Genomic DNA, 288358 nt, shown 5'->3' on the forward strand with positions numbered 1-288358 from the left:
GACAAAAATTCTGGATTACTGGTGCTTGTGCTGCCATCAGAAAAGTTTTGTCCAAGTGTGTTACTTGTCGAAGATTGTCTGCTACACCTGGACATCAGAAAACAGCCGACCTACCTCACAGCAGAATAACTCCAGATGAACCCCCCTTCAGTTGAGTTGGCTTAGATTGTTTTGGGCCATTTGACGTGAAGCGTGGGCGTGCTTTGGTCAAGAGGTACGGGCTCATTTTCACATGCCTGGCGATACGACCAATACATCTCAAAGTACTGTCTTTTCTAGATACAGATTCTTTGATCAGTGAACTCAGAAGGTTTATTGCCAGATGTGACCAAGTCCTAGAAATCCGTTCAGATAATGGTACGAACTTTGTTTGCACTGAACGTGAGTTAAGAGAGGCCATTGACAAGTTGAATCACAACCTCATTAATGGAATGCTGCTGCAAAAAGGAGTAAAATGGTTGTTCAATACACCAGCTGCATCTCACCATGGAGGTGCATGGGAGAGGTTGATCCGGTCAGTCCGCAAGGTCCTGAACTCAGTTCTCAAAACACAATCATTGGACGAAGAAGGCTTGGTGACGGTGTTCTGTGAAGCTTAAGCAATTATTAACAGCCGACCAATAACAAAGGCATCAACAGATCCTAACGATTTGGAGGCATTAACTCTTAACCATCTATTGTTACTCAAATCTCAGTCGTCGTTACCACCTGGATTGTTTGAGAAGGCTGACTACGCTCGTCATCGCTGGAAACAAGTGCAGTACATGTCTAACCTGTTTTGGAAGTGCTGGTTGAAGGAGTATCTTCCAGGATTACAAGAGTGGCAGAAATGGAATATAACTCAAAGGAACTTTGTACCTGGAGATGTCGTGATGCTCGTGGATGAAATGGCACCACGCAATTCATGGATTACAGGAAGAGTTTTGGATACTGTTTCGGACAGAAATGGACTAGTGCGCACACTAAGAATTAAAACCAAATCGAGCGTTTTGGATCGTCCGATTATGAAGGTATGTCTTCTGCAGGAAGCAGATGAGCAGTGAAGATTGTTTGGATTATGAACTTTGAACTTTGGTTCAATATGGATTTACCTGAATGAACTGGGACATTTCCTGACTATGACAGTGGACATCTCTACTAATTGGACTCTAACTCTTAATGAGTTATCACTTTTGTGCACCTTGATGGTGATTCTGTCTCCTACAAGCTAGTGGTGATGGGTAATTATGACCATGTATTAATTAGGGGCCGGAATGTAGGAGCCGTACGGGGTTTGGTTGTTCCTCACCCGTTTATAAATGAGGTTCATACGTGTGAATGGTTATCGTGCACACACTCAGAGTACTCACCTTTCTGCACCACGGTGATTGGGCGTGGCATTGTGGGAGTTGTTTATATTAGTACGTGTGCTCACCTAGAGGTGTGTTTAGTTTTGGCTTGCATCATGCTGGTGGGGTGAGCATGGGAGTGCAATTTTCTGTTGACCGCATCCTCCTGTGATCCATCTACAATCTGCACTGTCATGAGGTATCTGTAAGGCAACCAATGCATGTGACTAAAGTAAGTGCCGATGTCGCCAACGCAATCTGGAACAATATACCTAACAACTTTGTGCAATTGTTTGGTGTGCGCGTCATCACTGTTATAGCCCTCCTTGCTTAGCCTACCATGGTGTGGAAAAACTGGCTTTTAGTCCATATGCCACAACACCATTCACTGTGGAAAGTATGAAACATTTTCTGACCTGACCTTTGCTGAAGGTCTGGTAGCTCAGGTGTTGGTCTCCCATCTTTTAAAAGCTGTCGTTTTTCCTCAAAACAAAGTTTCTCTATCGTCTCTAGTGCTGTCATCCTGCCTGTAGTGTTATCCCGCCCACTCGCTAGAGTGAAAGAGAACGTAGCAGCAGTGGTCACATGGGATCAATTCACCAATGTACTGTGAACTTCCGTATAGCATTTAGCATAGCGCGGTTACGTACAAAGGCAGCGTATAGAACTGCCTTTTTATGTAAATGGTTGCCATCTTGGGGAACTGAGTGCGCATGCGCAAACACATAAAAACACGCTATGGGAACCGTGTGCTTTTGGGAGGGGGTGTGGCCTCCTCCTGCCTTACAGCAGAGTAAGGCTGCAGCCGCTCCAGGAAATAGCGCTGTGTAGTAATTTGGGCTATTGAAACGCACAAAATGTGGACACTTTCAAACTTATAGGTACTGTAGGCTATTGGAAATGGAAAAATAAATCATTCATAATGATATTATAATTAAAACAAATAATCAAAATATCAAGCACCACCTACCTTGCCTATCCTGACTGCACTTCACTGTTTACAAGATATTGGCAGATACATCGTATATCAGCTCTAAAAATCCCATATCAGTCTGGCTTTAATCCAAAGAATCAATTTAGAATATATAAATACATGTCTGGACACTAAACTTTTTTACTGTGTGTGTGTGTGTGTGTGTGTGTGTGTGTGTGTGTGTGTGTGTGTGTGTGTGTGTGTGTGTGTGTGTGTGTGTGTTGTTCTTCGTAATAGTAGGCTCTGATCTGGTTGTCATGGTCAAGGCCCAGCTGGATCAGGGAGCTCTTGGCAGAGGGTGTCATAGCGAGTGAACAAAGATCTGACAGTGTTAAAGACAATCACAGCCAGAAGTTCCGACAACAGGTGAAGATGTTTTCACAGCCTTTTGAGAACTAAAAACAAATTAATTAGACTGGATGTAATGGCCCTCATTTATCAACTGTTCGTACGTTCAAATCTGAGCGTACGACGTGTGTTCGACCAAGAGGCTTAACATCATGTTTAGGCCTGCGTGCAAAAAATTATTTTGTGCCTCACTCTACACGCAAGCATGCAGGCAAGCACGCACGCACGCACGCACGCACGCACACACACACACACACACACACACACACACACACACACACACACACACACACACACACACACACACACACATTTCCACTATTTGCAACATAGATTATAGATTCTTAGGTATGTACATTTAGCTCAGATTAATGCTTTGGCTAAGAACACTGCAGTGAGTTGTGTGTGCCATTTTACTTTGAGCTGTCAGTATTCTCAGCTGCAAAAATGAAAATACAGACTAAAGCTTAGCTCACATTTGACTAAACTCTGTAGATTTGATTGCAGGAAGTGGTTTTAAACTATTGTGTCCTTGTTAAATAAAAAACCAGTAGGGTGGAGCAACACATTTTCAGCATTTGGCAGCTTCACTGTTGAGCCATGACACACTTTATCACATGATGGCGCTATTGTGATGCCATTCACAATTTCTGCATGTCTAAGGATATTTGGATCAACTTGGACATCATTTTTAACTACCATCACTTTACAATGTATTGACTGATTTTAGCCATCTCTATGCTAGCACCAAATAATAAATGAAGAACAAAAGATTGTTTGAAAAGGTTTTTCTGAATTCTACATTAATATGCTGTGTGTCAAAGTGTCCATTATTAAAATTATCCATCCCATTTATGAAACATAAAAACTCAAAGTGCTCATTAATGCTCATTGACAGATTTTCCCAGTGGACTTGTCCATTTAATTATCTGTATTTTAAACATCTTTCAGAAACTGGGATCAACTTGTTATAATACTGTTCACATGCTGTTGGGATCATTTTTAGGTTGTAATAATATCATAAAATCAACTAATAGCTATAAAACCTTCACCAAAATCCTCTTTTTCTTACTTAATTTTACAGCTTGACCTCTCTTAATAGATGTATATATAGTTGCATGACTATTGGTAGAAACCTGGGAGTAAAGTTATTTTAGTACATGTGAAAATCCTCTAAGATAAGCCATGCAAATGAATTTCTGGCAAACATAAAATGGAGACTGGAATTTAACATGTTTAAACAAGTTCAGCAGTTGCCCTTAACACATTTACAAGAACATCACGACTTAGATGTTTGAAAATCTTCTCAGACACACCCAAAAATATTGAAGATGTTTAAACATTGTTCTGCGCTAGAATTACAATATTTTCCAGATCTGCAGTCACAGATTGGGAGAGGGTGTGGTCATATCACATGAGAACAAGAACAGGAAGAAACACAGTCTATTTACAGAAGTCCAAACACTAAACCATGAACAAACATGAATGCAAATATGATCCTAAACCTAAACTCATGACATTACTCCAAATAGTGCAAATTTTTAAAAAAGAAAAAGGAAAGCTTGTAAGCAACCGTATGGGACTGTCTTGTGGTTCTTGAAGTCAGTTTTATGGGAAAAGGCTGTTTAGAAGGTGATGAAAAAATGTGCTGGTTAGTAAAATGATTAGATGGTACATAGATGGTAGATAGCAACAAAATGTAACATCTGTAGTTAAGTCAAATCTTTCACTTTGCCTTTGTATTACATCTCTTAGAGGAAAATACATATTTTGCTGTAGATTATTTACATTTAGGTAGATTGGATTGATTAGGTTGCATTGGAGTTTAATTTATCTTTACGTTTCTTTACATTTTCACGAGTTGTTGATCCTGAATATAAGCAAAACTAAAGTTACGACTGTAACTGAGGTTCTAAGAATCCCGGATGACCACCAGAGACGGTGCTTTAAACACTGGATGATCAACCTTGCAAATGCGCAGGTCGAGAAATTAATAACAAAGTCACGTGTAACCCTTCTGGTGTATTACTGAAGTCTATATCAGTACCTCACACGGGAAGCTCAGTCCCTAGATCCCCTCTCGTAAGCACGAGGATTCTGAGGGCCCAAGTTCTCTGGCGGTCATCTGGGATTCATAGAACCTCAGTTGCAGTCGTAGCCTTTGTTCTATTTTGTCCCTCCTGACCGCCAGAGGCGGTGCTTTAAGCACTGGATGATGAATATCAACACAGTAAGCGAGAAATCCAACCAGAGAAACCCCTTATTGTGCTGTAGCTGGGTGCTGTCAGAGAACCCCTTCCAGCGGTTGCGGCAAAGCCACGTTCACTCTGTAAAATCTTGCAAAGGTGTTTGGGGATGTCTATGACGCAGCCACACAGATCACTTCCAAGGACACCACATTCAAAGCTACCTACGAAGTTGAGAGGCCCCTAGTGGAATGACACCTCACACCTGGTGGCAGTTGCAGCCCTTGTAGAGCACATGGTTTGGTAATGACAATCCAGTATGCAAGGCCTTGTTTAGACAGAGCCTGTCTTTTCCGTGATCCCACAAAACATACAAACAGGCAGTCTGATCTCCTGACGGACGCTGTTGATTTTACATATGCCTCAAGCGCCCGTACCGGACACAGGTGCTCAGAAGCAATCCCCGCATCAAAACGGGCCAGCTGCAGTGGTTGAACGTGCCCTGTTGCTGAGGAAACTTTAGAAATAAAAGACATATTAGGCCAAAGAGACACACCAGATCTGTCAGGATGCCAACGGCAACAGGACTCCTAGACAGACAACGCTTGAAGCTTGCACACCCGCTTAGCTGATGCCATGGCCAGAAGAAATGTCGTCTTCATGGAGAGACACTTGAGGTCAATATGCGTAAGGGGCTCAAAAGGAGATTACCTTAGTGCCTCAAGTATGATGGACAAGTCCTAAGTGGGGACCATCCGCCGGCTTGGTAGACATAAATGGCGAGCACCTCTCAGGAACAGCAACACTTCGTGGTTGTGGCCAATAGTCACCCCCTCCAGCTTTGCATGCCAGCAGGAGATGGCCGCGACGTACACCTTTAGAGGAGATGGTGAACGTCCCTGGCTAAGTAAGCTCTGTAGGAAGGCAAGTATGTTTGGAATGGAGCAATGAACTGGATCCTGTCCCTTCCTTCAACACCTTGTGTCGAACAGCTTCCACTTGTAGTAATACAACAGGCGTGTGTCCTATCTCTCCATCATAGCCCAAAACAGTTAGACCAGACCCTGGAGGGGCCACACCCAGAGTTTCAGGCACTCTGGGTCGGGGTGCTGGAGCCGACCCCCCAATTGAGACAGAAGATCCACTCTGTAGGGGAGCCGTCTTGCTGGACCGCAACAAAGTTTCAGCAGCAAGGGAAACCAGATCCTTCCTGGCCGGAAGGGAGCCACAAGAAGGAGACTGTGCCATTCCTGACGGACCCGAAGGAGGGTCTGATAGATCAGAGGAAGTGGCAGGAATGCATATAGAAGTGTCCTGGGCCACTCGTGGGCTAGTGCGTCCTGCCCCAGGGGCTGGTGCAGTCTGTCCCTGAAAACCAAACTGGACAGTGGGTTGTTTCTTAGAAGGCAAAGAGATCCAACCTTGCCCTGCCGAAGATTTCCCAAGTAAACTCCTACACCTCTGGATGAAGCTTCCAGTCCCCCGGCACTGGTCTCTGATGAGACAAGAAGTCTGCCGACTCGTTCTGAATTTCCAGAATAAACCTGGCCCTCAGACTGGCAAAGCATGGGGCGGCCGAAGTCAGGAGCCGTTGTGCTATTGTGAGCAAGCTCTTTGACCTGGTGTTGCCCTGGTGGTTTATATGGAAAACCACACTGGTGTTGTCTGATCTCACCATTACATGCTGCCCCCCCCCCCCCCTAACTTTTAAAAACACATTCAGACTTCTGAGGTCTAAAACCGGGCGCAGATTGCCCATCTTTTTTGGAACCAAAAAATAACTGGAAGCCCCCTGGATCCAGCAGGGAGCCTACGGGAACTATCATGCCTTTGTCCAGCAAAGTGTGAATTTCCCGACTCAGGGCTCGTGCCTTGTTTGGGTCCCGCATCACAGTCTCCTTGACCTGGCCCGGGACTAGGCCTGGTCTGGATTAGCATCGATAGTAGCCTCCCCAATTCTCTAGATTGGGGAACGAAAGCCTGCAGTGATGCATCAATCAGTCCCTGCGTAGGCTGGTTCAACGATACAGCCTCAAGTGAAGCAGTCAGACCAACAGATGCAACAGGGAGTTCCTGGATGCAACCCATGCGGGCCCCCATGTCATACGACCCGCACAGCAACTCATCTGTGATACGGCACTGTGGTCGAGGGCAATGGGAGTTTGTCCGCAGCGTCTCCTCTGGCCGTACTACCAGCTATGCGATGGCTGGCTCCACCACCGGCATATGCCCCGGGCCAAACCTTTCTGAGTCCTGCATTGCAGCCAGGACCCTTCCGTCGGAAGCAAGCCTCGAAAATCCCTTGGTGTCTGTCCAACAGGCATGCAGCTCTTTTATATACTCCTCTGAGGGAGGAACAAAAAAGGAAGACGCTGAAGACTGCCACCGAAAGAAAACATTAGAGGGGGTTGCTCCTGCCCGTGGCACATCTAATCTCAGGCGTGTCAGGGCCGTACATATTGCCATGGTAATAGGCTCGTACCCCTTCGCTTGAGAGCTGGTGGAAGCCAAGGATCCAGGTTCTGAGATCCTAGTGCTCATGTTCTCAAATTCATGCCAGAACAGGGTGTCCGGGGCCGCCAAAGACATAACATCTTCAGGGGCCTCGTCATGATCCTGACCAGACGCTGCAGCCTGGTCAGCATCTTTCTGAAGAGTCCAAATAAGAGCCTTCATCTGGGCCATTTTGTTAGTTAACGTGTCTACCTTGGTGGACAGTTTCTCAGGCCCACTGTTCCTGGCTTTCTTACGTGGCCCACTTTCATTTCCGTTAGCTGGGTGCTTATGCCCCACCGGCTTGCCGGCTGGTGATTAACTCGAGGGCCCATTGGACGTCCATCCCGAGGACTCCTATACAGCAGCCAAACGGGTCACGTACATCGATCGGGGCAGAGTGGCACATTTGGGGCATGCACCATCAGAGAGGGCTTCTCATAGATGGTCTTCCCCCAGACATGAAGGGCAAAGGTCATGCAGTGACAGGGCTACTTGCAACAAGCACGGTAGCGAAGCCAATCAATTCTATAAACAAGGTTTCCTGATCCAACCTCACATCCAACCTGCATGCGAGAAGGTGAAAAGGGACTGAGCCTCCGGTGTGACGTACTGATATACACACGTGACTTTGTTGTTATTACTTTCTCGACCTGCGCATACGCAAAGGATGATCATCCAGTGCTTAAAGTACCGCCTTTGGTGGTCAGGAGGGATGAAATAGAACTAAGGACATGTTATTCTTGACACAGGAATCCCCCTTTACTTTCTCTCTCTATCAACATTCTGAAAGTGAGAGAAAATTGGGTTATCGTGAGGTGAGCTGTACAGTGACCTGCCAAAAATGTTCATACCTCTTAAACGTATCCACATTTTGTCACACACCACAAATGTAAATGTATTTTATTGGGATTTTATTTGATGCATCAAGCAAACATGCTGAGTAATCTTGAATTAAAAGAAAAATGACAAACTAAAAATTGTGTTGTACAAAAGTATTCAGCCACCTGATAACCTGATGCGTCTAAATAAAATCCAGTCCTACCAAGTACCTCCAGGAGTCACCTAATGAGTTAATAGATATAGATACAGTACAGCTGTTTTGTGAAGGCCTCAGACAATTATTAGAAAACATTTGCAGTGAAGTTTAAAGAAGGGTTGAGTTAAAAAAAATTAAAAAAAAACATCCCAACTTAATCTGCTGGAGTTTTTGAAAATCTAAAAGAGTACCTAAACCCCAAAACTGCTGAAAACCAATGTATTTGTGTATTAAGTAGTGTAGTTATTTGATTTGAGTTAAATTATTTCAATATTGCGTATTTTGTTGTAAAATGTAAGACTGCCTGATTTTGCACCTTGTCATATTTTGATGTGATAATGTTTTCTCAGAGGTAAGTGTGCATGAGAGTGGTGTGCGTGCTGGACAGTGGGAGGCCTAATGTGAGTGCACCTTAGGTGTGTTGTTATTATAATGGTTGTGTTGTGTGCAAAACAACCTTTCAAATGTTCAACTACCAAGTCATAGATCACATCTGTCTTCTGTCTGTATTAATCTTCATCACTCCACTAAGGACATTCTCAACAGCAGACAGCACTGGCTTCCATCAAGCCATCATCTAACCACCACATCCATGCCTGTGTTGACAAAGTTCAAATTCTGTCTTTTTTGTATATGTTTTAAACACTCGTGTTTCTTGCAGTAAAACCGTTTACTTTGTGGGGTGGGGGGCCACGAAAATACAAGCATTAAAAAGGTACAAATTGTATTTGCCAAAAGTGTTTCAAAAGTCTCGTGCACAGAGACAGCCAATAGAATGTCCCAGTTTGATGACCCACACATATAAAGGTTGATACAGACACACAGATTGGACTACACACAGACAACTTTGTTTACAAATCGTAATTATACATACACAGGTTGAAACAAGCACACACAGATCAAGGTACAGACACACAGATTGTACTACGCACGCACAATTAGTTTTGTTACAATAATGGCCTCATAACCCAGCCCCCCATCTGCTCCAAGCTGACCCAAAATTGTCTTGTTTGTGCTGTAAAAACTTTTATTTGTGCTATTATGAAATAGCGCATTTTTATTTCACGTGATGACTTCACTCAGCCACCCATCTGCTCCGAATCATTTGTTTGTGCTTCGTTTGTAATGGACTGTGCTGTAAATACTTTCGTTTCTGCTGTTTTGGTTTTATAGATATTTTAAGTTTTATTGTCAGGCGATGACCTCATCCCCCCTCCCTCCGGGGCGTCCCCCGGAAATGGTCTCTTGCGTATATGACTTTCGTATGTTTGGTAGAAGGCTCTTCTTGTGCTGCCATGCCCCGGAAACGGTCCCATTTTGACTTGGTTTGTGCCATAAAAATATTCGCTCACGTGCTTTTTTTTTTTAAATTTTATATTTAAAGTTTTATTATCAAGCAATGGTGGTAACTCACTGCCATGCTTGGTTTTTGTTTTGTTTTTTTTTTAATTAAATATAGGAAGTACACCTGTACATGATCATACATTGGTTTTACTACATTAATTGCATCTCACCCGGGATGGTTTTACCTGATCATAACTTCTTGATGCATTCCCTTGTATTGCCATGTTGAAATTCCAAAAAAAAATATGTTGTTCCAGCCAGACATTTGTACTTTATTTGAAAGGAACATCATGCCCTACATTTAATTTGCCATTAAGGGACAGGGAAGCCAGCAGTCCTGCTTGAATAATACATTAATAAATTAATAAAGTATGTTTGCGGCAAAAATCAACCTTCCCATGCACTTTCAGAGCACGAAATTACAACTCCTTTGCAAAACAAGATTTCTGCCAAATGTAAGTAAATGTTTGAAACAATATCATACAATGTAGAGCCACAGACATTGCTCACAGAATATTGGTAATGCAGAAATACTGTCCACAAGGACTAGGAATCTTTAAATATGCTTGCTAAAATTTTTAAATTGGACTTGTGGTTAGATTTGCAACAGTACAAAAGTCCTAGATCAGGGGTCTGCCCAATAATGAACGCAATAAAGACAAAACAGAAGTAGAAAATCTACATCATAAAAAAAACAATTAGGACACTGAATAAAATTTCACAAAAGTGACTAAAATAATACATCAGCTTGATGAAAATGAATAAAAAGAAAACAAAATAGTCATGTAAATGAATATTAATCAAAAGCTGAGCAAACATAAGAATTATTTTGCAATGGTTGCCATCCCCTGACCTAGATCACTTTCCTAGGCATGTGACGTACTGTATATTAGGCATAGCACACGATGTATAATGATTGGTAGCATAGTTCAGATTTATTTAAGCAATCAATGCTAATTATATTAATTTGTTTTTAAACTCGATGCCCAAAAAACCAGCCATACACAGAGATTCCATTTTTTGCAGTTCTCTGCGCATCAAAACACGTCATACTACAAAATGGAAACATTGCCACTCCAAATGCCAGAGTATGGACAAATCTGAGTGAGCAGCTGGGAAATAAGACCTCTGCAAAGGCCCTGTACACCTTGTCAAGGCAAACAGACACATCACCTGGACAGCTTTAGGATTCAGTCATTACTGAAACTGATCCTGAAACTAATGATGACAGTGACACTGATTCAGGTTCCTTTGTCCCTGAACCTAAAAAATTATCAGCTTCAAGTTCCTTTTGACAAATGAAAGGAATTTATTCCTGAAACGGCAAATACAAGCACAAGTATTCAAAAAATGTAAAAAGAGAATATTGTGGAGCCGAAGAAAAGGAGTCGGAGGTGGAGTGTTCAGCATAGAACTCCAATCTTTGTTTTCCATTTAAACAGTGCTTATTCACCACACTAACACACAGGGGAGAGAGCATGTGTAGCACCAAAATACTTCCCCGTGGAAACACCCTTCTCAACACAATAAGTTCCCCCCCGGCACTCCTCAGTTATTGGGTGGATTATGAACCTGAACGCATGAGCACCACAATATACAATTTTGAAACCTGACACCTGGACTCTGTGTGTTTCTGGCTACGGTGTCAGTTTGGACCGTGGAGCGCAAGGGAGATAAAAACTAATCACGGGTAAAAAAATCCCAGTAAAACTCCAGAAAACAATCACCTGTAATAAATATTATCTCCCTGGTAAAGACAGTAGCTCTAACAACAGGTAAAATGATAAACTGGTGATATTACAGCCTGTAAATGCAGTACAGGGGACGCACTTACTCCGCCTCTGGGTCCTAGTGCCAGCCGTCCGGTGCAGCCTGTTCCATTTACCGTGCTTTCCGAGGTCCATGTGTGTTTAATAAGTCCGTGTGTGTTTAATAAGTCCGTGTGAAAGTCTGCATGTTTATGCCTAGGTCGATCCACTCTTTTCATTATATCCATGCCTTTTAAGGCTTTTTAAGATGGCCGCCGTCATCTTGGATTATGTCGTCACCAGCGCGTCATTGCCGCAAGTTGTACATGCGCAGAATGACTCAAATAACTGTAAAGAGGTCTTATATTAGTCTATTAGGGTTTTTTGTGGCTTTATCCTCCAATTACATTTATGTATATAATATGTTCCCCACAATATAAACAGGTTCACAATATAATTATTTTTTATAGTTTCTGTTTCCACTGTATCCAGAATAATAATAATAATTCTCAACAAGAACTATTGATTAATTTGTCACATGACTGTTCCGGAGTTTGAGTTTGTTTTATTTAGTTTCACACTCTTTGTTTTTTACACTGCTGACAACTTGTTTGTAGTTTTATTTCAGAAAGTTTCACTTTTACAGTTACAGCTGGAAACCTTTGTTAATTGAATATCCTAGTTACATTACAGCAACTAAATTAAACTATATCAACTAAGTGAATTAATAAAAATAACCTGTGTAAAGGCTTTTTCAAACTAAAAAATTATCTTGAGAAATCTGTGACCTGTTGACCTGCACAACTCAAAGAATCAGAATCAAAAATCATTATTTCTTGGCAGAAATGCTTTTAAACACTTACTGTACATTCAGCTGACATAAAAATCTTGTTTTCAAATATGTAGAATAATTGTGAATTTATCAGTAGCAGTAGTAGTTTTAATATTTTAGTTAATTTTTTGCAGGCACCTTTTTTATCCGTCAAATGTATTTAAAATAAACTAAAATTAAAGAGAAAATGTTATTTAACTGTCGAACCTTGTCATCATTTTATTTATTTATATATTTTTTTAAATTGAAAAAAAAAATATTATGGTCTTGGTCTCGATCTCGGCTTGTCTCGGTCTTGGTCTTGACTCGGTCTCGGCTCCCGAAAGTCTTGGTCTTGTCTTGGTCTCGGTGAATTCTGGTCTCGGGCAAGTCTTGGTCTCGGATAATGTGGTCTTGAACACACTACTTTAATGCCTTGCTTGGAAACCAATCTGAAAGACTGCCCCCTTGTTTTAACACTTGGTTGATGTTGCACACTGCATCATGATGATCTGCTAGTGGGACTGCCTGAAAAACAAAGACATTGTGTTAAATATTTCTTTGTGAGATCAATAGCACAGCTTGTTAAGTCATAATTTGTGGAACATGCAAAAAATCTCATACATGCCATCACTACTGTGGCACTGAGTGAAGCAGAAGGCAATGACTGTTCAGGGGCTCCTCTCCCATCAGAAAGGTGCAGAACCCTCGTTGTCAGTTTGCTTGTCTTCTGAAAGTTCCTAAAGTGTCTAGAAGTATAACAGGAGGCAGAGCGTTCAGCTACTTGGCTCCTCGCCTTTAGAACCAGTCAAAACCTACTTATTTGCTAAAGCCTATATAGTATAGAAGCGTATAATAGCAAAAACCTGAAATGGACATGGTCTCATCTGTTTTGGTCACAATCACAAACACCTCAGACCATTAAACTCAAAACCTACTTTTTTGCTAATAGCGTTAACTTGAAGCTGACAGGGTCTCGTCTGTAAAGGTCGCAACCACAGACCAAAAAAAGCCAACAGAAAAAAAAGGATGTTCATGCTTGTGAGGAGTCTGCTGCTGCTGCAAACATTGTTCAAACAGATGAGGACACTGTTGAAAACTGGAGAGGGTGGGAGGGATGACATCATCGCACAACAATGAGACTTACAATATCTATAAAACAAAAACAGCAGAAACAAAAGTATTTACAGCACATCCAGCACAAACAAATGCAACCATTCTGGTTCGATTCGTAGCAGATGGGAGACTGAGTGACGTCATCACGTGAAATTAGCATAAACCAGCACAAACGAAGCACAAACAAGTGCAACTATTTTTCCCAAAGTTTTACATAGGGTGGGGGGGCAACTTCATGGAGGTGAACTTGGTTGGTACTCATTGCCACAGCACTAACAAGGTTGATAGATTTTGAGGCTTTGAATTTTTCTGGAAATAGTGTTTAAGTAGGATGGAAAAAAAAAAAAAAGAAGAATCCAATGTCCAATTTCAAGTTTTTTCTCTCTCAACATTCTTCATAGATTCATAGTGGACGACTTAATTATTACAGTTTGATAAGACACTGTTCCTGAAAAATAGCACACATGTTCTTATTAGGACACAATTCACAAAGCACTGCACATTTGAGTCAACAGCGCACTTTATTGTCAAAATTTGAACTTTGTTTTCAAAAATAGCACACAGAGTAAAAATAGCACACTGCACTGCTAAATACAAAACACCCTCTTTCTCACTGTGGTAAATGGTAAATGGACTTGATTTTATATAGCACTTTATCACCACACTGAAGCAGTCTCAAAGCGCTTTACATATCAGCTCATTCACCCAATCACTCTCACATTCACACACCAGTGGGACAGGACTGCCATGCAAGGCGCTAGTCGACCACTGGGAGCAACACTTAGGGTTCAGTGTCTTGCCCAAGGACACTTCGAAACACGTCTGCATCAATTATTTCAGCATCACAGAACCTCGTCAACATCACAAGCTATGTTTTCTCTGGCCAGGCAATGTGGAAAAAAGACCTAGTGTGTCTGATCCAGCCCTGACATACATATACAGAAACATAATCACATGCCATGACCATTGATTACAAGAGATTTTCCGAAAGTAGAGCTGCTGCTCATATACCTTTCACCTCCATGCAGAGAATATTTTTTCTATGGGATTTAGAAAGGGAGAATATGACATCAGAAAAACTACAATACCGAAAATTGAATTTCAAATAAATAGCCATCTATGAAAACTGACATTGTCCCAGACAACAACAAAAACAGTCTTTTGGCAAAACACGCTGATGCACCTGTGCCAGTAGGCCCTCGTAAAGTCCATTCAGGAAAGTCAGCGAAAGCTAGGCTTTGTATATGGAAATCTATTTCTGCGTATTGGTCTTTGTGCCCGTCTGGGCGTTGGTCTTTGTCTGGGTTGTGGTCCAAGACCAGGTGCAGGTGAATTGACAGGTCCAAGTTCTGGGTCTGGACCAGAACTTGGGCAGGTCTGGTTTCTGGCCATGGTCTGGGTCGTCCACATCTTGTGCTTCCATCTTGAACAGCTAATGCTGTTTCCCAGCATGTTTTTTGTGTGCAGTTCAAGAAAAAGTGTTTTTGGTTTTGACCTGTTGTGTCTTCATTGTGACAGCTGTGTTGGAACAGTGTCCAAATTTTGTCTCTTATAATTTTCACTTTTTGAAAAATGTGTGCTATGAGTGAAAAGTGTGTTCAAAAGGGCAAAAATGTGTTCAGTCTTTTGCAAAAAAAAAAAAGTTTAGGATACTGTGTGCAAACCATGAATTGTGACGGAAAGGAGGGAGTGGATAAGCGTACATAGCAGTGTCAGGTAAAAGCAGGTTTAAGCAAGTTGCAGGCAGGTCAGCAGCCTTATATTGTAGAGGCAAGTTACAGCAGCCTGATGCAAAAGTTTGAAAAGTATAAAAGATACTTTTCATTTTATCTTTTGATAAGTATGAAAATATACTTTTCACTGTAGTTTTCATTGTAGTTTCATTGTAGTTTCATTGTAGATCCTTTTTGCAGCTATAACTGAAGAGAAATTGCTAAAGATGTAATATTGTAAAATTTCTATCACAAATGCATTTTATGTAGTGGGGGACCTCTCTTAAATAGTAGATTGAGACAGGTCTACAGCCATTAAAAATGTAAAGATATGAAAACAAAATATACTAATCAAATGCAACATGAAAGTTTGTTCTTTTAGTGTTGCAGCTTATTTTCAAATACTTCAAGTATTTACCTATTTCAAGAATGTTCTCGATTAGGCATTTCAAACTTTGAGCTGTTATCCTGCTAGAAGTTTCTAAGATATTCAGTTGAGCCCATTGAGGTAACCTAAACTATCTTTATTTCCCATCTTGCTTGTATGTGAAAGATCCCTTTAATGCGTGGGCTGGAGCTGAATGAACCCACTAATCAAAGTGGAGTATATAGCTCCCAGGGGCGATCCATTAGCCAGGCTTGTTTGCAAGCAGAGAAACATCACATGGCCAACATCACATAGCTATAGTATAATATAATTACTAGTTCCTCTAGTAATACACAGCACACACACACAGTGCTGAAGCAGACATGACACTTATCAAACTATTCACCCTGTGACGGTGGTTTGAAGTGAATAATGAAACAAACGTAACCTTTTCCTTCCTTTCCTTTCCGTTTTTAAAAAATAACAGAAAACATTTGAATGTAAGGGGATAACATTTCAACTTTGATGAAACATCCGAAGACACGTTTGACAAACTCATCCAGTGCAAAGCACAACAGCAAACGCCAGTGTCTCACCTCCCGGACTACACAAAGAAAGTCCCGGTTCTCCCAGTGTATGCCTGTGTGTGTTAAATTTGTATTTGTATCTCTTTTCATATATAAGGCCTAATTTATAACTGTTGCACATACATTGTGCACTGGTACATTAAACATGGCTCTCGCACACAAACATTTTGGTGCTGGTGTTTATATGCTGAAGGCATGTTCGTGAACCGTAAAATGTGCTACAATCTATACTGAACAAAATTGTAAACGCACGATCCAAAAGTGCTGAGTTAAATTGATCTGCAGTAAAATATGTTCACAAATAGTGTTTTATACCAAAAAGTGTGCCACTAGTTACTACACAGCAAAAACCAGACTCAAAAACCAAACTCCTCCGTGGGGTTTTGTCTAATCAGCGTGAAACTTGGCACCTGTTGGACCTGATCTAAAGTTGAGTAAAAAACTTTGTTGTCAAAATATGTGCAAATTATTAACGGGTAACAATGCTAACAACACCAAATCTGGGATCTTTAGTTGGCATGTGACTGTGGGGGTATGAGCCAAATTTGAATAATATAGGCCACTAGGGGGCGCTGCAAATATGAGAACTGTATATCTCTTAAATAGCAAGACCGATTTTGACCAAATTTGGTGGGTATGATCTTGGGTCGCTCCTGAGGCCATATCTTGAAGTTAATCCCGATTGGTCAAAGTGGGTGTGGCATATTACAACATAAACAACAAACATTTATTTCAGCTCAAGTACTATGTTGAGGGCTGTGAAATTTACAGGGTATATATAGAAGAGCACACAGACCACCCATACCAAAAAGTGCGCCGCTACTAGGTGGCGTTATAACAGGTGCAAATCACAACTTCATAAACTTTACATCTACGTTGGCCTGTGTCCTGATGCTCGTCCCAAGCCCGTCATCCTTCATGATTTACTTCCATAGGCTCAACAAAGTCATGTCGTGCGGGAAGGCTTGGCCCCCTTTCATGACTGCTTGCACAACTCACAAGTACATCTTATTCTGAAATTCCAATTCCTTGTCTTTCCTGCCATGATGGAGAGTAAAATTCCATTGGTCAGCAGCTCGTTTCAATGCAAAAACCATTGATGAGCTCAATAAGTTGACCAATGTGGGTGTGTCGAGGGCGGGATATGAAGTGAATTCACTGTGACTTTCTAGGTGGGCTGTGATTTATAAGAGAAAAGTGCATGCAGGTGATCTTAGTACGATTTCATAATACCAAATATTTTTAGTACAGCACATATTCAATACGTTAAAGGGTTTTCTGATTATAAATAAGGCCCCAGGAGCTTAATTTATAAAATGTTTAAAAGTTTTTTAGTACCAGTTAATTCACCATTTAAAAATTACTGAGTAGTAACATGTGTCAGAAAAACCCCAACAGATACCCAGCACTAGATGCAGCCCAGTCTTGCCTGAATTCTGCCTCTCCCAGGTAAATTGAGTTTGAGACCCCTGGTATACACCAAGTTGCTGCCATGTGATTGGCTGTTAAGATATTTGTTCTAAAGAAAAAAGTTGTGCATGTGACTAAAATTCATTATTCAGTTGCCATTACTATGGATCCATGTTTGGAACTGGATTTATCATCTAATGAACTACAGTTCTACAATTTCATTTAGCAGACTTTTTTATTGGCAACACTTGCTCCCAACTAGTACTGGGAAAAGTGCCTTTATTTATTTTTTTATACCATAATGTAAACACAAGTAACAATTCAACAATATTAACAATGTTTTTCAACACTGAACATTGTCAGTGCTAAATATTGTGCTAAATAAGAGCTGGTCTTGAACAATCTGACTCCTTCTTTCCTTAGAGACAGAGAGGAGAAGTGTCAGATCGAGTACCTAAGTGTTCCCTGAACAGTAGAACGTAGAAAGGGACTTTGGGTAATTAATTCCACTATTTGGGAACTGCAGAGGAGAACAGTCTAGCTAGAGAATAGGAGCCATGCTGGGCTGGGAACACCAGGTGTCTTTTACAAGCAGAGCATAGTGGGTGAGAGGGAGTGTAAAGCTGGATGAGAGATTCCAGGTAGGCAGGAGCTGCTCTTGAACCACAAAGGTTTGCAAAGTTGTTAAGTATTGCTGACCTTTTGACTTGTCAGAGCGTGGAGAAAATGGGACTTGGTATGATTGAAAGCTGAGAGTGAAACCTTTAATACATTTCAGAAATGCGTAGAGGTGTGTTTTTACCTTGGGGCAATTGGCGTTCCTTTCTGGCAGAGCTTGTCTTGAAGAGGCCCCAGGACACCAAGCCTCAAACATGCTTGGGTGGAGTAAGGAAAAAATTATAGCTCACATTATTTCAAGACACTTAAAGTGACATTGCCTAACTCAAAGTTCTTCATGTTGCACGGTTGTCAGTAAAGAGATTTGTGTTATATAAGCAAGAACAGCACTGTGGGAATTTTGCCCAATGAAATACAACCTCAAGGCACTAAGGCTTGTAATGTATTCAAAGAACAGAATATATGCTTCCAGTAAAGTTAATATTTATTACGAAACTAAGAGAAATTTTGTTAAAACAGCATTCACACAGTAGGGCTCTAATACATAGCGTAATCAAGGAGATATTTCTTATTCCAGAACTGTTTCGTTGCAAACTGGACCCAATGCCACCTCTTCCTTGCATATATGTCCTCCTTTCCTGGAAGCTGTAAAGCAACCCTAGATTTCCTAGATTTGGGGATTAACGATTAATTAGCATTAAGTTCGGACTACAGCTTTTTTTTTTGAGGGGTCAATTTAAATGTGAATACAATGGTTTATTTAAAGGTTGTCCCTACACCGCCCCAACTCATTTGGCCCCAGACAGCCTGCACACAGAGGTGATGGTTACCGAAGCACTGAAGTTGGAGATTCTTCTCTCACTGAAAGTGTACTTTTCTGCAATTACATGGTCAGAGCTTGAATGTGCACTTGCTGAGAACTTCAATTTTGTTAAGAGTGAACTACAAGCAGTAAAAATGGAAATTAAAAACAGTACAACAGTGATTCAATTTGCGATCGAAAGCTAACTTCATGGAAGTACAAAACGGGCTAAAAACCTGGTCGGAACAAATGGCAACTTTGCAGACTGACAAATGTAAAAGCTGAGTAGAAAGAATTGAAGGAGAAAAGTATAGACATGGAGGGTAAGATGAAGGGGTGGCTAAGACAAACAGATTGAGTTCTACTGCATCTAATAATAATAATATAATGGATTTTTTTACAGCACTTTTTCATAGACACTCAAAACTCTTTACATTGCATTATTCTTTCACTCCACACACAGTGGTGACCCAGTGGAGTGGGGCTATCTTTTCAGAACATTTTACACACCCACCGGAAATACGTAGACGATGTGTAACGTGACTTCCTGTCACTTGTAAACATGCCAATTTTTTTGTTTTCTGATGTAATAAAGAGTGTGAAGGAACATTCCAGCACAACATGGAAAAAGTTAAAGGGGTACAAATTGTTCTACAAGGAATTTGTCCACAATTACCAAGGTAAGCAGAAAGATATCGTGCAAACTTTTACTGAACTTTTAGAATGACATATCATTGCACGTGTACCTAGTTTATGTAGTATAAAGAATTTAAAAGCATCATAGTCTGCATTGAATTAAGCAATATGACATGAAATTGTTGTATTTATGGTTGTCTAAAGCCCCATTTGCATGGGATTAGTTTTACCTAGGGACCACATGTAATTTGTAATAATTGCGGAGAATGTCGGTGATGTTAATCCCGTGCGAATCGGCCATGTCAGTAATTTGTAAAGTAAAAATTTCCCCACAAATTACCAACTATATTTTGCTGAACTCCAAGGTCCTGTTGCAATACTAATCCAGTGCAAATAGGCATTTCTGGGATTTGGACAGAAATCAGCAGGATCTGATGCGTGATTACGCTTTGTTTTGTTCCCGGTGTCACTGTCTGTGTTTCTCTCTTACTGAGATCGATTATGAGCATGTATGCGCGCATGCAACCCTAAGCCTAACCTTAACACTAACCATAACCTAATCCAATAAACTAATAAAACACGTGTCCGTTCATTTTGAAAACAAAAATAAATAAAACTGAATAATTTTTTTTTAGGAAATGTATTTTACGGTAGTGCGCATGCGCATATATGCTCATAATCGATCTCAGCACGAGGTAAATTCAGACCGTGACACCTGTTTATTTATTTTTGGCAAAGAATGGAGGCTGCATTAGAATGTTTAGAAAACCTTTTGGGTCCCAGGCCAGCAAAACCGTACAGTAACAAAAAGAGAAGGAGCAATATCAGAAGCAAATGGTAGATCACATCCTGCTTTGCACTGTGCGGTGCACTTCAGAATCTTTTTTTTTTTTTTCTGTTTGTAGCTTTCTATTTAATGCAGCTGGTTAGCGCTAGCAGTAACACAGCACAGAGCTGTGGTCAAAAGCCTGCAAAATTGTTTTAACATCAACTCACACGTTTGTAAATTTCAGCAAAATCTCAGGCTTCGGTTATCCTGTGCGAATGCGCCACATAAAAAGCAGACATTGGGGGGTAATTTATTAGACGTGGTCCCTTGGTAAAACTAATCCCGTGCGAATAGGGCTTTAGTCAGTGTTTCTCAAATGGGAGTATGTGTTACCCTAGGGGTACGTGATGGCACTACAGGGGTACTTGAGAGAGACAGTACAAATTAACAAATTAAAGCATTAAAAATATGGGGTTTTATAAAGATTCTTTTTAGTTTAAAATGAAAATCACAATAATTATGATGGAAATTATCTTAATTAGAACATGAACTAAAATTACAAGTCCTACACCAGGGTGACCAGAAATGATGAAAACAGTAGAAATAAATCTAATCAGAAGGCACTACATACTGTTTCATTCAGTGGAGCAAATCAGAGCCGGGGCGGGGCTAATGACCGGGCCCTTTAAACCAAAACAATAGAGCTCATGATAACATCATTTTACATCATACACATGCCCATCCATCAAACGGACATGAAGTACAGTATAACAAAACAAGAAAACAACAATAACTTTAGGATGGTCACTAACACAAAGTCAAAGCATCTCAGCACCACGAATAGTGAATATTTTGACACCCACTTTAACCATTTCAACTCAAAGCCTGTATCAGTAACTATAATGTTTAGTAAAACTGACACATCGGCCCACATGTTCACAAACACTATTTCAATATGAAATACTATAGACCTACTCACCGCTATTTGAAGGGCATACGACGAGCGTTGCGCTCCATGAACTTGTCCATGATGCTCTGTATGTCAATTTTCTTTGCTCTCTCATTCTGTATGGACATCTTGGCAAGTCCACTCATTCTCTCCTTTCCCACTGTGCTCCTCAACTGGTTTTTAATGAGTTTTAACTTCGAGAATGAGCGGGACACGCGACTGACGTGCGGGCACATAATCTGTGCAGAAACCTTGTTGTTTACATATGTGACACTTGAAAAATTGAAAAATTACAATGAATGAACTGCTGTTAAGGCTTGTAAATAGTTGACAGTATGTAAAAAGCTTGTCCCCTGAGGACGTGGCCGCTTATTTACGGACACTCACTTTAAGTACAGGTGAATGATTGTGGGACCCAGCATTCCTGAAAATGAGTAGTCATCCGATGTGTGCTGCTGACCCGATGTTCAATGGCCGATATTTATACATATTTGATAGAAAAACCCAGTGTATAAATGAAAGAAAACCTAAAAGCATTACGTTTCTAGATGTTTATAACGGTTATGAATGGGCAGGTAGGACAGCTGCTGTGCTCCTGTTAACTAAGGTTTCCGTGTATTTCCGCGTATTCTGATCAGTTTAAACAGAAGAGTTTCCATCTCTATACATTAAGTCTCCTCCTCACTGTCCCATGCCTGCATATCAGTTCATTTACAGCTTTTTATGGTCACTTTTTACTGGATCCAGACTGAGATACCGCTCCGTCCGCTCCCGTGCACCATCGCCTCAGCAGTCCTCCGGTTGTTTTGCACTGAGCCTGCGCACACATGCACCTAATTTAGTATGCATATGTCACACAAAATGGGTCTATATAATCCCTGTATACCTGTAAATCTGCATGATGGGTGATGTTAAACAGATTGCTCATTCTCTGGGCGCATCTGGGAACAAGTCATGGAGGGCCCGCCTTCTCCAGCTCCCCTGAGCCTTGGTAGGGGCCCAGCTCCCTTGGGTCCTACCTCCAGGGCCGGGGGCATGCCGCCCTCCCAGCCCCCCTCTATAGCTCCGCCCCTGGTAGGGCGTACATTCTTTAGGTTCCATATCAAGCCAACTCCCTATTATGGCAGTGTTGTCCAGCCAGTATGCAACATATTGTATATAAATGAAAATATAGTGCAGTTTGAAATCTGGTAGAGCTAAACCTACTTGATTTTTCTGTTTCCAAAGGTGATTCTTTTTAATTCTGTGGTTCTTATAATTCCAAATGAATGGAAGAAAAATGTAAAAGAAGACGGCTGTGAGATATATTGGCACATTTTGAAACAAATATAGGACCAATTAGGGAGAGTGGAAGCGACCTTATTTTAAAATGCCTCTAAAATCTTGGCAAAATTAGCAAGAGAGTCCAGCTGCAGAACTGCACGCTCAGTTCCTGCTCCCTGAGCTCCTGCGCACTGAGCTCAGGAAGTGACATCAGGAATTTAAGAAAAAAAACAAACAAAATAAAACCAATAGCATCACCACGTTGACTAGGCACTTCCGGAAGGTTTCTCTGTGTTTTAATACCTTTGTTAACCAGATTCCTCAGCAGTAATACATTGAAAAAACAATGTATAATGCATGTTTTACGTATTCTCTTATTTTTGAAAAAAATGCAATTTTAAGGTTTTACTAGGATGGTGTCTCATGTGCTCATAATTTATGCACATCTGCATTACAACTACACTAGAAATAATTTACCATATGTAGAATCATATCACTGTACATTGTTTTTAAGTAAAAGCACATCTAGAGAAAGTAGACTTCAAGGAATATAGTTATTGCTAGATATATCATAAATGTAATATTAATGATATCAGTAAAATATACAAAAATGTACATTTGTTACAGTTGTGAATTGGCATACTGTTATTAACCTATTAAATATACAATTGCAGATAATACATTTACATTTGAACCACTAAAACTTTCTCCACCAGGTCACTATTGATGATGAGAGGAGCGTAGTCCACCGAGTTCCTCCTGAAGGTGATGGTGTGTGTTTCTTTTCATTTTTCCGGAACAATAAGAGGCTACAGTGGAGGATGTTTTCCCATTTTAGACCCTACTTCAGGTGAAAGAGTGGGGGGAACTGATGCAGGTGCAGCTGTTGAAGCAGGAGTGACTGGGATAAGTTCAGTAAAGGTAGGCAGGCATTGGGCACGGCTGCACATCTTAAGGTGTACTTCCATATCAGGTTTTCTGAGAATGGTTTTGCTACACATGACCCAAATGACCCACATCTCTGCACTGTAAAGTGCAACGGCACATCAACATATCTAAAACAAATAGAAGTCAAATAAAATCATTACTACAGACAAAGAACAGAACAAGGACAAAAATAACTTGTATAACTAATAGGAGCAATTTTTATTTATTTTATCAGCATTGATATCAGATGTGCATTTACACAATAGGTTGTCTGTGTGCATGTGAATCTTACCTTTAAATGCTATTGCATTTTTTACATGTGCATCAGAGTGCTTCTCCAACTTCTAAAGCTTAAATTACTTCAGTTTAGGACAAATGAAGCGGTGATACTGCTTGCAGCACGTTGTGCAGCAGCTCACCTCAGGTTTCAAGTTGCTACAAGAATTGAAACATGCATCTGAAAAAAAAAACGTTGAAACATTAAGCATCAGTGAGGGAAATAGGTTAATTTGGAAAAAGTTGCTTTCATTCTATAATAACACATAAAGAGAGAAAACATAAGATTTCGTCAGAAAATATTTTCTATATCACAATCAACATGAAACCTTCAAATCTACATTTAAAACGCATGAAGTTTTAATTTACATTACAACAAACCTCTGCTAAATAAGACAAACCATGCCATAATTTTTTTAATTGACACAGAAATACAACAATAAATCAAACTACAGATTTTTCTATTTCCCAGGGTAAACTGTGAAATTGTTATTATAAAAACGCACTCGATTATGACTGTTATTACAATCTAATGGTATCAAAATTAACCCTTGCGACTAAATTCAATGTCATGACAAATACTACAGGACCTTTAAAGAGATGGACAAAGGGCTATGATCAGATATAATAATGCTGTGATATTGTGCATTTTGTACCCCTGCAACAGTTTACCATCAAGCAAGACAAAATCTATTCGTGAGTACATGTTATGGATTCCTGAGTGAAATGAATTTTCTCTTCCCGTTGGATTGAGTACTCTCCAAACATCCACAAGACCTAAATTATTAATAAATGATTATTTTTTTTTTTAAACTGAGGCATTAGAGGATATTTGTCTTTGTGTTGATCTATCTAAATATGCATTAATAACTAAATTAAAATATCCCCCAAGTATTGATATTTTTGGAATCATATTAAATGTTTTCTTAAAGAAATCAGCGCATCTGTATTTGGTCCATCTTTGTCATCTACTGTAGATTTATGTAAAAATGGCATATCTTTACTAATAATTATTGCTGTTCCCCTTGCCTTTACCAAAATATTTTGAATGATAGACATATCCTATCCATTTAGCTCTAATCTTGCAATGCTCATCGTTTTTCATATGAGTCTCCTGTAAGAAGATCACATCTGCTTGTATGGACTTTAAGTGTGACAGTACTTTACCCCGTTTTATTGGTTCATTAATCCCATTCACATTCCATGAACAAAATGTTACTGTCCCCTTTCTATCCTCTTCACCACTAATCCCAGTTCCAATTAAAGCCATATTGTTCTAATGTTCTTCTGTATTGCACAATCTCGACTGTTAAATAATCCACAGGTAGCACCCTGCCCCTGACAGAGAAAAAAAAAACATTAAATTACACACACAGAACTCCAGATAGAACCAGGGAGTAGTGGCTAACATCCCCATGGACCATACGTCCTAATTACTATCCACTAAACTAGCCTCCAGCTAAGCAAGTAGCTCCTTAATTGTACCTGAACAGAACACTAAGTGATATCATCCTATTAACACTGACCAGCAAGATGGCAAATAATGCGTGAAGTCCGTAATACAATCGCACAATACAGTATTATGCGAGAATACAATTACGTGTACTTATGCCACATCACTCATATTTACATTTGCATATAATTGACACGGCATAATACAAGCACACATTTTAAATTAGTCTTTAAATCCAAAACCAAAGTCTTGTCTATTAAGTAATACAGGTCACCTGTGTAGTTTCCCTTGAGTGGGTTATGACAACATGTAAACTGCATTCATTCGCTGTCAGCCTCCCCAAGATTGATCACATACCTTCTTGCTTCCTCGAGATTGGTAAAGAACTTCTTGTCCCCATCATGCGACACAAGTAGTTTGGCCAGGTAGAGAAGACTGTATCTAACACTAGGCTTTTCACGAAGCATCTTCCTCACTGCAGTGAACTAACGTTTAGCCACCTCCGGGGGCAGGTCTCGGAATATGTGGATCTTCTGTCCGTCTCGTTATACCCTTGTCTTCTCCTCAAGGCTCTGTGGGCTCGATAGCGGGGTCTCGTCCAAGTCTTGGCCTCCTTGAGCAGCAGCACCGCTAGCTCCCGTGCATCACTTCCATCTTCTCTGCTTTCCCTCAAACCAGCCACTCTCAGATTCTGCCGCTTTGAACGTTCTTCAAGATCTATGCACTTTTCTGTTAGCGTGGAGACTTGCCTCAACTGTTCTCTCTAGCCCTCGTATGGTGTTGGATGAGGTGCTAGTAGCATCAGCTAGCTCCTTAATCAAATGAGCGTTCACCTACATCTTAGTTTTCAGCGAGGCTAATGCTGTGTCATTCTCAGTCTTAAGATTTGCCAGTTCCCTTCTTTTTTTTTTTTAATTCTTTATTTATGAGTTTTTATATTTTGACACAATAAAACGTACAGAACATTGTGTAACAGGGAGTGACCAACAGATAACAAGTTTCTCAATTAAAGATGTCAACGATATATAGATACCAACAATAAAGAAGAGAGAGAGAAAAGAAGGACTAACTATAATCTACATTTTCAGTATGTAATTGGGCCTTTTTGCATTGGTGTATGTCACCCACTTATCCCAACAGGAGTCAAACCAACCATATTTATCATTAACAAAAGCAGTCAACAATTCCATCCTATAGATTTCCAATGTGGTTTCCCACCATAATGTTAAAGTTGGTATGTCCAAGGATAGCCATTTCTTAGTTATAGTTTTTTTTGCTTGCAACCAGCAAGGCACCAAGCAAACACTTATCTTTTTTTCTCCAGTTCTGTGGTACACATCCAAAAAACAGAGTTTTCATTTCAAAGGCAAATGTACAGTTAAAAATGTCCTGCAGTGTTCCATGAATGTCTGTCCAGTATTTCTTGATGAAGGGGCAGTCCCAAAAAATATGTGTATGGTTTGCGCGTTGATTTCCACATTGTCTCCAGCAAACAGGGGTGTTTCCGTCGTAGTGAGCCTTCTGAGCTGGAGTGATAAAATACCTGATTATGGTTTTCCACCCGAACTCTCTCCATCTTGTAGAAGCAGTTCATTTCCACTGAGATTTACATATCAAAATCCATTCATCTTCTGATATATTTATTCCCCCTTCCTTCTCCCATAACGCCTTGACATATGTATGTAGTTGAGCGGGGTTTAATGTTTGTTAGACATGTATACAAACTTGAAATAATTTTCTTATTGGTGTTTCCGTTATATGCATTTATAAACATTTTTATCAAATCCTTATTCGTCTCAGATGTCATTTTGATGTTTGTGTCTATGTAATGCCGTATTTGTAGATATCTATAAAAATCCTGTTTTTCTAAATTATATTTCTGTTTGAGTATCTCAAAACTAATTAATTTTCCATTTTCCATCGTGGCACCTGCTATCTTGACTTAAATTGCGCTGCATATATTGGCCTTGAAGCCTTCCAAATCCGCTCGCAGTGCTGCTATAACCCCCAACACTGATTCAATATATGAGCTTCAGTCGCTAGCACCTTTGCTAATTCCTTCAGTCGTGCATTCCCCAGCTTCTGCCGCATCTGACTTCGGAGAGGGTTTTTTTGGCATCTTCATGGATATTTAAGCACCTGTTATCCTCCCAGGTAGATTACAACTTCCCAGGATGTAAAGGCTTCCCTGGTTCTGCCAGTCAATGAAGTGTACAAATCGGAATTGTGCTGCGTTACCTATGTGCTATTCCATGGTTTATCCAGATGTGGCCCTGTAAATTAGCTTTGGAAATAAAGGAACATGACGCTCAATGTGCATTCATGATCTAAGAGTAGGGAAAGTACAATGGCAGATGTTCCAGCAAAAGTCTCCATCGCAACTTTTAGCACAGCGGTTACATGACAAAGCAAGAGAAAGACCAAGGAGACACAACAGAACAGAGAACAGACGCAATTCATTTACAGTGCAGATGTAAAGTATCTGTCTGCTCTGATCAGCTGGGCTCGGGTGCAGCATGGCTGCTTGTGTGTGAGGAGATGCTGAGCCTCTTACTGTCCTCACAACCATAGGCGTAAAATATGGAGGGGATTAAGGGGTTACACCCCACCCCCAATATTCAAATGTAACTAATTTAATTTAATTTAACATTACATTTCAACACAGTTATATGACCCACCCCTTTCCAGCTACACACTTGGTAGCTTCCATTCCCGCACACCCCTCCTCCTTTCATTCTCACTTAATTGCCACACCTGTCAAGTATCCCGTTGTGGCTGGGAAACTCACATATTTTACCACTATCGCCATCATCCCGTATTAGTATTTTAATGTAATAATAATAAAAAGATAAATAAAAAATATATTTTCCTCTGCCTCTCCAAACTGAACGCTTGTCACTAGCCTCGCAAGAACTGCCACCTGAAGTGGCCTGGGTGGCAGTTCTCGCGAGATTAGTGCCGACAGCGGGACCAAGCCCGGAAACAATTAAGAAGAGAGATGGATGGATGTAAGAAGACGCTTTGTCAGAGACAGAGAGTTTACCTTCCTAAAGAGCAGCAGGATATTTTGCATCAGCAAATTTAACCCAGAATTGTCTTTCTGGTCAGACTTATATCGCCATTTTGAGAAAAATGATTGAGAAGTAGTATTTCAATGTCAACAAAGCTAGGCCTACCAGATTTTATGCATTTTGTTAAAAAAAAAAAACCCCAGAGGAAATTCATTCTCGACCCCGCCAATATTCAAACAAATGTTATGCCCTTGCTCACAACAGAGAGTGATACAAGCTCACTGCTTTCATATCTCTAAAACATCTGAAAACTCTCCAATAACACCAAAGACCGGTGTGTTTCGTTCAGGAGGAGAGGGGGAGCGTGGAGCGTCTCACGATTCTACATAATGCGGCTTTAAGCTAGGTGATTTGAGCCTGGCTATGTGCACACTCACAGAGCGTAGGGGTGGAGATTGCAGCATCATAACAATAATAATCAAAGTCCGTAATTCAGACCAAAAACCACACTGTAGCTGCAGCAAAAGCAGGGAGGAAGGAATGCAGGCAGAAAACTGTCATCAGGTAAATGAAATGATTACATCGATGCCTAAATATTCTTTCTCCCCTATCACCTGTCAGATCAGACTGTGCAGCAACGTGGCCAGAGAATGACCCACCTATACTTGTGCAGGTTTTCAAGAGAACTGATTTATCAAGAGTCAATGTTTTATAGTGGATCAGAAGACAGCACTTAACCTACTTCCGACCAGGATAGCTGTTTAGCGTAAGTAACCATGGTGATTTGCCCTGGTAAGAAGTTATCAGGGTCGTAGAACAGGACACATGGAATACATCCAGAGGTTAGTGCATAAAGAGGAAACATAGCTTCATAGTTTGGGCCCTTAAATATAGATAGATAGATAGATAGATAATAGATAGATAGATAGATAGATAGATAGATAGATAGATAGATAGACCATAAGTACATCTGTGGCCCTTTGTGGTTTAATGACAGTTGAGCTGCGTGTGTGAGCGGCGTCCACAGCGCCGAGCTCCCAGTAACAGCGCTGAGCTCCCCGTAACAGCAACACATTCTTACCAGTGGGAATGTTTTTGACGATATAACTCCCGCTATTCACATCTGTAATGTGCATACAGCTCTGAGCAAAGACATAAAGAAGGTGAGATGAGCCACTCCTCATGAAAACACAATGTTCAGCTCCATCCACAGCTTGAAAAAGACAGTGATTACGTAATTGTCGACAAAGACATTTGTCAGTGACTAATTCTGTTATCAATTTTTGTTGACTAATTGTTGCACCCTTATTCAGAACGCTGCAGCTCGGGTCTTAACCAGAACAAAGAGGTCAGAGCACATTACTCCAGTTTTAAAGTCTTTACACTGGCTCTCAGTCAGCCTCAGAGTAGATTTTAAAGTTCTGCTGCTGATGTATAAATGTGTGAATGGGTTTGGTCCGGAATACATGTTAGTCAGGCATGCTATGCTGCAAAGAAGTGAAACAAACTCCCAGCAGAAATAAAGTCAGCATCCAATGTGAACATTTTTGAATCCAAGTTAAAAGCACTCTTTTTCTCTACTGCGTATGATTGAGGAGATTTTTTTAAATCATTTTATTGCTGATTTATAGTTTTTACTGCTGATTTTAAATGTTTTTATTGTTGATTTTAATGTTCTTAATTATTTTTAAACAGTTGAATGTTTTATTTTTGGTAATAAATCTTGCCATGATTCCCTTTCAAACAGTAAACATCTGATGTATAAACGTAATCGGAACTTAATTTATTTTCCACAAAGGCATCTGTATAAAACAAAACGTTTGACACAATGTACAATTCTTTTTAAATAAAATAACACAACAAAAAATAGCCAACAATGCTGTTTAGGCTCCATGCATTACCTTTAATTTGGTTTGTCGGCTATAATGTGTTGCATTTGATGGTTGTCTGGTCATTTCCTTTTTTTGTAGTTTCACAATGTTTGTTGCTCATTTTAAAACAAAAAGTAATAATTTACTCAGTAATGCTTGGGTGTAGAAATGTATTGAAAAACTTTCTTCTTTTAAAACGTACTTAAGTAAAGCAAAATTATTGATTTACAAATATACTAAAAAAGTACAAGAACAGAGTAATATCCATAACAGTGCCAGTTATGGATAAGGGCTTGATAGAAAATACAATTTCCTTCATTGTATCATAAGCCTGAGGACAGCCAGCTGTGCAGAGAGCAAACTAATATTCCAACTGCCAGTGAGAGCGTTGTTACATAACAGCTGAACTGTACATAACGACTGAGCTTGTAGATTCATGTTCTGAAAGAGAGTAGCGCTTCATAGGTTGAAGCCTTCTTCATCTTTTCTCAAGGAGATGTGTCAATCATGCACCCTTTGCAGCACGAAAAATGTATAAATGACTTATCTTCATCATAAGTGTCAGTGAGCACTTTTATGCGGTGTCAGGAATTCATGCTACATGATTAATGTAATGAAACCTATCCCCTATGCCTTAAGCGCCTAAAAAGTCTATATAGTCCAACAGGTTTACACATCTGTTTTAAAGCCTGCCTATTTCTTTCTTAATCTGTCCTCTAGGATTCTCTCTACAGCATCTTTTCTTAAACTTTCAATAAACCCACAGAAGCCAACGGCAAAGTTTATCACTGTTATTGTAATGATAGAAAATAAATAAATACACCATAATTGTGTACGGAAAACTGTTTAATATGCTGGCTTCATTTGCTTGTTACTGAATGTGTTCATTTATTAACATGAGTAAGAGCAGTGTGGACCCAAACTATAGGCCTGCAAGTCTCGTTTCTCCCCACTTCTGGTTCAGAACTTCTGGAGAGAACCCATGCTGTTGGCACTCACAACCAGTGATCGACATGGCGATTTCCATTCAATACTGGACTAATTACACGGCAGATAAGACAAAACCTATGCTTTAATAATAACATGTTCTGTGCTAAAGTTTGACAACAACTGTGAATGCTGTAGTCCAGGCGCCCATGAATAACAAGTCCTAAAAGCTCAGGGAAAGTACCACCATCACCATTGCAGTCCGTCGGTGGGTCGACGATGACTGTTCTATAGTTGAGATCTAGTCTCGATATTTCTCCTCCAGCCCTCCTCTCTAGTCACCATATCTGTGTCTAGTGGGGTATCGGTTTAGTCGCCAATTACCCGACCATGAAAGAGATTGTACCACCCACAACATGCCACTATCATGTTTATTCCCTACAGCTATTGATATTGATACCATACCTATATACAGTATATAAAATGCATGTAACATTGTATAAAAACGAGAGACATGAGAGTCTCTGACTATTGGCCATGGGCCCTCATTTATTAACCGTTCGTACGTTTAGATCTAAGCGTACGATGTGCGTTCGATGAAATTCTTTTTGGTTGTGGGACATTAAAGTGTAACTAAACCCCCAGCACCCGTAGCAAGGAATCTTAGCTTAAAAGTTATTCAGGAAGTTTCTGAGAGTGAGTCTGAGCAAGGAGTTCACAGAAATAGTGAGGAGGTGTGGTTGACCCTGTTGCTTATATGTTGCAGTCTGCTAAAGTCTGTGATTATTGGTTGTTAGAGAAAGGGATAAAAAAAAGAAAGGAAAAAAAAAGTGTTCCATGGTCCAAGTAATGAATGGAGACTAAAATCAATGGATCATACTTGGCCTGCATTAAGAAATGTGTAATCATGAAATTAATTTAAACTCGTTCACATGCCAATTATTATATTGCTTTACTTAATGTTGTTAGCTGTCCTTGTTGGTAATTTTATCTCTTTATGTATTTCATATTAATGGTGATGCAGAAGCAGCTGTCAGTGATTACTGTGATTGGTGGTGCACTTTTAATAAGTGAAATACAGCCTTTGTCAGAGTCTTATAATTCCTGTCTGCGCAACTGCGGAAACAGCAAAATATTAAGTTCGCTTTTTTAAGAATTTTTTTTAAAGAATTATTCAAAGGTATAGAGTTTGCCTCTGTATTATTAAATGAGTGCATACAAAAGTAGTAAATTAAAATATAATTGTTGTTGTGTAGTTGTATATTGCAATAATAATGTATATGTCAAGTGTCTTTATAACATCATGGCTTCCCACACTTGAAAAAGAAAGGACTTGACCAGACTCAGGATTTCACTCGTTCTTCTTCCTTGTATTCTTTCCAGTGACAAGAAAGGTGAAAAACCTTTGAACACAAAAGCAATGCAAATAAGTTCATAATTTTTTATCAAACAAGGTAAGTACAAATAAACACAATGCAGGTAAGTACATTTCATTAGGTAAAACCTTTTTTTCCGAAAAAATAAAATTAGGCATTAACCAAACAGAAAACTAGGTCGACTTTTATAACCTGAAACCATTTTCCTTATGTTTATATCAATTATAGATATTACAATTTCTTATATTGCAATTTCTTCTCAACAAATGCTTTTATATTTTACTATTTTCATACACAAATTAAACATTTTCACTCTGAATTTTATTAAAGATAAATTTTAAATACTAACTTATTTTAGCCCTTAAATACTATAACAAGGATTTAAGCAAATTTTAAACTGTTTTCCTCTTTTCATATAAACAACTTAATTAACCCAACAAATAAATTGAGCAAATTGATTATACAATGATGAGCACATTTCAACAGTCAAGTCCTTATGAGCTCACCAGTGGCCCTTCAATTGGTTTCAGTCTTGTTCCCATGGGTATTGTGCAGTGTACATTTCAGCTGTTCTCAGCTCCATTGTGCACAGCCAAAGACCGTTTATAGTGACTTTCTCATCAGTGTGATTGCGCTCACCTGTTGAGGTGCGCAGCGGAGAATCATGCGTGCACACGGAGCAGTATGAGCGCGCTCGGAGCAGATTGTTGCAACAGTATGGTTGTCACAAAATCCCAGGCACACCTAAACTTGCCTCACGGAACACCAGTGTGCCGCCGCACACCGTTTGGAAACCACTGAGATAGATGAACCAAAATGCAGGGGGACCGCTCCCAATAACAGTTTCACTTTTAGCAGCCGTATTACAATTTGTATCGCCTTTGACATGATCTGACGTGTTAGTGACCCAGTGTAACGTCGCGTTAGGACAAAACAGTGGACTATCATCTTAAATGCACTATTTCTGTGGTCAGAAGAGGTGAGGCGGACAGGCAAGTGACTTAGTAGCTCTCCAGAGTGTTTGAAACAGCTGACTCAGCTGTGAGACTCCGCTGCTGCTGTGATAAACATCTTGAATCAGTGTTTGTCAGACTCACAATCACAATAGCTGCTTAAATAGACATGTATTTTAGTGTAATTTATAGATTTTTGGCTGAAAATAATAAAAAGAGTGTGAGGATGGCAATAAACAACTGCTTTAGTAATTACTCTCTCAACGCCTACTCATGCATATGCATGAAGGCCAAACAAGTGCTTGTTTTTAGAAGTGGTCTGAAAGTTACTTTTCAGAGGGTAAAACTCCGGAAAACAAGTGAGTTTGGGAAAACAAACCTCAAATACTGAGTTCTTCGAACAATTGGAGATGGGTAAAAAATAGCATAATACTGGACCTTAAAAGGGTTTTCATTGTAAGCAGAGGTGCTCACACTTGCCAGCTATTCAAAAAACAAAATATCAAGATTATTATTATTATTATTAATATTTTTTATTTTTTATTTTATTTTTTATTTTTTATTATTTTTTTATGTAGTTTTGCACATATTAGTCATTAACTACTGTTTATATTCATGTTTATATTTTTTTCTAGTTGTTATTATTTAACGTTTACATTATTAGACAGAGCACAGTTCACCAAGTCAAATTCCTCGTGTGTATAACATACATAACATGGCCAATAAAGTTGATTTTGATTCTGATTCTTTTTCAGCTCACAAGCTACTTCAACCTCAGACCACTATAACCACTATTATCAGGTGAGTGTGCAGGGCGATGAAACCACAAGAAAAACTACATTTATCGGTGCCAGTCAGTACCGCAGAGAGCATTTTAGTATTTGTAGCTGACTTTGTTCTTTAGAAGAACTTAATTGGCTTCCACACATAGTAGGTTGTCTGAAGATGCTGCTATTAAATGTACCATGCAGTCAGGCCGGTGTGACTGGCTTTGAGTCGTCTTCTTCTTATTATTAGAGGTTGTAAATAAACAGATTGGTGTGCTAGGTCAGAATTGTTTGGTTAAATTTCTGGTATACATGACTGTACCATTCTCATTCATTTGCATGGGCAAACATCCTTGCCATAATATCACTTAGCCTGTTACAGCAGCAAACAGATAAGAATAAAAAGTTAAATATGCATTAAGTCAAAATTCCTAAATTCAAATTTGTATGGAGGCCTTGCATGAAATATTAGAATTGGAAAAAATGACTGTGAACAGTGTGAGTGGAAAGATAGAAAACAACAACAAGATCAGGTTGTGCTGCTCTTGTACAGTCTGATGTACAGTTGGAGTGAAAAACCTGTTTATGTATTTTTTTAACCTGCCCGGTGCAATGATGATTGGCACCCTCTTAAACCAATAAATAGAGTGGCTGTGTTATTAGGTGGCACTCTATTGACTGAATAGGGTGTCAATCACATGACTTACCTCATATACCTGTGGCAAAGCTGCCAAACAATAGATTCGCTGTCATTAAAGATGCAGGTCGCAAAGTTGGAAAGATAGCAAGACCTCTCCCAAGATCCTACCCATCCTCCCCCTCCCGTATGATTGTGTCAGGGCTCTGTAAAAAGCCAGGTCCTGCCTAGGCCGAATGCCAGGGGAGGCAAGAGCAGACGAAGCCTTTATCAGCACATTCTGCATTGTGCACGCAGGGAGAAGGGAGGGACAGACAGGGTCGTTTGAAGGACGACACTTGAAGGCATCTGATTGTTTTTTTTTCCATTGAGACCGAATGTCAGGGATTGGTCAGAGTTTTTACAGCATTCCAGTTTGTACAGAGGTTTGAATATTTTCATTCCTTTTTGTTAATATGTAATTTATTGTCCACTCTCAGGATGGAAGGACCAATTCACCCAAATTAATAAGAAGTGTTTCTGAGTAGGACTGCAGACTATACATTCTTGACAGAAAACAACAAGTTTTAGCATTTAACACATGGTCAATTGACCACACAGCATATCCATTTTTCACAGTCTTCAATCCTATTTAAGTTTTAGGGGCACAGGAGTCTATCTAAATAAGGGAGGAAATAATAGTACTCCCTAAACTGCTTTCCAATCTATTACACTGCAACACAGAGATAAACAAATTTAAGCCTGGAGTCAAATAAGGAATTTGAGTGAAACTTTAATAGATTCAATTATATTTCAATTCAACTTTATTTGTGTAGCGCAACTTACATCAAAGTCATCTGAATGCGCTTATCAAAATATAAAATTCATAATAAGAAAGAATAAACCCACATGAACAAGCATTTAGCGACAGTGGAAGAAACAACTTTTAACAGCAAGAAATCTCCAGCAGAACCAGGTTCAGAGGTATCAGCCATCTGCCTTGACTGGTTGGGGTTAGTGGACAGAAGGATGGACAGAACTGGATTGAGAGATGTTTTTGAAGTACCAGGAAAAAGCACACACGTACTGAAGTGAAGTGAAGAGTTGCTTGCATTTATCTGTACATTTGCAAAACAGAATAATCCCAAAGCACTCATTGAATTTAGTTATGCCTGTTTTGCACCAGTTTGCCCTCGAGGTATACTCTGTCTAGGAGTGGTTCCAAAGGATTGTACAGAGGTGTGGCTCTGCGAATAGCACATCACAACTTGTGTCACATACATGACCTTCTAAGGTAATGGCATGGGTTTTCTATGCAACTCTTTCTGCATTTGTGTGCAACTTGTATGACAGTGTGCACTCATTTTAAACGTTCATTCAAGAATATTGTATTAAATGCATCAATAGTACTTGATATTTGACAAGCAAATGCTTGCATCCACTGTAAATGTCAAGATTTACAGCACAAGGTAATGCAATGCATCTCCACTGGAATGTGATTGCCAACTTGTAACTTGTATGAAAAATAAGTGTATATTTTTGTTGTTAAATGGCAGACTTTTAAGAAGTTAACTCTACAGAATGTGTGATTAAATCATTGATGATGGTCGGTTGTAGCTTCTTCAAACAAAAAGAAACAGTACTTCTTCCAAAAAGGGAGCGGTGCCCTCTAGGAATCTGCCCTTGTACTTCATCTAATCAATTCCTCTGAAGGTGTGGCAGTAGGCTCAAATTTGCCGTTATGAATTTTCATTTAGTTTCCCTTTGGCTTGTTGTAGTTGGTTCACTGACACTCCCTTGTGATATCCTTTGTAGAAAAAGGAAAGTCTGTTTATGAGAAGAGACATACTAAGACCGTGTGTTTCCATAGTTTGGGCCACTCCCTAATCACTTAAGCCCAAGCAATGGTGAGCAGATGTTACTGTCTTTTATGCATCTTTAACCAATGCAAGATGTTAGAATTCCCCACTTGAATACATTTTGTAACAAAAACATTTGCCTTTTACATTCATGGTAGAGCAAAAAAAAAACTAAAAAAAATTCAACTTGTTCTCTTTACTTGTGATTGATTCAATACCAAAATATAATTTAGGGACACCCTTATGAGGAATTTTATTTCCACATGTTTTAAGGCAAAGAAACAAATATCATGAAATGTCTGTGTGAAAAACACCTGCGTTCTAATGCACAAGTGTAGTAAAAGATTAAAAGAACAACATAATCAGGCCCCTTTCCTAATCCTGGTTTTTACATGTTGTGCATCTGCAAAGTTGGATGTTTAGGTGTATTTATTTCTCTTGAATTCATTAAATGTGGTTGATACCACTATGTCTAATACCAGATCAAGGGATCAAGTTAATTGCTGTTTTTTTTCTTCCTTTTGTCTTAAAGATCAGATCAGATCTGTTGTTAACAAAATAAGCAGGAGGCATCCTCAGTATTGTTATCCTTAAATTTTATTAGGACTGAGCGCCACAAACTGGCGAAGGACCTCTTGCTCTCGTAGTGGGAAGAGGCGAAGTCTATGCGAACGCCACGTGCCCGTCAGTGACCAGGGACCCATGTCATGTCGTAGGCATGACCCTGCACTTTCCAAAAATGTATACTCCATGGTACATCCATTGTTATTGGGATGGATTATTATTCTTTCTTTCTTTCTTTCTTTCTTTCTTTCTTTCTTTCTTTCTTTCTTTCTTTCTTTCTTTCTTTCTTTCTTTCCCGGTATCAGAACCAACTCACCTACTTTTCACCCACTGAACCATTATGTAAAGTCTCAAAAATTCAAACAAAATTCAATCACACGCTTCTCCAACTTCTCCAATCGATTCCGATTTTAAAAATGCAAAAACCCCAAATGTAAAAATGCATTACGAGATAGAAATTGCCAAAAAAATTAATTCATCGTAGAATCATAAAAATTGACACAGAAGTAGACCATAACAAGACAAGTAAAAAAAATATTGATAAGACCGTGCCAAAAAATACACAGGAAGTGAAGAATCTTGAATTGAAAATTGAAAATTGAAAACTGCAAAATTGTTATTTTTGCTCACGTTGTATTTTAACACATTTCTCCAAGGGCCTTTCACTGACGGGGATCAAAATCACTTTTTGATTACTTTTAAGGTGTTTGCAGGGTGGAGCCGTGAATTTTGGGCAAAAATGTTAATACTACATTTTTGGAAAATGCTCCGATTTGCGTCAAATGTGAATCAGTTGTTCAACTCCCGGCCCTAAACCAGCTCAATGTGGAAAAATGGACATTGGCGCGTTAGCACCCCCTACAGAGTAAAAAAAATTTAATATGGGGCAAACATATTTTAATGCACTCCTCCTGAATGGCTCAAAATCGCTGCAGATCATCTACTGTACAGAAGTGAGACATCAAAAGTTATCTATAGAATTTTGATAACTTGCATTTTGACCAAAACCCTTTAGCACCCCTGACAGAGTGAAGACAATTTAATATGGGGGGGAAAAAATTTCAAAACACTTTGGAATTTTTCATGAAATTTTGCACTTGTTACAGCATATCTCAGTTAGTACACACTGTAGAGGCAACAAGTCTATTGTAGGGCTATTACGCAGAAACATCCACATTTGTATTAACAGCTAAGGTCTATCCAACTAAAATGCAAGCATGCAGCTCCACAAACTATCATGAAAGTGAATATTGTCTTTGTTGCATCAGATGCAAGAAAATGTTCAGTAAACACTTGCAAAATGCAAAATTAATGAAACATCAAGCACTTCATTTTGGAAGCAAAGCTGGGCACTGGCTTAACAAAAGCAACAAAATGCAAAGATGCACGTACGATAAAAGACACATTTCCTGTTCTGTACTGTTGCATGATTATAAAATACACTAATTTTTTTCCATTTCAGCCTATGTTTGGTTAGTAGTTGAACAAAGGTTAGCATTCAGCACTGTTTCAGTAACATTTGTTCAACTAAAATGGACACAATCACTTGTATTATTCATGGCACCTATAAAAAGTTACTATAATGTTTTCAGGTTTTGGATCTTTGTCAAAATTTGTATTCCAACAGCAAACAATGATAACCACATGTAACTCTGTAACTGATTAAGATCTATAGAGTATAACAACCAGATATCAGCAACATTTTTGAAAATGTTTTGTAACGTTTCTTTGTATTTTTTAATGCATACAATTGCACTTTATAGCCAACTATAATACTGCTTTTAAATGGAGACTTTATTGTGCAGTATTTCTCCCACAGGTTTTTACGTCGATGACATAATACATATGCAGCTAAGCAGAGAAACTCTATTGTCATAGTTTGTACACTAGTGGACCAACAGAATAAAGACGGTAAATCTTTATTCCTTATCTATTTTCCGGGCAGCCTGCATGGTCAATTAAAGTCTATTTACTGCTAACTTGTGCCAACACCCTTATTATAATAGAGTTCCTAATGTTATTTTGCTAAACAATGGTAATGAGATTCTTTCTTCCTAGTTTTCTAATGAGTGAAATTACACACAGCTATACTTTGGAACATTCAACAGTAAAGCCTTATGTGTTTATGCAGTGTGTCCATGCATATAGCAACAACTTTCTCAATGTACAACTCAAATAGCAACTTTACAGTTAGTTAATGTTTAGTGTCAGCCTTTTTACTCTGATGCATTATTGAGTAAATAAATAGGGGTCATGAGTAATTTAGGTTAATTTTTTCGATTGTCTAACAGTCATCTTACACGTATAATGTCTTCAGAAATGATATAGAAATAAAGTTTTTTTTTTCAAATAATAAAATTGACACTATACATTTAAATTGATTGACTTATCATCTTTTTACACTTAGATTCAGGACTGTCGTGGTCTGCTGGTGTCTATCCATGCTCACATCAGGTGGAAGGCATGTACATGGTTAGGACATGAGTCTGTCACAGAGCCAACAAAAACATCTCAATGACACACCTATTCATTCCAACAGTTAAGAGACTCAAATTGCAGAAAACTTAGGCTTGTATCGGGTGAACAATCAGGCTTAATACAGAGAGCCTCAACGTTCTACCACCTTACTGAGAAAGTGCCAATTTTTTATGTTTAATTTAAAATTAATTTTGTCTTGGCAAATGTGCAGTGTCATAAGGCTTATTTCAACACTTTACTATTTTCATGACTAATGTGACCTTGACTAAAGCTTGCAAAAGCAACTATAATAATACCAAATGTAAAGGTCTGTGGTGTTTTCCCACCACTGTATTCCCTGTACCACTGTATTATTCTGTATTTCTTTAGTTTTCTTGGTAAAATGTACTTGTGCCATGCATTTTGTCATGACCTGTGCAGGGGCAGACAGAATTGAATCCAATTACAGAGACTCAGGTAAACACATATGGAGGCGGGATTAATGACAAACAGAACAGTTCACCAGGCAACAGGCAGAACCAATTAGGGTGGTGCCAGGAGCTGGGGTTTCTGGCACACTCACATGGGTTGTTTAACCCGTACTGGCTGAAGAACATTAGGGACGTCCCTTGTAATTTTTCTGTTGAAAGAGGGATTTTTAAAAATAAGTTGTATACCAGGCTAAAATATAGACTGGCGTACTATCCAGGGTGGCTTACACTGCCTTATGCCCTATGTTAATATAGGCTCCAGCATCCCTGTACAGGATTAGCGGTTATAGATGACAAGACAAGTTAAAATAAGGGTTTTTACATGTAATAATACAAACTTTATGAGCCTTTTTTTAAAAAGAAAATCTTCCATGAATGTAGTAAAATGACATTGATACATAATACCGTCTTAATGTCACAATAACTTATCTTAAATATGGTGTTCGTAGTTTTGCCGATGCACAGGTTTTAACAGGTCAGCTTTGATAATATTTTCCATGGCTTAGGGCCGAGGTTTCCAAAGTAGGGTAATCATCACAGGAGGTACGTGAATAAATTTAAAAACAGTGTGACATGTAACCAATTTACCGATGATAAAAGGGATTACAGTATAATAACAAGTTGGACTAGCATCAGAAAACCCAGATTCGTTAGGAGCTATGTGGATGAGCAGCAATAATGGATCAGAGAAGAAGTAACTTTTGAGTAGGAACTCTTGTATTGTTACAATGAATTAGGAAAATTGACATTTATATAAAAATACACAATTTACCCAAAATACCAAAATAAAAGAAAAAGTGTGCACAAAAAAAACAAAATAGGATTGTCCATTGGGCCCTTAAAATGAAAATTGTTGCAGGTGCACCTGTTCTTAAAGCTTCATGGAAGTGTGATGTGAATGTAGGTGCGTATGAGTCTGTACGTGTAGATCTCCTCGTTGGTATCTTCTCTTCAAGGGTCCTAGCTCGCCATCAGTCTCAACCGGGATGTCTTACTTGTCCTTGGACTTTCTCGTCCACTCAAAAAAACCTGACCTAAAAATAAGTTCATATCTATTAAATTCGATTCAGATGCATCATTAAAGGTGTAAATGTCAAAAATGCAAATCTTGCATCAGACTTCGCGCATAAATCTTCAATTGTATCAAATATTAAACCTTCAGTCTTTTTGTTCAGATTTTGTTGTACAACGTTCAAGTATATCAGATATGTGGACTAAACATTCAAGTACTCACATATTCAACTGCTTATGTAAACAGCAATTCAGTATTAATAATGGTAAGTAACCATTTACATTCAAAATATCATAAGCATATCAGAATAACATATATATATATATATACATACACAACAATATATAAATTGAGGTAGTTCAGAGGTATTCATTACCCTCTAACATACTTAAACTCACAGTTAAGGTAAAATAAAGTAATTCATTACTTTGCATTTAGAAAATAAAATATAATTGCACTCTTAAATAATGTATCAAGAAACTTTTTTACAAATTTAACAGACTTCTCTTTATATATATATATATATATATATATAATCAGCATAAAATAATAAACTCAGTATATACATATGTAAAACACTGCATCGTCATTCATTTCAGTTCACTTTTCGCACACAGAGACAACAGAAAAATAGCACCAGTGTCACGGCAAATTTGCGGTTGACCTCATTTGGAGACATGATTTATTGCTCTGGTTGAATGATGGAGTCCAGTCGGAACATTGATTATTTTATTAAAAAAGAATTATTATAAAATTAAATAAAAAGGAGTAAAAAAGAAGCTTCCATCCTGAAAGAATGAAAGGCAAAAGGCTCGTGGCAGAGCAAAAAGGCAAGACCCGCTAACTAACAGTTTCACAGCTTAAGCTTTTATACAGATAACAGAAAAAGTTCCACCCTGAGGTGAGGAGAAGGAGGGAGTCAGATGCCCAACAGTGGAAACGTTTGAGGATGATGAAGACGTGTATATTATGAGGAAGAGTGGGCGCTGTTCAAAGGTGCGAAGAGTAATGGAGTCATCATGTATTAAAACATGACAAATTGTACACATGAACACACATTTGACGATATTATGATGAATATAAAAATTGCCATAACAAGAGCGGTTGTCGCGGCTCACAATGGCTCACTTTAGCATGCAAGACACAGAGCTAGCATGGGCATGGACGATGATGCTAACTATCAGCTAACTTTTTTTTTCATCCGGTATTGACTCGTCTTACCGACGTTTCCCATCTCTCCTTCATCCGGTCTTGGCTCGAGCTACACACTTAGCGCTAGCCAAATGTGCTTGATTGCCTCTGCCATCACGTAGTTTTCAGCTTTGACAAACATGAAAACAAAATACAGAACAAGACTTTGGGTGGAAAACGATTTAAGACTCAGACTCTCTGAAATACAGCCAAACATTACAGAGTTTTGTGCATCCTCTCAACCTCACCCTTCTCATTAAAGTTGTAGCGAGTTGTATTTCACAGATTCAGGGTGATGAATATGTTCAATCAACAAATGTTTGGTAGATTTCTTTTTCCAAAAAAAAAAATTGTTTCTCGCTGAAAATGCCAGTAGGTTAATTAACTAAATAAATGTAATAGTTCTGATAAAGATATTTGATTGTGTGCGTACAGATTAATATCATTATTGTTTTTTATTATATATTATTTATCAACAAGATAGATAAAAATCAGAGACAAATTTCACTTTAGGGCTACATTGTATGTGACCATAAGCGCTGATTGCCAAGCACACATGGATATGACTGAGCACTAGTGATGGACCAAATTTCGGGGCATCTTACATGGCCTAGAAATGGGCCAACTTGTCCGTGGCAACCGAGGCGCCACAGGCCCACCCATTACAATCAATGCCCACCCAGGTGCTGTTCATTCAATAACAAGCCCAACAAATGCCATGAGTGAAAGGTTTTCAGCCAATTAGCGGCTTGCACCCCATATATGGACTCTTAAGCCCGCTCATAGACTGCATCATCACCAGCGTTCAATGCAACTCTGAACTCTGGGTTTATGAACTAGGGATTGCTACCTGGAGTCGAACCTCCTGAACGGTAAAGTCAAACATCCACTCAAAATCATTTGGCTGATGTCTCAAAACAAGGAAGGCACCCATGCTGAGCCACATGTCGGTGGTAAAACAGTGATTAAAATCATTTATTGCAAAAAACCTTAGGAAACCTGGAACACCGTAATGCAGGTTTCATTGATGTTGCTAGTATTTATGATTTTAAAATGCGTTTAAAAGGATTTTTCGTGACAGTGAAGACTAAAGGCTGTTTTATGCTTGACGCATCAATGTGCTGCGCGGCAATGAGACACACAGAATCCGCATGAAACAACGCATGTTGCATTTATACTTTCGCGCAACTTCTGCTACCAAACTGTAGGGGGCAGTGTATTACAAACACACGCCAACCATGGTACAAAAGGAGAGTAGAAGAAGTAGCCGTTGTTTACAACATGGCGGCGACGGCTAGACCGTGAGTCTACTTCTCCTATTTCTCCTCGAGGAAGAGGAAATGTGTTGTCGTTTGTTACTACTGAGACGGAAAAGAAAGCGAAGGTGGTCGACTCGTCCTTTAAATCGTAGGAGCCAACCTTCCAGGAACTACAGTCCCTGTACCACATGTGTTCCTGGCTGATGCTGCATTTCCTCTTCAACAAAACCCGATGCGCCAATTTCCAGGTATACTATATATCTATTGGTGATCATGATAAAAAAGTTTTTGTATGTCAACTGTTAACACAGCATAGTTTGTTTTTTTTTTCTTTTTTCCAACATGGTTTTCTCTCTTTCTATCTGTACAGTGTATAACCTGAACATTGGCAAAACATGAATTTTTTAATAGTATTCGTAGAGTTGCATACTTACAGTATATATTCTGTTTTTTTTTTAATTTTATTTATTTATTTTTTTATAGTGCAATTTCCTTTCTTGCAACTTGATTTTCCCTTTTTATATCTGTACTGTGTACAGACCCATGTATGGATATATATTCCTGTTTTTATGCTGCTGAAACTCTGCAAATCCCCCCTTGTGGGATAAACAAAGGACATCATCTGATCCTCAGCTCATTGTATAAACAGGAAAAAACCTCAACGATGCCCAGCAACTAGTTCCATTCCTCCCAGATTCACAGACTCCTCTACACACACGGGGGTGATCCTGTGAGTGGAGGGCAGTGGTAGCAGGCCACAACAACCTGTTGGACATTGGCCATCTCAGCAAAGCACTCTCAGCTCCAAATGATCTCAGGTCATTGTTCCTGACACCACAGGGACTTGTTCCCTGGCAGGAGAATGTAATCAGAAGGTATGCTGAACATGAATGAAGAAAATACAGGACTGCAGTGAATTTAAATACAAAACTGTTTTTTATTGCCACACACTGTCACAAAAAAAAAAATACTAAAAAAGAATTGCACTTCTTTGTGACCTCTATTCTATATTCTCATACAGCACTTGGTAGATTGTATGTTTGACTGCCTCAACGTTGTGTGCTGGGATGGATTCCAGCATGTCAGCATCCACACAGCCAAACCTTGTGTGTGCTGTGTCCTTAATGGTGGCTGTAACGGTGGCTCTCACTTTCTCAAAATCTACTCATCTATTTTCAAGCAGGTCAGCATCTCTCTTCTTCAACTCTGGTCCTGGCGACACACTCCTTGAGGAACTCCTTTTACCTGAGCAGTACGGCAGAAGTGATCAGAACCAGAAAAAACTTTATTTATTCCAGAGGGGTAATTAGGAAAGCACTGAGCGGCATATAAATAAACAATGATAATAATTGAACTACATCAATAATAATTATATATATATATATTAATGTTATCCAAACAATGTACACACATGCATAAATTGCAACATTGCAGGAAAATATAGTAAAAGACCAGAAAAACACACAAACCTTATAGAAAAATGAACAAAACAACAACAGTAATACACAAAATGACTCAGAAAAATACACAAAGTTACAGAAAATGACAAAAGTACACCAAAAGACAAGAAAAAAACTCACAGCACTAACAAAAAAGCAAGACAACAGAAATACACAAAAAAATTACTCCAAAAACACATGACATCACAAATACACAATATGACTCTGAAAAACATATTTTACAGGAAAAATACACAAAAGAACAAAAAGACAATAAACATACACAGAATGACAAAAAAAATACACAAAATTACTATAAAAATTCTTTGTTCTTTCCTGTATTAATGCTCAAATCACTCATTATTCTAAATGCTGACATTAATGTTGATTATGTGACCCTCCGATCAAACGCATTTTTATGGCCCCGCTGTGATAAAAGTTGCCTACCTCTGATATAAGTTAAGAACAACATAAAAAGCACTCGAGTTCAATAGGAAAAAATAAAAACACTTACCACCTCTAAAAGTAGGAGACTGTGGTTCCACAAATGAGGAGATTGAGGACACATCTCAAGAGGCCGAAGGCAGCTATGATTTTCCGTGCGACTCTTCCGCGTTGTTAGAAAAACGTGGAGGCGCTCTACGCAGAAATGTTTCCACATAGAGTGCCCACGCGGGGGGAATGGCTGCAAAAATGACATAATTTGTATGCACGGAGCCGTGCGGACCTCGCGGATGCGTCAAGCATAAAACAGCCTTAACATTCAACCTGGACCACCATCTTCTCCTCTCTCCGTTTTTGTATCTTGGGGCTTTGTTCCACATGCTTTTTTATATGCTTGTATACATTTGTAGGACTAGTAGAGTGCCCGTCGGAAGTATGTATTCATATAGTGGGGGCTTAAGTAGAGTTGTCAATCAGTACTCTATAGTGTTATAAAGGGCTATATTTGCAGGTGCAAAGTAAAATAATGATTTCCCTGGTTTAATTCTATGGAACATGTGCATGATAAATGTTTTGTTTTGTTTTTTTTAATCATTTTTATTTTTTTTTGTTTGGTGTATTTTTCTGTAATGTATGTTTTTTGGAGTCAATATGTGTATTTTTGTATCTTTCAGTTGTTTTTTGTGCATTTTTTGTATAATTATTGTTTTTTGTTGCCAATGTAGTGTGATTCTGGAGTCATTTTGTATCTTTTTTGGTGTATTTTTGTGCATTTATGTTGTCATTTTGTCTATTTTTTGTATAAATATTTAGTTTTGTGTATTTTGAGTCATTTTCATATTTTTGTTGTTTGGTGTATTTTTCTGTAATGTATGATTTTTTGTGACTTTGTGTGTTTTTGGAGCCTTTTGGTATATTTTTGTGCATTTCTTTGGTCGTTTTGTGTACTTTTTGTATAAATATTGTTTAGTTTTTTGTTTTATTTTACTTATTTAGTATTTAGTGTGTGTGTGTGCTTGTGCGTGCATGTGTGTGTGTGTGAGTATGTGTGTGTGGGTGTGTGTGTGTGTGACTTGCTCCTGGTTGCCATGTAAGCCATTGGTTCTCTTTCTCACACACACGCACACGCATCAGCCGCGTGCATGCACATAGTCATCCATCTCCGCCGTGGGTTCTCTCTCACACACACACACCATCAACCGCGCGGTCAGTCGCACGCATGCACATAATCTGTCACAGGTTGTTGAGAGAAAAAAAGTACCACAAAAAATAAACGTTTTGCAACACCAAATAAGTCGCAACTTTCTCTCTAAACGACTTTGTGTGCGTTCAGCATCCCGGCACTCTCTCACACACGCACGCGAATCAGCACACAATTTATAAAGACAGAGGAGGAAGTTTACTCCATGACCAGCAGCAGTCAGTGCACACAGGGGAGAAAACAAAACAAAAGGATCAATCAATAGTAATACTTGATACTACTACTACTGATAATACTTGATATCAATACTATCAATATCTTTAGATCATTCCACAGTTTTATGTACACCTCTAGTGAGCACCCACCAGCAAAAACATGAATCGGACATTACATTATTGTGTTTTTTAAGTGTGCAGGAGTAGGGGGTACATGGCTTCAGGTTAAATGTCTGAAGGGGTACGGGACCGTGAAAAGTTTGGGAACCACTGGCTTAGGAGATCTGTTCCCCAGCCTGGCACCATCCTTATGTATATTTATATAGTTGATTACGGATAATTAAGTGATTTCAAATTGATAAGTGAATAGTGCTGTATGTGACTGTAACTAGTGGAAATGCAAAAGTACTGCAAAGCCAACACCGTGGCATTTTAATTTGAGGTGTGGCTCAGATGTGACTGTGCCCCACAGCTCTTTTAAGACATATTATTGTACAAAGACAACCAGCTCAACCTTTAAATGTCAAGATGGGTTTGAACAAGCATAGACAGCCTTAGTCATGTGAAACAATACATTTTTCTTCCACCAATCTTGAAACCAAATAATCTGAAATAATGTAATTTTGAGCTTGCATGTTATATAGTGTTTATTTTACAACAATATTGAATTATTGCTTTTGAAGCTTTAGTTTTCCAACAAAAACATTTGTATTGAAAATGTTTTTACATTATGTTATACATTATGTTTTACATTGAAGATACTTGGTGACTTTCATATACAGTACTTTCTCTTGCAACTTTATGGCAACTTGATAATAACAAAGCATAGCTTCTATGTTTCAATAAATAACTAACTGCAAAACTTGTTTTAAAAATCCACTATATTGAAATATATACCTTTGCTTTTCAATACAAGCTTTTCCTAAAAGGTTGTGTTTTTTTTTGGGTTTTTTTTTTTTTTTTTCAATTCAATGAGTGAATATCTTGCAGGAAACCTACAGTTTGTTTACAGCAAGAAAGCTCTTGAGACTGAGTTCGATTCCCAGTTTATCCCTAGCATCCTACTATAGTCATATGCATTAGATTAACTGAAATCTCTAAATTGCCTGTAGGATTGAGTGGTTATGGCTCTGTTTGTTGACTCTGTGAATGACTGGTGTACCAGGCCTTGTGCCACATGTGAGCTTGAACAGACAGCTGTCTTCTAGGTGGCTTCAACCCTTGGGTGTAATGATTAGAGATATTTTTCCAAGAGTGTACCTGTTTCCTGTCCAACAGGCATATCTACTCCAGGTTACTGCCCTTGCCTTTTAGAGGTGGAGCCACGTGGGACCTCCCCCACAGGTGGAGGCAGATAAAACTACCAGCCAGAGTGGGACAATACACTTAGAGGGACGTGGCTCTCCTCTTGGTGCTCCACTTCTCTGCTAAACCTTCCTCTCTCTCTGCTTCCCTTTTCTCTGTGAATCCTTTCCTTCCAGAAGAAACAAAATGATGAGTAGGAAGAGCATGACTGGTGGTGGTGGTGGCCGGAGTTCAAGCAGAAGCTTCAGCTCTCACTCTGTTCAGATGGGGCCAACTTATGCCATGTCTACCACCAGCAGGAGCGGTGGTATGGGCTATGGTGCTGGTGGTGGTGGTTGGGGCGGTGGTGGTGGTGGTGGTGGTGGTTGGGGCAGTGGTGGTAGTGGTAATATGAGCTTTGCTAGTGGTGGCCGCAGCAGCATGAGTTTTGGTGGTGCTGGTGGTGGTGGTGGTTACGGTTTTGGTGCTGGTGGTGGTGGTTTTGGTGCTGGTGGTGGTGGTTTTGGTGGTGGTGGTGGCGTTGTACCCATGATCTCAAATGTTCAAGTCAATTCAAGCCTGCTAGCACCTCTGAACCTGGAGATCGACCGCAACATCCACGTCGTTCGCACCCAAGAAAAAGACCAAATCAAGACACTAAACAACCGCTTTGCCAGCTTCATTGACAAGGTGAGTAGCTCTATGAAAAGTGTTTCTTGAAACAGCAACTGTCATGTTTTTTTGCTTCTTAAAAAATTGTATCTGCCTTTTGATTTGCTTATTTGATGCTCTCAAAAATTAAAAGTTTATTCTGCTGACATTTTTAAGTCAGTTAAAATGACTGATGACTACCTTACAAAATAAAATAAAACAAACACAAGATGCGATATTGTTCATTATATAAAAACTGCAACTAATAGATTGTTGGGTTTCATTTGACCACAGCCTGCCTTTTACCAGGTGTCTTTGAGCAGGACAAATGATACAGGAAACATTAGAGCAGTCATATCGGATGACTGCCAGCTTCATTGAGTTAGGAGAGGAAAGATCAGGTTTCCAACAGCTTACTGATGCAAAAACTTGAAAACAGAATAATGCATTTAGTGTATTTTACATTAGTTCACACAAGGCTTTGAAAAATCAAAAAAAGGGTGCAGTTAACTACATAATCTATTATTTTATTGTGACTACTATGCGTAACCACTTTTAATGCAAACCAAACTTTGAATGCATAATACAATTTTCTCAGAGTAAAGAAATACCTGTTTTCAGAGAGCCAATAAAATCCTGCTTTGTGAAAATGCACTCATAGCTTACTCTGCCGTTTATATATAACACACCAGTCAGGTACTGGTTTGACAGATAATAACCCTTGGGCATGTTACATTAATAACCAAGCAAGCCAAGCTTTCCCAGTGAATATGTGTGTTATCAAAGCAAGGCAACACAAATGTGAAGAGAAGAGTGAAGGAGTTAAACTTAGGGCATCCTCACTAAACCCAACCCTGTCCTAAAACTCGGCCCTGTTAAGGACTTCTTGAAAGACAAAAAATAGTCTAAAAAAGAAATAAATTGAAGTCTTAAATTATAACAACCAAATTTTTCCACAAGTTCTTGAACTGTAAAACCTCAGCTACAATGTGCAACAATAGCACTGTTTACAAAAAACTGTATGGAAGTAAGTAACAAAATTTTGTGTAGTTTAAATACATTAAGTATATGAAAGTAATATTACACATACATATTACACAAAGAAATGAATGAGATCATTCACTTAAATATTTATAAAATAAATTAGATACATCTAGGACAATTTAAGCCATACAGTAGCAGAGTTCAACCTAAACAATGCTTTTTCAATTTAGGTTCGCTTCCTGGAGCAGCAGAACAAAATGCTGGAGACCAAATGGAACCTGTTGCAGGAGCAGACTACCACCCGCTCAAACATTGACGCCATGTTTGAGGCCTACATTGCTAACCTTCGCAGACAACTGGATGGTCTTGGCAATGAGAAGGTCAAGCTAGAAGGAGAGCTGAGAAATATGCAGGGCATGGTAGAAGACTTCAAGAACAAGTGAGCTTTTGCAGCCCGTGTTACAGTGAACAGCAGCATGTGTACAGTGAATAATATCCACAATGTAAATCTTATTATCAGATATGAAGATGAAATCAACAAGCGGGCTGCTGCAGAGAATGACTTTGTACTCCTTAAGAAGGTGAAGAAAATTAAAAATGACATTGCACATCACTTAAGACATACTGTATATAACATATTGTCACATGGCCTTTCATTAATATAAAATCAAACATGTTTTGTTTTCCTCCAGGATGTAGATGCTGCCTACATGAACAAGATTGAGTTGGAGGCCAAGGTTGATGCTCTTCAGGAGGAGATTAACTTCCTTAGGGCTGTATATGAAGCAGTAAGGACCATACACCCAATGCACCATACATCTCCAGCCACCCAAAAGTGCAATTTACCATACTATTAATATTTTGTGTGCAGGAATTGAGGGAGCTTCAAGGACAGATCAAGGACACCTCTGCCATTGTGACGATGGACAACAGCCGTAACTTGGATATGGATGCTGTTATTGCCGAAGTCAAGGCCCAGTATGAAGACATCGCTAAACAAAGCCGCGACCAGGCAGAGCAGTGGTACCAGCAGAAAGTGAGAATAGAGAAAGAGCAAATTCAAAGTATAGTCAAGAAAGACAACATTTTTAAAAAAAAATAACCTAAAAATCAATCTTTAATGTTTTAGTTCCAAGAGTTGCAGGAAACTGCAGGCTCTGCAGGAAATGACCTTCGCAGTACCAAGTCTGAGATGGCTGAGCTCAACCGTATGATCAGCCGCTTACAGAATGAGATTGAGGCAGTGAAAGCACAGGTAAAATTTTTGCTATGTAGATCATAGCCAACATAACTGTTGTGTTTATGATTGTGTTATAAGTTCAAATCAAGACATTGAGAACTCATGCTAAACTTGTAAATTATTCCTCCATCCAGCGTGCAAGCCTAGAAGCTCAGATTGCCGAGGCTGAAGAGCGCGGTGAACTGGCTGTTAAGGATGCCAAAGGCCGAATCAAGGATTTGGAAGATGCCTTGCAGAAAGCCAAACAGGAAATGGCCCGACAGGTTCGCGAGTACCAAGAGCTCATGAATGTCAAACTGGCTCTGGACATTGAAATTGCAACCTACAAAAAGCTTCTGGAAGGCGAGGAGGAAAGGTAAGATTGAAACCCAAGCATCATTTTCATAAAAAATAAAACATTTAAAGCGTTTAAATTACTAATATGTTGATATGCCTCTTTGTAGGATTGCTTCTGGTGGTTCAAGTGCAACTGTCCACATCCAGTCATCTACCACATCCTTCGGTATGTTTTATAACAGTTTCACTGTTTAATAAATAACAAAATTTAGAGAATTATCAGTAAAGAGTTTGGAGATCATTATGTTTGTGGATGATTTATAAGGCCTTTATTTTTTATTTATTTCTAAATGACTAATACTTACACTATATTTTTATCACCAGGTGCAGGAGGTGGCGGAGGCGGAGGCGGTGGCGGTTACGGAGGCGGAAGCGGTGGCGGTTACGGTGGCGGCAGTTTCATGAGTTCTGGCGGCGGTAGCAGTTATGGTGGTGGTGGCAGTAGCAGTTATGGCATGAGTACTGGTGGCATGGGAGGCTATTCTTCCAATTTGAGCTCAGCTAGTGCCAACACCAGCTTCTCTCGCCGTTATTAAGTGAAGCCGCCCCATTACTTGCCTTCATCCTTTTTCGTCCTTCAATAGTTCTACTCTTCCATGTGCCTCTTTCCAGCCACCAAAAAGCCTACCACTTCATCCTGCAGACTGCTGCAGGCTTGCACATTTATTGTAGCCCACATTTGTACCCTATTCTTTCAGAAAGTAAAGATATTCCTAATAGAAACTCAAAGCAGAGAGAGAGTGTGTGTAACCAAAAGCAGAAAGAGCCAATTGTGAGTTAGTCCTGTCTTCCTCTGGTCAGTCAGTCGAGCTGTCTTTTGATTGCTGAATTCCTGTTTTGCAGACAAGAAATTTCATGTAGTGCCATGACAGAGATTCCTTACAAAGACACAGCAGTTGCACACATAGTGAAACCAACAGATAAAAAAGCATATGATGAAGCAAAATATGCAGACACGAACATTTGTCTTCCATATAACTTTTCAATGCTGTTGTCTCTTACCCATCACCTTGATGTGCAGCTTGACACCATCAAAAGCAGTCACTTGCTTGAGAAAATGTAATTGCTCCACAAAAAGTGCATAAATGGAGAAGTTGGTCATACTTGGCCTTAATATTACTTCACTGAAACATCATTACAGCTGACTGAGTCTGACTTGTTACATCTTGAATAAATCTGTTCAAATGCCTTTTTGTCAATTTTCTTGCCTCTATTTTAATTTATATTTATACTACTATACTTGCTTTCATTGAAAAGACTTGATCTGACGAGATCAAACTAAAATAGGCTAATAAAATGGGAGAAATAAACCTGCGTGGTTGTCTTTCAGAGGAGAGTTAGTTAAACCTGTGTGAGGGAGAACAAGAAAAACTGATGAAAAAATACTGCACCAATAACCCTTATTTTTGTATGTTTGATTATTTATAGTATGTTATTTACATAATCCCACAAAAAAAAACCATTAATGTTGCTAAATCTATCAAAATCTCACGTCTTGACAGAGTCTAACAGATTGCCGCACCCCCCTCAATTGGCACTACATGGACTATTCCATGATGTGCGGCGCTCCTCATTGCTCTGCATAATTTTAGTAGTGTTAGTAGCAGAAATAGTATAAACAATGAAGTTATGACAGCGGCAACCAAAATCAGAAAAAGAGTTTATATCTAAACTCCCAAAGGTATGTCTTCCTTTTTCACTGAATGTTAAACACAATAAGTTGTGGTTTATGTTTTGCAACAAAAACTAAAATTCCCAAAATAAATTATACTTTTCCAGTAAGAGTATCCTCAATGCCTGATTGGCATTGAAAGGGAAATGTTTACTACAGTGCAGGTACCAACCCAATCCTCTTTGATGTGTTATTTTACAACTATGAGAAACCCATAAAAACACATCAACATGTTACACTTAATGATTCAAGTGTTTATTGTCATCTGTACAGTAAAGAAAAATGTTTCCCTGTACATCGAAATTCCTACTTTGCTGTCCACACTGGATGCCACAAACAACAAAAACAAAAAAAATTTAAACAAAGAACAAAACCAAACAAATAAAGAGAAAAGTATAATAACAATTATAATAATGGAAAAAGTAATATATATACAGATATATATGTACAAGGTAAAAATGATAGAAGTCAAATATAAAGTGCATTGTGAGCCATATTCAGTTCTATCGGCTGTTGAGGAGTCTGATATCAGAGGGAAAGAAGGAGTTTCACGTTTTTTACTCCTTACTTGAATTAAAAAGCTGATTTTCTGATTATTCCTACAAACAGTTATAACATTTTGACCCAGTTCACATCAAATACAGCTCAATGTACACTTAACACTGCTTGCTGTTTAGACTATGCTCTCATCAGTTTTGGAAGAAGTGGAACCTTTGGCAAGTTTTGTTGAGGGAAGGGGAGTGGTGGCCTCTTCTTTAGTGGACTTTTATTTTGCCTTCAACCTAATCCCAGCAAGAACTAGTTCTTCCATCCGGTCAACCAAATCCAAGTAATCACCTCCCCTACACACACACATTCTGCTCACTGACACACACATACACAACAGCTCTGTCTCTGCTCAGTCACTCAGGTCTTTTCCGTTAACGTTCAGGGTTTCTTCAGCTTCAGCCTTGTTTTTGCTTTGATTTGTACTTAACCAGTGGAATTCTGGTAAACGTGGGTTTGTTCAGATGTGGTGCTTGATAGAGCACGTTGTGTCTCTGCCTGTCGGAGATTTTTTTTTCTTTTGTTTTTTTTTTACTGTCAGCGACTTCACTGAGTGTCTGACACTTTCTTGCTATATTTCATGAAAAAATAAAGGTACTAGTGGTATAAATATTACAATTTGATTAAGCCACACACACACACCAAGATCACTCTCTCTCTCTTTTCGTTTCGTTTTTTTTTTTTAAACCGTCAAGCATGCTCTCACCAGTTTTTTTTAATTTATTACTTCAGGCATTGAGGTTCTGTCCACACAGCAGGGTATCTTGCAAAACTGAGATATTTTTCTCCGATTAGCCCCTATCATCCACACACAACCGGAGTTTTTTTCATGAAAAACGAAGGTTTATAAAAACTCAAATGAGTTTTAAGTTTCCAAATGTCACAGGGGCTGTTACTGATGGCTATGGTGTGGGGTAGTGGTGCCCGGGTGGGGGTGCTTTGGTACGTCACTTGTCAGTCTGTGGCTGGCAGTATGGCCCTGTTTGGGCAGTTGATGGCGTCCTCTTTTGTTTGGGGGGGGACGGGTTCCTCTGGACGGCATTGTGTCGTGGAGCAGTGCGGGCCTGTGCTTGCGGGTCCTGGTGCGGGCGCGGGTTTCTCTGCTGCACGGTCGCTCCCTATTGCGGTGGAGCAGGCCGCTCGGGGCCCCTCTGTGCCTGGGGAGTGGGGGGTGCTGTCATGCTCCACGGGGCAGGTGTGGTTTGGGAGGTGCCACGAGGTGGGTTTCCTGCCGTGCTACTTGGTACGTGCCGTCTGCGCTATCTTTCCTCTCTAGTGGCCCGCTGTATGGATGGGCCAGGCTCACACCAGACAGGCTTCCTATATGGACCCGGTCTCAAACATTGTTAGGCAGGTGTGCGACGCTATAACGGTGCACTTAGGACCCCAATACATAAAGCTGCCAACAACAGAGTGACGTCCATTTACTGCACATTTATGCAGTTTGGTGTGGATGGAGCAATGATGTGGACGCAACTTTTTTTTAAAAACAAGGCCTGAGTGTCTGACACTTTCCTGCTGTATTTCATAAAAAAATAAAAGGTGGTAGTGGTATAAATAATAGTACAAATTAAGCTTCTCTCTCTCACTCACACACACACACACACACACACATACACACCTGGTGTGGAAATAAAAAAAGAAAAAAGAACCAATAAATAAATCAAAAAAATCACAGTGATCATAAAAAAAATAAAAAGTTAAGTAATGTTGAATATGAAAACTCTTGTTTATTACATTTTACTTCATAATTGCAACCACATGTGTTGTATTCATTGTTGCAAATTAAAACTTGTTCTGTAAATAGTTTGTTTATTATCGTGATCAAAACCATTGATCAGAAGCTCAATGCTGATGCTTTCCAGTAAATAGTTTTCTAATCAGTAATATATATAACAATTTCTGATCAACCCATATCAATTGCATGCTTAAAATAACATACTGGTTAAAACCCCGCCCATTTCAAGACAACCTGACCCACTTCCGGGTTAAATCCCGCCCACTCTGAGAACAGATACAGATAATTCATATGGTTAACAGATACGGATAATGCTGTCCTTGCTGGTCCCTAATTCTTCACATATGAACATTCTCCCTCCACCATGTGCATTATCTTGTCAGCCATGTCTGGTACCGTGTCATTAGGATTACCTTCATATTTTCGTTGAACATCTTCTGAGCATCAAAACAGTCACATCACCCACGATCAGAGTGTAAGTTCCCGTCTTTGGCTTACCATGTTGCTTTTGATTTCCTGAAGCTTTCTCAGTTGTGTGTTCTCATTAGAGCAGAACCGTTGGTCATTCACCAGTGGGGCAAATCTATTTTGTAGTTCCACATCAAACTGTGTTTGTTTAGAGATTGCTGCTATAAAAAAATTCATTCATAGCAGAAATCTCTAATAACTCAAAAATTATTATTAAAACTTATATTCACCAAACTTAAATCCTGACCGTGAAGATATTGAAACCTTCCCCAATACCCTAAACAGAAAAACACTTTAGACTCACCACAAACCTTACAAGAATTACTAAGTGCATTGGATAGCATGTCCACAAAGCACCCGGTCCAGATGGGTTCCCTGCTAAATTCCTAAAACACTTCTGGTCAATGCTGGCTCCAGCCTTTTCTTCAGAGTAGTAGCAGAGGTTAAAGTAAAAGGTTTTGTAGGAGGTTATATGAAAACAGTGAAATACAAAGCCTCTGGCATCATCCAGGATTCATAGAATCATAGGTACATCAGTAACTTTCATTCTAAGGAAACTCCTTGGTCCCAAGGAAAGTACTTACAGTTGAAATGCGACTAGTACAGATGGCAAACCTTATACATTTTGTCCACAATTAACAATCTTTGCAAAAATCAGACTTCAGACCATGCGTGTGAAAAAAACTCTCAGATGATAATTTCCCTTTTACACTAAAGTCATACAGTAGCTGTTGAAATATGGTTGTGCCTTCGTATAATCTTCCTGTCTGCACATTAGGGAAATAGGCCTTATAGGTTAATTGCCTTTGCTTGTTTCTCTAAATTTGACAATTAGGGTGTCAAAAGTAGACTTGTTTGTGAGAATAGCATTTTTGTGAAATGTGCACAGTTGTTCATACTTAGTAATCGTTATTTTCTACTTTGTCAGAGATAAAGAAGAAGTAAAATTGGACAAAACCATTGCTTGTTTGTTGTTTTCATTTAGGGCATGACCTGAATTTTCTGAAGCTGATTGGAAATAGTACAAAGACTAAAAAAAAAGCAAAACATGCACAGATGACTTTCAGTAAATATTGACAGTTACTTTTTTGACAGAACATGAAATCTAGTTTAACTTGTAAATGTATTTCATTGCTCTTCCAGCCAGTTCTAAATAATATTTACTGAACTTTCTAATAATGCATTTAAATGAGTATGTGTTTGAAGGTTGGATGCTCAAAGAGATGTATATACTCTGTACTCTGTAGTGTTATAAAGGGGTTTATTTACGGGTGCAAAATAAAACAGCATGTGCGATTCCCTGGTTAAATTCTATGGGACATGAACATGATAAATGTGTTTGTTGTTTTTTTTTACTCACTTTCATATTTTTTTTGTTTGGTGTATCTTTCTGTAATGTTTTTGTGCATTTTTTGTAGAATTATAGTTTTTTGTTGCCATTGTAGTGTGATTCTGGAGTCATTTTGTGTAATTTTGTTCATTTCTGTTATTTTGTGTATAAATATTTAGTTTTGTGCATTTCTGTTGCCATTTTAGTGTATTTTGAATCATTTTCATATGTTTGTTGTCGTTTGGTGTATTTTTCTGTAATATGTTTTTTCTTTCTCACACACACGCTGCAGAGAAATGTGTAGCTTTCAACACAGCAGCCATTGCTGTATGTTTTTTGGAGTCATTGTGTATTTGTGTATCTTTCTGTTGGTTTTTGTGCATTTTTTGTATAATTATAGTTATTTGTTGCAATTTTAGTGTGATTGTGTTGTCATTTTGTGTATTTTTTGTATAAATATTTATTTTTGTGTATTTTGAGTCATTTTCATATTTTTGTTGTATTTTTCTGTATGTTTTTTGGAGTCGTGTGTATTTTTCATTCTTTCAGTTGTCTTTTTGTGCAATTTTTTTGTGTTTTATTTTACTAATTTAGTATATTTAAATAAATTAATTAATAAATAACTACCGTGTGTGTGTTCTGTGAAATGTTTGAGATGCTGATAACCAAACTCCATAGACATTGTAGCACCAATCAGAAAAGTAACAAAACAGATTTAAAAAAAATTGTTCCATTTAAAACAAAATAAAAAAAAAATATGAATTTTGGGGATAGTAAAAAAAACATTAACCAACACTTGAATCATCATCACTGTCAATAATTACTGACTCCTCATTCATCTGATGTAAGCTAAACCTTACTAGAACTCATTTTAAATTCTTCTGATCACTTTCTTTGATGCTTTGCTTCCGACACTAAATGTTTTGTTTACATTTAACTTTATTACTAGATACTGTACATTGTTAACTTGTCCAATAGCACCTGGACGCCCCTTTTTCCTCAGTGACAGGAGAAATGCTCGATCTTCTGGATTTTATATCAAATAGATCTTCACGTGTTTCTGTAGTCATCTCCATTCTTTGAAAACCGGCTTAAGTTTCTTGATTGCGTGCTGACTGCTACGTGTTAGAATACTTGATTTAGCCCAGACTTTTAAAACTGCTTTGACTGCTGCTGAACTAGCATCTTGGACTGTCAGCTTCTGAATTTTGTGTAAATACATGAAGTAGCCAAATGCCTACCGATATGATGGCAGTTTAGCACCAAGAATTTCTGGCACATATGTCCAAATCAAGTACAATTTATGTTTCCCTCTTGTGGTCATTTACTCAATCTACAAAACATAATTTACATCCACTTCATACACTGTAATTGTAGGCAATCCTGTGAAATACAAAAGATAAAACACTGAGCAACAAAATCAGAAGGGCAATGCTCTCTCCACTACAAATACCAAGTGTACCAGCAAGTATATTTCTTTTGATGACAACAGTCTTTTGGTTATCTCTAATCTCAAGTTACAATATCTTGATGTTATTATGTGGTCGAATATACACTTTACACAGTACACAAATAATGCAGTTTTAAGTGTAAATCTAATAGCTAATAACCTGACAAGTACATAGAAGTGCATAAGTTGCTTGTATATGCACCCATTATGAACAAAACATGTTTAAGTATTTAAAGGTACTAAAATAAGAATTAAATTATTGGTACTAAGTATACATAATAGCGCCAACTTTTAGACTCTGAGGCGTACCGCTAAATACTATCACAACGTAAAAAAAAAAAAAAAAACAGAATTCTTCTTCATAATGGGAACAAATTGAGGGGGTAAGAGGTTTGAATTTCAAACTTTTATTTTTAAGGGCCATTCTAATATGTAATGCATGTAACATAATGTAAGATTTGCTTTATTTATCTTTGGGTGACAAGAATATCCATTTGATGCCCTGATGGCCGTGTTCTTGGTAATTCCTGGTTTAATGTTTCCTGCTTCTGGACTGCAGGCAAGATGAGCTGGAGACCCTCTTCCCCCATTCGTCCAAAGGACCAGGTGGAAAAGAACACCGTTTTCTACCAGGCAAGCTGCTTTGAGGAGCTGTTCTCTCTCTCTACCCAGGTAGGTTGAATCCTCTATTGCCAAAACAACAACACAAACTTTATGACAGGATTAGCCTCCTGCAAGGGGCGTAGACTGACAGCAGAGAGACAGGTGTGGCAGGTCAAAGAGAGAGGGGACAATGCCATCAAGGAAATTTCACCACAGGGTGCACACGTTTAAGAAAGACCCTATAAGCAGAGAGCATGTTTTTAAATCAAATCTAATAAATAATAAGACAAAATATGAAAAACAAATGAAAGATGAATGAAACCTAAAGAAATATTGTCAACTGATAAAAGGTAATTTAGTATCAAAGTTATGCAAAATAAAATAAAGTAGTTGTCAGGTCTAGGACTTACCAAGACAGTAGAAACAGAAATCGGGGAAGGGGAATCCACACAAACAAAATCACCTGTGACACTGCAAATCATTAAAGGGGGGGTATCATGTAAAAATAACTTTTTCAAGCTTTATATCATGTTAGCGTGTCATTCCCTCCTGAAAAACATACCTCCAGTGTTACTCAGATTGATTCACGTATTTTTAAGTAATCTCTAAATCTCCTGCCAGAAGCCATTTCCTTTTTTTTTTTTTACTTGTCTGCACATGCTGTCAAAGGTCAACATAAAGGTTAGCACAATACCTTTGCTCTAACAGAGTTGTCTATTTATTCCATTCATATTGCTACAACAAAATGAAGAGTTTCAGCAAAAAGTCTTTTTATCACAATTAATCACAATCAACTCAGAAAGACCTCCATCTATATCTATTTATAAAAGCAAGGCAGTGGCTTTCCGTACGGTTGCCGTATCAATATACCTACATTCTATCTGTACGCAGCTCCCCTATTTGGCCAGTTTAGGTCACATGATAGGTGACTGAGACTAAACTTTACTCTAAACCTAACCCTAACCCTAAAAATTATTGCAATATTGGGTTCTAACCTAAACCTAACCCTAAACCTAATCCAAACCCCTAACCCTAAGGTGCTACGTACGTGTACTTCGGTAACCGTACCAATAGCAATGGGGTTTGTCAGAACAGCAACCGTACAAATAGACACTTTCTAAAAACAAGTACCTGCTTGCATCAGTATGTTAAGAAAATAAAGGTTCAGCTTTCAACCATCTCCTGATGGCAACAAAAACTTGCAAAAATTTAGAGGGAAAACAGAAGTGAATTTTACTTGATCACACCCTACGCTTTACAATCCATGTAATAAACAACCTTTTTCACTCATTCAAAACTTTGTTTAAAGCTCTTTGAGTCATGCCAAATATTTGATGTATATTAAAACAACTTCAAGCTAAAGATCACCTGGCTCAGACAGACAGCTAACAATACAATGTTCCTTTTGCCAATAACACATAACACAGCACATTTGTTACTGGTTTGACAAATGATAACCCTCAGGCATCATACATTGTTTACTGAGTCAGGCAAGTTCACTCAGTGAAAGTATGTGTTCAAGAGAGCACACATGTCAGGTGTTAATGGGAGGAGCTAGACTCTGGCTTGCCACTTTACACCTTACGTTGCCATAAATGGAAGTACAAGACCATGGGCGGCGCCAGACAGGGGCTGAAGCTGAAGCTATGCATAGGATACCCATAGCACCCCAAAAAAATCTGTGGTTTATCTAGACTTTTTTATGTTAGACTACCATAATTTACCTATCATTTGAAAATGAATAAATACATAAATAAAACAAATTTGTAGACTATAGCTGAGCAGAAATATGCTCCGCCCCCCCTCCCTCTCATTGCACGGAGCAGTTAGTGTTAGCAGCAGCCTCTCGGAGGCTCAGTGTAGATGTCTGTCTGTCAAACTTTCTGAGTGTTGGAAGCACTGGGAGATGTTTGAGAAAACACTGCATGTATTTCTCTTCTGTAACTAACTCTTGTGACTCTATCTGCAGCAGCTGTAGCTCATGAGGCTGTTTACACACTTAAAGATATAGCAATATTAGTATTGGTCCATATCACCCAGGCCTAATGTAACCAAAGCAGTAACGTTTTATGTTGTAAGGGATATGATGGTCCAAACTGTGTGAAATGAAGGGTTCATAACACAGCTTATAGTAGCATTTTATCAACATGAGTGTGTTACCTCAAAAACAAAGGGAAATCACGAGACTGATATGCTGCCTTGTTTTGTAGCAAGTGTTGCTAATGCTATACCACTTTAGTTAAACAAAGTAAAAAGACTGTATGTGACTGAAAGAACGTGTCAGCCATTTTGCTTGATGTTAATTGTACTAAAATTATCCTGACTTAAATGATCTTTTAGCCCTTTTTTCCACTGAGGGTGATGTTTTAAGTCAGTGAATTGGTTTGTTCTATCTAACTTAAAAAAAAACTGTGATGTGGTATGTATGCAGTCTATTGTGAATCTAATAGTGATTTAGTAGCAAATTCTGACTCCTTGTGGTTATCTCTATGTAATGCTCATTCATATTAGGGCTGTGTTGTTAGTTGATGTGTTGTTAACTGGCAGCATTAGTTTGTGATCTTTGAATCTGAGGCTGACATGTGTACAAACAAAATAAACGTGTGTCTGTTGTTTGCTGCATGTGTGTGTGTTGAATTATATATTCATACAGAGGTGTGTTTACTTAGGTAGGCTTGTGAACATATCTGAGCTAGCCTTGTGTTTACCACAGAATGTTGTGGAGCAGGTTAATGTGCGCACACGTGTGTGTCGTGACCTCGCAGGTGTTTGCAGAAAACTGGTAACCTCAGAGCAAACTCACCAAAAAGTTGGGCAACCCCATAGCACCTGCAAAAGAAAATGTCTGGAGCCGCCCCTGTACAAAACTAGGCCTAGTCAGACATCTGAGGCCAGCTGAAAAAGAAGAATAAAGGAAAAAGCATATCTACATGCTTCTGAACTTACATTCTCAGATGCACTTTTTTAATAGAAACAAGAGTGTGGCTGTGAGTTATCAAAGTAGTGTTAGAGTGAGCATGTGTCTGTCAGGAGAAATAAACTAAACAGGCAACTTTAACCTGTTCATGTCAGGTGGAGTTTTCTATAATATTTCAATTAGTTAGTTAGTTTTATGGGCTTGCATAGCTTGTCTAACACTTGGGAAACTTGCATATTGCATTTATTAAAAAGTAATACAAACATAGACTGTATTTGCATATGTTGGTTTTCCCTAACATGTGGCTCCGGTCCGGTCCCGAAGGGTCTTCACTGCCGACCGGAGGTGAAAACCCGCCCTGTTCTTTAATGCTAGAGGAGGACTTCCACTTATAATGAAACTGAAGTCGAGGAATATAGTTGAAGCTATTTATTACAAACACGTTTTATGCTGCTTTCACACCGAATGCGTCTTCTGTGGCACCGAACGCATCTGCCGTACAAAATGTACCGCAGGGTCCGCAGGATCAAAAAATGTCATAATTCGCTTCATACGCACGTCTGAAGCCCACCAGCAACACATCCAACTCGGTGAAGTTTCACTGCCTATTGAAACAAGGAGCAGCGCTCCTTTTTCTCCTCTCATAAACATAAACCACCAGTGAAAAAAGCCAGTGTGATTAGAGGCTAATCCTATCCTAGCTCAGTGCCGACTTTCAAAGATGAAAACTACAGAGAGAACTTTTACCTGCTACTACCGCCTCCTCACTGATTCTCCTCCATGCAAAATCCTTTCTACTCTGGTCCCGGATATAAAGGCCGTGTCATACAGCTCCAGGTGGTCGCACACAGCTTCTACTTCATGGATGAACAGAATGGTGTCCGTGTTGACGGCCTGACGTCATCGTCAACAAAGACTCTGATTGGCTTTCGCCATGTGAAACGATCAATATTCAATATTCAATATTTTCAACTCTTGCAAATGTGCGAATATGAGTTAAATCGGGAGCACGCTCGCATGGCCAACGCACTTGACGTGCGAATCAGGAAAAATTTTGCATCTAGAACGCATCTATCCATTGACTTTGTATGTAAACTGGACGTACGGACATTTCATGACACATCCGGTGTGAACACAGCATTACAAGTGAGTACGAGACTATACAGCACTGGCTCAGTTGTGAGATTAGAATAACTTCAGGTATTTTGTACAAAAAAATAAATTGTAAAGCAAGTGGCAGGACTTTCCCTCTAAGCATCAAGACAAATGTCGGCATGAGAAGCAGTTCATGTTGGATGGAGCGTCATTGCTATCTAGTGAAAAAGGCTGCAAACTGCAGGCTTTATGCCTTGACACAAAGAAAAGAGTAACAGTTTACAAAAGTATGCCAATGTTCTCCCTGTGCTTGCATACCTTCCTCCCACAATACAAAAACAGGACTGTTTGTTGAGTGGAGTCTCTACATTGCCTTTAGGAGTGAATGTGTGAGTGGTTGTCCGTGTACGTTGCCCTGTGAGAGCTGGAGATAGGCACCAGCAAACCCAGTGACCCTGAAAAAGGAGCAAGTGGGTCAGAAAATTGTGGTTAGCTCCTAATGACTTTCTAAATAAAATCAATGCCTGATTGTAACATTATATAATGTAATGTGTTCCTTTGTGTTGCTTTGGGGGGTTGCTGATTTACATGATGGTAAGCCAAAGGGCAAGTGTGAACATCAGCCAGCCAATCGCCAGCCAGAGCCTGCAAACTGGCAGCAAGGAGAGCAACATGCTTTCCTCAGCCCAGAATTCTCTAAGCTTCCTACAGTGTGTAGGGGCTGGTTGGTTGTAAGATTTTACTTGTGACAGTAGAATAAAAGATAATTAGAAAGAATCCTGTCATCTTTCTTCGAAGCTGATCATCAAAGAACTGGGAAATAGAGGTAACAAAAACCTTACATGAGCAAGAAGAATAGAGCATTTATTTTGAAACTAATTTGGATGATTCTGAAAGCCCCAAGGAAAATTTATTTGACCCTGACAGCACAAGATGTCTGAAAATGATTGGACAGAATCTCTTGTATAAACACATGTTGCTGGAAGCAGTGCAAGTCCAGGAAACAGAGCCATCCCTAACCGATTCAGTGCCCTTTACTAAATTCTTCTTCAGGTTCTACACGTTACAAAATACATCAGCAGAAAACAGTATAGTCCTGTAATTAAGAACTCCCAGAAGAGAGCAGTTCTATCAAATTACTAGCCAATAACTATGAAGGTAGATATGTTGCAAAATGTGAGAACTTGTAGAATGTGATGTGAGCTTGAATATAAAAAATCCACACACGCAAAATAAATTTCATGTCACAAATGATGTGGGGAAAAATATTTACACAAATAAAATTCAAGCCGCAAACTTGTAATCCAACATTAATTTTTTTTACAACTCCAACTCTCCGGTTACAACTTCTGAAATCTGCCTCTTCAGAAACACAAACTACTTTTCTCACGTGAATCTGTGCCACCTGAGTTTTGCAACTCATTTTGTAAGATGCTGTAGCAAATCAGATTCGCGCTTGTAAAAATATCCCCCCCTCCCGTGTGTGACTGCGTAGAGGGTGGATTGACCTATCAGAAGGGAGGAACTGGAGAGTGGAGATGAAGCGGGAGTTTTACGAAATTGGGGTAAGTACTGTAGTCTTGCTATTAATATAAATCAGTGTTTTGTTTTTTTCAAGTTTAATGAAAAAGTAGATAAAAGCACGCATCCAATCTCACATTCTTTATAACATGTAAAATGTGAGGCAATAACCGCTTAACGACGCCAACTGGTAAGCTAGCTTTACATCGTTAGCATTAATAATGCTAATGAAACTATGATCGATATTGAGCCGTAGTGAGTATTACATGTGGTAACGTGGGTGCACGTTTAACCAGCAAACAGACACCAAAGCTAAATGTAAAATAAGAAGTTGTCTGAAGGTACGTTAAACGTAACTTTCAGTCACGTGGTGCACCTATCACGTGATCTAAACTGGCCAATGAGGGGCGCTACATATCCATACAGTGGCAGTCTACGGATACGTTTAACGTACCCGTAGCCACGGCCATAAAATAATTGCCATTATTCATTTATGTGTGAGGAACAGTGTTTGGAATAACGGCGTTATGTAATGGCGTTTGTTTTTCCGTAACGGGGTAATCTAACTAATTACTTTTTACGCCGTTACAACGCCGCTATCGTTGCTGAACGTTAAATGCGGTGTGTTACATGTATTGACTGAATAAACTTTTATCCGAAAGCATCCCCGGCTTCTTACTCAGCTGTAGTGAGGAGGTGGGTTAAAAACAAGGTGAGCGATTATGATTGGCTAAGGTGGCATCATGTGTCATGGTAGTGTGGTGGTTTCCCCTTTATCCTAATGTTGATGTGTTGATGTTAAGAATTCTCCGCGGACACCTTCTTGATATAAACATAACATTTTATTAATACAAAGTGAAGATGAGTGTCCGAGTTAGACCCTCCATTGCCAGGTCCTGAGTGCAGCAGAGCCAAAAGCTACACTGAGCGAAAAACTTTAGCTTTAAACAAAGAAGGGAAGCCACAAATGTTTATTACGGTGGTAAAACCCCCCTGCAACAACAAACGAAGACCGGAAATAGGCAACTTCCACGATTCACAGGCAATAAACATTCCAACAGCAATGCTTGTTGGGTTTGATTGTAAAACGTGTTACAAAAGCCAATACTCAAAATAGGTAAAATGTATATTGCATTAAATGAATATCATATGGTGCAGTCAATACACCTCAGTAGCCAATCAGAGCCAGTGTTTTTTACACAAGTGCCAGCACACACACATACACACACACACACAGCAGATTGGATGAAGCAGCAGAGATGGTGAGCGTGGAGCAGTCCGATGAAACGTTGGCATTTTTAAGGTGACGATACAAACACTACTTTAAATTAATTGTGGTCAAAGGCAAGAATGTGTATGTGAAGTGTTCATTATATCCAGAAGTGAAGACTTTGTCGACATCCGTTGTAAGCAACTCGAACTTAATGAAGCACCTCACGACACACGCATCTAAAAAATCTGAATTATTTGACATATAGCAAGTTTTTTTTTTTTAACAGTAACGCAAATAGTTACTTTCCTTGGTAATGAGTTACTTTTATTATAGAGTTTTTAAAGTAACGTTTCGAACACTGCTGAGGAACTGTGCTTGTTGTCATGAATGGGGATCAATCTCTCTTCCATGGAAATCAGAATCAGAAATGTTTTTAATGGCCATGTACAGTTTTAAGGACAGTACAAGGAATTTGTCTTGGTAGTTGGTGCACAAAACAAACAACAAAAAAAAGAAAAAAAAAGAAAAAAAACAAAAAACAAAGAACAACCCAGCAACAATAATAATAATAATAATAATAATAATAATAATAATAATAATAATAATGATAAATATAAAGGATGAGTTCACCATCATCTTTGTTGGCAGACTGAACTTCTTCAGCTGCCGCAGGAAGTACATCCTCTGCTGAGCTTTTTTGATAAGGGAGCTGATGTTCAGCTCCCACTTGAGGTCCTGGGTGATGATGGTCCCCAGGAAGCAGAAGTACTCCACAGAGCTCACTGTAGAGTCTCCCAGGGTGAAGGGGGTGAGGGGGGCTGGGTTCTTCCTGAAGTCTGATATCATCTCCACTGTCTTTAAAGCGTTGAGCTCCAGGTTGTTCTGGCTGCACCAGGACACCAGCCGGTCTGTCTCCCACCTGTAGTCAGACTCGTCTCCATCAGAGATGAGACCGATGATGGTCGTGTCGTCTGCAAACTTCAGGAGTTTGACCGACTGGTGAGAGGAGGTGCAGCTGTTGGTGTACAGGGAGAAGATCAGAGGAGAAAGAACACAGCCCTGAGGAGATCCAGTGCTGATGGTCCGGGGAGCAGAGATGGTTTTTCCCAGCTTCACGTGCTGCTTCCTGTCAGACAGGAAGTCTGTGATCCACTTGCAGGTGGAGTCTGGGACGTTCAGCTGGGAAAGCTTGTCCTGAAGGAGAGCTGGGATTATAGTGTTGAAAGCAGAGCTGAAGTCCACAAACAGGATCCTGGCGTAGGAACCTGGGGAGTCCAGGTGCTGGAGGATGAAGTGGAGAGCCAGGTTTACAGCATCGTCTACAGACCTGTTGGATCTATAAGCAAACTGCAGGGGGTCCAGGTGGGGGTCGGTGATGTCCTTGATGTGGGAGAGCATGAGGCGTTCAAAGGACTTCATGACCACAGATGTCAGAGCGATGGGTCTGTAGTCATTAAGTCCTGTGATCCTCAGCTTTTTAGGGACAGGAACGATGGTGGAGGCCTTAAAACAGGCTGGTACGGTGCATGTCTCCAGTGAGGTGTTAAAAATGTCTGTGAACACTGGAGACAGCTGATCAGCACAGTGCTTTAAGGTGGAAGGAGAGACAGAGTCCGGTCCACAAGCCTTACGGGGGTTTTGTCTCCTGAAAAGTCTATTTACATCTCTCTCTTTGATGGAGAAAGGTGTCTCTGTGGGAGGGAGGGAGGAGGGGGAGAGCCTCTGTAAGCAGCTGTGGTGAGACTGTAGCTTTGATGTGGGGGGTGAAGGTGTTGGAGTGAGGCTGGTCAGAGGTGTGATGCTGCGTTCACACCAAACGCGGTTTCTGCGGGACTGTTCGCGTCTGTCGCGCGAAACCTTCCGCAGGATTCGCGGGATCAAAAAATGTTTCCCTATTCGCTTCACATTCGCGTCTGAAGCGAAGCTCCGCCCACCAGACTCCCAAACGGCGACAACCAGGCTCTGTTTGTTTCCACCATCAACTATGGGGGACCCCCGTCAATTCACTGCTCCTAACCTCGGAAGGGGAAGAAACGTCGGCTTTCCTGGCTTCACCAGGTTAACCAGCGACACATCCAACTCGGTGAGCTTCACTGCCTGCTTCAGAAGCTACACCTGGATGATGACTGCTTCCAGCGGTACCTGTGGATGACCAGCGCCCGATTCGATGACCTGCTGGGTCGGATTGGCCCACGGATGTCCCGGCAGGATACCAACTACCGGAGTTCCATCTCTGCGGCTGAACGACTGTCTGTCTGTCTCCGGTAAGTTTCATAAGCAACCGAAGATGCCATGATTCATCAGACACATCTCTCAAATACACAATAAAGATAGATACTATATTAATCCCAAGGGAATTTAAAAGCAGAATTATTAAAATTATTGTTTTCTGGAGATACCTATTCTGGGAGAAAAGGCCTGCTTTATTATTGTTTTTATCATAAATATATTACAACTAAAATAAAAGTTAATCATTATAATAAATTATTTACTATTGTTATTTTTTGTCCTCTGGAGACCTATTCTGGAAGATGAGGCTTGTTTCATTAATATTTATTGTTTTTAACTCTTATTAATAAATCATTATTTATTTACTACTGTTAATTATTGTCATCTGGCAACACATTCTGGGAGATAAGGCCTGTTCTCTCTCTAATCTCTCCACCTTTTATGCACACGTACACACACCCACATTATATATATCTGATAATCAATGATCTGAGCTTTTCTATGTTGTTCACTGTGCAGGTATCTGGCCACAGGTGACTCCTTCAGGACCACAGCTAACAGCTATGGACGAGAGGTCTTCACATCAAACTTCTCTGCAGGAGCTGTTCCATGGCTAGACATAATGCACCAGTACACCCACAATGACTATTTTAAGAGCCAACCACATACTTCTATAGAGCAAACTTCCTATTGTATTAACATGTGTATAATAAATATGGAAGAATGGGGAGAGAAACGTCTGTCAGCTTCACTTTTAACCAGAAAGAAATAATCCAAGAAACCTCACCTCTGAAATTAATTAAAGGCATTAAAGGTCTCACAGAGAATCAATATGAGGAAACTATATATTCTTGTATGAACAAAATATATAACCTTGATGTGGTGAACACATTGCTGTTAAGATGCATTGATAGAAATTAAAAAGAAAGCAAAAGTACACTTCAAAATGTGTTTTTAATCAACAATTCTGAAAGAACACTATGTACATTAACATAATACCTCAATTTTAAACAAACTATTTACTTCAATATTATAATACTTACATAATAAACAAACTATTCACAATGTGGTTCCTGCCATGCAAAGAGTGCCCCCCACCCCAGCCCATCCAGCCCAATCAAAAACCTCATTAAAATGTTCCAAATTTAGTGTTACCGGATGATAATCAAGAAGTTTAAAACTTTGAAATTTAACGTTCCCTAAATTCTGGTGGCACTTTTTGCAGGATAGGAAGCAGGTCTCTGAAAAACATCTCATCCTCAGTCAGAGCTGGTGGTGAGGAGGTGGTCTCCTGAAGGTCTGTAGGATAAGCTGCTCCACCTCTCTTGGAGGGCCTCTTCTTTGCTCTTTTTCCTTAAAAATAAACAAAAAAAAAAAAAAAAAAAAAAAAAAATATATATATATATATATATATATATATATATTAATAGCTTATCAAGTCACTGTTACTTAAATAAGATCATAGATATATTTTAATTAAACATTAAATGAGGTAATGATCAACATTGTCATCACTGATATACCAAGCATTTATAGATACATTTTATTTATAACAGAATGCAAAACAACTTCTGTCATGTTCATATCAGATGGTTTGGCTGCACTTGTTTCTGCAGGAGATGCTGCTGTAGCACCATCACCATCATCATCATCATCATCTTCTCCTGCTCCCTGAGCACTATCTGTTCCCCCTCCCTCTCCTTCTCCATCACTCATTGATTGTTTACCTCTGAGTGACAGCAAACACAACATATGAAACACATTACTATACATTTTAAATCATTATACTAGATTTAGATCCTCCACTCGAAGAAGCCCTGTGATGCATAAAGGCCTGAATATTAACCTGGTATATATTTCTATATGTCTGCACTGATAAACAAACCTCCAGTCTCTGATGGTTGACCATACTTTGCGGTCCTGTCTTCCTCAACCCTCTACCCCATGTTGCTGCTTGTCTCTCGCGGTGAAACAAAGGGGTCGATGAAGGACATGACCACAGGGTATTTCCACCGTTTGGATGTTTCTGCAGCTGACCCACTACGCTTCTCCTGACTTTTTTTTCCTCTCATAACCCGTAAGTGTAAATAGCTGGTGTTAGCTGCTAATGCTATCATTAGCTAATGCTATCCTCACTCACTGCCGACTTTCAAAGATGAAAACTACAGAGAGAACATTTACCTGCTGCTCCACCTCCTCGCTGATTCTCCTCCACACCAAATCCTTCCTTGTCCTGGTCCCGGTTAAAATAACAGGCCGTGTCATACAGTTCCCGGTGGTCACACACCGCTACGATTAGCTTCTCCTCAATGGTTGAACGGGTGAAAATACTGGTTTCCATGTTACCTGCCTGACGTCATTGCCAACAAGGACTCTGATTGGCTTTCGCGCCTGCGCATCACGCAAAACAGCCGCTGGAGTTCAATATTTTCAACTCAAGCGAACGGCGAATAACGCGAAAATTGGGAGTGTGCTTGCCGCAGCAATCGCGTTCAACGCGCAAAACAGTCCGCGCCGCCCCACCGGCGAATAATTCGCCTCCCAGCGCGTCTAAACCATTGACTTTGCATGTAATCTGTTCGCTTGTGCCGCAGAAACCGCGTTTGGTGTGAACGCAGCATAAGTCCTACCTATCTGATAGGTACCAGTTTGTACACGTGAATAATAGGTCTTCTGTGTACACTAAAGTATGCTACGGGGTTCCTCGGGGCTCTGTGCTAGGTCCAATCCCTTAACTCTGTTAACATTCACTGCTATGCTGATGATACCCAACTGTATGTATCAATGAAGCCAGGTGAGACAAATCAGCTATCTAAACTTGAGGCCTGTCTAAAGGACATTAGGGCCTGGATGGACCAAAATTTTCTTCTTCTTAACTCAGACAAGACTGAGGTCATTGTACTGGGCCCACGACACCTTAGAGAAACCTATGCTAGCCTAACTGCCCTAGATGGCATTACTCTGGCACGAAGCACAACTGTTAGAAACTTTGGGGTTCTACTTGATCAGGATTTATCCTTCAACTCTCACATAAAACAAACTTCAAGAACTGCCTTCTTTCATCTCCGTAACATTGCTAAAATCAGATCTATCCTGTCTCAGGGCGACGCCGAAAAACTAGTCCATGCTTTTGTTACCTCTAGACTGGATTATTGTAATTCTCTTTTAGTAGGCTGCCCGAGCAAGTCGCTTAAGACACTTCAGCTGGTTCAAGATGCTGCAGCACGTGTACTGACTAAAACTAGGAGAAGAGATCACATTACTCCTGTATTAGCCTCTCTGCATTGGCTTCCCATAAAATATAGAATAGAATTCAAGATTCTTCTTCTCACTTATAAAGCCCTAAATGGACAGGCACCAGTCTATCTCAAGGAGCTTGTAGTGCCATACAATCCCCCCAGAACACTACATACAAAATACACAAAATTAAATATTTATACAAAAAAATACACAAAATGACAAAAAACTATAATTATACAAAAACAACAGAAAGATACACAAATACACATAACGACTCCAAAAAACATACATTACAGAAAAATACACCAAACAAAAAAATGTAAAAGTGAGTTTTGTAAGGGCAAAATTGGTTAATTATGTTTACAAATACATTTACTCATATATTTACTCATAGACCTTATTCTTTTTAAGGCTTTAAGTTGAGACTTTTGCATTTCTGCTGTCTCATGTTTTCTGCTCTCTTCTCGAGGTCAGCCACATGCTTCCCAAAACACATCTTATCCCTCAAGCTAGACACAAAGGCACCCTATTGGTGAGAGACACACATGCACAGTCACACATACACATCCAATACACATCCATTTACACACATTCACACCATACACACGCACACACACTATCAAGGACAGATACCGGGTGATCTCCGAACGAACAGAACAAACTGGCTTGACCTCCCTCTGCCTTCTTCTTCTTATCGCTTGAGGTGGGGGTAGAACAGTTGAATTGGGTAGAAATGTGTGTGTAAAGTGTGATCTTTTAGTCAGTCTTGCTTTTTTCCTCTGGCCGGAGCCTTTTGACCATCCTTGTGGTGGGCCGCCTTTCCTTCTTACAGGATGGAAGAATTTAGTTTTATAATAAATCTTTTTTATATAAACGCTTCGCTTCGACTGGACTCCATCATTCAAGCAGAGCAATAAATCATGTCTCCAAATGAGGTCAACCGCAAATTTTCCGTGACAGTTTAAAAAAAACAACAAACACATTTATCATGTTCATGTCCCATAGAATTAAACCAGGGAAATCGCACACAATGTTTTATTTTGCACCCGCAATTAAACCCTTTAAAACACTAGAGTACAGAGTATGTACACCTCTTTGTACATCCAATCTTCAAACATATACTCATTTGGCAATAATTAACTCTACTGAAGCTCCCACATGAATGCATACTTCCGACGGGCACTGTACTAGTTATATTAAAACTCAATATGAATGATGCAATGTCAGGCGGCCTTCTGTCTTTATAGACACTGTAGCGGGAGGGCTCTCTATGCAGCATCCCTTTGCTGCTGCCACGTCTCCTTACACAGATTTTATTCATATTATTAAACGGTCGTCACGTCCCTGGAGCGATGAAGAAATGAAGCGACCAAAAAAGCGTGACTAATCACAAGCAATTTAAGCAACTGTAGTTGGTGAAGTGGCATACTGTGTGAATGCATCTTCAGAACAGGTTCATTCCCCAAACGCCGGCTTTTTTTTTTACTCATCGGGGTTAATAAATCACTCTCTTCCCGGTGGTTGCCATGGCAGCTCATTTAATGTTTGTTCCATTGGTGATGGCTTGTTATTGCACGTGTGCACGTAAGTGACCCAAGGTTTACATACTCAGGGTTGAGTTTATACCAGCTGTAATGGAATCAGATACCCACAGTTTCCCATCAAGGGGTATGTTGATGCAGAGTTTATGAATACAGAGTTTATGTGAACCTCTTTTGTGAAATACCCCTCAGATTTACTATTATCATTTATTAGTGCAAACTGTTTTAATGTCACAACTGTAGCAGTGTAACATTTCAATTACCATTATTTGATTTTCTTTTAGTGTCTGAAGAAAAAAAAAAGGCGCTAGTTAAAGTCTGGGTTGGCTGGGAGCTGCCCATGGATGGAATGAAAGTGTCACGGTTTGTTGTTGGTATGGACCCAAATGCAGGGAAAGATGGAGGCAGGATGCAGGAATAGCGTTCTTGGAACCAGTCCATGTTTATTAGTAAAGCAAATTCCAAAATCTAAACTCAAATCCAAAAAACAGGGGAGTAGGAACAGGGAGCAAGACCAGACACGAGGAAGGCGACAATGAACCTGACATCACACAAACACAATGATCCCGCAGCCATACTGTGTCCAAACACTCAGCCAAATAGTGGAGGAGGCCTGATTGGGAATGGGCCACACCTGGGTGAAAACACGAGGGAGCTAATCAATCACCAACCAAGCACACAGACATCACTGGGGGTGGAGCCACGAGCAGGAACACCTGAAACATAGACCAGACTCAAAATAAACAAAGACAGAACAACCAAACTAACCAACAGAACATAACATAACCCCCCCTTAAGGAGCGGGTTCCACACGCTCCCAAAACAAAATTCTAACCACCCAAAAACCAAACCAGGGTAGGTGGACGGGGGCCCGGAGGAGGGTCGAAACCCAGTTAAGGCAGCCTCCCATGAGGCAGGGCAGGTGAAGCTGGAGACCAGGGCTCTGGTGGCCTCCCATGAGGCGGAGCCGGCGAAGCAGGGGAACAGGAGTCCGGCGGCCTCCCATGAGGCGGAGCCGGCGAAGCAGGGGACCAGGAGTCCGGCGGCCTCCCATGAGGCGGAGCCGGCGAAGCAGGGGACCAGGAGTCCGGCGGCCTCCCATGAGGCGGAGCCGGCGAAGCAGGGGACCAGGAGTCCGGCGGGCCGGGCGAAGAGGGCTCAGACGAGGCAGGCGGGAAGACCTCCGGCGGGCCGGGCTCAGACGGGACAGGCGGGAAGACCTCCGGCGGGCCTGGCTCAGACGTGACAGGCATGAAGACCTCCGGCGGGCCGGGCTCAGACGGGACAGGAAAGCTGGGAGTTTGCGGCCTGGTGCGGGGAGCCGGCACTGGCGGCGACGTTGGCGGCCTGGTGCGGGGAGCCGGCACTGGCGGCGACCGGGTGCGGGGAGCCGGCACTGGCGGCGATGTTTGGCGGCGGCCGGGTGCGGGGAGCTGGGACTGGCGGCTGGGCAGGCGGCGGGGAGCCGGGACTGGCAGCTGGGCAGGCGGCGGCCGGGTGCGGGGAGCCGCGACGCTAGCCTGGGAGCTAGGAGACTCTGAAACGCTAGCCTGGGAGCTAGGAGACACAGGAACGCAAGCCTGGGAGCTAGGAGACACAGGAACGCTAGCCTGGGAGCTAGGAGACACAGGAACGCTAGCCTGGGAGCTAGGAGACTCAGGAACGCTAGCTTGGACGCTAGGAGACTCAGGAACGCTAGCCTGGACGCTAGGAGACTCAGGAACGCTAGCCTGGACGCTAGGAGACTCAGGAACGCTAGCCTGGACGCTAGGAGACTCAGGAACGCTAGCCTGGACGCTAGGAGACTGGCGGGGTAGGCCCTTTCTTCTCAACCGACCTCTACCCTGTTTTAGGCTCCGGGGTCCTCCAAAAGCCAGTCGAGTTCCCCAGTAGGGATCCCTAACAGTCCATATAACAGAGCTTCCCTGGCCTCCAGAAGGTAGCTCTGCCAATAGGAAGTCCTTTCGGCCAGGTCCATCTCTGCAATATCCTTCTCTGCTGGGTCCACTTGTGGTGGGATCATTCTGTCACGGTTTGTTGTTGGTATGGACCCAAATGCAGAGAAAGATGGAGGCAGGATGCAGGAATAGCGTTCTTGGAACCAGTCCATGTTTATTAGTAAAGCAAATTCCAAAATCTAAACTCAAATCCAAAAAACAGGGGAGTAGGAACAGGGAGCAAGACCAGACACGAGGAAGGCGACAACGAACCTGACATCACACACACACAATGATCCCGCAGCCATACTGTGTCCAAACACTCAGCTAAATAGTGGAGGAGGCCTGATTGGGAATGGGCCAGTGGCGGCTGCTGGTCTTTCATGCAGGGGAAGCTCATTTTCTGCCTACTTCAGAAAATTTATCTGTTTATTTAAATGTGAATTCTAGTAGAATTCACATTTTGTTGTCAACAACTATTTGTAGATTATCGCACACGCACGCACGCGCGTAGCTGCTGCGCGCTGGAGTGTGAGTGTTTGGTGAAAAGTCTCACAACACAAGCAGTAACAGTCTCCACAAACACCAAAAACAGACACTAGGTTTGTCAGAAGTTAATTCGCTATGAGAGGATCAGCAAAGTCTCCGTGTCAACACAGAGCAACGGACTGAAATATTTGAAAAACCCGCCTGTGTGCTTACAACGTCATACTCTCTGATTGGCTCATTTCGCTGTCAATCAAAATTGAATTAGCCTGAGACAGATCATCCAATCATCATCCATTATTCCAGCGTCCGGAACAGACAGATCCAGCCCACTGCTCCATAGACCTTCTGTGAAGCTCGGCGTCCGATGGGCGGGACTAAGTGCGTCATAACCGAGCATTTATCCAATGAGCGTCTAGTTTGACTGCAGTGGATCAACCCCTAAATCCGCTCCCATTGAAGTCAATGGAAGCTGAACTTCACCACTGTTTATTAACACTGTGACGCTGCGGTAATGAATGAAGAACACGTCACGCTGTCACTGTCAGTTTCCTGTTATAAGAAGCTGATTCTGAACTAAATGAAATGTACACACAACACTACATATTTGACCACTGATTTTAGGGGAAGCTGAGGTTCCCTTGTAGTCTTAAAGCATCCGCCACTGGAATGGGCCACACCTGGGTGGAAACACGAGGGAGCTAATCAATCACCAACCAAGCACACAGACATCACTGGGGGTGGAGACACGAGCAGGAACACCTGAAACATAGACCAGACTCAAAATAAACAAAGACACAGAACAACCAAACTAACCAACAGAACATAACAGAAAGTGGTGATTGTGCATGCAGAAAATCCATCATCATCGACTTGCTTTCAAATCCTACGCCTGCCTTGTCACTATACCAGTTATGAACAGTTTCATAATCATGTTGAATGTTGCATTGCAACTAATGATAGTGGATTTGGGCTGATTTAAAGACTGAAATATCATACTGTTGTTTGGCCACACTATATAACTTAGCCCATGTATGTTCAGCAAATGTGTGTCAACAAATACTCTGTCCCAGTATTTGCTTTCTTAGAGGCATTATTTGTTAATAGCCATACCTGTTTTTTCCCCTGAAACCTCGTTTAACAGAGTTTAAGGGGTTGGTCTTTATTTTATTTTCAACATGCAGTTCTTCACTCTGTCGTGACGTGTTTGTTCTTTGTCATTGGATGTTTTAGAGGTTCCCTCCAGACATGTATTGAAAAATATCTTATAATGGCAAGACAAGATGTCTCTTATTCGACGGACAGAGACTGAAATATACGGTTGTTTGGCCACACTACAGAACTTAGCCCATTTATGTTAAGGAAATGTGTGTAAACATTACTCTGTCCCAGTATTTTCTTTATTAGAGGCATTGTTTGTTAATAGCCATACCTGTTTATTTTTTTCCCCTGAAACCTCGTTTAACAGAGCTTAAGGGGTTGGTCTTAATTTTTAACATGCAGTTTCACATGTTTGTTTTTTGTCATTGGATGTTTTAAAGCTTCCCTCCAGACATGTATTGAAGAAATTCTTATAATGGATAGACGAGATGTCTCTTATTCAACAGAGAGTACATTCTTTTTTTGCTTTGTTACTATGTCAAACTGAAATTAATATTGGACCATGCCAGGCCCCACAATAATTTTTCACATTTTATATGTAAGTAAATCTGTGCCATCAGGCTTTGAATTCAAATTTATTTCACTGAGTTTTTTTTTTCTACGTTGAGTTAACAATTTTACTTTTTTTTTGCATCTAATTCAGACTTTGAATTTTAAAAGCAATCCGATTTCTAGCACTGAAAAAAGCATATTGAAAGTATGATGTTCATTGGAATATAAGGGCTTAACATTCATTTATTTTACATTGTCACTTTTATTGTTCATAGCACATCAAAGTAATAACATGAAAACATTGTTTCAGTAATTTTTTTAAATTTTCGTTATGCCTGCTATTATGTGTTATGGCAATTATTATATTCATCATCATATCGTCAAATGTGTGTTCATGTGTACAATTTGTCATGTTTTAATACATGATGACTGCATTACTCTTTGATTAAACAGTACAGATCGTATTGTATCCACAGTGCAACTCACAGTCTCTGCTGAGAGAAGCGAGGGAGATTCATTGCTTAAATAGAGAGACGCCAACCTGGTCACACTCCTGGAAATGGTACTCCTGCCCTAAGTGCCACAGCTGATTGGGGGAGAGGTTCCCCTCTGTTGAAAGGGGATGGTCATCCCAGCCATCTCTGAATATGTTGAGGTGGAGCTGAATGAGAGGAATATAGGCGCAGTGGCAGCAAAAGATGTGCAAGCTATTGGACAAATCAAGATGGCCCTCCTCTTCAAGCTGGTGTAGGACATCATTGAAGCGGCCAGTGACTGCAGTGAACACGTCTCACCATAACCTCTCAATTCTGTTACAAACAAATTGTAATGTGCAAATAAATTTTGCATGAATTACACAGAACTATCAACAATCTTATTTTAAAAGCAATTCATGAAAGGAATTATATATCTGGGATGAAACAAAGAAATATACACATACATATATAAAAAAATGCATACAACATAGTAACAATAACGGTAAACTCGATGTACCAGTAGTATATTTTTGTCAAAGCAGAAATGGTTTTGTTTGAATACAACAAAAGGGGAATTCCCAGTGTAGAGCCAGCACTGCCCAGATTTATACTTTTTCAATGGTCATGTTTGCAGTGGGGCTGGATCTTGTTTTAGGTGAAAGCAGCATGTTGTCATGATGACATGAATGCATTTGATCTATTTAATTATTGGCACTGAGACTAATGAACAACAGGTCACAAATCATACATTTGATTAATGATATGCCTTTTAATATGCACATGTATTATCACCTCTGATTGTGAATGCTTTTGCCTGCAGTGAAGCTACCCCTGCCTGTTCCCCGATCACAGAACATAAAACAAGCCACATCAACATTCTCCACTCCATGATCACCCCGAACCCTGAGAAACCACAAAAAAAGCAGTTAATGAACTGTACACAGTGCATATACAATTCCTATATTTGTTATAAATACAAATTATGCTACATCACATTTGAACAGATCAAGGCCCTGTGTTGGAGATTTAAACAAACGACAGAGAAAGCACAAGAAAATTACTTTTTTTTAATTTTTTACCTCAGTGGCAAACCAAACTTCTGCACTGCTTCACTGAAGAAGGCCAGGGTTGTTGATGCCAGATTGTTGTTTGTGACACGTAGATACATGATCTTGATGAAAGAACACAAATCAGAGAAGGTAGTGTATTTGCATGATTTCTATTTTATTGTTAATCCTGCCTCATTCTACATATTACCAATTGTATGCACGGGGTGCCACATATTCAACTTACTCAAAATGGTTTGTTTTCCTAAATGTTGTTGGTGTCTGATAATCATATTATATTGTCATTATAAGACTGTTGTGTAGGCATCCGATTATTCCATATCTCACCACAATATGGAAAGTGACAGTTGAAAATGTTAACATCGTAATCATTTTTCAATTATTTTCCACTCTAGGGTAGCAACATTGTGTTCAAGCAATTTTTCATCCTTTTGAAATACTTTAAGGAGCTATTTGTTTGGCATCAGAACAGTATCATAATGAATGAACTCTTGCAGGGTTTTTTTGCACATGCTTTGTTTCACAGTTGTATTTCAGATTCACAAATGCACACGATCTGTTTCGCAAATATATATTTTATACAAACTTGTAATATAAATTCTGAAATGCACACGCTTTACTTCACAAATATAATTTTGAGGCACACGTGTAATATAAATCCACAGATGATGCAAATTGCTGAATGTGCATTTACAAACTGCTTCTGTGCTGTGAAACCTCTGTGTATTTGTGAGAGAAATCTCTGTGGTGAATTTTGAGACTGCCCTGACGTCGCGGGTCAATGAACGTCACCATTGGCTGATAAAAGTGAGTGACAGATTCATCAGCCAATCAGGTGTGTTTGCTTTCAGCCAATCATATGGCTTCTTACATCTTCTCCACACTTTTAAACCAATTGCAGAGCTACTGATATGTGTGCGCATACTCAGTGTTCAAACAAGAGTGTGGAACTCATCATTAAGCTCTGCAGAAGCCTGATTTTACTGATGATTTTAATTGATTTTACTGATGATTTTAAATGTTCTTATTGATTTTAAACAATTGAATGTTTTATCATGTAAAGCACATTGAGTTGCCTTGAGTATGAAATGCGCTATACAAATAAATTTGCCTTGCCTTGCCTTGCCTTGCCTTACACTGAAACAGTCTGTTTGGGGTCTGGTATTGTGCCTGTGGTGGTCTATACTGACCACAATCCACTGATATTTTGAAACTCTCTGAAATGTCCAAATCAAAGATTAATACGGTGGTGTTTGTTTCTGCAATCGCATTGGTTGGACATCCGGCACATCAGGGGTTCTTGACAGACAATGGCAGACGCACCCTGTTAGTTGTCGTGTGTCCTTCCTTTGTGCTTTGTTTGGGGTTTTTTTACTGCCTTGTTTTCTCTTTCATTTTTCTCTTAATTTGCTTCCTTGGAATCAGGTTGCTGGGAAAGGGTGATGGTGATGATAGGTGGTGGCGGGAACACCTTGCATGCACTAAGGGTATGATATTAATGCATTTGACAGTAAATAAATATAAATATACACCAAACTGAAAGGAAAAGTTGAAGGAAAAGTTAAAATAAATAAATAAAATATAATGTTAATAATTTGGAAGATTAAGAGATAATACTTTCATTGATTTGAGTTAAGTATGTTTTTTTGGGTAAAGACTGAACTTCTAGGATAGAAATTTTTTCTTATGGAGGGAGTGTGAAAGCTCTGTCAGTCAGGAGCTGTCTGTGTGTTCTCTGTACAGCAGGGGTCCCCAATTCTGGTCTTCAAGGGCCACTATCCAGCATGTTTTAGATGTTTCCCTCTTCCAACACACCTGATTCAAACGATGAACTCATCATCAAGCTCTAAAAAAGCCTGATAACGATCCTGGTCATTTCAATGCGTGTGTCCTGCTCCTTTGCACCAATATCTCACTCCTGGCTGTTTCGTGGCTTCATCCCGTGGTTGATGTCGACCCTTTTTTGACTTTTGTAAAAATAAACACCGTTTTATTATAAATCACACAGTTCCACTCTTTTGTTGCGGCCAACAAGCCAGGTCGTAACATTTTTTTCTTTACATACTCATTTCAACAACCTGTGACGGGAGTATGTGCATGCACGCGGCTGATACGTGTGTGTGAGAAAGAATCCATGTAGGAGATGGAGAGAGTCCAAACCAGGAGGACAGGTAGCGAGTCTCACACACACACACACACAAACACACGCACACACACACACAAAACTCAAAACACGACCTCACCATTATAATACAAAATATACTGAATGAGTAAAATAAAACAAAAAACTAAACAATATTTATACAAAAAGCACACAAAACAACAACAGAAATGCACAAATATACAAAAAGGCTCCAAAAACAACAGAAATATGAAAATTACTCAAAATACACAAAAATAAATATTTATACAAAAAATAGCCAAAATGACAACAGAATTGCACAAAACTACACCAAAAAGATACATACACAAAATGATCCTACAATGGCAACAAAAAACAAAAATTGCACAAAAAGACAACAGAAAGATACAAAAATACACATAATTACTCAAAAAAACATACAGAAAAATACACCAAACAAAAAAAATATTAAAATGAGTAAAAAAAAACAACAAACATATTTATCATGTGCATGTCCCATAGAATTAAACCAGGGAAATCGCACATGTTTTTTTTTACGTTGCACCCTCAAATATACCCCTATATAACACTACAGAGTACAGGGTATGTACACCTCTTTGAACATCCAACCTTCAGACACATACTCATTGGCCATATTGACAACTCTATTTAAGCTCTTACTTAAGATGGGCACTCTACTAGTATGTATAAACATAATAAATATGATTTCAATGTGTCCTGTCTGGATGTGGTGTTTTTTAATGACCCCTTTTTTAAAGAAAATTTAAGAAAATTCAAAGCAATACATACTGTATACAATACATATTAACACATTTTTAACCAAATTAATGTTGACCTTAACTACTTCAAAAAAGCAGGTAAGCTAGCTTCTATATTGAGGAATACAGATATATAAAATAACAAAATAAAGAACAGTTACAAAAGAAAGAAACAATCTAAATGATGACATAATTATTAAACTCACTTAAATACACAGACTCAAAGAAATTCACAAAATAATGACTCCAAAAACTTTAAAAAAAATAACAACAAATACACTGAAAATAATCAGAATCAGAATCAACTTTATTGACCAAGAATGTATGTTATACACACGAGGATTTTGACTTCGTGAACTGTGCCCTCTCTAATAGTGTAAACATTAAATAATAACAATCAACTAAAAAAAAAAAAAAAAAATATAAACAGTAGTTAGACTAGAATGTGCAAAACTAAATAAAATAACACGATAATAATAATAATAATAATAATAATAATAATAATAATAATAATAATAATAATAATAGTATATAAATAAAATAAAAAAAAAATAATAATAATAAGATAATAGTGCAGTAGTGCATTGGTGAGTAGTGCAGGAGAACATTTAAATTGAATTAAATAGTATGTACAATAACTCCAAAAACACATAAAAACTAAGAAAATACCAAATACACAGACAATGACTCCAAAAACTCACAAATAACAAAAACACAGAAAATTATTCCAAAAACAAATAAAAATAACGAAATACCACATAAACAGACAAAATTACTCCCAATTAAAGAAAATTCAAAGTAATACATACAGTATACAACACATATTAACAAATGTTTTAACCAAGTTAATGTTGGCCTTAGCTATGTCAAAAAAGCAGGTAAGCATGACAACAAATTACCGAAAATCTCAGTTATGTCAATGGATTCGACTTGCCTGCCACTAACTTCAGGGACAAAATGAAGGCTGCGTTGGAATATGCCCTCCTATCTCCTTTCCTATCCAATTTTTCATAACCCCGTGGATGATGTCACAGGGTTAAGGAAAGATGTTAGGAGAAGAGTTAGGAAACGGCCATCACGTTTGCTTTGACAATGAAACGCACTGCAACTAGGTGACGTAATAATCTGACGGCCGCGAATGTTGGTGACGTCTGCTATGGTGAAAAAACTACAAATTTCCGAAAATGGACTAAAAGAACATTTATAACACTTTCTGCTGATATAATCTAAAAAATCGCAAGGTCTGAATGCAAATCAAAGGAAAAGAGGCTACCAGTCTACGAGGAACAAAAGTGAAACTAAAAGTCACATTGAGAATGGTTGCTTAAACTCACCTTCCACTCACAAATATGAATTATGTTGAATAAAACAAAATGTGGCTAAAAATGTCTGATTTGTTATTCTTGAACCACAGAGTGTCTGTTTTTTGTCAGTTATAATTTGATAATATATCTTACATATAATAAGTTATGGGTTTTAGATTATTTAAAGTTGTTCAAGACATATTATTGCATTGAACTTGCATTATCTCTGTTACTTCAGCGCTCGGGTGTGCATGCCCCTTTAAAAATTGTTGCCGCAAAGAATTGTGGGTCAGCATTATCTCGTCTCCTTTGGTAAAGGATGTATCAGTGTTTCCTAGGCTAAAGGAGACAAAAAAGGAAGCATTGAGCCTCTTTTCCTGAGCTTAAAGAGAACTCGGACGCTCTTTAGCTTGGCCACCACTTAAACACTTCCGGGGGTGAAGGAAGAGTGGATAGTAAAGGAGATAGGAGGGACTATTCACATACAGCCTCAGTCTTACATGAATCACGGGACGGTCAAGCAACTCTCTCTCCTCCCTAAAGAGCAGCAGGATGGGGCACAGTTACACGTTCTGTAAGATTTGTAACTGAGATTTTAGCGTCTCCCATGGGGGAAGAAACAAAGTAAGTTATCATGAAAAATCAGCCAATCGCCACAAATACACTCCTTTCAAAAAGTGTTAAAGGATGTAAAGTCTGCAACAAATGTTTATAATAAGTCATTCGTGAAAACCAGAGAACCACATGAGTGAGCATGAGAAATTGAAAGAAAATATGTAATAAAAAGAAAATATAAATGTTAAAGACAAGCAATTTGAAATTAAATGTGCAATGTGTTGACTTGTATATGAACTCTAAGAACAGTGGGGAAAAAAAATGATTTAGTCAACTACCAATTGTGCAAGTTCTCCCACTTAAAAAGATGAGAGAGGCCTGTAGCTTTCATCATAGGTATACCTCAACTATGAGAGACAAAATGAGAATAAAAAATCCAGAAAATCACATTATAGGAATGTTTAATTCTTTTTTTGCAAATTAAGGTGGAAAATATGTATTTGGTCAATAACAAAAGTTAATCTCAATACTTTGTAATGTACCCTTTGTTGGCAATGATAGAGGTAAAATGTTTTCTGCAAGTCTTCACATAGTTTTCACACACTGTTGCTGGTATTTTGGCCCAATCCTCCATGCAAATCTCCTCTAGAGCAGTGATGTTTTGGGGCTGATGCTGGGCAACACAGACTTTCAACTCCCTCCAAAGATTTTCTATGGGGTTGAGATCTGGAGACTGACTAGGCCACTCTAGGACCTTGAAATGCTTCTTACAAAGCTACTCCTTCGTTGCCCAGTCGGTGTGTTTGGGATCATTGTTGTGCTGAAAGACCCATCCACGTTTCATCTTCAGTGCCCTTGCTGATGGAAGGAGGTTTTCACTCAAAATCTCACGATACATGGCCCCATTCATTCTTTCCTTTATACGGATCAGTCGTCCTGGTCCCTTTGCAGAGAAACAGCCCCAAAGCATGATGTTACCACCACCATGCCTTACAGTAGGTATGGTGTTCTTTAGATGCAACTCAGCATTATTTCTCCTCCAAAGTAAATATTCAACATGTTGACTTGTATATAAACTGTAAGTATTTTTATTTTTTTTTATTTATTCAGTTTATTTCCGACATGGTTACATTCACTTTTTTTTTTTTTTTTTTCTTTTTTTTGTACATGCCGAAAAAGGAGACGAGAGAAGCAGTTTGCTTATCCGGGTCCCGTCCCCTGTTTTACCATCGCAAATTTACATGGGTTTACATGTCTCTCTGGTCAAACATTCTTGATTTCTTCTGAACGTCCATCTGTAGTCAGTGTTGTCCTCTCTATCTTTGTTTGTATTGGCCTTGTTCCCTGCCAGACGTTGTTAGCATTCCTCCAGTTCAAGAACAGTTCCTCTTTCGAAGGTGTTTGGAAGGTTTTTCCCTTTTCATCCACAATGTCACCTTGTTTTGTCTCTACATCAAGGGTAATCCAGCTGTTGTTAGTTCCATTGGTAGTAATTGAAATGAATAAATGACAGACCTTTTTTACTCTTGGTTTCACATTTAAATCGGTCTCCGTAAAATAATCACAGTCTGAGTTTTGTTTCCAGTGTTTATATAGATCTGGGTCCATATCCATGATTACCATCAGTAGTGTTGTTGTTTAGGTGGATCCTTCGTATTTTCCCAAGTTGTCCATCGTTTTGACGAGAACTGGTTTTCCGTCCTCTTCTTCCAGGATGTAAATCCTGCAGTTTTTTGACCAAGTCTTCATAATCTTTCCTTCTTTTTTTATTATAGTATATTAAATAAACACATGTGCTTCATATACCCATTTATGTTTTCATTTAGGCTGTTTTATAATTTAGGAATAAGGGCTTGGCGATATATTGAGATTCAAGATAGTGTTGTGTTCAAGACCGCACTATCCGAGACCAAGACTTGCCCGAGACCAGAATGCACCAAGACAAGACCAAGACTTTCGGGAGCCGAGACCGAGTCAAGACCAAGACCGAGACAAGCCGAGACCGAGACCAAGACCAAGACCATAAACATTATTTTTTTCAATTTAAAAAAATCTATAAATAAATAAAATGATGACAAGGTTCGACAGTTAAATAACATTCTCTCTTTAATTTTAGTTTATTTTAAATACATTTGACGGACAAAAAAGGTGCCTGCAAAAAATTAACTAAAATATTAAAACTACTACTGCTACTGATAAATTCACAATTATTCTACATATTTGAAAACAAGATTTTTATGTCAGTTGAATGTACAGCAAGTGTTTTAAAGTATTTCTGCCAAGAAATAATGATTCTTGATTCTGATTCTTTGAGTTGTGCAGGTCAACATGTCACAGATTTCACAAGATATTTTTTTAGTTTGAAAAAGCCTTTACACAGGCCATTTTTATTAATTCACTTAGTTGATATAGTTTAATTTGGTTGCTGTAATATAACTAGGATATTCAATTAACAAAGGTTTCCAACTGTAACTGTAAAAGTGAAACTTTCTGAAATAAAACTACAAACAAGTTGTCAGCAGTGTAAAAAACATAGAGCTACAGGTAGATGTGAAACTAAATAAAACAAACTCAAACCCTGGAAAAGTCATGTGACAAATCAATCAATTGTTCTTGTTGAGATTTATTATTATTATTCTGGATACAGTGGAAACAGAAACTATAAAAATAATTATATTCTGAACCTGTTTATATTGTGGGGAACATAATAAATACATAAATGTAATTGGAGTCTAAAGACACAAAAAAACACCACTTTAAAAAGAAAATAGACTAATATAAAACCTCTTTACAGTTATTTGACTCATTCTATGCTCGTGCAACTCTGCGGCGATGACGCGCTGGTGACGACATAATCCAAGATGGCGGCGGCCCGGACTACAGCCGACATTATGTAATAAAGCCTTAAAAGACATGGATATAATGAAAAGAGTGGATGGACAGAGGCATAAACATGCAGACTTTCACACGGGGACACACGGACTTATTAAACACACACGGACTTATTAAACACACACGGACTTATTAAACACACACAGACTTATTAAACACACACAGACTTATTAAACACACACGGACTTATTAAACACACAGAGACTTATTAAACACACAGAGACTTATTAAACACACACAGACTTATTAAACACACACAGACTTATTAAACACACACGGACTTATTAAACACACACAGACTTATTAAACACACACGGACCTCAGTAAACACGGTAAACGGAACAGGCTTCACCGCTCGGCTGGCACTAGGACCCAGAAGCAGAGTAAGTGTGTCCCCTATCCAGCATTCACAGGCTGTAATATCATCAGTTTATTATTTTACCTGTTGTTAGAGCTACTGTCTTTACCAGGGAGATAATATTTATTACTGGTGATTGTTTTCTGGAGTTTTACTGGGATTTTTACCAGTGATTAGTTCATATCTACCTTGCGCTCCGCGGTCCAAACTGACACGTAGTCACACACGTATGAGTGTGTCACACACGTCACTCAGTCACAATAAGGAAGGTTGTGGTCATTATACAGGGTGGATTAAATAATGAATAAAGGATTGTTTTATCCCGTTCTTCTCCGTGTTATCACATTATAAAAAAGTTTAAAAATAGCAGGAATTAGTGCTGGTCTCGAACGGTCTTGACGGAAAATCCCGAGTCCGGGCAGCCCGAGTCCGAGACAAGACCGAGTCAAAATGCTTCAGAGTCCGAGACAAGACCAAGACCTTTAAAATTTGGTCTCAAGACCAAGACCGGTCTTGACCACCACAACACTAATTCAAGATGTATCGAGTTTTCTATTTTGGCGATATAGAATACTATAATATAGGGCTGCAACTATCGAATAATTTTGGAATCGAGTATTCTGTCGATTTTTCCATCGATTAATCGAGTAATCGAATAAATTACACTTTTGTGTTTTTAAATAACTATATCAATAGTGTGTAATGCAACATGAAAGGCCTCTTAAAATGAGCATGCAATTGACTGTTATTCCTCTCAAAAAGCGTTTTTATTTAAACTCAACACTTCACGCTTAACAATTGGCTCCAAAACTAAGCCTGTTTAACAAATCTTTCTGTGAAAGCCCATATGAGGACAAAAAATAAATAACAAAAAATGTACAGGTACAAAACAGAAAAAAAAGAGAACTTGCATGTGCAAGCCTTTAAACGAGCAAATGGTGGTTACAATGCAAAAAGGTCAACATATTGACATGGTCAGGAGTAAGGCTTGCCCTACGCTTTGAGGCAATGTTCCCAGCAGCAGAGAACAAATGCTCTGAGGGCGTTGAGGTGGCTGGAATACTCAGAAAGGACTTTGCAAGCTTAGCCAGGGTTGGGTATCTTGCTGCATTTTCTCTCCACCATGACAGTGGATCCTCTTTTTTGGAGAGAGGATGTTCACCAAAATACTGCAAGACCTCCCTCTGCACCTCTCGATTTTGCTTCTCATCCTCATCCTCTTCATCACTGCAACTGGAGTCTGATGATGATCCAAGAACATTGCGAGATGATCCCTGGGCTTGAGTAGCTGGGCATTCTTCCTCTGTGTTGGTGGTGGATTCATTTCCCTGCTCATTGGGCTGTCTTCCTTGCCTTCTGACAGTTAGTGCCATTGTCTGAATTGTGCTTTGGACCTTAAATGATTCTTCAGAAGACAAGAACTTAAGTTTTCTCCATGGCAGCAGCAAGGAGAGCTGTGTTGGGGTCCTCAGGTTTAAATGTAAACAGGTCTTTCCACCTGTCAGTGATCTGTTCAGCAGCAAGATTCTGAAATGCCTTCACTGGTGTCGTTTCGAAAGCTGGACTCAGGGTGGATTTCTTGAGGGTTTGCACCAGCTGGGGAAGCGCAGACAGGGTCACATATTGTTCACCACTCAGAAACACTGTAGCCCCCTCGAAAGGTTCAAGAATCTGAGTCAGCTCTTCAGTCAAGATCCACTGCTCTGGCTTCAGATCCAAGTAGTGATTCTTTCCCCGTGGGTTGACTGCAGGATCAGAAAGAGCCGCAGTCACCGGCCATCTCTGTTCAAGGAGCCTGGATAGCATATGAAGTGTGCTATTCCAGCGAGTACTGACATCTTGTACCAACATGTGCTGTTGCACTCCCATTTGCTGCTGCTTTTCTTTAAGTTTTGTGCAGGCAAGTTCACTCTTTTTAAAGTGCTCCACCAGGCATCTTGCAGAGGCCACACAACTTGAGATCGTTTTGTTACTTTTCAGTGTATTCTGCACAACTAAATTCAGTGTGTGCCCTGCACATCTAACAGAGGCCCATCCGTGTCTCTCTTTCAGAATTCTGGCAGCTGCCACTACATTGGCCCCATTATCATGGACAACTGCCTTCACCTTTTTAAAAGGAATGTGAAATTTGGTAGCAGCCTCCTCCAGCCAATCTGCAATGTTTGAGGCTGTATGCCTCTCCTCCAGAGGCATTGTAGTAAGGGAGAGGGACTGCATTTCCCAATCATCTCCCAAAAAATGACATGTGATCCCCAGATAAGCCTCTGTGGCCACACTTGTCCAAATGTCTGTTGTTAGTGCAACACAGTCTGTCTCCTTAAGAACACTCTTTAATTTATCAATCATTTCGGAGTACTTTTGCTCCACCATATTTGTGAAATGGGTTCTTGATGGAATGGTGTATTTGGGATTGAATGCTTTTATCATATTTCTAAATCCTGTGTCATCCACCATGGACAGTGGGCGCATGTCGGTGATGAGCATATTTAAAATGCTCTTAGTGAAAACTGCAGTTTCTTCCACAGTGCATGATGGACCTGGCCGGACGAAACTGTCCATGCGTGACTGTGAAGTGCTGTGGGAAGAAAAAAAAACAAAACATTGATTTATAAGACAAATGCTCAACCAAAATTTATATGCTAATGAATGTAGGTTTTCAATCTTTTTTATTTATTAAATTAATTAATCTAAATATATAAATGAATAATTAAATTAAATAAGGTAGCATAATTGCAATAATAAATGCAACTGATGGTCAAACGCGAGTTTTGAGATCATATATATAACCTGTGTGTGTGTGTGTGCTCGCGCGCGCGTGCATGTGCCCGCGAGCGGAGTTTGCGGTGAGGAGGGATAAATTAATGAGATTTTGGTGCATTTTCTCTCTCGTTATTTGTCATGCCTTGTTGGCACTGTCAGCTCATGACAGGCTATTAATAATTACAAGCACTGCACAAATATTCTGAAAAGCGATAGTGTCAGTTAGTAATCGTAAAAATACGTTACCTTGTTGACGGGCCGAGTCCGCTCGGAGAAGCACTGTTAACGTGGGGGTGCTTTCTATTCAGGTGCTGCAGCATCGAGGATGTACTGTTATGGTACGCCAGGTCCGTTTTGCAGTAAATACACTGCACCATGTTGTCCGCTTTACGCAGCGTAAAATGATTCCACACCTTGGACATTTTCTGTCTTTTAAAAGAACTTCTTTCATTTTCGGCCATTGTTTGTGTGTGAGCAAAATAAATACCGCCACTTGTTAAATGCGCGTCAGTATTACAGTCCGTGTGAAACAATGATCTCGGAGCTGCGGAGTGGTCTTCAAAGCGGGAGTGATACCATGGCAACGTGAATTAAACGAAGCCTCGAGGCAGAAAATTTGCCTCGAGGCTTTTTTGTATTCGAATTACTCGAGTTACTCGAGGAATCGTTTCAGCCCTACTATAATATTTCATATATCGATATATACCTGTATATATATAATAGCTTATTATGTATCAAAATACTAGTTTTAGGAGTTGCTGCTTTTACCTCTCAGAACAACATGTAAAGCTTAGTTTGATTCATTTCTGAGTGCTCCTATTGTGCAGCTGTTTGTTAATAAATGTTCCTATGTGACATTTTGCATCAACAAATTTAACCCAGAATTGTCTTTCTGGTCAGACTTTATTTGATGAAATTATCTAGATTTACATCATATACTTATACTTAGCTCTGAATTTACGCATGTGCACCCTGTTATGGCAATTATTATATTAATCACCATATCATCAAATGCGTGTTCATGTGTACAATTTGTCATGTGTTTACACACGATGACTGCATTATATCGTTGTACTTTTGAACAGACATTGCTCCTTTGCTGAGTCATGTTCGATTAGATTACCCGCAGTACAAACAGATTGTGATGTATTCACAATGCCAGCAACATTCAAAACAACACAAACAGTATCTGTATATATGTATATAGCCAATGTTCTGCAGCAGTAACCATCCAAACTCAAGTAACCACGACCCAAGCCGAGATAGTGGGTCATAGTTGATAAATGATGCCTCTTGCTTTCTTTGTCAAAGATTCGTTTAGTGCACTAAAATAAGGTTAGTTTGTCACCTCTTCAGAGATTTCATCACTAAAGCTTTAAATGTCTAAGAAAATAGTTATTCTTTATTCTCTATAATGTTCTGCTTATTTTTATCCAAAATAGCTCCAAAACGCTGGAAAAAGGTTAGTTTTCCCCCCTTTGATCTCTTAAAAAAAGACTGAGGAATCATACATTTTTATTTTCTTTAATTTTGTACCGTAAAACTGCTGCTATAAGATACAGAATATATAAATGATATAAAATACTCAAACGTATCTCAACGACACATTCTTATTGCCAGATTAAAACAAAATTAATTGCTTTTTCCAATGCTTTATAGAGATGTGTGGATTACATTCTGTAGGCAACCAGGTGTATATTGGTAGTCTTCTAATTCAGTGGTTGGGGGTTTAATTCCAGTGCTACAGGTATACCTGTCTGTGTGTTTAAGTGTCCTTGGACCAGACACTGAACCCTAAGTTGCTCCCAGTGGTCGACTAGAACCTGGCACTGCAGCTCTGTCTCATTTGTGTTTAAATGGGTTAATGAGCTAATATTGTGAAGAGCTCTGAGAATACCTTGGTGGTTATAAAGCGCTAAATAAATGAAGTCCATTTACATTCAGCCTTTGAAGACATTCATTATACAACAGTTGACATTGTTCTTATTGCAAACTGTAAAACACCTATCCAAAGAGAGTAAATAACAGAGGGAAATTAGTTTGTCCTCAAGTCATTTTATCTTTCCTTATCTGCACAATCAAGGGAAGAAATAAATGCACACAAAGCATGTAAAACTTAATATCAAAATAATTTATTATTGAACGTGATTCATATTCGAGGCATTGCCTTTTATTCAGGAGAGGCACTAAATTACGGCACTGAAGTCACAGAACAAACTTATGTCTGAACTCTACAGCCATTCAGTCAACTTAATGCAGACAACATTTTCAGAAAAACACATTCCAAATGAGTATAAGAGAACTAAGAAAATGTTTACATTGTAAACTTTAATTCCACAACAGGACCAGGAAAAACTCATTTGTCTAACAAAGTCATTTCAATGCCCTAAAAATGTCATTTTGAAAATTGAACAGGACCCAAGGTAGTGGGTGCAATCCCCTCTCCATCCTCCCAAAGCTTTTAACACAACATACATTTCTAAATGTACAGTGAGGGGGGGTGGCCCCGGACCCCTCTACAGAAGTTGAGCGCTAAATGATCCCCCCACGCTGTGAGAAATTCCTGTTAGGAACCCTGCCTACTATTACAAACTGACACAATCATCGTGAACCTCTTCAAGGGCATTATCCCACCTACACTATTAGTGCATGACTGTGTTCCTGATGAACTGGTCCTGGAAATGGCCTTTATTGACAGTGTGAAAAAACAGGTAAGTAAATCCCAAACACCCAAATTCTAAATCTAATACAGTAATTCAGACAAAACAACAATGGTGTGTCACACCCAGCTTGTAAAGGACGAAACATAGTGCTGACCGTGCCTTCCTGAGGAGCAGATACTTTATACCCGTGGTTAATTGATAAGGATTCATTGTGAATGTTACCTGACTGTATCTTACATTATACAGCTTTTAATACAGCCTTCAGTTAAAGTTCACTGCAGGTTTCCTTTAAAGCATAATGTTTTATAGTAGGATGTCCTGAGCAATGACTGATGTTGAAGCCTGTACCTGCTGTACAACAACAGATACACGACTTTGGAACAAATTAAGCTTGGTCAGTCAAGAAAAAAGCCATTTAAAGGGGAAATGTGATGTCTCCCCCAACATTCCTCCAATTTACTCTTCCACCAACATGATGGCATGCAGGTGGGGCAGGAAAAAATCTTACGTTAAGGGGGAGCAAACTGATCAGGTCTATTACTCTTCCAATTACAGTTTGTTAAGGTTTCCTTCACATAACCTCATGATCCTTGTGACTTTTGAGGTTTTAAGCAAAAGGTGTGAGAAAAGTTAACATAGAGATAACAGACTTGCGTCAGTTAAGCAATCATAGAAATGATGCTTAACGAATTTTGTTCTTCCTATCAATGTGAAGCATAATTCAGCAAGCGTCGACTACTTCACTTATTAATAGGGAATGGGAACTTGTCTAGTTCCTGCTGGCTTCATTTTTTTTTTTTTTGTTTTTTTTTTTACCTATGTAGGGCTCTAGAGTGCGAGCATTTCAGTCATATTTGCCCCCCCCCCAAAATGACTATGTACAAACCATGAAAATAAGTCACACATTTTGGGAGTGAGATATGAAAAATGTTATTGTCCCTGAGGGGAAATTTATGGTGGAAATAAGTGCAATGCTGCTCAGAATCAAAACATTAATCACAAAAACTGACATTCAATGACACCACAAATAAGGCCCAGCCTTTTTTCTCCAAAAATCACATACCCATAACAAACAAAGTTTTTCTAAGCTTCTACATGACCTACGTACATGGCTAATATTGATCAGATTGAAGTAGGACCCAGTGGTTACAGATGATGTGACATTTTGGAAATATATGATACTGAGGGCCAAATTCTCAAAGATCCGAAATAAAGAGCGGTAATTCAGTTGCTTCCCTAAATCCTTTAGTGACGCTGTTTCCTCACCTGTTGCGTGGAATTCACTAAGATTGCAGCAATCATTAGTGCACAAGCAGAACTTTTGCTTGTTTTATGTAGAGACGTCAGTGCGCACAAGCACTGACATTTGAGGAAGTTACCTGCCATCTGCAGCTTCTGGGATTGACACTGACATTATTCTCTGTCCCTTTAAGAGCCAAGAGGTGGCAAGGGGCGGGCCTGGAGAGAGCTGGAGGCGGCCTTATGTGGACCAGACCTTAGTTTTGGTTGTTTATCCCCTGTGTTTCTGCTTATTTATATTTGGTGTGGTCCAAGCTGTATTTAAGTTGACTCCTGTCTCATTTGAGGAGGTCAGTTTGTTTGTGTTAGCTTGTTCCTTTTGCACATTTTTATTTATTTTTTTAATTTAAAGCCTTTGTCTCCTTGCCTCACTGCTTGGTCCCTAACAGGAGGATTAAAAAAATCCCATTATCGGGCAAGTGGCTGTTTTTGGTCATTTCTGTGCACCTTACATTTGGCCCAAGAAATGGGAATTGATAAGAATTTAATGATTCCGATTCCATTATCGATATTGCTATTGTGTTTGTGTGTGCGCATGTATGTTTGTGTGTGAGAATAGGCCATCCTAAGTCAATCTACTGCAGTATTTCCTATATCAAGCGCCTACAGCAGGACGTGCAGGTGTGTTCTAAATCAGCGATTCTCAACTGGTTGGTCGTGACCCAAAAGTGGGTCGCAGACAGCTGGTCAAAAATGAACAAATACTTAATGTCTCTCATATTTGACTTGTCTTTTATTTTAAAATAACCTTTTCTTTTGACAAGCATGCTGTAAAATGCATGTTGCAAGGAAAAATATATAGATTTATGTTTTAAAAATACTGTATTATATGTATGTGTATGTTTTCAACAGCTATTTTTGAAAAACTAAATTTGCTTGATTGAATTCTAAAAAAAGAAAAGTGGGTCGTGATTTAATGACCGTGGAAACATGTGGGTCCCAGGGTGAGATAAGAACCCCTGTTCTAAATCAACCTATATCTGCAAACCTAACACACTTTATTTAGTAAGCAGCAAATAATTTACATGCTCTTCACCTGCAATGCCAACAAAATTAAATTGTCTACTTTTTGTAAAGAAAAAATACATTTCAATTTGTGAAACTCAATGAGGAGAGTAAACATTAAGAGTGCAGTTCCTAAAAGCACATTGCTAGCATTACTTTACAGCACTGTGGCACTTTTATTTTCTTATTTGTTAAAATGCCTCTTGGGTATTTTAAGATCAGGCACTATTCAATTTTATATTAGACATTTTTATTTAATATTTAATCTTGCACTAAAGTCCAAAGTGAAATTTTCTTTTAATTTATTGCTTGATTTATCAAGCTACATCACAGAAGTACTTTGTTTAGGGTTGAATGTTAAAATAAGGTGAATAAAATAAATAAGGGGCATCATGGATCTGTGTTGCTCTTCTTAATCTCTTTAATGTATTATAGAAGTATCGGATCGGGACTCGGTATTGGCCAATTCTCAAAATCAAAGGACTCGGACTCCGGGGCAAAAAAACCTGATCAGGACATCCCTAATTTACAGTGCTCCTTTTGAACTTGAACAACTTGATTCAACACTAATTCAGACATAAGACAAATAATTATTCTGTAAAAAAAAAAAACATATTAACCCAAAGTACACCTGCACTTATTGCTATGTATTTAAATGGTAAAGCTTTAGTTTAGCCTTTGTTTACATTTCTATAAATGGACCTTCAGAGACGCCGTCCCCGTTGTTACATGTGACATCATCAGCCGTGTGTGTGAACGTGTGAAAGAGCAAACGAAAGACAACGATCAGTACCAGTCCGTCTCCCTTGTTTGATTACTTGTTATGAGTCCATAAGCCGGCAGCAAACAACTATATGGTGGAAGGAGCTTCACTTGCTGCTTGCATAAACACAATATACAGGACCTGGAGGAGTTTATCATTACGTATTTGTGACGTAAGAGGAACCGATAAGCGGAATTGAAATACAAGCAAACAAACGATTACTAGGAATTGAATTACTGGGAACTATACTCAGAAAGAACCGGTTTTCGAATCCCATCCCTATTTGGCCATGTGCCTAGGTGAGATCGAAAACCATGCGGTCCTCATCCAGCCAATCAGCAGAGATTACTCTACATCACAGAACACATGATTGTGGCATTTGACCAATCAACAGAGACCTGGGAGGCCTCCAATTTCCTGTCTTCTCTGATGTCAGAAAAAGGAGCCATGTGGCTAAACTTACTGTGCATTTACAGTTGAAACATCAAAACTAACCATGTTGAGTTGATGAAACTCACACTTTTTTGTTGAATATTTGTGCTAAGTGATTAAATAAGGGTTGTTTTTGGGAATCTTAATGAAATGAGCGAAATTACAGCATGAAAAAGGCACCAAATCATACGTCATGATTATCAAAATGAGTTTTTTTTTAATTCTAAAGGTATAATTAGTAAATTGGAATTGAAGTAAATATGTTTGATTTTTGCTAGTTTATGACCTATTACTAGTTATATTGCGTGTTTAAGTTTGTTTAAGTGTCTGCTCGGATGTTTTAAGAATACAATGATGTGACAGACTTTGATTTTGTCCCACCCCATTCCAGGCCCAAATGACATGGGGCAGAAATGCAAGCAGCCTGCACTGGAGCTGCTTAAGGATAGTAGCCACGTTTACGTGGGGGCTTTAATTTCTCTCTTTTTTTTTTTTTTTTCAAAAAAAAAAAAAAAAAAAAAAAATTAAAAAAAGGAAAAAGAGAGAGAGAGAGAGAAAAAAAAAAAGAGAAAAGGTTGATTCCCCTTGTAAACACTTTATTCCTAATGCTATTTTAATTCTGAATTAAAGTAAATTCTGAATTAAAGTAAATTCTGAATTAAAGTAAATTCTGAATTAAAGTAAATTCTGAATTAAAGTAAATTCTGAATTAAAGTAAATTCTGAATTAAAGTAAATTCTGAATTAGGTGGCTGGTTTATTCCGTCTGTTAAATAATTCCTCTTTCTTGTAAAGTCACTTTAAGTTAATTCCGGCTGTTTTGCGCCTGTGCGACTTGCGGCGATAACGCGTTTGATGACGACATAATCCAACATGGCCACCCAGACCAGAGCCAACATAATAATAATAAGAGCCTTAAAAGACATGGATCTATTGAAAAGAGTGGATGGACAGAGGCATAAATGTGCGGACATTAACACGGACACATGGACTTATTAAACACACGCAGAGATCAGCAAACGGAGCTGGCTTCACCGGACGAGTGATACTAAAACCCGGAGACGGAGGAAATGCGCCCCAAACTACTGTACAGGCTGTAATATCACCAAATGTATCATTGTAACAGTTGTTAGAGCTACTATTTTTACCAGGGAGCAACTATTTATTCCTGGTTATTGTTACTTCATCCCACTCCTTTTCGTCATCCCACTCCTTTTCGAGCAGCGGTGAATTTTTCTGTTTTCTGTGGATCATTGTATTATGTTGTACATACTGTACACTTTTCATTGTGTGCTTGAAATAAAACTGAACTAAACTAAACTAAATTGTTTTCTGGAGTTTTACTGGGCTTTGTTTACCGGTGATTAGTTCCTATCTCTACCGCTCCGTTGACCAAAATGTGTCATTGTTGAGCTGCAGCTTCAAAATAAAAGTGAAAACAGTTCTCATGTGTGGTGTTCTGTGTTATAGCCGACAACAAAAGGTTTGTTGTGTGATAGACGTGATAGACGAATTACTTAAAGCCGAATAAACCTATTTTCCATGTCAACCTCAGTTCGGGAATTACTATTTCCATGTAAACAAGAAGCAGACCACTTTAATTCCTAATTATTAATTTGGAATAACTAATTCTGAATTAAAAAACATCAAGTAACCGTGGCCAGTGACAGTGCCACTGTGAGGACAATGACGATGATAATAAGCTTCCAGCACCACAAGCACAAGGCCCAGCAAATCTAGTAAGTCAACAGCCAGGCCAACCACATGGCACAAAAGTGACCTGAACAACACAGCCTTGCGTTGATAAGAGTGACATGCTGATACACCTGTACCGCACCCCAATGAAGTCCAGGAGGTGGTACCTGTGCCTGTTTGCATACGCTATTGTTGTCAGCTTCACAAATGCCTAAGTTGCATACAAGCTGGACTGCAAGGCCCTTGGTGTGAATGCCCAGTCTCTGAAAGAGTTCAGAATTCAGGTGTCCAAGGGTGCGAGCAGCCAAAAGCCAGCCACACCTAGCTCCAGAAGAACTTCATCTTCAACTGTTGACAGCCTAGCAACTAGCGCTGCTGTCCCTAAGCCTGTATGTCTGCAGGGTCTCCAAGGTCAATCTCCCAGGCCTCTGGTAGAGGACCCAAATTTGAGAAAGGGAAACATACAACCCTATACACAAATACTGTACATATATATCAGTCATTGCTTGAAAAAAGAAAATGAAATAAAATAAATACATTTAAATAACAACATAACTACAATACAATATAGTAAATTCAAAATAAAAAAAATCACTCAAATAAAATAATATTAATAATAATAATAATAATAAGGTTGAAAAATGATAACAAATAAAATAGGTAACTTAACTACCCAACCGGTATCAGCAGCTTGACACTCATTCAGTGGTGAGCTTGTGGCTAACATTATAAACAGTGTGATTAATGTTTATGCACATATGTTTCCAGCTACATTTATGAAGACAGATTAATATGATATCATAAGTTCAAGCTGTTTGTTGCCTGTCCACATATTCGTACCAAAAGGTCTTAATGATGAGTAGGGATGCACCGAAATGAAAGTTATTGGCCGAAACCAAAAATGAGAAAATCAATGCCAAAAACTGAAACACCAAAATAATTATGCCAATTATTAGTACTGTTGCATTTGTGAATATGTACTAACCTGAGTAATATTAAAGCATTGCAATTGCATAAATTAATATTAATGCTTAAATTACATAAATAAAAATACATAAATTAAAACGACTATATATATATATATATATATATATATATATATATATATATATATATATATATGTATTTCACACTGACATTCCAACAATGCACAATATAAAATAAAATGTTTACTTGACTCCACTTATAATTGAATGTTAATGTACAGGCCTACAACTTACTGGGCTGCTGAAAGTAGAAACATAGAAACCCAAAGTGCATTTAAGTTGTTTGTGAGTTATCCTCTGAGGGCGTACAGGCTGTGAAATTGCAAATGGCTGTGCTGGTGGACCACCTTGCCCTTGGCCAACTCTTGGAGAAGGCCGCCAACCCAGAGCCGCTGCTTGGGACAGAGGTGATGCAGATGCCCAATCAAAAGCAATGCGGTGACACTCCTGTGGTGGAATGCTTAGACACTCGAATGGTCAGCAGAGCGTCACTGAAGGTTTTCCCTTCCTCCAGACGAGCACAAATTCCATTTTTTTTATTTCATTCAGTCTTTCCACCCCTCCATTACTCTCTGGGTGATACACTGTCGTCCTAATGTGCTTGATAGATCTCAGCGTGAGAAACTCTGCTAACTCTGCTGATGCAAATTGAGGCCCGTTATCTGTCGTGACAATACCAGGTAGGCCCCAACGCCCGTACAGGTTGTCCAGCCGGTTGATGATGTGTGCACGATGATGGAGCTCAGTTGAAAAACCTCAGACCACTTTGAATGAAGATCGTGCACCACCAACAGGTAACGAATGTGAGCCGGTGCCCCATGAAGCTCTTCATAGAGGTCGAACTGAATATTATGTTCCCAGGGCAAGGACGGCCAAGGGGTCGGGCTGAGAGGAGCAATGGAAGGCTGGCTAGTTTTCCCACTCAGGAGGCAGCGGGCACAGCTGCCTCCCATGCACCATTTGGAGTATCCTAGACCTATGAACCTCTGGAATGACTGTGTGGTGGCCACAGGCTAGGCACACTGCCCCCCAGCAAGAGAGCTTGTCGCGTGATGGTAAAAGGGGAGCAGACTGTGTCCCAAGCCCTCGGTCGCAAGCAGTGCTGTCAGTGCTTGGTTGTCCGTCCAAATAGTGAAAGGCCTTCCATAGAGGTAAACATGCCAGCGGTTGCACGCCCTCCACGCAGCGCGATGGAGGATGCATGCACTACCACGTCATCCAGGTAGATGGAGACATCCTGGATACCAGCGAGTATGAGTGACATTATCTTCTGAAAACAGCTTGGGGTCGATGAAAGTCAAAATGCCCTGCTTTTAAATCGGAAAACCCCCACATGCGTGACAAATGCTGTAAGGTCCCTGCTGGCTGGTACCAAGGGAATTTGCAGGTAGCTGTTTCCTAAATCAATTTTATTGAAAACAGTGGAGCCGTGGAAATGGCTAATGAGCTCCTCGGCCATAGGTAGGGTGTACTTATCAGGAAGGACAGCTTTGTTTACAGCTATGAGGTCAACACGTCAGTCAGTCTGCCCCCCTTTCTTTTGGTAATCACCAGGTTTTACACCTACGGCAAGGCATCAACAGGCTCCAAGACATCAGCCTCCACCAGGCGATGAGCTCAGTCTCAACTGAACTTCAGAGAGCAAGAGGAATTTGCCGTAGAAGCTGGATAACAGGGCAGACTGATTGTTAACAGTCGGCTGGTGGATGAACCCAGTCATGCAGCCCAGTCCGTTGAACAGTTGTGGATATTGGTTGGGCCAGGAGGCGGCAACCTGCAGGACATGCTGGCCTCTAAAATCACTTACGGCAAAACCTGGAATAAGTCTAGACCCAAAAGATTAGCTCCCCTCCGGGTGATGAAGAACTTGGAGTTAGTCGCACATTGGTGGCCATATCAGACCTGGAGGCAGGCCACACCCGATGTGAGATGGGAGAATGGCGGTAGGCTAACAGAGGATTAGCTGCAGCTTCCAGGGGCATGTGACTGAAGAAACGGTCATATGTGCATTTGTTCAAATGTGACACTTTAGCCCCTGTATCCATGAGGAGCGGGATGAGAGCTGTGCCCACACGGCAGGTCTGTGTTCATGGGAACTGCAGCAGTATCATGGCGGACAGGACAAGAATGACAGCAGTGTACAAAATGGTCCAGCCTGTTGCAGTTTCTACGTTTACCCTGTAAACGTAGCAACGTTCACCCTGTAAACGTAGCAACATGAATGATCTCTAGCTGCATGTTTAATGGAGCCACAGTTACAACAGCTCCTGGGCCCTGTCTACTCTCTGTACATCCAAACTGTCACTCACTCAATCAGATGCTCTGCAGTCTCTGTGTGTTGAACTGACAGTGGTGATGACGTCACAAGTTCCTGCACAGCGTGGCCAAATTTGCACACCTCCAATAGGGCCTTTTCCAACTGTTTTTCAATCAGTAGAACTTCTGCCAGAAGTTAAATGGCACTTAAGAGTGTACCCGTTTTCACTCCGTCTCAACCTGTACTTAGAAGACGTTTTAGTTTGCTGATAAAAGTGAGCGGTCAAAAACTGAAAATGCAGTTTTGGGCCTCCTCTCCTGCTTCTGCAACATATTCTTCTCTGGTGGACCGAGTGCCTTAAGAAGCACGTCTTCTTTGTTGGTTTTATTGGCGGAGGTGATGCATACTGCCACCAAATGTACCTGAGTATGATCCGCCACAAGTAAATTAATGTATGAGAAACACTGTATATATTAGTGTTGCACCAAAATTTCATTTTGCGGCCAGCTCCTGTGGTGTGAACGTATTTCACTATGAGAACTATAGCGTCTTCTAAACTGAGGTTGACATGGACCATTGAATAGTGCAAGACACAATGAAGTGCAGGAAAAGACAGCAGAATACTGTCATGGAGACTGTCAGGTACAGACTTCACTGTGAAAAAGCAGATGAACTGCTCTTCATCAAGAACTTAAATGTTTCAGCAGTTCAATCAGTTATAGGCCTGTACATTATTATTTAAAGAACGAGAGTGGGATTATGTTAAACATTTAAGCATTTATGCAATTGCAATGCTTGTACACAGTACCATAAAATAATTTATTTCAGTGTTTTGATTTTTGGCCTTGGTTTCCACATTTTCGGTTTAGGCCAAGAATTAATATATATATATATATATATATATATATATATATATGTATATATACACACATATAGATTTGCTTCATTTTTTTTAACTATTTAAAAATTATTTTTGTAGAAATTTTCATTCAGAAAAAGCTTTTGATAATCAATTGATATGATGAATTTTTGGTTTCAACATCAATGGAGTGCAAAATGTATTTTTGTTTTTATCTTAATCTCTTTTACATGTAGTTCTACTATTATTACCTCCACCAAGGAAGTCATATGGTGTTAACTTATTTATGTATTACCTCAGTTGAGGAGGTTACATTTTTGCCAGCATTTATTTGTTTGTTTGTCTGTGAACAGTCTAACTAAAAAACTGATTGACAGATTTGACATTTTTAGGAAATATTATGAATGGGATAAGGAAAGAGTTATTTAAATTTAAAGAGGATCCAAATTATTATACTGATTTTGGATCAGTTTAAAAATCAATGATTCCCTTGGGCCTTTAAAGTGTGAATGATCATAGAACCAAGATCAGAATCACTTATCCAGATAACTGTGACTATCTCACAATATATCTGAATATGATGACAAAAAGACCCACATTTATGAAAAGTGACCGAATTCAAAAGTATTTGGGGAAAAAAATACTTTAAGTGTTATGTAATGAAAGCAAAATAAGTTTTCACAAAAAAAAATCATTAAAAATGTTTTCAATAAATTGTAGTTTTTACTTAAAATGATTGAACGTTTGTATAATTTTATTTACATCTTAAAATCACCTTGGTGGTGTTGTGACAATATTTTGTCATTTATTCTTGTTTATGCCTTTGAAGGACAAATGTGTAGCTAAATGTAAGAGAAAACAAGTATGGTAGATGTTTTTAGTTTTTTTTTTTTTTTTTGCATTTTTTCAAACCACGCTGTCTTACTAAATGCGTTATGAACTCTGCGAGGTGTAGGGCTCAATGTAGTCTGATGTATTTCTCTGATAAACACACTCAATTTATAAAATATGATTAAAATGTGATTATGTGTAAGGAGCCTTTTTTCTCATTACAACCTGGTTAGCTCACTTACTTTCACTTATACCTTCAGAATAATACAATGAGAGTACAACAACTCTGCACAGAAGATATTTTTACACAATATGGCCTTAAAGTTCCTCCATTGACCAGAAAAGTATGCTGCTTTTAGTACTAGTTAAATGATGAATGTTTCAAACTGATTTTGAGTTTGTTGCAGTGCATTTAACCATCCTTATTATTTGTTTTCATCCACCAGTCAGGAAATGTTTGCAACTTTGGCCATAAAATGCTTGTTGAATGTCCAACAGTTTCTAATGGGCCAAGTGACATGAAAAGCTCATTAGTTAAGGGTATCAAAATAAAATCTATGCATCAACTCTTGTCTATGTTTCTGCTTGCATTTTAATCGCCTGTACATATCCAGTGTGTCACACTGTTTCCTGTATGCAGAGGGCTTCTACAGCATCACTTGGTCCCTGGGAAACTCCGCCGATGACAAAGAGCATACAAGTTGTCTGTAGAAGGGCAGAGGAGCAGCGTGCAGTGGGCATAGGAGCCAAATACTCCCAGCGACGCTTCATTGGGTTGTAGCTCTCCACTGACCCGAGAGGAGAAGGCTGATTACCTGTAAAATGAAAAGTCTCCTGTTATTATTTGACAAGCTTAGTTCTAAATGCAAAACACAGCTTCACTGAAACGGACAGACTTAATATGTAACCATAAGAAACAGAGGCCTCATTTCTATAACACTGGGTAGAATCTACACTAAAATTGAATGTACAGTATGTCAAAAATTTGAAAATGCACTACGCCAAAAAAAAAAATTCAGATTTTTAAAACCGTGCAGAGCTCACACACTTTTCCCTTTATAAATCACAGCCCAGCTAGAAGTTGGCGCAGGTGAATTCACTTCATATTCTGCCCTCGACATTCTACCATAAATGATCAATGCAAAGCAGCTCAGGGTTTTTGCATCAAAACGAGCCTGCTGACCAATCGGATTCTATGATTCTTCGTGGCAGAAGTGACGAGTAAAATTAATTTCAGAACAAGGAACACACACACACACACATACGTTCCTTGCTTTTATAGGTAGATTATAGAAGTATCAGATCGGGACTCGTTATCGGCCAATTCTCAAAATCAAAGGACTCGGACTCGAGGGCAAAAAACCTGATCCATATTTCAGACTTTAGCGTACCAGTGCGCACATTCTCACAGTGGCCATCATTTATCAACCGTTTGTACATTCAGATCTGAGCATACAACGTGCATTCGGCCAAATTCAGCTCCGGTATTAATGAATTCTGACGTGATCGTACGCTACGATCTGGTCTGACCTCGTGTATGCAAAGCTGAGTGTGTGGATTTGTGGTGCTGCACAGACAAATCGGACTGCGACTGAAAATAAAGTATTAAACTAACCTCAGCTTTCATTTAAACATAACAAGACACACTGGATATGTTTAAATATGGGTGGAGGGTAGAGAGAGAGGGGTTTCACTGGCTTGCACTCGCAAGCCTGACTCCTATACTTTTTCTTGACCAAAATGTAAAGAAATGTGTGATGAAGTCTGCTATCATCATCGAGTTCAGTAAGGTTGGTGTCGCAGAGTATGCATCGGTCAGAATGCAATGAATAGGCAGGATGAATCTTTTGTTTCTTTATTTATCTTGTGGGTATGTGTATGTGGTTCTACAAACCAACAGAATAATAATAATCAGAATGACAGATCACATAAATTCCCAATATAACAGAAATAAACAGAAATAAATCTACACTAATAACAGAATAATGCAGCCATGCTGCCCTCTTGTGGATAATTTAGTGGTATTAAAAGAAAACATCTCACCATATGTATTAATATTTAACAGCAGGAAACACAGTCTTATTAAACATTGACCTCTCTAAACATGAACAATTATATGGAAAAAGCCTCTTATACACAGTAATAATGAAAAGATGACACGTAACATAGCTAATTAGCTTAGCTTAGTGGCTTACATGGCTGTTTCACAAGTGCATCCATTTTTTTGGAGTAATTTGGTAATTTCAAAATGTTTCTTTTAATTTTATTTCACCTAGACGGCACATTCAACGTTTACCCAGAAGTGAAACCTATTCAGCTTTTGACCACAGTGTGTGAGCGGGCGCTAGGGCACCATCTCTATCTATGTCACTGCACAGCTCCCCTCCAGTGCGTGCCAGAGCTCCTGTGGACTTCTCAGAAACATACTTTTTTACTGTTACTTATTTGGTGATTACGTTTCAAAATGTTTATTTTCATGTTGGTTTGACAGTTCGCTATTTAGACCGGACGAAGGGGACCCGGAAGTTATTGACGGGCAATGGCGGCGACTGTGTTGAAGGCTGCACATTTCTCCGAGGATACGGCATTATAAACACTATTTTCACCACGTGCTACATAACCAAATGTGCACTTTGGATGTACATGCTGAACGCACACAGAGACATTTAGAAAAAGAGTTGTGACAATTGAAGAGTTCCCGAAAGTTTCAAAGAGTTCCAGCGAGTCTGTTTTTTTTTTTTTTTTTTCTACACATGCATTTCAACAACCTGTTACGGAGTATGTGTTGAGTGTGTGTGAGAAACAACTCACAGAGATGAGAGTCAAAACGACAACAGAAATGCACAAAAATATAGAAAAAGGCTCCAGAAACACACAAAATGACTCCAAAAAACATATATTACAGAACCAACAAAACGACAACAAAAATATGAAAATGACTCAAAATACATAAAACAAAATTTTAAAAAAGTACACTAAAATGACAACAGAAATGCACAAAACAAACCCAAAAATACACACAATGACACCAGAATCACACTACAATGGCAACAAAAAACTATAATTGTACAAAAAATACACAAAAAGACAACAGAAAGATACAAAAATACACAAAATGACTCCAAAATTACAGAAAAATACACCAAACAAAAAACATATGAAAATGAGTAAAAAACAAACACATTTATCATGCGCATGTCCCATAGAACCAGGGAAATTGCACACAATATTTTACCTTGCACCCACAAATATAGCCCTTTATAACACTACAGAGTACAGAGTATTTACACCTCTTTGTACATCCAATCTTCAAACACATACTCATTTGGCCATAAGTGACAACTCTTTTTAACTCTTTATATGAATACATACTTCCGACGGGCACTGTACTAGTTTTCTAAATAAATAATAAATAAAAAAAATAATAATAATAATAATAATGACCTTTCAGTGATTTAGATGTGTGTTCCCTGAAATAATATGAATGTATCCTTATTAATCACCGTAGTGAAATGATTTCTCTGCATTTAACCCATTTTCCCCAAGGGGTAGCAGTGGGCTGCCACAGTGTAGCACCCAGGAAGCAGTTAGGCTTAAGGGACTTGCTAGAAATCCCACAGATGGCCCAGACGAGTTTGAACCAGTGACCATCCAATTACAAGCACGCTTCCTGAACCACTCGGCCACCACTGCCCTAATGTCAGTACCTGAAGAATTGAGAAGAATCAATCAGATGAGGCATGTAGATTTTATCAAATGTGAAAAATTATTAACTATTATAAATATTTGATTGAATATGAAGCTTTATATATATATATATATATATATATATATATAAAGCTTCATATTTAATTGATATAGCAGATGCAGACCAGAAACTTGAACTCTCAGGCCTCTGAGAAATATAATATAATCTGGTGTTATCCTTTCATAAACCCCCCAAACAGGAAGTAGCTTTAAAAAGGTGGCAGAGCTTTCAAATTTTAAATGTCAGTTTCTAGCAAAGATTTGAATACATCTCAGTATTCAAATCTTTTTTGGAAGTAAATTTGACCAAGGCTGTGATGCTCAATTTACTGTCTTCATTGAACATTGCCACACCCTGTACGGGCAGCAGACCACTAACAAAGTCATCAGGCAGGAAGGACAAATGTATATCTGGATATACAGTGGGGCAAAAAAGTATTTAGTCAAACACCAATTGTGCAAGTACTCCCACATAAAAAGATGAGAGGCCTGTAGTTTTTATCATAGGTATACCTCAACTATGAGAAACAAAATTTGGAAAAAAAATCCAGAAAATCACATTGTAGGATTTTTAATGAATTTATTTGCAAATTATGGTGGAAAATAAGTATTTGGTCAATAGCAAAAGTTTATCTCAATACTTTGTAATGCACCCTTTGTTGGCAATGACAGAGGTCAAACGTTTTCTGTAAGTCTTCAGAAGGTTTTCACACACTGTTGCTGGTATTTTGGCCCTTCCTCCATGCAGATCTCCTCTCGAGCAGTGATGTTTTTGGGCTGTCGCTGGTCAACACGGACTTTCAACTCCCTCTAAAGATTTTTTATGGGGTTGAGATCGGGAGACTGGCTAGGCCACTCCATGGGCCTCATTCATAAAAGTGTGCCCACGTAAGCACACTTCAGCTAGCGTACTCTGAAAACCAGGAAGTGCGTACAAATATTTTTTAAACGACTTATGAAAGAGTGCGCACGTACGTCCCACGCCTGTTTCTGTTTTAAATCACAATCAATGTGGAAAGTTGTCACACATGAGAAAACATCTTGCTCCACCCATCCGGTGAACGCCCTGAATGAATATTCATGAATACAAATTTCACGGTGGACCGAGGGGGAAATCGAGCAAATCGAGGAGCCGCCGTCTGCAGAAACTTTCTGGTGATAAGAGATGAGACAACCTTGGCTTTAGCCTTGGCTGACTGGGGAGCCGAAAGGGAAATAAGCAATGTGTTTTTGATACAGGCTATGTCGATTTTCAATAGCCTTCTGTCCTGGGTCTCTCTGCTGTAATCCAATGTGTGGCCTAACTACTTCCAAGCCAGGCCTCCAACTTCTCCCTGTTGTTATCCATAACGCATAGACGATCCATAAGCAGCTTGCTTTTGATATCAATCAACACATTAGTCTGAGTGTTCAGAGCCCTGCTACATCCTTCAGAAATCACTGGCAGCTTTTCCAAAACAGTTGCCAGCGTAGTACGGACGTTTCGATAGATTAGGAAGCCACCAGCCCTGATCAGCAGCATGCCTACTATCATTATTCCAATCATGTAGATGTCCTCTACATCTTCCACGGAAAAAAATCGTCAGTCACACAACCCGCCACTTGTTCCAAGGGTCAAATACATATCCAGCTGCAAACGTCCCGCTTGGACATGCGGGTTCACCACCACCGGTTCTTTTTGTCGAACAAATCTATGCGCCAAAAACATGGGATTAAACTCCGCAGCAGCTCGTCTTCCTTCCACATGCAGCTTCTTCCTCTCTCCCTCAACACCTTTGTCCTCATGGGGGGTCCTGTCTATAGATCTTGCTGGTCTTTGAAGATCCTCTCCCTTCGGTGTATCCTGTGCACCACGTCCTCCAGCAGTGCTAAATAAGCCACTGTGCGTCTTTACGCATTAGTGTGTTCCTTTTTATAACAGCTACAGGTGTTGTAGCCAATTGATCGGCAGTTTTGAGCAATGATCATGTAATTTTGATTATTATCATTATTATTATTATTATTATTATTATTATTATTAATAATAATAATAATATGAAACTGTATTTGTCGGCAAGCATACATCACTCACTCCCTGGGGCGTCAGTATAATTTTTTCCTCCTCCGTTTTTGCAAATGCATCGTTCAAATAATGTGTTGTGAAATGTTCAATGTGTTTGATTATTTCACACCAATTCTATACATTTCACAGAGCAGTCTTTAATTTCATTTTTCTCCTGTTGGCGTCGGAGTTTCCAGTTTCTCATGGTTTTGTGCGTACAGCAGGGTCAGAGCTGCCGTGGAGGTGCGCACATTATCTCGCCAGGTTTTTTTTTATGAATCCCAAACTTTGCTCATATGTGGCGTACACTTTCTTTTGTACGTATGCAGCGTTTATAAATGAGGCCCCAGGACCTTGAAATGCTTCTTACGAAGCCACTCCTTCGTTGCCCAGGCGGTGTGTTTGGGATCATTGTCGTGCTGAAAGACCCAGCCACGTTTCATCTTCAATGCCCTTGCTGATGGAAGGAGGTTTTCACTTAAAATCTCACGACACGTGTCCCCATTCATTGTTTCCTTTACACGGATCAGTCGTCCTGGTCCCTTTGCAGAAAAACAGCCCCAAAACATGATGTTACCACCCCCATGCTTTACAGTAGGTATGGCATTCTTTGGATGCAATTCAGCATTCATTCTCCTCCAAACATGACGAGTTTAGTTTTTACCAAAAGTTCGATTTTGGTTTCATCTGACCATATGACATTTGCCCAATCCTCTTCTGGATCATCCAAATGCTCTCTAGCAAAGTTCAGACGGGCCCGGACATGTACTGGCTTAAGCAGTGTAACTGTTTGAGGTTGTGGACAGGTGTCTTTTACACTGAAAACGAGTTCAAACAGGTGCCATTAATACAGGTAACGAGTGGAGGACAGAGGAGTTTCTTAAAGAAGAAGTTACAGGTCCGTGAGAGCCAGAAATCTTGCTTGTTTATAGGTGACCAAATACTAATTTTACCGAGGGATTTACCAATGAATTCATTATAAATCCTACAATGTGATTTTCTGGATTTTTTTTTTTTAATTTTGTCTCTCATAGTTGAGGTATACCTATGATGAAAATTACAGGCCTGTCTCGTCCTTTTAAGTGGGAGAACGTGCACAATTGGTGGCTGACTAAATACTTTTTTGCTCCACTGTGTGCACATATATGAAACTAACCATATATTCACAAAGCTCATTCATTTTGCTCTGATTTACCTTTTAACATCAGAGCAAGTACTGCCATGGGTATACGCTATATTAGTAACCTTGAAGTACATTGACACTGACCGAGGCCACCAGCGACAATCACTCTTCCGCCCAGGCACCCTGCCACAAAGTCAGCCCTCTTCTCTCTCATCCTGGATGTCCGTGTGGGCTTAATCCAAATATCTGCAACCAGTAAAAAGACCACAGATTATCTTTAAGTGGGAAGAACAATAAAGAGATTGTACACCAAAAGTATTTTAAGGACATTTCATTGCTTTTAAAACTATGGCACGCAATTTGGAAGTGTCCAGAGGCCTACATTTGGCGAGGTATACACATAAACACAATCAAGCTGTTTTTGTCCCCAATTCCCCCCTTCCTGATGAAAGGCAGCAAATGCCTGATTATTTTATGTTTTCAAAGATTATCTTATAAAACTGTCCTGTGGTCTGAGGTGCATTCAGAGTGAATTTGTCCTGATAATTGTACACTTCTGCATAACATTGTATCCTTATTAACATTAATCAAAGGGTTCCCGGGCCATCACTGTGGGATGTTGATCAAGTCCCCGAACAGCTCCCCAGGCGCCGCAAAATGGCTGCCGACTGCTCCCCAGAGATGGGTTAAAATGCAGAGGACAAATTTCAATATATATGTGTAACAACATATATACATGACGAATAAAGGCTAATTTAATTTAATGACAGAGACCATGTCTAATGCTGCAGGCGGTATCAGCTCCTCTGCTATGGTGGTCTGTTACACTACCTTATAGCATATGATGCTAACAGTGCTCGCTGGTTTCCTGAAGTAACATTCACAAATAAATAATAATAATAAATACATCATATATGTTTACACATATACAAAATTTGTTCTCTGCATTTGACCCATACTTGAGGAGCAGTGCCGTGGCAGCCTGGGGAGCAGTTAAGGGTTAAGAGACTTGCTCAACATCCCACAGTGATAGCCCGGGTGAAATTCATACAGATGACTAGGAGTGTGACGATATCTCGATACGGTGATAGATCGCAATATTTTTCCGCACGATCGATTATCAATATGCTCTCACTAAGTAGCGATTTTTTTTTTTTTTCAAAACCTTTTCTGCTTTTCACTAAAATGTGCAGGTAAATCTTCACAGAAATTTTGTCACTGTTTGTTGAAGGAACCAATATATTGTTTACTGGAGTATTGCACTATAATAGTGTCACTGGTAAGAAAGACCCTATTTTTTGTTTACATATAGCACTATTGGAGATACTTATTCATTTAGATTGGTATGTTGACACTTATTTACAGAAATGTTGCACTAAAATAGTGTCACTGTTCATAGGACACTTTTTCAATTTATTGTCTTTCAGAGATAGAAAATAAAAAATTGTATTTTTTCACTTAATCTTTTTTTTTCTTGTTATGTCATAGATTATTGTAAATTGATTTCTGACCAATATATTGATAATCACAGTATCGTCATATTGTGAGATAATTGTTATCGTGAGCCTTGTATCGCGTATGGTATCGTATCGTGAGCTACCCAGAGGTTCCCACCCCTACTAATGACCCTCTGATTATAAGCCCGCTTTTTTAACCACTAAGCCACCACGGCCCCACAAAGTGGGAGGAATGTTGGCAATATTTGGCACATTTTGCTGAAAAAACTCAAGCATTTTATCAGCGTGATTGGGGTGTAACAACTTTAATTGATGCCCCACTTCCCTTGGGGGGGTCCGGGTCACACCCTCTCCCCACCGCAGATGGCTTCGACCGCGGGCCCGCTCCGTGTCAAGCGACGGGCTGTGCCGGCATTCGCCGGCTAGGCTGCGGCTCGGTTTGTCATCACCCCTGTCATCACCCCAGGTACCCAGCCAGAAAGCGGGTTCAATATCTCGAAGGCAAAGACAATATATATTGGGTGTTGCGGGCTGAAAGGTTTGGGAACCCCTGTCGTATGGTCTCTAATAGAACTCACACATGAGAGCGCCACTGCCCCTTACAGTAGTGGGGGGCAGTGGCCCCACTACTGTGTAAAATTACACTTTGTAGTACACGTTGTAGTACAGCAAAAAAAAAAAGTCTGGTTTCAGACATACTGTAACTTTGGCTTTGTGCCCAATAGCTTAGCCCGCAGATCCATCTCATAGCAGCTTGGCTTCAGCGATCCTTGCATATCATTGAATTTCGTCCAAACTGAAATGTTTTAAGTGTATTCCGTGCATATATCATGAAGCCAACGTCTGGCTCCGACTTAGTGTTGTTATTTGTCTTTTAAATGTAAAAGAAATGTTTCTGCTGGGTTTTTCTCTTGTCGTTAAGCAACCATTGAATTTACGCTCCGTCACTGTTCAGAAACTGTCGATCAATGGAACACTGTTGCCTAGCAACATCTAACAGGAATCAACAAACGTGCGTCATATCCTGATCAAAATGGCGGCTCCCCATAGTTCATGCCCCAAGGTGTAAAAGCTTAGGGGCGCGTCCATCTTGCAAATTTTACATCATTTGGAGCCTGCGTAGTAGGGTCCGGTGGGAAAAATTTGATTTATATAGTGCTTTTCGTAGACACTCAATCACTTTACATTGCATTATTCATTCACTCTACACATAGTGGTGATAAGCTATTAATGTAGCCACAGCTGCCCAGGGGTAGACTGACGGAAGCGAGGGTGCTATACTATGCCAGATGGCAACCTACTCTTTTTTGATCATAGAGATAAATGCTTCATATTCATTATATGGCCCATAGTCATTTATTATACTACCCTCTCTACACATTGTGTTCTACTGACTCAAAATATGCCCTTCTGTGGTACAAATCACCACAAAAACAATTCCCTCATCATTTCCTCTAATAATGCAAAACATATCACAAGTGCAGTATCAATCTAAATAATTGCATTTGTTAATTTTACTTTTAGTAGCATATAACAATAAATTACTCAAGCTTCATATTTAGAAATGGAAATGTTTTCTTGCTATCTCTCCAGGTCTGTGATACTATTTTGGGACACATCAGGGGCTCTTGTCTTTCACACACCTGTGCCACCTTGTTGCAGAGTGCTCAAGGAGCGTTTGAGGAGTACAAGGGTGCATTTCATGATGAGGCACTGAGCAGAGCTTCCTCTCATTTACAGCTGCCGTGGTGTTGCAGACCTTTTCAAATTCAAGATGAGTGTCCTGTTTTTCCATATTGAATTGTTGTTCCTGTTTATTTAACTTCTGTTTGGTCAATGTCTGTTATTAAATGATCTATTGATTCAACATAACATTTCCTCAATTGTTCTCTCTCTGAGTAATCTCAGGTTTGAACAACCATCAAAATAATTCAACATTTTGCTTATAGGACATCCTTGAGTGCCAGCACCAGAGCCATTGTGGCTCCCAAGCACATATAGAGGGTAGGGCCCCATGACCAATGCCAAGCTTATTACTACATATACCTATTTATAATATAATACCAGTTCCCGATGAAGAACCTTGATCCCTTAACCCTACATTGGCAAATCGTCCTGTGCTGTGAAGTGCATTAAAGTAGCAGTACCCGTCATGCCATAGACAGCCCACAAACCACCGTAGGACCAGTTCCAAATTCAACTCATGAAGTTTCGAAGAAGGAACCTGAACAAGTCACGCAAAGACAAACTTTTTGGAATTTCAACACAGTAAGGTTTCAGATTAATTTCAAATTGTAATTATTTTAGAAGGGACAGACGTTTTAAATGTTGTCTCATGATACTAAAGAGGATATCAGTTGTTGACTATTTAAGAGTTATTTGATGTAAAGGCTGTAGTAAAAGCAGATAGTATTTATTTGGCAACTAGTTTAATAAAGTGGAAAAACAGACTCGGGAATCTGAGAGATAGATTTAGATAAAGAAGAGAACGTCTTCTGATAAGTCTTAGTGAACAAACAAAACCTATGTTTGTCTTGTAACAATCAATAATACTATTTGTGTACAGTAGTCCCTCGCTATATCGCGGTTCACCTTTCGCGGCCTTGGTGTTTCGCTGATTTTTTTTACAGTGCAATTTTGGATGCATAATACCCCAAGTGTGTGTATCTGTTATTTTGGAGTAATTTGGTGGAGCAAAACGTTCAAAACGTTAATTTTAAGAATATGCTCCCTCGGTAAGAGCACGGTATTGAGCGCGCAACTTATTTCATGGTTATTTAATATTATTCCCATTTTTCCAAACTTCCTTTAAATCTCGGGTCATGGACTTCACTTCCTCCTTCGTCTCTTGACTGTGGGCGGTGGCGGTGCTGACAGTCATTAACTGACCATATCACAAACATTCTGCTTCTTCAGAGAGAGGAATGTAAAGTTTTTGTGAGTGGATGGGTCCACAACACGGCTCTACTATGATTATTGTTTGTTCTGTGCAACGGTGAGTGTTTCTTCTTATATTGTTCTATGTGCTAAGAAAGATGCTAGCAGCTACAATGTAAACACACACAAAAACACACACGCACACACACACACCGGGATGAAAATGCTAAACTCACACAGAGCTGTTTAGAGAGAGTTGTGACGCGCGCGTGTGTTAGAGATAACGCACAGAGGAGGTGGCTGACACACACACCCACACACACAGCATTTATAATAAAAATATACTAAATGAGTAAATCAAAACAAAAAAATAAACAATATTTATACAAAAAGTACACAAAATAACAACAGAAATGTATAAAAATATACAAAAAGGCTCCAAAAACACACAAAATTACTCCAAAAAACATACACTAGAGAAAAATACACCAAACAACAATAAAAATAAGAAAATGACTCAAAATACACAAAACTAAATCCTGATACAAAAAATGCACAAAATGACAACAATGCACAAAACTACACCAAAAAAGATACAAAAATACATAAAATGACAGAATCACACAACAGTGGCAACAAAAAACAATAATTATACAAAAAATGCACAAAAAGACAACAGAAAGACACAAAAATGTACAAAAAGACAACAGAAAGATACAAAAATGCACAAAAAGACAACAGAAAGATACAAAAATGCACAAAAAGACAACAGAAAGATACAAAAATACACATAATGACTCCAAAAACATACATTACAAAAAAATGTATAAAAATGAGTATTAAAAAACAACAAACACATTTATCATGCGCATGTCCCATAAAATTAAACCAGGGAAATCGCACATGCAAATATACCCCTTTATAACACTACATATAGTACAGAGTATGTACACCTCTTTGTACATCCAACCTTCAAACACATTCTCATTTGGTCATAATTGACAACCCACATGAATGCATACTTCCGAGGGGCACTTTACTAGTGTTTTAAAATCTACGAAGGTTTGAACTTTGAGAGTGTTTAAACAAGAGAGGAATGTTAATGCCTGTCTGAGTAAAGTGTATAAAGTGTGTGGTGAGGGGTTTTATAGCCTTAAAACATGTAAATTATTAGTACAAAATAAAGCTGACTACTTAGCGGATTTTGCCTACTGTATATTAAACCTTTTTCATTTGTACCTTGGTCCAAATCATACTCCTCCACAGTGTTGACAAAATGAGGTCTTGAATAGAAATTGTGTGGCCCTGGCTGCTGGAGGCCTCCGAGGCTGAGGAAGCTTTCATCGGTCATGACACAAGAGGAAAAGGCCCGCCTGCTTGGGATGCAAGGGAATCGAGTCCAACTCTTCATCTCTAGGTCAAAAGCCTCCACTGCTGTTATTGGCATTTTCCCCTGACGACCACCTGAAGAATAGAGGTACAGAACATTGTGATAATGTCAGACAGTTGCATGTTTACATAATAATATTGATGATGATGACGATGATGCATTGGATTTATATAGTGCCTTATGGTCACTCATAGCACTTTACATGTTCTAGCAGAACAGGAACCCACCTTGCTGACAAGTAGTGCAGTCACCAACATTTATTCATGTATAATAATACAGCCAAACTGACACACGAGTATTTTGAATTCTACATTGATGACAAATTTTGTCGTCTGTTTGTTCCCATTGTTGACAAACTCCTTTGATTTAGCCAAAAATTATGGGGCCAGCACAGGTCGTTCCAAGCTCATAGCAGGAATCCTCCCCTCCCCGTCCCTCCTCTGGCACGGTAGAACGGATGCGTTCACCAGCTCAACTTGGTTCCCACAGACAAACTCGTCATCACGTTCATTTATGACACATGTATGGCAATAGTCACCATTAAGTGACTCTGGGTTTGTTGTTGACAGTACATGCTGTTAATTTCATATTTTCTGTTGCGTAGGGTAACTATCTTTCAAGATTTACCCAGACACGTGCTCTTTTCACAGCTGGATTATAGGAACAGACTGGGTTTCCCAGGGCCCCTGAACGCAACATGTTCATTTAAATGACCGTAACTCTTCTCATATTTGCTTTATCGGAGAAATTCCACCAGTTTATGAAAGATAAGAAGTTGCTCTTTACAGCCAGTGACGGTAAATTGAAGTGTCGGTACATTATAGATGCTGCTTTGTTTTGACAAAATCGACACGAGGAACATAGAGACAACCAAGTGAGTGAGAAAGAAAGAGAGCAATTAAAACAGACCAAATAGCAGTGGATTTATTGAAAATGAAGACTCTTGATAAAAACCACCATGAATGGAGGTTCAAAGGGATTTGAAAACAAAGGGTAAACTGAGCCTATAAAGGTAAGATCAGGTTAATTTCTGGATCAATAACTGTCATTCTGCTTTTGTGGAGCTAGTCTTTGTGTACGTTAATGTAAGAGTAAATAGATGCTTTTAATGTGTGAGAGTTTAGGACAGAGTATTTGTGTGTTTGTTTAAACTTGTGTGTGTGTGAGTCCTTCTGAGCATATTTATCTCCATCACTTTCAGTTTTCCTTTAGATGAACATGACAATATCTAAGCTTCCAGTGAATAATTTACAAATAAAAAAAAAGTTCACTTATGATGACATTGAGATCTCAATTTTTTTTTTTTTTTTGTAAATTATTCACTGGAAGCTTAGATATTGTGACAATAAAGATATCAAAGGTTGTTATTTTGACGAATCATATTTATGAATAAAAGTTATGATTGTATTATATTCTAAAGTTTAGAATTATCTGGCTGGTCTTCCTTTCTTTCTGTTCACAACATAACCTTATATTTAGTTCTAAAAAATGTTTACAGCTAATTTTACTGATTATTGTTACACATCATCCTGTATGTGCATTATATACAGTAAACCAAACCAAAAAAATCTGTGACCACTGCGGCTTCTCTGTGGTAGAGAAGAAGTGCTCTAACTTAGCTCCAGCTCCAACAAACGAAAACTCTGTGCTCTTAGTGAAAAAGCCCTAAAAAGAAATTTTGGACAAATTTGAGAGTAGTACTGGGTTATATTAGCAATGAGGCAAAAATACTTCATGTTTTTCTTACTAATCACGTCCAAAAAATTAGTGGAACCACTAACTCAGGGCAATGATACTACATACACCCAAATTAAAATCCGACCACGCCTCAAGAGGCTTGAAAGTCACAGATGACCCTTCAACTCATCTCCTTGTTCCATAAGAACTTGGGATCAGAGAACATTGGTCCCAAGTTCTTATGGAACAAGGCCTCACAAAGCAATGTACATCTGAGCTTATGGTGGGAGATCCAGAAATTATGACAATACAAGTGGTGCAAAACAAGGCTATCCAACAGTTCAACATTAAAGAGCTCTAGTCACAATTCTCAAATTGGACTGCAGCAATAAACGTCTTTGCGTTTATCCAAACAATGGCTAAAAGAATAAAAACAGCATTGCCTTCAAATGAAAGGAAAGACGACAAGCAATGTATAGGAGGATAAGGGTAGTTAATAATGGGTTATATGAATGAGAATATTAATTTTGATTATTAATATTAGCTCAACGAATTACTGGGTGCCACCTCTAAAAGAGGAAATATGTCTAAGTTTTTCTTTAGACTAAACAAAGTATTAAATCAGGGAAGTGAATTCTAACAGCAAATCTACACCATCATCACAGCTTTAATGAATCAGAGGAATCAAAGATTACAGTTTAACCTTTTATTTGCATAATTCAGTAAGAAACGAGAACAATGCGGTGATTAAACCATGATGAAATGCATTTTGAAGCTAATAAAAGTGAGGATTACATCTAGTAAAGTGAATCACTATTCTAAAACTAATCTAGACTAACTATTGTAAAATCAAAAAATAGAATCATAAAGCGAGCTCATAAAACAAAGAGGGAAGACAGACAGGGGAGACGGACAAACATATATGTGGTGAATTTTGACTGGAGTGTAAGTATGAGGATGTATTGAATGATCGCAGCCGGTTTCAGAATAAGAGGGACCACGGTTTGGTCCACGATTCAGATGTTGGAAGGTCGGCTTTCAGGCACGCTCTTTTGCGTCTTAGGCTTTCGCTGCGAGCAAAGTTCTTAAAAAGTCTAACTGATGCAACTACAAATAAAAGAAAATTGAAATGAAAGACTGGAAACATGAAGGAACACGTGTGAGCTTGAACGCCCGCTTCCAAAACTAAAGTTTCGGGCAGCGCGTCTTTTTTTAAAAAATATTGGAGATGCCTTTTGGAGGAGGTGTCTTGGTTGATCATTGTGAGATCATATCAGTGATTGGTCAATGTGTCTGCTTTCAGCTTGTGGGTGTGTCTCAAATGTGGGTGTGAAATGGGATGACATAGACAACAGAGGGAGTTCCTAACATAGAAGAATGCCTAATAATTAATTCCACATATTTCAAAACATCTTTTCAACATCATATGTTCATATATCATGTATTATGAAACAGTTAGATACCAGACACGGCTGAAAAATTAGCATAGTTATTACTTAATAAACCTGAATGTCTAAATTCATGTTAAGGAATTTTCTTTACCATATGGTTAACTGTCAGTACCTTGAACTAAGCTTTGTGATGTTTTCTAGTATTTCAAGCACCTTTTAAGTGATAAAACATTTTAAAATAGCATTCTGTTGATTATTGAATTACATGAAAAGAGTGGCATAGGACAGACACTATTTGCAATTTCAATTTCTGCAGGAACCATTCCAATAATCCTTTCTTTTGTGACTTTTCAAGTACATGTTCTTTGTTCTCATTTGAGCGGGAAACAAAAAGCTGGTATTATTCCAACGTCCTGTGTGACCACTGGTTTGGGTTCTGGAGGTGGCAAAACCTGCAGGGGGTCGGAGCCCAGAGTTTGAAAACTTAGCAACTTTCCTTTTGATCGTAATGTAACAGAGAGGTGATAAAAGGAGCGAAACTGTTCTTTGATTCTCCTGTGCCTTTGTTCAGACAGGAATTGGGACAAGATCCCCCTGTGGTGCAAGCTTGCATTTCACAGTGGGAGGCAGCCCCTCTGACTCCATTGACTGGTGAAACTAGTGTCCTAGGTCAGAGTTCAACTTGGAGGATTTGGTTCCCTACAAATGTTAACTCTTGTCAAGTTTGCGTAACAAAATACTTTTCAGAGGAACTTGAATAAACCCGGTCGATCACAAAAGTTGCCCCGCCACCACAGACTTTACTCCAGAACGGTAATGAGAGTAAGAGGAAGGCTGCCAAAGTAAAATCCTACCTGACAGAAAAGCAATGTGACTTCATGAACACACCAGGCTCAAGCCATGCAGAGGTGAATGAGAGCATCAAAACAGGATAGTGTGGAGCATGCACAGTAAATTTCTTGCTCACAGTGCTGAAAGTGACTTTTCTTTATGAAGCAATGTACATTGAAAACAGCCGCCCACTTACAGTTGATAACATAAGTGATCCCACAAGTTTAGACCCCTAAAGCCTAACCCTCTCATCACAATTAAATGTTCTGTACCACCTGGTAACTTTGCAAGGGAAGATGTGTATGCCTAGAAACGCTGGAGAAGTGTCTAATACCTATCAAAACAATTTGGGAGCAGGTGGAAGAAAGAGTATCTAGCTAACATAACACTGAAAGTATGGAGGCATATTTTTTGGGAGTGAGTAAGTCGGTAACAAACGGTTCCACAATGATTATCATTTGGTCTTCACCAGGGTGAGAGTTTGTTCTCATATTATTTTATACGTTAAGATGCTAGCAGCTAGCAGTAATGGCTATAATGTAAACAAACATGCAAAACACCTTAACAATGACATTAGCATGACAGTCAAGGATAAAAGAGGTTTGTTTGTCACATACATATATATATACTACTACTGACTGAATAGTACTTTGAGTGTAGTGAAATATTATTTGGGTGTTTAACTTTTACTCTGTGCACAGCGTGTGCAGGGGTGAAAGAAAGAAAGAAGGGGCAGGGGTCAGGGCAGGCTAAAAAGTCCTGAATGAACATTTAACGACAACCTAATGCTATATAAACACAACCACAAAAACAAACAACACATACCTCTGATGAAGTGGTCTCTACATACACGGGCATTAGCAGACTCTGCTCCTCCCGACCACAGACGTAGGTTTAAAATCCACTTTTTACAGCAGTACAATTCTCACCTTTTTGAACAATAATCTTTGGTACTCTATAAAATCCCTTTTCCTTTTCTTGGTTAGAACATTGGAGAAGTCGTAAACCACACAAACATGGGTATTTTGATTATTTCAGATGGCAAATTCTCAAGCTTCCTGCCCTCCATCTGAATCTTGCGCTCTTGCGATGCAGCAATGTGACATCACGTGAAATCAACCTATTCCTCGTAGTGTTTTGCATTGAGCACATCAGTGTTCAACTGCTTCTCATAAAAGTATATCTATATGGTGGTTTGTGTGTGTCATTTGAAAACAAAACACTTTTGAGAAGATATAACATTGATTTTATATGTAGTTTCATTTTGCAGAAAAATTGAGGGGTTTTGCCCATTGTGTGTTTTTTGATTTGTGTGTAGAGTTCTTAGAGTATGAGGCAGAGTACACGCCAGAAGAAGCTAAAAAAGCTGTTAAATGTTTTTTTTTATTTTTTATTTTTTTTTTTTTTTATCGATGCTGCAGTTTTTCAGTAAACAAGGGAAGATTCACAACTGTACATTTTTATGTTGAAGTTGCAGTTAAATTGTATCAGAGGCACTAACAAAACTGCCTTGGTGATTGTTATTATCAATTCAAGTACATCAGAGCAGGATCAGTGCTTGTTCAAATCAGTATTCTACTGAAAAGAGTAAGGCCCCTCATAATCCCTTAAAACTGTTTTTAAAAAACAAGAATCAATAAATGAACTAGAATTCCTACCCAACATGTAGATTTTGTTTCCTCTTATGAAGGGCGTAGCTCCATATCGAGGCGTTGGCATTGATGTTATTGGCTGCCAGTGGTCTTTTTCCAACTCATACACTCTGACCAAAGCTTGTGGTGCAGTGTCTGCTCCCATACCTCCCATTGCATACACTTTGCCATCTGGAAAAAAGATAATACAGTGTTAACACATTCAAAAGACCTAGTTGTAATTCGGTTTTCTGATGTTCACACTGCTAATTACTGTTTGTTTGAATATTGGGGAATATTGAAAATTAATCCCCTCCAGGGGGTCTGGTGGTCCTCCCCCAGAACATTTTTAACAAATTGCATGCAATTTTCTGCCTTGTGGTGCATTTTTTTCTTCCCAACAACTTAGAATTGTTGGTTGAGATTTTGACAATCTTTTACTTTGAGCAGCAGCCACAGCAAACTTTTGACCCCTCCATGCACCTGCGATTGAGCATACCTGTCAAGTTTTGGATTTGAAAATGTGGGAAATTTTCTGGCGCCCGCTACGAGCCGTCCCACCACCCCAACCAAGCTCCAGTATCCCTTATATTTTAAGACAAGTGTACAAGAAATCTAAAATAGCCACTTGTAAACCACTTACTAAATACAATTATGTGATTAGAATCTGGTAGGTCGACCTTTAACATTGAAATGCTGTGAACATTCCTACTAGGGCTGAGCAATATGGACCAAAACTCATATCTCAAAATATTTTCTCAAAATGGTGTTATACAATATAAATCTTGATAATATTATTTGAAATGAAGTCTGACCAGAAATAAAATTCTGGGTTAAATTTGCTGATATATAAATATCTGCTATATTACAATATCACAGATATTGATATATATATAAATATATACAGTATATATATATACACACACTGTATATATACCAAATAGATATATCTTGAATCTTGACATATCACCCAGCCCTAATTTAACTAGTACAGTGCCTGTCGGAAGTACTTTATGTATTCATGTGGGAGCTTAAGTAGAGTTGTCAATTATGGCCGAATAAGTATGTGTTTGAAGGTCGGTTATACAAAGAGGTGTACATACTCTGTACTCTGTAGTGTTATAAAGGGGTATATGTACACTGTAACCGATTGCTGTAGGTTCTACAGTAAGAATATACAGTAACTTCTTTGTGTTTTACAAAGTTTAATTGTGTACTGCAGTGCATCATGGGTAAAGAAAATAATTACAGTAATTAGCATCAATTTTCTACAGAGATATATTGTAAAACTACAGGCAATGTGTGTTCTCCCTGTAGAGTGTGTATTACAGTTTTTTATTGTTTATGTGGGACCTCCCTCATGCACACATGGCTATTTGAAGAGGTAACAGATTTCATCCACAGATTCAGCACTGTGCGGTGTTCACAGTCAAAAGCCTCCACAGAAAACTAGCACACCAAGCTAGCCTATCTGAGCAGGACCCCTATCTCCCCCCTCATGGCGCGGCCGTCGCAGTGGGAGAAGAGACAGGGACCCTCGTGGAGACCGTGGAGGCACACGGCTCCAACTGGGACTACCAGCTTGACCGCTATCTACTTCATCACTGGTGAGTGATGAAGTAGATAGCCAGTGTCAGTAGATTGACCAGTAAATAGCTGTGAAGTTACAGCTATTTGCTGGCAATTTATGTTGCCAGGTAAATTCTCTAATTTGAATTAGATGATAAAAACAAGAACACAACAAAATACCACCTTTCTGTAAAAAATACAATAAATTGTGGTAATTCGTATACATCAAAAACATGTAAAAGTTAAACTGTTACATACTGTAATTGTTTTTACAGTAATTCAATGTGATGTGGGACATGCACATGATAAATTGATAAAGTTGGCACCAATGCTGCGGTTTACATAGAATCTGATAAAAGACACATACATTCGTACAAATACAACTATTTACTGTATTTAGCATTTAACATTTCTTAGTGCAGTGGTGCTTATCATCCAAGGTTAGTAATTAATATACAAACAGATGTAACTTATTGAGCAGAATGAGAATGACTTCATCTATAAATCATGTGTGTGGCTCACACTTCCAGAGAAAACATGGTGTGTGTGTGTGTGTGTCTCACTACTCCTCCGTGGGCTCACACACGCCGCGCACATGCACGCACTCAGTGACTTACATCAAGTTGAAATTGGTGCGTCTCACACCCAATGCGTGAGACTTGAGAGCTTTGCTAGTATATTAGTGTGAATGCTGCTCAGACGGCCCTCCTCCCCTCTGGTCTAAAGGCTGTTTTATGCTGGACGCATCAACGTGCTGCGCGGAAATGAGACACACGGAATCCGCATTAAACAACGCATGTTGCATTTATACTTTGTGCGGCTTCTGCTACCAAACTGTAGGGGGCAGTGAACTACAAACACACGCCAACCACGGTACAAAAGGAGAGTAGAAGAAGTAGCCATTGTTTACAACATGACGGCGACGGCGAGACTGTGTGTCTGCTTCGCCTATTTCTCCTCGAAGAAAAGGAAATTTGTTATCGTTTGTTACTACTGAGACGGAAAAGAAAGCGAAGGTGGTCGACTTGTCCTTTAAATTGTAAGAGCCAACCTTCCAGGAACTACAGTCCCTGTACCACATGTGGGCAGTGGTAGCAGGCCACAACAACCTTTTGGACATTGGCCATCTCAGCAAAGCACTCTCAGCTCCAAATGATCTCAGGTCATTGTTCCTGACACCACAGGGACTTGTTCCCTGGCAGGAGAATGTAATCAGAAGGTATGCTGAACATGAATGAAGAAAATACAAGACTGCAGTGAATGTAAATACAAAACTGTTTTTTATTGCCACACACTGTCACAAAAAAAATAAAATATACTAAAAAAGAATTGCACTTCTTTGTGACCTCAATTCTATATTCTCATACAGCACTTGGTAGATTGTATGTTTGACTGCCTCAACTTTGTGTGCTGGGATGGATTCCAGCATGTCAGCATCCACACAGCCAAACCTTGTGTGTGCTGTGTCCTTAATGGTGGCTGTAACGGTGTCTCTCACTTTCTCAAAATCTACTCATCTATTTTCAAGCAGGTCAGCATCTCTCTTCTTCAACTCTGGTCCTGGCGACACACTCCTTGAGGAACTCCTTTTACCTGAGCAGTACGACTCAGGTAAATTACATAAAATAAATTACATCATTTGTACGCACGGAGCCGTGCGGACCTCGCGGATGCGTCAAGCATAAAACGGCCTCAACACTAACCGGTGTAACCAGCGTTCATTCTGCGGGGATTTCAAAATAAAAACGTTTTGAAATGTAATCACCAAATAAGGAGCAGTCAAAAAGTATGTTTCCTCAAAAGAGAAATCTACAGGGACTCAAAACTTGTGAAAGAGCCTTCAACTATCTCCCTCTCTCTCGTGTGTCTGCAGTCCAAGTCTGCGTGGCTGTGTGCACGCTTCAGCGATTGGCTCTGTCCGCACACGTGACTCTAGCTCGCCATAGTGATTGGCTCTGGCACGCAGCGGAGCTATGCAGTGATTGGCTCTGGGCAAACACGTGACTCTAGTGGCTGTGCTTCGCTCGCGGTAGACAATTTTATGAAATTATTCATATAACTGTAGCATTACAGTACAAACTAATGCGACATTGCACAGCTTTGAACCAAGCTGTAGCTATGTACCAGGTATGAGCTCTGTCTGTCCCTGAACACCAGAGATATTTGAGGCACAGACACAGACAAACAGAGAGTCCTTGCTTTAATAGATAGATATACTTACAGTAAATATACGAGTCAACACATTGCATATGTAATTTCACGTTGCTTGTCTTTAAGTTGGACATTTACATTTTATTTTCATTACATATTTTTTTGTAATTTCTCATGCTCACTCGTGGTTATCTGGTATTCACTGATGACTTATTATACACATTTGTTGCAGACTTTACATCCTTTAACACTTTTTGGAAGGAGTGATTTTGTGGTCCTTGTGATTGGCTACAAATCTTACAAAACGTGTAGTTGTGTCCCATCCTGCTGCTCTTTAGGAAGATAAACTCTCTGTCCCATTTTCTAAGGTATTTACACGAGTTCTTTGTTTTTTTACGTCTTCTCCCATCTCTCTTCTAAGCTGTTTCCGGGTTTGTTGCCGCTGTCGGCACTAATCTCGCGAGAACTGCCACCCAGGCCACTTCAGATGGCAGTTCTTGCGAGGCCAGTGACAGCATTCAGTTTGGAGAGGCAGAGGAACAATTTTTTTTAAAATCTTTTAATTATTATTACATTAAAATACGGGATAAAAAATACTAATATGGGACGATGGCGGGAAAGATGTGTGTTTTCAAAGTGAGACTGGTTGCTAGTGTTGTGGTTGAATGAGCTTCTTTTGAGACGTGTATGAAGTGTTTTGTTGGTGAGAAACACTTTTGGGGATGAGAGTAACTGTTGAACTGAGATCATGATGGACATGCAGGCTGTTAAGAGTTTTGAACATGTGACTTCAGTTTCGACCAAAGCTTGTTAGCAATCGAAAAAAATACTGTGGTGCTGAGTTGAATGTGGCCGCTTAGTTACACAACACCACCTCCCGCCATGAGGGGGTGTTGTGTAACATCACAGTGGTCCGTCATAAAGTGGCTGAATTGACAGGTGAAGCTGTGGGAGTTGGAGACGATAGAAAGAGAAGCAAAATGGAGAAAGAGAAATTCAATAGGTTTTCTTTGCCTGCCTCCTTTTTCAAAAGTCAGGATCAAACCCAACATGGACAAAGATCGGTATGATCAATTTTAAAGCACTTTTCAGAAAAGGCAAAGAAACATGAACAAACTAAAAACAAACTAAATATGATGATTTAAAATCTTGAATATGTCCATATTTTGTAAACTAGGTCTTAAATTATATATGTTCATTAAACACTTCCCTTGTCACCCCGGTTTTTTTTAATTACTTGTTAAACTAACTAAAAAAATAAAAACTAAAATATGAAAAACAAAATAAAAAAAAAAACAAAACAAATGAAATTAGTATAATAACTCTGACACACACTCACTCATTCATTCCATTGTATATACTACATTTGTTCTTGCTTGTTTATGGGTTCTGTTCTTTTTTTTTTACAAAAAGGCTGTTTTCTCAGCTTTTTGCTCTGAAACTGAAGATTTGTGTAAAACTTGCACTATTCAATGGCTGATTACAAAAGAATCAAACGAGCCAGAAACAATTTTTTTTTTTGATGAAAGTAGAGGCTTCAATCTTTCAGAATCTGGTGTCAAATTTCAGATAGTCATCGTAGAAAATATTCTGTGGGTCTTTAAAATCAGTCAAAATGCTCAAAAACGGCTGGCACTGAGGGGGGTAGAAAATCTGAAAATGTCTGACACTGAATGAGTTAAAGAAGCAGTGTACTGACTGGGACAGTCAGTACACTGGGACAGTCTTTGGACAGTCTTTGGACTTTGGACAGTCAGTACACTCCAAAGAGGCCTGGAGACTGACTTTACTCTCTTCAGTCCACACTTTAACTATATTTTCCTCCCTCTTCAAGCGCCTAAAGGATGGCTCATAAACAGGGACTAAATAAACGCTGCTATGATAGGATGCACCGTAGGAGGGAAGGCTCAATGATTTGTACGCACCCGGTACAGAACTATAGCAGAGATCCAGCGTAGTGTTCCTGTGCGTAGTTGGATGTGATGTACTACTCATAAGCTCTGAGCATTCTGTCCAGAGTACAGTGGTTTAAATCACCCATAATAAACTTTGGTGACTCCGTGCTAAATGTGTCCAGTTTATGCGTGACGTCAGCGATCAGTTGAGAAGCCGCTGTCACAATGGCATGCGGATGAATATACACGTGTATAAAAAAGTTAATGAAATTCACGAGGAAGGTAAAAGGGGCGAAGAGAGATTGACACCAGTTCAATGTCCGCAGTACAAAAATTATCTCCCGAATCATCACAGTGTTGCAGTACCTGCACCAGTTTGATTTATGTAAAAGCACACACCTCCTCCTTGGCTCTTCCTGGTTGCCTCGGGGTCCCGATCTAGACGTATAGGGCCATCAAATCCGGTCAAAGACAATCCGGAGTCTTGATCCTCCTCCGACGGCCACGTTTCGGTAAAAGCAAGCACACAAGTGTCCTTAAACTCCCTTTTAAACTTGGTGTGAGTCTCCAACTCGTCGATCTTGTTCCTGATGGACTGAACGTTTGACAGCAGGACAGAGGGGAGGGGGGGAGCCTGTGACGATGGTCGAGCCAAAACGTCTTTAACCCTCTGGGGCCGACGGACGCGCCAGCGTGGACGTGCGTGATCAATGTGCGTGTGTTTTTTTGTGACATTTTCTTCAGCTGTCCGTGCAGGAAGATCGCTGCAGGAAGACCGCTGCAGAGCACGTCTAAAACGAAAGCAAAAGGGTTGTGCAGCAAGAAAGAACCACGCTGAAACCTCTCATTATAGCTGTTTCCTATTGGTTGAGAAGAAGAAGGCCATTGTCCAATCATAATGTCCACATATAGCGGGAATTTTGTTTTCAAGCGACAGGTAAACAGAGACGGAGAAAGAGAGGGTGAGTTGAGAGATTTGAGATAATAGTGATTATTACTGTGATTTGACTGTTAGTGTGTAGTGAGTGAGATTAGAGTGTAGTGTAGTGCCTAATATATTTGTTTATTGTTTTATATCAACACAATGAGGCACAGATAATTTACCTTTCCCTGTATTTGTGATTCATACTTTTTTGTAAATAGTTGTACAAAATCACCAGAGACATTGCTTCCATTTACTGTAAATAGCTATATATAACTGTGTTTTTTGATTAATCTGTATATAAGTTAGTTAGTATATAGTGTAGATTTGCTATACAAGCAATAAAAATGATTAGTTAAAAATGTTTGTGACTTTTATAGTAAAAAAAACTAACTTTTTTCCCACTCGATTTTTAATTTTCATAGTGGTTTTAGATCCACTTTGTTAATACAGTATGCCGTATTAAAGAACATACTTCACAGTCATATTTGGGAGGTTCTCCTGAAAAAAATGATACCAAACATGCAAGGTTTATGGATTTCCTTATATGAAATATAAAGGTAAAATCAAACACAATGAAAAAACAGCCCCAGAGGGTTAATCTCCGGTGAAAGCTGCCTCTCCTTCCTGTTTTTCGATGTTTAGGCCTTTGTCCTGGTCTACAGAGTTCCGTAGGAATGTTTGATGGTACGATGCCAGTTGTGGATGCCTGTACGGATAGGAGGGAGTTTCGACTGTGAGTGATAAGACAGCAGACATCCAGCTCATCAGCATGGAAGTAGTTGTCAAAAAAGACCAAAAACATGCATAGAAGCCAGTAGCTCCTCAGGTTCTTTGTCTGCAACCTGAATATTGACAGTCCCAACACTCGCTCATAAAAAACACACAAGATACAGAAGATACAGGTATACTTGCTGCAAGCAACACACACTCTCTGCCGGATCGCACTCTCAGGAGCACCCCAAGTGGAAGCCCATGCCCCAAGTGGGGCTGAGGTTCAAAGTACTATTGCCTCGCTTAAATCTAGACACCTGGTGCCGACGGTTTACCAGGGGAACTGTACAAGACATTTAATGAAACTCTGTCCCCTTACCTATTATGATTATTTATACAGGTCCAGTCGGATGAGGGTTTCCCACCTACCTTGACTGAGGCTGTTATTACAGTGATTCGCAAAAAAGGGAAGGACCAGCAGGAAGTAGGCTCCTACCGTCCTGTCTCGCTCCTGAATGTCGATGGTAAGCTCTTTGCCAAAATTCTAGCCAGCAAATTGAGCCCCTTGGAAATAGGTTGACAGATGACATCCTTCTATACATAACTTGTCCTCAAATAACTATTCCAACGTTTCTTAACAAAATCAATCTCTTCGGGTTTTTCTCCAGTTACTGGGTCAATTGGACCAAAAGTGCTCTCATGCCAATCCACCTTAACACCTGGAGTCACCTGGATAATCTCCCATTTAACATTTCTTTAGAAAAAAAATCACCTGCTGAAGTTGGAGCGAGAAAACTGTTATCTATATTCCATAGGTGCAATCCTACTAGCTCCAACTAAGACCAATAAAGCACTTTATAGTAACAACCCTGTTATACACAATATGATTCGCACCTGGAAACAAATCAAGTCTAATCTTGATCTTAGTGTTGTATCCCTGGCGCTTCTTATTGCTAGTAACCCCTCCTTTGCTCCCTCTAATCTTGATGGAACCTTCCATATGTGGAGCGTAAAGGGCATCCACTGTGTGGGAGACCTTTATATAGGAGGCGTGTTCGCTTCATTTACACAAATACAGTGGAAGTATGGACTTGAGAATAACAATTTTTTCCGTTATCTACAAGTTAGAGATTATATATGGAAACACTCAAAAATGTTTGACAGTAACATTATCAAAAATAGATGACTGTCTAAAACTGTCCCCATATGAAGCTAAGTTGATACCTCATATCTATAATATGATCAATGAGCTCCCCCTCATCTGAAAGCTATAAGTGTAAGTGGGAAGAAGAGTTTGGTGAATTTATTTCACAAGATTTATGGAAGGAAAGCCTTGAGAGTACACATACTTGTTCAAATAACGCAAGACATTGTCTCATCCAATAATCATACACAGGCTCCACTACTCGAAAGAAAAACTACACAAAATATACCTGGAGGTATCGCCTACATGTGATAGATGTCAGTCTTCTATGGCTACTCTTCTCCATAGTTTTGTTCTGTGTCAAAAGATTAATTCTTTCTGGATCAATATCTGCAAAATTATGTCTGAGGTCATGAATACTTCAATTAAACCAGAGCCTCTGCTCATTATTCTTGGAACATATCTGACCTCTAGAGGACTAAGTGCAACGCAACAACACTTTCTATCCTAAAAAATTAGTTCTTACTTTGTAGAAAAGCGCAACTGTGCCTACGTCTAAGATGTGACTGGAAATGCTCACTACCACTCTCCACCTGGAGAGGATAAGATATTTTCTGAAGGGCAGACTTCAACAATTCAATAAAACCTGGGAACTGCTCGTATCGTATCTTGCATCTGATGGCCGAATACAACAGTATTTGGTACAGTAACAACTGAGATGACTGAAGAGTGAAGGTCTCTAGGGGTCGTGGGGGGTAGGGGTTGTGTGGGCGGGTTTTTAGTTCTTCCTTTATTTTTATCTTATCTTATTTGTACTCTGTTTGGTTCTCTGTTCTTTACATTGCATGTTATTGCACTTATTTCTTAATTATCATATTCATATATTACTTCTGTGCCTGTCATTATATCTGAGCTTTTAATAAATCCAGGACTACATGCACATTGTAATAACTATAAAAACAAGCCTGATATATATTGATTAATGTATGTGTGAATTGCTTGCTCAATAAAAGATATTTGATACATATATATATATATATACATACATACATATATATCTGGAGTGCTGCTCAGCCGTGGGGGGGGGGTTGCCTGGGCTCCCAAGCCCCTGCTCTTTCTGCTAGCCTGGCTGCATCTTCGGGTCTGGGGCAGCGTTTGGGATTGCAGTGGTAGTTCTTGCACATACAGTGGTCTAAGATGCACTGGCATGCCTTGGACTGTGGGATAAAACTCGTAGTGGGCTTAACTTTAGACACATTGATCCCAAAATACCTGTTTTAGGTATTACCACTCACTCCTTCCCTCTGTCCACAGCCCTCTCTCTCTTCTCCCTTTAATAAAGTGTTTCTTACCCTTAACTCCCACACATCCATGCATCCTTGTTGTGGTGCTCTCTTTAAAGTGTCCCTCTGCAAACGCGCTGCACGCTACAGTTCCACGGCCTTTTTGTTCAGACCTTTAAAGGGCCTCTAAAATTTAAATTTTCGATTACTGGAAATTAAAGAATCGATTCAGAATCGTCCACCTCCGAATCTCAATGCATCTAAGAATCGATTTTTTTCTCCCACCTCTAGGCTCAAACATACTGTGGCATGGACGGGCCCGGTGGCGAAGGCACCGCCCCGCTCCCAACTCACCGCTAACCGGGGCCAAGGACATGGTTACCTCGCCGGCTCTCAGGCCGGGACGTAGCCCCCTCACATCTGGTATGGACTGTCCTCATTGCTCCCCGACACGGGGACCAACTTCCAACAGTTGGTGCCAAAGGTCGGTGGTGATGTCGGCCACCCAACCAAACTGACCCTCCTCAAAAACACGGATCGCTGTGTAACTGCACAGCAGAGTACAGTGAATGGAAGCATGTTGACCACCACCTCCTTTTCTTATAGCTGCACAACTGTCTCAGCATTTCCAGTCCCTGCCATTAATAATGAATTGTGTTCTTTTATCCATCCACATTTTTATTAAAAAACCCAAATTCCACAAGTGTTATGAGAGCTGATGTGGTAGGTTTTATTAAAGCTGCTTTGATTGTGCACAGCAAAATGTTTAGTGTCATGGGATTTATGCTGCTCATTTAAGTTTTGTTTGGAAGTCTTTATTTTTACTGAATAGGCTTTTGTGTTAGATCAGATTGAATTAGCTGAACAAGCTAATATTTCAGTTATTTTTATATTTGTTTATTTATTCTGTAAAATGATTACTGTTAGATTTTCTGATTTGATGTAAATAAAGATAATAGTGATACATTTGTTTGGTTATTTAATGAATGGATACAGACAAAGTATGAAATACCCACAAAGTATGGAAAAGAAAAAAAGATGCACAAAAATTTGTGATTATAATCGTTGCAACCTGAATTGATTCGAAAGGTCCCTTAGATGGCACACCCCTAAAGGTAAGGCACTAACAAAGATTAAAAAAAAAACTGGCTTTACTTCACAAATTTTGGCCCTCAAAGAGTAATAAATTTCAAAATCTTTTGCGATGGCAGCGCTCGCTCACTTGCTTGCTTGCCACACCCCCATGCTGTAAAAAAATCCTGGTGAGAACCCTGCACGTTTCCGTAAAGCACAGCATACTGGATTCCCTATACTTTGACTTCTTGTGAGTGCCTAAATTTTATCCATTTTATTTGCCTGGAATCTGACATTCCCCGTGATTACTGCAGGGATATAGGACTTAAATCATTACTTTTGTTATTGTCGCCTAATTTCCTTGGGGATGGACGGCTCATCCTTGGAAGAGGTAGCCGGCTCTCTCAGGGCAATCAGCTGGTCCCTTGTGTAAACAAAACATGTGGTGTTAAAGGCTTAAACATACTCGGGCTGACTCCACGCACAATGGACTCAACGGGGACTGTCCATGCTCCTCCGACCTCATATACTCGAGCGGACTTGGGGCGGAACATCACAGTGGATGAACCTGAAGGAAATTTTGTTGCTCTGTAACATGTGCAATGACAAATAAAGCTGATTCTGATTCCTGTGAAATTTCTTTAAAATCCTACATTTCCCAGAATCCTTTCCCCACAAAACGACAGTTCCCACAATAATTTGCACGCTGTTTACATTTTCAGTCATGGCGTCCTACACTGACGAAGAGGAAGAGGACCTGCTCCTGTTGTTGCTTTACAAAAGAGACAAATTAAGAGGCAGTGGAATGTACGTTCATTGAATGCTTCACGAGACGAGGAAGGGGAGTACGCCATGTTAGGCGAGGCAACTTAGGCAAGGCATATTTATTTGTATAGCGCATTTCAGACACAATGCAACTCAATGTGCTTTACATGATCAAAAAGTGCAACAGAAAACATTCAACAGCTTAAAAACTATAAAAAACATTAATGTCAGCAAAAAACAAAACAAAAACAGAAAAACATTTAAGATCATCAGTAAAATCATTTAAAATCATAAACAAACACATTACATCAACAACATGACCAAAAATCTCCCTCTCAATCATACGCAGTGCCTAAAAGAGTAAAAGAGTGCCTTTAACTGTAATTTAAAAATGTTCACATTTGCAGCATAACAACTAAACGCAGCATCACCATGTTTACTGTGAACTCTGGTCTCCACTATCTGACCTGTGTCCATAGATCTCAGAGACCTTCTGGGTTCATACCTGACTAACATCTCACTGATGTATTCTGGACCAAACCCATTCACAGATTTATAACCAGCAGCAGAACTTTAAAGTCTATTCTGAGGCTGACTGGGAGCCAGTGTTAGACTTTTCTTTGTTATGGTTAAGACCCGAGCTGCAGCGTTCTGAACCAGCTGTAGATGTTTGATGCTCTTTTGGGGGATTCCTGTTAGAAGACCATTACAATAGTCCAGTCTGCTGGAGATAAAAGCATGGACCAGTTTCTCCTGATCTTTCTGAGTCATTAAACCTTTTGCTCTGGAGATGTTCTTTGGGTGGTAGAAGGCTGTTTTTGTGATTGAGTCGATCTGACTTTTGAATGTCAGATCTGAATCAATGTTAGTGAAGGACATGCAAAGTATGGATGAGGAAAAAAATTCTGTACTTCTGAATGACGAGAGAAAAGTTTGACCATCTCGTTGGGCACATAGCTCCACTCCTTCTCCACCATGGCAGTCACCACTCACCCATCAATGCTGAACAGAGGATGGCAGTCGCTGTCAGAGTTTTGGCAACCGGCTGCTCTGAGCAAAGTGTTACAGCCAGTTACCGGCTGGGCACATCAACTGTGTCTGCAATAGTCTCTGAGGCGAGTAATGGAAAATATTTCACTCATATGTTGGCCTGATTTAGATTTTATGATATGATGTGGGGCAGGTTAGGTAACTCACCACTTAATGCAGCCTACAGTTTTGTCATCACCTCAGTGGGATCAGGGTTAACCCTCAGATACTGCTCAGATACAGTCTCCCCATATCCTACTGAATGAAAATGATTCATCACAACAGATTGGTTATGAATAGCCTGTTATTTGTCATCTTATGCTTAGAAATGTGTGAGGAAGAAGCAGCAATTATTTTCTTTATGGCAATTGTATAAATAAGGGTCAAACCGACCATGACAAAAGTGAATCAGCTGCACAATCAGACATGTTGAAATATGACAATATGAGGCACATGAGAAGTAACTTTTAAGTAATTCTTGACTATGTTTTATTTCCCTTGATTCATTCAATTCAATATTGTTTTAATTATCAAATGTTGGGGAAATTTAAAAAAGAAACTGTCGTTGCATGTAAGTAATTTCTAATAGTGTCTACATTTTTGTTTGCTGAAATTGTTAGTTTGTTTATTGTCGTCTAATACTCAAGGATTTAGATATGTGGATGTATATGTGTTCTAACTGAAATTTTGATTGTTATTTTAATATTTTTTTTCTTAATTTTCTAAAAAAAAATCTTTTACCACAGGTTTGCCAAGCGATACTCCTGAATATTTGGCTCCCCCCTCTGGACATCAGTGGACAGTCATTGCTTGTGACTTTTGGCAACTTTGGGATTATCCTAACCTTTTAGGTTTGTTATTTTTTTTTTTAAATTATAACTATGTATACATATCTATCTTTAATCAACATTTTTTTTCATCCATCACTTGCTAACAATTTTATCTAATCACACCTATCAGGTGCCTTGGATGGGAAGCATATCTGAATACGTTGCCCTGCAAGATCTGGGAGCGATTTCAACTATAAGGCGTATCACTCCCTAGTCCTCATGGCTGTGTGCGACACCCATTATCATTTCACAATAGTGGATCTGTGGACGCCACAGTAATAGTGGTGTCTTCCACGACAGTGAGTTTGGTCACAAACTCATGAATGGCACACTGGACATACCACCACCTCAGGATGAACATTTGATGCGACACGATCCAGATAAGTTTTTGAAAAAGTTATGCTACTTTGCTTCATCATACTTGCCTATCTTGCTTATGACAATTTGCTGTTCAGTTAATTCCATGTAAACACAAAAGAAAACATCCCCATTTTCTCACCACTATCACTAGTATTTATATTTCAGCACTTGAAAGTTATTGAAAATACATTGAAATTAAATAACTTTTAATGCACCTGTTAAAGTTCTATTTCCATATTCACTGTTTCTTCAAACAGGCTCAAATCTGGGAGAACCGGAGCAGGTATACAACTACTGCCACAGCAGGGCTTGATGGACAATAGAGAATGCTTTTGGCATCCTGTCAGCTAGATGGAGGATCCTTGGTCGCACAATTGAATACTGTCCCACCAAGACTGTCTAAGTGGTCAAAGCATGTGTAGCACTACACAATTGGCTAACCCATACCGATCACCATCGGCAGTACATCCCACCAAACTACGCTAATACCAATTTTGCCATCAGGAGATATTGTTCCAGGTAAGCACAGACACACAGTAAAATTAGTATATGGCTTAACTTCTACAGTATAATAGGTTAAAGAACTGTAAGTGACTAAGTAAGTAATGTTTATTTATATAGCAGCTTTCACAAACAGAGGTCACAAAGTGCTTTACGTATCAGCTCATTCACGTTCACATTCACACACCAATGGGACAGAGCTACCATGCAAGGCGCTAGTCAACCACTGGGAGCAACTTTGGGTTCAATGTCTTGCCCAAGGACACATAGACTGGTATAGATCAGACCCCCAACCTCTTGATCAGAGGACGACCCCTCTAAAAAAAGAACATATTAACCAAAAGTACAGCTGCACTTATTGTTATGTATTTAAATGGTAAAGCTTTAGTTTAGCCTTTGTTTACATTTCTATAAATGGACCTTGAGAGACGCCGTCTCTGGTTGTTACATGTGTCATCAGCCGTGTGTGTGAACATGTGAAAGAGCAAAATAAAGACAACGATCAGTACCAGTACGTCTCCCGTGTCTGATTACTTGTTATGAGGACATAAACTGGCAATGAGATGTGTGTACTTGCGGAAGTTTGTTGTTTTAGGAAGAAAAGTCAGTGCAAGAAGCAACTTTTGCGCGAGTGTACAGAACCCGGAAGTGAGTAGCGTAGCAACAGAGACACTACAAACACAGCACGGAGGACAGAACAGCTGCGGGTGGAGGAGGTGGATTCCCCGCGGTGGACAGCAAACAACTATATGGTGGAAGGAGCATCACATCAGTTTTTTTTTAAACTCAACTTTTTAACAGTTTTCTCATACATCATTTTAACAAATGTCCCTCTTCAACAGGTTTGTGAAGCTTGGGTTGCAACATGCACTACAGTCAATATTCCCCTCTATAAGAGTGACCACTCTGCAATGAGGACATTTTTAAAAGAAAAGGTAATCAATGGAGGAGCCATCCCTGGGTTTCATCAGCATCAAGAAAAAAACCTTGGTGCAGTTTATCAGAAAGAAAAAAAAGGCACTTACAACCCATATAACACAAAAGCCTGTTGCTATGATATTTGAAGAGACTCCAGATGTGGAGGGGAGAAGTGTATTGAACATCATCATTGTCCTCCTGGAAAAGCATGATTCTGGGAGGATCCTGGCTTGAAATAGCATCTTACACAAAACTTACAGATGTGCTTATTTAATATATTTTTTGTTTAACATATACCTAAGCAACATGTTTGACAGTGTTACTGACATTTGTTTATGTTCTTTACACTTAAAATAAAGTGTATGTTGCTTAAATTATTGAATCCTGGAGATTTTTTAAGGCTAAAAACTAACAAATAACTGTTCTGGATAATCTTCAAACATCCTAGATCATGTGGTGTTAAAAAAAAAAACCTAAAATTAATGCACTTTTCACCGCAATGTTTTTAAAAAGCTGCTGCAAAAGCATTATTTTGGTCACAACAATCACAAAAATTGGCCGTGAAATCATGGAGGGTCTGATTGTTGATACTACTCTTCCGAAGGGTTGGGGGTTCGAATCCCACTCTATCCAAGTCATAGTCGTCATGTCCTTGGGCAGCATGGCCTCGTATGAATGGGTATGAATTGTGCATGAATGTTTGTGGTTGTCAGCTTTGATTCTCCTTGAAAAAAGCGCTATATAAATTTAAGCCATTATTATAACATTGACTTTTTTTCATAAAACTGCTTGCAAAAAAGGGGTTTAAAGTACTGCTGGCTTTTGCATTACCAGCAGCACTATCTTGGCTGATCATCAAAGCTTTCCACTGACGAGGACAGGCCAAGACAACTGGCACTAATGCCTGTTGCAGCGGCTGGTTGAGTGTACAAGTTGTTAGTAGGCAACCTCTGGTGATACCGCTGTACCCGACTGGGACTGGTCACATTGGATATTAAACAGATCTTGTTTTTTGTTCTGTAAGATGTCCAGTCTCTCACCCTCCTCACTGGTGGCCAGTTGGCTGCCTGACTTTTGACCGGTGCTCCCAGAACAGCCCACATTATCCCCATTCTTTCTGGTCTTCATTGGCTTCCAGTTAATTATTGTATTGAGTTTAAAATCCTAGTCCTTACTTTCTGTGCGATGCATGGTCAGGCCCCTCAATACATCACTGACTTGTTGTGCCCCTATACTTCACCCTTCGGTCATCAGGCCAGGGTCTCCTCATTACCCCACAAACAGATTTTAAAACCCTGGGTGACCAAGCGTTCCAGGCGGTGGCACCAAGACTCTGGAATAGCCTCCACCAGTCCCTCTGTGAGCTTGTCTGTGTGGACTCTTAAAAAATAATCTCAAGACTGCGCTTTTCAGAAAGGCTTTTGGTTAAATGGCTTTTAATTTTTATTAACCTTTTATGATGTTCCTACTGTTGTTTTAAATTATCTTGTGTTTTATTATGCTTTTGTGATGTTGCTGCTGTTGTTTTAGTTTTATTTTTGCCTGCACTTTTATCTGTGAAAAGCCCTATAAAAATAAAATTTACTTACTTGGTTGTCATTTTAGTCGCCGGCATTTCAACCTGCGGATGGTAGTACCAGGTTACATGGCACCTGTGGCAGATATTTTGCCGGACCTGACAATGACTTGGATAGGGTTGGATTATAACCCCCAACTCTTCGGTTATTGGATGACCCACTCTACCACTGAGCCATGGTCACCTTTAGTGCTCATATATACCGAAATACGGTTTTTGCTTGCATGATTTTATTTATTTATTTTTTTTTTATTTATTCAGTTTATTTCCGACATGGTTACATTCACTTTTTTTCATTTTTTTTTTTTCTTTTTTATACATGCCGAAAAAGGAGACGACAGAAGCAGTTTGCTTATCCGGGTCCCGTCCCCTGTTTTACCATCGCAAATTTACATGGGTTTACATGTCTCTCTGGTCAAACATTCTTGAGTTGAACAGTCCTTTTTTGTGTATTCTCATCTGTGTTGTCCTCCTCCTCTCTATCATTGTTCGTGTTGGCCTTGTTCCCTGCCAGACGTTGTTAGCATTCCTCCAGTTCAAGAACAGTTCCTCTTTCGAAGGTGTTTGGAAGGTTTTTTCCCTTTTCATCCATAATGTCACCACTCGGGAATGTCTCTTTTGGACACACAAGTTTGCAGCTTGTTTTGTCTCTACATCAAGGCTAATTCAGCTGTTGTCAGCTCTATTGGCAGTGTTGTATTCTCCACTGTCAGATCCAACTTGTATAAACACATTATTATATCCTAGTTCACAAGCAAGGTAGTATTTTAATGTATTATATCTTAGTTCATAAGCGTGTTTCTAACTGCTGTTGTTAGTTCTATTGGCAGTGTTGTATTTTCCACTGTTAGATTTAACTTGTATAAACACATTATTATATCTTAGTTCATAAGCAAGGTAGTAATTTCATTCTACAAGAAAACGTGTTTCTAACTGCACATATGACAATAAACACTTTGAATTTAAATTTAATGTAATCCTTAATCACCCCACCACCTAGCAATTAAAATGAATAAATGACAGACCTTTTTTAATCTTGGTTTCCACATTGAATTCAGTCTCCGTAAAATAATCACAGTCTGAGTTTTGTTTCCAGTGTTTATATAGATCTGGGTCCATATCCATGATTACCATCAGTAGTGTTGTTGTTTAGGTGGATCCTTCGTATTTTTGATCACAACATCCTGTTTGAATTGTGTTATTTCAATGATATGAGGCTGTGTTCACACTGTAAGCTAATGTGGCCCAATCCTCAATTGACCAGATCTGATTTTTTAAAAGCAGTTTGAACACTCTAATTCGACCCATATCAGATTTTTTCAAATCAGATTTAGACCACTTTCAAATGTGGTCCTGAATGAAAAACAGATCGAATCTTTTTCAATGTGACCTCAGTGTGAACGGCTAAGGTGGATTTAATTTAATAAATTTGATTCGTTGATGTCACTTCATAGCAATAGCTGTAGCAGTGAATGCAGACTGCAGCTGTGCGCTGTCCTCTGGAGCATATATGTATACATGCAATTTATTCTCCTATATGCCCAACTGCACGTAGCTGTGATTATATATAGATATATGTATTCGTTCATCCTTAAGTAGGAACTGACAGCTCAGTCAGTCAGATGTATGTGTGCGATAAAATTAACCAGCAGTCAATATAAGAGCAGTATTCTCTAGTTATACAAGGAACAAAGTGCCTAATAGCTCTGTTGACCGGCCAGACGACTGTGTGGCAGCTGTAACAGAGTGAAGACGACTCCTCACAGTCACAATAAATGGGCAGCACACTTCTAATGATCAGTTGCCAATAGCAACAAAGAACCACACACAAAACTGCTGGTGTTTTTACTGATTATCAATAGCCATTTTAATCTTTACTTTTGACCTTTTGGACTGCTCACTTTTTATCCTCATTGCCTCTTTTGTATGTCTATTCCATTTTTCTGGACTCTAAGTGTCTCATTGTTCAAATTTTCTTTTGTTGTCAAACTAATTACATATTTTTTTTTTATCTACTTCATCTTTCTATTCTACAATCATTTATTTCCTCCTTATATTTTTTATATTTATTTTCCCTATCTGCCATCTTCTTGTATTACTTTTTAGTTCTAATCTTTTTAGTTTCATATCTTGGTTTGACATTAATCTCTTCTGTTTTCCTGTTTTTCTTTAAATATTTTTTTTTTTTCAAGATGAAGAAGGATTCAAATGTACCACAATCAGTTTTTAAAGCAATGTCTAAAGAGATACAAACCACAACGACAATCACGTCCAATAAACTCAATCCATACTCAGAAATCCTCTTCTACATAAATTATTAATTTGATGGAAACCTCAACTCAAAGACAGCTTTGAGCATGTGGGGGATCAAGGTGTTGATTATAGATTTGAAAAAAGTAGAAGGAATAAATGACAGCTCCGCAAAGGAGGCCAATTTAGTTCAGACATTGTATGCAGAACAAAGACGAGGAGCTTTTCTCTAGATTAATCATGATAATAGGGAGAACACAGGCGTTTATAGGTCACCGCGACTTCAAAGGTCTCGAGGAGTCTACATCCCATTGATACATCAAAGGATCACACACCTGAATAAATCTCCTACAGATTTTAGTAGGGTATCTAGATAGAGTAACACAACCCAAGGTGGTTGATGTGTGTCTTGGCTGGAAAATAAAAAATGCCTTGATGTCAAGAAGAGCTGGACAACACTCAATTAACAACAGAACTTCGTACTCAAATACATTTGACTTTTTAGCAGGTACATGAACTCATTCTCACGATTCAAAGCCATACTCAAAACCCACTTATTCACAACAGCATTTCCCACCTGACCACCACTGCCCTGTCTCTGTTTTTAGCATAACTTTTATGTGGTTTTATTATGCACTGTAAAGTGACCTTAAAAATGTATTATTATTATTATTATTATTATCAAAAAAGTGTTTTTGGGGTTTAGTTATCCTTTAAAAAGAACAACATTCACTCGTATCACTGCCTTCGGGCATTGATCAGTGATCTTAGGTTTGTCCATTTGTTGGTTGAGGCCAAAACACATTAGCAGTGAGAAGTTCAAAATGTTAACTGCAAACAAGTGATATACAGTAGCTATAAGACTGACAGCGATGACAGGATGACTGTTCACTGTTGCAGCTTAGGTTCTCAATGAGAAGAGGAACATACTTCATTCACAGTGATAACGCATATAAGCTACATTTAATCAAGAATTTAGATGCACTTTGTGTTTTTATGAGATAATGTATTTACCATAGGCTTGAGCGGTAATACCGTAAATAGCAACAGTATCAGTTTCAATACCGTTTAAAAACAAAAAAAATGCAATGCACTTATATAGCTGATGAGGATTAAATATCAAATATAATTTATTTAATGACTAAACATGATTCTATGTCCAGCAACAGCTGAGTGAATGAGTGCTGGCTGCAAAAAAAAAGTTTTGTGCTTCGGCTGTCAGTGACTGCTCTGATCGGAGCAGACAGGAAACGAATTAAGGCAGGCTTCAAACACAAGCATCCACTGTTGAATCAATCCTTTTTCTGCACAAGAACATGGATTATCCTTATATTTGATACGTGGATTATGTAAATAGATCCACTGCTGTCTCTGGCACCGCAGTGCGCAGTACCTGTGTTTGACGTGTGATTGTTTCCCTGTGTGCTGATCTGATGTTGACATTAACAATTTATTAATAAAAGCAGGCTTACCACTACGTAAATACGTCATTTGTATGACGAAAAAATGGATATAAATACCTAATATCTGTCGGACCTGTAGATTTCAGTTTTGCTTTGGCGGGTTCTGGTCAAAGCTTGAATAAGGTTCATATCATAAATGGTCTGTGTTTAAAAGCAAATCGGCACCACAAAAAGCCAAGACAAAACATTTGTCTCTCTTTTTCCTTTCTCCTTGTCCTCCTCTGCACCTGCTCATTCATTCTCCAGCTCCGCTGCACAAAAACTCTGGGACAAACGCGTCAATGCACATGAGGGTCACATTGGAGCCACAAACTATTCACACTGGAGTCTGATACAGGTCATATTTCAAATAGAAATGTGAACGGACAAACAAAAAATCTTATCTGTGTTTGGTATTCAGAACAGTGAAGGCACAAGTCAAAAGTTTGGTGACGCTGTCTGAGCCTTACGTCATCATTTTTAATTAGTCACGGTAATACTGTATATTGTGGTACAATAGGGAAGAGGTTTGACGATATCAAAATTTGGATACCGCTCAAGCCTGATTTTCCCCTTTTCCTGATTATTTTGTATATTTATCACACTTGAAGGGCGGATTCGTGATGATCTACTGACCATCATCCAGCACATTTGACGCCCTGAGTAGGGCTGTGTCACAACACTCTCATATTGTGCCATCACTGCACAAGTTATGCATCTGATCAGCTGATTCTGGCCTGATGCTCCATCCATCAACAAGACACAAGAGTTTGACGGTCAACAGATCACTGGAGCGCATCTCCCATAGCGACAAAGCATCCTCTCCCCACCGCAGTGTCACTAGACTCCAAACGCACCGCCGCAGGTGTGAAGCTTTTTTCTCTCTCTGACACACACACACACACACACACACACACACACACACACACACACACACACACACACACACACACACACACACACACACACACACACACACACACACACACACACACACACACACACACACACAGACACAGACACACTTTATTTTCTCATTCAGTGGCTGTAAATATTGACTATTGTTTTATTTGAATTATTGTCTTATACTAGAAAGGTGAACTGGACTCGTTTTCGTTTTTTGTCAACATTTATTGCAGCGGATCACTGCATCTGTTTGCACCTGCTTGTCAGGCAGAGCAAAACAATCACAGCAAACAGTTCCAGATCTGATAAATTGCATTGCTCCCACTGCATTAATTCATGAGCATTTCCTCCTCCCATATTTCTGCATGCCTTACAAGATCCGCTGAAGATGCGCAGTCTTGATTCCCTGGAGTTTGTACTCCTTATCAGTGCGTGGAGTGACGTTTGCACACGTTTTAATACCACTAAACCTTTGGTGAATCCGCTCCTAAATGTTTTGAATTATCAAACCAATTTTAATATCTCACGTAGACAAGTAAATACAAAATGCACTTTCTAAATTATGATTTTATTTATTAAGAGAGGAAAAAAAATCCAAACCCATCTTGCCCGAGGTGAAAAAAGTATTTTCCCCCTGAACGCTGGTGGTGTCCCCCTTTGTAGCAAACACTGAAATCAAGTGTTTGCAATAAGTGATGAGAAGTCTTTTGCATGGCTGTGAAGGCATTTTGGCCCAGTCTTCTTTGTAGAAGAAAACTGGAAGAAGACTGCAGAAGTGAGCCAAGCTCACCTCCATCATGGACAACACCTCCCACCCACTGCACGAGACTGTGGAGGAGCTGAGCAGCTCTTTCAGTGGCAGACTGAGACACCCTCAGTGCAAGAAGGAGCGCTACCGCAAGGCCTTCATCCCCACTGCTGTTAGACTGTACAACAAGACCCTAAAGTAACATGTGCAATAACCCCCCTTTGCAAAAACTACGTGCAATAATCTCCGTATCAGCGCCACTTTATTCCCTGTACCAGCGTCACTTACTGACAACCTGCACTAGAACTCTAAACTTTGCACCTAGATACTCTAGTTTGTATAGTCTGTTTTATTCCATTTGTATTTATTCTTATTTCCCAATTGTTATAACTACATCCCCTCAAGATGTTTGCTTTTACCTACTGTACATAAGATACCTCTTTTTACTATTTAACTGTCTGCACATTTCTTGTATATTCTGCACACCCTGAGTGATCTTATGCCAGATGTAACAAGTGAATTTCTCCATTGTGAGATAAATAAAGGATTATCTTATCTTATCTCTTTTAACTCAGCCAAAAAAACCTTTTTGTTTTAATTGGAGACATTCAGAGGTGGAACTGCTAGTATGTTTGGGTTTATTGTCCTGCTGCACAACCTAAGAGCACTTAAGGTTTAACGCACAAACTGATGGTAGGATGTTCACCTTTAGGATTTTTATTGCACAACTCAATGTTTTATCAATCACAGCAAGTCGTCCAGGTCCTCAAGCAGTGAAGCAGCTCCAGAAAACACTGCCACCACCATGCTTATGTTTATATGATGTTCTTTTTCTCAAATACTGTGTTTTTTTATGCCAGATGTAACAACCTCCTGGACGAGTTGTCATTGCACTCTTGGGGGTGGATTCACTAAAAGTTTCTGGGTATTAAAACGTTTGCAAAGGTCACTCTACGCGCTGATAAGGGGAACGAACCCCAGGGAATCAAGACTGTGCGTGTTCAGCACATCACAATGCGGCACCCGTTTTTTCCTATAAATTTAGCACGCTTCATAAAGAGGTGGTAATTGTCAAAGCTTTTTGACACTGATGTCTTTGCTGTAATTCAATCACGTGCTTATTTGCTTCTTCTACCAACACCTCCAGTTCTGTTAATTCAAATTAAATTTGTCGGTTCCGCACACTCAGCTCTCCTTCCTCCACGTTCAAAATAAGACGCACTAAATACTCCTTTAAATAGGGCGGTCTTAACTACTTCCACATGCGCACAAATTATTGCTGCAATTTTAGTGAGGGAACTGGATCACCAAAGTATTTAGGGACGCAAGTAATTTACCACCCTTTATTTCAAATCTTAGTGAATCTGCCCCTTGGAGTAATGTTGGTTGTTCGACCACTCCTCGGAAGGTTCACCACTATTCCGTTTTCTCCATTTGTGGATAATGGCTATATAAGCGTGCTTGGCTGTAGTCCCAAAGCCTTAGAAATGGCTTTATAAGCTTTTCCAGACTGATCAATTTCCATCACCTTGTTTCTCATTTGTTCTTAAGCTTCTTTGGATCCTGTTTCTTTATGAGATCTTGTAGCCTACTTCAATGTGTCTGACAGGTTTTATTTAAGTCATCTCTTGATTCAGCAATCATAACTTTAATCATGCCTGGGTGTAGCAGGTCAACACAGTTGACGCATATTTCAACATTAGGGGGCAATTACTTTTTCACATCGGGTCAGATGGGTTTGGATTTTTTTTCTTCCCCTTAATAAATAAAATTATCATTTGAAATCTGCATTTTATATTTACTTGGGTGTTCTTTGTGAGATGTTAAAATTGTTTGACGATCCAAAATATTTGTGTGATAAATATGCAAAATAATCAGGAATCAGTAAGGGGCAAAATACTTTTTTACAGCACTGTATTTAATTTGACTATCTGTTGGCAAAGTTGAATTTCGCAGCAGGACATAACACAATAGACTCAGCTCTTCTGTGTGCAAGACAATCACCCTTTCCATGGGCACTCGCTCTTTTATTTGTTTACACCAGGTGTAGGTGATTAGCAAATCAGGTAGTCACATGATCGCATTACGTCATCTGATACAACTGTACAACAAAAATGTTTTCCTCATCATCAGGGGTAAAACAACAACAAATAGATGAAATGAGAGCACACTGCTCAACACTATCTTTTAGCAGCCCAGTCAGTTATAAACCTGTATATTATTATTTAATGCTCACATTAGTGGGGTAATTTTAAAAATGTTATTTTTTTATTTTACATTGCACATTGTTGCAATGTCAGTGCTAAATTAATATTTTCATGCTTTTTTAATGGATGTATTCTTTGAAGCATTAATATACATTTTTGTAATTGCGCTTGATTTTAGCGACCTTGGACATGCATACACCTTGGCCTCTTTGCAGGGCACCCCATGAGGCTCTAACAAGAGAGCAACACCTCCCCTCTGCAGTCACTCCTATAATTAAATAAAATGATGAGAAAGATCAATTGCAAAAGCCTAGGGGTTTTTAAAGTGACTTGTTATAATTAAGTTTGTTTTTTTTTCCTTTTGGTGTCTGGCATTTTAACAGGTCTCCTAGTGACTGAGGGAACAGACAGATGTCCACATGAAGTCCTATTTTCTAACACACACACTTGTTGCTAAGCAACAACAATGTTCACTCGGATCAAGCAGGAAAAGTGTAGAGATGATGATTCAGTGAAAGCAGGAGCAGAAAACGTGATTACAGGAGGCTGATCCATGGTAAAGGAACATGACTGGTATCATACATTGCCACCCACCCACACACAGCTGCAAAAATCATGACCATTCCTGCAGATTTTTATCAACTTTAAGTTCAGATGACTCATAGACTCATACTGGATACTGTATTCATGTCTTTAAACTGCAGTAGCGAGAGAGAGAGCCCACATTTTGCTTTGAACATACCAGCTCAGACCTTAGCATCAAACTTCATCTACATACAGCAGTTATTAAATGTAACCTAATCTACTTTGAGAACCTAAAATTGACAAAAGAAAAGTTTTGTTTATTCCTTAATGTTTTATATAGATCGTGGTGATTTGCTCTGCCACAGCTGGAAAAAAGTAAATGGACTTATTCCAAACCAAGTCTTCCTTAAAAACTCTGCAGTTCTATAAAAGAACTATCAATATCTACAACCTGATTATTTACTTTGGATAAATGTGCAAAATAAAAGTCCACAGTATACTGTACATGTGATATACTGCAGGTCTGTAATGTCTAAACTCATAGAATAAAATTGTTTATGGGTGATGACATCTAAATTGTACCCTGCTCAGTAGCAAACCTAATCTTGTCTATGCAATAGCTCTTTCATGATTTTTTTTGTTTAACTGCTAGCTATAATTATAATCATGACATTAACTTCTCGGTGAAATGTAGGGGCTCTCATTTATAAATATTGGGCATGCACAGATTGTGAAATGAGTCAGAATTGTCTCTTACATTTAAAGGGGAGGTATGATGAAAAAAATCACTTTATAACGGTTTTGCTACAGTGCTATACATCCCTTTAGCCTCATTCAGAGGTACAAAGTTGAAAACGTTCTGTTTCCTTCCTCCCTTGTTATTCCACATTTTGTAAAAAGTCAGCTCCAAACAGGCCAATTGGATTTTTCCCCATTCCTGACACCTACGGGAAACTCCTCCTGTTGACAATCCTCTCTCCTCCTACCATTGTCTTAATACATGCCTCCTAGAATGTGAGCTCCTCCCTCTCTCTTTTTTTTCTTTCCTCCCTCTCAAACTACCTTACAGCTAAAACAAACATTTAATATAGAATATATATTATACTTAATTCCCATAATGTAAATGCAAACTGCACTACTGGACGCCCAAAGTGCACTACTTTTTCTGCTGCCGATCGTGTTGGGCGTCACTGGATGTCGATCGGGGATGTTGATGGATTTGTGGCTCACAGCGCTAACACTGGACTCGGTTGTGGAATTGGCACACACTTTTGTGACTCAAAATCCCAATAGCCACTTAAAGGGGACATATCATGCAAAATCCACTTTTTTAGCACTTAAATGCATTTTGTTGTATATTTAGATTGTTTAGAAGTACAGAAAAGTTCAAATTAGTTTCTTCAGATGCTCTGTTGATATCTTTATATTCTGTTTTGGTCATATTTTTCAATCTGTTTTGATTTTTTGATTCTCTATTATGTTTTTTGAACAATAACGTCACAGTATTTGCAGCGGAACTGCCAAATTAGGACATCGACTCCAGGCCAAACACTTTGAGCAATCCGCACTTTTTTTCCCTCGCTTTTATTTTGTAGTCCAAGCTCAAGGATGCTGAAGTTACGAGAGGATAAGTCAAAATGTTCGGTTGTTGGATGTAGTAACCCACACGCTTCATTACACCGTCTCCCAGCATCAGAACCATTTCAAAGTGCCTGGTTGAGTTTTATTTTTCACAGAAATGTACCCACATCTGTGGGTAAGGTCATTTTTGTGTGCGCGAAGCACTTCAAGGATGACTGCTTCTGCAACCTCCACCAGGATAAAGTCGGACTTGCCAAAAGACTTTGTCTGATTGAGGGTTCAATTCTTTCTATCTTTGGAGACGACAAACAGAGCACTTCGGTAAGCTGTAAATAACGCTAAAAAGTGTGATGATAAGACGTCCCTGTCATTGTTTTGTTAGCATTAGCAGTTGCACCGTCTTCAAATGTTAGCGCTGTGTGCTCGTTTTAGATCCTTGATGATATGGCCTACGTGATTTAATTTAAGTCTAAACTTTTCATTAGTCATTTCATTTTGCCGTTTCGTGACGTTAGCTTGGCGCTAGCTTGGCGCTAGCGTTAGCTCGGTGCTTGTGTTGGCTCACTTGTTAGTGTTCTGCAGGTTCATCATCTTCATTTTCATCTCGCTCCCCTGGGTAGACTCTGGCTCAAACATGTAAGGCTGGATGGACAAGTCTTCCGTTGTTGACATTTTGTAAATAAACATTTTCTGCACCGCTAGACAATTGTATCTCTTCTATCAAACTACAAAAATGGCCGAACAAGGTGGAGTTGAACCGAGTGTCACCTCTGCAACCTGGAGAGGGGGCGGGGTATGAAGTGTCTCATTTGCATTTAAAGAGACCGCACCAAAACGAGTTGCTCTCAGAAGAACATCAGAAAAGGGGTAGAAAAGGGGCCTGTGGAGCTATAATAATGAGGAATTCAGACCCAAGCATTGCAGTTGCGCTTTATATAGACCACAACTGTATGATTTATATGTAAAAAGGAAGGATTTAAAAGCATGATATGTCCCCTTTAATAGCCTTGTGTTTTACTGTAATGTGCAGTTTTTTGGCTGAAAAGAATAACAAGACTGTGTGGATAGCATCTACAGAAACGCCTACTCATGAATATGCATAAGTGGGCCACAAATCAGCCCGTTTTGAGAATTACTCAGAAAGTCAGTTTTCAGAGGGCTAAAACTCCAGAAAACAGGCAAGCTTTTGGGGAAAAAAAACTAAAATACTATGTTCTTAGGGTTGTTCGAACAAATGGAGAAAAATGGCGTCATAATGGACCATTAATGTCTTCTCATTTCAGATTCGAGTATTCATAAATACCCAAGCCTGCAGTGTCATAGATGTGTACCTTTCGTGAGCCATTAGGTGCATGTATCCAAATCTGTTCATATAAGGCTCCATGTGAAAATGAATGCAAGCACGTGAAACATGAAAAGGTGCATTCAATCAATTATCTGAAAAATTGGGTGCACATTGGCCATGTTTTATCACATGATTTCTTTATCCTGACAAAGCAGTGTTGGAAACAGAATGCAGGCATGCACTACAGACTTAACCAACCCTCATAGCGTGAGGAGCGCTTTTATGTGCCCATGTTCATGCATGCTCTGTTGTGGACCCATGTCGCCATGACATGAGAAGTTTCAACTGGGAGGTGTGTCCAGCCTCTCTCCTCTCAGCCTTCACCTTCAGATATGTGACATAGCATAGAAATTGCTGACTCCAATAAACAGGTGTTCACCTCTGAGTGCACAATCACTCCCCCTGTTCACTTCTATTTCATATTGTACGAGCAGTGTGACGTTACACATGTCACCCTGCCAGCGAAGCCAGGGGCCCAGTGCGCCCAGCTGCACCACTGCAATGCTCCAGGCCCTTAATGGACCAGAACCCAAGCAACAGGCCCCTACATCACCTGAGAGGGCACTCACAGTGCCGGTTCAGATCATTCCAAGCTCACAGCAGTAGACCCAAACTGTTAACTACAGTTGTGTGTTAGTGATGGAGATTAAGTGCTTAGGATGGAAAGTGTTAATGCTTTAAGCAGCCACAGGGGTATGTTGCAGTTGCCTTATTTTTTCACTCACTGATAAATCCTAAATAGCCATTTTTTTCTTAAAAAAATATAAGCCTAGAGTCATCTTTATGACTTTTCCCTCCAAAATTATTTCCCCCTCTATAATTACACTGCCAATCATTGAAATTCTGTCAGTGATCAAAAGTATTTATCTACTGCAGATTGTAAATCCTGTGAATAGGGAAAGCCTATTCCTAGAAAATTAAAGATCCATGTGAGCAAGATTTGGTAGTTCCTCTGTTTTCAAGATGTTGTCGACTTCAGCATCGCACCAACGTGCACCCTTTGACACCGCTATTGCAAAATGTGTTTGTGCAGGAAAGCGTTGCACATTACCGGCATCATCATGTTTTGCGTGGTCCACCCGCTTCAGAGGGAGAGCAAGAACAGACAGTATAAAGCGCTTGTAAACCTGAAGCTTATTCAAGTTGAATTTGTTTTACAGTCTGAATGTGGCTGCCGCTTAGAGCAGCTGAGATCAGAGCCCCCTCTGTGTGTGCTTGTGGCGGAGTTGAGCTGACGGTAGCAGCCGCTGCTCAGGACAGTAACTACAGAGCAATATGTGAATTCATGTCTGAGTCTCAAAAACACCAGAAAAATCTCCACTAACACACGATAACGTCCCTACATTTGTCACGAGTTAATATTGAGAAAAAAGTTGCGATGAGCATTCACAAAAAATACCGGTAAAGGTATGAAACCAAAGATTGAGTTTAGGTTTCAAAACAGAGCGGAGCGAGGAGTCTACAAACTGCAGCTTTAACTTTTGCAGTGCACAACTTACTGAGGATGCACAAAGATACATAAACAAAAACATTAGCTTCATGTTTAGCTCTGAGGCTTTAATGCCTAGATCGACTAGTCATCGATTATTGAAATGATTAGTCGACTAATCGGATGACAAATCGTACAATTATTTGCTCTATGTTGCAATCTTTTAAATTTGGCCTGGGTCAAATTACGACAAATAAACACAAGAAATAAATAAATAAAACAATTCCTAACTTAAAGTGTAAACAGTTTCCTTACAAACACAAATTAAATTGATTACATCATTACTAGAATGTGATTCATTAATAGCATTTACACATAAAAAAAAAGTTATAATAGCTGCTGACTCAAAGAGTTAATAAGCAAATATTTTATAGAACATGTTACAGTTTGTGCATACGGGTGACTCCATTAGTGTTACTGTATATAATTCATTTATTTCCTCATTTATAAAGCACATGAAAAGCAAAATTCACTGCAATAGTGTTTTTACTGTTTAATATAAAACACTGCTGCTGAATCTAATTTATCGTATATCTGATAATGAGTAAAAAATGAAGTTATAGTTGATAAATACCTTACTGATTTACTATAATTAAACCAGATCAGACTTGATGATTGAATCATTAATTACTGAGAGCAGTACTAATGGGATATTCTGGTATAATAATCACAATAGTTACATTACTGTCTAATGGGACCAGCTTTGTCTGTGAACACGTGAAATATAATCACAAATATTGTGTTTGAATCTGACGGAGTGGATCTGATGGAGGAACTTAGACTGGTTCACTTTGTTGGGTGGGTGTCTGGTCTTAACTTAAGTAGCGGTGCGTGATGTGTCGCTGCTCGTCACAGCTTCAGGTAGACTGTGACGAGCAGAGCTACGTATGTGAGAGGCGTCGACAGCGTTGAGCTTGCGGTAACAGCAACATATTCTTACCAGTGGAAATGTTTTTCATGATATACTGTATCTCCTGGTAATCACATGCATACAGCTCTGAGCACAGATATATAGAAGGTAGATGAGCCGCTCCATCTGCAGCTTGAAGAAGACGGTGATGACGTAACCGACAATTGTTGACAAATACATTTGTCGGTGACTAATCCTGTTATCGATTTTTGTCGACAATGTCGACTAATCGTTGCACCCTTAATATTGAATTCAGTGAGAGTTTAACATCAGTAAAATCTGCACAATCATCATTTAGTGGTCAGTGAAAGGTTTTTGTTGAATACCACCCACTCTCTTTCCTGCATAGTTTGTCAGTTTGTTAAAACATCATCTGATGAACATTCACTGCATTTAAACTGTGTTGACCACACCTTATTTTCTTACCTTTCTCCACGGTGGTGACTCCCATGGATGGATGACCAAGACTGGCCCTTGTCTCCCATTTGCCCTCATCTGGGTGGTACATTTCCACTGTGGCTACCGGAACCTTTTGCTGGTTCATCCCACCGAGGACCATCACTTGACCACCTAGCATTACAGCAGAGGCCCCCGCTCGGGCAGTTGGCAGTGGTGGCAACTGGCTCCACGTCTGGCTTTCCACATCCAGGACTGCAGCACTGTCTAAGGGTGTGCCAGTCTCACTGCAACCCCCTAGCACATAGAGCAGGCCAGCGTGGTAGACTGGGGTGCAGTAGACACGGCATTGGGACATATGTGGGAACTTTTCCCAGTACAGGGACTTGGCTGAACTCACAGCCATCTCCTGCACAGGCATGTCTCCTAGACGATCAGGGCGATAGGATGAACCATAGAGGAGGTTGGGAGGGAGAGGTTGCGCTAGAGGAGCATTAACTAGAACACAGGCTTGTTTCCAGCCTGGGATTTTGGTATACGTACATGCAGATAGTATAACTTGAGAAAGAGAGAACCTTCCCTCTATGACCAGATGCCACCATGTACTCAAATTAATCTGAAAAAAAACAGCTGTTGGAGTAATTCAGCAATTCAGCAATGTTTTTTATTGTCTTTCCTCCCGAACACTTTGTACTCCTCTGATTAATGCAGAACTGGAATCTTGTTTTAGAAGTATTTTCCTTTGAGTAATCCAAATAGAAAAAAGCCCTGTAAAAGGGTAAGCAGATCCCAACTTTTTAAAACTTTATTCGACAAAACCTAAATGTAAAGATGGAAATGACTTAACAACCAGGAGAGGCTCGAAGAAGTACTCCTTTTTTCAACCAAAGACTGTTATTCCAGACGTGGCTGTGTTCAGGATTGAGACGGTCCAAACCTGAAAAAGAAAAAAAGAAACTTAATATTCTATTAATATTCTATTATTAACTATTATTAACCTGAAGTATGGCTGGACAAAAATTTATATCTTGATATTTTTCCTCAAAATGAAGATATAATGATGTATTTTTTTTCTCAATATGATTTTACAAGAAAAACAAAACTGGATCAAAGTCACTGGAGAAAAACGCCAAAAAAGCCCATTTATTTGTTTTATTAACTTAATCCCGCACCCTTTCCAAAAAATAGTATGATTAATGTTGTTATTCTCTTATATTGTCTACCTGAGAACTTTGTATATTAGATTTTTATTTTATTGTATTTTTTTCTTGTAACCTGTATGAATAAATAAAATAAACACTATTGATCACTAGCAGAACAATATTTAACATTTTGTGCCACTTTTTTCTCTCTTTAGGGACAAAATGTGTGAGTAAATTCTGCAGTCTGGCTTCTTTCAGAGCATATAATACCAAGTTGCTGTTTTTAAAGCATTTAACCATTCAACCTTCTTAAACGACTTCCGTTTGTGGCGCGGTGCTGAACGGACAGGTGTTCGGACCCCTTCCGTCAGACTCAAAGAATTTGGCAACTAAATAACTACAAATAACTCTGACCATTAAATATCTTATTGCTGTGACAACTCGAAGCTCCTGATGCCATCGAAACCGCCGAAGTAGTCACAGAAATCTGCGAAATTAGACTCGGCGCAGCAAGCTAGCTACATGTGCTAGCATGGCTACCAGCCCAGACAATGTGCTGTCCGCTTTCCAGGCACTGAAGAGTGAGTTCGTGCTGAGATCTGATGGACTTTTTGAAGCAATCCAGGGGGTACACGCTGAATTGAAGGCAGTGACGGTGCGTATTACTGGAGCTGAAGACGGAATCAGTACTAACCAGGACAACATTACATCTCTGCCAACCCAGAACGCAACCATGAAGACTGTTATTGAGGAGTTGGTAAACAAGGTGGACGACTTGGAAAACTACAGTCGCCGCTCAAACCTCAGTCTCGTGGGCCTTCAGGAAGGGAAAGAAGGGAGTGATTTGGGCACTTTTCTGGAGAAATGGCTGCCCGCGGTGCTTGGTGCTGCTAACTTTCCTTGTCAACTACTGATTGAAAGAGCACACAGGATTGGGAGGATCAATGAGGCAGGGGAGCGACCGGCGGCACGACCCCGAGTGGTAATAATGAAACTCTTGAACTACGCCGACAAAATACGCATTATGCGGGCTGCGAGGATGAAGGAGCGTATATTTATCGACAACCAAAGGATTATGCTCTTCCCAGACTTCTCTGCTGACCTACAAAAGCGAAGAAAGGCGTTTGACTGAGTGAAGGAGCTGCCGTCTCTCTCCATTCTGGACCTTCGGTATGGGATTGTTCACTCAGCGATACTGCTCATTACATACAACAGAAGACGCCACACTTTTGATACGGCAGCGGCGGCGGAGGGGTTTGTACAGAAACTACGGCACGACTATCACGATCCTGTGGGCAACTAACTGAAGCAGCATGTGAGAGTCGCTCCTTTTCAACACTTTGCATGAATAGATCTGTTATTATTGTATGGTGGCTATACGAGAACGGTAATGACATTACTTTCTTAGCACAGTATTTATTGTGGTATGTGTTATATACACACAGCCAGTGGTGCTAAGTATATTTATTTTTGTTATAATGATTATTGAACGGATCTATTTGGGGGAGGGGGTTATCACTTTGACTGCTGGGCTTGCTGTTCCTCACTATGACTTCAGCATGTGTGGACCAGCATAGCTCTATAGTTGAGCTCCTTAGTGGGCTCTTTAGGATGTGCTTTCTTTGGGGTGGGTGGGTGTATATCATTTTGGGAGGTACACACAGTAGTGTTATTAGGTTTTTTTTGTTATTGGTGTTCCTGTGTTTTTCTTTTTTTATGTTACTTTCTATATTAGCAGCAGCCACTTTAAGTTTCATCATCTTAAAATGATTTTAATTTTTACTTATGACCTCTGAACTTCAGTTTTCCTCCTGGAATGTGAGAGGGTTAAATAAAATTATTAAATTAAAGCAGGTTATGAGCAGGATCTGGCAGTTAAATGCTAAGATAGTTTTCCTTCAAGAGAGACATTTAACTGCTGAGGATGTGATCAAGTGAGGAGAAGATGGTCTGGTCAGGTGTTTTCAGCTTCCTTTAGCTCACATTTACGAGGGGTAATCACACATACATAAGTCAGTTCCTTTTTAGCTAATAAATGTAACTAAAGATTGTTTTGGCCGAAATCTTATTGTTCAATGTCAAATTATTTCTTTTAGGCTAAATTTGGTAAATGTTTATGGGACAAATAATAATTCAGCATTTTACAGACATCTTTTCCTATCATTAGCTGCCTTGCCTGGTCATCTTATTATCGGGGGTGATTTCAATTGTGTGTTGCAACCATAGTTGGATAGATCTACGGGGATAGACACACACCCACAGACAAGAAAAGAGCTTCTTCAGTGTATGGAGATTTTAATTTAATCGATGTGTGGAGAAGTAGGCACCCAGGTTAGTTGACTTTGTCTTGCTACTCCAGCTCTTACCGAACCTTTTCCAGAATTGATTATTATCTAGTTTCAGCAGGCTTATTATCTGTAATTAGTAACTGTCGGTATGATAGTATAGTAATCTCAGATCACACCTCAACTTCTTTCCTGTTAAAATTTTCAAACATTGTTTGTCATCCTCCTAGATGGCAACTTCAGACAACCAAAAATGACATTTTCAAGTCGATTTCAAGAAGAATAGAAGAGACACTTCCGAATTTCTTCTTGTACACTCGATCTCTTGTTCTGCTTAGCTGAGCAGCCCCTCAAAGTGATTCCTACCCACAACCACGACGGCTCACGTCGATACAACATGTGGAATCGGCCAAATAAAGCAAGTATACCCAATTGTGGCCGACAGGTAGCAACGAAAGTGGACACAGCGCAAAAACGAGGGAGTTATGGAAAAAGATGTTGTAAAGTTTTAACTTGGATTTTCTCATCAATGTCCTGGCTCAGTTGTATAATGGACAAAAGTCTGTCAACATAAATGGTATGAGTCAGGGTGCTATGATACACTGTGGGGTACCACATGGGTCCATTTTTGGATCATTATTGTGTTTTATCTACAATAGAAATCTGTCAAAGTCATCAGTCATGTCAGACACAATGGGCCTCATTCATTAACAGTGCATACACACAATCTGTTCTTAAACCGTGCATACAAACGCTTAAAGCACAAATCTAAAATTAATCAATGTATTCTTGTTTGAATTTATTCTACTCTACAAACTAAAATAGAACCTCCTTAGACCATGCGTAAGCACAGATGATTGACCAGCATTCTCAGAAAATGTTAACATACATCTTTTAATTAAATGCACGCCATATTAAAAATACATTAAGTAAAAAAATATGACATACAGTATATATATATATTTTTTTTTTTTTTTTAAACGCAAACTAAAAATGTGAATTAACTAATGAATTGAGTAAATGTATTAAGTATGAAGTGTTTGCCTTTTCATCATTTAATATAAAATATTGGATCTAATCTTTGACCACTCATACTAATACTACCATGAAATATATATGTCACAAAAACCAGCTGATTAATTGTAGCCTATTGAAGTGTATGAGGGAAACATATACATGATTGTGATTTACATCTCAGGAAGTGTAAAGATCCAGCCTTGCTGAAAGAAATTACAGCCGATGCCTTCAGAAGAGAGCGCATCAGACCGTCACAACATGCAAAGAGTTTGAGGAATGGCTGATCAGCTGATTCGGGATACAAATGCACGTACAGAATTGCTGCAATGTGGACACAGCTCTTTTTCACCTTTTAGGGACATCTCTTGCATGTCTCCACATCACCACTCTCATCCTGATATGGTTTCATAAAAGAGCGTGTTTGAATAAACATGTAATGTAAGTAAACACTGCAAGCCATAAAAAGTTAAATCTTAGTCTGATCATATTTCAGTAGGGATTTGGTGTCTCATATTGTTTGTTGGGACGTGGGGACCTCTGCTGGTCATTTTATGTTTTTCAAACACGACAGGCCGGCTAAGCAATTTCATGTCGAAATTAAAAAAACACCAAAACTTGATCTTTATGTAGCTTTTGTAAAGCTTTTAATGATGTATCACTCTCTGTGATAGATCTTGTGCCTGCTTTATTTCTCTCTCCCTGTATGCTTTTATTCTGACACCATCACTTCCGCATGTCGGTTGAAAAAAAAGCCAGACCACGTGATCTCGTGACACGTGACTTCGTTTTCCGTATCAGAGTTCAGAATGGAAAAAGGAAACAGCTGATTTTCTATTTTCAATTCTAAACGGGGAAAGGAGAATGGAAAACGGAAACTGCTGTTTTTCAATGTTCAATTGGAAAAGGGAAAAGGAGAAAAGGACACGGGACAATCGAAAAACGGGCCAATTTTGATTGTTTTGTGGTTTTTTGATTAAAACGGTAAAACGGTTTTCTTGTTTTTTGTTTGAGAAGGAGAGGAATAAAAACGATTATTTTATTTTGGTTTACAGATGAATTTGGGATTATCAAATGATACCCAGACCCCTTTAAACCTTTACATGTACTCGGCAGATGGGAAAAAGCTGATTAAACAAATGAGGAACCCCTTCCTAAAGAACACCATATTGGTATGGTACGGTGTTCTTGCTCATGGAGGGGAGGAAAAACCCCTATCTCATTTTACACCACTTTATGGCAACGAAAACTTTCGACCAGGCAGGGCAAATCCTGGATTTAAATCTTGGGCTGATGAGGGTGCAGCGAAAGTGTCTTACCTTTACAAGGATAACAAATCAAAGTCGTTTCAGGAGCTTCAACCAATTTACAACATTTATAAAAAGCATTTTTTCAAATATATTAAACTCAGGAATTTTATAATGTCTAGGCAAAAGAATAGCCTAGAGCAGCCCTATTCAATTAGCGGCCCGAAAGCAACCCTCAAGTGGCCCAAAGGCAACTGCTGAATGACTTGGGTCCGAGAAGTATAGAAAAACATATTTCAGTAACACTGACATGTTCTTACAAAAATTCCTACATTATTGCAAACATTGAATGCAACACAACCCACAATGCATTGTGTTGTTGTTGAGGTGGAGTTAGCAGTTCTATGCAGGTGAAAATTTCAGCATGTCTTTTTCTACCCTGAAAAGAAAAATCGAAGAGGAAAACCGTCGGTTTAATCCTTCATGGACAGACAAGTATTTATTTATTTTACCACCAGGTCCGAACGCCAAACCAATGTGTTTACTCTGCAACGAATGCGTTGCAGTGCTGAAAGACTATAATGTCTGGAGACACCACACTGAAAAACATGCCGCATTTCGAACAAACTTTCCCGAGGGATCTCATGACAGGGTGGCTAAAATTCAAAGTTTGACTGCGTCTTACAACCGGAGCTGTACTACAATGAAACAGACTTGCACAGCTCAGGAAAGAGCCACAGCAGCTTCCCTTCGTGTATCATGGATCTTGGCAAAGAAAAAGAGGCCGTTCACAGACTCAGAAACTGTGAAGGACTGCATGTTGGCTGTCGTGGACGAAGTCTTAACCGACGATAAAGTTAAGAAGAGTGTGACACTTCACATCATTCGCAGGGTTGACGTTCTCGCCACAGATGTCTTTGAGACGCTGCTAAGAGAGCTCAGAAAAGCTGATAATATGGCTGTAGCAGTAAACGAGTCTACAGATAGAACTGACACAGCCCAGCTTTCCATGTATGTCTGTTTTTTTGACGGGAACGTTTTCAAAGAGGAACTGCTGGGCTTGTTGCCATTAGATGGACAAACAACAGGTGAGATACTGTTTGAAAAAATATCATTTTTTGAAGATAATGATCTGGACATGAAGCGCGTGTGCATGCTTGTTATGGATGGGGCTCCATCCATGGCTGGAAAAGTTAGAGGTTTGGCTGCACGTTGGTCCACTGTTGCGCCTCAGATGACAACCCTGCATTGTATTGTGCATCAGACTGTATTGTGCGCAAAACTGAGCGATCATTTTAAAAAGACAATGGACAATGTGATGGCTATAATAAACTTTATTCGCTCAACATCAAGCCTCCAACATCGCTTATTTCGCCAGCTGTTGTCGGAGATGTCTGCGGAGCACCAGGACCTATTGTTGCACAACGACGTAAGGTGGCTCTCCAAAGGCAAAGCACTGGAGCGTTTCTGTGATCAACATACACATGTGAATCAAGCTTTTCACACATGAACATGATAAAAAAACAGCTCTTGTTGCTCTCTGACTGACAGTACTCTTAACTACTGCCTTCGGATTGCATTGACATCTTATGAGCCAAACATCTATGCTCTTGTTCAAAACAAGAGGTGTCATTTCTCCCACTAGAAAAATCCACTAGGGAAGTGTTACACTCACATCTACATAAGTTGAGATGTAATGAGTGAAATAAAGTAGTGTGCTATAGCAGGAACAAAATGTAGTTTTATGTATTTATGTGACTATTTTCTTTTAACTTAATATTTCACTTAGTTGCACTTTTTTATGCACATTTTATTTCCTTTCAATGGGATAGTAACTGTGTCACCGTGCCCACGGTTTATTTTTTTGATTATATGCAGAATGTGACTGTCTCAGATGAGACCAAATATGGACAGGGACAAACTCTGCTTTTTGTTATTTCAAGAGAAGAAAAATACCTCAAGTTCTGAAAAGTTGCTAAGTAACTTTTTTTTGCACTTCAAATCCAAAGATGTCATTTCTAATCTTTGTTTTTATGTTCACATGCACCTTAACATGTGCTTGTATTGTATTGTATCAAAATGTGTTTTGTGTTTATGTGTTTGAAATGTAAAATTTAATGAAACCATATTTCAGCACAGGTTTAGTTTATGTCCTTTTGGATGTGGCAATACGTTAATAAACATCCAGTGTGTTCATTATCTTTTCTATTTATATTTATTTTAAATGGTTAACTTTGCTCACTGTCTGCTAAAAATGTCCGGCCCAGCTCATATCCTTAGTCTGAAAATCCGGCCCGAGTCAATTTTTAATTGAATAGCCCTGGCCCAGAGCTTCCATGTTTAACTACCCTAGAGAATATTGTTTTAAATAATCTTCAGTCCAAGGGACAGGTTTCTTTACTGTATAACCTGTTCATAAACAAGTGCAAAGAATCCTCAGAAACTTTTTTACAGGCTTGGAGAAGTGATTTACATACCAATTTAACAGTTGAGGAGTGGCCAGCAGCTTGCTCCCTAGTTCAAACTCAAACAGTTAATACACACTCCAAATTACTACAGTATAAATGGCTTACCAGACAGTACATCACTCCGCCAAGCTGCATCGCTTTAGCCCGAATGTCCCTGACACATGTACTAAATGTGGTGTCCACATGGGGTCTCTGTTTCATTGTATGTGGGAGTGTCCATTGGTTGTGAGCTTCTGGGAAAAGGTATTGGATCTGTGCAGTAAAATTATTAGTCAAAAAGTGCCTCTTAACCCTAAACTGTGCATTCTTAATATATATCCTGAAAATGGTTTCTTCTCAAAAAATGTCAAGTATTTACTTAATGCATGTTTCCTGGAGGCAAAACGATACATCGCTCGCTCATTGAAGGAACCGACAATCTGTGGTGTCTCTCAGTGGTTTAAAGGAATGACTCTCTTTCTGGCTCTTGAAGGGATAAGCTATTTCTGTACAAAATTAGGTTTGGACTGATGAACAGATTTGATTGCTAGCAGGGGTGCTGCCGTGTGTATTGTATTGTTGTGCATGTTTTTTTTTTTTTTTTTCCATAAAAGATAATAAACAGATGTTTTTAAAAAAAAATGTAACCATTCAATATGTGGCTCCTTTACAAAGGTTATAGCAGGGGCAATGTGAGAGGTGTGTAAACAGAGCTCTCTGAGCTGCAGCAGAGCAACTTAAACACAGCAAGTTTCTTCAAAGGTCTCGAAGTGCTTCCAACACTCATAACTGAAGGAGTTTTACAGAGGACAACCGGACATCTGCACTCTGCATCCGACATTCAGCGGCTCAGAAAAAGCACACAGTGCCAGCAGTCAGACAATGAGAGATTCCGCAAAAAAAACGAAGAGCAAAAAAATCTTTAAAATAATATAGTTTTTGGTGATAGCTTCATTTTCTTGATTGCAAAAAATAGATTTTCCTGAACACGTTTCACCTCTCATTCAAGAAGATGATACGCACAACCCTTTTAACCCAGGGTAATTGGTTTAAATCCTAGGTACCTACATGGTACCTTTTTGTGTAAAGTTTGTATGTCCGGCCTGTGCCTGTGTAGGTTTTCTCCAAATAATCCAGCTTCCTCTTATATTTCCAGTTAAAGAAAGTAGGTGATCCATTTCATCCATCCATCCATCTTCATACCCACTTATTTCCATTTATCAGGGTCGCAGGGGTCTGCCGGTGCCAATCTCCGGCTCTCATAGGGCGCTGGGCAGGGGTACACCATAGACAGGGCGCCAGTCCGTTTCACTTTTTTTCTAATTTTGTAATGTTACAGCGTTTGTCAAAAATTAAAGCAAGGTGGTGTAGTGGTTAGCACAGTCGTCTCATGGCAGGAAGGTCCTGGGTTCAAGCCCTGGGGTAGACACTTAGGTCTGAAGCTTCAATAAATATTTCTAATAAATATGGAGCTAGCTTCCAAAAAGCTTTATTAAACTTAGACGGAAAGCAATCTGGACCGGTGCTTTAGCTACTCTGTAAAAGAAAGAAAAAAAAGTCTAGGATCTCATGGAACCAAAATATAACTATTTAGCCTTAACTGCAAGTGCTGGAGAATATGAGGTACTGCTCTTCACCTAGCGGCAGCAGCATGCTGTGGGGATGATTTTCTGCTGCAGGAATTTCACGTTTGGTGTGTTTTAAGGTTAAGAAGACAGCTGCCAAATACAGAGAGATACTTTCAAGCAAAGATTTTTTTTTTCCTCAATTGCGATTTAATGTGTGATATTTTTTTCAAGGTCCTCTTTTCATGTGTTTTTCAACAAACACAAGCAATAAATCTATTTGTACTATAATAAACAATATAATATACATAACTTGTTCTGTCTTATAGGTTAGGCTAATGTAAAGATAAATGATTACTTAATTAATATGAAAGGGTTCATTTATCAACTTCAATTACAGTTGTAAATTTACTAAATACTTAGTTTTGCAGTCTGATCAGCATTTACCACAACAAAATTCTGTGGCATAAACGTGAGTATATGTCAGAAATAAGATTATAGCAAAAATGCAAACAATGTCCAACTTTTAATGTTTCATCCAACATGATATGTAAACACTTCTTCAACACTGTTTTGGCCATTGAGTTATGGAGCACTACACACATTGGGCAGACCGAAGTTCAGACGGCTCCAGTAAAACCAGCGTTTTGTGCAATAAAATAAACTATGCTTGGTGCACCAACTCTGCTATCACTGAAAAACAGTGCTGAACTAAAGTGGTCAAATATCACCCTTACTAACTCGGAACTCAGATCAGCAGAGCTCTCAATTTTTGCTGTCAGGTCAGAGTAAGATTTATGCAGTCTTGGGGCTCTAACTCACCCCATTCCTAAAATGGTAAAAACGTGTAGGAGCCATATTGTAGTATATTTGTGTATGTATGACATGGTGTTTGGTTGCTGCGGTAACGCATGCGATGCGGGGTGACAGGTGGTAAAGGGCGGCTATTTCAAAAGGCGTGTATTTCTGGCTGTCATTAGGAGAGAGGAGAGCTGGGTAGTCAAATTTTTTTGTTAACCGCTTCGCTTTGCTTCACTTTACCTGGTCTCGAGTTCCATGCTGTTCATTGTGATACACACTGTGTAGAAGAATCCATCCAGTGTGTGTTAACTGTGAAAGCCGCTGTTTTATTAAATCACCCAAACCACATTCAAGATTCAGTGTGCCTCAGCGTGTCTGACAGGTACAGAACCCATTCCCTTCCTCTGGAGTCATAACAACATAGATTTAACTTGACAACCCTTATTAGTATTAACAAATGCACTGTAAGTATAAATACAGTAATTTGGTTAACATTAATGATTTAAAGAATAAAAATATGGAAATATTTATTTAGCACTGACATTCCAACAATACAAAATACAAAACAAAATACAAAATAAAATGTTTAACTTTTTTTTTTTTTTTTATCTTGTCTGCACATTCTGTTGAAGGTTAACACTACAAGAAGTGCAATCTTTTAACAGCAATGCATATTTTGTTATTGCAAATTAAATAAATGTATTTATTTCATTGCATAATTGTGACCATCACCAGCTCTCCCTAGGGAAGGGTAAGAAATACTTTATTGAAGGGAGGATGTAAAAAAGAGAGGGCAGTGTTACACCAAGGTGAGGGGTTGGAGAGGGGTGGGGAAGTTAACAGGGAAGAGGGATACAAGATAGGAAATGGAATGGGTGGGGAGTAGTCGATAGGTTTCAAGTGATGCGATGTGAAATTGTGGTTGTGTATATTGTGCTTATTGTTGAGTTATCAAGCCAGTTTGGTGACCAGTGTGCGGCTTAGGAATAATGGTGGTGGCTGTGAACAGAGGAAGAAGTGAGTGGAAATTCCATAAAACAGGTATTTGGGAACAACGTGTCTATGGTTGAGCCCAGTATGAGTGTTATCCCACAGCCCAAGGCCAGTGCATCCATGACAAATGTATTTCCAAGAACCGCCACTGCAAAACCCACGAGCCGCCCCCGGGCCCGAAGAAGCAGCCAGGCCAGCAGCAAGAGCAGGCAATCTAGGGGCCCCCGGCGACCACCCCACGGCCAATCAGCCCCCCGACCGCCCCCAAGATCCCAAGCCGAGAGGCAACCATCGCCCCCCCCCATACACACCCGAGAAAGCCCCAAGGAGCCAAGGACCCAGCGCACCACGCCACCGATCCAACCCCCTTGCCCTAAAATGTAAAACTTGACACTGCCAGCTCGGGCCGTTCCAAGCTCAGGAATCCAACCCTCCTCTGGCACGGTAGAACAGACGCGATCACCAGCTCAACTCGGTTCCCACAGACAAACTCGTCATCACGTTAATTTATGACACAAGTATGGCATTACGTAACCATTAAGCGACTCTGGGTTTGTTGTTGACAGTACATGCTGTTAATTTCATATCTTCTGTTGCGTAGGGTAACTATACATCAAGATTTACCCAGACACATGCTCTTTTCACAGCTGGATTATACGAACGGACTGGGTTTCCCAGGGCACCAGAACGCAACATGTTAATTTAAATGACCGTAACTCTTCTCATATTTGCTCTATCGCAGAAATTCCACCAGTTCATGAAAGATAAGAAGTTGCTCTTTACAGCCAGTGATGGTAAATTGCGATAATTTTACTCACACGTAACTGAAACATTAAAGATGCCGCTTTGTTTTGACGAAATCGACACAAGGAACATAGAGAGAACCAAATGAGTGAGAAAAAAAGAGAGAAACTAAAACTTGATAAAAACCACCATGGATCGAGGTTCAAAGGGATTTAAAAACAAAGGAGGAAATTGAGCCTATAAAAGGTAAGATCAGTTTAATTTCTGGATCAATAACTGTCATTCTGCTTTTGTGGAGCTAGTCTTTGTGTACATTAATGTAAGAGTAAATAGATGATTTTAATGTGTGAGAGTTTAGGACAGAGTATTTGTGTGTTTGTTTAAATTCTGTGTGTGTGTGAGTTCATCTGAGCATATTTATCTCCATCACTTTCAGTTTTCCTTTCAATGAACATATCTATGACAATATCTAACTCTTCTTTTATTTCTTCTTCTCGAGTCTCTTATTAGCGCTGTGAGCCACGAATCCGTAAACATCCCCATTGTTTCCTCCTCAGTTCACAAACAATGTCGGGTGTTGCTGCATAGGCTGGTGTAGCATTAGCAATGAGTGCTAACAGCTGATGTGTATAAACAATGGGTCCGTGGCTCCAAGCAGTGACTCCCAACATGATCGGCAGCAGAAAAAGTAGTGCAGTTTGGGCGTCTAGTAGTGCAGTTTGCATTTACATATATGGCAATAAAGTATATTATATATTCTATATTAAATATCAGTGTTGTTTTAGCTGTAAGATAGTTGGAGAGGGAGGAGCTCACATTCTAGGAGGCGTGTTAGGTGACGTCACCTGCCAACGTGGGCAAAATCCAACTCGCCCATTTGGAGCTGATTTTTTACAAAATGTGTAATAACAAGAGAGGGAGGAAACGGAACTTTTTCAACTTTGGCCCTCTGAATGAGGCTAAAGGGATGTTTATCACAGTAGCAAAACCATTATAAAGTGATTTATTTCATCATACCTCCCCTTTAATGCACTTTAGTTTTTTTTTGGACTGCATGTTTTGTTTTATTTGAAGGGCTAATATAAATGAAAAAATTCAGAATATTCAAAAAACATTTATTTTCTTTAAAAAACATGTCTAAAAATTTATTCCAGGCTAATTATGCACTATCAAAAAATTGACTGACATTCGATATTCGGCCAAGCGTTTATATTTTTTTCGGCTTCGGCCACAAATTTTCATTTCGGTGCATCCCTACCTTAAAGGGATCCTCCACTGTTTTTACAAATGTGGCTTAAAACCTTTGAAATGTCTTTATTAGAAGATCTATGCCTAACAAAACGCATAATTTTGCACCATATTAATTTTATTAACTTTTAAAAATGGGACTACTTTACTGTTGCAAAGCCTGTTTGCCGCCATGTTGAAATCATTGATGACGCCAATCTCCCCTTTTAGTCCATTGAGTTCTATAGGAGTGTAGGAAGACATGTCCTCCCTTCTCTTTCTTGCTCCCCTGAACAAATGGCCTTTACAAACTTTAAAGAACCATATGCCTCCCCCCGTTTTTTCTCCCTCACAAGAGCAAAGGAGCCGACCGGCATTTACGACTGTTTGCTTTCCCCCTGCTGCTTCTTGAAGCACACGGCAGAATCTATATCAAAAACAATGACTAAAATGAACTCAAAATTGTTTGATACAATGTCAAAACAATTTTTACACTGTCATTAATGCGTTATTCACGGGAACTCAATGGATTCTTAAAATAAGGTAATATATAGTAAATATGCTCTTTAAGTGTTTTTAAGGAATATCTCTCATTTAACTTTACATAAAGCATATCTTGTCTAGTATCAAACTGTTCGGGAAAATACGATCTTTACTTTAATCTTGCTTTGAAGGTTATAAAATGACTGTATTATGATTTATTGTCTAATTTCTTCTCCAAAGAAGTTTAATCATTCATCCATCCTTTTACACATACCACAGGTCACATGAACCACCCAAACAATCTGATTGGCTCCCGAAAACACGTTGACCAATAGAAAAGTTTAAACCACAATAAAACACAAAGCACAAAATTCAAATCATTGGATTTTGGTGCTAGCCGCTAAGATGCCCACTGCAGTGTATGAATATCTTCTTTAATCTTTTATTTTCTTTGTAACAAAGCGTATTCTTTCATTTGACTTTTTAAATAAGCTTGCGCGTCCGGAGAAGAAAAACCTCCTGTTCCAACTACAAGAGCTGAAACCCTGAACCAACTCAAGGACAAATGCCTGCAGAGCTGAACCACTGGAAACCTATACCAGGGAACAAAGGCCTCAATGATTTGAAATTAACCTGAAGGCCAATAGAGCAAAGCACACTGTGCTGAAGAAATCCACCCGAAGTCAGTTCTCAACCCGTGGTGAAGAACACAAGTCAGAACCAGTGACCTGCTGACTGAACAAGCTGTGAAACACACTGATCAAGGAACAGGGCCATCGTTCCTACCACAAGCCAGAACCACGCTTTGCACCTCAGACTTTTCTTCAACAACCCGTCTGCCACAAGAGACGGACCCATTACAACCGAGGTAAGGCTGGGTAGCATCACATCCAGCACCCGGTCACTCAGCACTGGCATCCCCCAGGGGTGTGTTCTCTCCCCACTTCTATTCTCCCTCTACACCAATGACTGCACCTCAGGGGACCCCTCTGTGAAACTCCTGAAGTTTGCAGACGACACCACCGTCATCGGTCTCATCCGGGATGAGGACGAGTCTGCCTTCAGACGGGAGGTGGAACAGCTGGCTCTCTGGTGCAGTCAGAACCATCTGGAACTGAACCCGCTCAAGACTGTGGAGATGACAGTGGACTTCAGGAGGAATCCCCCCCACTCAAAGTGGGGGGGATTCCAAAGTGGCCACCGTGGACTCCTTCAGGTTCCTGGGATCCACAATCTCACAGGACCTCAAGTTGACCTCCCACATAGACACAACCAGAAAAAAGGCACAGCAGAGGATGTACTTCCTGCGTCAGCTGAGGAAGTTCAACCTGCCCCAGGAGCTGCTGATAATGTTCTACACCTCCATCATTCAGTCCGTTCTGTGCACCTCCATCATTGTCTGGTTTGGATCTACAACCAAACTAGACAGACACAGACTACAAAGGATAATCAGGACTGAAAAGATCATTGGTGTTGATCTGCCCTCCATCCAAGACTTACACCTGTCCAGGGTCAGGAAACGGGCAGGTAGCATCACTGCAGACCCCTCACACCCTGCACACAATCTGTTCAAACTCCTCCCCTCCGGCAGACGCTACAGATCATGTATGTCAAAACTACCCGCCATAAAAACAGTTTCTTCCCCCAGGCTGTCACTGTGATCAACACTAAACAGTCAAAGAGTGTCAGACCTGTTTCTGTGAAATAACCATGGAGATAAACATAACAACCCTGGATCAATCTGTACATACTATTTAAATGTTCACCTGCACTACTCATCACTGCACTATTATATTATTATTATTATTATTATTATTATTATTATTATCTTGTTATTGTTATATTATTTTATTTAGTTTTGCACATATTAGTCTAACTACTGTATTTATGTTTATGTTTTTTTCTAGTTAATTGTTATTATTTAATGTTTACATTATTAGAGAGAGCACAGTTCACCAAGTCAAATTCCTCGTGTGTATAACTTACATTACATGGCCAATAAAGTTGATTCTATTCTATTCTATTAGTTATCTTACCAGGGATTTAAAACTTAAGGTTAGCCACAGGTGCAAAGAAAGTTGATGGTCTGTAGATGTTGCAGGAGGTGAAGTAGGACGGTGCTGAGTCATTGCACAACGTGATTTATTCTAGGTTAACAAATTGTTATATCTTGACTTTATTTGTCATTAATCATTAATAACCTCTGTAAAAAAAAATAATAGGGAGCCATTGCATAAGAGTCAAAGAGCCACATTAGGCTGCAGAGCCACAGGTTGCAGACCCCTGCCCTGGGAGAACCACAGCTGAACATCTGGCCTAGCATCATAGTCCCTCAGTTCTGGTCCCTCCATGCTGATTCTGATGAGCATGAACGCTCCATCGCTGCGCTCGGCACATTTTTTCCTTTTTACTGCTGCCATCAATGTGAGTGCGCACTCAGTGAAGGACTCGTTATGCCTGGCTCTGTTCACGGATCGCGCGCACTCCAAAGGAGCGCATTGGTGTGAAAACTTGGCGCATTCACCATCACATTACCCCTAGCCAAGTTGTGTGAGCAGGCACCGTCTCCTCACCCACAGCGCGGAGCAAGAGAGAGAGAGAGAGAAAAAGAGAAAGAAGTGCACTTTGTGGGACGTGATGTAGCGCTCAGCCGCTCCATCACAAAATAAGGTCATCCTACGAACTCGCACAGATTTGAACAGATTAAATTTTCACTCGCGCACTCAAAAAGAATGGTTGCATATGCGATCAATTTGGTTGCAGTATCAAGCCTTGAACTAATTAAGTGATTTAAAACACTTTAACTCAATTTCAGATGGTACCTCCTCAGGCAAATTACTGGAATATTAATAATGATTAATATTATAATTCTTATCACTCCTTGTCTAAGTTCTCCTACAGGAGTGAAGGCATTCTGGATCATTTAGCGGCTCTTTCAGTCAAAATGACAACTTCTGCCGCTTTGGGTTGCTCTAAAAATCAGTAAAAGTTCAAATAGTCCATGTAAACCTCTTTTGTTTACCGAAATTTGATAAACAAAATCCGTGACCAGAAAAAAACTGTGACCGCAGGGGGCAACAATTCCAACTCTGCTGTTTCGTAGATGGCATGAAGAAGAGAAGAAGAGCTCCGGCCGGGTGCGTGTAAATACAGGCAACCAGGATCAATTGCTGCTCATTAATGCAGACCCAAGTCTGCTGCAAAGAACCAGCGTTTTTGTCAGAAATGGTTGAAGGTATGGTTTAATTATCCAGATTTTTTGCTCTTCATCTCTTCTTCATGTCGTCTATGAAACAGCAGAATTGGAACAATATGGTGCAAAACAATGCGTTTTGTTTGGTATAGATCTTGAAATAGGGTGCTGCAAATGGCTGCTCCGATGTGTTGATGTGTGTTCTTTCGCTGTAACTCCCGAGTCAAATTCCTTGTATTGTTCTAAACTGTACCTGGCCAATAAAACTGATTCCTTTAAGAAAAATATGTAAATTCCTAGGCAATTTTCTTTATTTATATATTAATAGTATTGTTTAAAAATTCTTGACAATTTCATAAAATAATAAGAATCTGCATTTTGACTAATCAGTTTTTTCTCCAAAATATGATCTGTGTATTCAAATTGAAAGGCGTTAAGTGCATTATTACAGCCCAATCTTTGTCTGAGTTTTTTTTTTTTTTTTTTTTTTTTTCCAAATCGGGTTTCGAATCGAATGGTGAACCCTATATCGGGATTCTCTCTTCTCAATTTTTCATGCATTTAGCATCTCCTCGGTTGCTGTAGCTAATGTCTCTCCTGCGTGTGAACCACGGAACTGTTTAACTTTTCTACTGTGGCGTCACATGACTTGAACTCGATGACCAGTAGACCTGCGCCCGTCCGCCCAGTGCCACCACAACCTGCTGAGCACACACTGGAGAGCCCAGGTTGCATTTGAGCTTCTTTGCCCCTAATTGACAACTTAAATGCCGCTGTGGGGAGTTGAAGAGCCAGTAAGTAAGTTATTTTACTTATTAGCTAGTCAGGCTGGGATGATTTATTAACCTAATCAATTACGTTAATACGTAGAGTTAAAGATAGGGACTCCCGTGCTCCAGTGGAGCGGCGAGTATCAGTCATCATCTATCAGAGAAAAGTGCTTCTGTCTGCACTGCTGCTCACATGAGACAGGTTCAGCCTGTCTCATATTATCCATCCATCCATCCATCTTCTCCCGCTTAGCCGTTTCCGGGTCGCGGGGGCAGCATCCTCAGTAGGGAGGCCCAGACTTCCCTCTCCCCGGCCACTTCCTCCAGCTCTTCCGGGGGGACCCGGAGACGTTCCCAGGCCAGCCGAGAGACATAGTCTCTCCAGCGTGTCCTGGGTCTTCCCCGGGGCCTCCTTCCGTCTCATATTAATTTATTTTTATTTTTTCCTGCTTGCACTCAGAGGAGAGGGATGCTATTTTCCACTCGCTCCCTCTTTTTCCTGCTTGCTGCTCTTTGTCTTGTTTTTGTTTTGTTCTAATCTAACAGGAACCTCTATCAGCATCCCGATTCTGAATCTAATCGTGTAATTGATTATCTGGTCTGTCATCGCTTTTGGTCAAATCTCTCTACTAGAAGGACGGGCAATGGGAGAGTTTCCAAGTCCTGAGGACGTGGAAGACGTCCATCACCATCAGATTGGAATTTATGATATTGGGTCTTCTGTTGATTGGATTTGGCATTTTCCTGATTTATCGCAAAATTGGAATACGTTGGCAGAACTATTGGAAGCCGCAGTCATCGACTAAAGGAGCCAAACTCTCCGAACTCTCTCAGATGTATTCCACCGTGGAACTTTAAGAGGAGTGCATAGTTTGTTTCACAGGAAATGGCCACACTATTGGATTACTGATCGGAATTGACCAGGAACAGGAACAGTAGGGCTGGCAGCCATGTTATGGCTAACCCGTCTCCAAACACCTTCTCTATTCTCATTCGCCCACCCCCCTGAATTAATTGGTCTGTTTTTTTCTCTCCAAACTCTTCAAGGATGGAATGTTGATACGACACTCTAACCTCTCCCTCACTTTCCATGTACACCTGGACCCAGCTGTGCCAACAAACTCTTGAGGTCATCTCTACGGCAACGCCGTCCCATGTCACTGACATTTGACGCAATGTGTGACAGTCAGCAGCAGAGTCTGAGGAAACAAGCTTTTCTCAACAAACACTTTCACTCCTCTTACATCACTACATATCCTATCTTTGTTACCGTATTTGGCAAATGAAAACTGCCAAAAACATAGTCCTCGTAGGAGTTCTTTTTATTAATATTTTTCTTCCGCAACTTGCTTTGTCCTAGAACTCCTCCCAGGCTTTTAATGCAGCACTAATGACACGTTTGTCATCTCATAGGGGCAATGTCAAAGATGTGCAGTCGACCTTATCAGGAGCCAAAATTTCAAGGTCAAGGTCACATCAAGTGTCAAAAACCAAAATTTTCTATAACTCTATGAAATTTAACATACAAGTTTGATGTTTACATTTATGAAAAGCTCATCTCAAGTGGAGTATTTTATTTTGTTGGACCAAAGCTGTACGACCTACCAGTGAAAAAGATCAAAGGTCAAACTTCATGATGTCACCAAAAAAAAGTTAAAAAAATACTTCTTTCCCTATAACTTGGGCACTGGTACCATTGAACAACATTTCCTTTCAATGTGTGACCTTAACCTTGGCTCAAGGTCATATTTAAGGTCAAGAACTCCTCAGAAAAGTGAACAAAGTGAAACCTCAATGCTCTCAGGACAACAAAGCTCAGCCAAAACAACACTGACAACACTGTCAGCACTGCTGCTGCTGGGCTGAGAGACAAACGAGGAAGGGTCGACTCAGCAACGGAAGCAAATGGTGATAAAGTCTGTGACCGGCAATGAGTAAAGTGTAAGTAAAGTGACAAACAATAAGTAAGGTGTCATAAAATGGTCCAAAAGGGGCAAAAACTTAGCAAGAAAAGAGTGAAAAGTGACTAAAATGGGTCAAAATAATCAAGAGTAGCAAAAAAAGGAAACAGTTATGTTTTGGGGTTTTTTTTACCTTGTCTGCACATGCTGTCAAAGGTCAACACTACAAGAAGTGCAATCTTTTTAAGACAGCAATGCATGTTTTGTTATTGCAATTAAATAAATGAATTTAATTTATTGCATAATTGTGACCATCACCAGCCCTCCCAAAGGAAGGGTAAGAAATACTTTATTAAGGGGAGGGTCAAAAAAGAGAGGGCTGTGTTACACCTGGGTGAGGGGGTCGGGTGGGGGGGGGGGGGGGATTGGGAGCAGGGAGGAGAGATTCAAGGTAGAAAATGGAAGGGTGGGCAAGAGTTGATTATTTTAAAGTGAGAATAAGATGTGAAGTTGTTGTTGTGCATATTGTGCTTATTGCGTTGTGTAATCAAGCCATTCTGGTGACAAGTGTGAAGCTTAGGTATAATGGTGGTGGCTGTGGACAGCGGTAAGGAGTGAGTGTTAATACCTAAAACAGGTATTTGGGCCAGGGAGCCCAGGCCACCCTCCCACGGCCGAGCAGCCCCCCAGACGCCCCTAAGACCCCAAGCCAAGAGGCAGCCACCGCACGCCCACACACACACCTGAGAAAGCACCCAGGAGCTGAGGACCCAGCACACCACACCACCGACCCCAATTCCAACCCTAAGGCCAAAATGTGGCAAACAATAGTGAAAAAGGGCAGAAATGTGGAACTCAAAGAGGCAAAATATTTTCAAAAGAAAAGGGAAACTGTATATTTATTGCGAAGGAAAAGTACTTGTTGGGCAAAATGTAGCTTATTTGAAGGAAATGGCAAAAAAAAAAGTAAAAGAGAAGGTAAAAATTGGATGAAAGTGTAAAAAAATAGGGGGAAAGGATATTTATTATTAGAGGTGTCCCGATCCTATATTGATATTGAATATCGGTCAGATATGAGCCAGAAATCAAATATCGGATTTTAATGGACTGCATCTAAAATCACCGATATAAGCTCTCCGATAAAATGTTCCATTCCAGCACTTCTATCCATAGGTGACTGTGGTTCACACCCCAACAAATGACCCTACTGTTGTTGACTATTGTTCTCTGTTTGAGTAACATCACTTGATCAAGCCTTTTATAACATTCCACACTACAAAATAAGTAATAAAAGTATATATGATTCGTGCTGATATTGTATCGGATGAATATTGGTATCGGCCGATACGCAAAGCTGCAATATCGGTATCATATCGGAAGTGAAAAAGTTGTATCAGGACATCCCTATTTATCAGCTGAAGAGCTCAAATCCAAGCAATCAGAAAAATTGTCTGGACTGGATAGATCAGGGATCTGCAACCATTTACTCTCAAAGGAGCCATTTTGCCTCATCTCACCTGATTAGTCCTTCCGGAGCTGAAAAAAATACCTTCTCAATGAAGACAATACAGTGTATTGAATTCTTTCCAGCTATAATTATGTCGAATAATAATTGATTTCATTAGATTTCATTTGATTCATATTGACCATGTAAATGGAAACTTCAAAACAGTTTAAAATAAAATAAATTAACATCAAGAAATAATAACAAAACAGTATCTTGCATCTTTAAATTCTTACACATCTTAGTTTACATGAACACAATGTTATATAAAGAAGTTTTTTACTTATTAATGTATTTGAAGGGCTACAAAAAGTAACTTCAATTTGATAACGCATAAACATGTCCGTCAACACATCAATAGTTAACTGATAATTTCTTGCCACAAATCCAGCACATTGGAGGTTAAATGAATCTGTCCCCACACAATTAAAATCTCAATTTTCTTCCACAATAGTGTTTTTGTTGGTTTAATTATTTTACCATTTAAAACTTAAGGTTAGCCAAAGGTGCAAGGAAAGTTGATGGTCTGTAGATGTTGCAGGAGGTGAAGTAGGAAGGTGGCATTGTACAACATGATTTATTTTTAGGTTAACAAATTGTTATATAATGATTTTATTTGTCATTAATCATTAATAACCTCAGCCGCAGTTTGCACACCCCTGATCTAGATGATGATAGCTTGTGGAATTAAAAATAAAAATGTTTTGGGATGTTAATAATAATAATAATATTTATAATAATAATAACAATAATAATAGGGCCAGGACAACGCAAAAATATGTCAATGCAAAATATGCGCGCCGGAGAATAACTAACGCGAGTAGCTCCTCCGACTTTCAAAAGTGCAAGGCAGTGAAGACACGCAGTCGTTTGTCGAAGGTAGCTGTTCCCTGACCGTCCTTTATTTTTTTTTCTGTCCGTTTCAGGACACAGAATTGCGCACGTGTGTGCACCCCACCTCCACCTGTCAATAGGGATGTAACGATTAATCGTACGGCAGTTAAAAATCGATTCATAGGTATCACGGTTGATATCGATTTTCTGACAATTGAATCGCAGTACTTTTTTTTAACCAGCAGAGGGCACTATCCGGAAGTGTTGGCTGCGGGCGGAGTCTGCTAATGCTTTCTTTCTGGCTGCCTTCTACTCTTAAATATGTTAATAAATGATTAATTACCCCTTTAGCACTGAAAGAATATCTGTAATATTACGTGAATATCTGTAAAAGTCACATTTTTCTATTAGCTCTGTCTGCTAGCATAGCATCTCTTCTTCACTGCTCAGTTAGCTGCATGCCAACCGACCGCTGGGGTACCAAAGCCCTTCTTCATTTGTATTATTGCTTTATTTATTTCATTCAAGATTTATTTTTAGTTAAATTGCATTGTTTTGAATAGTTTATCAAGGGATTATTTTGACACTGAAATATAAAAGGAAAATAGTACAGTGTTTTTTAGTTTTTTTTTTCCCCCAAAATAATAAAGGAATATTTTTCAGTCATCATATGTGTACAGTCCCATTTTGTAAAATAAATTGTGAGAGAATCGTATATCGTGAACCGAATCGTATCGGGAGTTGAGTGAACCGTTACATCTCTACATATTATATTATAGTTTTACATAGATTAATAGTCTTACCGTGGGCACAATTCTGTATTTGAATAAACAGTATATTTCATTACACACTGTAAAGACATCTCTAGCAGTGGCCTTTTGACATCCACTTCCCATTTAAGATGGAAATTGTAACACTGTGGTCAGCTCTCCCAAGACAAATGTCTTTAAAGTATAGAAACAGCATATGAAACTTTTAAACGGTTACTCTCTTCCATAGGCTATTACACCTTATTTTATTTTTTGAAACGATACAATGTACAGATATATCCTCTCGTATTTTGTGTGCTTTTGCATATTGATAGGTGGTGGGCCACTATGGCCAAAAATTCCAGGGCCATTTTTTGGTCCCAGTCCAGCCCTGGTTAAAGCAACTATGTTAAATTAGCTTTCATTTCAGGTGCTACAAGGGCACAAGAGTAGGAAAGAAAATGAAGGATGAACATTGCTGCGTCCCTCTGGCTGTGGTGAACTGTGACATCCCTGCTGCTGCTGCAGCAATGGAGCAGAGGAAGAACACACCGTGAACAGACACTGGGTAGACTTCTGTGAGCCGAGTCAGCTTTAAACACACAACCCGACATTAGGAGTTGTGACTGTAGCGCATTGGCTAACCTACATCAGATGGAAACGGAGATAGACACGTCTCAACAACTGGATACATGTGAGCCCGCGACTGCTGCTCTCCGTGCGGAGACCACAACGCCAAGAACACGGAAGAATCTATATCAGCGTCTTACCTTCATCCGAAAACGGTCAGCACGATGCCAGGATCGTATCGTTGTCTGCGTGCACGCCACGATTGAGCCGAACACAGCCTCGCCCTGACAGAGAATCTCCACCTGCTTCACACAGAGCGTTCACTGCAGCTTCATATAAAACACGCTGCTGTTACAGGTGAGGGAGCGCTTTTTCCTTCTCTCACACACACACACACACACACACACACACACACACACACACACACACACACACACACACACACACACACACATATATGTGTGTGTGTGTATAGATATACATGTAAAACTGTACATAACCTTTTTCCTTTTTATAACACTTATAAGCTAATTGTTTATTTTGTTCTACATATAGAGTGAAACCCTATTTTTGTATAATTTTATTTTTATAAACTTGTTTGTCATGCAAATAAAGCTGTTTTGAACAAGCCTTTTCACGCTCTAGAACTGCGCATGCGCGACGGGTGGTGTCATATTTGGGATAAAACCGTAAACAAGCTCGTTCACTCTGTTATTTTCAACCTTACAGCGTTTGTATGTTATTCCGGAGATCGTTAGTGTTTTAATAGTGTTCATATTAAGGCTGGGCGATATATCGACTTTTTAATAAATATAAATATATTTATTTATGAGATATAGCATAGGACTATATTGTAGTATCGATATAATTCACGTAACATTAAAAGTTTGTTCCGTAGAGCCGCCAGTAAGCCTTTTTATCCTCTACCATCTGTCCCTCTCAACCCCGCCTCTCTCTCTCTCTGTTCCGACACAAACCTCCCTGAAAGCTTCAATGACTCGTGCTGTGCCTAATGAAAGTGGGGCGAGATTACCAAGACATATTGCTGTGGACATGGTCCCCATAATGAGTAAAGTCTATGACAGGCATAATGCTCAGTAAAACACTGTAGAGATCCAGAGGTGTCGATAACGATTTAAACAGGACTCAAAACAACTCGTTGACGTCACACTGCACGTTTATTTTATGCAGGGGAAGATCAAACACTGCTTATATGTCATTTCAGATGGGACGATAACAGAAAAGTAATTGTCAGTAATAATAAATAAATAATCAATAGTTATTTATACTATTAAAAAAAAGAAAAACTGTACAGCACTTTGGTTTGCTGAAGTTGTTTTTAAAATGTGCGCAAATTTGTTTTATACATTTTTATATTGTTCTCTAGACCTCTGTTAATAAAGGTCCCTGTGTGACATTTGGAATGTGGCTTTACCTTAGTTTAAGGGTTTTGTCTCTGAAAAAATAAACTTAACAGGTAGGCTATGCTATAATAATTAGGGGAAACTCCAATTACATCATAGAGAAAACATTAACATATATTAAGTATGGCCATTCTGCTTCGATTTTATGCATCAAAGCATCATCTCAAGGCAAGGGCAAAATATCGAGATATGAATCGTATATATATATATAGCTTGAAAATATTGAGATATTAAAAAACAAAAAGGGCCATATCGCCCAGCTCTAGTTCATATTATTAATATTACACATATTCGAACTCGAGGAGGTGTCCAGGGTTTCCCGTTGATGCCACTTTCGACCGATCTGAGCGCTTTTAAAAACTGATGGACGCAGCTCAGCAGCAGTATTGAAGCATGGCCAGTCCCCTCACTTCCACCCCTGGAGAATGAACACCAACTACCTGGGTCTCAAGCGGGCGGAATTCGGACTCTACCCGGGAATGATGCACGTATCCGAGCACTTTTGTAAAACCGATGGGAAAAACGGTATCAAAGCGACAGACCTCTGCTTTCACACTCCTTCCCATTGATGGGACTCTGAACGACAAGCCCCAACTTCCATGGTCTCCAGCAGACTCTACCCGACGCATATATTCGGACTCAGGGAGACTATGGCTTTCCGTTGATCTGAGCACTTTTGTAAAACTGATGTGAGAAACATTATCAAAGCGACAGACCTCCTCTGCTTCCACTCCATCTACAGGTTTTTAACTTTTCTATTATCATGTATTTGCTTTATTGTTGTTTGTTTCTTTTTCTGACTTGTGTAGTTGTTTTAACAACTGTAAAGAGTTCTAAAGTTTTTGAAAAGTGCTTATAAATAAAATGTATTCTTATTATTGATGGGATAAGCAAAATTTCTAAGTGTGAAAAGGACATGAGTTCTCACTTTGAAAAGTTAAATTTACAAGGTGCACCGTTCACTAAGGCCCATGATTATTTTTTTAAGCTAGTATTTTAATTCAATTTACAAATTTGAAGGAAGTGCACAAGATGGACAGGCCGATAAGTGATACACTTTGAAAAGTCAGAAAAAAATAATTTTCAGCTCGTGTGCAGCATTAGCTTTAGCAGCCTCTGCCTCGGAGACCGATAGCACGTTTACGCAAAAAATCTTTCAAGGAATCAGAATTCCTTTATTTATCCCAGGGGGAAAACGGGTAAAATAATCAAAATCGAACAGACTCGCTGTCAGCAAAGCCGAGTTTATCCCTCTCAACCTTTGAATGCATGCACGAGAACTGAACGTTTCAAGAGTGTGAAAAGTCTTATTGACAACAGTAATATTTATTGTTTTAATGGCAGCTTTTTCCAGAAGATTTTCCCAGTGAGGGGTGGAGTTACTGCAGCGCGTCGGAAGACTTCCATCCTTTTTTAAGATGCACTACGTCACTCTGTGAGTTCATGAATTCCAGCTCGATGTGTTGTTGATGGTGGGAGGATGTTGCACATGGCGCTGGTTTGACTGGGAAGACGGCTCTGGTTTCCTACACTGGTTTTATCTTTAAAATGGTAGCGGTGGACCCTGCTAGCTAAGAGATGAATATTCCCGGGAAGGCGGTATGGAGTCAGTCATACATAAATAAAAAGTAGCCCAATTAAAGTAGTAATATCTATTGGGGTACGTGTGTCCCTAAGGGTACGTGATGGCACGACAGGGGGTACTTGAGAGAGAGAGAGAGAGAGAGAGAGAGAGAGAGAGAGGAAAGTAGAAAGTAACAAATGAAAGCATTAAAAATATGGGTTTTTTATAATGTTTAATTTTAGTTAAAAATGATAATCATATTAACAGCAACTCAGAAAATTATAACAAAAACACACAAAATAAGAGAAAAATGAAAGTACAAGGGTCAGTCTTGGTCTCACAACAGGAGGGAAATGACCATAAATAAATAAAAATAAATAAATGTAAAAATAAATATTCAGGAGGCACTAAATACTGTTTCTTTACGCATATTTACAGATTCTTTTAAATGTGTTATCACTCATTCATCCATCATTATGCTCTATAGTTGTTTTTTTTTACAGAATTCTGAGCAAAATGTGTAGTTGGACAAATGGTGTACGTGGATTCAAAAGTTAGAGAAAGGGGGTACTTGAGCCAAAAAAAAAAGTCTGAGAACCACTGATTTAAATAATACTCATTCAGTAAAAATCACAAGTTACTTTCACTCCACCAAGTTTATTTTTGATAATAAATCTAGCCACGGTCCCCTTGCATACAGTAAACATCTCATGTATAAACTTAAAAAGGAAGAGACACAATCTTGCACAGTTGGAACTTAATTTATTTTCCACAAAGGCAGGTATATTTTACTGATAACTGATCACTTATCTGTATAGGAATCTTACACATAGCTTTTCCTCTTGATATCTATTTCAAGATGGGGAGTGGTGGCCTAGTGGTTAAGGACGCTGGCCTTGTAATTAGAGAGTTCAAGCCTCACCTGGGCCATCACTGAGCAAGTCCCTTAACCCAGAACAGCTCCCCAGGCGCCGCAAAATGGCTGCCGACTGCTTCCCAGGGATGGGTTAAATTGCAGAGGACAAATTTCAATATATATGTGTAACAACATTTATACATGACGAATAAAGGCTTAAAGCCCAGTTTAATTTAATTTAAAATCTGCATAATATCTTTCAAAAAAAAAATGCTAATTACCTTATGTAAGTACTTGCTCCTGTTTTTCATCCTGCTATATGAGCCAATGCAACGAAATGTTGTTCTTCTCTGTACTGTAAAGTTCAAGTTTGAATGACAATAAAGGAAGTTTAAGTCTACTGTAAGTTTGTATAAAATAAAAGGTTTGTCAAAATGTACGATTATTTTTTTAAATCAAATGACAGGTTCTAAGTATAGTTACATGTTATGAACTCTAAAACAAATGTTTCACGTTTACTTTGGTTCGTCGGCTATGATGTGATGCGTTTGATTGTTGTCTGGTCATTTTATTTTTTTGTAGTTTCACAATGTTCGTTGATCACTTTAAAACAAAAAATAAGAATTTGCTTAGTCACGGTTGGGTGTAGAAATGTAATGAATTACTTTACTCCTTTTAAAACATGCTTAAGTAAAACTAAAAACACTGATTGAGACCCATAAAAGCAACACAATTACAGTAACGCACTTGTAATCTGTTACTTTCACCTCTGGCCATTTGTGGGTAAAAAAACTGTATCGACTCCTTGTGTCATCGGTCCCCCAGTTCTCATGCCCCAGCTGCAAGGCAACTCTGTTGCTCCTCTGGGCGGCATAGGAGACAAGGAGTGCAGCCTGGGTCATCTGTGGTCAGACAATAGGGGGAACCCTATGCATGTCCAAATGCAACATACTTATAATTACAATGTAACAAGTAAAGAGGTTGTTCCTTTTTTCAAGCTTTCCTCTTTACTGTTTTAAATTATTTTACACATAATTGTCTAGTACAGTTATAGCAACTCGATTAAAAATCAATGCATCTTTATGCAATTTTTCGCAGTTTCTCACCGTGACCACGAGGGTTGGGCACCGAGATCCGGCTCCAAATAGGAACCGGTTCCTAACGTCCGGTTCCAGAGCCGTTACGAAGATGTTTGAATTTCAATAATTTTTTTTTGGTTCCTAAATGCCCGCACTAGTTTGTTTCTGCGGGTGGTATAATGCTGCATTCACACCAAACGCGTTTTCTGCGGTACCGTACGTGTCTGCCGCACGAAACCTTCCACAGGATTCACAGGATCAAAAAATGTTTCCCTATTTGCTTCATATTCATGTCTGAAGCGAAGCTCCGCCCACCAGACTTCCAAAAAGGCGACAACCAGGCTCTGTTTGTTTCCACCATCAACTATAGAGGACCCCCTGTCAATTCGCTGCTCCTTACCCTCGGAAGGAGAAGAAACGTCAGCGTTCCTGGCTTCACCAGGTTGACCAGCGACACATCCAACTGGGTGAGTTTCACTGCCTGCTTCGAGCTGCGCCTGGATGATGACTGTTTATGACTGTGGATGACCAGCGCCCGATTCGATGACCTGCTGGGTCGGATTGGCCCACGGATGTCCCGGCAGGATACCAACTACCGGAGTTCCATCTCTGCGGCCGAACGACTGTCTGTCTGTCTCCGGTAAGTTTCATAAGCAACCGAAGATGCCATGATTCATCAGACACATCTCTTAAATACACAATAAAAATAAATAGATACTATATTAATCCCAAGGGAATTTAAAAGCAGAATTATTAAAATGGTTGTTTTCTGGAGATACCTATTCTGGGAGAAAAGGCCTGTTTTATTATTGTTTTTATCATAAATATATTACAATTAAAATAAAAGTTAATCATTATAATACATTATTTATTTACTATTGTTATTTTTTGTCCTCTGGAGACCTATTCTGGAAGATAAGGCTTGTTTCATTAATAATATTTATTGTTTTTAACTCATTATTAATTATTCATAAATCATTAGTTATTTACTACTGTTAATTATTGTCATCTGGCAACACATTCTGGGAGATAAGGCCTGTTCTCTCTCTAATCTCTCCACCTTTTATGCACACGTACACACACCCACATCATATATATCTGATTATCAATGATCTGAGCTTTTCTATGTTGTTCACTGTGCAGGTATCTGGCCACAGGTGACTCCTTCAGGACCACAGCTAACAGCTATGGACGAGAGGTCTTCACGTCAAACTTCTCTGCAGGAGCTGTTCCATGGCTAGACATATTGCACCAGTACACCCACAATGACTATTTTAAGAGCCAACCACATACTTCTATAGAGCAAACTTCCTATTGTATTAACATGTGTATATAATAAATATGGAAGAATGGGGAGAGAAACGTCTGTCAGCTTCATTTTTAACCAGAAAGAAATAATCACAGAAACCTCACCTCTGAAATTAATTTAAGGCATTAAAGGTCTCACAGAGAATCAATATGAGGAAACTATATATTCTTGTATGAACAACATATATAACCTTGATGTGGTGAACACATTGCTGTTAATATGCATTGATAGAAATTAAAAAGAAAGCAAAAGTACACTTTAAAATGTGTTTATAATCAACAATTCTGAAAGAACACCATTTACATTAACATTATAATACCTCAATTTTAAACAAACTGTTTACATCAATACTATAATACTTACATAATAAACAAACTAGTATAAACAACTATTCACAATGTGGTTCCTGCCATGCAAAGAGTGCCCCCCACCCCAGCACATCCAGCCCAATCAAAAACCTCATTAAAATGTTCCAAATTTAGTGTTACCGGATGATAATCAAGAAGTTTAAAACTTTGAAATTTAACGTTCCCTAAATTTTGGTGGCACTTCTTGCAGGATAGGAAGCAGGTCTCTGAAAAACATCTCATCCTCAGTCAGAGCTGGTGGTGAGGAGGTGGTCTCCTGAAGGTCTGTAGGATAAGCTGCTCCACCTCTCTTGGAGAGCCTTGGCTGGACCTCTTCTTTGCTCTTTTTCCTTAAAAATAAACAAACACATTATATATATATTAATAGCTTATCAAGTTACTGTTACTTAAATAAGATCATAGATATATTTTAATTAAACATTAAATGAGGTAATGATCAACATTGTCATCACTGATATACCAAGCATTTATAGATACATTTTATTTATAACAGAATGCAAAACAACTTCTGTCATGTTCATATCAGATGGTTTGGCTGCACTTGTTTCTGCAGGAGATGCTGCTGTAGCACCATCACCATCATCATCATCATCATCATCATCATCATCACTATCATCACCACCAGCATCAGCATCTTCTGTTCCCCCTCCCTCTCCTTCTCCATCACTCATCTGATTGTTTACCTCTGAGTGACAGCAAACACAACATATGAAACACATTACTATACATTTTAAATCATTATACTAGATTTAGATCCTCCCACTTGAAGAAGCCCTGTGATGCATGAAGGTCTGAATATTAACCTGGTATATATTTCTATGTGTCGGCATTGATAAACAAATCTCCAGTCTCTGATGGTTGACCATACTCTGCGGTCCTGTCTTCCTCAACCCTCTACCCCATGTTGCTGCTTGTCTCTCGCGGTGAAACAAAGGGGTCGATGAAGGACATGACCACAGGGTATTTCCACAGTTTGGATGTTCTTGCAGCTGACCCACTACGCTTCTCCTGACTTTTTTTTCCTCTCATAAACCATCAGTGAAAAAAGCTGGTGTTAGCTGCTAATGCTATCATTAGGTAAAGCTATACTCGCTCACTGCCGGCTTTCAAAGATGAAAACTACAGAGAGAACATTTACCTGCTGCACCACCTCCTCGCTGGTTCTCCTCCACACTAAATCCTTCCTGGTCCTGGTTAAAATAACAGGTCGTGTCATACAGCTCCTGGTGGTCACACACCGCTACGATTAGCTTCTCCTCAATGGTTGAATGGGTGAAAATACTGCTTTACGAGTTGCCTGCCTGACGTCATTGCCAACAAGGACTCTGATTGGCTTTCGTGCCTGCGCGTCACGCGAAACAGGCACTGGAGTTCAATATTTTCAACTCAAGCAAACGGCGAATATCACGAAAACCGGAAGCGCTTGCAGCAGCAATCGCTTTCCACGCGGGAATCAGACCGCCCCGCGCCACCCCACCGAAGAATAATTTGCCTCCCAGTGCCGCAGAAAACGCGTTTGGTGTGGATGCAGCATAAAGGTGCGCTCACACCGAACGCGACTGAAGCGACTGCAGTCACTTCAATCACCCGTGATGAGTCGCTTAAACATAGTGACGTTTTTTGGTCACTCCATCACTCCAGTGAAGTGTGTGTGTGTGTGTGTGTGTGTGTGCGCGTGCGTGCGTGCGTGCGTGCGTGTGCCGGTGACAGGGGAGAGAGAGGGCTGATCACTTCTTCTTCGGTCGTACGTTTATAGCATGTAGCACTTACCATAGACAGCACCGCTTTATGGTTTAAATGATGAACTTACGGGGTTACTTAAGGATGACTTCACCCAGAATGTAGGCTTATTCAAGAAGTTATCCACTTTAATTTTGCACCGGTAATTTCAAAAGGTAAAGAGGGGCTGCTGCCTTGGCTCTACAGACAATAACGACCGAATCGCTTAAAGGGGACATATCATGGTTTTAAATCCTTTCTTTTTAGATATAAATCATACAGTTGTGGCCTATATAAAGCGGAACTGTAATGCTTGGATCTGAATTCCTCATTATTATAGCTCCACCCCTTTTCTACCCCTTTTCTGATGTGCTTCTAAGAGCAACTCGTTTTGGTGCGGTCTCTTTAAATGCAAATGAGACACTTCATACCCCGCCCCCTCTCCAGGTTCAACTCCACCCTGCTCGGCCATTTTTGTAGTGTGATAGAAGAGATATGGCTATGTAGCGGCGCAGAAAATGTTCATTTACACGTTATATACACAATGTCAACAACAGAAGACTTGTCCATCCAGCCTTACATGTTCGAGCCAGAGTCGGACCCGGTGGAGCGAGAGGAAAATGAAGATGATGAACCTGCAGAACCCTAACAAGTGAGCTAACACAAGCACCGAGCTAACGCTAACGCTAGCGCCAAGCTAACGTCACATAATGCAATTTAATACAGTCTTTTCGGAGACAAAAACGGCAAAATGAAATGACTAATGAAAACTTTAGACTTAAATTAAACCACGTAGGCCATATCATCAAGGATCTAAAACGAGCACACAGCGCTAACATACTAAGACGGTGCAACTGCTAATGCTAACAAAACAATGACAGGGACGTCTTATCATCACACTTTTTAGCGTTATTTACAGCTTACCGAAGTGCTCTGTTCGTCGTCTCCAACAATAGAAGGAATTGAACCCTCAATCAGACAAAGTCTTTCGGCAAATCCTTCTTTATACTGGCGGAGGTTGCTGAAGCAGTCATCCTTGAAGTGCTGCGCGCACACAAAAATGACCTTACCCACAGATGTGGGTACATTTCCGTGAAGAATAAAACTCAACCAGGCACTTTGAAAAGGTTCTGATGCTGGAAGACGTTGTAATGAAGCGTGTGGGTTACTACATCCAACAACCGAACATTTTGACTTATCCTCTCGTAACTTCTTTATCCTGAAACTTGGACTACAAAATAAAAGCGAGAAATAAAAATGGCGGATTGCTCGAAGTGTTGGGCCTGGAGTCAATGTCCTAATTTGGTCGTTATTGTTCAAAAAACGTAATAGAAAATCGAAAAATCAAAACAGATTGAAAAATATGACCAAAACAGAATATAAAGATATCAACGAGGCACCTGAAGAGATTAATTTTTTAATTTTCTTTTCTGTGCTTCTAAACACTCTAAATAAACATCAAAATGCATTTAAGGGCTAAAAAAGTGGATTTAGCATGATATGTCCCCTTTAAAAAGTTAAAATTTTTCAAATTTGAGCGATTAGGTCATGCAGGACTTAGTTGCCAGAATAACAATAATCTTCCTCAACAAGAACTGTTGATTGATTTGTTACATGACTGCTCCAGGGTTTGAGTTTATTTTGTTTCATATACATCTACCTGGGTTGCAGCTCTTTGTTTTTTAGACTGCTGCCAACTTGTAGTTTTAATTCTGCAAGTTTCAGTTTTACAGTTACAGATGGGGACCCTGTAATTGAATGCTCTAATTACAGTACAGCAGTGACATGCCGTGAGCACTAGGGTAGGGTAGGCAGGGCGTTCCAAATCCAGACCACCAATGTCAATACCATTGAAAATTTCATATGTTTCTGCTGGCAAGTGTTAATTCAATTCAATTAAATTCAACTTTATTTGTATAGCGCAATTTACAACAAAGTCATCTCAATGTGCTTATCCAAATATAAAATTCATAATAAGAAAAAAAAACCCAACAAGATCCACATGAACAAGTATTTAGCCATCTAACAAAATCAACATCGTAAAACATCATTAAAGAAACATAGACAATTATTTTATATAGCCTCCATACTCTCCCAACAAAATATATCTCATGACACGGCAGCGCATCCATTGTTTTTTGTTGGAAACACAGAAACACGGAGAAAATGGCAGCAACTACAACTCGGAACAGCCGCAATGAGGAGCATCCACAAAGCCAATCCTTCCTTTTGTACCATTCACTGTAGAAATATACGAACAATTTTCAGACCTTTCCTTTGCTGAAGGACTGGTAGCTCAGGTGTTGGTCTCCCATCTTTTTAAAGCTGTCATTTTTCCTCAAAAAAAGTTTGTTTATTGTTTCTAGCGCTGTCATCCTGCCTGTAGTGTTATCCCGCCCACTAGCTAGAGAACCTCGCAGCAGCGTTCATGTGATAGCAATTCACTAATGTACTGTGAACTAACGTATAGCATTTAGCATTGCACGGTTACGTCCAAAGGCAGCGTAGAGAGCTGCCTTTGGACGTAAATGGTTTTCATCTTGGGGAACTGACTGCGCATGTGCAAACACATAAAAACACGCTATGGGAAAAGAGGCAGAGCAGCAACGTGCCTTTGAGAAGGGGTGTGGCCTCCTCCTGCCTTGCAGCAGTTAGGAAATAGCAATGATTATTAATTTGGCCTATGAAAAGCACAAAATGCTGACACTTTCAAACTTACTATAGGCCATCGGAAATTGAAAAACAACCAATTTATAGTTATATTATGTTTAAAACAATAAATGAAATAATAATTAAAACAATAAATGAAATAATCAAAATATCAATTCACCCTTGGGTAGGCACTGCCTACCTTGCTTACCCTGACTGCACGTCAATGCAGTACAGCAACCAAATTTGATTGTATCAACTAAGTGAATGAATAAAAATGGACAGTGTAAAGGCTTTTTCAAATGGAAAAAATTGTTTTGTGAAATCTGTGACCTGTTGACCTTCACAACTCAAAGAATCGGAATCAAGAATTGTTTAAAACATGAATCGAAATTGAGAATCGGAATCTTAAAATCCAAACGATGCCCAACCCTTGTGACCACTGATGAATTGCTGTTTTTGAAAACATATCAAATGCATTCAGACAGGAGCTACATTTATTAAACCATCAGAGTACATCTGTAAACTGTTCAGTTAGAACTGCATGAGAAAGTGCCATCTTTGCAGCATTCTTGTTTGTAATTGTAACACATACAATAAACAAAAAGGCTGTTCTAAATGATTATATACAGTTTATTATATATAAACTAAATTAGCAGCTCAAGCACTATCATGCTTTTAAAACATCAGTTAATCCATTAAAATATATTTCTATAGTAATTTGCGTCACTTACCAAAAGTTACCATTTGAATAAACAATTATTGGAAATCTATGAAATGATTATCGATTACTATGTCAGAAGGATGATTCATCAATTATTTCTCCTACCCATCTACCCCCTTCCTTCTCTCTACAAAGTCGAGTCAAAAGTCAAATTAATCTTTAATTGTCAATTTTTCAACATGTGCTGGACATACAAAAAAAACCCAAAAACAAACGTTTCTCTCTGAGGCATGGTGTAAAACTAACAGTAGAAAGACTTTAAAATATATACAGAACATAAAGGACTAAAATAAAAGGACAGATTTTCAAAAGTGTTCAGATCCTGTGCAAAGATGTGCATTCAAAAAACAACAGCAGGGAAGGCATGACGCCTTCCCTGTTATATAAACATCAATTTCTAGAATAATCCCACATAAATATGTAGAATGTATTTATGCACAGTCAGATTAGAGTTAGGGTTAGTTTCTTTATCTAAACACCAGAATTTATTGTTAAGGAGTTTGTAAGTGGTCTGTTTGCTGAAAGATTTAAACATTGGTACTGCCAGGGGCAGGACATCAAGACTTCTACACGAACAAAGTACTTTCTTTAGCTTTTTGCTTGCCTTTCTAACAAGTACCAGCCTTTCTTTAGAGTTCCTGAGGCACAGGCTCATACCTTGGCTGTGCCAGCATGTCTCCCTGGAGAATCTCTAGTCCTAACCTCATGGGAGAGTTCAGATTGTATTTTCAGGCGTGCTTCTCAGTACACCAAAGTAGCACAAAGGCCCATTCATGGCTGACAGTGATTCCGTTCATGAACACAAAGTAGTTGTCCCTAGAAATCCTCATTTTTCAATGGCGTCTATTGCTGAGACTTACTGGTGGAAATGACGGTTGTTTTAAGGATTACATTAGTATTCAAATGGGGAAATGAGTCACTGAAATGTTTTGCTTCCCACTTCAACTGGAGACCCATAATGACAAGGAGCAATTCTGCATGTTTACCATAACACATAATAAATGACGATTGTAGTAATAATAAAATGTTTTTTTTAATTTATAATTCACTTGACAAAAAAAAAAAATAAATACTCAACGTGCTACAAGTAAAAACATTTTTGATAAAAACAAAAAAGCTGGAAGCCATGCAAGGATCAAAAACCAAAAGTTATATCAAAAAGGAACATTTTTAGTCCTATCAATAGACTGTGGTGCCTTCAGGGTGTATGCAGCACATAACGCCTTGAGGCAGTCTGAGTGGAGCGAAGTGAGTAGGCTGTGTTCCATGTGACACTATTTGTGACAATAAGATATTTGTCATGCATTATCCAAGAAATCTCTTTTACTTTTTAGGCCGGGCTACCGGATTCAAAACGCCACTCACTTTGTTCTTCTTGTTTTTCTTGTGTACACCAGTTAAAGTCTCTACTCTTCTGTTATTCGTGAACAAATCAGACTGAAATTTGGTAGGTATAATCTATGGATGTGTATGCATCGACGCTCGGAGCCCGATTTTTGATTTGGGGCCCAAAAGAAATATTTCAACGGTTGGTGGTACCGAATCATTGCAACATACCAATATATAAATGGGGCCTATTACCCCGTACGTGTCACGGGGGCCCTCGGGGCCCCATTTTTCAAATGACTACTCCTCCGTTAGTTCTCGTTAGATCGGAATGCAGTTTGGTATAAATACTCTATGAATGAATATGATGAGATGCTCGTAGCTCTTTTTTTTTTAAATGGGGCCGGGGGCCCACCCCCAACTTCCGGTAATTTCCAAATTTATAGGAACATAGTCGTGTGATATATCGTTTCAAAGGTAATTCAATGTAGATTACGATTTTGCCTCGCACAATTTGATTAAAGACCCGGGGGCCCACCCCCCTTTTTTCGGCAATTTTCATTAAAGTCATTTTCTCATTTATTTGAGTCAAATATTGCAACAGTTGGTGGTACCGAATCATTAACACATACCAATATATGAATGGGGCCCATTACTAGTGTTATGGCAATTTTTATATTCATCATCATATCCTCAAATGTATGTTCATGTGTACAATTTGTCATGTTTTAATACATGACGACTCCATTACTCTTTACACTTAGAACAGCTGAATCATGATTAAACAGTACAGATCGTATTATTCTCAGTGCAGCACAGTCTCTGCCAAGGCCAGAATCTCTGCTCGCATGCAGCACACACTATCATGGAGATAAGGGTGGCGCCACATCTTCTTCATAACATAACATCTTCATCATCCTCCAACATTTCCACTATGGGCATCTGACTCCCTCCCTTTTGTCTCTCACTGTTGGGACCTTTTCTTATCTGTATAAAAAGCTTAAGCTTTGAAACTGTTGGAGCGGGGCGCGGCACTTCCTTCGGACGTCCGCCTGGACGGACGCTAATTTTGTTTCACTTTGTTCCATCTTGTACCTTTTTACTTAGCAATAGAATAAACTTTTTATATAAAATCATCAATGCTTCTCCTGGATTCCATCATTCAACCAGAGCAATGAATCATGTCACTAAATGAGGTCAACCGTAAATTCTGCCGTAACAATTGGCGTCGACGAACTGAATCCATCTTCTGCTCTGTGGGGCGTCGATCGTGGACCAGCACTGGGTCGACACATTTGAAGCCCCGGGGCTGGCCCGCGGTGGTCCGCCCTCGGACAGAGACTGGAGCACGAACCATCGGTTGAACCTCAAACACCAATTCGGACTAAGGTAAAGCTGCCTTTATAAACATATATGTATAAATTTTCATTTACATATATATATATTCGCTCTGTGTTGATTTTTTTTTTGGAACCAGTCAAGCATTGTATTGATTTTCAGCTCTGAGCTTTGATTTTGATCCTCAGCTGTTCTGTGTTTTGACGCAGTGAACTGCCATGAGAAGGGCTCAAATGGTTGAGGTTCTGTGCTTTTTAATGCTGTAGGTTCTCTCTGGTTTTCTTCGGGCTCGGATATTTTGTTTAGGCATAAAATACGGCTGGTCATTATTTACTTTGTTTTGTTCGGACACCCACAGCCTGTGAGGTCCTGACCATAGATAGACGGGCAACCAAAGTTTCCAAAACATCCCAGCGGTGCCATGATCTGAGTTCACCTCTGTACCGAAAGATTAAAACCCCGAACCTAACCTAAATTGTGTTTCTGTGAATCAAACAGATGAACAACCCAATAAACAAATAATATATGCATACGCATATACAATCTTGGTATGATGTGAACTCAGATCATGCTTTCAGGCGAGTTTTACTTTTTTTTTATCTTTGTTTTTATTTTGTTTAAACGTGGAATCAGATTTCTCCCTTTGGCTTGGCTTTAATGCTTTCATTTGACGAGTGTCAGCTTTTGAGAAAGGGAGAGAAATACAGAGAGCCAAACACACACACACGTCGCTGCTGTGTTTTTCTTTTTTTTGGACGTGTGACCACACACACACACACACACACACACACACACACACACACACACACACACACACACACACCCCCCCACACACACACACACACACGTACAGAGAGAGAGAAAGGGAGAGAGAGAGAGCACACACACAGGCACGCGCACGGGCGCACGCACACGCACAGCCACACCCATCCCAAGAGAGAGGTGGCGCCCCTCACTGGCCAGTTTAGTGCACTACACACTTGTGACACAACATTGTGATTTCTCACCTCTCCTGTGCCTACAGAATAGTGCCATTACACACAGACACTATTTTTATTTTTATTTTAAATTTTATTTTGATTTCATGTTTGATGGGCAACACACACTCAAACACACACACAGATGAATACAGTATTTCATTTTATTTTATTTTAATATTACTGTTACCATCATTATCATTTTTTATTATTTAAATTGTTAGTTTCTGTTGGCTTTGTGGTTGTCCCCTGAAGAAACGACATCTTCAATGAAAGAATGAAATCACCTTCAACTCTTACGCTAATGGAATGTCAACATCATTCAAAGGACCAAGCATCAGAAGGAAATGGACAATCAAAGGTGTGTGACCTTTCAGGACTCAAGGACTCAACTCCCATTCAGCAAAGCAATGCTGAAATAACTCGCTCAGTCCCAAGTCAACTCTTCATCGTCTATGAATGGGCCGCATGCCAATGCCCCATCATCAAAGACTGAGAACCTGTGGGCGTCGGAGTAGACACTCCCCCCACCAATGAGTTGCGAGTTAAACGCCACGACTACTGCCTGAATGATGGGCAGCAACTGCAGACTGGTCACACGTCTGCTGGAAATCTTCACCAAAAAGACACTGTTTCAAAAGCCACAAGGATACCAAGCCACAAGAAGTCCACCACAGCCTTTGGTGGTAGTGCTAAATCACTTTAGCCTTGAACTTTGGCATGGAGGGGGACAACTAGCAAATAGCCAACAAGCTTCTCCTTCGCACAATACTAACCCCTCTATCTTCTGACTGTGCACTAGATTATTTTGTTTTCATTTATTCTCTCACACGCAGACAGACCAGACATACAGTCACACACCCACATTCACAACTATGAGAAACACAGGACCACCAGAACTTCACACAGAACCCTTCTGTTTGCCACATGAGATCAAGTGTGCCCATCATTTATCTTTGCTTTTATTCATTATGTTGCTCATTTATTTACACTGCTTTGGCCTTTATGAGAAAACAACAAACAAAGGGGAAGAAAATAGTGTTACTGATAAGGTTGTTTTTGTTTGCTTTTCTTTCATTTATTTTCTTGATTGAGGGGAGGCCCCCCACAATGCAAGATATGGTTACATCCGCTGAAGACAGAGCCCTCTGTTGCCTCAGCTTTTGGAGCTGAAGTTTTAATTTTTATTGGCCATGATTTTTTTGAGCTCACACGTTTTTCTCCTTTGTTATTTCTGAACGATTCTTCTTTTTCTCTTTTGTTTTACTCAATTTCAGGAAAATTGAGACAGAGATTGAGGACTGCAGCCTCAACAAGTTTAAATTTTGACATTTTTTTGACCGATACCCTCGTAAACAATCTGTACCTTACCCTTTTTGAAGCTGCTTGCGACAGACAGCCTAGTTCAACATTCATTGTTTTCATTTTGCGCGCTTCCCCCTTACCGCGTCGGACTGTCTGGCCGGCCCAAAGCCACTCGACAGCATGGGGGGGGTACCAAATTTTTCCTGAGAAAAAATGTCCCATTAGTTGCTATGAGTACATAGGCAATTACTTTTCAAACAAGAAGTCCTGGTTTAATGTGCAGAAAAAGGATAAACCTTGCTAGGGAAAGCGCTCTTCGGGGGATAGTGGTCCACCTGATTTGATACATGCTTGGTAACCGAATACCGTTCTGAACAAATTTCTACGTTCCCTTAGAGTGAGGGTTATTAGAGGTTGCGTGCTCCGTTCAATGTTGAGTGATATTAGAGGTGCCCAGAAAGTTCTGACAGTTGAGTTTCCCTCAGGTTGCGGACCGAGGTTGAGTTAATCCCAAGCTCTTATTTTCAAGAGTAGAGGTTGAATTTCCTGCCGATTCAGAGGTTTTTTCTTAGATTTCTGGAGTGTATGGTGGTTGAGTTAATCCCAAGCTCTTATTCTTCAAGAGTGGCGGTTGAGTTTCCTGCCGATTCAGAGGTTTTTTCTTAGACTTCTGGAGTTCATGGTGGTTGAGTTAATCCCAAACTCTTATTTTTCAAGAGCGGTGGTTGAGTTTCCTGCTGATTCAGAGATTCTTTTTTACATTTCTGGAGATGGACAGCGGTTGAGTTTCCCCCGCGGACCGGGGTTGAGTTTGGTTATTGTGCATGGCCGTGCGATTTCTGCCTGATCAGCAGCTAGTAGACTGTCAGTACTGCAAGGGACAATACTCTAAGTGTAGACTCCGCCAAGGCGGAATAAAAGGAGCGTACCTCTTAGTAATCAGATGATACCAGTGAAAAGCAATTAATTAACACTAAAAGGTTGCCAAGCATGGGGGGGCAATAAGAGCTCATTGACCCCGAGAGACGAGGTGGACTGGCTATCGCCACTGGTGGGTTAGATGAGACCTATATTCCACTTAGACACTATGCAGCAAAACCTTGTGAATGCATGGACGTGAAAATTGAGGCATGAACGTGTGCGGTGCATGAATGACTGAATGATGACACGTTACGTATGCCTGAGAGAACCGCGTTGTGAGTGCGAATGTGCCGTGGACGTGTCATTGAGACCGATGAATGGCTGTTTGACTACACATGTTCCTCTGTTTCACCTTCTTTTCCTCCTGGGTTTTGATGCACTAGATCTTCTCCCTGCTTTTGCCAATTATGTAGTGGGGTGTTCAGAAAACACTGCTGCTTGTTAAAAGAACTATGGTTTTAGGCCTTGGGCCTTCTAAAAAGTTTACCAGGTTTTAAAGGGTTTTTTTCTGGGTGTTTAAAAACACCAAACGACGTTTTTTATATATGATACCACTTTCAGTGGAATGACTGGCTTTGACCTTGACTGACCTTACTGTTCATGTTCAGTGTCCATGTTTTTTGTTGTTATATGTGTATACTCGTTGTGGTGTGCACTTGTCTACGTCTTCGTCTTAGTTGTTGTTATTATGTAGCTTTTTCCAAAATACAGGTCGCTGTAAGGAGACGAATCAGATCCAACTAAAGAAAAGAGATATTTTAAATTATCCAGTTAAGTCTTAATGGTTTCCTCTCTTTCTGTTTCTGAGTGTTTCCTAACAGAATGCCACCGCCTTCTCGACTCCGATCCTGTCTCCTCCAGCCGCCATGCCTAGTCACCGCTCTTATGATGAAGGATGAGAATTAAAGGGAAGTATTGTCCATAACTGTAACTGGGAAGCAAAGGGGAAATAGATTGAAATAGACACGTGACAATATGACATATTGTGGATGTTCTAACATAATATCTATTCCAGAGACTACAGAGACTTCCAATCCAACTGCAAAAGTGGGGACAGATCTTCAAATTTCCAAAAGGAGCGTACAGTTGACCCTGGCTTTGACCTTTATGGCTGAGGAGAAGGAGGTCGAGGAGGTTGGAGGGCACAAAGGCAGGCGGACACAAGAGAGAGGAAAACGGAGACACATCCAAAATGATCAGATAAGTAATTTTCCAATGATATTTATCATATGGTTTTAAGAATCCAAATGTATTCTTATGTAAAAAAAGGGAAGGGAGGGGCCAACGTCCCTCTGATTCTTGATTTATATTTTATCATAGGAAAATATACCTCAAACCCTCCAACCATTTTCTTCTTGTTCCAACAGCACTTAGCGTGCAAGACCATAAAACACCTTCACTGGGTTTAGACACTTTTAAGGGAAAAATTAAGTGTTCTCAACATTGGGTTGGTGGCCCAATCTGGGTCGCCTGAGATTTAAAAAAGGGTCCTCCTGAAAATCTTGATAATTGATTGAAATAAGAGATAGTTTAAAGTTAAGTAACTTCCAAGCATTTAAGGAAGCTCTCCAAACCGTGCTGGGGCTCGTCACCCCTACGAATGGGATAAATACAGAGAGCAAAAGACAATATGATTGTTCGACTCAACTTAACTTTAATTCTGTCTAACCTTAAAGGGCCAATAATCTCGCTAAACTCTGGTTCAGACACAGAATAGGAGACACTTTTGCCACCAATTGACCTTCAAAATTAAGTAAATTACATCTCAAATAATAATTATGAGGGAAAATAATGAAATAAATGAACTGACAAATTCAGCTCTATAAAAGAATTAGGCTATGTAATTAGGTGTGGAGTGTTAACATTATTCAGAATAAATAAAGGATAGAATAAGATTTCTCCTTCACAAATAAGAGATAGCAAAGAAAATAAACAAACAATTTAAATAAATAAATAACATTATTTATTTATTTGGTTAAACTCAGTTAGCTTTCTCACATCTCCATGTCTCCCAATTGTATGTATTCATCTTGAGAAGACATGTAATCACACTCCACACTTCTCCGTCTGACTTGCATGTCCTTCTCCGTCCGACTTGCATGTCCTTGTAAACAGTGGTTCTCAAATTGTTGCTTCTCACCAGGTAAGTAGATGTACCACAGATAATCACTGCAACTCCAGCTATGCTTCTTCTTACTCCAGGAAAAGAAAATCGAATTAATACTTCCTGCTTTTCTTTCAGCCTCATATTTTCCCACTCGCGTGCGAATGGGCTACAGAGCTAGCATGGCTAAAAGCTCACTAACCCACACCTAACCATTGTGTGATTGTGCAGCAGCACCTTTTAGGATCTGAAAAGCTCTCAGATCCTGACCTCTGACCTGTCTCTGCCTTCCTGGCCATACTAACTATTCATTTAGTTAGTTAACTAAACCTAACACCCCTAAAACTTCTATTCTATTCTATTCTATTCTATTTTATTTTATTTTATTTTATTTTATTTTATTTTATTTTATTTCGTTTTATTTTATTTTATTTTATTTTGTTTTATTTTATTTTGGGTGAGTGTTTTTCCCCCCCCACCCCTTTTTTTTTCTGTCCAGGTACCAGCTAAAGCCTACCAGGTACCAGGTACCAGCTAAAGCCTCAGTAGTGGGATCGCGCCTGTGTTCAGGTACCAGCCAATCCCAAGAGTTCTGTTTCGGTGTTTTTCCCCCTCTTCTGTTCAGGTACCAGCCGATACCAAGAGAGGTTGCCAGGTGTGTGGAGACTACCCTTCCTCAGACAACAACCAATCATCTACAACGCCGACCGGAAATGAACGACCCACACGGCAGTGAAGGTCGCACAGCGGGCGACATGGATCCAAGATGATTGCCGACACCAGCTGATGCTGAGACGGAGGCTGACCGAACAATGAAGGGGGAACCGACAAGGCCACTGAGACACACACACACAAGAAAACTCTCTAGAACAAGGGCCTAGCTTTGTTTATAAGCCACACCAAATGCTCATAGCTAGGTTGAGGGAGGACAACCTCACACCTAGCTGCAGGAATACAGTCATAAACCCTTCTGCTACGATTGAGGAAAATACTCAAGGTTCTTCACTCATGATGCCACCAATCAAGTGCGGTGATTCTAACCATGGCTATTGGTTACCCCAGTTACCACTGAACTCAGCCGATGAAGACGAGTGATGTCCTTGATGCAAATGATGATTTTTGCTTATCTAGATGTAATAAAGGATGATTTTTGATGATTCATGCCATTGATAATAATGATGAAGTTTTTTTTAAGGTTTATTTCCACATTTTTCTTGATATATCTATATCCGTGCCTCACAAAAGAAGAATATATCCAATGTATGACAATAACGATGCTAATGGTTAACCCTGACAGACAGCAAAGGTGGAATATAATAATTTTGTTTCTTGATTTGGTCGTTGATGCGACCAAAAGTGGGGAATGTTATGGCAATTTTTATATTCATCATCATATCCTCAAATGTATGTTCATGTGTACAATTTGTCATGTTTTAATACATGACGACTCCATTACTCTTTACACTTAGAACAGCTGAATCATGATTAAACAGTACAGATCGTATTATTCTCAGTGCAGCACAGTCTCTGCCAAGGCCAGAATCTCTGCTCGCATGCAGCACACACTATCATGGAGATAAGGGTGGCGCCACATCTTCTTCATAACATAACATCTTCATCATCCTCCAACATTTCCACTATGGGCATCTGACTCCCTCCCTTTTGTCTCTCACTGTTGGGACCTTTTCTTATCTGTATAAAAAGCTTAAGCTTTGAAACTGTTGGAGCGGGGCGCGGCACTTCCTTCGGACGTCCGCCTGGACGGACGCTAATTTTGTTTCACTTTGTTCCATCTTGTACCTTTTTACTTAGCAATAGAATAAACTTTTTATATAAAATCATCAATGCTTCTCCTGGATTCCATCATTCAACCAGAGCAATGAATCATGTCACTAAATGAGGTCAACCGTAAATTCTGCCGTAACACTAGATATGTGCCACAGGGGCGCCGTTTTCCAAATGACTACTCCTTCGTTAATGCTTGTCGATTCGGGCTGTAATTTGACATGGATGTCAAGAGCCTCTCGGAGACATTTTTTACTCGGTGGAACCGAGTCATTTGACTGAATTTTCGGGAACATGGTACGTTCACGTTCCGCGGGCTCTGCCGTTCATCCAAACTTTTAATCAACATAAACTAACCACACAAAGAGGAATATGGTACTTTTCATACATATATATATCCCGGTATATATTTTTTTAAATAAGTAGTTTTCACCTGCAGAGCTATTTGATAGTTGGAGAGCCTTCCAAACAACTTGTGTCTACAAAGGATCTATTAAATATTATCACAAGTATCACAAAAAAAGTTGGTTTTATTATACTGTGCACCTGAACTCAGTGTCCCAAACAAGTATTTGTGGTTGCACAATGCATTGCTCACAGTTTTGGACTTCTAAGGAGTTGATGTGCTAACTGCAAAATGAATACAGAACTGTCATCTATTTTAGCAGATTTTAAGGAATTTTTTTACATTGGAACATCAAGAAGCTTGTATGAATACATTGCTTTGTCACATTATGGCTTTGTACCACCAAACAGTGTAATTATTTTTTTTTAGCTTATTTTAAAATCTTAGCTTTACTGTGCGTATTGTCATTGTGTTTTGTAATATGCAAGAAAATTCCATGCATTGTATTCTTATGAATATGCCACAAAATGTAAAGGAAATGCTTTTAATTTTGTTTTTGTTGTTTTTGGGAAAATGAGCTGAATATAGAACATTTGACACCAATGTCACGTACACGGTAGAGAAAAAAGACTTTAGGATATGAGCCTTTCCATCATCTATATAAACATGCATAACTTCTAGAAATTGTTTTATTGATAGTAAACACAATATAATGCGCATGGATCTATATAAGGTGACCTATGAGTAATTAATACTGTACTTAATGTCAATCGTTTTACTTATGGAATATGAACGTTCAGTTCCTGCTTCTCATTGTGAACGTGTTCTAAAAGTTAGCTGACCTTTGACCTGCCTGTTGGAACTTAGGTGTGCGTGCTGCTGCTGGGTGTGCTGGATGGAGTTCCAGATATACAGCCTTCATATGTTCAGTTTATGAGTAATTCACATTGACAAAGGTGTGACCTGAACAAACAAGAAGAATGATGTCATACAATAACCATGTCTTATCTGCCTGATGTGAACGTTGGCTGGAAAAATGTGTGTCCAGGAAAAGGCTAAAACTGTGTTATCTGTATTTTTTCTGCAGTTTACCTCTGGGCACAAGGACAACGGGATGGCTTTGATAGAGTTTAATGGTACAGAAGCTTCGGAGAAGTATCAGACAAGTATTCAAAGTTTTTAAATGCAAGGTTTCTTCTACAACATGGCTGCAAGTCAGAACAACCACTGGGAAGATGATGACCTCAACAGGTATATTCATTTCTTTCTTCAACAAACAAGCGCTTTAGCTATTTACACCAGTGACTAACTCTTGTCCTCCTGAGACAGAATTTTTTATTATTTTTTTATATTCACATTTGTTCTACATACTGAGAGTCTTTAGGTTAAAAAAACAATGTACAACAAAAATTTTCTCAGAAATATTTTTATTTTTGTATTTATCATCTGTCCTTTGTTGTAGACATCGGGTTTATATTAATACAAAGCGTAACTTAAAAAACGCAATGACAATGTATTATCTTCTGTTATTCTTGTCTAAATTTCTTTGCATTTCATGAACATTACAACAGTTAGATGAGAGAAATACATCTAAACATTAAACCTTATTTCTTTGTAAAACCTCTCAGAAAGTTCATGGGTTCAACCTCTAGGGTGGTGGAGTAAGGGTCAATGATGCGGGCTATTGGTTCTAATCCAACCTGGTCCATCATTGTGGGATGTTAAGCAAGTCCTTTAACCCAAACTGCTCGTGTTGGACAATACTTTGAATAAAATGAAATGGTAGTAATAATAATAATAATAATAATAATAATAATAATAATAATAATAATAATAATAATAATAGTCCTTTCTGTGTGGAGTTTCCATGTTCTCCCCGTTCTTGCTTGGGATTTTTCCAGGGGAAGTCCCTCGTTTATCCCCGGGATTACGTTCTAAAAATAACCCGCGACAAGCAAAATCTGCGAAGTAGTCAACTTTATTTTTTTACAATTATTATACATGTTTTAAGGCTATAAAACCCCTCACCACACACTTTATACACTTTTCTCAGACAGGAATTAACATTTTTTTCTTGTTTAAACACTCTCAAAGTTCAAACCTTCGTAGATTTTAAAACATAAACATGTTTTCAAACATACAGCACTTCAGAGTCACACTGCTAGCGATCAGACATTGATGCCAAACGCATTCAGAGTCTTTGTTGATGATGACGTCAGGCCATCAACACAGACAAAGGTCTGTTCACCCATTCAACCATGGAGTAGAAGCTGTGTGTGATCACCTGGAGCTGTATGACACGGCCTTTATAACCGGGACTGGACTAGGAAGGATTAGGCATGAGAATAACCAGCGAGGAGGTGGTAGTAGCAGGTAAAAGTTCTCTCTGTAGCACTGAGCTAGGATAGCATTAGCCGCTAATCACATCGGCTTTATTCACTGGTGGTTTATGTTTGTGAGAGGAGAAAAAGAAGCGCAGCTCCTCGCTTCAGCAGGCAGTGAAACTCACCGTGTTGGATGTGTCGCTGGTGGGTGAACGCAGCATTTGCCAATCAGGACGCAAAACACAATGCGTGATCATACGCTGTAAAAAAAAATGCATCCAAAATTGCACTGTAAAAAAATCCATGAAACACAGAGGCTGCAAAAGGTGAACCACAATATAGCGAGGGACTACTATACTCCAGCTACTTCTCACAATCCAAAAACATGTCTGTTAGGTTGATTGAAATCTCTAGATTGCCCATATGAGTTAATGGGAATGTGAATGGTTGTCTGTGTGTGTCTGTGTGTTGCCATGCAATGGACTTTAGCCCTCTCTAGGGTCCCCGTCTAGTGCCCAAAAAAAGCTGGACATAAGAACCAGCAGACCCCCGCGACCATGAAAAAGGAGCAAGAGGGTCAGAAGTACTAGTACAAATAACCTGACAGCTCTAAATCTAAATCTCCCACCACAATTCTTAGCAAAGTTCTTTCTGCCCCACTCAGACCTCTGCTTCCTGAAGTATGGAAAATTGTGGAAAAACAGGAGTTAGCAAGTTCTGCTGTTTACAACAAAGGACATAGAATAAAAGTTATGTTTTGAAAAGGTTAAAATCATTATGTTTCTAAAAACTTCACTGAATTGAAGAGTCTTTCATTAAACAATGTGATTATCAACAACTTGAGCATTATGTTAGCAAGAAAAATGATCATTTAACCCCCTTGGTCTCAAAAAATGAGGAAGCTGAGATACCAGCCATTTTGGAAAGACATTCTCCCCCTTTCTTTCTTTCTTGACTATTTTATGGACATTACATAAACCTGCAACATTTCCATTCTCTTTCCATGGTACTATTCATTGATCTGAAATAAACACAAATGGTTTAATGATGATGCGATCAGTTATGTGATCGATTCAATTGGAGACACCCTGGAAAAACAGAGATCAGTTGGAATACACACCGCGAGCTGAGCGACGGCTGCAGCTCATGAATGAAACTCTGATGGCGCTAAGGCTTCTTTCTAGGCTGGTCTGACTGTTGTCCAGATATTTTTATACTATGTACAAAGTAAAGCCACAGTTTGATCACAAATATGAAGTGAAACAAGCCGTTATCTATGCAGAGGTTGGTGAATTGCACATTAGGGACCCAAAACTGATAGGACAGGTATAGAAATGATGCTCGACTTCAAGTCAGGCACACTAACATCAGCTCCATAGCACATTTTAAATTTAAAACAGCTTGTTATGTTGGAAACCAATGGCAGTTTCACTGGATGTAAACAATATCTTTGTCTCCTCTAGCCGGACTCACTGTAGGATCGCAGACACTCTTGTCCACCTGACATAATATTTTCATGAAGCCTGCAGTGCTGCACAATCCTGCATGCTTTAGAGTTCACAGTATTGACGACAGATGATAATGGTATTATGTGGGACCTGCAGTAATATTGGAACAAACACATGTGGATGTCGCGGCACGCGCAGGCGCACACACACGGAGAGGACGCAGGCGCACACAGACACGTGTGGAGGACGCACACATTAGAAGTTTAATCGGGCCGAAAAAAGCACAATATTGTTCGTCTGCGGCCAAAAATGGGCGTTTTTGTTCATCACAGGAACACCCTCTATCTGAAACGAGAACACCCACTGCTTCTTCGGCTGCCAGATGCGTAAAGAAAACGAGGTGGCGACCCCTTGTGGATGTTTTTTTATAGACTGTATATATCAGAGGAAATTAAAATACGAAGTTGACCAGTATGTGTCCATTTTAAAGAGGACTTTAACTTCCTACACAGTTTTGAGACTGCTTTGAGTTATAAATTTACCAAATATAAAATAATTTAAATGTATCTGAATGTCTAAACAGTAAAATACAAATGAACACAATATAATTAGAAGATATAAAACAAAGGCCGTTTTAATGAACAAGTTGACACATTTAAGGTGGATGAAAAAACATTAAAACAAATAAAAACATTGCACTGAGCAGTTTTTATTTTATATGAGCTACCATGGCATGTTATATATAATTCAAAAGCTTATTTTCTCAAGAAAACAACCACATCACTCTGAACATTTTTCCCAAGAGCATTCAACAAGATAATGAAACAAATATAAATGGCTGTAAATGTTTAGTAAATAACAAATCTCTTACACATCTTAAGTAAAAAAAATAAAAATTGCCCTAATTGTATATACCCTACACTCACAAAATAAATAGCAGATAGTGACTAGTGAAGTGAGTGGGCACATTGTGATACCTTATTGCATTCTTACAGCTAATACAGTATTGCACATTATTACTACTGGTTAATGACAAGTACAGAGTCAGTAGATAGAGAACCCTTGCTTATTAATCCCACGGTGGGGAAATTTCAATGTTGGAGCGCACAGTACAGAACAGGAATAAAAAAGGAGCACTCAAACAGGATAAACAAGGTAAATAAGATAATACAAACATCTGAAATATTAGGAATGAGTCGACACTTTGGGCCTATGTTACGTTACTACAGTGGGTACGGAAAGTATTCAGACTCCTTTAAATTTTTCACTCTGTTTCAAAGCAGCCATTGGCTAAAATAAAAAATTATAATTTTATTTCTCATTAATGTAGTCTGAGCACCCCATCTTGACAGAAAAAAACAGTAAGTTAGAAATTTTTGAAAATTTATTAAAAAAGAAAAACTGAAATATCACATGGTCACAAGTATTCAGACCCTTTGCTCAATATTGAGTAGAAACGCCCTTTTGAGCTAGTACAGCAATGAGTCTTCTTGGGAATGATGCAACAAGTTTTTCACACCTGGATTTGGGGATCCTCTGCCATTCTTTCTTGCAGATCCTCTCCAGTTCTGTCAGGTTGGATGGTGAACGTTGGTGGACAACCATTTTCAGGTCTCTCCAGAGATGCTCAATTGGGTTTAGGTCAGGGATCTGGCTGCGCCAGTCAAGTATGGTCACAGAGTTGTTCCAAAGCCACTCCTTTGTTATTTTAGCTGTGTGCTTAGGGTCAATGTCTTGTTGGAAGGTGAACCTTCAGCCCAGTCTGAGGTCCTGAGCACTGTGGAAGAGTTTTCCTTCCAGGATATCTCTGTACTTTGCCGCATTCATCTTTCCTTCAATTGCAACCAGTCGTCCTGGCCCGGCAGCTGAAAAACACCATGATTCACTGTTGGGATCGTATTGGGCAGGTGATGAGCAGTACCTGGTTTTCTCCACACATACCACTTAGAATTAACACCAAAAAGTTCAATCTTGGTCTCATCAGACCAGAGAATCTTATTTCTCATAGTCTGGGAATCCTTCATGTGTTTTTTGGCAAACTCTATGCTGGCTTTCGTATGTCTTGCAGGAGAGGCTTCCGTCAGGCCACTCTGCCACAAAGCCCCGACTGGTGGAGGGCTGCAGTGATAGTTGACTTTGTGGAACTTCCTCCCATCTCCCTGCTGCATCTCTGGAGCTCAGTCACAGTGATCTTTGGGTTCTTCTTTACCTCTCTAACCAAGGCTCTTCTCTCACGATTGCTCAGTTTGGCTGGATGGCCAGGTTTAGGAAGAGTTCTGGTCGTCACAAACTTCTTCAATTTAAGGATTATAGAGGCCAATGTGCTCTTAGGAACCTTGAGTGCTGCAGAAATTATATTGTAACCTTGGACAGATCTGTGCCACAATTCTGTCTCTGAGCTCCTTGGGCAGTTCCTTCGACCTCATGATTCTCATTTGCTCTGACATGCACTGTGAGCTGTAAGGTCTTATATCGACAGGTGTGTGCCTTTCCTAATCAAGTCCAATCAGTATTTTTAAACAAAGCTAGATCCCAATGAAGGAGCAGAACCATCTCAAGGAGGATCAGAAGAAATGGACAGCATTTGAGTTAAATATGAATGTCCCAGCAAAGGGTCTGAATAGTTATGACCATGTAATATTTCAGTTTTTCTTTTTTAATAAATTAGCAAAAAATTCTACATTTCTGTTTTTTTCTGTCAAGATGGGGTGCTGAGTGTACCTTAATGAGAAATAAAATGAACTTTTTTGATTTTAGCAAATGGTTGCAATGAAACAAAGAGTGAACAATTTAACGGGGTCTGAATACTTTCCGTACCAACTGTAGATTGGATTAATCTCTGATAGCTGGCTTCAACTAACCAAACATTCCCTGTCAGACAGGAGCTGTCGTACCAACATCAATCACCTATGATCAACACGCCATGTTGTTTATTCTTCTTCTTTAATGCTTTCCGGCAGGCTGTATGCTAGGTTTCCCCAATGCTGCCACCTTGATGTTGTTCCCACATAACTTCCTCTGATTAGTTTTCAAACTAACAGGAACACCCATGGGGGCGTTCTTGAATCAAATCGGGAACGCCCAGCCGTAGACAGACCCTTCTCGAAAAAAGAAGAACCTGCCTGAGAGAACACGGCCCGAACCCGTCCGACCTGAATGAAGCCGATGTCTCTTTAATGCTGAACACGTTTCAACCTGAAGGTATTCACATCCTTGTGCGTGCATGTAGAATGATCCATTGTGAGTTATAAACATGACGCTCAGCTTCATGTGTCGCTACATGCTACGTCTGGCTGAAGCTACACTGTTTATATGGGACGGTGCATACATGCGGGGCAGCTAAGTGACTGCAGGGGTCCTCGGGTAAAGACGGGAACATCTGAGCAAATTGCCTGTATTAAATAAACGGTGCAGCTGATGTATGTGTTTCTGGGTTATTCAAATTAAAAAGAGAGTTAAAACAACTCGTGCACTCCTGGAAGTCCCTTTTGTGTACAAGTGTTCAACAATTAATACGACGGTACCACTTAAAAAAGGAAAAAAACAGCAGAAATTCCCCCCTACGTCGCTGTAAACTGAACGAAGGGCGTGCCATCGCTCCGTAGAGGAGCAAAATTACAATGCCGCGGGCCCCTGTGCTCAACAGCGCTGATATGCTGATCATTTTTTAAAGTGGAAATGTAAGACATTAATCTCTCGTTAGTATGAGGAAAACTCTATGTTCTGTAATTTCAGGACAGCAAAAAAATGACACCGTGACCCAGTCCGCCTTCTTAGCTTCAGACCGCCTTCATTGACAGACTTACTTTTTTCCTGTGCGTATTGTCCAGTCCAGGCTCCTGACACGCCTACTGCACATAAATCGACCCAAAGTACGTAAGTCTGTCCATGAAGGCGGTCTGAAGCCAAGTAGGCAGACTGGGCCATTATGTTGTTATTTTTTGACTGTCTGGAAATCACAGTTTTCCTAAAGCTTGTAAATTTCATTGAAATCCGTGAAAATGATAAAGCATACTTTTAAAATGAAAGCCCTTCATTGAAAAACAATGCAACAGGTTGATTTGATAAGATTATTGCAGTGTGAGGATTGGCCGCATTTTTCTTTCCAAGCCACATTTAAAATCCCCTCTCCACCCCCCACACTAACGACAGATTAACGTTTGTTGTTGTGGAAAGCCTACTTTTATTAACATTAGTCATCAACAGCATCATCTGTCATGAATGTTTCACATGTTATTTACTCTTGTAGTGTGATCAAACTATAGCTTTACATTGTACATAGTATGAAAATAGTTGGACATCAGTCTGACAGCGTGGGCAGAAGTCTGAGGTCTGTCACAGTTTCATTTTAACCAGTTGCAGCAGCCAACACACGCACCTCGGCATACAGCGGCAACAGTCTAAAGGCACAAACATACAAGGATGGAATGGACTCACAGAGGTCCCTCTGACCCTGTATGCGTGGACTGCGCACGGACTCAAGGACGACTGCGCCACATACCGAGTCAGAGAGAGTGATAACAGATGGGATAAATCGCTTGTAAAGAAGCATATCCAAGGTGGAGAGAACAGACGCAATTTATTTAAAAGTGTGGATGTGGAGTAGAGTGTGTCTGCTCTTCTGAGATCATTGCAGCTACTTGTGTGTGGTGTGAGTTTTGTGGCAGGGGAGGGGAGGGGCTGTAAGCCTCTAGTTATTGTCCCCACAGCAGCAAGTGATATGTGATGCATGCTTTCATGTCTCTAAAACGTCAGAACACAAAATAAAGTCCCTACATTTGTCACTAGGATAGGTTTCGAAGCATGGACAAGTCTCATGATTCTACATACTGCTGCTTTGAGCAACTAGGAGAATGTGTGTAAGGCCAGATTTGACTGGGAACACCCACATTTCAGGGTCGCTCCTCCCAGAGTGCGTAACTGGGACTTACTTAAAGCTGCAGTATGTAGAATCCTATCTCCGCTCCGTTTCAAAACCAAAACTTAGCCTCAATTACCTGTATTTTTTTTGTGAAAACTCAGGCAGCAGGGCGGAGCGCAGCTGAGTTACCCGTCAGCCAGCCTGTGTGTGTGTGTGTGCGTGCCGATGACAGGGGAGAGAGAGGGCTGATCACTTCTTCTTCAGTCGTACGTTTATAGCACTTACCATAGACAGTACCGCTTTATGGTTTAAATGATGAACTTACGGGGTTACTTAAGGATGAGTTCACCCAGAATGTAGGCTTATTCAAGAAGTTAACCACTTTAATTTTGTCTGTATTTGTGTTTTAACTCTGTCATAGGCTTGTGAGCTGTACAGGCCATACCAGGGTTGTGCCCTGAAGAAGCAGGAAGAGGCTGCGGTGTAGGGTTAATAAGATGGACACCTCTATGTGTTCAAACAGCATTGCTCACTCCAACACTGAATTGTTCCCACAATTTTGCTTTTAAATGTTCCCATGCATTTGTTATCAGAATTAGTTTTCGTTTTCAAGAATACTAGTTTTAAATTGAAATCAAGAAAAAAATAATCAAAAAGCTTAACCTTGAGAATGAATCTTGCTGTAGTCGGACAGGCGCTGTACATCAATCAGAAGAACTTAAAATAAGAGTGCTACTATCCAAGGAAAAAATGCCTTACAAAACATGAAATATTATTTTCAAAAAGCAGGCCAGTAACTTGTAAAACTGTTACATAAAAGATAAAGTCAACAACAGAACATATATTCTGTTAAAAGTTTTAAACATTTGTCTTGCTTGTTATTTCCCATATAATGACTGACTTGATGCAGGTTATATATGAAACTGATTTACATTGCAATCCACGGCTGCATATACATTTCTTAACCACTTTTTCATTGCAGAGTATGCTTTGGCCTGAGTGTTGACATGGAGCAAAACATGAAGGAGCTTCAAAAGGACTCAAACTGTAAGTGTCATTGTAATCTTGTAAGTCACGCTTTTTGGTCGCTTCATCACTTCATCGCTTCAGTGACGTGACGACCGCGTAATAGTGTAAATAATGTGTCTGTGGAGCAGGGCCGCAGAGGGCTGCTGCATAGAGAGGGCTGGTCACTGTGGGGTAACAGCTCTTATCATAGACAGCTTACGGTTTAAATGCTCAACTTATGGAGTTTCTAAAGGATGAGATCACTTAAAATATAATTAGAATTTAAAAGGTGTATTCAAAGAGTATTCCACTTTCTTTGGCCCCAGTTAGTTGGAAAAGTGTACGGCCCTCCCACTACAGTGGCTATAAAGACAGCGACAGCCGCTTGACGTTACATTTATGTAATATAGTCGGCAGAGTCATCTCGACGTCCAAAAAAATCAAAAGATGACAGCCTGGATTCAAATCCCCGACCTAATGCTTTGAGGGATATTTAGAGATATTGTTTACGCACCAGACTTAGCTTCACATGAAGCAACTCATATAACTAACTCTGCGACACACCCGTCACTGATACAGGTTATGTGGGTGGAGGGCCCGACGGAAGAGGAGGGGCGAAGGAGATAAAGCCGTGGCTTTCTTCGCTTTCTTCCTCTGGATCTCCGCATGGTGAAGGAACTCACAGTCGGCGTTGTATCCAGGAAACTTTACTACAGATGTCAGTAGGTGTTTTAATGCAGAACAACCTCTGTGTCTTTCCCTAAATGATTTGTTATGAAGAAAACTACAGTTTGAGGAAAAAAAAAACATAAAGCAGCACATCATTTGTAATGATGTGAGCACGTCTGTGGTGTGTGATGTTACTAATGTGTGTCAGATAAGAGTGTTAAGGTTAAGTGTTCCTTGAGAAGCAGTGTTCGAGTGGGCGGAGCCAGGTAGAAACCCAGGGTTTCTTTGATAAGTTCATGGAGGATATTACCATGATGACTACTCAGAGAAGAACATACCTCGCATTCTGGAATGTGATACTCAGTTTCCTTCATTTGAGCCTGAACATACTCAGAGTTCGAACATAACATACATTTCTGGGCATATAATCTGTAATCTGTTACTGATTACATTTTGAAAATAACCTTCCCAACACTGAGTATGTTAGCCTGAGATCAATAAATCTTCTTATCCATTGCGGTATTATTTGTTGGTGTTTGTTGTGTCAGAATTCACTAGCACCTCCTATAAACAAAACAAATCTGCATCACTCTCTTGTCTCATTCTCTTACCAATTCTCATTTGGAAAAAGAAAAAGAAACAGGTTGATTAGAACACCAACATAGTTAATGCTCAGTGACATTTATCTGTCCTGGCCTGTTTCATTTTCAGACTGTCCCTCATCATAGTTATCTAAATAAAAAGCATGAGAATGCATTATTTTAACTTAACATTTAGTAACACCAAATTTTACAATGAGGCAAATGGAGCAAATATGATAGGCAGTGTTAGTTAATTAGTTAGTTACTAGTCGATGACATGCTAACTTTGCCACTGCTGCTGGGATGAGATTCACTGCAGAGCAGATCGAAAACGTGACATTCCTTCAAAGTTATCGCATGCTGTTTGCAAATGTCTCTGCATACTGGTAGTATCTGCTCCCTTTGATGAAATATCAACTTTGTCAGGGTTGCTTTCTAGTGAAATGGAACCAAACTTTTGAGTGTTTGTGCCGCTTGGTCACCATGCTTCCTGATGGCTGCAATTAATTAATTATCTTCATGTAATTTTATTTAGAAATGGGTCGTCTAAACCTCAATTCTGGAAAAGAAACTTCATTCTGGTGTGTTGAATGTAAGTCATATAAAATATCCCAGAGAATGTGTGTGTGGAAATATATGTGCCTTGAATACTTTAACTGTGTTAATATTGATTAATTTTCTTGATATAGGTCAAAGTTTGTGTCAAACATTTGAAACCAGCACATTGTTGAGGTAATAAGCTTTTATTTGATATCTTGGTTTGCATATTTTCTGGTTGCAGAAATAGCTTCAAGAAAAATCTGTTTTGTCTGTAGAGATCACAATATCAAAGAATGGCATTTTTAGGGTCATATTAGAAACATCTTAAAAAATACAAATGGGAATGAGTTCTTTTTCTGTTTCTACTCAATAATGTGATCAATAATGAAAATCAAGTGGCGAATTGTTGTGGGTGGGTGGTGGTTCATGGTAGGTTTTCTGGGCTGCCGGCCTATGAGGGGCTCACTTGTATCGATACAGCCCCGCGGTGAGTCTGCTGGGACGAGTGACAAATAATAATTTGCATCTTTCTTTGCACAAGCAGTTGTGAAAGACCTAATTTGTAGTAGTATATTTCTGGCAGACAGGAATATGGACATTGTACTATTGAATGTGTCACTTTAAGTCCCCCATTGAGAGTGATGTCTTACTGTTAACTGATTACGTTGTGACAGTGTGATAAACAGGTTCCAAATGTGAGGGAACCCATTCCTGTTCCTTAATGATGAATCTGGTTCCAAATCCCAGCGCTACTTGAGAAAAGGCCTGTTTTTTTGGTGGTGCTTTTTGAGAGGCCAAAACAAAGTTGCATAAAGTGATGCATAGTTCTAGTAGAGATTATAAGCAAAATGTGCACTTTTTTCTTAAATTTGCTGCTTATAAGGAATACAATAAATCCTATGCCTCTAGTACCATACTGAATTACAGCTTCTTATTTTCTATTAAAATCCTTGGTATAATTTATTTGGATTGCATCGTATCGCATTGTGGAGAATTGAATCGCCATCAAATCGCATTGAATTGGGAAAGGGGGTGAATCTTATTGCATCGCCAGGGGATTCAATGTATCGCTAATGTGTCGTCCCACTGGTAGTGTATCGAGGTGCGTATCAAATCGTTGTCAGTGATGGAGATTCACATGTATAATCCACACCCTATATAATTACTCAACTTGGCCTCTATGTGCTATGGACAACGTCTGAGTGAGCAACGAAGGGGAAGGGGCAATCTATTGACTCACCCAACAAACAGGAGGAGTTTCAAACTAATGGTCTTTCCACTTTAAAATGCTTAGCAGAAACCTCAATGGAAAATTTTACAAACAAAGAAGCTCATATATACTAATAAACCAAACGCAGGACCTTATATTAAAAAAAAAACTACTTCAAATGAACCTCACAAGCCTTAAGGTTCTGACACAAGAAACACCAACTAATAATTCTAACCCTTTACAACAAGGGCAGGGTATGCAATGCACTTGCTACCAATCGACAGCTTTACCTGCTGTCTTTTTTGGCAAAAAGATTCTCAAGTTAGCAAAGCATTTTTAAAAGAACATAACCACAAACTGAGTTACACTACAGAAGAAAGCTGTTGTTTTACTGCTTCCTCTTCATCACACAGGATGTTGTGCCCATAATCACATTTACAGTAGTGCTTCCAGAACCAAAGTGGATAATGAACTTCTATTCATGTTTAGGTCGAGCAATAACCTCAGTTTGTCCAATCCCCCAGGGTGTGGGAGTGTTTTCCATAAAAAGACAGAGCTGTGTGTCTGAGGAAAGAGGATGTGGGTGAAGAAGGATGTAAAGCTATCGCTCTCTGGTTAACACCTGTTGTTCTAGTGTTTGACATGTTTCCACAGAGAACGTTATGGGAAGCCAAGTTAAGATTAAGCCCTGCAGATATTGACAATTCCTCTGTTAATCAGGGTGTTGTGTCTGATGTTTGACAAACAAGGTGATAGGTTAAGCGGTTGTTTTTAACATGTTTCTGTTGGCGCTTCCGTCATAATTTCTGTAAGCAGTTTGGTCTGCCTACCCGTCAGATTTTGAGGATCTTCTCTTCACATAATGTTTTCATAATAGGTTTTCCATGTTTCCCTCATAAATGTCTCAGCAGTAAAGGACATGAGCGATCACAAAGTCTTTTTTTAAAGATAAAAGTAGGATGTCACTGATTTATGTATTTATGTTGGTCTCTCTCCCCAGCTAACATCTCTCTCGCACATCCATCTTTCAACACTGATACCTACCATCTATTATCTGATAACACAGCGACCAGCGAAGGAGACCAGGTGGTTCCTTCTTCCCACAAATGCAAATTTTTTGGGAGTCATCAGAAACTGCTCCGACAACTGCAGCCGCTGCCTCTGTCTGACTTCAAGGACCTTTTGTCAGATGAAGCAGCTGATTGTGAGGTGGAGTTTTTCACCAGTGACCGACAGCATCTGTTGCCCAAAAACTGCCCCAAAGCTATATGTATGAGCAGCAAACAAGAAAACGGCCAGGTCAATTATGCATTTCAGGAAAGGTCCATGAAAACTAGGATGGGATTAATTGCTTCTTCTTGGCCGTCTACAGATGACAAAATTGTGGGAAGAGAAAGCCATTTTGGAGCCAATATATGGACACTTTCTTATCATAGCAAAAGTTGTCCAAGCCCAGCCTCTCCACCCCACAGCAGGGGCTTGGACTGCAACACAGACAAACCACAAGTGCCCCCCCGTATTCCCATCTCACCTAAACCCTCTTCACTACTAAATACTTCAAGCACCAGCATCGAGAACAGGCCTCCCAAAATCCCCCCCAGGGTGCCTTTAGTGCCACCTTGCCCCTCGCGCACACCGAGCCCCAAAAGTCTTCCCATTTATATCAATGGGGTGATGCCTGCCACACAGAGTTTTGCTGCTAATCCAAAATATGTGAGCAAAGCTTTACAGAGACAACAAAATGAAAGATTAGTGCTTCAAACTCAGCCAACTCCCTGCATCCTTCCCATTTTAAAGGATGGTAGACAGGCCAGTGCCACCCACTACATCCTCTTACCACCAGAAAGAACGCAGCACTCAGACAGGAAGGAGAAACTCCTGAGTGACCCGATCATAAACGAAAACATCAGCACCGAGCAGAGAAGATTATAACCTCGGCTGTGTTTAAATTCTGCAGTGTATCGTGGCTGATAATTACTTATTACATTATTTTATGTCTGATAATATACAGTAGGGGAGCTCTGCTTTAGAGAAATAAACGTAAACTATTGAATTGTGATTTATTTACATTTGTAGACATATATATATAACAAAAACATTATCAGCCTAAAACTTACGAATGAGGTGGAAAACTGTTACATCAGCTAGCTAGCTGAACCGACAGCTGACCCAAGGCTAATATTGTAAGATAGCAGCTACTAATGCTGCCAAGTGGTAATAAATAAATAAATAAATAAATAAAGTGGTAAATATAGATTGGGAGACTTGTATTCTTCGGGAAGATGTCAACTGAAATATTGACATTAATAATTAGTTTGTGACACACAATGGTTTTACTTTTGCTAATTTTAAGCCAACTGTAGCTCAGTTCACAGCACGGTGTGATATATAAGGTTAATGGAAAAATAATATATACAGAGATCATGAAGTTTTCTGAAAACTAATGCAAGGGGGAAAAAAGCAAAAAACTTGTTACTGGACAATCTGGGCTTGGGCAGTCTCAACATTCCTTTTGTTTATAACTTTATACTTGCTTTACAGGCGATTGTGGGTCAGTGGTAGAGCGGCTCCTCCAATAACCGAAGGGTTGGAGGTTCAAATCCCACTCTATCCAAGTCATTGTCATGTCCTTGGGCAAGGCACTTTATCCACATTGCCTAGTATGAATGTGGTATTTCCATTTCTGATCCCAAGTAAGCAGACTTCCTTAATATTTTTGAACATGTTAGTATTGCAACAGACTGGTACTCTAAAGTAGCACTGCTTTTTTCCAGTATTGAGTCTCATTTCTTGATCCTGCCCTAAGCTCCCTGAAGTACTGCTGAGTACTGAAAACAAACAGAAGCTTAACCCGATGCCACACTTTAACAAAACATTTTTTCATTTTTACAACGGGTTGTTTAATATATTTGATAAAGCCTGTGTTTTAATCAGTTAAGACTTTATTATATCTTATCTCTCACTCTTATGCCATTTGTTAAGATTCTGCATCTGTTGGATAAATGGCTGCATTGTATGTGGTGTCAGAAGAAACATCTTTGTAATGTTGTTGATAATCTATTTATAGAAATAAATAACATTTATCCTATACAAAGTGCATTCCCCTCTTTCCTTTTTAATAGAAACATTCCTGACCAGTAAACAATGCTCACTGATAAAAATCAACTGATGTTGAAAGTGGACTGTGAAGCTGTTATTTTAGAAAAAAACTGATGTTGTGCTGAGGCAAAACAAAACATTCTGTTACTGCCCAATTGTCCATTTTAAATTTGAACAAAAACAAAATGTTTAAATAGTAGCTGAAGTTGTTTTTTTTAATTATTTTTGCATTTTTACAGTGGGCAGATAGATATGGAATCACAGGAGTGCCAAAATTAAAAGGAAATGCATGTGGAAATATAAAGCAAATCAATAATACAAATTTGTAAATAAACAGAGAATCAATAATAAAAATGTGGAAACATAAAGAGAATCAATAATGAAAAAAATATACAAATGTAGTATTGTTTTTTTTTCCTTTTGCTTTTTCTGTTTTGTCTTTGTGTTTTCCATTTGTGTTTTAACAATGCTTTTACTTCATGGCTCAAGCAGCAAGGGCTGTGGGCGGGTCTTTCTGCCCAGGCTGACTAGTCGATACCTGATCACACAATTCCTCTTCTTTAGGAGGAAAAGTTAAAAATGGGAGACGAATTGAGAAGAGGCGTTCAACAACAATTATTTGCAATTGCTCGGTATGTGAAGGAAAATTTTCCAACGGACTGTATTTTAAGGTTGGTGGAAGATTAGGCATTAGGCATTCACCCCTAATTAGCAGCCACGGCCGAAGTTTTCCCCGCTATGGGAAAACCTGTGTTCAGCTCACACAAACGGACAGATTAGAGCAGAGTCACAGTGTGCTGAGGTGTGCATTCAGTAAATTAATATAACGGCAAGTGTGTGTGTGCACTTCATCTGTCTCTGGTCTGTACTCTTGCCGTGGTAATAATCATACATGATGAAACTTTCCAGCAGTAGCCTGGATCAGACATTCAATGGTTGATTCAGAAAATATATCGTGGTTACACGTAAATCTTTTACGGATGTCATGTTTGTGGTGTCCTACTAGGTACGCATGCAAACACGTGTTGAAGCTAGGCAGTCAGGACCTGGACACCCTCGACTAGAGATACCGGTGGACATTATGGAGTCGTACGTTCTTCTGTAGTTACCTGCTGCCAAAATAGGTGAACTGTTTGGAGTGTCAACTAGAACCATCAGAAGGAGAATGGCATCCCATGGATTGAAGTGAGAATTTTATAGATCTTATTTCTAATTGTCATTATTGTTTACACAATAAGAAATTAATTCACTAGTAACGTAGTCATTTAACATGAATGAATAAATCATACTAAGTCAATAGATGTTCAGTTTTTTCATTTTGCTGTTGTATAATCTTTTGGATGGTTGTCAGATTTGTACACTCCACTGACTGATGATGAACTTGATGGCCAAATGATGCGTTCCAGAAGTAGCTGTACAATTACAGATAAAATCTCATTGTTATGCAATATAGCATATGTATGGACAAATGTTAGCTTTTATGTTTTAATTCACATGCACATTACAATTTCTATGTTGAATATTTTATTTATTATCTATTTGTTATTAATTTTGGGGGGAATTTATTTGACAATTGTTTTCACGATATATCGCGATATTTTGGGTGCCGATTTTAAAAAGTCAATCGACTAAAAAAATTTTTTTTTTCCTCCTCGATATTTTTCTCATTGTATTTTTCACATTTTCATGGACGTGTGTTTTTCTACTGCTAGAAACATTGTCACTTCTCAGCGGAGCAGCCTAACTACTGAGCAGCTCCTGTTCCTACATAAAAACCTTGACACTCCCAAGCACTAGCTTGATGAACATTAACATTATCAGTTGACCAACTTCAAAAAGCTCCGTACAAATTTGTTGTTTTGAACATAGTTTAGTTTACCTCCTTCCTAATGGAGGTTTAAGTTTGTTTTTTTGTTTCAGTTGAAATAATAAATTAGTGAATGTGATGTGCATTATTTTTTGGAACTGTGACATATTTCTAGGAGTGTAGGATTCAACTATTGTTTGGATAAGGACAAAAAAAATTCAACATCACGGCTGAAAGGCAATGTCGTTTAACACCATCTCCTATAGCTGCATCACCTGTTTTTGGAACACAACAAAATGTAGAGTATTAAATGATTATAGCTATTAAATCAATGAAGGCCTTATTATATTACTTCGCTACCTTCAAGAGTACAGATAAGGGGAGCCGTCCAGTCTTTTGTAGAAGCTGATAATGGTCTGTTACCTGGCCTCATTAGAATCCCTGAGATCCATTCTGAAGTGAAGCTCCACCAGAATTCTTCATGACACTTTGTCTGAAGAGATTTACGGCCTCAAGTGGATCATTAACCGTCCTCCAATCTGAAATAAATAAACCCATTTAGTGCTACTGCAACATTATTCATTATAGATCACACATTTATCAATTATTAAAACATGGACACAAACCGTTGCCTGACTCTGCGTATGAAAAGTTTTATTAACATACAGTCACATGCAAAAGTTTCTGCATGTGAACAATTAAACTTGTAGAAGATCAAATGATTTCCAAAAGGCGTGAAGTTACAAGATAAAATGTTCTCTAAAACATGAAACACGCTTTCAATACCCGTCTGTAACTTCATGCCGTTTGGAAATAACTTTATCTTTTACTTTGACTGAGGGTGCCCAAACTTTTGCACGGCACTATTTATTTAAGCTTGGCCTTTATTTAATGTCATCACTTCCATAATTTCCTTAAGAATAAATTCAGTATTTCAAAACTTGATCCTCAATTTGAATAACGTCAACACTGTAAACAACTAAAGGAAAAACTTCTTTACTGAGCTAATTTTACTATGAAACAGAAAAAGCACTGTAAGCTACACAACAATTAATTCATACTATAACATTTTGAAATAAATAAAATGCCATTTAATGCAAGAAGCCATGCATCTGCCAATATAAACACTACATAAAATAAATAATGTAAAATATTATGCATAAAGTACAGAAGCTGTGAAAACTGTAAATAAAATGATGTATCTAGTAATATGTATCTAGTGAAATATTTAAATAAATTTTTTTTGATGGCCAATTAAAGGCGTAGGATGATTTAGAGGCTTCTTAAAAACCACCTACCTATTACACGTTTCACTGTGTGCCTTAATTGCATCAAACTGGAATTCTACCCCACAAAACCGACATGCAATCAGAGGTGCAGTTGTGTTTGAGGACTCACTATCTTCCTGTGGTTAAAAAAAACTGAAAATAAAGGCAATCATAGATATTTACAAAATATTAAAAATACCCAAAAATAAACATTTGTGTAAACATGTTGTAATGTGTACTAGTAGTATTGGGTCTTAATCTGCCTTTCTACTCACTTTATCCATGTTCGGGCTTCTCTAAAGTGGCCGAATGTAAATTGCATGCCCCGTTATTGCCTGTTGTGATTTCAAATATTTCACGCTGTACCCTGTATTAGGGCAATAAATTAAAGACAACTCCCGGCTTCGTGTTCAGGCTCAAATCCTATGAAGCTCAAATCCCCTCACTCAGCTTCTGGAATACATCAAACAGACATTGCTTAAAATATTGGGGGCAGGACTCTTTACCTACAAAAAAAGATACATTCAAAATAACAGTAAATACGGTTTGTGAATAAAATTGGCACATTATACATTTCAGATAAACCATATCAAAAACATGAATAAGATTGTTAATTGTTAATCCCTATTTCCTTGAACCAGAGCCATGTTAGCTCTCAAAGAGTTCTTCAAAAGAAATCCTGATATGAAGTCTTTTGGTATATGATATGATATATCAGATATGTGAAAAATCTAAGTTAAATTCAGTATAGTCCAAAACAGTTAATTATATTTTTGATCATAAGACTATGAGACGTCTTGAGGCAGAGCAGAGAAACTGTTTTTATGATTTTGTGCAATTCTTCAATCGTCCTTAAACAGTTATGTTCTCAGCACGTACTCAGTCAACACAACAACACTTGTGAACAATGCAATTTTCCACTTTGCAAATTTCCCTGAAATTTGAAATGATGGCTCATTTCACTCTATTCCACATTTCAATTATGTAAATATGTACATTAACAGTACGTAAGCAGTGGCTATCCATACATAGCCGTATTGTACGTAGCACCCCGCATTGGCTAGTTTAGGTGTTGTGATTTTGCTATTATTACGTAGATTCCTAAACAACGTTACGGACTAACCCAAACCTTCTGAAGTGGATTTGAATTTCTTGGCACCGTGAATGCAGGCATAGTCGAGATCGTAGCTCTGGATATTTATTTTTTTAATTTTTTTTTTTTGCAGGGGCTATCCGTACGTAGCCGTGTCAATATACTGTACTACATACGGATAGCCACTTTGTAGTGCATTATTCTAGGCTGTCGCTCCAACAATGTTTACCACAAAAAAAAAACTGTCTGCACTTGGGCGTATCTCGTAGATTACGCCACACAAGCAAGGATGTATATCAAAAAGTAACTTAAAACTACTTACTATCAACGGGATCTCTTGGAGACGCAGCTGGTGCAGCCGACTGTCTTGGCGATGATGTGTCCAGTTCATCCAGCTTGTTAGCCCCTTCTCTCAGCAGCTTCAGTATAGACTTCATTGTGCAATTTCAGATGTTCGCGCGAAGTACGTGCATGTTGGCCTGTACATGGGCCTGATAGCATAGCAAGGGCGTTCCAAGATGGCCGAGTGAGTAGACACTTACTGCCGAGCTCTGCAGTTATAAAGTTGTAACGCGACGGAAAATAATTTCAGACCATCTTTGAAACGTTTAATGACTTACATAGAACAGCAAGAGCTTGCAGTGTGAAGGAATAGCGCCAGAATGAACCCAACTTACGAGAAGAAACGGCCGGTGGGAAGCGCTAAAGGAAAGCTAATGCTATCTGAGAGGAACGCTCAGGAAGAGTGACCAAGCTGGAAGCTAGAGTCACTAAAGAAGAAGGCCGTGGTGAAGTGTGTCAACAGAGAGTCACTGAGGTGGAGAGATATTTACGGAGATGGAATATCAGAATTTTTGGAGTGAAAGAGATGGAGAGAGAAGACCGGAGGAAGGCAGTTATTGAGATCTGTAAATCAGTGTTGCCTGAGTCCAAAGACTACCACCCTTACACTGTGGATACTGTGCACCTTATTGGCCCCAAGCACCAAAACAACAACAGACCAAGAGCAATCATCATCCAGTTCACCTCACAGTTCTTTAGAGATTCCATTTGGAGAGCAGCAAAATCTTCAACATTCGTCAAGGAGAAACACCTGAAATTCACTGAGGACCTTTCGTCGAAGGAAGATCGAGAACGTCGTAGTAAGCTGTGGCCCACCATTGAAGCTCGTAAGGAGGGCAAGAAGGCGTACTTCGTGGGTTCGTGTGGATTCGAAATCAGAGATTTCCCTGATGTCAACATAAAGAGGGTACCTTCAATATCTCTTAGACCAGGGGTCTGCAACCTGCGGCTCTGGAGCCACATGTGGCTCTTTGACTCTTTTGCAATGGCTCCTTGTAGCGTTTAAAAAAATATGGTATTGATGATTAATGACAATAACTTAAAATAAAATTATGATAAAAGAATTGGTTACCCTAAAAATGAATCACATTGTGCAATAACTTTGCCACCATCCTACTTCACCTCCTGCAACATCTACAGATCATCAACTTTCCTGCACCTGTGGCTAACCTTAAGTTTTAAATCCCTGGTAAGAAACTAAACCAACAAAAACACTATTTTGGAAGAAAATAGAGATTTTAATTGTGTGGGAAAAGATTTATTTAATTGCCAACATGTCAGCTTAATATGCATAATGCATGCTTGATTTGTTGCAAGAAATTATCTATTAGCATGTGTTGACCGACATGATCTCTCACGTCATCAAATTCAAGTTATTTTTTTGTAGCCCTTCAAATCCATTAACTCATACAAGTATTTGATATTATTTTGACTGTATAGAATAATAACACTGTATTGTCTTTATTGAGAATGTTTTTTTTTTGGCTCCAGGAAGACTTTAATCCAGGCGAGATTAGGCAAAATGGCTCTTTTGAGAGTAAAGGTTGCAGACCCCTGTCTTAGACGGTTCTGTTCATTATTATGAAGAAGTTAAAACCAAGTCTTTACTCAGGTTAATACTTGTGGTGTTCTGTTTTATGCTAATAATATTTTTACTTTTATTATTATTCAGTTTCAATCATATATTTTAGTTCCTAACTATTAATGGTCAATTGCAGCTTGTTTTTCAAATTCTTGCCATATTTATGTGTGAATGTTGCAGTGCTCGGTCCCTTACTGATCTAACTGCTTGATTCTATTTATGTTCTTTGTGTTCTAAATTGTGTTGTTTTTTATTTTATTTGTTTGAATTTCACTGTCACTAGTTTCCCTAAATGCCAGGGGGTTAAGACAACTTTGTAAACGTAAAGCCTTGTTTTTATTTGCCAAAAAATGTAAAGCTGATTTCTGTTTTTTTTTTTTCAAGAGAGTCACTCTACAGTTGTTGATGTAAACTTCTGGAAATCCCAATGGGGCAATGATGGCTGGTTTACTCATGGCTCACAGACGTCAGCAGGGGTCACTACACTGAAAGGTACTTTTGGTGGAAACATTTTACATTCAGAATGTGACTCTCTTGGTCACTATATTTGCCTAATAATTGAGTGTGTACATTTAACCTTTATCATTGTCAATCTATATGGTTATAACACTATATTTGAGAATGATAATTTAATTGACTTGTTGGAGACTAAATTAACATTGTGGCTTTCTAAATATCCAAACTCTTTTTCAATTGTAGGAGGAGATTTTAATGTCACTCCTAACAATACACTGGACAGATGGCCTTCTAAACAAAATTCATCACCAAATTAAAAATGAAACATTTTATGAATAAATTTAATCTTATTGATATTTGGAGGGAAAAGTTTGCTTCTGTTAGTCAATTTACATGGAGTAACTGATCAGGTTCTCAACGGTCACGTATTGATTTTTGGTTGATTTCCAATAATGTGTTGGAGGATAGGGTCACTGTCGATGTCCGTACAACACCTCTTACTGACCACAGAGCAATTTATATTAAGTTGCAGCGTTTTACTTCTGAATATAACCCACACAGGCTCTCATACTGGAAACTAAATAGCTCTCTTTTAGAGCACTCTCCAGTAAAATTTGAGATTTCAAATTTGATTAGTCATTTTTACGCTAAGGCTAAGAATGAGATTTGTTTTGGTTCAAATTGGGAGCTTTTTAAATTTGAAGCAAGTACATTTCTAAGACAATATGGTGCTAAACTGCCTAAATCTAGATCTGCAGAGGAGGGAGAGTTAATAATTAAAATCACCACATACTATCAAAAACCACCAGAGTCAGTCACAGAAGATGACAAATTAATGCTAAGACAACTTCAACAGAAACTCGATGAACTCTATCGCCTTAAAGCTGAAGGGGCCTTTGTTAGGTCCAGAAAAAGATGGCAGGAGGAGGGGGAACAGAATTCTGTCTACTTTTTTTGCTTAGAAAAACATCTCTCTAAAACTAATACCATTCATCAGCTAAATATTAATGGAACAATCACAGATGTCAAATTAATTTCCAAATTCTGCTGTGAATTCTATACAAACTTATATACTGTACCTCTAACTATAATGCAGAGACTACTTTACATTTTATTGATTCAGTGACCAATATAAAATCAATAGACACATCAGAGAGACATTTCTCTGATTGTCTGCTTACTATTGAGGAAGTGATCCAAGTCATTGATCTTCTTAAAAACAACAACACTGATGGTTTGACGGCTGAGTTTTATAAAGCTTTTTCAGTTCAACTCGCTCCATTTCTTTTCTGGAAAGTATTGAAAAGGGTTCCCTTCCTGCCAGCCTCACTCAAGGTCTTATACTTTAATCCCAAAAGCCCCCAAAAATTTGCTGGTTATTGATAATTGGATATCAATAAGTTTATTGATAAATGATTACAAAATTATAGCATTGTTACTTTCAAGGAGACTTAAAGATGTATTAGACTTAATTATAGATGAGACACAGTCTGGCTTCATGAATAATAGACATATTTCTAATAATATCCGATTGGTCCTTGATATTCTTGACTACTCTGATCTGGTGTGTGATGATTCATTTATTCTTTTTATAGATTTTTACAAAGCCTTTGACTCAATTGAGCATGATTTCATATTCTTATCTCTTAAAAAATGTGGGTTTGGAAATTTCTTCTGTGACATATTAAAGCTCTATACAGTAATGCAAATAGCTCAATCAAAATGAAAAATGGAACCACCTCTAGATTTAATCTCAATCGTGGCAATACGATAAGGCTGTCCAATCTCACCATACATTTTTATTTTATGTACCCAATTTCTGGCCTTACATATCCAACAATGTGCTCTTCAAGGTATAACCATCGCTGGTAGAGATGTTGTCATTATCCAACTTGCCGATGATACTACTTTATTCTTAAAAAATGCTAGTCAGGTGTCCGTTACTCTTCAGGCAATAAATGTATTTTCTAAAGCTTCTGGCTCGTCACTAAATGTGAACAAATGCCAACTGTTGCCTCTTAAAGAATGCACTGAACCCAGTATATGTAACATCAAGGTTCAAAAGGAAGTCACTTATTTGGGTCTTATTTGTAAGGATGAAACCTCTAGGATGCTTTCAAATTTCCTACCAGTCATTAAAAAACACAAACCAAGTTAAACCAGTGGCTGCAAAGGGATCTAACACTTAAAGGGAGAGTTTTACTTTCTAAAGCTGAAGGTTTATCTCACTTGACCTATGCTGCTCTCTCTCTTCATGTTGATGGGAAAACCTGTAAGGATATCGACTGTATGCTTTTTAACTTCCTCTGGAAAAACCGCACACACTATATCAGGAAGAGTGTTGTAATGAATAATTATGAATCTGGTGGTCTTAATGTGTGAGATTTTACAACTCTAAATTATACGTTTAAAATTAATTGGGCTAAACACTTTCTTAAAAACCCAGTGTCCATTTGGAACTTTATTCCTCGATATACATTATCAAAATTTGGTGGTTTGGAATTTATTTTGGGTTGCAATTACAATGATGACAAGATTCCTGTTAAATTATCTGAATTCCATAGGCAAGTTCTCTTATCATGGTCTCTTATCTATAAACACATTTTTTCACCTCATAGATATATTATATGGAACAATAGGGATATTCTATACAAGAACAAATCACTTTATTTCTCTGATTGGGTAGAGAAACAGGTTATATTAGTTGGACAGTTATTTAACAGCAATGGGCAACTTATGTCTTATTCAGAAACTTTACATACCTTCAATTTTCCGATCTCTATGAAACAATATGCCATTCTATTTGATGCCATATCCATAAGTATTCAAATGCTCTTCAGAAAGAACTTTTTGCCCCACCCTCTTTCTCTCCCTAGTCCTTTAGAGACAGAAATTGGTATAATCTGCTTTACTCAATCCAAAAACAGTAACAAGAAGATTCGGAGTTTATTTCAGAAGGATGTAATTTCTATCTCGTACATTAAATCAAACTGGAACCGTTTTGTAGCTGATGTAAACTGGAAAAAAGTTTGGTCAATCCCCAATAAGTATCTGATCACCAATCAGGTAAAAGAAGTGTCTTAAAATATTACATAAGTACTACCCAGCCAAACATTTCATGATCAAGTTTAAAAGAGACATGTGAGTTGTTGTTGTGGAACCGACCCGGAAATAGTGCAACATCTCTTCTGGTCCTGCTCACACTCAAGGACTTTCTGGAAAGACTTCAGTCAATTTATCATTAACCATCTTTACAAAGATTTGCACTGAAATGGGATGATATTATCTTGTGTATGTGGGTTTTTTTTTTTTTTTTGCTTTTTAAAAAAATAAATCTCTTGATTATTTTTGGCGAAATATTATATCCACAAGTGTAAGTACAGCAATCAAAACCCAACCTTCATTCACTTTCATTTTGATATAAATCACAAAAATCTCATTAAAAAATCTGAAAATAAAAAGGCTCATAAAATCAATCAATCAATCAATCAATCTTTATTTGTATAGCGCCAAATCATAACCAATGGTATCTCAAGGCACTTTACAGTAGAGCAGTCTTAAGGACGGACTCTTCATTTTATGGATACACACATATGCATATATACGTATATACACATACATATGTATCCCACACCCAACATGAATTCATCATGGCGGCAAGGAAAACCTTCTGTTAAGCAGCAGGAACCTTGTGTGGATCCTATTCCTATGATGAACAGCCATCCACGTTATGCTGTGTTGGGTGTGTGCAGAGGAAAGGGTGGAGACAGAGCCGCTGAGTCTCTGTAACTCCACACTGAGGATCCCACGGACCTGCAAGACAAAAGCCAGAAGGAGTACAGGAGCAAACACACAAGGGAGTAAGCAGACATAGAGGGAGTGTTTGAAAGAGGAATGGGACCCTCTCCGGTCCCTCTCTAACCTAAATGACCTCTCTCTTAACGCCCTCTCCAACCTCTCTCCAACCGAAATGTAAAACCATTTACATCTGTAGTTTTTAAAATGTTTGAATGTATGTGAACACCCTGGCACTCTTTTCTTGTATTTGTATGTCCTTATATACTGTTTGTTGGCAAATTAAAAAAAAATAAACATGGGCCTGATAGTGACGCTACTTCCGGTCACCCGCGCTAAGAGCTAACATAAGCTAATACATACCCACTGCATGCAATAATCGTGTAATCACTTATCGACGAGTCAGCCTGGGCAGAAAGACCCGCCCACAGCCCTTGACCTTTGATTTGACATTGCTTTTACCGACAGCTTGAGTCATGAAGTAAAAGCAATGTCAAACCGCAAATGAAAAAAACAAAGACAAAATTGAAAAAGCAAACGTAAAATGGAAAAAGAATGACATTTGTATATTTTTTCATTATTGAATGTCTTTGTTTCCACATTTTTGTTATTGATTTTCTTTTTATTTACAAATTTGTAATTTTGATTCACTTTATATTTCCTCATGCATTTCCTTTTAATTTTGGCACTCCTGTGATTCCATAATATGGAATCACTCCTGTGATTCCATAGATATATTGACAATAGGTGCTGCAGATTCACATTTTTAAACCAGTTTATGGGGAGGGTTTCCTCATAGATAAACTACTCCGAAAGACATGGAAGAACATTTTTCTTGGACAGGTGAGTGAAAGTAAAAGTGTAGAAATACCACTGAGGCAAGCCTTCAAAAGGTTTGAATGTCCTTTTCACTCTGCAGCATCACTATACTTACTTATACTTACTCAAAGTAAATGGACCTGAAGCCTCACTGTGTTCCAGAGCACTGCCATCATTAATAATTCAACTATGATACAGTACCAAATCATGCATGTGCTTCAATGTAATCCATTATCTGGCCTTTACCAATAAAGCAGTCCGACAACGAAAGACTTTAAACATATTGAGACATTTTATTTTTTTGGAGGAAGGGGGTAGCTTGATGAACATTAGGCATGAAAAAAAAAAAATTATTTTCCCCCAAAAAGTTAACAGTAACTTTATTATCACTGTGTTTTCAAGAAGAATAGTCACAATTTTGACCTTTTTCAATAATGGTTATTCTTCCCCCCATTTTATTGAAATTTTGTTGCGATGGGGGTCTAAAAATGTTTCATTTTCTAACTGGGGCCCAACAGAGAAAGTTTGAGAACCACTAAACTAAGTGTTAAACATTTATTTCAAATGTTGAACAAAACACTTGTTATGAAATAACTTCAATATTATGGAAAATAAGTTAGAAAACAAGACATGAAAAGCTCAATCAACCCACTCCCTGATCAGTCTTTACCGCCACGCCCGATTGAGCAGTTTGACCTCAGCCAGGCGTTTGCTGATCATAGTGGCGAAGAAAAGGGCAAAAAGTACACTGCTGATCAGCATGTAGTCATAATCGTCTTTCAGCACATCAAACTGTTTTGACGGGTATACGCGTGTCTGGTAGATATCCAGGCCATATGCCACCACCTACAAAATAACAGGTTAACATGAAATATCAAAGTTTAGAAACAACGACTTAATCTGTTATGGACCAATTCTACACTAGGATTTATTCAACTACATTTGTAATAAATCTATTTATGAAATTGGTACATTTACAGTATAATAGAACAACACGTTACAGATGTTATTCTGGACATAAGCTGCACCCATTTAGTCAGCCATGTAAATGTGAGTGAATGTTCCCTGTTGACATTGACATTAAATTATGCAACAGTAAAGCAGTTCAAATACAAACTCATACAAACCTTTGACACCACAGTTTGGGCAAATAATGAGTACAGACTTACCAGGCATGTTGACTCCAGTCCAGAGGGGGCAGTATGTATACCTCGCACTCTTGACACAGACTGATTATAGTTAATGAACCACTCTGTACGGATCAGCAGCTCTGGTGCATAAGGTATCAAGTTTTCTTCACTGGAGGTCAAACAAACGAGTTGGATATGTGAGTGCAAAATAAAAAGAAATTGTGTAATTATTTAGTCCCAGTTTAGTAAACGGCTCACCGGCTTTGCTCAGACACAATTTCTGGCCTGCGGGGGTCAAGAAACATCTTTGGCAATGACAAAATCCCTCCAGATGGTAAACCAACTGTAACAAAACCAATAAACCATATTAGCAACCGCAATAGAAGGGGAAGTAGTTCAAATTACAAAGTATAATGTAGTAACAGGATACCAACACCCTGCTGTGACTCACTGAGCAAGTGGCGGCTGGTGATGCCCTTTTCAGTCAAAGTAGCCTCCATTGCAGAAATGGCTGAGGGGAAAATGTAGGACTGCTGTAGAACGTGGGGAGCATGTGGCCGATCAAGTGAGCTGAACACGGTGCTGTTGTACAGCTCCATGCCTTCATAAAGCTCAATCACAGAAAACTCATTCCTACGAGACTTGGTGCTCCAGTACTCATACTGCAACACAAGAGGAAACATGACCAAGCTCAATCCCATCTGCAATAACGATCACTGTCATTTCTGCCCTCAAAGGGTAAAGGTATGGTCAACAATCCTCACCACCACCCAGTTCTCAGAGTGCACAACGTGTACAGGCCCCTTCGCTTTCCTTTGAACAGCCTCGTGGATGATACGACCCGTCACGCCATCAATCAGGAGGATCCCAATAAAGCTGCGCTCCTGATGCACATCTGTGCTCTCAGTCACCACAGCCAGCAGATTCGGATTGAGGTACTTAACAAATGAGAGAGGAATAAAGTGCAACTCAGAACTCAAAGAAGTTAAAACATCCCAAACCAATGAAAACGCAACTTCAGCTGTGAAGTGTATGCATCCATCATGCATTTGAAACCCATTCCAGCTTACTAAAGGCAGAAGCAAAGTTAAACCTGGATTGATCCTGGTCCAGGATAAGTGAGACATATTAATATCTATGGTCAGTCAGTCAATTATGGCTTATTAGCATTATAAACCAAATGAAACGCACATTTGCTGTATCATTCCGTCCCATTACTGTACCTTGTAGAGAACACTGCGGTCTCCCATCACTCTGCCCTGGGAGTGCACATGTTCATTTGACCTTTTTCCCTTGACAGTGACAACCTTCTGAATTTCAGTCGGAATGATGACCTCCCAGATCTGCTCAGTTGAAAGATCCTAAAAGCATAAAACCAACCATGATGTGTTTCTTTATCAAGACAAACTTCCCAGATACAAAAAAAAAAATACTCCACATACACCACAAAAGGTTAAGAGTTTAACCAAATCAATGGCCAATAAAGAAAACAATTTAAAAAACTAAACTGCAGTAAAATATGTGCATACATACTGTACTTACACTGTTTATAGGAGTAGCCTACATAATCACTGTGGTTGTAAGGTCCTAAGATTAAATTTCACTTGCCATTCTAAGTCTGTAGCCAGATAGTCTTCCCTGGCTTGAGTCCATGAGATAAAAGAAGATGAAGGACGCAGTCTCCTGCAACTGTTGCAGTACATTCTTTGAGGAAGGGAATGCTGTCACCTTGGCAGAAAAGAAAATCAGCTGGGGAGCAGATGATACATTCTACCCAAACAAACAGTGCTTTAGGATTTGCAAGACATAATGGAGCAGTTGACAAGTTAAAACCAACATTGCAGCCCTTTGATTAAAAAATGTAAAACTTCTTGCGGTTTGATAATGACCTTGTACTGGTCATCAATTAGTAGGAGCACTTTGGCATAATCCTGATCCATGAGAGGCAACATGAGGGACTGGAGAATTGGCTGAGTCAGAGCTGGTGGAGTGATGTGACTCTTTTTTCCAAAGATGGGGTTGAAAACATGTAGAGTGGCCAAGCCCGTATCCTGATGGGTAAGAAAAAAAACAACATAAATGAAAACTTAAAAAACAAAGTGTTGGGAACTGAACAATGTTCTTGGCCCAATGTTGCTGGCTTTACAGGAAAAGACAAAAACCCAAGAAGACAAAGCTCAAGCTTGAAGCAGTACAGTCAATGCAATTCAGAGATTCAAGATATATCGATATTTCTATTTAGAAAATTACAATATCGCCTATAACAATATATTTTTATCTGATAACTGATTTATTTTGTATAAAAAGACTCGTTTTTGGTGTCGCTGCTTTATGCTTCAGAACAGCATAAAAAGCACAGTTCAATGAATTGCAAAGGGCAGGCATCCTAACCCAGACCTGCCCCTAACAAAGCCAGACTACAGAACTCACTCACACAAACTGTCCCTTATAGCAGAAGAAAACATTGTCCAGCTGTTTGTTAGCAAATTTAACTCTGAATTATCTTTCTGGTAAGACTTTTGAGTTAAAAATAGAGACTTTTATCAGATATCGCAATTTTGAGAAAAAATATTGAAATGTGAGTTTTGTTCCATATCGCCCAGCCCTTACAGTCAGTATAATACTGTTGAATCTTGTGTGTTTCTGCATTATGTTTTATGGCTCAGCATCAAAACTGTAAATGCTTTGAAAACAGCTGTCAGAGTTGTTGAGGTAGAGACTTTTTTGTCCGATACCTTATCTTTGATGAGCAGGGTGCACTGTGGAGGGTGAGGAAAGTGTGCTGTTGTCCGCTGTACCATCAGCTTAAAAGCAGCATTAGATGGAACATTGTTGAGGTACTGCTTCCACAGAATGCTGCCGGTCTTACTGTCGATCCCAAAAAGCTTTGAAGGAGAAGGAAAGTTTAACAAAGACAAAATTTTGACAACAGTCAAGCAGTAAAGCTCATTTATCTTTGAGCACAGGAATTAAAATAAAGTTTTGGGTTTATTATTGTACCTTCCCTGAAGCTGTCACCATCACCATCATCTTCTGCAAGTTGAACTCATCTCTGGATAAGTTCTCGATGGAGATTTCATTTTTCACTTGACTGCGGGGCTTGCGGGCATCATAGAATAGCTTCCAGAGGTGAGAGACCCAGGCCTGAAGCAGTATGAGCTGAGATGAGAGCCGCTTCAGCACCATGGACAGCAGCCCGTCTGGAGAGACCACAGCAAGAACACACACACACACACAATGCTAAATGGCTGCAAAATGGCTACCATTCAATATAGGGCTGGGCGATATGGCCTTTTATAAATACCGCGATATTTTTAGGCCATGTCACGATACACGATATATATCTCGATATTTTGCATTACCCTTGAATTAACACTTTGATGCACAAAATCACACCAGTATGATAATTCTATATGTCTACATTAAAACATTCTTGATCATACTGCATTAATATATGCCAATTTTAAACTTTCATGCAAAAAAGGGGATATCACAACTAAGTCAAAGTTGACATAACTGTATTTATTAAACAGTGAGTGGCTCAAACATAAAATTGTCAACAGAAAGTGCACGTTCTGTGCAAAATTGTCACAGAGACATTTCAAAACAAGACATTAGTGCAGGATGCAACTCACATGGCATTTCAAAACACAAAATTAAAGTGCACTTTTTGTACATAATGCCACTACAATATTTTAAAACAAATAGTGCCCTTTTGTGCATGTTGTCATTAAGATGACATTTCAAAACAACACTAAATTTAAGTGCACCTTTTGTGCATAATGCCACTAAGATATTTAAAAAAAAAAAAAAAAAAAAAAAAAACAAGTCCGCGAGTTTAACGGTATGGTCATTTTCAACACCGCACAGACTACAAGCTGCGATATATCGAGTATATTCGATATATCGCCCAGCTCTAATTCAATATTTGGTTGAATCTACCATTTTGATATTGCTGTATTTTTTTCCAAGAATTTCAATCCATTACATTTGGAACAAGAGCACCAAGTTTAGATCAGGGGCCTCGTTTATGAACACTGAGGACATACAAAAGAAAGCGTACGCCACTTGTAAGCAACATTATGGATTTATAAACACCAAACTCTGCGAGAGAATGTGCGCATCTCCACGGCAGCTCTGACCCTGCCGTACGCAAAAAAAATCAGAAGAAATGGGAAACAGTAGAACAGTAGAAGGATGAAAATAATGACAGCTATTTGAAACTGTTACATTTGTTTGAAATAATCAGATATTACATATATCATATATGAAGGAAATAATTGCAAAAACGAAGAATGAGGAAATAACTTATATTGACGCCCCAGGGAGTGAGTGAATGTGTGCGCACCCACACATGTAGTCTATTTATTGAATTAATTGTGTTCCTTAATTCAATCAAACCTTACATGTTATTATGAAATCCAAACAATAAGGTGGTCAACACTAAATATAGTGCAATATTTTTAGGACAGCAATGTACGTTTTATTATTAAAGAGCGAGAGCTTACACCTAGAACTGATATTTGGGATCAATGTATCTAAAGTTAGAGCCCAGTACAAGCTAATCTCAAAGCCTAAGGCATGCCGATGCATCCCCGACCAATGTGAGTGCAAGACCGATGTGATTGCCACACCGAGCTTGAAAGACCAACCAGGCCGGCAGCATCAATGAGAGCCAAGGAGGCCCAGGCCACCCCTCCACAACCAAGCCGCATACATACACCCATCCCCTCCTGGATAATGGGTATATGTAGTGCATTAGCTCCGGAAGTTAGAGGACAGAGGCTGTCCCCTCCGGGTGGTGGTGGTGTTGAGGTGCGTTTAAGATTGGAGGGATTGGCAGGGCAATTTAAGGAGAGAGTGGCACACCACCCAAGCAGAACAGGGTGCCAACCACACCACCCATTGGTACAGGGAGCAACCACTGCTGCAGACCGGCCAAGAGCAGCCTTCCCCACCGCTATGAGGAGCGACACTTGGTGAAGGTAAAAATTTTGTTTAGTGGAAAACAATTTCTTTGCACAGTTTTGTTAATCAACTTCATCTATACGGTATATCATATAGTCAGTCATTTCTTAACAAGGACCAAAGGCTTAAAGGTTTTTTTTCTGTCACTTTGAAAAACAATCATTTGGCATTTAATCTCTAAATCCTTAAAAAGGATATGAAGAGACTCACTAAAGTAACACTTACCACCTGAGGAACATAATTTGATAGGATAACAGTAATTTCCATAAAGTGCAAAAGAAAGTTACCTTGAATGGCTGAATCCATGTGCAGCAATAGAAATGGGATACAAACAAAGTGAGTAAAGCTCATACAATTCAAAGGAATATTAACATAAAATATTCCCTAAGCAACCCTTAAATACATCTTTGTTTACTGCAAGAGCTGTTTGATTAAACTTGGAGCAACTGGATCAAAGTCTAGCGTGTCACAGTACATGCAATCAAAGAAAAAAACACTAGCTCCACTAACCAGCCTTTTTGCCAAATTCCCCCTCCAGCTCGGCCTGTGTTCCGGTGAGGGGCAGCTCCACCATCTCCATGGTTACCACCTCTGACAAAGCCTCCTCTCTCGTCCACATCACACGCCCTGGAAAGGGAGACTTGTTATTGTACCTTTATCTTTTCATGTTTGCATTGATGCCTTCTATTCAGTGTTAATTTCATTGACAAAAACTTTACGTGATCGTTTTTGTATTGTAGACAACATTAAATCAATTGTATTGAGACAATAAATAAATGCAACTATATGGTAAAACTGTCAAACCCTGAAGAACAGACGTGTGGACAAACTTTTGATACAAATGAAGGCAAGACTGTACATGAATTGTGTGGATGGACGACCACCAGAAACCTGAAGCAGCACATGCAGACATATCCAAATATTGCAATTTTGACAACACTTTGTTAAATCTTGTCAATATTTGAGGTCATTTCTTTTACATCGGAAATAAATTTCCTAATGGCGTTATAGGCCTTTTTCTTTGTTCAGCATTTCATCTAAATATCCCAATAATAGTCAGTGGATTTTCCCAAATATGTTTTTTGATTATATATTTTCATATTTTTTTTAATGCTATATTTCAGTTGCTCTAAATATTGAGGGAAAGTAGGCATGACTATGCAGCTTTCTATAAAATGTAAAAGAGTGATGCTAAATGATTGATAGTTCACTTGTGTTATTGTGTTGTCTGAGGTTAACGCTATAGCAAGTGCAATCTTTTTTTTTTCTAGATAAAGTGAGCAACCCGCTCCGCAGACACACTATTCCCTGGTCATCATGTTACTGGAGCGATGAAGCGACCAAAAAGCGCGACACTGTTCAAGCGATGGACTCATCACGCACTTTTAGACTGGTGGTCAGATGCTTGAGAAACCCACCATAGACAACATCTTAACCAACTGAGCTGAGGAGAAAAACAGAAAGCCTCAGAAATACGTGGATACAGGCTGTCAGAGACACGTTCCTCCTTTCTTCTTCTGCTTTTTGTCATAATGATGACCGCAATTTCTTCTGGTTTAATTTTTCTTGCATGCTGCACCCCGATGAAGAACATTAGGATTTTCCCAAATTGCAGAAATCAATTCCACGCTTTTAATTATTAAGTACATTTCCTGGAAAGGAGCGCTCATCGGTTAGAGAAATATGGTTGCATACATGGTTCTCGCCAGCACTGTTAAGCGTAGGGGCCCACTACAGTGTAATTTTACTCTGCTTCCGAGTGATGTCGGCCCCAACGATGTGGTTGTTTTTTTTTTTAAATTGTTACCATCATAATTGTTGCACACTTAGACTTCCAGGTGTGTCCGTGTGATTTAAACTCTTTAATTTGCATAACCGAGAAACACATACATTGCCAGCATCGTCTATGTATTTACTTCAGGCAACTTGCTCGGATGCTTCCGTCTTTATCTGAGGACCCCTGCAGTCACTTAGCTGCCCCCCGATGTTGCCTGTGTGCATCCTCCACTTGGTAACTGTAATCACCGTCCAATGTAAACTGTGCTTCAACCAGATGTAGCGTGTAGCTGCAAATGAAGCTGCTCATGTTTATAACTCGCAACAGATCATTCTACATGCCTCTTTAAGACATTTGTTTCCTTTGGGTCAAATGGGTTCGACTTTAGCTTTACTTCACAAAATGCAGCCGTCATAGGGTTACACATTTTAAAATTTTCTGGAGGTGGTGATACACTCGGACCCCCCCAGCAATCCCCCTACGCTGTGAAAACTTCCGGGTGAGGATACTGGCATATACTGCATATTTTAGTCAGTTTTTATTTCTGTGTTTGTCAAGTTATCATCCTGGCTGCTAGCATTGCAAATTGTTCCTTTGGTTCTGAGGATAACAAATGCAATTTGGATCACTATACTAGGTTTGAAGCTACAGAGAAGCTAATATATGCTTCCATCACAACTTGTGAATTAAAAAAAAGAAAATAAAAGTTTTCATATTTTGTTACTAGTGAAAATTGTAAAACTAATAAACAACAAATGATTATAAGACACAGAGGCAAGCTAGAAATACCTCATGTAATGGATTTTCAATATCAACGAGTGGTGAGGTCCAAAAAAAATGAAGACAATTCAATACTATTAATTAAAACAGAGATCAGTTTTTTTCTTAGATTCCCACATGCAGTTGGGGTAAAACATTTTTTTTTCGAATTTCATTAGACTGTCACCCAAGAACCAATGATAAATGAACTTGATTTATATAGTGCTTTATCCCTACACTGAAGTAGTGTCAAAGAACTTTACAATATCAGCTCATTCACCCACCTATGGGACCAACCTCTCGATCAGAAGACGACCCCTCTACCACCTGAGCTATGGTCAATGCATATATCTGACTAATAATTAGTGATTTGAACAGTCCATGTACATAGCTCAAAGCTGATAAAATTACAAGGAGCTGAGACATATGCAAAGTTGTTTACTGAAGGCGAAAATTAGAAGAAAAGTAGAGTGCACCGATAGCAATTTTCTAGCCGATCACCAATTTTTAAAAAGCCTGACCTGCCGTTTCCGATTTTGAACAATACCTGTGAATACCTTGTTTTAACTGCACATGAGATAGTTATCTCCAATATAAATGAAAAGTTTTAAGATTGCTGTCCAAAATACTAAATTACCGTATATCAGTTCCTTTAGTCTTGCACAGCAATATTCACAAATTAAGAAAATCACAAGGTTTGAGGTAAAAAAAAGGGTGTGCGATCTGACACTATTAGATAGTTAAGGATAACAACATGACGACAATTTGCCAAATCACGGAGATCGTAGAACCGTTTGCGGTACTCATTTAATCCTTCACAGGGCCTCGTCTGTGCCATATGTGCAACAGCTGCTCTCTTGCACACAACACTGGCTTAGTCAATAAGTGAATCTACATGTGACATTGACTTGATTTATTTCATTTAGCACTTTCATTTTCTAAAAAATACCTTATTTTACCAAAAATTGTCTGGCCCCAACTTAACAACTATAATTAAACATATCTCTGGTGCCCCCTGGTGACAGAAACAAAAGTGTTGTTGCATAGCAGTGCAATCTGTTATTCATTCACACAACAATACTACTTATGCTGACAAAGCACATTATTAATTTCCTACCTGGCAGGTGGATAAAAGTGAGCGTGTGATCCTCAGTCTGTACAAGGACTCTGTAGCTAACCGAGTCGTCTTTCTTCAGGAATGCCTGCACATAAATCTGGAAGACAGGGTTTAAAAGAGGGACTTTGATGATGTATGAGGCCATAATCCAACCTTGTAGCAAAAATAAAACACACTTACGCTTTCTGGTTTCCCCACATTCGGATCAATAGAGAGAAATTGTGTTGTGTCAAGAAGTCTTCGTCCAGTTTCAGCATTAAAGAGGCTGAGACTGCAAGCCTGGGAGATTCAAAAAATACTCAGCAATAAAAAAAAAATCATCCACATGATGCTACTAGTTATTGCACACGTCTTCCAACTCGAGAGAGTTTGGCAGGAGCAACACTTTACACAAAAAGACAGATTGTTCATTTTACACTTTTATTTTACAAAGACACAGATGATTAGCATTAAATATACATTACTAAGGGATCTAAAGAATCTGAAGGGACTACAGTACAATACACTCACAGTTTTGTTTTTTGGTGACATAACAGCAGTAACAGTCTTCTCTCCAGCAGTTGCAAATGACGCCAGCAATGCCTATAAAAATAAAAAGGTCAACAAAACTGAGAATGTATCTAAATAATCGATGCGTTATACAGGATAGAAGCTTGGCCTAAGATCAATGTGACCTTAGAAAAGTGCACCCGTCACTATTTTTCATGTTGACGCCAAATAAAAGCACACCCTACATATTGTGTTCACAAAATATTTGACTCCATTATGTCCATCTTTAAGTTAGATTTTCCATTTTAATTTTTGTGCATTTCTGGTCTGCTTTTCAGAGTGGACCATAACTGGTTTGTGATGCAACCAGAGCAGGATTACTATTGCAACAACACATCATCAGTAAGGTAAAACTAACCTGTTTCACAGCGCTCTAAACCCAACTCACATTCCCTGTTTGTTGGAGGATTCCTTCAGCTACACCGCAGCGCTGGAAGCCCACACAACTCATTCAGTGAAAGCCATTTTCATAATTTCTACCCCCTCAGTGCCAGCTGTTTTTGAGCATTTTGACTGATTTTTAAAGACCCACAGAATATTTTGTACAATGACAATCTGACACCAGATTATGAAAGATTAAAGTCTATACTTTCATCAGAAAAAATTATTTCTAGCTTGTTTCATTCTTCTGTTGAATAGAGACAAGTTTCACAAAAATTGCCAGTTTGTGACACAAAGCTGAGAAAAACGGCTTTTTCTGAAAAAATCTATTAGTGACTTTGAAGCAATTTTTTTTTGCTTTAGTGTCACCTCAACATTGGTTTCCTACTATAAAACTACAAAATCAGCACTGAGACCGGGCTTTTGATGGCAAAGTTATTATTATTTTGCTATTCGGGTCAGTGTTGAATGAATTTCTTACTGTATTTTGGCATTCCTCCAAGTCTCTCCTCCCCCGTCAATCACAGAGATGTATCTTCCTCTTTCTCCCGACACGCAGAGATCACCCGCTTAGCCCGATGAGTTAATGGTTTTATCTCGCTAGCAGCATAATCAATAATCCACTCAGGTCCATACATGTTCTGTGTTAGTATGTAGAGCTGTGAGCTGGTGGATTGTTCACAATATCACTCCGTAGCACCATAATCTCCCTCGTCCTGCTTCTTCCTCCTTAGCTAATGGTAGCATCAGTGGCTAATCTCTCATCTAAAGGTGCGCTGCTGCCACGTTCAGGGCACCAGTTAGTTGCTACATCACACTACATGTTAGATATTGATGAGGGACCTCCGCCAGGGTGTATTCTAGTAATCTCCGTGAAAAAACGTAAATGACGCAACATTACGTCAATGGCACTGAGCGTATTGATTTGAAATGACGTAACATTACATCAATGGCACTGAATGAGTTAACACTTACAAAAGCATTATCATCATTACACGAACCACTCTCAAAGACGTGTAGCAGTTAACTGTAAGAAGACTTCTGCTAACAAAGTTTCCTTATTTTAGCCATGACTACTCGTCATAACATCTATCCATCAGGGTAGTCAAAGAAAGGTTTAACAAATTCTGTGACCTCATGAATTGATGGTCCCCCCAAAAAAATTGCTTCAGACAAAACTGAAGAGGATAGCTTTGATATAAATTATAAAGCTTTGATTTAAACTTGTCAGGGCCTGTTTGTGTTTGGCTCTTGTAGTCCTCTTTTAATTCTGCAAGTCTTTGTTTAGTGGAGTTTCAGTTCTTGTTTCATGTTATACCTTTTGTCTCGCTATGCTTCCAGGTCCTCCTGCTCATGTCTCCACCTCCCAGTGATGTCAGTATGTTTGGGTTGAGTGATTAGCTGCCTCATGTTTTGTACTCAGGTGTGGCCTTTTCCCAATCAAGCCTCCCTCGCTATTTAGCCGAGTGACAGAACAATGACTGGTTCATTGTCAATGTTACCCTCTTAGTGTGCTGTGGTGTTTTGTCCCCTGCTCCCAGTTTTCCCTGTTCCTCTATTGCATTTGAGTTTTTGTTAGTTTGTAAATAAATATGGACTGGTTTTATGAATGCTTTGTCTGCCTGCTTCCTTCATCTCTTTCTGTGCTTGATTCCTCCACCACCACACCCACCTGGCGTGACAAAATTATTATTACAATATCTTTCAGTCTGCCTTCTCCTACAGCTTGAGAACAGACAGCGGACTGTCTACCTCCTCATCATCATATTGGGCTCATATCAATGAGGCTGAAGTAATCCTTTGAGCAGAATGTCTATCTGCAAGTTATGCTCTGATTCACTCACAAAAACACAAGATGTCAAAACCGGCGTCATGTGCCCTTTAAATCAAGACATCAAGAAAAAAATACGCACAGGCTTGAAGTCCCTCAGTACAACCATTTGACCGCTGTTGAGCTGGAGCAGCAGGTGGTGTTCTGGCCCCAATTGGAGGAGAAACTCTGAGAGTGGCTGATGAGCTGCATTAGGCTGGTGTGACACCAGAACTGGGTGGAAGTGTGGTGTGACTTCAAGCCCAAGCGACTGGAAAAAAATAAATAAATACATTTCACACAAACAGTTTACATACTAAACAGTGATCAATAGGAAATATTAAACTAATGTAGAGAACATAAACTGTGTCTTGTGAAATAAGAGACTAATGCATGTATTTTTCCTAGAAAATATTAATTTATACATCCATTTAAATGACTGATCCAGGTTGCAAGGTTGGCTTTGAGTCGTATTCTTGCTTACTAAGGCAGCACAACGTGTGTAGGCTTTTCTTTCCCTTCATTTCAGGTTAAGATATGAAACTTCCTGCAACTAGAAAAAAAAAATAAAAAATATCCGGCCCTATTACAGGCTTTTTTTTTTAGGCCGTGGCTATGGATACAACTGCCACTCTATGCATACGCAGCCCCCTCATTGGCCAGTTTAGGTCACGTGATAGGTGCACCACATGACTTAAAGTTCCGTCAGTTATATTTTAGCTCATATTTATTGTTAGCTACCTTGATCCCAAAAATGTTTATTTTTGTCGGATAGGCATTTTTAAAGGTGACCACTCGGCCATCCTAACACGGTGAAAACACAGCTTATATAGAAAAGATCCAGAAACGTATCCATAGTCCCGGGGGCTAGGACACTTTCCTTTTTTTAAGGTAAACTAATTCTTTGAAGAATATAAATTGGCATTTAAACTGTCGTCGCTGAACCTTGAGCATGTGACAGCAAATGTTGTTATTTGAAAAACAATAGTTCAAATGTTTAATTTTTTGTCCCTAAAGGTCACACTTATTTTTTACACTTTAAAAAAAAAAAACCCACTGTGTTACACCCTAAATAATAAATTACCAGGTAATCACAATGCTTTAAATCATGATTTAGATTAGATATAATTAATAGTTCAGCCTTTGTATAGGGTTTGGAGTTTGTGTAGCTACATACCTGCAGAGGGATCTGGGTCATCTTTGACTGTGTGTGCATGTCAAGTGTGTAAAGGGACATTGTTAGGGAGTCTACACAAGTTATCATCCCCTGGCCGACCACTGCACAGCTGGTCTGAATGTTGGATAACCAGGGAGCTTCCACTGAGGTCTGAAAACAACAAAAAGGCCAAAAACACAATGTAGTAGCATCATTGATCACCCTGCAGGTTCACAAATTTTGAACTTATACAATAAATGTACAGTTAAAAATGTGTAGATGTTTGACTGTAAAAAAAAAAAAAGATTACCTGTTTAATTATTTCTCCATCCTCCATACTATACACAACAATGGCAATGTGGGAATGGGGAACAATGCCCAACACATAGACTTCACCATTTCCACCAGAATACAAAGCTTGGTAATCAATATTTTCACTGAACAGACAAAAAAAATGATAATCATAAAGTGAAGTAAAAACTCACATTTTCCTCGATACATTTTACGAGTGAGCTGGTAATGTAAATAAACATTTGATAACTGACCTTTCTGGTAGATTCTCTATCCATTTTTGATGACCATTTGACAAATAATGAACTGAGATCACTGTTTTCTTCAGAACAGCTACATGTTTCACAGTGTCCTGCTGGCCAATTAAGCATGCAGACTGGAAACTGAACAGAAAAACAGTAAAGATCCCCACAAAAAAGATCATCCAAAAATATATATTTATTTCAGAAGTCTGGAAAGATAATCACCTGCCAGAGTCAAGCACAACTTCCCAATTCAAACCACCAACACTAATATCCCAGGAGCGCAGCAAGCGGCCATTACCTACCACCAACAGCGCATCTAACAAAAGGAAGTACAGACGAGAAAACTGCTCATTTTGAATAAAGGAACAGAAATACTTCTAAAAAGGCCGTGGCTATTCATACCGAACGCCCCTCATTGGCCAGTTTAGGTGACGTGATAGGTGCACCACATGACTTAAAGTACCATCAGTTTTATTTTAGCTCATATTTATTTTTAGGTACCCCGTAAACCCTTTTATTTTAACCCTAGCCCTAAACCAGGAAATACCCTAAAATGTTTATTTTTTTTGTTTATATATTTTTAACTGTAACCCCTACCCTATCCCTAACCCAGGAAATACCCTAAAATGTAATTTTTTTTTTTTTGTATACATATTTTTAAATGTGGAATTTGCCATGTAAATATCTTAAAATGAAAAAAATATATATGACAAATGCAGGACTCAAACCCTCGGCAGCCGAAGGAAGAATTATTTGAGTCAGTCGGCCATCCTGGCACATTACGCTTATGTAAAAAAGAGCCAGAAAACGTATGTTTCTGTATCAATAGTCTCGGGATCAATTAATAAGTGTCTGTATCAATTGACACTTCGTCTTAAAAAGAAAGTGTCTGGAGGTATAGTCGAGTGATCAAAGGCGCTGCACTCAGCTCTAATTTGGGTTTCGCTAACATGGGTTCAAATCCCACGTTTGACAACATTTTTTTTTTTTTTTCAAAAAATATTTTTTTAGGGTTAGGAATAAAGTTACAGTTAGGGTTAAAGTTAAGTATAAGGTTAGGGCTAAAATAAAAGCATTAGCGGGGTAGCTAAAAATAAATATGAGCTAAAATACAAACGACAAAACTTTAAGTCATGTGGTGCACCTATCACGTGACCTAAACTACCCAATGATGGGGTGCTGGTATCCATAGTGGCAGTCTACAGATACGTTTCTGTATCAATAGACACTTCGTTTTAAAAAACAAGTGTAAGCACTTACAACTACTCACCTTGTCCATGTAGCAAAAAAGCATCAATGTTTCCCTCTGGCCCTGTCTTGTCCACATGTCTCCAGACTGTAACAGTTTAGAATTTGTTACATGACAAATGTTTAAAGTTGTCAGTGGATCAATTCTGTTTTAATTAACACTTACAGAGTTCTCCAGTTCTTGTATTGAGAGCAGCAAAAACATTTTTCTCTGTGGCCATTAGCACCTTTTTAGAGGACTGCACGTGTGAATCAAAGTGAGAGAACCGTATCTTACCAACATACTGCTGCCTCCTGTCAAACAAGAGTTTTTTGGTCAGTCAGCTACGTATATTTAATTACAAATGGTACGAGGATTAAATCAAACATCAAAACACAGGATATGCGCGAATATATACATCTATATTTATATATTTATTTTGCAAAAAGATGTTTTACTCTGGGTGTCTTCGTAAACCAATAGCATCAGCTACGTTAACAAATAGAGGAAACAGTAATAAAACTGTCAATTTTGTGATCTTAAACCCAAACGAGTTCAATCACAAAACTCAAAGCAATGAGTCAGGCGTTAGCGTTAGCTTCTTTTAGCGTCCTCAAGACTGAGAACACATGCTATCGGGGTGGTTGGAGAAATGCTTCTTACCAGTCAAACTTTCCTACTTGGTCCTCAAACACAGCCTCGACGATGCAGCATGAGACGAGACATTTTAACCACAGGAAAATTAACTTTGCCATTGCAGACACTTTGACTTCTTCTGCACACAGAGGAAGTCGGAAGTTGATTCTTCTTCTTTGTGGGTTTGTTATGGTGGTTAGCATCCATTCGTTGCATTACCGCCCCCCATGGTCTGGGCATCATTGGATAATACCAAATCATTTGTGAGCCAAAATAAACAAACGGTTTTTCTTCCTCTCCTTTTCAAACAAAAAAACAAGAAAATCGTTTTATCGTTTTAATAAAAAAAAAAACATAAAACAAATTAATATTGGCAAGTTTTTCAATGTCCTTTTCTCCTTTTCCTTTTTACAATTGAGCTTTGAAAAACAGCAGTTTCCTTTTCCATTCTCCTTTCCCCTTTTAGAATTGAAAATAGAAAATCAGCTGTTTCCTTTTTCCATTCTGAACTCTGAAAATAAAAACGAAGTCACGTGACATGATGTCACGTGGTCTGGCTTTTTTTTTTTTTTTTTTCAGCCGACATGCGGAAGTGATCGTGTCAGAATAAAAGCATAGAGGGAGAGAGAAATAAAGCAGGCACATTATCTATTACAGAGGGTGATAGATCATTAAAAAGCCATACAAAAGCTACATAAAGATCAATTTTTTGGTCATTTTTTATTTTGACATGAAATTAAGTTGATGCTCGCGACCAGCACGCACGAACGGAGTTTTATGAAGAATGACGAGCAGGTGGCACTGTGGGGATATGTTTCCTCCCTGCAGGCATGATTTCATGAATGTTCGCGTGTAAAAAAAATACAGTAAAATAAAAATACAGTTTTTATGAACCACATGGTTTACCCAGCAATGTAATTTTGGAACTTTTGAATGAGCTCAGAGCAGGCTTGGTTTTTATTATTATTATTATTATTATTATTATTATTATTATTATTATTATTATTATTATTATTATTGTATCTAATCAGTTTGTATTTAAATTATCATTTATAATATTTAAATAATTACAAGATCAAACACTATATGAGTCCATAAGGCAAATCCATATACAATATAAAAAGTGCAGCGTGTTACCAGGAAGAAAACATAGGCACAATAAACATCCTAGTAGAAAGGTCAGAGTTACTGTAACTTCCTATAGGTTTACAAGCAAAAAAGATAAGTTTCTCTTAAATCCAACTTGCATCACAAGATAATTATCTATTGGCAATCATTAACTAAATGTATTATATCTGGCACAATTACAACATTTATTTTGTATATGTTTACTTTTTGTCATTATTATTGTTGTTGTTGTTGTTAAATACCTGAGGGGTATTCCATAAAGGCGGGTTAACAAACTCTGAGTCTATACATAAACTCTGGGTCAACATACCTCGCGATGGGAAACTCTGGGTATCGGATTCCATTAAAGCTGGTATGAAGTGGGTTAATCAACCCTGAGTATGTAAACCTTGGGTTACTTACGTGCACGCGCGCGACAAAAAGTCATCATCAATGGATCAGAGATTTAATCAAGCTGCCATGGCAACCAAATGGAAAATAGTGATTTATTCACCGTAATGGGTGAAATAAGTCGTTGTTTGATGAATATGAGCCTGTTCAAAAGGTGCGTTCAGTCTTCAGTGACTATAGTGGCTTAAATCACCCATAATTAGTCACACTTTTTGGTCGCTTCATCACTTTATTGCTTCAGTGACGTGACAAGCGGTGAATAATATAAATAAAATGTGTCTGAGGAGACGTGGCAGCTGCATAGGATGTCTACATAAAGAGTCCTCCTGTTACACTGGATATAAAGACAGTAAAAGCCGCTTGATATATATCGCATCATTTATATTGATTTTTTTATGTAATATTGTCACCAGAGTCATCTCAACGTCCTAAAAAATGTCATAAAAAAACACTGAAGCGGGACGCAAACCCGCAACTCGTCACTTACAAGCGCAGCGTCACACTTCACTGTGCCATCATACCTTCAAAGACGCATGATCTACAGATTTAACTGTATAACAATATAAAACAACAATTGAGCCTTAAAAGTGGATTTATTTAAATTATCATCTCCTCCTTTATATTATCCACAGGTTTGTATTCAGTGAACTTTACTACAGACGTCAGTAGATGTTTTAATGCAGATCAACCTCTCAGTGTCTTTCACTTAATGATCTGTATCCACAATGTTAGAAAGAAAACTACCGTTTGAAAAAAAAAAAAAAAAAAACGTAAAGCAACACAACATTAATGATGTGAAAACGTCTGTGGTGTGTGATGTTACTAATGTGTTTCAGAGAAAAGTTAAGGTTCATTAAAGTGTTCAGAAACGGTGTTCAGGTGGGCCGAGCCAGGTAGAAACCCAGGGTTTCTTTGATAAAACCTGCCAGCGACCAGGTTTAGTTCACGGACAATGTTGCCATGGTAACATACTCAGAGAAGAACATACCTCGCTTTTTGGAATGGGATACTCAGAGTTTGAACATAACCAGCTTTATGGAATACCCCTCTGGACAAACTTAAAGGTGCCTTAATAGAGGGCATTTTTGCAGTTAGTAAAGACAGTTTGAAGTCTAATTACTTTTTACGCCGTTACAACGTCGTTATTGTTACTGAACGTTAAATGCGGTGCGTTACATGTATTGATTGAATAAACTGTGATCCAAAAGCATCCCTGGCTTCTTACTCAGCTGTAGTGAGGAGGTGGGTTAAATACAAGGTTGTGGAAGGCAAGGCAAGACAGAGGCGCGGAGAGAACGGAGTAGATGCCAGCGGTTTATTGTTGGGCTTCACTACAAGACAACACCACCATATATACAAGACTTCCTGATTGTGCAACCAATCCCACCGTGACACATACCCTGGCCAATCTGGCGATGAGTGCCCCTAGTGGACCGCCACACAGGCCCCCCCCGAAACGACAGAATGGGCACCAGGCACAACAAAACCCAGCACCAACACGTCAAAGAAAGGACAACATATCAAAAAACAAAACATGAACCCAGAACGGGCAAAAGCACCTCAAGTCCCCCGAGGAGGTCTAATAGGACGACCATAACGGCTGACTCGCAAAGTCCCAGGAGGGTCAGACACCAGCAGGCGCGGGGGGCGACCACGACGGCGGCGGGCTCGACCCGGACGAGGGGGCACACCCGGCAACAAAACCAGGCGGGGAACAGAGTCCGTAGCAGCAGCAGGAGCAGCAGAAGCAGGAACAGCAGCAGGAGCAGTAGCAGCAGCAGCAGGAGGACGACCCCGGCGAGGAGGCAGGGCCGGAACCATCAACCCGTCGGGGTCCTGGTGAGCAGGCTTCAGACGATCAACAGAGACCCGCTCCAGGCGACCACCAAAGTCAATGACAAAGTTCTTAGGCCCCGCCTCCACAACCCGAAAGGGCCCATCGTATGGAGGTTGGAGCGGGGAGCGGTGGCCACCACGCCGGAGAAACACAAATCTCGATGACAGGAGATCCCTCGGCACTCGGAAACGAGGCAAACAGTGGTGCACAGGAACCGGAGCCAGCGCCCCTGCGGCCCCCTCAATGGGCAGACGAGGGGCCATCGGGACCGCCGGAGCCGAGGCAGCAGGCAGGAAATCCCCCGGGACCCTCAGAGGCTGCCCATACACCAGTTCAGCGACAGAAGACTGAAGATCCTCTTTGGGAGCAGAGCGCAGGCCCAACATGACCCACGGCAAACGGTCAACCCAGCCCCCATCCGTGAGGCTGGCCCGAAGAGCGGCCTTGAGGGAGCGATGGAAACGCTCACAGAGGCCATTCGCCTGGGGGTTGTAGGCTGTAGTGCGATGGAGCCGCACCCCCAGGCCCACAGCCATGGCGTCCCACAGCCCCGATGTGAATTGGGCCCCCCTGTCCGAAGTCAAATCCGCAGGTGTGCCGAACCGCGAGACCCAAGCAGAGATGAAGGCCCGGCCCACCACGTCCGTCGATGTAGATTCCAGGGGCACCACCTCCGGCCACCGAGTGGTTCTATCCACCATAGTCAGGAGATGCGTGCAGCCACGAGAAGGGGGCAAAGGACCGACCAAATCCACGTGCACGTGGTCAAAACGCCTTTCCGGCACCAGAAAAGGCTCCAGCGGAGCCCTGACGTGTTGGTGGACCTTAGCCCGCTGACAAGGCACGCAGGCAGCGGCCCATCCTTTGACGTCTCTGCGCAACCTGGGCCAGACGAACTTAGCGCTCACCAGCTTCACAGACGCCTTAACACCGGGATGAGACAAGGCGTGAACAGCATCGAAGATCCTGCGACGCCAGCCTACAGGAACCAGAGGCCGCGGCTGTCCGGTGGCCACGTCGCACAGCAGAGTGGTCCCATCCTCATGGCAGGGCACGTCCACGAGCTGCAAACCCGTCACAGCAGAACGACAGGCCTGGAGATCTGCATCGCCGTCCTGATCCACCGCCATAGCCGAATAATCCAAGCCTAGATGCACAGAGGAAACCAACACACGAGACAGACAGTCCGCCACCCCATTGTGCTTACCAGCAACGTGTTGAATGTCCGTGGTAAACTCTGAGATTGCGGCCAGCTGCCGCTGCTGGCGGGCAGACCAAGGATCCGAGACTTTGACCAGGGCAAAGGTCAACGGCTTATGATCCACAAACGCCGTGAACCGGCGGCCCTCCAACAGGAAACGGAAATGACGAGTGGCGAGGAAAAGAGCCAGGAGCTCCCTGTCGAACGTGCTGTATCTCCTCTCTGCAGTGCGGAGCTGCCTGCTGAAGAAAGCGAGGGGCTGCCATGCTCCAGCCACCCACTGCTCACACACCGCGCCCACAGCAATGTCCGACGCATCTGTAGTGAGAGCCAGTGGAGCCGAGGGAGAGGGATGCGCCAACAAGGCAGCCCCCGCCAGAGCGGCCCTGGCCGCCTCGAACGCCTGCAACCTGTCAGAGGACCAGGCCACTTCCTGCGACCCCTTCATCCCGCGAAGAGCCTCATACAGGGGATGCATGAGGTGAGCAGCACGAGGGATGAACCGATTATAAAAGTTCACCATGCCCAGGAACTCCTGGAGCTGCTTGACAGTAGACGGGCGTGGAAAACCCGTAACTGCCTCCACCCGTGCAGGTAGCGGAGCAGCCCCCAGCGAGGACACCCGGTGGCCGAGGAAATCAATGTCAGAGAGCCCAAACTGACACTTTGCTGGGTTGACAATCAGGCCATGAGAACTCAGCCGCCTAAACAACAGACGCAGATGCTCCAGATGTTCGGCTGCCGAAGCACTGGCAACCAAAATGTCATCCAAATAAACAAACAGAAAAGGTAAATCCCGTAACACAGAGTCCATGAGTCGTTGAAAGGTCTGCGCGGCCCCCCGCAGACCAAAGGGCATCCGCAAAAATTCGAATAATCCAAATGGGGTTATAATAGCAGTTTTGGAAACATCCGCTTCATGCACAGGCACCTGATGGTAGCCCCGCACTAAATCCACTTTGGAAAAAACGGAAGCTCCAGCGAGCTGCGCAGAGAAATCCTGAATGTGCGGGATAGGATAGCGGTCTGGTGTGGTGACAGCATTCAGCCGCCGGAAATCACCACACGGCCGCCACCGCCCCCCCGGCTTGGGCACCATGTGCAGAGGCGAGGCCCATGGACTGTCGGAGCGCCGTACGATCCCCAAGCGCTCCATCAGTTCCGTCGGCTTACCATCCCCCAAACCGTTGAGGGACAGGAGCCGGTCGGCCCGCTCGGCATCCGACAGCTGATACAGCCTTAAAAGCAAAGCCTTAATAGCGGCATATTTACCGTCCGCCGGGGGTTCCCGCAACACGCACATCGCCCGACGCGTAGTCTGAGCATCCAGAGCAGCGACAACATGGTAGTAGCGGGTGTCATCCACAGTAATCCCACGAAGCCGAAACTGAGCCTCGATATGCTGAAACCAGGGCTCGGGGTCGTGCTGCCAAAACTCCGGAAGCTTAACAGTAGCCGCATAGACCGCAGGAGCAACAACCGGCGCAAGCGGAACGGCATCGCCAGCGGCAAGCGACATGGTCGAGAGCGGAAAAAGAAACTCACGTCGGGGTCACCAATGTGGAAGGCAAGGCAAGACAGAGGCGCGGAGAGAACGGAGTAGATGCCAGCGGTTTATTGTTGGGCTTCACTACAAGACAACACCACCATATATACAAGACTTCCTGATTGTGCAACCAATCCCACCGTGACACATACCCTGGCCAATCTGGCGATGAGTGCCCCTAGTGGACCGCCACAAGGTGAGCGATTATGATTGGCTTAGGCAGTGTCATGTGTCATGGTAGCCAATCAGAGCCAGTGTTTTTACACACGTGCCAGCACACACACACACACACACACACACACACACTGCAGATTAGATGAAGCAGCAGAGATGGTGAGCGTGGAGCAGTCCGATGAAAAGTTGTCAATACAAACAGTACTTTAAATTAATTGTGGTCAAAGGCAAGAACGTACATGTGAAGTGTTCATTATATCCAGGAGTGAAGACTTTGTTGACATCCGTTGTAAGCAACTCGAATTTAATGAAGCACCTCACAACGTCACACGCATCTAAAAAATCTGAATTATTTGACATATAGCAGCTTTTTTTTTTTTTTTAACAGTAACGCAAATAGTTATTTTCCTTGGTAATGAGTTACTTTTATTATGGAGTAATTCAGTTACTAACTCAGTTACCTTTTGGAACAAGTAGTGAGTAACTATAACTAATTACTTTTTTAAAGTAACGTTCCCAACACTGTCTGTCAGACAGAATCTGGACTATGGAGCACAATATAAACTTGCTAATTTAACTAAGGTGATTTCAGACAGGCTGCATGCATGTTCCTGTGACAGGGGTAGAGATTACAGTGTCAGACCATAAACAAACACCTAAATCTGCACCTAAACGCAGCTGTCAGATCTGCACCAACCAGGATCTTCATGGATCAATGGGCAGCTCATTTTACAAGAGAGTCAAAAAAACCCAGTATGAAAGGGAAAACCAGTTGAAAATCCCATTCAGTTAATTTGATGCAAATCTATTGAAAAACAGCCAAGACACAGCATTTAGAATGTGATGGCGAAGGATTTTCCACTGACATTATAAGCCCCTCCCACTGATCACAGCCGTTTTTTTATTCATCAGTGGCCTGCTCACACCTTATAAGATTCATCCAACTCTATTTTGAAGTCAACACAACATATTGTCTTTCCGCTAGAGCTGTTAGCGTTTTACGCCACTAAAAGTGGCGCCCTCTGAGAACGCCAGGCATGATGGGTAATTATTACATTGATTCTTGTTTAGCAGGGGGTTTGAATTTTGTATATTAGAGTAATATGCATTTATCTATTATGGCATGCCATAGTTGCTAACAGTGAACATGACCATAAATGGCGCCAGTCAAAAACGCAAGGCATGATGGGAAATGTTTCAAGGCAGTCATGAATAGGCTTGGACAAATGTCATTTGTGTGAAATTTGAGGGTGATTGAACTTTGTGTGTCAGAGTTATGGGTTTTTTGAAATTGTTGCATGCTTCAGGAATTAGCTTTGCAAATTTACGGCAGCGCCATGACCAAACCGTTAGAGATATGCACATTTTTTCAATGATTTCTAATTTTCAGTGGGTCCTAAGTGTTCTGGCTGAGTTTGAACTGAATCGGATGAAGCCCCTCAGACTAGTTCATGCAAATGCTTTTTGCAATTTTTGACCTTTGACTCAAGATGGCTGACTTCCTTTTTGGTTTTGGGCGTGGGTCATCCGTAATTTTTTGTTCATCTTGGGGTCAAGAATACATGTGGCAAATTTTGTTTAAATTTGGCCATGCAGTTTCATCGTATTTTTGGCGTCCATAAATGCTCGCTGCACGCACATTTTTTAAGCAATTTTTTTCATTGCGCCAAAATATCAAATTGTTCAGCAGGTCTGAGGTGCATGCAAATTTTGGTGAGACTTTGGGCATCCTAAGGGGCAAAACCAAAAATACCAAAGAAAAGCAAGAACAATAGGTTCCTATGGCGAGTATGGCCTTCGGACCCTAACAAGAACAATAGGTTCCTATGGCCAGTATGGCCTTCGGACCATAACAAGAACAATAGGTTCCTATGGCCAGTATGGCCTTCGGACCATAACAAGAATAATAGGTTCCTATGGCCAGTATGGCCTTCGGACCATAACAAGAACAATAGGTTCCTATGGCCAGTATGGCCTTCGGACCATAACAAGAATAATAGGTTCCTATGGCCAGTATGGCCTTTGGACCCTAACAAGAACAATAGGTTTTTTTGGCCAGTATGGCATTCGGACCCTAACAAGAACAATTGGTTCCTACGGCCAGTATGGCCTTCGGACCCGAACAAGAACAATAGGTTCCTACGGCCAGTATGGCCTTTGGACCCTAACAAGAACAATAGGTTCCTACGGCCAGTATGGCCTTCGGACCCTAACAAGAACAATAGGTTCCTTATGGCCAGTATGGCCTTCGGACCCTAACAAGAACAAATAGGTTCCTACGGCCAGTATGGCCTTCGGACCCTAACAAGAACAATAGGTTCCTACGGCCAGTATGGCCTTCGAACCCTAACAAGAACAATCGGTTCCTACGGCCAGTATGGCCTTCGGACCCTAATATGGCCATAGGACCCTAACTAGTTTACATTTACTTATCATGTGATTGATATGCTCTTTCCAGATGAGCTTCTATCACAAGTATATCCCAAAGAAGCAAAAGCTTTTAACTCTTTCTATCTCATCACTATACATTGTTAGTCTGCAGTTGGTTAGCTTCTTTCAACTAAAGAAAACCACTTCTGTTTTTATCACTGAAAATGTAAACCCCAATTTAACTCCCCATTCCTCAACTTGATTAATTCCCACCTGCATTTTCCCACAAGGCTCCATCATCTCCAAAGAGAGATCTCTCCCTTCCACATGAAACATTTTGAAAAATATTATATATCATTCTTGATAACTGTGTTGGACTAATTACTCTTTTGTGGTGTACCATTTTTTACTTCATACTGCTTGGATAGTTCTGCCCCTATTTTTACCTGAATAGTTCTTCCACTTAAAAAGTCCATTACCCAGTTAAATATTCTTCCTCCAATCCCCATTAGACTGAGCTTTATCAAAAGAGGAAAAAGGTTTCCACAACATGTCATACGCTTTCTCAATGTCAAAAAACACTGTTCCTATGACCTCTTTATTCACTTGGGCTCTCTGTATTTTTTTTCTTCTAAGTGCACAATAAGCCTTTTCACACTCGGAAATCTTGCTCTTGTTCAGTTTTTACACATCAGAATCAGAATCAGAATCAGAATCATCTTTATTCGCCAAGTGTATGTTGTACACACGAGGAATTTGACTCGGTCAACTGTGCTCTCTCCAATAGTGAAAACATGAGCTCAAAAGTCAAGTGGGATAAACTTACCATAGCTGACGGTATAAACAGTGAGTCTGACAGAGATTTAGATTATTTTTTCCCTGTTGGAGTGTTGGTTCTTAGAAAAAAAAATTGCTGAAACGTGGTATCGGTCTCCGAGGCAGAAATGCAGAGTCAGCTGCTAAAGCTAATGCTGCACACAAGCTTAAAATTCGGGTTTTTCCTGGCTTTTCAACAGTGACCAATCAGCTAAACAGCGCTGTTTCACTTACCGGCCTGTCCATCTTGTGCACTTCCTTTAAAAATTTATTTAAAATAATAGCTTAATAAAAATAATCATGGACTCAGTTAGTGAATGGTGTACCTCGTAAATTTACCTTTTCAAAGTGAGAACTAATACTGTGCTTTTCACACTGGGAAATCTTGCTTGTTCCATCAATAATGATAACCAACAATAAAGGTAAACACACAAAATAAAGAAGTAGGAAGCAGAGGAGGTCTGTTGCTTTGATGCTGTTTCTCACATCGGTTTTACACAAGTGCTCAGATATGTGCATCATTAATAACCTTGCCTGCAAGATGGATTCTCCTGGTGTTCACAAACACTAGGGCTGTGTCCGAATACTCCCTCCTATCTCCTTTACTATCCACTGTTCCTACACCCCTGTTTAAGTGGTGGCCATGATAAAGAGCCTCCAAGTTTTCTTTAAACTCAGGAAAAGAGGTTCAATGCTACCCATTTAACCTCCTTTAGCCTAGGAAACACTGATGCATCCTTTACCAAAGGAGACGAGATAATGCTGACCCACAAGTCCTTGCGGCAACAACATTTAAAAAGAAATGCACACCCAAGTACTTATGGAAACTCACGATAAGTAACGGAGATCATGTAAGTTACGAATGCAATAATATGCCTTGAAGAACTTTGAATAAATAATCTAAAACCCATATCTTATTATATGTAAGACATATTATCAGATTATAACTGACATAAAACAGACACTCTGTGGTTCAAGGAAAAGGGATCAGAGAATTTTTTAGCCACATTATGTTTTATTCAACATAATTCATATTAGTGAGTGGAAGGTGAGGGTGAGCAACCATTCTCAACGCGATGTTCTTGTCAGGTTCTGTTTGTTATTTAGCCCTTGGGGTCCTTTTTAAATTATTCTGTGTCTTTGTTTATTCAGTTTGAGTTTGGTCATGTGTTTAACTCTTGTCTGTGTTTCAGGTGTTCCTGCTTGTGGCTCCACCGCCCAGTGATGTCTGTGTGCTTGGTTGGTGACTGATTAGCTCCCTCATGTTTTCACCCAGGTGTGGGCCATTCCCAATCAAGCTTCCCTCACTATTTAGCTGAGTGCTTAGACACAGTATGACTGCGGGATCATTGTATGTTGTCTTCCCTCCTCGTGTCCTTGCGCCCTGTACCTCCTGGCTTTTTGGATTTACATTTTGTTTTGTTTTGGTAATAAAGATGTAATGGTTTCAAGAACACTATGCCTCCTTCTCTCTCTGCATTTGGGCCCACACCGGACCGTGACAGTTCTTTTAGTTCTACTTTTGTTCCTCTTTTCCTTTGATTTATGTTTAAAACATTGTGATTTTTGAGATTATATCAGTGGAAAGTGTTATAAATGTGCTTTTAGTTCACTTTCGGAAATGTGTAGTTTTTTCATCACGACAGACATCGCTAACCTTCACGGCCGTCAGATTATTACGTCACCTAGTGGAAGTGCATCAGATTGTCAAAGCAAACGTGATGGCCGTTTCCTAACTCCTCTCCTAACACCTTCCCTTAACCCTGTGATGTCATCCACAGGGTTATGGAAAAGTGGATAGGAAAGGAACTATTCGGACACAGCCCCTGTTTTTTCTAAATCCACTTTGACATGGAACCAGAATGTTTTTGCTCTCCAATAAGTAGATTAACAACTCATTCTTAGCAGCAAGTAAGGTTGGGAAGCATCACATCCAGCACCTGGTCACTCAGCACTGGCGCCCCCTAGGGGTGTGTTGTCTCTCCACTTCTATTCTCCCTCTACACCAATGACTGCACCTCAGGGGACCCCTCTGTGAAACTCCTGAAGTTTGCAGACGACGACAAAGTCATTGGTCTCATCCGGGATGTGGATGAGTCTGCCTTCAGACGGGAGGTGGAACAGCTGGCTCTCTGGTGCAGTCAGAACCATCTGGAACTGAACCCGCTCAAGACTGTGGAGATGACAATGGAATCCCTCCAACTCCCCCCCTTACCATTCTGAATAGCAAAGTGGCTACCGTAGACTCTTTCAGGTTCCTGGGATCCACAATCTCACAGGACCTGAAGTGGACCTCCCACATAGACACAACCAGAAAAAAGGCACAGCAGAGGATGTACTTCCTGCGTCATCTGAGGAAGTTCAACCTGCCCCAGGAGCTGCTGGTCACGTTCTACACCTCCATCATTCAGTCTGTTCTGTGCACCTCCATCACTGTCTGGTTTGGATCTACAACCAAACTAGACAGACACAGACTACAACGGATAATCAGGACTGCAGAAAAGATCACTGGTGTTGAACTGCCCTCCATCCAAGACTTATACCTGTCCAGGGTCAGGAAACGGGCAGGTAGTATCACTGCAGACCCCTCACACACTGCACACAATCTGTTCAAACTCCTCCCCTCCAGCAGACGCTACAGATCACTGTATGTCAAAATTACCCGCCATAAAAACAGTTTCTTCCCCCAGGCTGTCACTCTGATCAACGCTAAACAGTCAAAGAGTGTCAGACCTGTTTCTGTGAAATAACCATGGAACTAAACATAACAACCTTAGAACTAAACATAACAACCCTGGATCAATCTGTCACTGAGAATGTTCATGTACATACTATTTAATTTAAATGTTCACCTGCACTACTCATCAGTGCACTACTGCACTATTTATTTCTTCTTATTAGGGGGCCAAGGAACCGTGTATGTAAGCATACGCGGTTCCTTGGACCAGCGGTGCGAGGAACCCTATTGTAATCATAAGGATTTTTATTATTAGGGGGCCAAGCCTGTGGGGCCAGGGAACCGCATATGTAAGCATACGCGGTTCCTAGGACCAGCGGTGCTAGGAACCCTATTGTAATCGTTCTGATTATTATTATTATGGCTACCTTTTATTTTTCCTTGGGTAAAAGTGGTGCTGCAGAATAAACCGTGCAAGGTAGGGCGGTGCCCTTTAGTGGTTGGGTCCAAAACCCCCAGGGGACCTTGGACGCAAAAAATCACATATTGCCAGCAGGTGGCTCTATAACAAAGGTCAACGCGTTTTGGCCAATATCTCCCACACCGCTTGTTGCAAATTTAAAACCTTCATTTCCACAGATTCCTTGAATATCACTGAATCACCTGGGCTAGGCCACGCTCATTTCCGCCTCAACTTTTCTCGGAGCAAAATCGCAAAAACTGGAAAACCTACTTTTTTGAACTCCTTGAACTTTTGTCCAATCAGCGTGAAACTTGGCACGTAGAGTCTTCAGTTGGACGTAATCTCCAGTTAACCCTATGAGTTTGTTCGGGTAAATTATGCGCAAATTATTAGCGAGTAAAGTTTTCGAGCAAGCTATAAAAAAGCAAACTGGCGCATATCTCGGTCAAAATAAATGCTAACAACACCAAATCTGAGATCCTTAGTTGGCATGTGACTGTGAGGGTATGCGCCAAATTTGAATGATGTAGACCTCTAGGGGGCGCTACAAATAATAAATATTTATATCTCTTAATTGGCACGACCAATTGTTACCAAATTTGGAGGGTATGAGCTTGGGTCCCTCCTGAGGCGATATCTCAAAGTTATTCACGATTGGTCAAAGTGGGCGTGGCTAATGACATTATAACACGTAAGTAAACAAACATTTATTTCTGTTGAATTATTATGTTGAGGGCAGTGAAATTTACAGGGTAGATATAGAAGACCACACAGACCACCCATACCAAAAATTGGCCCACTAGGTGGCGCTATAATTGCAAAAACATTTAGGCCTTTAACTTTCACAATTTAATTCACATCTTCATAAAATTCATATCCACATGTTCCCGACATAGAGTCGCATTTTCTGACATAGCCCACGCCCACTCCCACAGCACATTGCTCTTTGTAAGTCACTACATATCACAAACTTACTTTTTCAAATTACTCCTTGGGGTTTTGTCCAATTGGCATGGAACTTGGCATGTAGAGTCTTCATTTGGACCTGATCTAGAGTTTAGCAAAAAATTTGTTCGGGCAAAATATGCAAAAAATATTAACGAGTAAATTTTTCTAGCGAGCTATAAAAACACAAACTGTTGCATATCTTGGTCAAAATAATTGCTAACACCACCAATTCTTAGATCCTTGGTTGCCATGAGACTGTGGGGGTATGAGCCAAATTAAAAAAAAAAAAAAGGCCTCTAGGGGGCACTGCAATTATGAGAAATTTATATCTCCTAAATGGCACAACCAATTTTTATCAAATTTGGTGGGTATGACCTTGGTTCGCTCCTGGGACCGTATCTCAAAGTTAATTGCGATTGGTCAAAGTGGGCGTGGCTTATTACTACACAACATATAAATAAACAAACTTTTATTTCAGCTGAAGTATTATGTTGAGGGCTGTGAACTTTACAGGGTAACTATAGAAGAGCACACAGATCACCCATACCAAAAAGTGCACCACTAGATGGCGCTATAATGGGTGCAAATGCATTTTGGCCTGTAACTTTCACACTTTAAATCACATCTTCCAAAACTTCACATCCACCTGTTCACAGCGAATGGCACGTTGGCCTGTGTCCTGATGCTCGCCCCGAGCCCGTCTTCCTTTGTGACGTACTTTCAGGGGCTCCGCGTCGCGCGAGAAGGCTTGGCCAACTTTCATAACTGCTTGCAGTTCTAGTTATTATTATTATTATTATTATTATTATTATTATTATTATTATTATTCAGATCTTTGATTCAAGCCCTCTGAAAAGGCTTGCCAGGCAGCACACAATGTTACGAGTCGTGTTTGTTTTTGTTAGTTTTTATTCAAACTTCATTGACCACAGACCACAGTTGAAGTAGTTTTCAAGCAATATTTGAATCTTTAGGTCGATTCGAGTTCAGCGTGAAGCAAACGTCCAGATACACAGTGGGTGGGGCTTAGGGAAAGGGCATGGTTTCACTGCTTGGGGGCAGAGAAACGCTCACTAGGCCACCACCGCATGCCCAGAGCCAAAGCTGGGTTTGTTGGTTCCACCCCCTTGGGTCAGGGGGCTTCTGACTCCGCCCCCTCTGGGTGCTCTAGGGCGAGGACGAGCATCTCTGCGCTCAACTTCACGCGGCGAACGCGTCTTTTTCATCTGGACATTCAGACGCACGTTGTCAAACAACTCAATAGGTCTGCTGCTGAGGATCTTCTGGACCGGCTCAGAATCGTTAAACACCACGAAACCAAAGTTTGGATGTTTTCCTCTGCTGATGATCTTGAAATCCAACACTGAGCCGAACTGTTCAAAGAACTCCATCAGTTCGGGCTTTTCCACATCGTGAGGAATATTTCCTACGAACAGCTGATGAGCGTCAGGATAGCGAACCATCCTTCGACCCTCAGACTCTCTGCTCTCAACTTCACGCGGAAAATGCGGCTTTTTCTCCTGGACATTCAGACGCACGTTGTCAAACAACTCAATAGGTCTGCTGCTGAGGATCTTCTGGACCGGCTCAGAATCGTTAAACACCACGAAACCAAAGTTTGGATGTTTTCCTCTGCTGATGATCTTGAAATCCAACACTGAGCCGAACTGTTCAAAGAACTCCATCAGTTCGGGCTTTTCCACATCGTGAGGAATATTTCCTACGAACAGCTGATGAGCGTCAGGATAGCGAACCATCCTTCGACCCTCAGACTCTCTGCTCTCAACTTCACGCGGAAAATGCGGCTTTTTCTCCTGGACATTCAGACGCACGTTGTCAAACAACTCAATAAGTCTGCTGCTGAGGATCTTCTGGACCAGCTCAGAATCGTTAAACACCACGAAACCAAAGTTTGGATGTTTCCCTCTGCTGATGATCTTGAAATCCAGGACTGAGCCGAACTGTTCAAAGAACTCCATCAGTTCGGTCTTTTCCACGTCGTGAGGAATATTTCCTACAAACAGCTGATGAGCGTCAGGATAACGAACCATCCTTCGACCCTCAGGTCTCCGAGGTCTCTGTGTGGAGCTCTGAGACTCATATTTTACCTCCACTCTGGGCTGTGTTGTGGGCGGGACTTTAACCTTGTGGGGGGGATTCTTGACACTGGGACGGCTCCACAGGGTGGGAGGTACTTACTGGTAACGTACGCCCAGGAGAAAGACCTGTTATTCTCAGGGGCGGGCTCCGTGAGGTCTGAGGAGCTTTTTTCTGTTATGTCCTCCAGCTCCTCCACGTCCTCCTCAGACTCTTCAGGAGGCTCAGAGTCCGAGTCCTGAAAGACCTCGTCCTGGTACATGAAGACATCGTTGTGGATATAGAATTTGTTTGCGATGGTTCCCTCCTGAGCCAGGACGAAGGTCTGCGCAAACCTCCTCATGGGCTGCATGTTGTTAGACAGCTCCCCCATCACCTGCACCACCACGCCCTCGTTCAACGTGAAGTGGGCGTCCATGTGACAAATCTCAGTGTGACAGTCCCTGAAACTCAGCTCCATCACCCGCTTCTGGATCTCCAAATTTCCGTAAACAGCCCCTGCTGGTTTGCCTTTGGAGTCCAAACGTCTATGAACGTACGACGAGTCCTTCCCATAGAACCTGTGCAGGTTCTCGGGCTCCTTGTTCAGTACGGTGTAAAACTGTACTGTAGTACTGTTATTGATTTTTTTACAGGTCATGATTTAAAACACACAACTGCTTTAGACCATAATCAGTATATAATAAGAAAAAGTATATATAGTGTAAATGACCTTTTTCTTTAACAATAGGGCTGGGCGATTTGGACCAAAACTCATATCTTGATGTTTTTTTCTCAAAAGGACATTATACGATATATATTTCAATATTCGAAAGTCAAAGTCTGACCAGAAAGACAATTCTGGGTTAAATTTGCTATTGAAAAATTCCACACAGGCACATTTATTAACAAACAGCTGCACAATATGTGCTACTTTGGGCTTTTTCCTCCTCTAAGGGACAGCACGTGTGAGTGAGTTCTGTAGTGTGGCTTGTTTGGAGGAAGGTCTTTGTTAGGACACATTCAGTGATCAACAACTCCTAAAACGAGTATTTTAATACAAAATAACCTACAAAAATATATATGTATCTCAGCAATATGGATACATTGTAAAGAAGAACACTTTTTAATGGTACTCTATGAATAATATTAAATACTTGTTTGATGTGATTTTTACTGTGTGATTGAATAAATAAAAAGAAGTTAAAAAAATATGAATATATATGGATATAGGCAATATTGTTTTTTTCTATATAGCCAAAAAAGAAACTCAATATATGTTGAATCACGATATATTGTCCAGCTCTATGTAACAATCACATTTATTGTCATTAACAATAAAATAAGGAGGCACTTTTACTTTACAGCCATGGGTTTGACACCCCTCTGTGTAGAGTTTGCATGTTCTCCTCATGCCTGTGCGGTATTTCTCTATTGGTACTGTAGCTTCTTCACATAGCTCAAAAACATGTACTGTATGAAATCCACAACACCTGTTTTTACTACATTTTACACTTTTTAAAATATTTATGGCAGGCCGCTTTTAGACCCCAGACCATACATTTGACACTTGTGGTTTAAAGTGTAGTACCATAATGCTATTTTGAATGTTGCCGTTGCACTTTAATATTTCAATAAAAGCATTCTTACAATAGTTAAAGAAAAATGTTGTTATAATAATTGTAAAGCACTTATAATGTATGAAAAGTGCTGTTATGATGTTTGAAAAGTGTTGTGATGTTTTAAGAAAAGCACTGTTTTATAATTGAAGAAAAGTACTGTTATAATATTTGAATAGCCTTCATTTTCCATTATGTACATATATGTACAGTAAGTTCCACTGTTTGTTCAAACATATTTTAAAACAAGGACCTGTTCAGATGTGAACTTTAGTAAATAAATGTTTATTCTTCTGTTTTCCAGTTGTGTTATTTGTGATAAATCTATATTATCTGGTCATATTTATCAAATGAAATAAGCATCATTTACGTAATTATGAGTAATACAACTTTATACAATTGATTACATTTTAAGTGTCAAAAAGATTCAAATCTACATATATTTTTCATAACAGTAAATATTACAAATATATAAAATGTACTTTATATTTTTATGTTGGTGATATTTCTGTTTATGGAAAAACTTAATTAATTTTACTTCATTTGTTTGAGTAAATACAACATCAAAATTATATATAACAAACAACATTGACTGAATATCTTCATTAATTTCAAGTTAAGTACATTTTACTTGATAGTGGCATTAAGTTTAACTTAATATTACTGAAATAAAGTGTATTTTTCAGTGTGGGAGAATAGAGCCCACGTCATGTGTGGTGTGGGGGGCCAGCCAGCAACACAAGTTTCATGTCCCTTGATGAAAAAAACTGCATTTGATGTTGCATTGGACCATAATCGTAAATGAACCATTAACTTGAACCCTTAAGTAGCTTACAGTAAAATAATTACATCAGTAAAGTGATTTTACAGCATGAAATGATTTTAATGCAAACGGTCATTGATACAATACCCCCCATACTCCAGTATCACTTTTCATTTTAAGACAATTGTACAAGAAATCTAAAATATCCACTTATCAACCACTTATTAAATACAATGATGTGATTAGAATCTGGTAGGAGGACCTTTATTAACATTGAAATGCTGTGAACATTCCTACTAGGACTGGGTGTCTCAATATATTTTCTCAAAATGTTGATAAATTATATAAATCTCAGTAATATTTCAAATGATGTTCGACCAGAAAGACAATTCTGGATTAAATCCTATGATATGTAGTCAGGTAGTGTGGTTTGTTTGATTAGAAAAAAAAAAAATTTAGTCCTGATGTCATTTTAATGCACTTTGAGAAGCTTTAGAAACTAAATTAGATGTAAAAAAAAAAAAAAGAAAAAAAAAGAAACATGTGTTGTGTGCTGTAGAACAAACACATTGTTTTTATGTGAGGAAACCTGCACCTCAGTGTCTGTCTTGAGATATTGGAGATACTTTTTCAAAATGAATTGATAGATAAAGACACATTACTGTTTGTCTTTCAGAGTACAGTCTGTGCAGAAACTGTAGTTTAACGTATATGACTCGTAGGAAGCATTAAAATGATAATGAATCTTTTCAGTGATGAACAAAATCTGCCTCCTGCAGCAGTCGAGAGTTTAGATCCTTTCTCTGTCACACTCGTTTCCTCTTTCTTTGCACTTTGAATAAATAATATGAATTTATTTAGGATAGATTCGCTTTTCTGTTTGTCTATTGAATAATCACTGAACAATTGGTATCAATTTCAGAATTTTTGGAGACCAAAGTGCATGGGATAATTATTGAAATGTGGTGAAATGACCCATGTGTTAACAATGACCTTCCTTCAGTGAAGGCCTTTTCTGGTAAAAACACTGACCACATCACAATTTCTGATGCATCCACTACGCTTTTAGAAATCAAACTTAAAAGTATTTGGGGAGGTGAAAAAGAATGTGTTAATCTGTGTGTTAATTTATTATTAACAAATATGAATCAATTCTTAAATTTCCAAAGATCAATTATGACATTCTGTGAAGCTCATTAACATTACAACAAAGCTGAGAATGTGAGTACAGTATAATTTAAATGTTTGGGGTCTAAAACTTCAAACTTGTGAAATATTAAATTTGCACAGTTTATTTATGATAAACTAATGTCAAAGGTTTCAATTTTCTAAATAAATGTTGCTGGTCTCTCTTTAAAACAGATGAACATGATGTATTAGAGCAGATATGAACAACTTTCATCAGAAATAAGGGTAAAAAAAAGAAAAATCTATTTAGTTTATTTAGTTACTATCATGCTTAAAATGTAAATAATGTATATAATAATTGCGCCACTATTGTTGAATCTGTCAAACACCTTTAATGGTTGGTTTTCTTTAAGTCTATGACAAAGTTGTTTATGATGTATATGCAAACACTCATCTCACGTCATATATTTAAATCCAGCTTCAGGTAGTCCAGTTTGTTTTCCAGGGAAAAGACATTAGAACACAGGATGGAAGGAAGCGGCGTTTTTTGAGGATTAGCTATTAGCTTGGTTGCTAGCCCCGCTCGGCATCCCTGCTCCTGCTTCTGATCACACCACTTATGTCTCCTCTGCTGGCAGACACCGCTGGTACGAGACTCCACTGCTTCACAGGCTGTTGGTTGTAGCTGGCTCTGTAGGAGGTCCAGATCTTCACATCTACCGGACTATAACTCTTTGTTTTGCCTAAATCTAAGATTTCCTGGTGGTCGTATTCTATTTTATAGTAACTACGCTGCAGGTTCACTGAGAAATGATTAGAGGTGACTGAGTTATCTGCTGATATAAATCTGTTGCTAACGCGAGCCTCTACAGACGCAGCCTGTAGAGTTTTTATAGGATACATGGGGTGAAGCTGCCCCGTGTAGTTAGTACCACCTAACTCTACAAACTTCTAGAAGATTTAAGGTCTTCTGCTGTGTGTGGGCTTGGTGAAATCCAGGTAGTTGATGATATATGCCCGAGACGGCGTTGTTCAGGGACGACTTCTTCTTCCTGTGTTTTATGGCTGGTGGCACTCTCAGTGATGGCTCTGCTGTAAATAGGCTTATACTCAAAAAGGTACTACAGGTTGGCCAGGCCAGCAATATTTATTAATGTTTAGATAACTATATAATCTAAAAATAAAAAAAATAAAACAACTCATATGGCATGACAGCTAAGGACATGTTTCTTAACACTCAAATTAAGATTTTAAGTATTTCAAACATATTTAAAAACTGATAATTTACAATATTTCTATATATTGCACCTTTAATAAGGTTCCTCCTGTCAGGGTTTGGTGTAGGTGTGGACCTAAACGCAGAGAAAGATGGAGGCAGAATGCAGGCGTCGCATTCCTGGAAACAGTCCATGTTTATTCCAAACTAAAAAACTAAAAGGGCAGCACAAAGAAACCAGGGAACAAACACAGCAGGACATGAGGAAGGTAGACATTGTCAATGAACCAGCAAACATTCAGTGTTCAAGCACTCAGCTAAATAGTAGAGGAGGCCTGATTGGGAACGGGCCACACCTGGGTGGAAACATGAGGGAGCTAATCAGTCACAAACCGAGCACACAGACATCACTGGGGGGTGGAGCCTAAAGCATGAATCCCTGGAACACAGAGACAAGAGTTACAGTAGAAAACAGAAAAAACAAAGACTCAGAACACAAGGACTAAACACAAACTAAACAGAAGCTGACACCTCCATCCTGTTTAAAATACTGATGATTCAGCAGAATGGCTTTGAGCCTGCTGGACACAAACAGCTTGAGTCAGTCCTTTTTTTACTGGTTACATGATGAATTATCAATGAAGAGAGACTGTTTCACTTTAATCTAATCCTCTATCATTAACCTTCTAAATGAATCCTTTAGAAATCATTTTTTAACGTTCTGACCAACAGTGTGCATTAGTTTGAGCTCTACTTCTCCCACTGATCAGTTGATGTCTCCACTACTGACCTGAGGGCCATTGTTGGGGTGTCGGGAAGCATCAGTAGACAGTCCCATGTCTGACGCTCACTGTTGTCATACAACACAAACTCTCTGACCTTGACTTTTACTCCACTGTTGAAGTCAGCAGACAGCTTCATGAATCTGACTGTGTAATTGTCCTCCATCCTCACCTGGTAACACAGAGAAACTATGAGGTCAGCACAATGTTTTAACTAAATATACAAAAACTCACCCATTCACAACATTGACAATCAGAAATTAAATGAAAACTAAAATAAATCAGAGGTCAACCAATTAACACACTTCCAGCAGGTTTAAAATACATAAACTTAAAGCTGCAGTATGTACTTTTTTGTTACTTAATTTGGTCATAAATCCATCCTAACCTTTGATGACATTGTCATGCTCATTATTCACCAGTTTAAACTAATTGTTGCAATATTAACTCTTTGAACCCTTATATAACCTCTTTTTCTGTCTGTTTTTGCCCACTCTCTAATTTGCAACTTTTAACCAACTTTTGTAGTTTTTAAAATCCCATTTCACCACCTTTTTCATCATTTTTGGTCACTTTGAACTAGGGCTGAAAGGATTCATAGAGTAACTTGATTTAAAAAATTCCTCAAGGCAGAAATTGTGCCTCGAAGCATTGTTACATTCCTATGACGCGCACTATACGCGCAGGAACCGCACACCGCTAGTGCGTCATCAATGCGTGAAAAACATTCTGCATTTAGTTTAGCGCCATGGCGGAGAGTAAACGACAGAGAACGTCTAAAGTCTGGGATCATTACATCCTCAAAAATGAAGAAAACAAGGTTCAATCATGTGTTTACTGTAAACAATACCTGTCATACCACAGCAGTACGACTTCAATGATGCAGCATCTGAACCAAAAGCATCCACATGCTGTTTATACAAGTGTCGCTGAAACAAGGTAATGTAGCGCTAATTTAGACCTGGGCCGATTATCAATAAATACATAAATTAACTGGACGATAAATTAAAATGAACGCGGAAGTTTTCCAGCCTTGATATATTGACATATGCATGTGTATTTGGCTGTGTGTCTGTCAGCTGCAGAGGTTAGCGTTAGCATGAATATAAAACAGCAGATAACTCAGTCAGTTCTAATAATTTATCAGTGAACCTGCAGCGTAATTACTCTAAAATAGTACACGACCATCAGGTAATCTTAGATTTATGTAAATCAAACAGTTATAGTCCGATAGATGCGGCAACTCTAGCTTCAGATTGCTACAGCGGCTACACCCAGCAGCCTGTAGAGCCTCGTACTCCACCAGCGGAGGAGACGTAAGCGGTGTGATCAGAATCAAGCACTGCACACGTGCACACACAAACCAGGGTAGATGGTCTTTAAGTCCTTAAAAAGGTAAAGTATTAAATGTGATGTAGCCAAATCTAAGGCCTTAAAAGCTTTACATTTGAGATTAAATTAGAGAAATTGTAGCATTAAATATTGTGGTACGTCTCAGTGCCTGTGCTTTGAAGTGTTGTGGACTTTAAACACTCTCTGGTCTCTGATCATCACTGTGACAATTCTAATAATGTCAGCAGCACAATATTTTAATATAGAATAAAAATACTTTATTAAGCCCAAGATAAATTAATTTTCTCAGCTGCTAAAAACATAATTCCAGTGTTTGTCAAACACAAACACACACAGGTTTCTAGGTTACCATAGCAAATAGGCTCACCCTAGAAATTATATAACATTTGTTAGTAGTTAGTTCGTTGACTTAACTGGCACTTATTAACACTACATGGTTAAATTGCAATAAATGGGCTTAGTTTTGGAGCCAAATGTTGTTTTTTTGATAAATAAAAGCCAAAGGATACCAATGTTCAGATGTTATAGTTTTCAATAAAGCAAAAGAAATTTCTTCAAAGCCACTGAGAGATATTTTTTTTCAGCTTTTTACTATGAAACTGGTGATTTGTGTAAAACTTGCTCTATAAGGTTGAACACTGATTCAGGAAAAAGTATCTGTTCTCATTCTATTGGATCTAAGTGCTGCATTTGACACTGTAGATCATACAATTTTGTTGCACAGATTGCAAACATGGGTTGGACTAAATGGAAAAGTAATGCAATGGTTTAAGTCATACTTGGAGGAGCGAAGCTATTTTGTAAGCATTGGAAACTTTGAATCTGACAGATTACCAATGTCCTGTGGGGTTCCTCAGGGATCTGTTCTTGGACCTCTTCTGTTTAGCCTTTATATGCTTCCTTTAGGACACATTTTACAGAACTGTAAGGTTGATTATCAGAGCTACACAGATGACACACAACTATATCTATCACTGAACCCAGATGACTATGGTCCCATTGAGGTGTTGTGTGACTGTTTAGAAAAAGTAAACTGCTGGATGAGTGAAAACTTCCCTTAACTAAACCATGACAAGATGGAGGTGATTGTCTTTGGTAACAAGGAAAAGAGGACTGCTGTCAGCAATTATCTTGAGGTTTGATCTTGAAAAGCTAAAGACCAAGTCAAAAACCTTGGTGTTCTGATTGACTCAGATCTTACATTCAGCAGTCAGATCAAATCTATCACAAAAACAGCCTTCTACTACCTAAAGAACATCTCCAGAGTGAAAGGTTTAATGACTCAGAAAGATCAGGAGAAACTGGTCCATGCTTTTATATTATTATTTACTATTGTAATGGTCTTCTGACAGGAATCCCCCAAAAGAGCATCAAACAGCTACAGCTGGTTCAGAACGCTGCAGCTCGGGTCTTAACCAGAACAAAGAGGTCAGAACACATTACTCCAGTTTTAAAGTCTTTATGCTGCGTTCACACCAAACGTGGTTTCTGCGGCACATGCGAACAGATTACATGCAAAGTCAATGGTTTAGACGCGCTGGGAGGCGAATTATTCGCCGGTGGGGTGGCGCGGACTGTTTCGCCCGTGGAACGCGAAGGCTGCTGCAAGCGCGCTCCCGATTTTCGCGTTATTCGCCGTTCGCTTGAGTTTAAAATATTGAACTACAGTGGCTGTTTCGCGTGACGCGCAGGCGCGAAAGCCAATCAGAGTCCTTGTTGGCAATGACGTCAGGCAGGCAACACGGAAACCAGTATTTTCACCCGTTCAACCATTGAGGAGAAGCTAACGTAGCGGTGTGTGACCACCGGGAGCTGTATGACACGGCCTGTTATTTTAACCGGGACCAGGACAAGGAAGGATTTGGTGTGGAGGAGAATCAGCGAGGAGGTGGAGCAGCAGGTAAATGTTCTCTCTGTAGTTTTCATCTTTTGAAAGTCGGCAGTGAGTGAGGATAGCATTAGCTAATGATAGCATTAGCCGCTAACACCAGCTATTTTCACTTATGGGTTATGAGAGGAAAAAAAAGTCAGGAGAAGCGTAGTGGGTCAGCTGCAGGAACATCCAAACTGTGGAAATACCCTGTTGTCATGTCCTTCATCGACCCCTTTGTTTGACCGCGAGAGACAAGCAGCAACATGGGGTAGAGGGTTGAGGAAGACAGGACCGCAAAGTATGGTCAACCTTCAGAGACTGAAGATTTGTTTATCAATGCCGACACATAGAAATATATACCAGGTTAATATTCAGGCCTTTATGCATCACAGGGCTTCTTCTAGTGGGAGGATCTTAATCTAGTATAGTGATTTAAAATGTATAGTAATGTGTTTCATTTGTTGTGTTTGCTGTCACTCAGAGGTAAACAATCAATGAGTGATGGAGAAGGACAGGGAGGGGGAACAGATAGTGCTCAGGGAGCAGGAGAAGATGCTGATGATGATGATGATGATGGTGATGATGCTACAGCAGCATCTCCTGCAGAAACAAGTGCAGCCAAACCATCTGATATGAACATGACAGAAGTTGTTTTGCATTCTGTTATAAATAAAATGTATCTATAAATGCTTGGTATATCAGTGATGACAATGTTGATCATTACCTCATTTAATGTTTAATTAAAATATATCTATGATCTTATTTAAGTAACAGTGACTTGATAAGCTATTATATATATATATATATATATATAATGTGTTTGTTTATTTTTAAGGAAAAAGAGCAAAGAAGAGGCCCAGCCAAGGCCTTCCAAGAGAGGTGGAGCAGCTTATCCTACAGACCTTCAGGAGACCACCTCCTCACCACCAGCTCTGACTGAGGATGAGATGTTTTTCAGAGACCTGCTTCCTATCCTGCAAAAAGTGCCACCAGAATTTAGGGAACGTTAAATTTCAAAGTTTTAAACTTCTTGATTATCATCCGGTAACACTAAATTTGGAACATTTTAATGAGGTTTTTGATTGGGCTGGATGGGCTGGGGTGGGCGGCACTCTTTGCATGGCAGGAACCACATTGTGAATAGTTGTTTATACTAGTTTGTTTATTATGTAAGTATTATAATATTGAAGTAAATAGTTTGTTTAAAATTGAGGTATTATGTTAATGTACATGGTGTTCTTTCAGAATTGTTGATTAAAAACACATTTTGAACTGTACTTTTTCTTTCTTTTTAAATTCTATCAATGCATATTAACAGATATGTGTTCACCACATCAAGGTTATATATTTTGTTCATACAAGAATATATAGTTTCCTCATATTGATTCTCTGTGAGACCTTTAATGCCTTAAATTAATTTCAGAGGTGAGGTTTCTTGGATTATTTCTTTCTGGTTAAAAGTGAAGCTGACAGACGTTTCTCTCCCCATTCTTCCATATTTATTATACACATGTTAATACAATAGGAAGTTTGCTCTATAGAAGTATGTGGTTGGCTCTTAAAATAGTCATTTTGGGTGCGCTGGTGCAATATGTCTAGCCATGGAACGGCTCCTGCAGAGAAGTACGATGTGAAGACCTCTCGTCCATAGCTGTTAGCTGTGGTCCTGAAGGAGTCACCTGTGGCCAGATACCTGCACAGTGAACAACATAGAAAAGCTCAGATCATTGATAATCAGATATATATGATGTGGGTGTGTGTACGTGTGCATAAAAGGTGGAGAGATTAGAGAGAACAGGCCTTATCTCCCAGAATGTGTTGCCAGATGACAATAATTAACAGTAGTAAATAACTAATGATTTATTAATAAGAGTTAAAAACAATAAATATTAATGAAACAAGCCTCATCTTCCAGAATAGGTCTCCAGAGGACAAAAAATAACAATAGTAAATAATTTATTATAATGATTAACTTTTATTTTAGTTGTAATATATTTATGATAAAAACAATAATAAAGCAGGCCTTTTCTCACAGAATAGGTATCTCCAGAAAACAATAATTTTAATAATTCTGCTTTTAAATTCCCTTGGGATTAATATAGTATCTATCTTTATTGTGTATTTGAGAGATGTGTCTGATGAATCATGGCATCTTCGGTTGCTTATGAAACTTACCGGAGACAGACGGACAGTCGTTCGGCTGCAGAGATGGAACTCCGGTAGTTGGTATCCTGCCGGGACATCCGTGGGCCAATCCGACCCAGCAGGTCATCGAATCAGGCGCTGGTCATCCACAGGTACCGCTGGAAGCAGTCATCAACCAGGTGTAGCTTCTGAAGCAGTCAGTGAAGCTCACCGAGTTGGATGTGGCGCTGGTTAACCTGGTGAAGCCAGGAAAGCCTGCTCCTAACCCCTTCCGAGGTTAGGAGCAGGCTGAATTGACGGGGGTCCTCCATAGTTGATGGTGGAAACAAACAGAGCCTGGTTGTCGCCGTTTGGGAGTCTGGTGGGCGGAGCTTCGCTTCAGACGCAAATATGAAGCAAATAGGGAAACATTTTTTGATCCCGCGAATCCTGCGGAAGGTTTCGCGCGACAGACGCGAACGGTCCCGCAGAAACCGCGTTTGGTGTGAACGCAGCATTACACTGGCTCCCAGTCAGCCTCAGAATAGACTTTAAAGTTCTGCTGCTGGTGTATAAATCTGTGAATGGGTTTGGTCCAGAATACATCAGTGACATGTTAGTCAGGTATAAACCCAGCAGGTCTCTCAGATCTATGGACACAGGTCAGATAGTGGAGCCCAGAGCTCACAGTAAACATGGTGATGCTGCTTTTAGTTGTTATGCTGTAAAGAAGTGGAACAAACTGCCAGCAGAGCTGAAGTCAGCATCCAATGTGAACATTTTTAAATCAAAGTTAAAGGCACTTTTTTCTCTACTGCATATGATTGAGAGAGAGATTTTTAGTCATGTTGTTGATGTCATGATGATTTTACTGATGATTTTAATTGATTTTACTGATGATTTTAATTGATTTTACTGATGATTTTAATTGATTTTACTGATGATTTTAAATGTTCTTATTGATTTTAAACAATTGAATGCTTTATCATGTAAAGCACATTGAGTTGCCTTGAGTATGAAATGCGCTATACAAATAAATTTGCCTTGCCTTGCCTATTCAATGGCTGATTGCAGAAGATAACCACTGGCCCAGTGCACACGTTCAGAAGCTGATCGAAAAGCTCTGTGCGCTCTCACTCAACCACATCACCGTAGTTACCGACATGTCACCAGATCAAGTGCAAAGTAATGAACTTGTGAGGTTACTAGTGCAGGAAGTATATTTATCACCTTTAACATTTAACATCCCTTTTATTGGGAAAATCTGGCAAAACTGTGTAAATAGTTCTCAGGAAGTTATTTTTTTGTTTTCCCGTTTTCTGCAAACTTGGAAAATCAGAGACTATGTGTTGTTATCATTGTCTTGAAAGGAAGGTCGGTACTATGCCAACAAAGTGTTCTGTAACCAGGTACAGGAACAGCACAATTTCACTGAGAATAGGTAAACAATCTAGACTATAGGTGTCAAACGTGCTGGGGCACAGAAGCCCTAGTTAGTCCAGTGTCCAGAACCTCTGCCTATCACTGGAGAAACAGAGACTCAAATATTAAACCTATGTTTGTATTTTATTATAAAACATCAATCAGAAATGCTGAAAACATGAAACAACAATATTATGTATGTGAACTATATTACATGCACTAAAACTAAAATATAACAAAATTACTGAAGAATATAACAAATTGTCAACTTAACAACACTCAGCAAAAGCTCTTTTGCTGGTAACTATGGTAACATTCTGTTTGGAAGAAATGAAAGCTTTAGGCTCTAAAATGCTTTCATCTTTGAAGTTCTAAAATGCTTTCATCTTCAGATGATCTTCATTGTCAGAACATTTCACAAACTCCTTAGACTCAGTGACTTTACTTATTCTATCTCTGACAACAGCAATAATTTTGATCTAATGATGGAAGTGCATCAGTTCAATGTAAAGAGTCTGGAACAAACATGCTTTGATGTCCTTAAGGATCATCTCTGCCCAGAAAACTGCATTGGGCTGTGGCAGTTTGCAAATGCCTGTTATATTCCCATTTTGTTTCAACTGAAGTATGAGGCCTTTCACTTTATCTGTGAGAATTTTGAGGAGGTTTCACTCTGTGAAGAGTTTTTGCAGCTTGCGGAGCAGGAACTGGCTGATATCCTGGATCAGGATGGCCTTACTGTGACCCTGGAGAGCACAGTTTATCAAAGTGTTTTAAGATGGATAAACCACATGCCTGAGGAACGACAGGGAGCCATTTCTACTCTGTTACCAAAGGTACGACTGGGGCTGATGGACAAAAGTTACATCACAGACAATGTGCTTAACAATGATGTGGTAAAAACAAACCCTGAGTCCCACCTCTTGGTCTCTGATACCCTTAAAGTCATGTCTCAACCTTCGTTACTCTGCTCTGAGTCTGGGATCAACAACACCTTGTTTTGCCGTCGCTTGCCAAACGCCGTCTTACTGATGTTTAGAATATATTCTAAGACCATAGAGGCCTTTGACTACAGAACTAACAGCTGGATCACAGTTCACACTCATCCCAGTCTGGAGGATACCATGGCTCACTTACTATTCTACAGCACTGTCTTCCTTGGTAGATGCTTCTACATTGTGGGTGGTGTTTTAAGATGGACCGACCCCTCTAACAGAGTGTGGAGGTTTAACCTAGTCACACACACTTGGCAGGAAATGTCACCAATGCAGGAGTCACGGAGCTTTGTGAGTGTTACCGTGCTAAAGGGATGCATCTACGCTATGGGAGGCTACAGGGATGATGGTACCTCACTAAGAACTGCTGAACGCTACCAGCCCAACATCAACCAGTGGACGTTCATTGCATCAATGAATGAAGAGAGGATCAGGGCCAGCTGCACCACACTGAACAACAAGATTTACATATGTGGAGGACGGAGTAATAGAGTACTGAATACTGCTGAGTATTACAACCCAGACTCCAACCAGTGGACACTGATCACTCCTATGGGAACACCTCGGTGTGACCTTGGGGTCGTTGCGTATATGGGCCACATTTTTGCAGTTGGAGGCAGAGATGGGTTCAGAGATCTGAGGTCTGCTGAGGCTTACGACCCAGTGACCAACACCTGGTACGATGTCCCTGAAATGGTCCACAGACACAGATACTTTGACATTGCAGTGATGAACAAGCAGATCTTTGTTGTCTCTTGTCGGACTGGAAAAATTGTTGAGTGCTATGACTACACTACAAATACTTGGTCTGTGGTATTTTCTGGCATGGACCACAATGATTGGGTGAAATGCTGTGTGATTTCTGGACTTCCCAACATGGCTGAGTACTGTTCACCTCGTGAACCCATCATACCCAGGACACAGGTCTAAAAAAAGTCTAAACTAGATACTGAGATGGAGCAAATGTTATTTTCCATGATCCTAACTGGGAGTGTAACCTGCTCTGACCAGGTCTGTGTGTATCAATAAAAGTGTTTAAAGACATTAGAAGAACTAATGTGTGAATAAATGGATCAGTTCATGTCCCAGCTCAGATGGGATGGTTTTAATTAGCCTGGATCAACCTGAGTTGGTGATGATCTAGAAAAAAAATACTACATTTTAGTGGTGACAACATATAGCAGACGTGTAGATGTACTGAATTTCATTAGAATTAATGTCGTGGTTAGCAAGATAAGTATTCTAAAGGGTTAAAATTAGCGGAAATGGATGATTATTAGCTTAAATTACTTGAAATCAAACTTCCTACAACACAATAACAAGTGAAATATACTGAATATAAACAAATAATTTGTTAAAACATTTTTGCTTTTTTAATTTATGCAAATGAAAGCTTCGGAACAAGAAGAAAACAACTAATCTAAGTAAAAATTGACTCAATATTAATGAAAAATGATTAAGCTGTTTCTTGATACAAGTTGACTCATTTTGAAATAAACCTCAATCTATATTAAAAATAAACCAAAATTTTAAAACCAGTTTTTGTTCTTAGAATAAACATCTTATCAGAATCACAACCAGGAGTATGAGTACCATCAACATTTATTAACAGTATGAACCGTACACCAGAAACAGTGGTTGCTGCACACTTTTTATGTCAAATTTAAAACAATTTAAGACTTTTTTAAAGCAAAACAAACACCAATGAACAAAACACATAATATGCTGCTGTATAAAGTGCTGTGATTTGTCACGTGAAGAAGGCAAAAACAAAATGATCAAACATTTGTGCAACACTACAATGTAAAGTATTCAAACATGTCTCAGTTCAAGTGCCATCTAACATGTGAGACCTAAGGACACTGAGGGAAAACTTGTGGCGTAGCTAGCCAAGTCAGGCACAAAACAACTTATTCAAAGGCATTGCAAACAAAAACAAACACAACAGACCTGACAAAATGCTGCTTGACGTTCACCTATTTTTCAACCAATGACTTCCAGAAACAGGAAAACATAAAAACCAAATACAGATAAAAACGGTGTATTTCTGATTGGTTTTAAAATTTAAATAATCCAAATAACAATGGTAACATTATTTATTGTTTTGTTTGTTTGCCTTTTTTAGGTGACGACAGTTGCAAACACTGCAGCTTCTCTGTGAACTTGTAATAGAGAATAAGAACGCTACGTCAACTGTATAAACTATGGAAGTATATCTGTACCATAATTCAATTTAAAATCCATTAACAGAAATGTTTTTTTCATTTTCAGAATATAGCTGCATGTTTTCACTCATAAATAAAATTAATAATAAATCATCCAAATTGCATGTTCATTTTCTTCTTCCCTTAAACATGACGCTCTGCTGGGAGGAGTCAATGCAGACTGGAGAAGAATTACAAACGGTGGAAAATCAGATCATTTCAGGTCAAAATAATGTGAGCAGCTGATTTTCTGAGGGTGCACAGATCCTAGATGACTAAGATAGTTTATAAATGTGATGACTGGACTACAATAGAGTTACACAGAAGTAGTTTGATATTTGCAACCACTGTTTATTTGTCAAAAGTCACAGTTTAATTCAATGAAACTTTTTTTATACAAGGGACAATTCCAACAATAGTCACCACGTAGCGTGAGATAACAGGCAACGCATTGTGTGATCATTGGTTTCTAAGAAGGGTTTACAGATGAAAAGCTCTATTATAGCTGTGTGCTAATATGCTAGTTATTGTAATATACAGATTTTAATAGCAGACATGATATTTACAGTCATAATATATTGTGTTTCTGGGTGTGCAAAGGTTACAGATGTGTTCCAGCAAGTCATTATTATTTTGATTTTAATTTGAAAATATGTTCTAATTAATATTTCATCCCAAGGTTCCTTTTTCAAAGAAAATATGGTAAACAATACCAAAAGTCCATATATTAATAATAATAAAACTTAATAAATCCCCAACACTGCATTTTTATTTTTTCTATTCTTTATTAAATAATGATGACATGTACGGTGACCATACGTCCGGTTTTAGACATGTCCTCTTTTGTTTTCATGTGGTGTCAGGGCTGTGTGGGGATTTTTTACAAATTTCTGGGTTTTTCAGGGACTTTGAACGCATCTCGAGGCATGCGTTAATTTAAAAGACGTACCTTCGCAAAAATGTGTTCTGTCACCTGCTGTCATAGATTTTTTTATGATATAGATATAGAATCAACAGCACTTTGTAAAAAAGACAAACAAGCAAAATGATATAATGTGTTACCATTGTTAATTTGATTTTAAAACCAATCAGAAATACACCATTTTTTTTGTATTTGGTTTTTATTTTTTCCTGTTTTCCTGATTTTGGTTTAAAATAATTAAAAAATTACAGGAAAAAAGTGCCACTAAAGTCGATGTTTTACGTAATAACATGCTCCATAGTTAATTATTAGTTATTTTTGGTTTGTCAGCATGTCTTTCATGTAATGTACAGGAAGTGACTTTAATTCAATTTGTTGAAAATTATTTCCTAGACAAACAAATGCAGTTATTCTGCATCCTGCAGTGATAGACACAGCAAACACATATACAGCTGTTATGTTACTGCACAATATCATATAAGTTAGCTGTTACCATAATAGCTTTATATTGTAACAGCTCTGCTGTTTGTTGGATGTGTCCATTGTAGATGTTCCTAATTCCTACAGCGTTGGCAGTCAGTGAAGGCAACTTGAGGATGCGTAGTGTATATTGTTTGCTTTTAAAAAGTAATCCCACTAAGTAATCCCCATTTTTAATAAAAATACTGGTAATCTGATTACATGTTTTTAAATATTACTCCCCAAGCCTGTGTGTGTGTGTGTGTGTGTGTGTGTGTGTGTGTGTGTGTGTGTGTGTGTGTGTGTGTGTGTGTGTGTGTGTGTGTGTGTGTGTGTGTGTGTGTGTGTGTGTGTGTGTGTGTGTGTGTGTGTGTGTGTGTGTGTGTGTGAGAGAGAGAGAGAGAGAGAGAGAGACAGAGCATTTAGGGGTCCCATCCATGAAGTCAGCAAAATGAAGGTCCGTTGTTCTATGTGATAAACACATGTATTTATTTATCTGAATAATATTCACTGTTATACAGGATGTTTACTATTATTTGGGCCATAGTATATAGTCATCTTAAATATGTAATTCCTTGTTCTAATCAGAAATAAAAATGGCCAAAAATAATGGAAAAAGTTGTGAAATGGGATTTTAACAACCACAGAAATTGGTTAAAAGTTGCAAATTAAAATGGACAAAAACAGACAGAAAAAGTGTTTTCAAAGTGTCAATATTGAAACATTTAGTTTAAACTTTCAAAAAATGGGCATGACAAAAGGTGTATGTGGTTAAATTGGCAAAAATAATCATGGAATACGATGAAAAAGGACAAAAGTGACAATAATTGGTCAACATATGTGACATCAGATGCAAAAGTGGTGGAAAGGAGTTGTAAGTGTCTTGAAAGTGGAAAAATGTGTATTAAAATAAACTAAAAATGCATTAAAGTTCGGGATTGAAGCCACAGATGCTGCAGGGCGAGAAAACACACACACACAAACACACAGTTTACACACAAACACCCCAGGGACGCGTTCACACTGATTCTGTGTCACAAAGTCACGTGTTGGAAAAAGTCACACAAACACCACTTCTACTACACATTATTTGTGTAAACATTTGTTCCTCTAAAGATGTTTATTATGAAGATGAAGCGATCATCTGTAGTTTAAAGATGTGTAGCTCTGTGGGCCTGTACTACAAAGCTGGATACGTATATCCTGGATTTATCTCCATTAGCGGGTTTCACCTAACCAAACATTCTCTGTCAGAGAGCAGCTGCACTATGAACTGAGATAATCTCACTGATGATCTCAGTCTTTCCTGAGTCTTGGAAGAGAACAGACGTGTTTCAGATGCTCTGCAGGAGTGCATTACTCCTATCTGATAACACGACCTTGGGAGATTAACAGCGAGCAGTGAACAGCTGCATCTGAAGAGAGTCTGAGAAAACCTGAGCCTGAGAAAACTTGGGCCCAGACTATGGCTAGAAGATAAAAAACAGGTCCATCGGGACCACCGGATCCACCAGAGGAGGAGTAATAACAGGAACAATGACTGCAGATGAGAACACATCCAACACAAAAACGGAAAAAAAACATAAATGAAAAGATGAAATTGTGGTATGAAGAAGATCAGAATGTTTGACCAGGAAAGAAATGAGCTTTGATGTAAAATGTTCTGTGTTCAAAGCAGGAAACGGGTTTAGATAAGCAAATTGCTTTTTTCCGTCTCCCTTTCCGGCATGCAAAAAAAAAATGGTGACGATGTGATTTCTGCTCTGAATGTCAAAGTGAATTTTTGTGATTGCAACCGTGTCAGAAATGAACTGAATAAATAAAAATAAATAAAAATATCAACTCCACTCTCTTAACCCAGGTGATGTCAGCCTGGCTACGTGCACGCTCCTGTGACAGGGGTGAGAAAGGGCCCCCCACACTTTGTGTATAGCAGCACAACTGCTGTATGTTCCTGCTGAGGCTGTCAGCGTCACCACAGTGTATAATGAAAGTGTATAATGAATGAATGAATGATCTTTTTGGTCCGTGGATACAGAAAGTGTCTGACACACAGCCTCAATCAGCTGACTGTAGGCATTTTACAAAGATTATCATTCAAAAGTATAAATGTTGGTTTTTTTTTAGTGAGTCACACATAAACCTTTTAGTTTCTGGGCAAAGATTTCTCTATAGACACTAGTAACAAATGTAGAGATCTTGTGTTATTGGAGAGTTTTCTGATGTTTTAGAGACATTAAAGCATGTATCACTCACTGCTGTGAGGACAGTAAGAGGCTCAGAGCCACAGCTGATCCTCACACACAAGCAGCTGATCAGAGCAGACACACTCCACACTGCAGATGAAATGTGTCTGTTCTCTGTCTCCACATTAGATAATGTTTCTCTTAGTTTTACAAGCTATTTATCTCGTTTGTTATCACTCTCTCTCTGACTCAGGGCAGACTGTGCACGGACTGAAAGCAGATCAAGTGCAGTCCGCCACACACACAGAGTCAGAGGAACCTCTGTGACTCTGCTCCTCATGAACATGTTTGTGCCTTTATTCTGTTGCTTCTCCACCTCAGTCTTCATTTTTCCTCTTGATTTGACAAAAGTCACGTAAGAGATTTCTGCTGGAATATAAAACCATGGGACTTTCTCTACTCTCAGATCAAGAACACACATTGACTTTTAATGAGCAGCTCGAGCAGCCAATAGTAATGCTTAAAACAGCTCATTGGATGGCCCCATTGGTAGAAAGATCTCTGATTGGCTGACATCAATTCTGTATTGATAAACTTCATTTTCAGAGCCCGGAGAAGGGGAAGAGATTCACTGTCCACTCAGAACACTTTGGATTACAATATGCTCAAAGATGATTATGGATTTCTGACCAAATAACACAAAATAAAATTACTTATTGCAGCTTTAAGCTAAGGGATGATTACTGCTGAATTGTCTACTGCCCACTTTCTGGGTGTTTAGAACCGTGATTGTTTTAACTCGTAACCATATTTTTAAACATTTTTTGTAGCATCATAGGCCAGTTAGCTCAGCTGGGCAGAGCGTGGTGCTAATAACGCCAAGGTCATGGGTTCAAGCCCCATACTGGCCAGATATTAATCAAGGACCATAAACCTGCTTTCATATGTTGTAAATGTTAGTGTATGAGTCAGAAAGGACAAGGTATGAATATGTATACAATAAACACAGATAACCTGGAAGAAAATTCACAAAAATCTAGAATGGCTGTCAGTAAAGAAGCTTCTTTTTGACATCTTAATAAATCAGCAAGTAGGCCAAATACCAATTTATTGATGAATAATACCAGACCAAATTCGGGTAAGACTTACTTTGTATGTGTATGCCTTGTGTATTCAGGTGTCCAACCATCATTTTGTATTCACAGTTGTGATGGAGCTGCAGAATGTAGGTTATACTTTCATCCAAATCATTGTCTTACAATGTAGTGAATAAATCATGGACTCTGTTTATCCAAAACAATGAGAAAGGTCACAATAGACATTAAATGAAAACTGTCTGTGAAATGATCTAACCATTGTATGTAATAAAAACTCATAGACTAATAATAATGTAGCCTATTTTTAATGATCAAACATGTACATATATTAGCACACTATAGCTACAACTGTGCTTGTTTTGACAAAGTAAGTTTTACTGAACTCTAAATTAAAACTACTGCTAACCTGGACAGATGCTAGAGATAACAAGGACAAAACAATACTAGATTACTTTATGCATTAGCTGATATTAAGGACAAGGGCTGATGTGCTGTCAAAACGGACCAGATTGTTTTAATGTAGCCTAATTGTTGTGTAGTTTACATGACCATTAGAACCTGAACATATGCCATATAATATGACCAGTCTATAGCTTAATAATATAAGTATTGGAATGGAATAGCAATGCAACGTTAGCCTAGCCTACCATTAATACACATCAACATGAGTAATATTTACACACAAATATAGTTCTACTGTTGCTACTTTCAAACAAGCAAGAGTTACAAAACAGATGTTGACAGAAGTAGGTTAAAATGACCTTATCTCATAATGTACCTGTTGTATGATTGTGTATTAATCATTCATTCATTATCCTGCAAAAGAAATGCTTATTTAACCAATACAGCTATTAAACTGCCATTGTTATAGAGAAATGCTAGGAAAAATGTGACCTCAATGTGACCTAAACATGACCATCCGGTAGTGATACTTCTTTTTTCTTAGAAGACGTCTGTTTTTCGAAAGAAGAACTAACACCTCGAGGTGTCGGTTAAACAGGATGCATTAAGTATTAACCACACAAACAGATGGAAACCACCTTTAAGTAACTTTTTGTACTCCAGTTGGACCATGACATCTGAGTGAACTTTTGTACTTTTGTATTGCCATGACATCTGTATAACCTTTTGTACTTTCGTATGACAGCTGGGTGAGTTAGAGCACCTGCTACTGCTACGCCAGTAAGGCCTTGACATCAGTATGAACTTGTGTTCTCTTTTTCTATTCGCTAAGGTGATTAGGGCATGTATTATGACACGTTATCACGCCATGCTTTGGGCTATAAATATATCACTGATTACTGTATTCGGGGGCCTCCTTTAGACGGACATTCAGTTGTTCATGAGGCCCCCGTCTTTCTCTATCGGCTGATAGTTTAGGACTTTGATACTTTGAAACTTTTTGATTGACTTTTACTTGATTTTTGTAAACCTTTAATAAAATTCATTAACTATTAAGAAGCCTCTTTGATTAAATCAACCGCCTGCAAACACCCATATCTGAGACAGCTCCCGGGTTTGAAAGACACACTTCTAGACCTCTGGTAAGTGAATCCGCCTTTGGCTCCCTCTTTATCAGGGGAGTCAGGGGGGGCTAACTCATGCTGTTGTAAAAAAGAGTTGTTTCCAGCCTTGACCTACACTCGGTGGGTCTTAATATCAATCCCACAAAATAGCGAGACGACTCTTGGACTTCCTATAAGAGGAGGTACATATAGTCCTTTTCTTTATTAATATAACATTTAATAGAGGATAGGCAGCCAGCTTCGGTGACAAGGTAGAGGGGGAATTCTTGTGTGAAGTTACGACAGTTTTAGATCCCCTACCGTTATAAAGTCCCGCGGGCTAACGACAGTACCATCCTCACACTAATTGTTCTCTCACTCACACTGAACATCTCTGTGATGTCCAGAGCAGTGTTCTCTGAATGGAGGTGAGCCTCAATCATATGGGTGTAAAAAGTAGGAGGGGCATCTGAAGGTTGTTTCTTCAGTCTCTGAGAAGATGCAGAACTGGTGGGAAATTTCTTCCAGACCATCAAACACTGCTGGGTCAACTTCTAAATCCATATCAGAGTTTAGCTGAGCTAAGCTGTTAATAAAACTATCCAGATAAAACTGAAGGTCGTCATTTGGTGAATTGTTTTCAACTTCATCAGCTAATGCTCGTAAGTCATTCACTAAAGCTCTGAAATCAGCCATCTTCACTTCTTCATCTAAGCCACGCCCATCTGCTGCAACAGGAAGTGGATCTGATTGGATCGCTCAGTTGACCAATCCTGAATGAGACTGAGGTTAGTTCCTCCTACCTCATTAGCATACGGACACAGAAATGTGGAAATTAATAAATGTGGAAATTAATAAATGTGGAAATAAATAAATCTGGAAATAAATAAATGCATGAATAAATAAATCTGGAAATAAATACATGTATAAATAAATAAAAGTAGAAATAAATACATGAATAAATAAATAAATGTATAAATAAATTTAAGACATTTATTTGTTTATATCAGATTTATTTACCAGTTTTTATTAATTTATTCATGCATTTAATTATCTCTTTATTTATATATTTATTATTTTATTTATTTATTCCAATATTTATTAATACATTTATTTATTCATACGTTTGGCAGTTTTGGTCCTCCATACTCCCTGAGCACCAGTCAAACAAAGTGATGTTTATAGAAATACACAAAAAGAGGATTTAAAAGACATTCATAATTTAAAACTACAATTATGAATAAAAATAAAATGTGTTTAAAGTGCTGATGAAAAAAATAGAATACTGATATTCTACAAGTCAGTTTAAATCTAAACAACTTAACGTAATATTGCATATTACGGTACATGTAACATAATGGAATGATGTATTTCTGTATTTCACTTATCACCATGGTACATCACAGGTAAATAAGTCATTTACCACACTGGCGTAAAAGTAAAGTAAAAGTTATATGATCGCTTGGATACTGTCACAACTTAAAAATAAAAGGCAATTAGTCTACAAAAGTCCACTAAACAGCACATTGTCGCACCCGTAAAGCAGTTTCATTCATTCATTTCCGACAGTGGTGAAATGGTGAAGCCTACTCCTTGAACGTTTGATATAGATTAAAGCAAAACAATTCAGTCCCTTCACTGAAGTAACAGGTGCTCCGGGTACCAGCACATTATGGGCTCTGTCTCGACGGTAAAGCGCAGGCTGCGCCCGGCGCGACACGGCGCAGTCCGCCCCGCCAGACCGTCAAGAAAAGGGCTTACGAAATAAAATCACAAAAATATAGAAAAAAAAAGCTTTGTACTCACCAAAACGACTATCCTCGCATATTTGAACACAAAATCCATCCTCCTTTCTTTCCTCAAGAAGACTTCAAAGACTGTTGTACAGTTTATCTGTCTGTCTCAGTTCCACCAATAAGTCCTTTTCTATCGACATGGAGGCTAGTGCTGAAAGCCGAGTCTCTCTGAACCTGTTAGCCAGGGATACCGCTCGTAGTTGCTGCTTTGAAAGTGGCGCACAAACCCTTTTCCCAGCTGGGACAGGTTAGCTAGCAAGGGGGTCGGACGACCTATCCTCACAATATCAAGTTTTTCTTGAAAGGTCCGTCTTGAAAATGGCGTTGCATGTATATCAGCGACCAGGTCAATCTCTTCTCCTCCTTCAGCCATTGTGGGTTGAAAAAAACACTATTAACATTTTAGCTCGTTCGAGTCGCTAACGGGACACCAGCTTCCATTTGGTTAACGTCACTCTACTTTGCATAGCGCTACGTCTCACTTGTGCGTATCCAATCAGAGGACGTGAACGTCAGAATGTGTCACGTTCAACGTGAGACCTGCTAGCTGGCCCTGATGTCACCAACTCAAAATCTGATTGGTTATCACAATCTGTCTGTTTCAGTTTATTTAAGTGTACAGGCGCCCCCACTGTTAATTCTGAAGGCCTCGGGAAGATTTCGTGGATCCTGGCAACACGTGACAGCTCAAATATGATTGGATGAAAGCTATAAGATAAATATACAATCCTGGAAGCAGCGCAACCAAGAGGAAAGCTATGAAATGAAGAGAAAAGACTATGAGGAATAATTTCATACATATTTATGAAAAAAATATATTAAAATGAAAATTATTTTCTGATTATGTTTAGGCCAGCAGAGAAGGCCTTGCTGGCCCTGACGGCCCACCACTGGATGGACGTCTGATGGTGGCTCAGAGTGGGAGTTGTTATGGTAGAATGTTCTCCTGTGCATCAGGACTTAAGGCCTGTCTGAGGGAATGGGTGAGGAAGCTCCATACTCATCAATCAATCAATCTTTATTTGTATAGCGCCAAATCATAACCAATGGTATCTCAAGGCACTTTACAGTAGAGCAGTCTTAAGGACGGACTCTTCATTTTATGGATACACACATATGCATATATACGTATATACACATACATATGTATCCCACACCCAACATGAATTCATCATGGCGGCAAGGAAAACCTTCTGTTAAGCAGCAGGAACCTTGTGTGGATCCCATTCCTATGATGAACAGCCATCCACGTTATGCTGTGTTGGGTGTGTGCAGAGAAAAGGGTGGAGACAGAGCCGCTGAGTCTCTGTAACTCCACACTGAGGATCCCACGGACCTCATGTTTTTTAAGTGTGGAGGAGTAGGGGGTACATGGCTTTAGATTCAAAGTCTGAAGGTGTTTTCAACTGGGAAAAGTTTGGAAACCACTGTCTTTTGGAATATTTTGGATTTTCATGCCCAGGGTTGCGAGTTCGAGTCCCGGTGAGCAGATTTTTGGTGTATATTTTTTGCTCAACTATTTTTACATTTGAAAAAGCCTTTACACAGGCCATTTTTATGAATTCACTTAGTTGATACAGTTTAATTTGGTTGTTGTACTGTAACTAAGGTATTCACTTACAAAGGTCCCCAACTGTAACGGTAAAAGTGAAACTTGCTGAAATAAAACTACAAACAAGTTGTCATCAGTCTAAAAAACAAAGAGCTACAGGTAGATGTGAATCTAAATAAAATAAACTCAAACCCTGGAACAGTCATGTGACAAATCAATCAACAATTCTTGTTGAGAAAGATTATTATTATTCTGGATCAATTGGAAACAGAAACTATAAAAAAACAGTCATTATTTTAATTTGTTTATAACGTAGGGAAGATATTTTAAACATAAATGTAACTAAAGTCTAAAGCCACAAAAATGGCACCACTTTAAAAAGAAAATAGATTAATAAAAGACCTCTTTACATGGAGTATAAGACAAAAGAACAATGGAAACTTTGGAGAGTTTTTAATCCTTAACATGCTAGAATCAGTGCTACTGTACGTACAGAGCTATACAGTGTGTATGTGAGCTAATGATGCTAATGATGGTGAACAGCTATAACCAGTGTTTATTACACACATACTGTGAGGACGTTTAGTGTCCAGACAATGTAATTATTCATTTATAGTTTAAATAGTGTTTACATACATATTATTTACAGTTAAAAAGCCTTGTTCACTAAATTCCTGTAAACAATTGTTCTAATGCAGTGGTTCCCAAACTTTTCACAGTCCGTACCCCTTCAAACATTTAACCTGAGGCCATGTACCCCCTACCCCTGCACACTATAATGTAATGCAGTGTTTTTTAACCTTGGGGTCGTGACCCCATGTTGGGTCACCTGGAATTAAAATGGAGTCCCCTGAAATGTCTAATAATTTATGTGTTTATATGTTTTAATTATTATTTTTCAAATCATAACACCACACACAAAACAAACGTAAATAACTGTATTCTATGCTTTCACTTTCACTAATTTAATCTACATAAAATAAAATGCAGTATAAAAATATCTGAGCTGGTACATCTTGTCACATTGTGTCCTAATCCTCACAACAAACATTATCAAAAGATAATTCTAGAAAGAAAAGAAAATTGAATGTGGGACTTTATTGTTTTTTCATTTCAGATGTGATTGATCCACTGAAGCAGAGGATGAATGCTGTAACCATCACTGCTGTGTTACACATGGACCAAAGTTTCCTCTCAGCCTGTTGTTAATAGAAATAAAACACTTTCTCATCTGCTTTGCTTCACTTCATTTGGGGCCAACATTGTTGAATTGATTGATCACCACATTTGACTCTACACAGATATACAGTATGTATGAATAACGTGCTTCATTAGAGAAAATAAGACACAAAGTATTAAGGAAATGAGTGTTTTTCTTCTTTTTTAATGTAATATCTTTATGTAGGTCAAACAGTCACACATTGTTTTGGGTAGTACATGTGAGTGACATATATAACATTCTAACTGGACCTTCCATGCTGTGGTTGGTGGGTGGGTGGGTGGGGGACATAAAACTACAAGTGATCAATGTGTGACAGAGGGACATGATCACATTCACTATTCACTGTACAGTCTTATCTTAGTGCTGTATGTAACATTACTGGTGGTGTTACTTTGAGGGTCAGTAACTATCAAGGCTATTGTCTGCATCTGTAGGGACGAGGAAACGCTGAAAAACTCTAATACAACCATTTTCAAGTCCATGTACATCCATCGTATGAATGTAGTGTGTGAGTGAGTGTTGGTGGTGGTCAGAGGGACCGATGGTTCACTATAGTAGCCTCACTTCTGTCAGTCTGCCCCAGGGCAGCTGTGGCTACAATAGTAGCTTACCACCACTGTGTGTGGAGTGAAAGAATGATGCACATCAATGTAAAGAGCTTTGAGTGTCTATGAAAAGAACTAAATAAAATCTAATGCATTAATATTATTATTATCCATCGGTATCTGTGAAGTTACCGTACTATTGTATTTGTTGCTAATGAATTCAACCAGGACTCTAAGTTATGCTTTATGACGACTGTGTCCTCTAGAACTAAAGTATCCTCTTTACCTGTCCGTCACTCATGTTAAAGTTGTGCCAATTAGCAAACAAATCATTAATATCTTTATATTTTAACTCACTTTCAAAGTTAAAATCAATAAACAGATGAATATCCAGCACTGTGGATGATGTCATTGTGATAAACTCTGACTCAGTCTCTGTAACTCACAGTGTGAGATAATAAGTAAGTTGCACTACGAAATAATTAAATCACAATGCGAGATACATTTTTTTTTATCCATGTCACCTCCAGGGCTCCGTATGTATTTGTGAATATTTTTTAGACAAATCTCTCATAGAATGAATGGAGCTTTTTTAGCTTGTGTTGGTTAAAGCTGTTTATAAATCACCACCAGAAAATGACATTATTTTACTAAATAGTTTCTTTGTGCAATAACTCTGTGAACTGCAATTGTTTAAATTCATATGTGTTCATTACTGCAATTTTAGTAATATTATGTTAAATCTGGAAGTTTTGCATCTTTTCACAAAATATGAATATCAAAAGTAAAACATTTAAGTCATAAGTATTTAAACTAAAAATAATCTTTGATAAGTCAACCCACCACTATCTATCTATCTTTAATCTGTATCTTTTTTTGTGCAATGCTTTACGATAATAATATTAATCATTTGTATTTTGAACCTGTTACTATGACATATATTTACATGTTTATGTTCTTTTATATGTGTATGTGAAACATTTTTATCAAAAGTAAATAAAATGTCGAAAAAGTAATTTTGCTCAAGGTTTTCTCCTTATTTAAAGCATTTTTGTGCATATGGTGAAGACCAATATGCAAGTGTTGAAAATGATTCTGATAATAATAATAATAATAATAATAATAATAATAATAATAATAATAATATAACAGTAATGTAAATGTCAGTTACGTGGTATTAAAAATATTAGGGTTCACCAAAAGGCCAGAGAGGCTAGAGTTGGCACTGCCCGTCATTCTTTGGTTATTTCGTTTCAAAATCAAATTAAAAAATAGAAATAAATGATTTTTATTCTTAGTTTTATTTTTTTTTTAAACCAGAATCAGGAAAACAGAAAAACCAAATACAAAAAAATGGTCAAAATAACAATGGTAACATATTATATCGTTTTGTTTGTTTGTCTTTTTTACAAAGTGCAGTTGATTCTATATCTATACCATAAAAAATCTGTGACTACAGGTGACAGATAGAACACATTTTTGCGGAGGTACGTCATTAATTGTTAAATATCCCCACACAGCCCCGACACCAGGTGAAAACGAAAGAGGACATGTCTAAAACCAGACATATGGTCACCATACATGTCATCAATGAAATTTTGACTTTCATTTGCCAAAATTTAAAAAAAAAAAAAAAAACAATTTTTACAAGAATTATTTGCTTATAGTCAGTATATTTCACTTATTATTGTGCTGTAGCAAGTAATTCATTCTAATAATCATCCATTTCTGCTTATTTTAACCCTTCAGAATACTTATCATGATGTTTTTGGATTTTGCACCATTGTTGTTATTGTTCCCTTGAGACAATTACAATATACCTGTAGGTGTTATATTGTATAATAGTGCATTATTCTAAGTGTTAAAATAGTTTCTATTTTTTTCAATGGTTCGTTGTGTCGCAGAATTGCATTGTTTTGTTTTGATATTTAAAATAAATATGTGCTAACCACAACATTAATTATAATTAAATTCAGTACATCTACACGTCTGCTATATGTTGTCACCACAAAAATGTCCTTTTTTTTTCTAGATCATCACCAACTCAGGTTGATCCAGGCTAATTAAAACCATCCCATCTGAGCTGGGACATGAACTGATCCATTTATTCACACATTAGTTCTTCTAATGTCTTTAAACACTTTTATTGATACACACAGACCTGGTCAGAGCAGATTACACTCCCAGTTAGGATCATGGAAAATAACATTTGCTCCATCTCAGTATCTAGTTTAGACTTTTTTTAGACCTGTGTCCTGGGTATGATGGGTTCACAAGGTGAACAGTACTCAGCCATGTTGGGAAGTCCAGAAATTACACAGCATTTTACCCAATCATTGTGGTCCATGCCAGAAAATACCACAGATCAAGTATTTGTAGTGTAGTCATAGCACTCAACAATTTTTCCAGTCCTACAAGAGACAACAAAGATCTGCTTGTTCATCACTGCAATGTCAAAGTATCTGTGTCTGTGGACCATTTCAGGGACATCGTACCAGCTGTTGGTCACTGGGTCGTAAGCCTCAGCAGACCTCAGATCTCTGAACCCATCTCTGCCTCCAACTGCAAAAATGTGGCCCATATATGCAACGACCCCAAGGTCACACCTAGGTGTTCCCATAGGAGTGATCAGTGTCCACTGGTTGGTGTCTGGGTTGTAATACTCAGCAGTATTCAGTACTCTATTACTCCGTCCTCCACATATGTATATCTTGTTGTTCAGTGTGGTGCAGCTGGCCCTGATCCTCTATTCATTCATTGATGCAATGAACATCCACTGGTTGATGTTGGGCTGGTAGCGTTCAGCAGTTCTTAGTGAGGTACCATCATCCCTGTAGCCTCCCATAGCGTAGATGCATCCCTTTAGCACGGTAACACTCACAAAGCTCCGTGACTCCTGCATTGGTGACATTTCCTGCCAAGTGTGTGTGACTAGGTTAAACCTCCACAGTCTGTTAGAGGGGTCAGTCCATCTTAAAACACCACCCACAATGTAGAAGCATCTACCAAGGAAGACAGTGCTGTAGAATAGTAAGTGAGCCATGGTATCCTCCAGACTGGGATGAGTGTGAACTGTGATCCAGCTGTTAGTTCTGTAGTCAAAGGCCTCTATGGTCTTAGAATATATTCTAAACATCAGTAAGACGGCGTTTGGCAAGCGACGGCAAAACAAGGTGTTGTTGATCCCAGACTCAGAGCATAGTAACGAAGGTTGAGACATGACTTTAAGGGTATCAGAGACCAAGAGGTGGGACTCAGGGTTTGTTTTTACCACATCATTGTTAAGTACATTGTCTGTGATGTAACTTTTGTCCATCAGCCCCAGTCGTACCTTTGGTAACAGAGTAGAAATGGCTCCCTGTCGTTCCTCAGGCATGTGGTTTATCCATCTTAAAACACTTTGATAAACTGTGATCTCCTGGGTCACAGTAAGGCCATCCTGATCCAGGATATCAGCCAGTTCCTGCTGCGCAAGCTGCAAAAACTCTTCACAGAGTGAAACCTCCTCAAAATTCTCACAGATAAAGTGAAAGGCCTCATACTTCAGTTGAAACAAAATGGGAATATAACAGGCATTTGCAAACTGCCACAGCCCAATGCAGTTTTCTGGGCAGAGATGATCCTTAAGGACATCAAAGCATGTTTGTTCCAGACTCTTTACATTGAACTGATGCACTTCCATCATTAGATCAAAATTATTGCTGTTGTCAGAGATAGAATAAGTAAAGTCACTGAGTCCAAGGAGTTTGTGAAATGTTCTGATAATGAAGATCATCTGAAGATGAAAGCATTTTAGAACTTCAAAGATGAAAGCATTTTAGAGCCTAAAGCTTTCATTTCTTCCAAACATAATGATACCATAGTTACCAGCAAAAGAGCTTTTGCTGAGTGTTGTTAAGTTGACAATTTATTATATTCTTCAGTAATTTTGTTATATTTTAGTTTTAGTGCATGTAATATAGTTCACATACATAATATTGTTGTTTCATGTTTTCAGAATTTCTGATTGATGTTTTATAATAAAATACAAACAGAGGTTTAATATTTGAGTCTCTGTTTCTCCAGTGATAGGCAGAGGTTCTGGACACTGGACTAACTAGGGCTTCCGTGCCCCAGCATGTTTGACACCTATAGTCTGGATTGTTTACATATTCTCAGTGAAATTGTGCTGTTCCTGTACCTGGTTACAGAACACTTTGTTGGCATAGTACCGACCTTCCCTTCAAGAAAATGATAACAACACAGTCTCTGATTTTCCAAGTTTGCAGAAAACGGAAAAACAAAAAAAATAACTTCCTGAGAACTATTTACACAGTTTTGCCAGATTTTCCCAATAAAAGGGATGTTAAATGTTAAAGGTGATAAATATACTTCCTGCACTAGTAACCTCACAAGTTCATTACTTTGCACTTGATCTGGTGACATGTCGGTAACCACGGTGATGTGGTTGAGTGAGAGCGCACAGAGCTTCTCGATCAGCTTCTGAACGTGTGCACTGGGCCAGTGGTTTTCTTCTGTAATCAGCCGTTGAATAGAGCAAGTTTTACACAAATCACCAGTTTCAGAGCAAAAGGCTGAGAAAAACAGGCTTTTTCTAAAAAAAATATCTCAGTGACATTGAAGCAATTTCTTTTGCTTTATTGAAAACTATAACATCTGAACATTGGTATCCTTTGGCTTTTATTTATCAAAAAAACAACATTTGGCTCCAAAACTAAGCCCATTTATTGCAAATTAACCATGTAGTGTTAATAAGTGCCAGTTAAGTCAACAAACTGCATCTGCTGGTTGCTTTTTACAGGTCAACATCATAACCCTCAGTATTTTACCGTCATGTTTATTTTTAAAGTTCAAAGTATTTAATATTCTCAGATACAAAATTTTAAAACCAGTTGTAATCTTAATTTACGATGACCTCCATATTTCTGTCCCATATTGATTTATGCAAGGTGCATCTTCTGCCAAGCTTTATTATCATAGAAAGAGTATGCTAGAATAACCAGTTTCTTTTCAGGACATCTCATTTGTGCGCTCGTGATTAAAAATCTTGTCTTTATATAATTAATGTAATGCACGTGCTGATTTATCTTTGCAATAAGTTGCTTAATATTTCAAGATTCATTGATATTTTCATTTATCAGACGACCCGACCGTCCACTCCATCCCAAGCCAAGTGGCCTTGGTTCATGACGACTGCATCCACTTCAACTGGACCACCCACAGAACCAGTTCATTCCTTTTAAATGGACACGCTACATATTACATTCAGGTGCACCTGTATTGTTAAGTCAATAATGTTTGTTTTGTGTCTGTGTGGTTTACTTTAAATTGAATACATTTACAAATCTTTATGCTTTCAAATTGGAGAAAATGTGTAGAACCAGTGTAAGGGGCCCTTTAAAATCCATAACAAAATAGTTCAATATAGGGTACTGGCAATTATAGTAATAATAATGACAGTAATAAATAACATTAATAATAATAAATACTTTTTTCACTAATGCCAAAAGTGATCAATTAAAACAAGAAAACTTTTTGGGAACCCATGATTGATTATTTACAGCAGCGCTCACTAATCCTAAACATAAAAATACTACATTTCAGAATCAGAAATATTTTATTAATCCCAGAAGGAAATTATTTGAATGCTTCGAAATAAATAATGGAAATAATTTCTGTAATTATATATGATTATTATAATTTAATATATGGTAGTGATAATGACACTAAAAATAATTCCATATTATTCAATATAATTGATATAACGTTTTTAAAGTATTAAATATAACATGCATAGTACATATTTTATTACATATTATTAAAAACATACATATGTGGGTGTGCATGTATATTAAGTATTATAATTGATTTAATTATATATATATATATATTTTTGTTATTCATAAGCCAGTATTGAAATTAGATGCAATAATTACTAAAATAATGAATCGCTGAATAATTCAATTACTAGTATCACTACAAAAATAATATAAACTTAAAGACAATAATTTAACTGAAGAAACATGCTATATTACTGAAAAACAAAGCCCTTTGAAAAAATAATTAAAGCTCAATTTTTAACATAGTTTCAGGATAAAACCAGTAATGAGACTCAGTGGGTGGAGTCAGTCCATACGAGTCATTCTCAAAATGACAAAAGGTACAAGGACTTCTCACACAACCATCAGTGCACCTGTAATGCACTGACATTCCTGACATACCAGAGTGAGGATTGTCAGTTCACCAGTACTGCACTTGATAGAGTCCTGGCTCAGGGAGATTCACTGTATGTAGGAGTCAAACAGCAGCTGATTCACGACAACAACTTCCGGAGCAATCAGCTTGCAGTGGAAGAGATGTCAAAGCAAGTCCTCACAGACAGACATTTGTCTAATGTCAGCATTGGTGACATCAGGTGTGGCACCCTCAAAGCCAAAGTGTCCAGCCCTGATACAGTAAATGGCAGTGATGGCTTCCGCTTGCCACCCAGCTAGAGTGTCATCATGCCGGAGTGCATCGCTGTTTGCCGTGACAACTCCGGTAAGTGTTCGATCCCCACTTCAGAGACCAAAGAGGTTTACCCACTTATCAAGGAAGGGCGATCGTCATGACTTTGGCAGAAATCAGTGACCTAGCTGACCACCTCCACGCACACTTCAGAGATTGTGGAGACTCTGCTAGTTACGAGTTTGTCCCAGTTTCTTTTCACACCGACAGCCCCACTGAACATCCTCAAAAATCTGCGGAAATTGATGTTTAAGATGAAGTGTTGCAACCTGCTCTCCCTGTATTGCCGGCAGACAGTGAAACAGTTGTCTTATACAAGATAATGGAGGACGTTAAAGACTCCTCATCTGTCCCACAAGCAGCAATTAAGTTCTCTGAACTTAGCAAAGACCGGAGGCAAAAAGCCATGAGAAGAGCCTGTCAGCAACAAGCACTAACAGACAAAGTGGTGTTTCGTGGACACATCCAAGCAAAAATAAGGTCAATATCAAAATAAAAGAACAATTCCAAA

At 39.4% G+C, this 288358-nt stretch overlaps 4 protein-coding genes, 1 non-coding gene and 1 pseudogene across 8 annotated transcripts; 3 read left to right on the forward strand and 3 right to left on the reverse strand.

Moving 5' to 3' along the window:
* Positions 1-48183: 48183 nt before the first annotated feature.
* LOC114467092 (keratin, type II cytoskeletal cochleal-like) lies at positions 48184-52255 on the forward strand. Its single transcript, XM_028453136.1, has 9 exons — positions 48184-48782; positions 49958-50166; positions 50248-50308; positions 50420-50515; positions 50599-50763; positions 50857-50982; positions 51102-51322; positions 51411-51469; positions 51628-52255. The coding sequence occupies exons 1-9, from the start codon at positions 48300-48302 to the stop codon at positions 51837-51839; spliced, it is 1632 nt and encodes a 543-aa protein (XP_028308937.1). The 5' UTR covers positions 48184-48299; the 3' UTR covers positions 51840-52255.
* Positions 52256-102398: 50143 nt separating this feature from the next.
* On the reverse strand, positions 102399-174559 carry klhdc8b (kelch domain containing 8B). Its single transcript, XM_028453146.1, has 7 exons — positions 174409-174559; positions 151590-151676; positions 150770-151507; positions 120237-120401; positions 114529-114753; positions 109100-109201; positions 102399-102859 (listed from the first exon to the last, which is right to left on the reverse strand). Exons 3-7 carry the CDS (start codon positions 151158-151160, stop codon positions 102663-102665), a joined length of 1080 nt encoding a protein of 359 aa, XP_028308947.1. The 5' UTR covers positions 151161-151507; positions 151590-151676; positions 174409-174559; the 3' UTR covers positions 102399-102662.
* On the forward strand, positions 174133-211608 carry LOC114467101 (ERBB receptor feedback inhibitor 1-like). Of its 3 annotated transcripts, XM_028453149.1 has the most exons (5): positions 174133-174565; positions 197090-197253; positions 205618-205682; positions 206223-206361; positions 209644-211608. In XM_028453149.1, the coding sequence occupies exons 4-5, from the start codon at positions 206310-206312 to the stop codon at positions 210573-210575; spliced, it is 984 nt and encodes a 327-aa protein (XP_028308950.1). In that variant the 5' UTR covers positions 174133-174565; positions 197090-197253; positions 205618-205682; positions 206223-206309; the 3' UTR covers positions 210576-211608. The 3 variants fall into 3 exon arrangements, with proteins under 3 accessions (XP_028308950.1, XP_028308948.1, XP_028308949.1); XM_028453147.1 differs by lacking the exon at positions 206223-206361; XM_028453148.1 differs by lacking the exons at positions 174133-174565; positions 206223-206361 and adding an exon at positions 176709-177067.
* Positions 211609-223174: 11566 nt separating this feature from the next.
* LOC114467226 (ER membrane protein complex subunit 1-like) lies at positions 223175-239123 on the reverse strand. 2 transcript variants are annotated; one of them, XM_028453388.1, is made up of 23 exons: positions 238979-239123; positions 238502-238629; positions 238358-238423; positions 237310-237403; positions 237097-237225; positions 236862-236988; positions 236573-236722; positions 235499-235666; positions 233166-233237; positions 232836-232934; positions 232656-232752; positions 229513-229629; positions 229290-229298; positions 227035-227234; positions 226770-226919; positions 225924-226085; positions 225643-225762; positions 225258-225395; positions 224799-224972; positions 224486-224696; positions 224293-224377; positions 224074-224203; positions 223175-223750 (listed from the first exon to the last, which is right to left on the reverse strand). In XM_028453388.1, exons 1-23 carry the CDS (start codon positions 239068-239070, stop codon positions 223571-223573), a joined length of 2898 nt encoding a protein of 965 aa, XP_028309189.1. In that variant the 5' UTR covers positions 239071-239123; the 3' UTR covers positions 223175-223570. The 2 variants fall into 2 exon arrangements, with proteins under 2 accessions (XP_028309189.1, XP_028309190.1); XM_028453389.1 differs by lacking the exon at positions 229290-229298 and having other exon boundaries at positions 223571-223750.
* A 14423-nt stretch (positions 239124-253546) lies between these two features.
* LOC114466688 (ras GTPase-activating protein-binding protein 1 pseudogene) lies at positions 253547-255238 on the reverse strand (annotated as a pseudogene).
* Positions 255239-274460: 19222 nt separating this feature from the next.
* Positions 274461-274534, forward strand: trnai-aau (transfer RNA isoleucine (anticodon AAU)). The gene has a single exon. It is a non-coding gene; the product is annotated as a tRNA-Ile (tRNA).
* Positions 274535-288358: the final 13824 nt, after the last annotated feature.

This window comes from Gouania willdenowi, chromosome 7 (genome assembly GCF_900634775.1).
Source record: "Gouania willdenowi chromosome 7, fGouWil2.1, whole genome shotgun sequence".
In the NCBI taxonomy this organism is placed as follows: Eukaryota; Metazoa; Chordata; class Actinopteri; order Blenniiformes; family Gobiesocidae; genus Gouania; species Gouania willdenowi.

Excerpts from the sequence above, each read along its gene's own strand:
- LOC114467226 (XM_028453388.1), bottom strand. The coding sequence starts at position 239,070 with ATGGCAAAGTTAATTTTCCTGTGGTTAAAATGTCTCGTCTCATGCTGC. Across the intron at positions 236,723-236,861 it reads ATGGAGAAATAATTAAACAG|ACCTCAGTGGAAGCTCCCTG; the intron begins GTAATCTTTTTT and ends TGTTGTTTTCAG. Across the intron at positions 225,763-225,923 it reads TAATTGATGACCAGTACAAG|GTGACAGCATTCCCTTCCTC; the intron begins GTCATTATCAAA and ends TTTTCTGCCAAG.
- LOC114467092 (XM_028453136.1), top strand. The coding sequence starts at position 48,300 with ATGATGAGTAGGAAGAGCATGACTGGTGGTGGTGGTGGCCGGAGTTCA. Across the intron at positions 50,516-50,598 it reads TTAGGGCTGTATATGAAGCA|GAATTGAGGGAGCTTCAAGG; the intron begins GTAAGGACCATA and ends TTTTGTGTGCAG. Across the intron at positions 51,470-51,627 it reads GTCATCTACCACATCCTTCG|GTGCAGGAGGTGGCGGAGGC; the intron begins GTATGTTTTATA and ends TTTTATCACCAG.
- klhdc8b (XM_028453146.1), bottom strand. The coding sequence starts at position 151,160 with ATGCCTGTGCAGGAGATGGCTGTGAGTTCAGCCAAGTCCCTGTACTGG. Across the intron at positions 120,402-150,769 it reads AGTCACCACCGTGGAGAAAG|ATGGCAAAGTGTATGCAATG; the intron begins GTAAGAAAATAA and ends TCTTTTTTCCAG. Across the intron at positions 114,754-120,236 it reads AAACAAAATCTACATGTTGG|GTGGTCGTCAGGGGAAAATG; the intron begins GTAGGAATTCTA and ends TCTATTCTTCAG.
- LOC114467101 (XM_028453147.1), top strand. The coding sequence starts at position 197,186 with ATGCAAGGTTTCTTCTACAACATGGCTGCAAGTCAGAACAACCACTGG. Across the intron at positions 197,254-205,617 it reads GAAGATGATGACCTCAACAG|AGTATGCTTTGGCCTGAGTG; the intron begins GTATATTCATTT and ends TTTTCATTGCAG. Across the intron at positions 205,683-209,643 it reads GCTTCAAAAGGACTCAAACT|CTAACATCTCTCTCGCACAT; the intron begins GTAAGTGTCATT and ends CTCTCTCCCCAG.